The 232,592-nt window shown below is 45.5% G+C and overlaps 3 protein-coding genes across 9 annotated transcripts; all 3 read right to left on the bottom strand.

Annotated features, from left to right (window-relative positions):
- Positions 1 to 37,901: 37,901 nt before the first annotated feature.
- Positions 37,902 to 107,894, bottom strand: SPOP (speckle type BTB/POZ protein). 3 transcript variants are annotated; one of them, XM_053260622.1, is made up of 11 exons: positions 107,761 to 107,857; positions 107,498 to 107,539; positions 64,834 to 64,978; positions 58,968 to 59,089; positions 54,861 to 55,012; positions 54,610 to 54,737; positions 47,935 to 48,112; positions 46,632 to 46,687; positions 45,031 to 45,153; positions 40,930 to 41,072; positions 37,902 to 39,319 (listed from the first exon to the last, which is right to left on the bottom strand). In XM_053260622.1, exons 3-11 carry the CDS (start codon positions 64,909 to 64,911, stop codon positions 39,175 to 39,177), a joined length of 1,125 nt encoding a protein of 374 aa, XP_053116597.1. In that variant the 5' UTR covers positions 64,912 to 64,978; positions 107,498 to 107,539; positions 107,761 to 107,857; the 3' UTR covers positions 37,902 to 39,174. The 3 variants fall into 3 exon arrangements, with proteins under 3 accessions (XP_053116597.1, XP_053116598.1, XP_053116596.1); XM_053260623.1 differs by lacking the exon at positions 107,498 to 107,539 and having other exon boundaries at positions 107,761 to 107,894; XM_053260621.1 differs by having other exon boundaries at positions 107,494 to 107,888.
- A 34,355-nt stretch (positions 107,895 to 142,249) lies between these two features.
- SLC35B1 (solute carrier family 35 member B1) lies at positions 142,250 to 165,274 on the bottom strand. Of its 2 annotated transcripts, none has more exons than XM_053266513.1 (9): positions 164,709 to 165,274; positions 158,702 to 158,805; positions 157,226 to 157,356; positions 155,172 to 155,202; positions 152,629 to 152,789; positions 151,363 to 151,489; positions 145,793 to 145,899; positions 144,384 to 144,537; positions 142,250 to 142,684 (listed from the first exon to the last, which is right to left on the bottom strand). In XM_053266513.1, exons 1-9 carry the CDS (start codon positions 164,933 to 164,935, stop codon positions 142,632 to 142,634), a joined length of 1,095 nt encoding a protein of 364 aa, XP_053122488.1. In that variant the 5' UTR covers positions 164,936 to 165,274; the 3' UTR covers positions 142,250 to 142,631. The 2 variants fall into 2 exon arrangements, with proteins under 2 accessions (XP_053122488.1, XP_053122489.1); XM_053266514.1 differs by lacking the exon at positions 164,709 to 165,274 and adding an exon at positions 157,448 to 157,588.
- Positions 165,275 to 166,588: 1,314 nt separating this feature from the next.
- Positions 166,589 to 223,834, bottom strand: FAM117A (family with sequence similarity 117 member A). 4 transcript variants are annotated; one of them, XM_053266509.1, is made up of 8 exons: positions 223,645 to 223,834; positions 187,706 to 187,875; positions 179,353 to 179,442; positions 174,115 to 174,228; positions 173,163 to 173,297; positions 171,464 to 171,692; positions 169,658 to 169,778; positions 166,589 to 168,274 (listed from the first exon to the last, which is right to left on the bottom strand). In XM_053266509.1, exons 1-8 carry the CDS (start codon positions 223,748 to 223,750, stop codon positions 167,932 to 167,934), a joined length of 1,308 nt encoding a protein of 435 aa, XP_053122484.1. In that variant the 5' UTR covers positions 223,751 to 223,834; the 3' UTR covers positions 166,589 to 167,931. The 4 variants fall into 4 exon arrangements, with proteins under 4 accessions (XP_053122484.1, XP_053122485.1, XP_053122486.1 ...); XM_053266510.1 differs by lacking the exon at positions 223,645 to 223,834 and adding an exon at positions 194,948 to 194,966; XM_053266511.1 differs by lacking the exon at positions 173,163 to 173,297.
- Between the last annotated feature and the right edge of the window lie 8,758 nt (positions 223,835 to 232,592).

Here is a 232,592-nt window from a genome sequence, read left to right as displayed (position 1 = left end):
GATTTGCACTCAGCCAAGGCATTTTGGTATGGGGGGGGAGGCGATGAGACAACTGGCGAGGGGGGGAGGAAGAGACTATTTATAAGATCATTGTCCCAGTCCAATTGCTGAGAGCAGCAGAAGGCTGAACAGATGCTACTTCATCCATGTGGAGACACAGTGGCTAGTTGCCCAATTGTGCAAAGGCTGGTACAGATAAAATCAAGCCATCCAATGATAGGCACCAGAAATAACACAAATTACAGAAAATGCTTAGCCTATGGAACTCATTGCCACAGGGTGTTGCAATGGCCATTTAGGCATATACAGCTTCACACACACACACACACAGAGGTTGCTGGGTGTGATATTTTGGCGAGGAGGACTACAAGCAAGGCCCCACAGAACACACTTTATTCTCCAAGCTCACAACACAAAAGACAAAAGAGGGCTGACTGAGGGTAGGACGGTACTCCTCTAAACAAACTAAGGAAGCCCCAACAGGACAAAACTAGCAATAAGCCAACTCTAAGGAACAGTGCCTTGAGAGGTTTATTCACATTATGACTCTAGCCCTGGTAGCCAAATGCAAAAGCTCTGCCTTAAAAGACTGCATCCGCTTTAGGTTGCTAGATGCTCCAGAGGGCCAACAAGAAGTGCCATCATGCTTTTGGCATGCAAGCAGCCTTGAGGTGCCTGGCAAGCCGCTGCTAGTGAGCCAAATGCTGCTCCAGGTGGCCCCCAAACAGCAGTCCTTACTGAAGACTTGCCTTACAGAACAGTCCCATCATTTGTACAAAGAAAGAGCCACTTTTCTTGGCTCTTTATTAGGGAAGGAAGCCGCATGGAAAATCAGAGTGGTCCGCACAGGAGAGTTCATTCTTCAAGACCAGCTACAGAGGCTGACAAGAACAGCAGTGGAAGCACCGGGGGGGGGGAATGGGGAGGGTGGCACAGAAGGGTGGGGGAGCTGTGTCCCACATATTAGATTTCTGAAACAGAAATGGGGGCAGGTGTGAGGGGGGCGGGGGGTGGTAAACTCCTTGTTTGAGTAGGCATTCGGCTCTCTCTGGAGTCACCGTTGAAGGAGAGTCAAGGTGGTCAAGCAGTCAGAGTCAGACTAGGACATGGAAGACTCAAGTTCCAAATCCCCACTGAGTCATGAGGCTCACCAGTTGACCTTGGGCCAGTTACACTCACTCACTCTCCCCACCACCACCACCAACCTACCTGGCGGGATAGCTGTGAGGATAAAAAGGAGATGGGGGGGAATCACAGAAGCCACTCTGGGTTCCTTGAAATAAAGGTGGGAGAAGAGTTAAATAAAGAAAGGTTGAGCTTGGGGTGAAGGTCCCGAGACTGGCCTATCACCACAACAGTGGCATCATTTTTGCTGCCTTGCCCAAAAGCTCCCAGGGAGTTATTCGCACATGGCTTCATGCTGCGGGGTAAATGTTGAGCAAAGCCACTTCGAATTACACTCAGGCATTGAGGGAAGCAGCTCTTTGCCTCTGCTCTCAGTTTTTGCAAGTTCACTTGGCATGCCTCCATTTTTTCCTTCTAGCCAATGCGGGGGCTAGATTACTAAAGAGCTACATCTGTATTTCTAAAGGGAGTATCCCTCTTATCATGCTAATGATTCTACATCAGTGCCTCTCCCTACTTGCTCCGCATTTTCAGAAAAAGTAGCTTAAAACCAGCAATTTAAAAACCCGGATATAACTCAAGATAAGCTAGAATTCGCAAGACAAAGCCTGATTTGTGTGTGGAGTGGGTCCAAAGATCTCGAAGGGACTTTGGAGTAAGTTTGGCTGGTGTGTGAATGCACACACTCTCTTCTGAAGGAGATTTGGGGTAGAAGCCCTGTCTGTAAAGCCTCCAGCATCCTAGAAATGGCATTGTGAATTCCAGGTGTGCCTCACCAGGCAAACCCCGCCCTTTCTGTCTTAATGTCCACAACTATTAAATAGGAGCAACAATGGCGCTGCTGCTGCTTGCAAGGCTGTTGTGAGGTGGGCCTTAGACAGCATTCTGCTGATGAGAAGAGCTTTAAAAGTTAGCAATAAATGCAACAAACTGAGAGGGATATGAGGATGGAGGTTTGATAGCTCATTAAAAAAGTGGCTCTGCTTCCCAAAAGGGTGGGGGGGGAGGAAGCTGAAAATTTGGTCTCCAAAAATTGCAAGTGTCAGGGCTTGATTGCCTCTCTGTCACTCTGATCACACCATAAGCAGGGGGCAAATTTACTTCCATCTACAGAATATGATGCTTGCCGGTTTGCTAATAAATAGATTCCCTCTTCTCACCAGGAAAAGGAGGGGGAAACATCTCCTAATTTAAATTTAATGAGCCTCAAAAGCTTGAGCCTCCAATAACCTTTGCTCCAGCACATCCAGAAAACCAGCCGCTTAGAACAAACACCCAAGTCAAGTCTACCATGCTTCGCTGTTAACAGGGAAAGAGGACTGGCACAGCTGCCCACGCTGCAACCATCTGCCTGGCTGAACTCCACATAAAGGACAAGGAGGAGGAACAGAAATAAGAAGCGGCTGGGAGACCAAAGAGAAAGATGTTTGTTAGTGAAGAAGAGAGCAGACTTTTGGGGGGTAGAAAAAATAAAAAAAATCGATGTTGAATGTAGAACTGGTGTCTGTGTCTATTTCAATCTATTCGACCTATCTATCCCCACACAAGCATGGTGTGTTGTTCTACCTCCACTTCAGTGTCTGGGGCAGAATTCAGTGGTTGACATTCAGACGAAGTTGCTCAATAGCACTACTCAGGAGTTACTCGAAAGCAGGCGGTTTCAACTTTAAAAACAAACAAGGGTACCCCTTCTGTCCAAAACCTTGCTCAGACACCCCACAGAAAATTTTAAATAAAGGTAAATTCTGCCATCAAGTCGATTTCGACTCCTGGCGCCTGCAGAGCCCTGTGATTGTCTTTGGTAGTATACAGGAGGGGTTTACCATTGCCTCCTCCCACACAGTATGAGATGATGCCTTTCAGCATCTTCCTATATCGCTGCTGCCCAATAAAGTACCAGCGAGGATTCGAACTGGCAACTTTCTGCTTGTGAGTCAAGCATTTCCCTATTGCACCAGATTTTAGGTGTTTACAAAACACACACACACATGCACACACACATATTGAAATGTTACTGTTATGACACTAGTCACTGGTTTACATCCAAACTAAGTTACTCATGAGCATTCCCACTGAAATAAGATAGGTAAACTTGTCCCTCTAATTTCAATAGCACTACTCATGAATAACCTAGTCTAGCTGTAAGCCAGTGTCTAATAGCCAAGTCCTCAGATAAGGAGTTGTGATCTAGTCACAAGAGAGCTGGTCTTGTGGTAGCAAGTATGAAGTGTTCCCTTTGCTAAACAGGCTCTGCCCTAGTGTGCATTTGAATGGGAGACTACATGTGAGCACTGTGAAATATTCCCCTTAGGGAATATTGCAGCTGCTCTGGGAACAGCATCTGCATGCTTGCATGAAGAAGGCTCCAAGTTCCCTCCCTGGCATCTCCAGATAGGCCTGAGAGAGATTCCTGCCTGCAACCTTGGAAAAGCTACGGCTTAGAGGAGAGCTGCTCTTGTGGTAGCAAGCATGACTTGTCCCCTTAGCTAAGCAGGGTCTGCCCTGGTTGCATATGAATGGGAGACTAGAAGTGTGAGCACTATAAGAGATTCCCCTCAGGGGATGGAGCTGCTCCGGGAAGAGCAGAAGGTTTCAAGTTCCCTCCCTGACTTCTCCAAGATAGGGCTGAGAGAGATTCCTGCCTGCATCCTTGGTGAAGCCACTGCCAGTCTGTGAAGACAATACTAAGCTAGATAGACCAATGGTCTGACTCGGTATATGGCAGCTTCTTATGTTCCTATGTTCCAGTACATGTAAAGTAAAAGTAGATTGTGCCATTGAGTCGGTAGACTGAGCTAAATGGACCAATGGTCTGACTTAGTATAAGGCAGCGTCCTAGATTTCTAATCACTAGATTAGTTTGCAGCTCTGTTTTCTCCTTATCTGAGGATTAGTCAGTAAGGCGGGAGGGCTTAGAGAACCCCTTACAAGCCTTAAGTGAACCTGCACCTCGGGGTTCGTGCTGTTGGAGATCCAGCTCCAGATGGCATCAAGCTTTTGTATCAATAACCTTAATGACCACTAGGGGCATTGGGAGCAGAGATAGAGGTGAGTCTCACGATCGGTGAGACCCACCGGAGGCTTAGCCCGCTCTCTCCACAGACGATCAAGGCAGCAGCCCGGGCAGCCGGATCAGCCACCCACACGACTGCCGGCTCCGTCATAGAGCCGGAGTGGGCTGTGGGAATCAGGGGCCCCGGATGTTCCAGGATGTCCTGCGCTTGTGTGGGGCATGCCACAGAGACCCCCAAGCCCGAAAGGGTCCCTCAGCCCGCTTTCCAGTGATCGAGTTAGGGTCTGCTTCTCTTTCCTGTTTAGTCTCTATGACCCCTCTATGGATAGAATGTACTCAGGAACTTCCTGAAAGTGACTTTCTTCTTCTCCTTCCCAGAATGCTTCTAGTTCTCTGAGTACCATGCTTCTATAGGTCTCTCTCTGACCAATATGTACCCAGGAGTTAGATATAGGTCTTTTCCTATCACCATGGACTCCGGAATGAAATAGCTTAGCTTAACCTTACATGAATCTCCAAACTTATCATTTACAAGCTATTGCCCCAGAGACTCTTAACTTCTGCTGTAATGGGAGTGAGTTAGCTCCTGAAATACTCTGCTATAGATGTAATTTTCTCTAACACGTGTGCCCATGGTTTGGGAACCACTACTCTAAAGGATGACCAAATCTCAATATTGGTCAAAGGATGACCAAATTACATTTCAAGGCATCCTTCAGTAAATTTAGTCAGGATGTCCTAAAGCTATCAGCTTTAATTAAACAGAGCAACTTTTGCAGCTACAGTGTGGCTAACTGCAGGTGGGCATGCAGGTATTGAGATCACTTGTATATCATTGGTAAATCTAACAACAAAATTTTCCCGATCTCCTGAATTGTTTAACCCCTCTCAGATTCAGGAGTCAGGAAGGCAACTGCCTAAATTTTGATCTGTATATAATAATCTCATAAGTCATAAGTATGAAATACTGCTGTCTCATTTTATTCTTAAAAGTTATGTATTAGTTATGTATTTTTAGTAGTTCTGGTGGGTTCACTTTCAGTACCTTGATTTATGTTCAGGAGGACTTTTAAAAATTTATTTGGTTTTACTATTTGTAGTAGAAGTTTGATTGTTTTCTCTCCTACATTTGTTTTAATCTCATGCTGGTCACTGACCAAAATGAAAAGATTTTAAAATTTGAAATTAAACAAGCAAAAACGGAAAACCAAACCAGTTTCTAGTTCTCATGGACTAGCAGTTCCATGGCTGTTCATAAGAGACTGAAAAAGTGATTGAGATTTTCACCAGACACAGCAGAGCTGGTAGCAAGCAGGACTTCTGGGGTTTGAGTGTTGATCCTCACGGCTCTGGGGGCAGGGTGGATTGGATTGTGCAAAATTCACACAAGGCATAATCACTAGGGCTGTCAACTGAGTAAAGAGTAACGGCTAGATTTTATATTTTAAAAACATGGGGGAAGAGACATTACTGCCTTTTTTGTCCCAGGAGCCCATATGTATTCTGAAATCTGTCTAGCAACTAGTGGAGTCTAATCTAACTCTGCCTATTATCTCTGGCACTCCATTTTAAAGACCATTACACAAACTCCAGCCTTTGGGGCTTTAATATCACACTCAACTCTCCTCCCATATTGATTTACTTAATATCCAGTCTGAACAAGTGTTCTGGCGAACCCAAAAACTTGCTTACAACTCTTGATATTTTAGATAGTCTGCAAAAAGGTGTTATTCTATTTTAGCGTAAGAATTTTTAATCAGTCACCTGCCATTAACTGATTACTTTAAGTCAATTACATTTAAAATTTTATTTTTAATGTCCTGTCTCTCCTACCACATAATTCAAAGCAACTTACAAAGCAGCACAATTTAAACTTGTGTTTAGCTGAACATTTTAATTGAATCATTTTTGGTGTCAGATTTAAGTGGTGGGCAAAATATGAGGGCAGTTTATTGACAGTTAGACCCAGAGAAATTCAGAGAAAGTTTGAGACACAGCTTATTGCTCGTTGGTGGCAGATTACTGTCTATTTTCTTTTTGCCCACCCACACCCTGCATCATTGAAAGCAATGTTGTCAACAGTGGTGTAGATCTCTCCATGGTAGCCAGCTTCTGTTCCAGAGCATCCTATAAAATAAGCTATGTGATTCTGAGGAGGAGACTTCTGAAGAAAAAAAATGGCAGCGGAGAAGTGGGCTGAGAAATTTCTCAGCTTCCCTCCCTCAGGAAAACTACCACCACTATGCCCATTTCTGCCATCTGAGAATGGGGCTGAGAAAATTGGGTGGGTGGGGATTTTGGCTCAGTTCTCATTTAAACATAATCAACAAAACAACAACAATACAGAACCCAACTGCAGAAAAGAACTGTCCCACAGAACAAAAGAAAGGGTCTGTGATAAAACCAGTCCCTCAAGGGCTTAAGTCAATCCAAAGGCCTTCTTAAAAAACCAGGGTTGGCCTGGCTTCTGAAGGTTTGTGTGTGGCGAGGGGGCCATTACAAGCCTCTAGGGAAGGCACTGCACAAATTGGCACCCACCACAAAAAAGGCTTTGCTCCTAAAAGAAACCCACCAAACTTCAGTTGGCAGCGGGACACAGTGCCTCAGGCACTGAATGGAGAATGTGAAGAGAGTACATACAGAAGGTACCCAGGTCCCAAGATGTTTAAGGTTTGGGGTAAAAGCTGCATATTACAAAAACCTACATATAGATTCTTTGAGATATTTAAAGAAGTGCAAGATTAATACGCTTCTGTTTATTTACATTGCGTTCCACCATTCATCCTAGGACCCCAGGGTAATGAACAAGAAATAAAAAACTGCACATAAAATTATACAATTTCATTTAAAATACTCTAAAAGTCAACAAACAACTATAACCACAAACTGAGGGGAGTTACCACTCAGAGGCTACACAATATTTTGTTTTCTCTTCCCTGTTAAAAGACACCGAAGCAGAGAAGGGAATAGGGGTGTGCAACTTTGAATTCTGCCGACAGTAAGTAATATGACGTATCTGGACTGGCCAGGCTTAGCAAATGGCTTCAAAACGTTTAAATAAATGTGCTCTTAACTCTCCATCCCCAGTGATTAAAACTGGTGGCCATCCATTAATCAACAAAACCTTTCGTTGGAGTTATTTACCAATTCAAGCTTGCAGTTCTAATAATTAGCTTATTAATTCACTGCCACAAGCTTTGGTCTATCATGGGTTATTAGTCATGAGGAGATGAAGAAAAGACAAGGAAAAAGAAGCCGTACATTCTAACACTGCCCAGATGAAAAACAGGGGTATTCTTGTGCTCTTTTAACACTTATTTGCATAGGATTGGTGCCTATGTTCTCCCCTCACCCACTTTGACATCAGCTGAACTTTCTTTTCCACCTGCCATATACAGTATTAATACACTGTGCGCCTAAAGCAAAGTGTGCTAGTAAACCACACATCACTTAATCAAAGGTGTGGTGTTTCTCTACCTCACCCTTTATCCTCACACCCTCAGAGCAGTGGGAGTGTAGCTCAGTGGTAGAATATCTGCTCTGCATGCAGAAGGTCCCTGGTTCAGTCCTGGGTATCTCCAGGAAGTTTTTCATATGGGGCTTTGAAAGCTTTGAAAGGAGGGGGTACATTCACATATCAGCCAAATTTACCCCAAAGTCCCTGCGAGTTATCAGGGAGCAGCTCACACACAATTTGGGTTTTTCACTGCACATTAGAGTGTCGCCTGATTTATATCCGGGGTAAAAATAATATCCACTCTTTTCATTGGTTTCTTGGGGCAGCTGTGAGTTTGCAGTAAAGCCTCCCAGTAAACTCGTGGTAAAACCTGCTGTGTGTAAAAGTCCCAGGTAGGGCTGGGAAAGACTCCTGCCTGAAAACATTGGAGAGCCACTGCCAGTCAGGGGGGACAATATTGGACCAATGATCTATTTGGTATAAGGCAGCTTCCTGTGTAGTGAGCTGTGTGGAAATGAGTGGACCAAGGTCACCCATTGAACTTTATAGCTGAGTGGAGTTTTGAACTAGAGTCTTTCTGGTCCTCATCTGACCTATTAATCACTACACCACACCACACTGACTTTCATTTTTGTATATATATTAGTTTACATGCATATGCATTAGACTCATTTCAGATTTAACCTCTGGAGAGACCAGAGGGAGAATGGCGCAATCGCAAAATAGTGGCAGAGAGTAGAACTGTCACTGGTAAACAGATAATTGGGAGTGTAGAGGAACCTCCATATTCAGCGGCAGCATACCTCTGAGATGAACAAGGAACTGGAACAAACAAGGGATGGTTCTCCGCCATACCCAGCTTTTAAGCTACTCAAGGGCATCTGATCTGGCTGCCCAGCATTTGGAGACCAAGCCCTGAACAATATAGACCCTTGATCTGCTCCAGCAAATTCTTGAGTGAGTTACTTCCAAAACAAGAAGCTGCTGCCAAGCCGTATGTCACACTGTAGGGAGATGAAAGAAAAAAATATTATCCGCCTCCACATCTGGGACTATTTTTCTGTGCAAAGGCCAAGGAAGAGCAGGATAATGGTGGGTGTGCCTGTATATGTCAGAACTGACAAGGCCAGTATCACCTTGCAGAGGGTGGAATTGGCTAGCCGCCGCCTCTCAGTGTGTGTACTGATTCCAGCTTGTGCAAATTGTCCCCAAAGTCTCTTGCACAGGACAGTGCTAAGAATCCTCATTTGTCTTCAGCAGAGAGGCTGGTTTTGCACTTGTGATTGCAGCTGGTGCAGCAAGGAACACAGGGGGAGAACAGCCATTTGGAATTCTAGTGGCCATATAGTGGCAAGCCACTATTGCAGGGCTCCACAACTTTGACCCTCCAGCGCTGGTGGACTACAACTCCCATGATCCTCAATCACAGTGGCCAATAGTCAGGGCTGATGGGAGTTACAGTACAATCTCTGGAAGGCCATTAAGTTGTGCAGCCCTGTACTACTGAGTTAGACTCAACCAGTGGGCAGGCATTTTTCTGAAGCGCCGTGGCCTTAACTATGCATATTGCCCATTGTCAACTCCCCCCACCCATATAAAGCCTCTGCCCATTAGCAGAAAACGAAAGTTTCCTTCACATAAATTCCTATTCTCCTCAGTCACTTCCTTCCATTTTTAAATGGGCATTGGAATGCATCATAGCTGTACTGATAGGGTCCTACCAGGACGGTGTGGGCAGCCATGTCATTATCTAGGTCAGGGATTCTCAATGTTGGGTCCCCAGATGTTATTGGACTCCAACTCCCATAATCCTCAACCCCAGTGGCTTTTGGTTGGGGATTATGGGAGTTGAAGTCCAATAACATCTGGGGACCCAACACTAAGAATCCTTGATCTAGGTCACCATTTTCTCCAACTTATGGATCCTAAGGTAAGTAGAAGTGCAGCTGGCAAAAGATTCTGTTCCAGGGCCAGCCATTCTGACTGAACCTGGAGGTCCCCCTCCCAAATATTTTTCACAAGCTCAAGCCATCAACATCCCCAGACTGCTTTCAATGCCCACCTGGGGATTGATACCTGTTCCTGAAGATTCCAGGCCTGGAGGGTTGGCAATACCAGTCGACCAGGCAGGAGCAGAAGGTCAAGCTCCTAGTATCTGTACCAGGCCTGGCCAATCCAGAAGCTTCATACTGCCTGCTAATCACAGGGGCTGGCATTAGGAACATGGAAGCTGCTTTATACAGAGTCAGACCACTGATCCATCTTGCTCAGTATTGTCCACACTGACTGGCAGCAGCTCTCCAAGATTCCAGGCAGGAGGCTCTCGCACCATATCCGGAGACGCCAGAGAGTGCAAATACTCTGTCACCGAATCTTGCAGTTGCAGTGCTCACATGTAGTCAGCCATCCAAATGCAAACTAAGGCAGACCCTGCTTAACAAAGGGGACAATTCATGCTCATTAACACAAGACCAACTCTCCTGGAGCAGACGTTGCACACTTGTGCACCTGAAGAGGGCTCCGAGATCTGAGCACAAGATCTGAGTTCTCCTAGGTCACTCAGTAAGCTAGATTCCAGCCTTTGGATATGAGATTCCTGGTTCAAGCCCCAGAGTCTGAAAAGTGTTGCCTGGGGTTGAGAGAGAACAAACATTGCCACATAATGATGATGGTTTATTTTATTTTATTTATTTATTTCTCAAATTTATATTATTTATTGTTTACACAGTCAGACAGGTGTTATTGACTGGTTTGTTTTATCCAGACACTGAGTCCTTCCCAAGGACCTGGGATGGCTGAATTTTTTCATATTATTATTTATTTCTTGTTTACACAGACAGACAGGTGTTATTGACTGGTTTGTTTTATCCAGACATTGAGTCCTTCTCAAGGACCTGGGATGGTTGAATTTTATTGTCAATGTTGTTGCTGTTGTTATAGATATCGTCGCAGAATATAGGCTGTTCCCAGTTATTATTTCCGCCCAAACGTTATTTTGATATACTGCCCAAACATTCACCTCTGGGCGGTTAATAGTAACATAAAACAATTAAAACACATATAAAAAACTTAAAACAAATCAACAATTTAAAATCAACCACAGAATTAAAGCCTAGAAACTTTAAAAAGCTGGAAACGCTTGGGAGAAGAGATGGGTTTTCAGATGTTTTTAAAAAATTGGGGAGAATTGTATCTTAGTAGGGAGCACATTCCACAACCTCGGGGCAGCAACCGAGAAGGCCCATCTCTGTGCAGCCACCAGACGAGTTGGCAGTAACTGGAGACGGACCTCCTCATGTGACCTCAAGGGGCGGTAGGGGTCATAGTGAAGAAGACGCTCTCTTTGCATCTCGGTCCCAAAAAGAACCTCAACACCCACCATACAGCCCTTCAGAACAAATAAGCATAGTTGCTGGAAATGTCAGCATTCACATGCAGGCTCCCCACCACCACCACGACTCCTGGAGCTGTCCTTATGCAAACATTTATTGAAGTCTGATTGTACATAGTATCTCTCGTGACGGGATTTAGATTAAATTGTGATCCACTGGTTGTTTTTTGTAAATACTCTTGAGCTGGACTCTAGTAATCTGGCTGACCCAATTCAAAAGTTTGAGTAGCTGCTAGAAGCATCGGGATTCAGGGCTAGCCCATGACGCTGTGCTGACTGAAGAAGAGCACCAAAATGGTGCCCCCCACACCGCCCCCTGCCTCTTTCTCTTCTCTCTGTTTTTATTCATCACATTCCAATTCTTTCTTTTTTAGATTTCTCTGTCTTTCTTCCCTTTTTAAAAAAAATTAAGAAGAGAATAGGAAACACAGTGTGGTGCCCATCCCACCTTTCTTGGCCATGCATGGAGGGGATGCCGGGTGGACTGCCCTACCACGCCCAGGATGGGGGGAGAGCTGCTCTTGCGGTACTGAGCATGAATTCTCCCCTGCCCTGGTTTGCATTTGGATGGGTGACTGCATGTGAGCACTGCCTGCTGTCAGATATTCACCTTAGCGGATGGGGCCATCACTGTGGTAGACTGCGAGTCAGCCTGCATCTCCAGGTAGGGCTGGGAAAGACTCCTGCCTGAAACCCTGGAAAGCCACTGCCGGTCAGTGTAGACCAGAGATTCTCAACGTTGGGTCCCCAGATGTTATTAGACTTCAACTCCCATAATCCCCAGCCCCACTGGCCTTTGGTTGGGGATTATGGGAGTTGAAGTCCAATAACATCTGGGGACCCAACGTTGAGAATCCCTGGGGTAGGCAATACTGAGCTAGATGGGCCAAGGGTCTGACTCAGCATATAAGACAGCTTCCAATGTTCCCAAGACCTGACTCATAATCCACTGCCTGGGCGCTTTCCAGATTAGACCCTGCAATGACGTCACGACATATCTCTGAAGTGTGCTTCTGCACTTCCTGTGTTGTGACACCGCAGTCCCTATGCTGACCTCAGGGTGAGGTTCATATTTCCAACGCCTTGTTTCGAATTTAATCGCTGCGATATAGTGCTATAATGTCGTATATCCAGTGTTAAAATGTTCCTCTTTTTTCGGGTTGTTAGCTTTTGCCCTGCTGGGTGCTTTGCTGTCTACGTTTTGAATGCAATTTGCCTGTATGAAGCATTCAGCTAATCTGGAAAGCACCCTGAAGCAGCTAACTTCACCCTACTTCATGGGAACCCGGCCTGGATGTTTTTCACATGGGGTGTTTAAAGCCCTTTAACTCGTATCTCTTCCAGAACGGAGGGTGTGCATTCACATATTAGCCAGATTTACCCAAAAGTCCCTGCAAATTATCGGGGAGCAGTTCACATACAATTTGGGGTTTTCACTGCATGTTAGAGTGTAACGGTAAAGTGTGCCATCGAGTCAGTGTCAACTCCTGGCAACCACAGAGCCCCGTGGCTGCCTTTGGTAGCCCAATTTATATCCAAGGTAAAAAAAATTCCACTATTTACATCATTTTGGGGGGACTTCGAGTTCACAGTAAAGCCTGATGTGTGTAAAAGTCCCTGGGCACAGTACTGGAAGCTTACAACATCTCCAACTGTTGCAAATGGTTTCTTGAAACACTAGAAGCTACCAAGACAGACAGTTTAATAAACCTGGTCCCTCAAAGAAATGGAGTTCATGGTTTTCGACTCTGAAGAAACAATGGCTGCCATTTAGAGGCATTTGTTTTGGTAAAGAGACATGATTTAAATAATGATAAAATCAGGCTTTAGATGGGCTACCATAAGCATACAATCCTTGAATCCCTCTCATATTATTTAAGATATGTGGCAGACATTCTGCGCACTGAAACCTCAGCATTAGCAAGCCACCAGGTTTACTGCATACATAAAAGACAGCCATGGGACTGCTATGGAGCGGGATGTTGCCCTCAAAAGAAAATATTGCATGAGCACATGTCACGCTACTTCCGTTGTTTTACTGCGCAGAATGTCAGCCTGTATACACTGCTCTTCAACATGAAAAATCCTCATAGTGATTTGCATATCAAAAGAAATGAGAAAATGGTTCCCTGTCCCCAAGGGGCTCACAATAAACGAGGCAGTTAAAAAAATGTGAGATGCTTATGCCCCCTTGGTTCAGAATGTATAATCGACAATTTCGACAAAGCAACATTCCCTGCTAATTTTTCTCCTTATCCCCTCACCCCCCAGTTCCAAGTTATCTTCCCCCAACATGCACAGAAGTAAGGAGAATGAAAGATCAAATAAGCTTCCACCAGGACACACTGGCTAACATCCAGACTAGTGCTGCAGTTGTGAAAACATGTTGTGCAGGCGCAAGGAAGTTGTACTGAACTCTGCTATTTTGGGAGCTGACATCCCAGATTTGTTTGTGCTAGCGGAAACATCCTTGTGCAACATAGCAAGTCTCTTACTGGGAAACCTCTTTCTCAAGCCATATGCACAAGAGTGTAAGGATGCATCTTTGGGATTTTGTACAACTATACAATCTTCTTGCAGATGAGCAAGTTTTTGTTGTTGTGCAAGCACACAGCATCTAGTCTGGATGTTGACTACAAACACAATATTGTGTGTCTGAGCATATGGGAATTGCCACAGCTCAGCCATTGAGTAACCACCACAGCCAGTCTCTCAGATCTGATCAGAAATACGGGATGAGGCAATGCATTTCAGGATGCCCAGGCAGGGAATGAGAGGGTAGCCCATGAGTCTCCTAGAAAGTCTGAGGAAGAAAGGCGGCACACAGAAAATGAAAGTGGGATATTAAGCCACCCACAGCCCCTTTAAAGTTGCTTCATCACCAACATAAAGAATGGATACCTATGAGCAGGTGGAGAAACTACTGCAGCCAAAGCCCTCTGTACAGCTATGGAATTAAGCTAAGTCAACATTTCAGGGGAAGAGGGGTATTTGTTAAAGACAAGCAGGAGATATACTTACTCTGCAGGACACACACAAGATTCAAGTTGGATTCTTAAACCTCTATCTAAGAAATTCACCTGTGTATGCCCTCTACCCAAGTTCACAAAAATAAAAAGGTACACATGATTGCAGTGTGTGGAGAAGATGGACAGACGGACGGACGGACGGACACACACACACACACACACACACACACACACACACACTTAGGGAACTTTTGTTGAAAAGTGATATATATATATTTGTCATATTCATAACTCAGTCATAGAAGATGTGTTCTGTATTCAGTCATAGGGCTCAGTCTTGGAACATGCAGAATGATTCTCAAGTTTTCTGAACATGTTCCAGGAGCATTTCCATCACCACTGAGTGACTGCATCTCAACCTTCCTAATTTATGAGAAAGAGAGCATTTCAGGTCAGAGATCATGGTGTTTTGGCAGCCACACCTCCCATTTTATGAACTTAGCCACTGAACTTAGCCACAATATTATGAAATTTTGTGCACAAGGAAAGAGACACATCTATGCACATGTAGGCACATAATGCTGGAGTGTGTGGCCAGGGAGAATAAATAGGGAAACTGCAAATCAAGGTTAAATTTAACAGGAAGGAAGGGAAACACCAATGGTTAAACGTTTTCTGGCAACTTGACTGCAATGCAGCCCTGGGCCAGAAGTCCTAAAGGGGAAGGGGGCCTTTATTCCCACAGAGGTGCTCTGCTGATGACACAGTGTCCTAAAGATGAAGCTGCAAACATCCTAGTGGGCGGTCAGGGGCTCATTTTCCCACATGATAGATTTCTTGCAGATCACCCATCTGCTCTGCTAGCAGCCTCTCTCTCTCTTGGGACCAAAGAGGAGGGGTGGCGCGGAGAAACAGGCATGCATCACAAAGCCTCTCCTCCCCACTTCCATCTGCCCTGTAGTTTGAAGTGCTAAAAGGGGGCAAACTGTGAAATGCACACTCCATTCTCCAAAGTCAATGGAGATGGGGCTGTAGCTGGGTGACAGAGCACCTGCTTTCCATGCAGGTGGTCTCAGGTTCAGTCCCCAGCATCTGCAGGTAGGGCCTGAGAAAAGTCCCTGCCCGAAGCCCTGGGGAACTGCTGTCAAGCACAGTAGGATAGGCAATACTGAACTAGGTAGATGAATGGTCTGACTCAGATTGTCACTGACCAAATTATCAGTGGCCAAGTTGCCACTGGTACTATAGCACACACCCCAGCATCACACCAGAGCTCCAGCATCTCATCTGGCTCTCTCTTGCCTCCTAGTTTTGATCTCAAAACTCAAGACTGCTTAGGGTTAACATGTCCCTAGGCACCAATGTGGCATCTCAAAAGTCACCCTCTTTAAGCCAAGGCTCACACACTGTGAGAAGCCAGGAAAATGGTGCAGAGAGTTATTCCCAGGGGTTGTCCCACAACTATGAAGTTCCCTTCATAGGAACATTGGAAGATGCCTTGGACCAAGTCAGATACATGGTCCATCTAACCAGTGTGGCCTTGCAGGAGCTGAGGCTGGGAGGACATAGTGACAGGTACATGCAGTATTGTGTACACTGACTGGCAGCAGTTCTAACATTTCAGGCTGGAGTTTTTCTCAGCCCTACCCATCCAGAATTTTCACTTGAGGCACAAATGACCAGGCTCAAACTATTATACTTTGGACACATTATGTGAAGACCCAGCTCCTTTGAGAAGTCCATAATGCTGGGAATGGTTGAAGGAAAGAGAAGAAGAGGATGACCAGCAGCAAGGTAGATAGACTCGATTATGAGAGCAGTGAATGCACCACTGTGAGACCTTAAAACAGGGGCGTAACTACCATTAGGCAAGGGGAGGCAGCTGCCTGGGAGCTCCTTCGCCTCGAGGGGCCCCCCAGAGACAAGTCACATGTGAAGTGAGTGTGTGTGTATCAGCGAGGGGCCCATTTTAAAATTTTGTCTCTGGGCCCACTCCAGCCTCATTACGCCCCTGCCTTAAAAAGTTAAGTTGAAGACAGATCATCCTGGAGAGAATCTAGCTATGTGGTTGCTAAGAGGTCATTATCCCATGAAACTGATTGCCAGAAAATCTAGGACCAACAAATGGAAGTACTTTTCCACACAATGGTATTAAAATATGTAAAATAAATAATAAATAAAATAATATATAATCAACTTGTGGAATTCTCTGCCACGAGATGTGGTGACAGTCAACAACCTGGATGGCTTTAAGAGGGGCTTGGAAAACTTCATGGAGGAGAGGTCTATCATTGGCTACTTGTCAGAGGGCTACAGGCCACCTCCAGCCTCAGAGGCAGGATGCCTGTGTGAAACAGGATGCTGGACTAGATGGGTCTTGGGCCTGATCTAGCAAGGCTGTTCTTATGTTCTTAAAAATTGACACTGGCTTGATGGCACTTAATCAATCAATCACCTGGAGATGCCAGAGACTGAACAGGGGACCTTGTGCCTGCAAAGCAGATGTTCCACCACTTCGCTACAGCCCTTTCCCCAAGATACCTAAGAGTCTGAGGCAGGGGAGTTGCGAGGTTGAAGAGGCCTGTTTTGCTGCCGGCTTTCATGGCCCCGCTGCTGCCCACTGACCCATACGCCCACCCGCCAGCTGCTGGCCTGCCTTTTCTGGGCAGTGCCTAGCTGTGCATGATGTTGCGCTCAGCCCCAACTCTGTGACTGTGCTGCCCCATGCCAGGCCAAGAGCGGGCCTGCCTTAAAAGGGTCACTGTTTCCATGGGAATGGGATAGTGAACTGGCACTGGGCCTGAGAGAGTGGCAAGTATTTTTACATGGAACCCATGCAGGCGCTCTCCATGACCGCCCACATTATAGCCACACCCACCCCAATGGCCACACACCCCATAAGAACATCCCTGCTGGATCAGGCTCAAGGCCTATCAAGTCCACCATCCTGTTTCACACAGGGGCCCACCAGATACCTCTGAGAAGCCCACAGGCAAGAGGTGAGGGCATACCTTCTCGACTGCTGTTACTCCCTTGCCACTGGTATTCAGAGGCATCTTGCCTCTGAGGCTGGTCGTGGCTTATAGCTACCGTACTAAACTAGTATTTATTTATTTATCATATTTTTATGCCGCCTGATATGTACATTATCTAGTACTACTACTACAATCTCTATATACCGCTCATCAACCAAAGTTCTCAAAGCGGTTTACATCGAAAAATAAACACAGAAGTTACTTCCACATTTACCATCAACAAGGGGGCAGGGGCGGCAGGGAGGACCACTGCCGCCCTGAAATTTTTACTTGAAAATGGAGCGCCTGAGGGGGGTAAGCGGCGGGAGGGGTAAGTACACCCCTCCCCGCCCTTAAAGAGCCAAAAAAAACCCCACCCTGGCCTAAAACCACGCCTCCGTGGTCTGTGCACATCTCTATGGCTGGGGTGTGTGGAGGCTGAGCCAAGCAGGCCTCCTCCTCCCCCCTGGGGGTGGTGCATGGAGTGGGAGTGGCTTCTGGGCCAAATGGTCAGGCCCAGCAGCTGCTCCTGCTCTGCCTGCTGCCGCTGCTGCCGCCGCCACCACCACCAGGGTGGGGGAGGGCCACGCACATGGCGGCTAGAATTCTTGGAGTTTTCGGCACCAGGATGGGGTGGTGGCAGGAGGCCCCCCTGGAGCTTGGAGGCCACGGAACAGGTCCCCAAGGTCTGGGGGTAAGAGCACCTCTGGTTCAGATACAAGAAGAATAGTTTCCTAATCCTACAGAGTTTGAACCTCATGTAGCTATACATGAGAGGAGAGCTGGAGAGGAGAGCTGGTCTTGGGGTAGCAAGCATGACTGGTCCCCTTAGCTAAGCAGGGGCTGCCCTGGTTGCATATGAATGGGAGACTTGATGTGCAAGCCCTGTAAGATATTCCCCTCAGGGGATGGAGCCACTGCTCTGGGAAGAGCAGAAGGTTGCAAGTTCCCTCCCTGGCTTCTCCAAGATAGGGCTGAGAGAGATTCCTGCCTGCAACCTTGGAGAAGCCATTGCCAGTCTGTATAGACAATACTGAACTAGATAGACCTATGGTCTGACTCAGTATATGGCAGCTTTCCATGTTCCTATCCCGAAGAGCAGTCAACCACCTGGATTATCAACCACCTGTGCTTAGTCCTGTGCTCTGATGTTTACTCCACTGTGTGAGGGTAGATGCAAGCTTGCTCAAAGGGTGGTGTTTTGTTTTTTGGGTTTGTTTTTTAAGGAGATCCCATCCTGACTATGAGGTAGGAGTATGGCAATGATCATCCTGTCCTCTGTGCTGTGATTGCACAGAGGCACCTTTTAAAGTGGTGATTCTCTTTATTTAGCAGGGGGAGAGTAACTGGTCCTATCCACCCCCAGCACAGTACCTCCAGTGACCATTGCTGGTGTCTTACATTTCTTTTTAGATTTTGAGCCCTTTGGGGACAGGGATCCATCTTATTTATTATTTCTCTGTGTAAACTGCTTTGGAATCTTTTGTTGAAAAGCGGTATATAAATATTTGTGGTGGTTTTCAACCAAAGTTCCCAGTATATCTATCCTTTAAAGTAAAGTTCCACCATTGAGTCGTTGTTGACTCCTGGCCACCACAGAACCATGTGGTTTTCTTTGGTAGAATACAGGAGGGGTTTACCACTCTCATCTCCTGTGCAGTATGAGATGATGCCTTTCAGCACCTTCCTATATTCCTGCTGCCCCATATAGGTGTTTCCCATATGGGAAACATGCCAGCAAGGATTTGAACTGGCAACCTCTTGCTCGCTAGGCAAGTTATTTCCCAGCTTTATATATTTATCCAACATGCACGCACACGCACACACACACACACACACACACACACACACACACACACACACACACCTCCCTGCTCCCAAAGGGCTCACAGTCTAAAAAATAAACATAAGGTAGACAGCAGCAATAGCCACTAGGGGGTGCTATGCTGGGGATGGATAGGGCCAGTTGCTCTCCCACTGCTAAATAAAGAGAATTGCCACTTTTAAAAGTTGTCTCTTTGCTCAGTTAGCAGGGAACAGCTTTGAGAAGGCTACAGAGGACCATGATTTGGCTAACACTGGGGAGAGGTCAGAGAGTGGGGCTTGTGGAAATCATTAATCATCATTAACCATCATCCAGACCTTTCCTGCCAGCAACTGAAGCCCTGATAAAAGCAGCTTTCTACTTCAAAGAGCAGCAAGCACTGGCGCAAAATGCTCCTACCCACTTGTGAAATTTCTGGGCAATCACAGCATAGAGGACAGGATGATCATTGACATAATCCTGCCTCATAGTCAGGATGTGATCTCCTTTAAAAAAAAACCCCAAACCACCACCTTTTAAGCTAGCTTGCATCTACCCCCACACAGTAGAGTAAACATCAGAGCACAGGACTAACAAAAGTGCCCATGGACCAAGGTAAGCAAGGGTTTGTTTTAAGCCCTGTATGTGTTTTTTTAAAAAAAGTTTGTTTGTTAAACCATTTAGGCGGCTTCAGAGATCCATTCCTTGGCACACTCTCATTGGCTGAATGTTATTTGCTTATCCCTTCTGCAGTCAAGCCTTCTGCTCCCAGCCTCCATTATGGTAAACACGGTATCTTAATTAAAGGACTCGGCTGGCTTGCTCAACTCAGACAGATGGAGTCTTAATTTAATTAGTATACTTTAATTACCTATGATAATAAGACCTCCACCTGTGTCCAGTTTTTTCTTTTCTTCCCTCACCTTCCTTAAGTCGGCTATCTAAGTTAACACAGCTTTGTCAGCAATAAGCTGCAAAATAGTTGTTAATTTGAAAGATGGCCTTCTGTGGATTGGATTCTTGCAGAAAATGCTTGTTATTTCTCAATAAAGCATCATCAGTGCTTATGGCGCATTACAGATATGCACAAGAGAGAAAGAGAACCGAGTATCTGCCCTGAGGAACTTACAATCTAAATTCCAAAGGCGGGAATTGACAAGTGGGAGAGGAAAGCCAAAGGATTGCAGAAATCCATTGTGATTGAACACTGCCCTGGGTGCAAACAAGTAAGGATCCAGAGCTACAAAATCCCGATATTATACTAAGAAGAAAAACATGCCTACCTCTTCCATATTTCTAGTCCTCATGATTCTGGAAAAAGTTTTTGAAATTTATATATTTAAAATTGGAGCCACTGACTGCACTTTTCAAATTGGAAACTGGAGATCTGGAAATGACAAAAAATGTGATGGCAGCAAAAAAAAAAAAGATTAAATTGGGTTCAGTACTGGAAACTTAAGCCACCAAAGAGGAGTAGCTTGCCTAGGAAGCAAGAGGTTGCTGGTTTGAATCCCCGCTGGTATGTTTCCCAGACTATGGGAAAGACCTATATCGGGCAGCAGCAATACAGGAAGATGCTGAAAGGCATCATCTCATACTGTGAGGGAGGAGGCAATGGTAAACCCCTCCTGTATTCTACCAAAGACAACTACCGGGCTCTGTGGTCGCCAGGAGTCAACACTGACTTGACGGCACAACTGGAAACTTATTGCTCTACCTATAATACTAGCATGGTTCTCAAAATATTATGGAGGTTTTCAAGATAAATATTAACCAGTTAAAAGTTAGAAGGACAACCTTTATTTCTCTGAAGTTTAGGATAAATTTTGAAATTCATATTATGGGCATGTTCAGCTGGAGAGAGACAGATGTTTTGGTAATGCCTTTTAAAATTCTCAGATGATTTATTTAAGAACAACACAACACATCAAAACTGACTGTTGGAAAATCAAATTATATGGCATCTTGAATTCAAAGTTTGCAGATCTGGATTGTATCCAATTCACTGCAGGTTCCAGGAGTTTGGCTGGCAATTTGTCTTAGTGGCTAAGGTGGAATGCCGTTGTGTCCAGCTGCTACCATTCTGCTTGGATTTAGGGAGGTGACAGACAGGAGCATATGAAAGAAGGACCCCTGCTCTCCCCTTCACATCTCCCTCAGCCTGCAAGAACAGAAAAGGGGGTGGGGGAGAAGGAGGGAAATATGCAAATGAGCAGCAAGGTAACACTCTTCATGGATCCAGAACCAGTCAGGGGCCACCAATGTTCAGGGCATTTTTCTAAATAAATAAATAATTTACATTTTATATCCCACTCTTCTTCCAAGGAGTGGTATACTACATTCTTAGTTTCTCCTCACAACAACCCTGTAAAATAGGTTAGGCTGAGAGAGAAGTGACTGGCCCAGAGTCACCCAGCTAGTGTCATGGCTGAATGGGGATTTGAACTCTGGTCTCCCTGGTCCTAGTCCAGCACTCTAACCACTACACCACGCTGGCTGAACAGCCCTGCTGGATCAGGCTGAAGGCCTATCTAGTCTAGCATCCTGTTTCACACAGTGGCCCACCAGATGCTTCTGAGAAGCCCAAAGGCAGGGGGTGAGGGTTTGTCCCCTCTTCTGCAATTACTCCCCTGCACCTGGCATTTATCAGCATCTTGCCTCTGAGGCTATAGCCACCAGACTAGTAGCCACTGATAGACCTGTCCTCTATGACTTTGGCTAAGCTCCTTTTAAAGCCATCCAAACATGGCATTCCTGCTCCCCCTACCATGTTATAGTAACCACTGGCCACATCCTAGATGAGCAATGGGGATAGGGAAAGCAAGTCTTGTGTGACAACTGTGCAGTGTTTTTTAGATTGTGAGCCTTTTGGGGACAGGGAGCCATCTTATTTGTTTATTTCTCTGTGTAAACCGCCCTGAGCCATTTCTGGAAGGGCGGTATAGAAATTGAATTATTATTATTATTATTATTATTATTTATTATTGTTTCAATCCAATGGACAAGAGCCAAGGCGGCAGCAAGGCACATTTCAGCACCACAGACAGCACCATGAGACAAGTTGCTCCAATAACTGTCAGAGGTAGACAAAGTCCTTATATAGGCCCAAGAAAAACTCCTGTCTGAAACCTGAAGAGCTGCTGCCAATCAGTGTAGACAGTACTGACCTAGAGGGACCAATGGTCTGACTTGGTAGAAGGCAGCTTCTTATGTACCTCCAGACCAACGGAAAAGGGTACCTCTGAGCATATCTGAGATGCCTTCCCTTCATCCCTAAAATACACTAGTCCGCCAAGCATCTGGTTGAGAGGGAGATCCTGCTGTGGGTAGATGGGTGCCCTAGATCAGGGATACTCAGCATTGGGCCCCCAGATGTTATTGGACTTCAACTCCCATAATCCCCAATCCCAGTGGCCTTTGGTTGGGGATTATGGGAGTTCAATAACACTTGGGGACCCAATGTTGAATCCCTGCCCTAGATAATAAGCAAACTCCTCCAAACTGGACACACACAGGTGGAAGCATGGTGGTAACCAGCAATAGGAGCAGGTAACATGCATGCTCTTCTATGGTAGACCATGGGCAGCTTTCCAAGGGTATCCGAAAAGCAACTGTTGAGCTCAGCTAAGGCCGGGTCTCCTACGGATGCAAAAGGAGGAGGCAATAGAATGGACAGCAACATTCCAGACACTAAAATAACACATTTTAATATATGTTTAAAGCATTTTTATCCTGCACTCCAGCTGACAAGGCTGCCAAAGTGGCTTACTTTAAAAAGCCACAAAAATAGCAAATCATTAAAAGGTTGGCGGTTGTTTTGTTCCATCTTGACGGCTGCTTCTGCTTTTCCTCCTACTCAGAGGGCAGTTTGTGGTTCTAGTCTTAGGAGGACCACCACCACAATCCCAGCTGGAGAAGCAGCAGGAGGATGTGAGAATGCTCCCTTATTTTAAAAGCTCCCTGCAAATGGAAGCTTGAACATCAGAGGGTGAGATCCTAGCTTAGTCATTTGCCTGTTCAGCTGGAGCAGGGTGGTGGTTGTTTAAGGTGGGGAGCATTCTAAAGTGATATGCCCCACCTCCAATCTGAAGTGGTATAGTCCATTCTACCTCATTCTGCTACACGTGTATACCCAGGATAGACAGAGGATAGCTTTGCCTTGAGGTTTTCAGGGCCTGCCCCTCGATGGAGGAGGGGACAGATTTGTCAACGGCTACTACCTAAGTAGTAGCCCTACATTTACCCCTGCTAACTAAGCAAAGAGGCATCTTTCAAAGTGGTGATTCTCTTATATTTAGCAGGGGGAGAGCAACTGGCCCTATCCAACCCCAGCACAACATCCCTCCAGTGGCTGTTGCTGGTATCCACCTTATGTTTCTTTTTAGCTTGTGAGCCCTTTGAAGACCATCTTGATGTATTATTTATTTTTCTATGTAAACTGCTTTGAGAACTTTGGTTGATAAGCGCTATATAGAGATTGTAGTAGTAGTACTAGATAATGTACATATCAGGCGGCATAAAAATATGATAAATAAATAAATAAATACTAGTTTAGTAGCTATAAGCCACCACTAGCCTCAGAGGCAAGATGCCTCTGAATATCAGTGGCAAGGGAATAACAGCAGGCCAGAAGGTATGCCCTCACCTCTTGCCTGTGGGCTTCTCAGAGGTATCTGGTGGGCCCCTGTGTGAAACAGGATGGTGGACTTGATAGGCCTTGAGCCTGATCCAGCAGGGAAGTTGTTATGGGGTGTGTGGCCATTGGGGTGGGCGTGGCTATAATGTGGGTGGTCATGGAGAGCGCCTGCACGGGTTCCATGTAAAAATACTCTTGGCAACCGAAAACTAGTATATCAGAGAGAAGGGGTTGTTTAACCTGGCATTCTCCCAGTCCCTGACATGCTAGTTTTCTGTTTGCAGGGAATGTTTCTATATGGAACGGCTTTCAGTCATGTGGAGCCTGAACCCAGAGTCAGAAGTGCTGCAGTCCACACACAGGCCTTGGGCCTAATCCAGCAGGGCTTTTCTTATGATAGTGTTTAGGGGTCATGCTGTAACCTGAAGCCTTGTATAACATCCTATAACCATTATTTGCATATTGCTTTTCAACCAACAAGTTCCCAAAGCAGTTTATAGGGGGGGGAATTAAAAATAAGTAAATGATGGTTTTCTGTCCCCAAACAGTTCACAGTTTAAAAAAATAATAATACACAAAGCAGGCACCAGCAACAGCCACGTTATGCTGTGGTTGAACAGGTCCAGTCGCTCTCCCCTGCTAAATATAAGAAAATCACCACTTTGAAAGGAACATAGGAAGCAGCCAGATACCGAGTCAGGCCACTGGTCCATCTAGCTGAGTATTGTCTACACTGAATGACAGTGGCTCTCCTGGGTGTCAAGATAGGAGACCTTCCCAGCCCTATCTGGAGATGCCAGGCAGGGACTGCAACTGGGACTTTCTGCATGCAAAGCAAAAGCTCTCCCACTCAGCTACAACCCCATCAGCTGGGTGCCTCTGTCCAAAACCTGCTGTGCGACTTTTGAACCAGCTCTTTTCTTCTCCACCTATCAGGGCAAGGAGACGCTGAGCTTCCAGCCTGCTTAGGAGACAGTCGGAATGAGGCTTCTCTCCCAGCACTTCCCTTCACCTGCAGAGGGGTGGCAGGGGAAGAGACCAGCGATGGAGGAAGAAGCACTCTGTTTGGTTTGCTTCTGAACTGTCTATAATTAAGCTCGGCTGGTTCCGGTTCTAGAAACTGAGTTTAGCTCGCATACAAAAACAACAGCGCGAAACAGGGTGAAGCCTATTAAGGATCACTCCAACCAATATTTGTGCAAATGTGTCCCTGCAAGCGTTGACAAAAGTAGACACTTGGTGGCAGCTGCAGCGGTCTCTGGGGGGATGCAGATATATCTGTCAGCGGCAAAGACCACCAAGTTCTTCTCCAGAAGTCTCTCGGCAGCCCAACAGATGGCCAGGGCTTTGCGCAGCTGCCAGGGGACTGCGGCCGTGCAAATTACCGAACTGCATACAAATGAATGGCTGGTGTTCCAAAAAAAAGTAATGCCTTCCAAAGCCATTCAAACAAATATAATTTTGGCGATCCTCGTTTCTCTCTCTTGCGCTACCGAATGCACAGGCAATGGATCAGTTTAAGTTGGCCGCCACTCTTCCTGAAGAGGAGATCACAGAATTCAAATTGGAAGAGCCTGAAAAGCCGTCAGATCTGAGCCACCTGCTGCAGAGAGGGACCAGCCGCCGCCACTCCTGGTAGAACATCGCCTGCAATCCAGTACACACATGTATACACATAAGGAAGGATGCAAGCAAGAAGAGCAAATGACTCAAGCAAGTGAGCCCAGCCACATTACGTGGGGGAAAGTAAACACATCCTGGGCAGCCTTGGGCTAAGTCTCTCAGCTTCAGTTTGGAAAGTGAAGATAAATACCACCACCAAAATATCATTAGGCTCAGGTTTCAAATCAGGCTATGTGGCATTGCTCCAGCAGACTCAGGAAAATGAGCCAAGCCACATGAATCTTCTTGGGGACAGTTCCTTCCTGAGCATGTATACAGGAAACCATTTAGGCCCTTGGTATAAAATAAAGCAAAGCATATCCACCAGGGAATATCATCAAAACCCGAGATATATTGCAAGGGTTATGAAATTGAGAACTAGATTTAGGTTGTGACAAAGCAAGCTTCCTTGAAGAAAGGGTAGGAGAAAAATATGTAATAAAACATATTTGAGTTAAACTTGATGTATAGTTTATAACTGGATTCTAAAAATAAGGCTGCTGGATGATGTTTTTGTGTGTGGACATCCGCTCTTAATAGAATGGCTAGGCAGCATATTAATTTTGCAGGCATATTATCTTTTGTAACAAGACACAGAAAGAAATCACCTCTACCAAGCTTCACCATGGAGGCTGAGGGCACAGCTTGATATTTCAGCTGGCTTGAGCCCTGCAACCAGGGGCGTAGCAAGGTCGGAGTAGGCCCAGAGACAATATTTTTAAATGGGCTCCCCCAACCACTGAAGCTCAGCTCATGAAGTAAAGAAATCTTAAATGAGGCTGAATAGTGGTAACAAAAAGCATATCAAAAAGGTTTTGTAAATTGTGGACGATGCAAGTCATTTAATGGTACTAGAGAAAGACATGCTGTTCTTGTAGTTCCAGGTTTTAACACTCACATCCATTTTGGAGGATGAATACAACTGAAGGAAGCCCGGGCGGGTGCGCGGCTGGGGGAGTCAGTCATGTGACTTGCCTTGGGGGGGGCCTAAGGCAGTGGGCCCCCAGACAACTGTCTCCCCTTGCCCTATTATAGTTACACCCCTGCCTGCAACATCCTTCTTTAGAAGAAAGCCCCCACTAATGTATACTAGTCTGCAAGCACAGGGTAGGAGCAAACTTGGTGCATCATCTAAAGTGCTTTCAGACAAACTGCAGCAAGCACCAGATTCCTTAAAAAAAAACCAAAAACCACAACCCACAAACCTTCCTCAAACAAGATTCCTTTCCCACTACCCCTGTCCAGGGATCTGGATTGCACAGGCTGCAGAATTGGGGTTTGATGCTTTGATGACTCAAGCCTTGTATGAGGGGAGGAGCAACTGCAGGGCCATTTGGATTTTTCCAACCCTCTATGATGTTCCTGGAGATCCACAATAAGCTGCATGCTCTGGCCTCCTGCCCACCTAAACAAGGTTAAGGCAGGTGGTTGTCTTCCTTATTTTTCAGCCAGGTCTTTTGGATGGAGGGACAAGTGTACGTGGAACAACACCAGGCAGCTGCAGTTCCCTGCCCACCCCCATATCTTCCCTTGCCATCTCAGACGCTCTATACTGGCCCCTGGTTCAGAAGGAGTTCAGAAGTCACCTCACAACTGAGAGTCCCTGTTACAGGAAATTCCAGTTTGAGAGCAAGTCTGCAGCACTCAAATTCCACAGCAGGGTGACAATTTCTTGTTGGGAATGTCCTGAAAATATGGTCCTGAAATACTAACACGGATGTCCAAGTAGACCCATTTGTAGAATTCTAGAGCATGGTAATGGTACCAATGGGCTATCTAAACCAACCTGCTGCCTAGTTCCAGAAGGAAGCTGGAAGGAGCAGGCAAGCAAAGTCACCATCTTTATACCTGCTGCCTCCTTATGTAGGCTAAGCTGATCCCCACCCCACCTCCCATAATAGTGGCCTGGAACATCAGTTTGATAAGGCTTGCTTGACTCCCAAATACACACAGAGACTATTCTCATGAGCACCCTAACCCAGGCTAGGGAAGCCTAGCCTGGGTTAGGTTGCTCGTGTGGAGCGCAGGGATTGAGGCTAATCCCGGCACTGCTGCCCCACCTAACCCCGGCCTTTAGCCAGGGTTAAGGGCGCAAACCCACCCTTAACCCTACCGCCAGGGCCATGTGTGTGCTTAGGTGCACACAGCCCGAGCATACACTGAGTCAGGCACCTAGAGCGCCCGGCTCCCGGGGAAATCCCCCAACGCATCGTGCTCATTACGCTGTGCATTATGGGATTCCTGGAGGTTGGGAAAATGAGTCCCGGCCTCCAGAGATCTGTGCCATACAGAGCAGCAGGGGTTGTGTGGGCATGTGCCGGCGCGCCGAAGAGGAGAGTGGAGATCATCTGGGGGGGAAAATAGGCCCATCCCTGCCTCCCCACCCCACCCTCCCCAATTATGATCATGGGCACAGCTTCTCAATGTGTGATCATGCAAAGGAATGGCAAAGAGGACCATGCCTCTGAGAATGTGCAGAGCGCATTTCCCTCACCAAATAACCACAGTGAAACACCTGTAATTAAGAAAGAAGGCTTTTTAAGGACTTTGTAAACCCAGCATGTCTCATCTTAAAAAGTAAGTGTTACCAACTGTCCTGGGAGAAGGCGATGCATACATAAACATATAAACACACTATTAATGCTTGCCTGCTTCACAGGAATATCTGAAAACAAAACAGGAGTGTAAAACACTTGCACATTTAGTGTGTGGGCCTCCTAGTTGCTCATACAGAGTTGCAATGTATTTCTTCAGTGCAAAACAGCTACAAGGTTGCCAGATAAGCTGACTGGACTTTGCAGCAGGGAAGGCACACCACATCTCCGCAGACCAGGGCTGCACCATTTCAGCCCTTCAGTTGTTATTGGACTACAACTCCCATCATCCCTGATCACAGTGGCCAAGGGTGATGGGAATTGTAGTCCAATGACAACCGAAAGGCCCAAGTTGTGCAGCTCTGCTGTAAACCAATGAACATATCCAAACCAGCACAACTCTTTAGAGAAACAAAACATACATATCCAAAGAAGTTACACAGAACAGCTTCCATGTGTTTTGGCAGTCCAGAAGGAAATGGGAGCAGACCTGCCTCTCGTCACCACCCACGCCATGACAGGGCTTCATGCCTCCTCCTTGCACTTGTACAAGGCTTGCACTGGAGGCCGCAAGACTGGTTTTGAATCACAAGAGTTAAAACATACTTAACTTTGCTTTAGAATGTGGCAGAAGTAGCAGCAACAGCAGCACACACACACAAACACACACCATCTACAAGTCTTGTTAAGGCACTTGTTGCTGTATGCCTTGACCTGATCTGGGCACCAAAACAGCTTTTTGACACGGGAGAACCAAGCAACGGTAACCCTACCAGCTGCAGCCCAGGAACTCCGGCCAGACCAAAGGTCCCAGAGGCACAAAATGCAATTAATGATAAGCAAAAATAGAAAGCCATGTTGGTCCATGGGGGGTGGGGGTGTCCCAAAAGCAACAGTATGGCAATACCACCTTTCTTAGGACCATTAAGATGTAAAAAAGCAAACTTTTCTGGGAATAGGCTGAAGAAAATCGGTTCATTTCTCAGAGGCCTGCTGGTCAATGTGGAAAAAAGTAGTTTTTTGAACTCTGGATTAAGGTGAGTCAGTACTGACTGGAAGCCTCCAGGCCTGAAGGGATACAACACACCTACAGGCCTTGAGCCTGTTGCAGCCTTCATGTCTTGAGGGGAGCTCTCTGTGACGTGCTCCGCACTTCACATTTACCAGCGTGGGAGGGCTTCGCCCAATAAGCCACCTAATGGCGCAGAAAGGAGATGACTTGATTATCAAGCCAAAGTTGCCAGTTCGATTCCCCTCTGGTATGCTTCCCAGACTATGGGAAGCACCTATATCAGGCAGCAGCGATATAGGAAGATGCTGAAAGGCATCATCTCACACTGTGTGGGAAGAGGCAATGGTAAACCCCTCCTGTATTCTACCAAAGAAAACCACAGGGCTGTGTGGTCGCCAGGAGTCAAAACCAAATCGATGGCACACTTTACTTTACTTAGGGCTTCGCCGACAGCATAGAAAGTCCACAGTTCACTACCATGCCCGAGCCTATCTGGAAACCCTGCATAGAGAGGGCAACATGAGTGGTAAGGCTCTAGCAGACCTTCAGGACCCAACTGGACTCTGACTCGGAGAACACACACGGTCCAAGCCAAGGCCTCCAACCCCAGTGAAAGACCCCTAGAGCTGACCGAGGTAGAGGAGTCAGAGCCCATTGCATCTCCACAGCTGCCCCACTGGGGAAGTCCTGGAGTTCGGAGGGCCCAGTGCACTCCAGTGAGACTCCTGTTGCCCCCAACCCCCTCCGTTGCTCTTGGAACCCCATGAGCAGAGGTGACACCATGCCAGAGCCAATGCCAGAGGCAAAGTACTTGCCTGGTTGCTCAGGCCCTCCTTCCCGATGGGCCTACTCTGGAGGAGAGGGAAGCCAGATCAGACATCTGTTCTGGACCAGGGCCAGTTTGAGCTCCAGGAAGGGGCAGGGCTCCTGGCTCTCTTTGCTGCCAGCCATTGCTGGTTCAACAGCTCCTCCTCTGAGCTCTATCCCCAGCTGCTGTCCTGTCAGACCAGGGGTGGGCAAACCTAGCCCTCCAGATGTTGTTGAACTACAACTCCCATTTCCCTCAGCCACAATAAATGTTGGCTGGGGGTTATGGGAGCTGCAGTTCAACAGCAGCTGGGGGGGGGCAGAGTTTGCCCACCCCTGTACTAGAGCCAGGTTTGGACACAGGCCCTGAAGCATGGTAAAGACATCAGCACCTCACACCAGGGTGTACGGCCTGTGCTGCCAAAGGGTTAAATCCAGATGCATTCTGGGCTGGACCGACTCCAGATGGCTTGGAGTTCACTCTGGAATAATCTGCAGGAACTGAACTCCCCAAAGTAAGAAGAAAAATAATTCTGACCATTCTATAATTCACTAGGAGCTTTAAATTTAAATATCTTACGGTTCTTATACTACGGAGGGCAAAAAGCTTTGCTGAAAAAGTGGCCATTAACACTCAGTTAATCAGGTCTGGTGCAACAATCATGTAGGAAAAAGGAATATGTGCAGCACAGTCTAATTTTTTTTTTAAAGCCAAGGTAATTAGTTTAGCAAGACAGTTTTTTTTTAATCAAAGGCTCCAAACACTCTTCTGAAGACAAAGAGAAACAAAAGCAGACAACAGATTTTGCCATATGCAGATTCATATAGACATATAAGGAAGGTTTGTCTTTAAACCTCAGAACAAAAGCTAAAGAGTTTTCAAAGCACAGCCGCTCCCCCTGCTTGGTTGGTTGGTTTTGTTGGTAAAATGGACAAGCTGTTGTCTTTCATAAAGGGAGAAAGAACTGGGGCGGTGGGGGGAAGAAAAGTTTTTTGTTTTTTTAAAAAACAACCTTACGATAAGTGAGAGAAATACCTCCGCAGAATCCGCCAACAATAATTTCAAGCCCAAGGGAGCTGGGAGTGAAAGATCTCTTTCGCCAATAACGGTTCGTCTCACCGTTCAACTGATTGTTGGAAACACTTTGCAAAGCTTCTGGGGTTTGAAGTTTGCCGTCTACAGTTATTGTTTGCCTGGAGGAGACAATGGATTCATGGATGGATTTTTCATTTCCCCGGCATGGAGGAAACCAAAAGCCTTCAAGTCAACAATGTACGTATGTAGGCAGGGGATTAGAACATTATGCATAGTGTGGAGAAATGGGGAGAGGATTTTTCTTCTTCTGCCGCTTCCATAACATTAGAACTTAGGGCCCTTCTGTGAAATTGATAGGTTCAAGTACTTCTTCACATGATATCCCTATTCAGGCATTATGTGGTATGAATGTACAGATGTCCGTATACACATGCATGATTGTGCAAATGACTGTACCGGCGTCAATTTTAAAAGAAAACCTGGGCACAGGCCCTCAAATGCAGGGTAGAGATAGTATGCATACTGCTGTACCTGTGTTCAACACAATATGTGAATAACTGTGTACATTGTACACTCATTGTACCAATGCATTGAACATAACATGTGAAGAGGGCTAGTGTGTAAGTAATGGAACTCACTTGGAGAGGCTACTAGCTGTGATGGTTTTAAAAGGCAATGAGATACATTTATGGATGATAGGTCAGCGGCTACTAGCCATGTTTAGCTAAATGGAATCTCACTGTTCAAAGGCAATATCATTATTTATTGATTTGATTTGATTTCTATATCGCCCTTCCAAAAATGGCTCAGGGCAGTTTACACAGAGAAATAACAAATAAGATGGATCCCTGTCCCCAAAGGGCTCACAATCTAAAAAGAAACATAAGATAGACACCAGCGACATTCACTGGAGGGGTGCTATGCTGGGGGTGGACAGGGCCAGTTACTCTCCCCCTGATAAATAAAGAGAATCACCACATTAAAAGGTGCCTCTTTGCCAACCCCTGCTAACTTGGCAAAGAGGCACCTTTTAATGTGGTGATTGATTCTCTTTATTTAGCAGGGGGAGAGTAACTGGCCCTATCCACCCCCAGCACAGCATCCCTCCAGTGACTGTTGCTGGTGTCTATCTTGTTTTTCTTTTTAGATTGTGAGCCCGTTGGGGACAGGGATAAATCTTATGTATTTATTTCTCTGTGTAAACCCCCATGAGCCATTTTTGGAAGGGTGGTATAGAAGTTGAATGAATGAATGAATGAAGTTAGAAAGGTTAGGGATGCCACTGAACATCCATTGCTGGGGGGCAACCATGAGGGCAGGGCTATTATCCACATTTATTAATTAATAATAATAATAATAATAATAATAATAATAATAATAATAATAATTCAATTTCTATAATGGCTCAGGGTGGTTTACACAGAGAAATAACAAACAAATAAGATGGAACCCTGTCCCCAAAGGGCTCACAATCTAAAAAGAAACGTAAGATAGACACCAGCAACAGTCACTGGAAGTACTGTGCTGGGGGTGGATAGGGCCAGTTACTCTCCCCCTGCTAAATAAAGAGAATCACCACGGTAAAAGGTGCCTCTTTGCCTAGTTAGCAGGGGGTTAGCAGGGGTTTATGAGCTTCTTGGAACTATCTGGCTACAGGAAACAAAATAATAGATGGGATGGTCCTTTGGTCTGATCCAATAGGGCTCTTCTTCTGTGCGTACTGACACAAACACAAGGAAAATATGAATTCTGCACCAGTGTAGACTTCTGTAAATTGAACTACCACCACAAATATCTGATAAGGAGTATTAAAATACCACAGCATCATGTGCCAGGTCTTGGACATTGAAGGCACAGAAGCCATCCTGTCCTGCCCAGAGTAGCTTGCAAGAGGTAAGAGGAGAAGGAAGGGATCAACAAATGTGTATTTGGAAAGAGAGAGCAGGTACGATGCCATGATGGGGATGGGGCCGTATCTCAGTGGTAGAGCATCTGCTTTGCATGCAGAAGGCCCCAGGTTCAATCCCTGGCATCTCCAGGTAGGGCTGGGAAAGATCTCTGGGCCTAAAACTGAGCAGAGTGCAGGGAGTGAGGAGGAGACAAGAGTGGAGAAGAATGGAGTGGGCAAAGCATGGGGAAGTCACAATTAGAAATTAAACACAATTCCAATTTTCATTTCAAACAAAATACAGTTAAGGAGCTGTTGCTGGGGAGTCACTAGAACTGAAACCCAATCTCACCTACGTCCAGTTCTTCTGAACTGTCAACAGTAACGTGTGAACTGCCCCACTCTCGGCCCACATATTCAGCAAGGCGTTTCAAGATCACAAATTGCAACCCCCAACTCTTGCTGCTGGATTCTAACTCCTCCCTCTTTGAAATGATACATCCTGAAATTTGGATTCTCAGTTCTGAAATTATCTCAAGAGCTGACTCTGAAAGAGAGTTTGGAGACCCCCTAAAAACACAAAATGTCGTTACAGCCAGCCCCCTGCCATGTTTGGACAAGAAAGTCACTGTGTTCAGATGGCTTTCTTCTTTTTTTTTTTTAAGTGTGCCTCTGAAATATTGTTTAGATAAATAAAACCTCCTCTCCTTGAGGGATTCAGCTCTTCCAATTGTTCTGCTGGCTTCGACCTCTCTGCATAAGCACATCACAAGCCACAGACAGAGCTGCAGTTTGGATTTTGAAGGAGGATGGGAGGAAGGGAGAGACGGGAGTGGGAGGTTTATGAACAGTATGCCGCAGCTCTGATCCTACTATCGCCAGATGGCTGTGGCTGTATCAATTACTGCTTATAAAAAACAGAGAAAGAGAAACCCACACACACAAAAATTGATAAAGTGTTAGCTTGCAGAGACAAGACGCAACACCAACAGGTTGCCACTCTTCAAGGTCTTTCAGATTAACCATTTTGGAACACAAAGAGGCCGCAGTGGCTACAGGAAGTGACTCCACCCCACCTTTTCTTGTGGGCAACTAGCCATGTCTAATAACGGAGGGCTCTGGATGGGGCTTTATAAAAAGACTATCTAGTCTGTTCAATAGAACTCAGGGATGAGCATGTACAAATGCACCTGTTTCTGCATGTGCTCCTTAATGGATCAGGATGCATGTCTGCATACACTTGCTATAGCCTTACAAAACATCATTCAGATTGCTCAGTTTTAGCCTATAGCAGCATAACCTCTATGGCCGGCTGTCTCCTTCCTTGGTGTTCCATTGCCATCCCTATGGTTTGCTGAAAGCAAGCTTCTAGGCTGTAACCTCCATCTGTGAATAGACTTGGGAGATGGTTCTCAGTGCCTGCCCTTGAACTTCAGAACTATCTTGCTCTGGTCTGAAAAAGCCACGATGAAGCCACTTCTGGAAGCAGCAGAAGCTATTTTTGCTTGAACAAGCCGTTTGTGGCCAGCAATAACGAATGTGGGGTTATTTCAGCGGCCAGAGTTAGAATACATCTAAGTGTCTGAACCACCCCTTGTTAAATGTTAGCTGTATGCTGTAAAACAGATGGGGTACCTTGAAATAGAGGATGCTTGGCAACTGTCCACCCATCAAGGAGTTTGTTAGAAGGTGCAAGTCATTCTCTCTGACGTCACATCCCCATTTGCCTTTTGAAAACACTTGCAGGGAAGTACGCAGAAAACGTCCACACACACATCTTTGTGAATACAAATACAGAGTCAGATCAGTGGTTCGTCTATATCAGTATTACCAGCAGCAGTTTCCCTGGAATTCAGACAGGGTCTTTCCCAGCATGGAGATTCCAGGCATTAAACCTGGGACCTTCTGCATGCTATGCAAGTGATCTGCAACTGAGCTACTGCTCCCATCCACTTCTTCTTTCAAAGAAAGTAGAACATGGGTTTCAGCCACATGAACTAGCAAGGTTCTGCATGCTTCAAGCACCTTGTATCTTGTTCTCCAATTGACCTTCCTGTCATGACAAAAGGATATCTTCAGTCAGTTTTGGAAGGGTCAGAGGAGAGCACAAGACACACATCGTGCAAGTCTCTGGGGTCCCTGTCAGCCTTTCACATCTCCAAAGCGAACGCTGGACCATTAAACAACACAGAGGCAGCTTTTGGCAACTTCAGATGTACATGGATGAAAGCCCTCTGTAAGAGGTTCAAAGCGAAGCTGCCAAGTATTTAATGAGATTAGGGTAGAGTAGTGCAGATGCTAAAGATCTGGGATGTGGGAGACCCAATTACAAAGTCACCTAGCTGGCCTTAAGCACATCACTCTCTTTCATTCTCACGGTGTTGTAGTGAGGAACAAACATGGCAAGAGCTGGACAGAGTTCTGTATAATGAAAAGCAATATTAACACAAATAGCTAATCACCACAACACCTCCACCACAAGAACAGAATTAGGGACAAACTGAAAACTCTGCTCAGATTCAGAATTTCAGTCAGTCCCATGCATTCAGAACTTGAGTGAACAGACTTAGGCCCATTCACAAGTTATGTTCAACACTTGTACGATGAGTGTACAGTCCTCACAGGTACAGTAATTCACGTTATGTTGAACGCAGATACAGAAATACACTTTCTATCTGTATCATGCATTTGAAGGGCCTGTATCCAGGTTCACTTTTGAAATGTACATAGGTACAGTCATTCACACAAACAAATGCACTAGTGTACAAACATCTGTACACTCATCCAGCACAATGTCTGAATCAGGCTCTTGTGTTCTTTGAAACTTGGGGTGGGCAAAGGAAAAAATCATTTCTGCAAACTGTCTTTTCCCTTGACAGGATACCAGAATTTAAACTCCTTTTTGCTCTCCAAGATGCTAATAACAGTTCAATGAACATTACATTACCTTCCTCCCCAGCTGCCACCACAGAGCAACCAGCAACCATCTTGCTCTGAGGGGAAGAGGAAAGAGAGGGGTGGCTGGGTGGGTGCTGGGGAGCTGCCACCACCCAGCTTCCACGTTCCAGGTGAGGGAAGAGAGAGTGAGCAAAGGTGTCCCTTCAATCTCCCAGCTGCCACCACAGAGCTACGTAAGAAGTGTCTTGCTCTGAGGGGATAAGAAAGCAGTGAGCCTAAAGAGCTCAGCATGTAAAGATCTAAGCACGTTGCTTGATGTATGGTTCTTTATTGAAGCTTCTGTATAAACTGCGTGAGCAAGTTCACTTGAACAGCAGTATATAAATGGCATAAAATAAATAAATAAATTTAATATCTCCACTCTACTGACGGGAGACTCCGCAATGCATGCCAAGGTCTCTCCATTCTTTAAGCAGAGAAACACTCACACCCTGCTGAATGCTAAGAGGATCACTTCCTGTCATAGAAGAGGAAACTTCCTGCACGTGAGATGTGTTGCTTTCAGTTTTGCCCAATGGAACATTCCAATTTATATGTTTTGATTTTTAAAATATTATTCATTTTTATTCTAGTTTCTCACCTTAGTCCTTGAAAATAAAGCAGGCTGTACACCTATCTGCAATTCACCCGTTTGCTTAGGGAATTTCCTAAAACCACTGAGAACACCCATTCTGGGTCTCTTCTGTCCTCAGAGTGAAGAAAAGGTCACAACTCCCAGAACAGATTACTCTTCCTGCCTGTGTGTCTCTGGGTCCCTTGGGAAGGAGATTGCCAAAACCAGCTTTGCTTTCCAGTCAAGCACCTCCCTGAAGAGAAGGCAGGGCCGGTGATGTCAAGGTCCGTTTAACTTCTTGCAAGTCTGTCTGCATCCTCCAAGCCGGAGCTGAGGCAAGAGACTCCCTGAGCAGTTATAGCTGCTCCTGCAAACCCAGTGGGGATGAAATCTTTGTCAAGTAACAGCAAACCTTTCAGTAAACAACACGGCTCTTTCCTTGGAATAATTAAGCCAGCCTTTCTTGCTCATACCTAAAGAGATGCTATGCGATTGACACCACCAAACCTTCCTGTTATTAAAAATACCCTCGAAATGCAGTTTGGAGATTGGGCTTATCTGTGTCTTCCACAAGGCTAGCAGTGTTTATATATATATAAAAAAAAGATAAGGCCAAGCAAGTTCAGGAAAAAGAATGCTGCATTTCTTGGCAGAATTAAGACCATCGTAAGCTCATAAGAATCCTCCTCAGAGGATGGACAGGCGAGAAGTGATGGCCATCCTGTTTGTCCCCAGTACCTGGTTATCAAAAATATTCTGCCTCTAACTATGGAGGCTCAATTTTTAGCAATCAAAGCTAACTGTCATTGATAAGTCTACTTGCCATGTATTAGTCTAATCATTTCTTAAAATCCAAGCAAGGAACTGGCTACTTAAGAGTGGGAGGAGGCGACAGTGAGGCCAAGTGGACACAGTATTTTTTTAGTTGGCTGCCAAAAGATATCTTGGTTGTAGACTTCCGAGACAGCTTACAACATTGTCAGGACTTCTTTAAAAAAGGTTTCAGAGGGAACATAAAATTGCCATCAGTATGTGATGGCTTCTTTGTCAAGATAGCCTGAATATACCATCTGGACAATCCTTTGCATGTACATAGTATCCTGAATATTCAAAGGACCTCACATACATTCTCTCAGTAATCATAAGAACAGCCCTGCTGGATCAGGCCCAAGGCCCATCTAGTCCAGCATCCTGTTTCGCACAGTGGACCACCAGATGCCGCTGGAAGCCACAGGCAGGATATGAGGGCATGCCCTCTCTCCTGCTGTTACTCCCCTGCAACTGGTACTCAGAGGCATCCTGCAAGGTATCCTGTAAGGTAGGTCAGTATTATTTGGGCTTAAAATCAACACAACCCTGTGCAAACATTTCCGTTTAGATGAACTTCAAACTATTAGAAATTTGGGGATTTGAACCTTTTTCTCTTACCCTCCCCTCCTCATTCTCCTCACCACAACATCTGATAAGGGCAGCCAAGAATTCTCAAGGTGTTCTGAGTTTACCACCAAGCAAGATAAAAAAAAGAAAGACGTATCTGCCTTATAATCTCTGGAGGGTGGAACCCCTCACCGTTGCAAAAAATGAAAAATATTGCCCCTTGGATACTCAGCACAAGCGGCATCAGGCATGGGGCTTTTTTTTAGGGGATCTGGCATACTCATCCATCACTCTTCTTCCCTCCCCAACCCTAAACCTGCAGATCTTCCACCCATCTGCATGGCAAACTGTACCTGCAGTTTTCTGTTACAGGCAAGGTTAGATGAACAAAGGGATACGTTTCTCAGCCTTTGCCTTCTGTTCCAGTTTATGCAAAGGGAAATGGAAGGAGTCAAGTAGATGACCACATCTCCCTTGATGACTCCAGGAAGGCCAACTCTCGAATGGGCTCCTGCTGAAATAAATTATCTCAGTGACAGCTGCTAGGATTCCTGGACTGCAAAAACAGCACATCAGCATCAATAAAGCAGACACACAAAACCAAATCCGAACTGGGGAAAGAGGTCTTTCTTTAAAAAAGAAAAATGAAGCCATGAAGACAAGACAGAACAACATACAGTACAAAATAGTAATTATATTTCCAAAAAGAAGAAAAAGAAAATAAAAATTATTTACCAGCTATTTTGGAATTCTTTCCTGTGAAAGAAAACTGGCTTAGAATGGAACAGGACCAAGTCTTCTACAAACCAGCAAATTGGGTACAAACACTCAATAAGAATTGCTTTAGCAACTCAGGACAAGAAACCGTTGACACAGTGTTCATGAACAATAAAATTTCTTTTAAAAAAACGAAAAAAGGTCAGAGGGTGTGAAGGAATCACAGGAGTAGGAACAAAAGAAAAGCAGGGAAAAGAGATACCAGAAGAACAAAATTCCCACGATATCTAAACAGGTAACCATCATTCTTGGACAGCCAATTCCAAGTCAAGAGTTTTGCAACAGTTCCTGAAAGCTGATTCACAGCTGCCTCCGTCCAATCCATATCTTCCAAACAGCATATCCTCACCTCTTTGCTTTGAAAAAGTTGCTGTTTTGTGAGAGGTTCTCTCTCTCTTTCTCCTGCAATTCTTGTACAAGTGCTACCAAGAGAGACCAATCACCTCATGGCTGGATGGCAGGTACAGGAATTTCAGCACGGTGAGAATGTCTCTCCTTCTCTCAAGTCTCTCAATATAAATCCCATTGATGCTCCTATTAGCAGATTTCATTTCATCATGGCAGACTCTCTCATTTCCCTCCCAACCCACTTTTCCCGTACATTGTTTCCAAAACAAAACGAGAGCGTCCTCTTTGCTCCAAGCAGGCCTGACTTCTTGTTCTGTGCCGTGAGGTGCAGGAGGGCCATTTGCTATCTCTTGTTTGCTTTAAATTCCGGATCATCGTCGGGATCTGTTGTCTCGGGCCGGCGCCTGGCCAACCCCCTTAAGTTCTTGACTCAGCCAAGTCAAAGGGAAACACACAGACAATGCAGCAACAGGGATATATTAGGTTGAACAGCCCCCTTTGCCCAAGGTCCATCCCTCCCCCATTTGTCCCCACGTTTACTTGCTGCTGTTTTTTTGTCTCATTTTTGTTTTCAGAGTCTGCACGTCCCAAAGCAGTCTTTCCCCCCCACCCCCCACAACAGAGTAAAAAGCTCCACAGGTTGCATCGTCTACCTGGTGGTCAAGGTTGGAGAAGCAACTGCTCCTGTCGCTACTTCCATTTAAAAAAAAAACACAAACACACACACACAGGGTTGTGCAATGGGGTCCAGCTTTAGGATTGCTTCAGCCGCTTGCGTGGGGGTCCCAGAAAGGGGCACTGTGCGGATGCCAATGAACGATACGCCTCCGCCACCAAATGAGGGTGAGACACTACCATCGACTTCCAGCCTGAGGTCTCCATGACGTCAGAAGCATGGCTGAAAAGAATCATCAGGCATCCAAAATTAATTGGTTGGAGTAACACATGGAATAGCAACAGGGGAAAAGTTCAAAACTAAGAAAGGGAGTCTGCAGACTACTTGATATTTCTGTATCATTTCCCACCCCCCACTCCTTCTTTCCTTTTTTGGTACAATTTTGGCCCTCTAGCTGTTCTTGGACTGCAACTCCCACCATTGCCATCCACAGTGGTCATCGGGGATGATAGAAGTTGTAGTCCAACAGCAGCTGGATTACCAAAGTTGTGCAGCCCTGCCTTAAACAATTGAATTGTGACACCAGTTTTAATGGACTAGTGCCCATTTTATCAGATGCATGAAGTGTTATCCTCAGATGTCAGGAAGGGTGCACGCACGTACACACACACACACACAGTGCAAATGTGTGCACACATCAAAACACACACACACTAAACAGCAGGGACAAAGGGTTATGGAGTGTAAGAGATACCATCTGTGACCATTTTTATGTAAAGTTTAAGTGTAAGACATAATGAGTATAATGATACTTGTTATGTGCATTCCATTCCTGCTCGCATCCAAGTTCAGCTCTGCACATTCTGAAATTCATAACGACACCCCATTTGAGCACGATGGAAGAGTCTGGCCCTTCTCCCTCCCCAATCCTTGCCCAGGTCTTGGGAAAAGAGATACCAAATTCATTCCAGAGGGAGAACGTTTTGCACTGGTTGTTTACCATTGGCATTGTAATAATGCTTGACATGCCCCTCCTGCTGCAGGATTTGCTTTTGAAGTTCCCTGCTTATTTCCCTTGGGATGCTCGAGAGAGAGAGAATGAGCGAATATGAATGCAACTACTACTGTGCTTCTGGGCAGAAGTAGTTGGGGAGCATGCCCTTTCCAAAGGAAATCTCCTCCACATTCCCAGCAGAGGAATATGCGATAGCCGCTACTTGTTTTTCCAGCAAGTAGGCAAAACAGAGCCACAGCTTTGTCTGCAAGGTCTGGGACTGGATTGCCTTAAGGTCCTTCTCAGACCATATGAACCAAATTGGACTTACAAACCCTGATTTCAGGCCCACCATTAATACAAATCCAACTGGTGGGAGCCAGGGACAGGGCTTTATTTGTGGCAGTGCTGCATCTTTGGAAGCTCCCCAGAGAGGCTCGCCAGCCCCCTATGCTTGCTATTTTTAAGTGGGTGGTCAAGATGAACTGATTCTGCTAGGCCTTTCACTCAACAGGTTTAGTTTGATTTTTAATGGCTCTTGTTTATACTGGATTGTTAGTAGGCTTGTGAGGTTTTTAAATCTGAAAGATATGTGTGTGGGGGGTGGGGGGGTGAGGGTGGGATGTCTCCATGGAAGAAGAAGCACAAGTTAACCTGGGAGGATGCAACTGCCAACTGGAAAGGAAAGTACAGGTGCATTGAGTTACAAAAATAGGAGAGTTGTTTTTGGAACTCAATGCACCTACTTGGAGACTCTTTTGAGAGAACCACTCCCACCTGGTAAAGGAAGAGTCCTTGGACACAACTTAGAGCAAGGGAATTCTAATGGGATTTCACGCCCCAAGGTTCTCCTTTCCAGATTTCCACCAATCTGGGGCCAAGAGGAAAGCCTACTTACTAGTTTATGAAATCAACTGCCTGAGTTTTTAGCTGGTCCGCACTGTGTAGATCAGCCAAGATTAAGATCTCTGCTGCATTTTCCACAGACAGGTTGCTACACAAAGCGTCCTCGCACATCACCTTCAAACGTTCTAGAGCATACTGAAAAAACAAAACAAAACATAAACAAAGATGTTAGGCTGAAGAGGAAAACTGCAAGGAGTCTGCTTTGTGGAGGTGTGTTCTTTTTAAACACAATAACATTTGCAACTGAGACTTCCCCACCCCTTTTATATCCTCTAATGCTGCTGTACTGAGACAGCCTCCTGACGGTTGGAACACATGTTCCTAGTTCTTCATAGTACCATTGTAACAACAAAATTACATCAAGGTAACATAAGCAAAGCAAATCTCTCCCCCCAACCACACAGGCTGAGTGTTTGCAACACAAAATTGAAGACCCGCCACACAGAAGCACAGAGTAGGGGGAGAGAAGAGAGACATATGCTCAGAACACATCAGTGTTCCACACAAATATAGAATATGCTATCTGACAAACAAACAAAACCTCCAAGGCTTTCTGGCTGGGGAGAAAAAGTTGGAACCATCTCTTCGCTCTTCCTCCGTTACCCCTTTCTTTTGCCAAAAATATTCAAAATTAGTGCCAAGCCTGAATCACAGAAGCAGAATTATGCAAAATTCAAACAGCGAATCTACATAGCTTATTCTTTTTGCAGAACTTGGGAGGCTTGGGCACAGAGAACAACCAAGCCTAATAAAGCAGCCCATATGTGCAGCTGGACTAAGAGGTCAATGTATTCTGGCCTTCCAGGTACAACAGCATCATTGCCCATCCTCATCAACAACACTGGAAAGACAAAGCCCCATTCTTCTAATCGCATTTTCACCCAAGAGGCCAATGGCAGGTCTCCAGGGTTTAGGATATGTGCTGTGTTTTGTTTATAGTATAATTGTGTATTTCCCCCAAGAGACTGGAGGAAGACAGAACAAGCTGTTCCCAAGCCTCTTGGGCAAATATTAAGAGGTTTTATATGCTATCATAAAAGGTTTCGCTTTCTGTTTTTAAAAAGACACCCGGGGAAGTTTAGAGGAAAGAGCTACATAAAAAGCCACAAAAACTAGACAAAGGCCCCTCTGGTGGGCATTTGCAACTGCAAGTAGGCTTCAAAATTCACCTGCAACTAAACTCAGACCCAGAGGCAGAGGTGGGCTCCTTCTGTATCAATGCAAAGACTCACTCTTCATCTGCTGAATAGTGGGGAATAGATAGTGCATTTGAGGTGGGGGAAAGGGAAACACATGTCAACTTCTATGTTGACCAATTCAGACAAAAACACAAAGAAGTCCTCAACTGCCATGTTTCAGCTGAACATTCATTACTGCTTTCCTTTCCTGCATAAATATGGCACATTCCACAAGGGGTTTTTGACAGTTTATCCTGTGTCGACATATTGCACCAGGACTAGAAAACCAACAAACCAGGATCCGGAAAGCTCTGCCTCTTTATTCTGACCTGCCCCTGCTTCTGACTCCACTCCTACTTGCCTTTGGAACAAAAATTACTGAATCTCAAATATTGCTCACTGCCTATTTGATCAGAACCTCTCAGCGGTGATCAGTAACCCAACCCTTGTGGGAGGAGGGGTGGCCCAGAATCCTGGTGTCTAAATGTGTTATTCTCTCACTTTGATAGATGAAATTATTTTATACTGGATAGCAATCTCTATGGTGCAAAAAGCACTGCACAGAAGGTAACATGCCTGAAATGCATTAGGGACCCTCATTTACATTTTCCAACTCTCTGTGAACTTCAGATCCCCCCCACCCCAGACGGTATACCTCAGATCCCACCCACATTCAAGCTAAGCTTAGAGCAAGCAAAAGAGAAGCAAAAGGCTTGATCTGGTGAGGGACTTGGTCACCCCCTCTTGCTTTCTCTCCCTCCAATCTTCTCCTGGGGGGGGGATAGACAGGAGTAGGGAATGCTTTTAATACCAGCAGGGGCCCCAAAAGGTGCAAACCCCGCCCCCCGTCCCTTCAAGTATCTGTATTCACCTGTGAGAGGAAACTGGGAGGGGGAAAGAGAAGGAAGTGGGGAAGTTTGTATCCAAGTGAAGTCCCTACATTCCATATTCTAGCTCTATGCCAGTGGTTAAGAATTTGGCTCCAGATTCTAAAAATCAGGATCATTTTTCTCACACCAACAGCAAATTATAAGGCATGGGTGGCAGGCAGCAGCCTGTGGACCACCTCCAGCTCCTGTCCTGGGTTCTCCCCACTGCCCCTTTGCCCCCTCCTCATGCCAGATGGGGAGAGTTCAAGGTGCACTACTGCTTCTTACCTTCTGCCACCCAACAGGAGGAGCTCCTGTCAGGTAAGAAATGTTGCAGCACCTCACAATCTGATGGCATAAGGGATGGTAGGAGCCAGGAGTGTCCTTTCCTTAACATGCAAGTGTCCCACTAAGCAGGAAATGAGGGGTGGCCCCAGTGGTCTTTGCAGTAACCTATGAGGGGACTCTTGCTTCGCAAAAAGATGGGTATCACGTCACTTTTAACTAAGTCAGTCTCTAACCAGCTTAAAAGCGGTACACAAGAGAGACACGTGCCGCTTTCAAAGCGGCAGGCATCTCTCTGTGCAATTAGAGGTTGCCTTGGAGATCTTGGCCTCGGAGGCAGCCTCATTTCCTAACAGGACAGACACCTACAAGGCAAGGTGCAGGCATGCAACTCACCCACCCTGCTTCTTATCTTGCAAACACCCTTTCTGACAAGGGTGGATTCTCCCAGGCCAAGCTGGTGATCCCGTCATGGTTTGGGAGATCCAGCCACTGAGTAGCTTGACTATCATTTGTATTTATTTATTTATTTTTATTCCTTCCTTCCTTCCATTTTTATTTTATTACACGTATTTATTACACTTAATATCATGGATATTAAAGAATAAAATCACCCCTTCTTTCCTTTCACCATTTGATTCAGCTCAGGTAGTGACTTTAACTTTAGCATCTGAAAGTCGTTTTTCAAGATCTTTTTGCGAACCAGATTTTATAGAATAAAGTTAGGTGGTGTACCCTGCTCCTCACATACAAGGATTAGTGAAGGAATTTATACTGAGTTATAGTAATAACAGATCAAAGAACAAACAAACAAACCAGAGGTGGTAACCAGTTTTCTATTGAGAGAGCCTGGAATGTTGATATATTTCTCTAATTTATGACTTTTTGTACAGTCATGAATATTTTGGGATACAAAGGTGAAGATTCAGAAAGATATCAGGATGTCTTGGACCCCTCAAAGCTTGATTTTGGGACAGCTTGTGAGTATAGCTGTGGTACAGCCTTGAAAATTGAGACTAAGCTCCTTGTAATTGCTTGCCATGTAATGCCCTGTGTAATCAGTTTTGTGTCTTTGCAATATGCTTTATAATGTTGTCCTAGTTTACTTAAACAATTTTTAGTAACTTAACAGAAACTTTATCTCTTGAGTTCTTTCTTTTCTAATTCACACTATTTTCACAATACAGTTTCCTGATACAACTTATGGCTAATCTAAATATTGGGGTATGAGAGGTCACCTACCTAGAGCAGGGCTGGGGAAACTTAGCCCTCCAGATGTTGTTGAATTACAACCCCCATCATCCCCTGTGGCAGGAAGTGACAGGAGTTGTGGTTCAACAACATCCAGAGGGCCACGTTTGCTGAGCCCTGACCTAGAGCCAATCCACAACATGGCTGGAAGTGCAGGGGAGAAGATCTGGCCCTACCTGACTCAGTAAGTCGGACATCCCCACCATACAAAGAGATGCGGAAAAGCCAAGAAAACTTGGAGGTGTTCAAAGACCAGGAAATGAATTTGGCAGGATACAAACGGGTAGCCTATCACAGGAAGTCGCCACGTTCATGTTTCAAAAGGCAAAAACTATTTCATGAAATGTGTCTATCTGCAAATATGAGAAGGTACAAAACAAGGCCTGGCTATCTATGGCAAATCTAAAAAATGCATGTTCCAATGTCATGCTAGTTCTAACTACTTTTCTTTCTCTCTTTTTAAAAAGGGGAGGGGGAGAATAACTGGTCTCTGCCAAGCATCCCAAGTACCTTGTCAGCAGCTGCAAGCAAATCATCAGCCATTTTGTCAAGGTTAGGCGCCTTCCCCGTGTAAATGAAGCACATCATTTCTTTAAAAACGTCAGGTTCCACGTCATTGATTTCAACTCGATTCTGCACCAAAGAGGAGATCAGGATTATTCTTCCAATGCTCAAACAGACTCCGCTGTCCCTCTCCTGCCCCAGAGATCTCATTTGGGACAAGGTGGAACTATTGGAGAGACGGCATAAACATTTAGTAAAGAATGTTCAGAGTGCACAGTAAATTCTCAGACACAACTGCCCCCTTTCAGCTACAGAAGATGTTCTGAAATTTCTTTAATCCCATTTTCACCATCTCAGACAGTGACAGAAGAAGCTGGCATTTATATAAACATTGGCTTGAATAGCATAACTGTAACATTCTGCTCAACCAGAGGCACCACAGAAGTCCCTTCAGAGACAAAGAGGCACCACAAAGGCACTTCCAGAGACAAAGCTTCCAGCTTTGCTAATATACTGATTTTTGTCTATTTACTGCCTTAAAGGTAAAGTGTGCCATCGAGTCGGTGTCGACTCCTGGTGACCACAGAACCCTGTGGTTGTCTTTGGTAGAATACAGGAGGGGTTTGCCATTGCCATCTCCCACACAGCATGAGATGATGCCTTTCTGCATCTTCCTATATCGCTGCTGCCCAATATAGGTGTTTTCCATAGTCTGGGGAACATACTAGTGGGGATTCGAACTGGCAACCTCTGGCTTGCTAGTCAAGTCATTTCCCTGCTGCGCCATTCGGTGGCCTTACAAGAGTTTATTTCCATTTCTTTCCTGCCCAATCCCAAGGGCTCAATGCAGGTCACAAGGCACCCATACCTCATGCCTATCTTTATAACTGGCCCTATCCACCCCCGGCACAGTACCTCCAGTGACTGTTGCTGGTGTCTATCTTATGTTTCTTTATAGATCATGAGCTCTTTGGGGACAGGGAGCCATCTTATTTATTTGTTATTTCTCTGTGTAAACCGCCCTGAGCCATTTTTGGAAGGCGGTATAGAAATCGAACAGATAGATAGATAGATAGATAGATAGGAATGGCTGAAACACTGTGCCATGGACCAAAGACAGCAACAAATTAACTTCACAGCTCAGAGATTTCAATCTCAAGCTTGCACCCAATGTCTAGCTTTGGCTCCGTGAAACACAAGACCGAAAGTCAATTGCACTGGCACCTTGTTTTCATGGGCTGCATTGCTCCCCCCGCCCCACCAGCCATTCCGCTGGTCAAGATCCAACTCTCCCAGGGGCAGTTAACAGAGTCAGCTCTCTTCTCTTTTGTTCCCAGAGTAAGATGCCTCAACAGCCTGGACACTTAACAGCAATGTATTTCATTTCCACTTTGAGCCTCTCTGCCCAAGAAAGTCTTCATGGGTGGAGGTCGGAAGGTTGAAATATTTTAAAAGCTATTAATATTAATGAAAACAATATATATTTTGACTGATTCTTGGTCAGCCAAGAATAATTTCATTTCACCTCTTCAGCACCTCCCAGTCTGTGGACTAGCACATGGCTGGCTCTTCACTGTGACTAAAAGCTGCCTTCTCTGTTCACTTACCTTTTTACTCTCCTCCATTTCGTGTTCAAACATAGCGCTGAAAACTGGAGAACGTGCTGTGGCCAGGAAGAGGGGGAGGGAGGGAGGAGAGAGGAGAACACAAAGGCAATTAAGAGACGAAGAGGTAACCCTCCTTTTCAGAGAGGAACTGAAGCATAAAATCTGCACATGCAAATACCTTCCAACAGGCAAGCCAAAAGATAAATAAAATGTTCATGAGATAAACGTATCCAACTTCTTCCCAAGGGCACACATACGCTAGAGAAAGCAAACTAGTTTAATACTCATTTAAATGAGTCATGGCTTTCCCAGCCCATCTGACACCAGCAAGACAATCGGAGAACTGCAGTTTGGTAAGGAGGCAGATAGTATGCTTGTTAAGATACCCTCAGCTCCACTCTCTCCCACTCTCATTCTGAAGGTTCCTTGACAGGAATCCATTACACTTAAACCAGTTTGCAGCAAGAAATACAGTGCTGTGTGCACTCCATACTAAACATTAAAATTCTGCCCCCAGACACAGTTAGATTCTGCAGTCTGCACACACTATGCAAAAATTACCATCTTGCACGATTTATTCTGGTTTTGCTGGCCATGAGAAGCGCAAAAACCTATGTGGGGTACTGAAATCTGTTTCCAAACATTGGAAAATCTTATTTAGCCACCCTTCTGGCTTCTGGGATTTCAGCAGGTACTGGGTACACACTTTCAAATATATCTTTGCAGCCATAAGCGGTGAGGAACTTGCCTTCTTAGTTTTAAAAAAGGACAAATTTTGTTGCTGATGCAACATTTATAATCATTTATCATCCTTTCTCCAATGAGCTCAGAACAATAGACACGGTTCTCACAATCACCCTGGGAGGTAGGCAAGGTTGAGAGATGCCAGAGAGCTTCACAGACAAACAGAGATTTGAACTGGGGTCTCCCTGGTCTTAGTCCACTACCCTATCCAATATATCACACTAGCTCCCAATTCTTAGGCTCCCACAGAATCACAGGCATATGTTGTGTGTGCCTCTGCCCTAGGAGACCTTTAGTGAAGTAGACTTTAAATCTTCCTTTACTACTTTTCTCTTATGTCCTTAACTATTAGGCATTTTGTCACATGGCTTCCCAAGACAAAACCCCACTGTCCTTCATCTTTCCCCAGGGGTCAGTTGTTTCATCCACCTTTTAAAAGAGATATTTGAAGCCCCTTTCGGCGGGGGTGGGGGGAGAGGCAACCTGCAAAAGCACTCAGCTTGGCAATGATCTGTCCATCCGCCATCCTGCTAAGCCTCAGGCCCGTGGCGATACCGACCTGCTAATATGGCTTTGTGAGCCTGGAACTCCTGGCCTGCCACACACAGGCAGCAGTCCGTGAAGCGAGAGTTTTCCCAGAGGCCTCCCAACTCATCAGCCAAGCGGCATTCAGGTACCTTCACCATGTTCATGGAGTTCTGGCCGGAGATATTGACAGAGTCCTGTACTACACTCACCTGAAAAGAAGCAGAGGGTCAACATCTCTACTACAAGCAGTAACAACAGTGATCCTAAAGGACAAAACAACAATAAAAAGCCCACTGAGCTCACAGGTAGTGCACCGTAGATAGCAATGCAGATCTTCCTTTTAAAAGGCAATACATGGTACTGCACAGCAACCAATTTCATTCTAGCTCCAGTGAACTGAAGGGCACCCAAGACAAAAACTATTCCATCCTAAATTACTCCTGAAAATCATGGGGGCAAAAGATAGTACTTTGCAGAAGGGATCGTAGGAGATTCACTGCCACAAAGATGTGCTGATGGCTGCCAGCTTAAGGTGTTCTTTTATTTCCTGTATTGCACTGTGGGCCTTCCGACTAGAATACATTCTGAATACTATGAGTACTGCACAGGGGGAAAGGTAGGTTTTCCCAGCACATCTGCCCACGGGGGATGGGGACATAGCTCAGCGGTAGAGCACCTGTTTTGCATGCAGAAGGTGTGTAGTGATGGTAGGGCTTTGGGGAAGGACCAGGACTAACTCAGAGCAACTGCTGGCAGGCTAGGCCTTTCCTAAAAAGAGAAAAAGCCTGGGAAATTCAAAATAGAAGGACCAATCCTGAGGCCTGGGCGGGCACTGTTGGAGATGGAGTTCCAGTGCATTGACCTTTCATGCCAACTATCCCAATGCCCCTAGTGGTCATTCGAATAGTTGGTGCGAAAGGTCAATGCACTGGAACTCCTCTAAACCATATCAAAGTGTTTGGATCAAAGGCTTATGCATATATTCTGAAGGCCAAATGAACCAAACTCAACTGCAGATGCAAACTGGGAGTGTTGGCTGGATATGTCCCTGGCGGAAGGGGATACAGAATCCTTGATCCTATAAGTGGAAAGGTCAGAATTTGTAATGTAGTGTATTTTGACGAAAGACCACTTTCCTTCATAGGGAAATTGAAGAAGATATACATGCAACAGCCACCAGGCTCTGAGGTACCTGGAAAGAAGGGGCTTGTGTGTAAACTAAAAAAGAGCATCTATGGCTTGAAGCAAGTAGCCAGAGCATAGAATTAAAAGTTGAATCAACTACTTCTTAAAGAGGGATTCATGCAAGGAAAGCTGATCCTTGCCTATACTCAAGATTCAGAGACAATAAATGGACTTATGTTCTGGCTTATGTAGATGACCTGATCTGTGCATATGAAGAAGAACAAGACAGCTATGAGATGGTGCAGCACTTGAACAAGGAAATAGAAGTGAAGGAGCTCGGAAGCATCTCCTATTAACTAGGCATCCAAACAGAAAGAGAAAAGGATGGAACATTCCTTCTCAACCAAAAGCAGAAGATAATGGATCTTCTACAATGCCTGGGACTGACAGATGCCAATGAAGTCAGTACACCAATGGATACAAATTTCTGGAAACAAGATGGAGACAACGAGCCTTTACCAGCCAACAATCTATACAGAAAGGCAGTTGGAAAGCTTCTGTATACAGCCACAGTAACAAGGCCAGATATTGCTTCAGCAGTAGGAATCCTGAGCAGAAAAGTGAGTGCACCAACCCACAACAACTGGATTGCAGTCAAAAGACTGAGAAGATATCTGAAGGACACCACTGACTATGCATTAGAGATTCCAGCAAACAGCAATCCCAGGCTCGTGGGGTACATGGATGCAGATCCTGATTCCACAAGTGGATATCTATTCTTGTATGGAGGTGGAGCCATAAATTGGGCTAGCTGCAAGCAGTCACTTGTTGTGCTCTCATCCACAGAAGCAGAATATGTTTCTGCAGCTGAAGCATGCCAAGAAGTGGTGTGGATACACCAACTACTACTGGACTTTTGGGACTGCGGAACCAAAGCTCACAACCATGCTTCAGGGTAACCAGAGTTGCATCCCGATCTCCCAAATAGACAAGATGAAGTGTCAAACTAAGCACATTCCCACAAAGTACCACTATGTTCGGAACTTGCAAGAAAAGGGAGCGATCCAGTTGGAGTACTGCCCAACAGAAGAGATGGTGGCTGTTGGATTGACTAAACCACTGCCTAGAGACAGATTCCAAGGGCTTTGGGAGAAGATGGGAATTGTGAGCCGGTGTGACAGGCGATGAGAAGGGGTGTTGGAGATTGAGTTCCAGTGCATCGACCTTTCATGCCAACGATCCTAACGACCACTAGGGGCATTGGGAGTAGAGGTACTTAGTGAGGATCCCCTCACCTGTCCCTGCTTTTCCTCTACTCTATGACCCCTGCCTTGACTCCTCAGGTATTTCCTGTAGTGAGTCAGTTCTACTTCCTTTCTCCTTGGAGAGCAGATGTGAGCATCTCTCTCTCTCCCCTCCTATTCACTATGTAGCTCATAGTTAGGATAGATCTTTCCTATCTCAAATGTATTTAGCCTAATAAATCTTATTTACTTTATACTGCACTACAATCTTCCTGCTTGTTCTTGACTAACTGCAATAATAAGGCTCTGGTCTACTTCGTAACTGGAGTGGGCAGCTTCCTCTTGGTGCTTTGCTAAACAATCACAAATTACAAACAGGAACTACCTACACAGCCACCTACTGAAGAAGAGAAAGCTTTGTTCTCATAGTTCAGGCCTGCTCAACTTAGGCCCCTCAGCTGTTTTGGACTACAACTCCCATGATCCCAAGCTAGAGTGGCCCAAAGCCAGGAATTATGGGAGTCGAAATGGAGCAGCGCTGTCTTAGTTAGTCTGTCCCGAGAGGGCCCTGAGCTCCTGGGGACATGGGAAGGCTGCAGCCTGTGAGTAATAAGGACCAGTAGAGTTAAGACACATGAGGAAAGTGATTTTTCTTTTCTGTATTGCTTGGAATCCAAGTTGCCTAATTTAATGAAAACACTCTCTTATAATCTGTTTTATGAAAAGACAATTGTTCTTATTGTATACTTTTCTCTTTAAATCTAAGAGTAAATCCTTGTTACTGAAGTGTGCTACTCTTCATTTTGGGTCTGCCTTAGTCACATGCCTTTGAAGGCCTAGGACTGCTCAGCCTTTTTGGGGAGGGTTTGTCACTTTAACCTCCCCCAGGAATCTGATGTGGAAAGAGTGGTTTGTCCCCCATTAAAATAAAGTGGATGGGGGCAACCTACTGTGAATCCCTTACAAACCAAGATTCAACTCCAGTGAACTCCCCTGCCCCACCCTCCTCTGGCTTTGGTAGGAGTCACAACAAGGTTCCAAGTTCCATCCCTGACATTTCCAGGTAGGGTTGGGAAAGAGCTTGGAAAGCTGCTGCCAGTCAATGTAGACAACACTGAGCTACATGGACCAAGGATCTGACTCAGTATAAGGCAGCTTCATAGGACTTCCATCCAAATCTGAGGAATTAAAAAAATCCATGTAGATATAGTTGACACCTCTGCCTAAAAGACAGGCCCATGCACCCCACAGATCAGCCAGATGCAACTAATTTCCACCCAGACACTGTATGCTACAGACAAAAAGCAAGGGCACCACAGGTAAACGTGCCTATTAGGCTCCATATAGCCCCAGAAGACTATCAAGCAAAGCTATCAAGCAAAATTATTTCAGTAGGGGAATACAGGTAACCTTGTACCAAGTGCAGCTAGTGTGATGTTCAAGAAAACACTAGGATCCCCAGCTTTCTGTAAGCTCTTGTAAGAACAATCCACTATGTCACCAAAATTTTAGCCAGGTCTAGGTATGTGGTAAAATGCTTCTTGTCACTTGGTTGGGTACGAGAGACCAACCTTTCAAAGGATTACGCAGACAACACTAGGTTACCGTGGTATATGCTCATCTGAATTCACCCAACAGTCCTATTCCTTCCTGGCCTCACAGATGGTCATTTATCAGTCCCTAAACTTGAGCAGAAGTCAGGCACCAACTCCTTCAAAAACAAAGCCTAAAGTTTAGCTAGTATAGGGGTTCCAAAAACTAACCTGAGACTCCCCAAGACAATGGTCTTTGAAATGGCGACCAGCAACACCAAGTAGCCCAGGGCAGCCCCACCTTTTTTTTGAGGGGGGGTGACACTGCCAATTTTTAAGGCACCCTCTATCCAACCACTCCCCTGCCAAGCCCACCGGCCTGCCAAAGCTCCACTCAGCCCCCGCCCCTGCTAAGTAATCTGGCCCAGCGCTAGCCCCCTTGGGGCAGGCCCCATCCCTGGCCTTCTGCTCTCCCTCTCTTGCTCCCTCTCACTTTCCTCCGGTCTCTGCCCTACTTTCTGCCCGTTTGGGGGGCGCTAACACTGAAGCAGCTCTTACCACCCGGAGCAACGTGAGCAGGGACACATCAACTCCCTGTTGAAAATCCTGGTGCTCACGCTGCCTGGAGTGGTAAGGGCTCCTTCAACCGTAGCACCACACAAACCTGCAGGAAGTTGGGGAGAGGCAGGAAGAAGGCGAGGGAGATCCGGGAGCATCAATTCCTTTATTGTTGCCCCGTGAGCAAGCTGGAGGCGGATGGACAGCCAGGGGGCTAGCAGCAGCAGGACGAATGGCAAGTCAGGGGCCGCCACTGGCCCATGGGCCTTGTAGTGAAGAACACTGCTCTAAGACAAGGGAATAGCTACTCAAACCGCTCCCCCCCCCGCCCAGGTAAAGTTAAAGGCTATTTCATTGGTGACTTTTTATCGAAAGGGACCTTAAGATCCTTTTCAATGTTACTTTTGAATGGTTGGATGCACGCCAAGTTCATGTTGGCTTCATTCCAGACAGATCAATGAAAAATGGAGTGTGACTGAGGTCAAAGTGACATGCAACTGACACCATGCAGAAGTGACTTTGAGATGGCAGGATAAACTCAGTTATAAATCCAAAGCTACCCAAGGCACAGCACAGACATGGATGTGCCTACGCTCGTTGTAGTCTGAGGGGTAAGCTAGTCCAAAGAGGAAGCAGGGACCATGCACAGAACACTTTGCCAACCTGGGTCACACCAATGGTCTAGCACTCCAGTTCCCTTGGAGAACAGCAGTTCACAAGCAGGGCACAACTGAAATATTTATCCTTGTTGCAAGCTCCCAGACCCTGGTCAATCAGGCTGACCCCCCAAAAGCTCCCAGTATAAACTGAGGTTTATTTTGCAAGTCTACACTGAAGGCCCAGCTCAGCAATCCACTGCCTTTGGGTTCACAGGTTGCCTGTATCCATATAAACTTATATGAATCCAGCTACCAAGCAGCACTCTCAAGCCTCATTGAGTTCAGCGGGAGAGTTAAAAATGTGCTTAGAATCTCATTCATCATGATCAGTGGCCCTTAGAAGTGCTTGACTGTGGCTGGATCATGGTCAGGATCTTCACAGTCAGAAGTGCTAAAAAGCCCCTCCGCTTTCATTTAACAAAAGGCAGACCTGCAGGATGCTGCCATCTGTCCCGAGCAGTGCAGTGCAGCCGTGCAATATAAAGAGTCTTGCTCCTACCAGCTTGACACAGCAGTCACCTCACCCGGAAAACTCAATGATCTTAACACAACCTAGGTGGCAGCTAAAGGACCAGAGATGCTAGCCAGTAAAACAGAGAGCAGCTGGGATGGTGAATGCAGAGAAGTGTCTCAGATGGCAGGGCCCATACTCAGCCCGTGTTGATGCAGGTGACAGCAGACAGGTAGCAGAACAACAGTTAAAATGTAAGAGAGGCAGACAAATGCTCTTCCTACACAGTATGCAAGTTTTAAAGGAAACAGAATCCCCCGCAACAGTCTCTCAGTTCACCAAACACGATAGAATCCTTAGAGAGCCTCGGCAGAGAGAAAAAACCTAAACCTACTCCTGCTAAATGGAAACACAGCTGTAGGCACCTGTGGCCAAAAGCTTTTTTTTTTTTTTTTTTAACAGTTAGCTGAGCATATGGTATACCTACCTAAATGGCAGGAAAACCTCTTAGCGTCAGCAGAAGCCAGCACATTCCTGAGTGCAGCTTCTGGGTTCCAGATTGTCCCCCAATCCCAGATGCATTCTTGGCTGACAAAAACCTATGAAGAGCCTACCTATTTTAGGAGGCGTTCTGGAGAATGAATCACAGAGTTGGGGTGGGGGCTCAAAGGCTGCCTTCTCTAAACCCCTCAGCCAAGCTGGTCCACCCACCAGCTTCCGCAGCCCCCTCACCCACCAATCAACCTGTGTAATCCAGGTGAAAGCATGCCACAAAGCCAGTGCATCAGAAAAGGTGCGTACAGAGCAGTATCTCCGGGCAACTCAAACACATCAGCCAAACCACACCCCACGGAGTCAGGCAAAAAAGTGCAAACCCACCCAGCCCCACCAAAAACTCAAGGTCATCACTCAATGTTCCTTCCAGCACCATAAACTGTACTTAGACCCCAATATGGACAGATGGAGGGGCTTGCCTGTCTACCATCACCATGCAATAGGAGGATCGAGCTATTTTCAGAAAGACAACAAACAAGGACTTGGTTTTGTAAAGGGAGCAGAGATGGCAGAAGCACTCTGATGAACATCCTGGCTTTATTTCCCAAATGAAAGAAGATTTTGCAGCATTTCCCTCCTTACCTCACAGAAGAGAGTGAGCTTGTCATCTGGAAGGAGTCCGTTGGCCTCATCCAAGAGAAAATCTCTTCTAATAAACTTCTTGAATCCCCAGTCTTTGCCTTGCACAAACCGATAAGCTCGCTGGCTCTCTGAAAACATGCAAGGTAGTTTTTTGTTTTTAAAGAACACACACACCCATTAAGATACAGCTGAGACTGTTATTTGATCTCCATGTGAAACACAAGTATTCAACCACCACCAACTATGCATACCCATTGCTTTCGTTTCTTCTCCTTTTGCATTCAGGATGGAGAACTTGAATTTGGCTCGGACCTCACTCTTTGGACAGCTGACCAGTAACAGGTAGAGTGAAAGGTAATCTTTACTCTCCTCATCCAAGCCCTTTGGGTTCACACGCAAACACCTGCAAAAACAGAGAAACCCTCTTCATCTCCATCCAGTCATTTGCTCCAATCCAGTGAATCTAACTTGCTGGCAGAAGCAAGCTTCCACGTTCAGAGCTGTCATGGACCCACGTTCTGTGGGATGCACAGAAGTATGGCAGGGAAGTGTCAATAGCCCTATCTCGTGATGGAGTAACATGTGGCTATATGTAGTGACCAGTCTCCCCTCCCTCTGAAGAGTTAACCAGACGTGAACCCTTGTCTTTACTGACAGGCTGGTGACCTACAGAGATCGCCCAATCAGTCCACTGGGGGGGGGGGCTAGAGAGCTGTTGCGGGGAATTCTGGGAACAAGAAAGGAAGTTCTGTGCTGGAAGAGCAAGGGCACCTGTGGCAATGGAGTTTGCTGCAACAGGATGACTGCAGCTCTTGGAAGATAGAACAGCAGGGGCTTGGTTTTCAACAGGAGTTTGGTGAGTTCAAGAAAAGGAAGCCTGGGCTTTGGCTTCGGGAAGATTAATTTAGAGGAAGGTTTGTTTAGCCAGACTTTGCGTTAGAAACTTATATTTCTTTGTGTGCGCGCTTTGTATATCCCTGATACCATTCTGGTATTGTTTACCTGCAACGTAATTAAATAAGGCAACACAAGCCTACACCCAACCCACTTAGGGCATTGCAAAATACTCCATAAACATTTAACTGCACCTAAGACAACCTACAGTGGGTATAGGAAAGAATCACCCCCTTTGATAGACCTTAAATTCTGGTTCCCTTACATCCTGAAATGAAAACACAAAGAAAATTCCCTTCACCAGCTGTACTTATCCAATGCAACCTATAACATCCAACTGAAAAACATCACAATTACAGTCCAGAAAAAGTGTCAGAAATAAAAAACAAGAATTACTGAGATTGAAAAAGGATCACACACACACCCCATGTCAATATTTTGTTGAACCACCTTTTGCTTTATTAACAGCCTTGAGTCTGTTGGGATACTTCTCTATCAACCTTGCACATCTCGACGGAGCAATATTTGCCCACTCCTCCATACAGAACTGTTCAAGTTCGGTTACATTGGATGGTAGATGTTGGTGGACTGCTATCTTCAAATCTCTCCACAGATTTTCTATGGGATTTAGGTCTGGGCTCTGACTGGGCCACATGAGGACGTTCACTTTTTTCTCCTTCAGCCACTGTGTGGTCAATTTTGCTGTGTGCTTCGGATCGTTGTCATGTTGAAAGGTGAATCTTCTGCCCATCCTCAACTGTCTGGCAGAGGGTAGCAGGTTTTCTTCCAGAATCTGACGGTATTTTGCCCCATCCATTTTTCCTCCGACCCTAACGAGAGCCCCAGTCCCTGAGGCAGAGAAACACCCCCACAACAGGATGCTGCCACCTCCATGCTTCACTGTAGGTATGGTGTGTTTTGGATGGTGAGCTGCGTTGGATTTACGCCAGGTGTACTGTTTGGTGTTGAGGCCAAATAGTTCAATCTTGGTCTCATCTGACCATAAGACCTTTTTCCATTTGGCATCAGAATCTTCAAGGTGCCTTCTGGCAAAGCTCAAACAAGCTTTAATGTGGCCTTTCTTGAGAAGTGGCTTTCTCCTTGCGACCCTCCTGAACAAGCCACATCTGTGGAGCGCTCGTGAAATTGTTGTCACATGCACAGAACAACCACTCTTTGCCATGAAGTCCTTTAACTCCTTCAGAGTGGCCATTGGCCTCTTGGTAACCTCTTTTACCAGTTTCCTCCTTGCTCTTCCATCCAGTTTGGAGGGCCAACCAGATCCAGGGAGGATAGCAGTCCACCAACACCTACTATCCAATGTGACCGAACTTGAACAGTTCTGTATGGAGGAGTGGGCAAATATTGCTCCGTCTAGATGTGCAAGGTTGATAAGTATCCCAACAGACTCAAGGCTGTTATTAAAGCAAAAGGTGGTTCAACAAAATATTGACATGGGGGGGGGGTGATCCTTTTTCAATCTCAGTAATTCTTGTTTTTTATTTCTGACACTTTTTCTGGACTGTAATTGTGATGTTTTTCAGTTGGATGTTATAGGTTGCATTGGATAAGTACAGCTGGTGAAGGGAATTTTCTTTGTGTTTTCATTTCAGGATGTAAGGGAACCAGAATTTAAGGTCTATCAAAGGGGGTGATTCTTTCCTATACCCACTGTATTTTTGTAAATTACTAAATATTTTGAGTATATCTAAGAAGAAGATATAGATATATGCAGAAGCCTCAGACAGAAGCAGTCTATAGTAATTGAATAAAACTTTTTTTACCCTTTCCTTTTTACTAGCCTCTCAGAGTTGGTTTGTAACTCAGGAAAATGGGGGAGGCAGAAAAGGGGATTTCTCTGGTGCAAAATTTCTCTGGATTTCTCTGAGTGCCTCAAGCACTCAACTACTATCAGTTTTCTCATCACGTGTAAGCCTACATGTGGAAGGTTTTTGTATTTATCAAATAGCAAAATAAAGAGAGTTTTCCCTGGGAGCCCACCCCAAGCCCAGGGTGGTTCAAGTTCTGTCGATAAGAGGGGTGGTGGTGGCAGCATTTTGAACCTACTGATAATAAATAATAGTTTTAGGAGAAGCCTAGCCAGGCAGCTCAGCAGGGATGATTCAGCATTTCTTTCCCTCATGTGAGCTTCCTCTGAGACAAAGTCTTTAATCCCCTACACTATGCCATACAAATTCCAAAACAGGCCACTGGTTCTCAATGTTTTTATCCCTTGTATGGATGAGTTCCCCACATCCTTTTTTTCTTTTCTTTTTCTTTCTTTCTTTTTTTTTGGGGGGGGGGTCAATGACAACCCCATCTTTTGAGTAAGGCTGTTGAGTAAGATACAGCTGCACTCAACCTGCTTGCTTTGGATTCCTCAGCAGATGGGCTTTATTCATACTCAGAGGCTCTGATCACCACCATGCAGGGGTCAGAAAAGACTATTTCCCCAGTTCAGACTACCCAGTGACCCTGGATGTGTTTCTTCCTTCTGCAGTTTGTGGCTTGGTTCACTTGCTTGAGTCATTTGGAGTTATTGCTCTCATGGTATGCACCAGTGGCTTTTTGCTTATGGCACACTGCAGCCTACAATGCACAGCCTTGCTACAAGCCAACAAATGAAAACATGTATTGGCCCCTTCCAGTTCATTCAATGAAATGTTTTACTCACATTCTGAATGAAGACGATGCTATTGGGGGACATAGGGAAAATGTTGGAATGCTCACACAAAGCATGCTGGTATATCATATCTACAACTCCCTTAAGAATTTATTTTATTTTATTTTATTTTATTTTTATTTTATTTTTATTTATATACCGCCTGACTCCAAAGGCTCTAGGTGGTTTATAAAAACAAACACAATAAAAACAGAATAAAACCAATCATTAAACAATTAAAATTTAAAACATTCAAAGATTACAACAATCAAAAAAATTTAAACAGCAATTAAAAATTTAAAACTTTCAGAGATTATTAAAAGCCTGGCTGAAAAAGTGTGTCTGAAGGGCTCTTTTAAATTCTAGTAAAGATGTTAAACCATGAATATCTATAGGGAGCACATTCCACAGCCCTGTAGCAACTACAGAGAAGGCCTGCTCCCGAGTCACCACCAGACGAGCTGGTGGTATACGGAGATGGACCTCTCTTGATGATCTTAATGTGCGGTGGGAATCATGCAGAAGGCGGCGCTCTCCCAGGTAACCCAGCTCTAAGCACTGAAGTCAACAGCTCCTTTAAAAAAAAATCCATCCTCATGAGAACTCCCTGTGAATCACAGCACTACTAAGGCTGAGCAATCACAACCTGCCCAAGGCTGTTCAGTGAACCGGTGGCTGAGCTGGATTCCTGAACCCAGTTCAAGTATCACATGCTGTGAACGAATATTGAAGAAATATCTCTTATTGTTCCCCAGTTCAACTGTGCATTGCAGTCAAATATGTATCATGTGGTGGTCCTTACCATTTCAATTTATCATTAGCTCCTGATGAAAAGGTTGAACTTTTGATGACCTCACCCATTTCCTCCCGGCAAAAGCTGAAGTTGTTGATGGTCCACATGTAGGAGAATTTTACCACTTTAATCTTAAAAACAAACAGAAACACACAGTGACAACCAGCAGCTCAGACACATCATTAACAAAGAACAAGATGATCTAAAGACAGAACCCAGAGAACCCCATCAGTTAATGATCTAAGAAGCCTTAGAGGGAATACCTTTCATTCATATTAGGGAACAATGAAAGGTGATAAATACCATCTGAACACTTCTCCTACCTTTTGAAGCACAAGAAATAATCCAAAAGGGTCCATGTGTGCCAACTGGAGGCTTTCCAGTCAGAAGCACCACACCACTTCCATGGTCATTTCCCTCACCCAGAGGTGAAGAGGAGCATTTGGTCTCTGTGATTCATGGGTACAGAGCCAAAGTCAACTGAGAGGTTGCCACAGTCATTAACCTGGTACACATGGCCTGCAACAATTCAACTTGAGAGAGACCCAAGAATCTACCTTCATTGTTACTTCAAAGTAAGGTTGCTATATGGCTTCTGGAAGTGAACACCTGGGCACATTCATGTGCATAATTATAACTAGCTATCAGGGATAACTCCAAAAGAAGGAAGCAGAACACCAGGGAGACTCAGGTTCAAGACCCTGCTCAACCATGAAGCTCACCGGATCTTGGGCCAGTCACTCTCTCTTAGCCTACCTAACAAAGTTGTTGAGATAAAAGGGAGGGAGAAGAACCCTGTATGCTGCCCTGAGCTCCTTAGAGCACAGTTTCTCAATGTGTGGTGTGTGCACCCTTAGGGGTACATAAGACACAAGCAGAGAAGTACAAGACAAGAGGGGGGAAAGCCCAGCAAGGAGGATGGAGAAAAGAGTGCCTGCATGTCTTTGATCCTCAGTCTTTGCTGATGGTTAATGCCTAGAATTCTCATTCTCTCTCTCTCTCCCTCCCCCCCTACCCCTCTGTTCTCGTCTCTCTGTCTTGTTCCTTTCTCCTCTCAAAATGATGGCAAAGAAGTTGGCATGCCATACAATGTGTATTGCTTCATATGTCTCAGCAATAATTTGATGTGCCATGCTTTGATGGCACTGGGCTCATCCCTTGTAGCTTTTGGCCAACATAACTTCTTGCCCATGTACACACTCAGGCTGTGCACCCAGTGTAAGAGGTGGAGCCCTACACACACTAGATTGGGCATCATTCATGTCACAACCCTATATATACAGTCCTTTCCCAACATACAGCACACATTATTGTAAATACAAAATCCTCTGAAAAGTTAAGAACAGCCCTGCTGGATTAGGCCCAAGGCCTATCTAGTCTAGCATCCTGTTTCACACCAGATGCCCCCAAGAAGCCCATAGGATGAGGGCATGCCCTCTCTCTTGCTGTTGCTCCCCTGCAACTGGTATTTAGAGGCATCTCGTCTCTGAGGCTGAAGGTGGCCTATAGCCACCAACATATTGTGCTACTTAAATTTTTCAAAACTCAGGGGGTACTTGTTACTTAAAAGGTTGAGAAATATCACCTTGGAGGAAGCATGACATGTGTCAAACACACACAGAAAAGGGATCAACAGTTGCATCCTTTGAAAAATCTTGTACATGAACACAGACTTCTTTAAACCGTTTCTTTCCTTGCATCCATGAAGATTAGATTTTGTTTTAAGAAAGCTTAGATTCACAGTCTTCAAGTGCTGGATGCTGCATCAGAGGCTACTCCATTTAAGAAAGCTTTTGCCCTCGTGTGAAAGCTGGCTTTTTCTTTAAGACCAACCAAGAGCACTTTTCTTGCTTATATCAGGCACCAGGGAGCCTAGAAATTTAACTGTTGCACCTAGACTAGGGAGAGTTAATTAATGAAATATTTCTTTGGCCCAAGCAACCCTATTTCTGTTCTAACTAAGTATTTTACTTGTAAAGGGGAGGAAGAGAAGGTAATTTATCCTCCCCCCAAGTGCCCATTGTCTGGCTCCCAAATTTTGGGGCAGGCTTCTAGATTCAAATAAAATTTGTCAAGGCCTGGATTAGATAATCAATACACAATCAAGAGGTCATATTTTCATACACTGTGATGCAGCTATGACCACACTGATTTCCAGAGACCCTGCAATGATAATGCACAAAAAAAGTTCCCTGCAGTACCACCACCAAGGGTAAGCCCGCTAAAGCAGATGAGTAATAACCACTGCAGGCTGCTACATTTTGTGGGCTTAATTACAAGGCTGCCTTAACAGGGCAGCTAGAATATGGCAGGCCAAAGTCCACGCCTGGGAAGTATGGCAGGAGCAGCAAATAAATCTGGGAACCCCATGCTTTTACACAACACACCACATTCATTATTACTGCTAAAGCTGGCACAATTTGACCTTCAAGGTTTTATAAGTCAATCTAAGTTGTTTATAGAAAGCAGAACTCAGCAGCACAAAATGCTTGCCTGGGATCACTACAATTCAAGCAAGGTACAGTGAATGCAAGCTGGTATTACACCCACTGTTTACAACTGGATATTCTTGTCCCTTTTCAGGCCTGTAAGCCAGCCTTGTTAGGTGGATCAACCACATTTCTACACAGGCTTTTTAAATTTTTTGGCCTGGCACACAGCACAAATTCATTCCCGCCCCTCTCACTGCTGAAGGAGGATGTGGGGGGAAGGAAAGTCTGCAATCTTTCCCCTCACTCCTTCACGCAGAGAGAGAGAGAGAGAGAGAGAGAGAGAGAGAGAGAGAATGAATCACAATTATGTGACTGGCATTTTTGTTTGTTTCACAAGAAATAAAGATGTTAAAGCTTGTCTTTGACACTTGTCCAGGTATCTCAGTTTCAGTCTCCACCCAAACAACAAACTTGGCCATACTTTGATTGATTAAGTGCTGTCAAGTCGGTGTTCACTCTTAGCAAACACAAAGATCGATTCTCTCCAGGATGATCTCTCTTCAACTTGGCCTTTAAGGTCTCCCAGTGGTGCATTCATTGCTGTCGTAATCAAGTCCATCCACCTTGCTGCTGGTCATCCTCTTCTTCTCCTTCTTTCAACTTTTCCCAGCATTAAAGATTTCTCAAGGGAGCTGGGTCTTCACATAAAGTGTCCGAAGTATGATAGTTTGAGCCTGGTCATTTCTGCTGAGTGAAAATTCTGGATTGATTTGTTCTGAGATCCATTTGTTTGTTTTCCTGGCTGTCTGTGGTATCTTATAAGTCTTATCCAGCACCAAAAGTTCAAAAGCATCAAAACTTTTTCTATATTGCTTCTTCAAAATCCAGCTTTCGCATCCATAGAGTGTCACGGGAAAAACCATGGTCCAAACAATTCTAATCTTTGTAGGTATAGACACGTCACAGCATCTAAATATCCTTTCCAAGGCCTTCATTGCTACCCTACCATGTGCTATAGTCTACAGTGTATTTCTTGACTGCTGAATCCTTTACTGTTGATGGTCGATCCTAAAAGGCAAAAGCTATCCACCACTTCAATGTCTTCATTATCATTTCTGAAGCTGGTTGCTGTACCTGTTGTCATTAGTTTAGTCTTCTTTACATTTAGTCATAGTCCATTTTTTTCACTGTGCTCCTTGACTTTCAGTACTAGAGCTTGCAGATTATCCACATTCTCAGCGATCAGAGTGGTGTCATCAGCGTAGCACAGGTTACTGATGTTTCTTCCTCCAACTTTAAAACCATACTCATCTTCTTTCAATCCAGCTTCTCTCAGTATATGTTCAACATATACGCTGAATAAATAAGGAGAAAGTATACAGCCTCATCTTACTCCCTTTGCCAATCTGGAACCAGTCTGATTTACCATGTTCCGTCTGGACTGTGGCTTCCTGCCCTGTGTATAGGTTTCTCATGAGAACAATGAGATGTTCTGGGATGCCCATTTTCCTAAGGATATTCCACAACTGGACATGGTTGACACAATCAAAGGCTTTCTGTAGTCAATAAAGCACATATTGACTTCTTTCTGGTATTCTTTGGCTTTCTCACTTATCCAGCGTGCATCAGCAATGATGTCTCTTGTTCCTTGCCTTTTTTGAAACCAGCTTGAACATCTGGCATTTCCCTTTCTATGTAGGGTTTTAATCTGCATTGGATGATCCTGAGCATTATTTTGCTAGCATGTGAAATTAAGGAAATTGTGCGATAGTTTGCACAATTTGTTAAGTCTCCTTTCTTTGGTATGGGTATTTAGACTGACCTCTTCCAATCTGTTGGCCACTGTGTCATTCTCCAAATTTGCTGGCATAGTTTGGTTATAGCCTTGACTGATTCTTCTTCTGTTGCTTGCCATATTTCTGTAGCTATTCCATCAATTCCTGTAGCCTCCCGACTTGGTAATGACCAGAGTGCTGATCTAACTTCATCTTCCTGTACTAGAGGTTCTTGCAAGCAGGGAATATCTTCTAAAGTATCTTGGATGTTGACATCCCTGCTGTACAGATTTTCAGTATACTCCTTCCATCTCTGTTTGATCTTCTCAGAATCAGTTACTATCTGTCCTTTGGCATCCCTTAACATACCAATTTGAGGTTGGAACCTCCTTCAGACCTTTTGGAAAACATTTGTTTTTCCATGCCTATTTCCATCCTGGAAGGACAGAACAGAAATGAAGATCTTCAGGCACCCCATCCAAAGGCTTCTCAACTTTTCCTTGAGGGTCCCTCCTTCTAGTCTTGTTCCTGATTTCTTTTTAGATTTTCTTCTCAGACAGCCAGGACAAACTTTTAGATTGGTTACCATATAAAGAACTAACTTAACAATTGGATACAAATTGTGAGAAATAATTGAGATTTTTTACTGGTTGCTGGATAGGAACCCTGAAAAGTTCTCAAGTTGCTTTGCACACTTCAGGGGGAAATCAGAAATATGAGGGCAAGTGGTGCAACTCTGGGGTGCTGAAGCCCTGGCCCAAATACAGTGTAGGTGGCAAAGCAGTGTTTCTATTTCTCGAGGGCTCTGTTTTCTTCATTACCTTCATTACGTTTTTGGTCACTATGATTGTGAGTGCAGTGGATGCTTTAAAAGAGTAATGGGTAACTTGGGATACATACTTTTCCAGATCACTTAAACTTACCTCTTATTACACCCTTTAAGCACCCGACTGTGCTCCAACTTCTCACTATCATAATGATTTCAGAACAAACTCTTACCACTTATTGCAGGCAAACAAATATGCTTCTTTATTACTGGCTGGCTAGAAGACACACTTAAAACAAAATAAAAAACAGCAAAGGAAAGTCCAAGGGGTGATGTCTAACTCTAGCCAATTAGAAGGATGTTCTAATATTTAACTCTTCAAGGATCACGGTGTATTTTTCAGGATCACTTAAGTAATCATAGGGCAATTGTGATCATGGAAAATCCACCCTACCTGAGGGGAAATCTCTCGAGTGATCAGACTTTTGGAGTCCTACTGTACTTTTGGAGGGAGGACCAGCACCACTCCATTAAAACAAGAACACCTATAATTGAGGATGAAGAAATGTTGGCTCAGTTCATCAGCCAGACAAAATACTTTACTCGTCAAGCTATATGTTGGTACATTGCTCATCAGGTCTTTTTTCACTCGCTAGGCATTATTTTTCATTCGTCACTAGACTAGTAGACTAGTGGATTTCTGCAGCCCTGCCTCTATAATTATTCCTGTTCTTGAAACAAGCTGTCATTCTTTAAATGGAAGCTGTCATTGTCATGTCACAAATTTGAAAGCCAATCCACTCCCCACCCCCCGCCCAATCCTAGGTAGGGGAGTGTGCTCACTGGCCCCACCAGGCTACAGGGCTGTTCCTTCCACAAGGAATTCCAAACCACAGACTTACCTGAGTGTAACACCAGCTCTCTGCAACAGGCCCACTTGACATCTCTGCCGGAGGAGGAGGACTCGGTACCCTTGACATCGCCAGTTTGGAGGTCAGGCAGGATTTCACAGGTTAGTTAAAGAAATCTTTGGGAACAATCTTCACCCTGATCAACAAGAAAAGGGAGAGGGAGAGAAGATGAGAGTAAAAATTGAGTAATTCAGTTAGGCTGTGTCTGCAAAGCGTAATTCTGCGATTGTAGTTTTGCTTCTCACTGCTCCACATCTCCTCCTCCCTGTACTCCTGTGCCTAAAGCACATTTTATTCTGCGTGTGTTATGCTAGGTCAACAGTGTTATGCCTAATGAAGTACTGGCAGGGTTTGGCTATCTGTAACCACAGCTGGGAAAGTATTTAATTCTTTGAAGTCTGTATCGGACTGATAGGTATCTGAGATTATTTTCATCTCTTCCACTTCTCTACATTCCCCTATTGCTTATTTCTAAAGCAAGTTTAATTTGTGGATATAGGAAATGCTTGTAATCTTTACTATTTATCCTATCACCACCACCACATAAGTCACTATGACTCCTTGTACAGATGGGGAATAAAGAATGAGAGATGGTATTTTCTGAAGGTCACAGAGTATTTTCTATGGCAGAGATGGGGCTTGAATCAAAGCTAACACTTTAGCTTCTTGAACAAACCAGCTCTCAAGTCATGCAACACAAGTACAGCTTTATCATCTCAGGAGGGTTCAAGTATACAAAGGACTATAAATCAGGTGGAAAATGTGCATTTTTAGTCCACATAAGTGAGGGGGGCGGGAGAAGAGAAAGTGGATAAGGAGATACAGCCCACCCTAGCTCTATGCACATAGGACAGCTGTGATGGCTTTATCACACACTCAGGTCCCAGTTTTTCAAATACAGGCTGACATTTAACAGCGCCACCACAAAGGGACTTGGGGCTGATCTACCATCACAAAGATTTCCAAGACTATCAGCAGCGGCGGCGAAAAGCACTGGCTTGCATCAAAAGCAGAATGGTTCCATTGCACACCCCAAATTCTTAGCACACACACACACACACGCACACACACACACACCCCACAGCCTATTTACATGGGCACCATGTAAATCAGGGCTCAACTCCACAGTTAAAAACACAAGGATTCTCTCTGCTCCCAACACACATTCTGTAGTGCTATAGATTGGGGATTATAAACCAAGGACTGATTTTAGTAAGCTAATTTACACCAGTTCCCAACTCTGGTTCATAAACACTTTGAATAACTACTACCACACCACACTATCAATGTACATTATACTTTACAAAACTTAAGCAAAAAAGAGAATGCGTGTACATGCATCAAGTCCCTGCCTGAAAGAATGTACAATCTAAATTTCACCAGCAGATGAGGTGGGAGAGAAGCAAGGATACCAAGGGCAAAGGCCAAACATGTGCCACAAATTCAATGTGCATGAAAGTGAGGTTAACACAGGCTTGCAAATAACAGAGGGAGGTCACTGTCCACCTGTCCTGCTACTGCTCCTCCTCCCCAACCCCACCCTCTATGGCAGCAGTGCCATGCACTTGTCACTTCTCTCACCTAGCTCTCCAAAGCAAGAAGAAAGCATTACACATGACCCTCCAAAAGCATAGCTCTCTGGGGAAGCCAGCTGCACATGATGCAGGAGAATGTAGCCACATAGGTATGGGCCTTGAGAAAACTGGTAGCGGCTAGGGATGTGCAAACCAGTTCGGAACGGGGGGGGGAGTTTGAGGGGGCGCAAATCCGAACTGGCCTGGCTCGGGTCCACTTCGGACTCAAACTGAACCATGCCACCGGTTTTGTGCACACCCCTAGTAGCAGCTCCAGGCAAGATGGTGAGTGGCAACCTGCATGGCTGGAGGAACAAGGGAAAGGGGGCAGTACCTTAGATTTGCTTCCCAAAGCCCTACTTGGCAACACACACACACACACACACACACACACACACACACACACACACACACACACCTTTCGGGAGCCAGCTCAAGTAAAAAGACTGAAGGTTCCTTGCTTGATGTGCAGTGGCTTGTTAGTTCCCCCTATAGCTAGCATAATCATCCTACCATACTTGAATTCTGTGCTGCCCGCCTTTCCAGAGACACACGCAGTGAATAGTCAGGGTCCTGTGGGAGAAAGCAAAGCACACTGGCTTCCCAGCCCCGTGGCTTCCTAACACACTTGACTGCCAGCAGCTGTTGCAAAACGTGTGCACCCACCAGCCCTGCAAAATCTAAAATTAAAAAAACAAAACAAAAAACAGACCAAACACACTGCCACCAACAGCAGAGGTGTGAGAGATAAGCGCTAAGGAAGAACAGATGTTCTCAAAGAATTTGCCGGGGGGGGGGATGAATAAAGGTTTCGTTTTTAGAAAACCAAAACACACCAGGTCTGCCTCATCAACACAGGCCCTAGTTTCAAGATTTTACCTTTCTCAACACAGTTTTCAGATACTTTGTACTTTGAGAGTCATGCAAGGTAGAAACACATTCTTTATTTGTTCCCAATGAAAAAAATGGCACCATCTCCTGAAGCAGCAGACGTGCAACCATCAAGCTATAAATGACATTTGCTTACTCTTCTACTTTTCACTATCAACATCCCAACAGAGTGAATGCTACCTCTGCATAATCTTCAGTCTAAGAAATAAGGCAGATTTGCTTATGAATATTCATCTGAACCTATTTATGCAGTGTTTTAGAATGGTTAGTGGGTGTTAGGCCTGATATAGACACTATAAGCTCTTTAGGTCTATTCACACCAGAAAGTCAAACACAAGCAAGGACTGGCAAGTGTTACATCTCTAGGGTCCCGTCACCAGCTGGGAGCCGCCATATACAGGCTTTCTAGACACGTGCCCATGCCCACGTCTGCCATCAATATCATGCGGACACTCACTCATGGCAGCAATTAACTAGTCGTTCCAACAGTTGCCAGTTACGGCAAAAACCTTAGCCAGGCATATACTACACAGAGAATCAAGCATTTCTGGGAGCATACCATGGGTTCTTAAGGATATCAGTTTCTATTGAAGAACCAAGTTCTCAGCCCTCATGGAGGTACAGTGGGAAAAGGGAAGGAGAAACCCTGCTTGAAGGCTCAGAATCCAAAGAGGAGCTTTGTGTGGGGCTTCCAGAAGTCAGTGGCTGGAACCAGTGCAGATGGCCTATAGGGAATAAAACTCAACATTCACGTTTCCAGAAAGCTATCTACTTGGCTACAGGGCCCAGATGCTATAGGCAGCGGCTACAAATGGCAACAGCCTTCTCTTAAGACTGGCCAGTGTAAAATGGGATATTGCAGAATATGAAACAGATGCAAAATCTAAAATTGTACCATTACCCATTTATATAGTATTGCAGTTTATGTGCTGGGTGCTTGACATATTTTGTTATGCTCCCCTTCCTATGAGGCAGGTCGATTTTATTCCCATTTTACAGACAGCAAACCAAGGATGAGAAGGGATGCCACATGTCAGGCCACAGGGCAGAAATGTGACTCGAGGCAATATCTCCTAGATCAGAACCCAACTCTCTGTCTATGGGCTCTCAAGCCTTATTTGCCCTAATATGGCCTTTCCTGGACCTTCCCCAGCCCCAACCCAACCTCTCATCCCAATCCCATCTTCCACTCACAGCACTAGTGCCAACAAAAAGTTTGGGCTACCTAGAGTCCCTGGGAGGGAATCAATTGAGGAGACACCAGATCATTTTTTCATTATACAGTGGCCTACTGGCAGAGAGGGGAAACATTTTTGCATAACTCAAATGAATCTGATAAAAATGCCAGTCACAAAATTGCCAAAAAAAATCCTACCCTGCTTAAAAATAACGGGGAGCAGGATTTACTTCCAGCAACATACATGGCAAACTTAGAAGCAACCAACAGAAAAGTGCTAAAAAGACACCACAGACAAATCTGCACATGGCATAAATGTCTGGCTTAAAGGAAGCCGATAAGAGTATTATCAACACAGTTCTGAATCACCAAGAGAAAATTAAATAGATTTTTCAAAAGGCAACAAAGCTTTCAGAAACACGGCAGATATCGAGATTAGCCTGGCACAGAGAGATTACCCGCCACGCTTCTCTCTTTGAAAAGAAGATTTCACACACTGCCATGCCAGGGCATCACATTACTGTTTGGAACGAACCATTAATTTGATTCCTGCTGTGTCAGATGCTCCACAAGCAGCGCTCTCTAGCCCTTTTTTTGTTTGCACACCCTTTCAGTATCCCCAGACTCTTGCAAGCCTGCTGAAACTTGGTGGCGAGTGAGGGGAACTCTGTACAGGCTCAGATGAACCTTCCTTCCTGTCCAGGCAAGCCACTAGATCAGGGGCAGACAACATGCAGCTTTAGGACTACAACTCTCATCATTCCCAGCTGTAATATATTGTAGCTGAGATTATGGGAGGGGAAGTCCAAAAACAGTTGGACTACACCTCTCATTGAGGTAGGCCGCTCATTGCCTGCCCCAACTCTAGATGCTGGGGGTTAGGGTGGGTGGGAATCAATTCAACTGGGGCTGGAAAAAGATTCCTGGACGCCAGACAGAAGGTTTATAGACTAATGAGTCTTTTCCAGCCCAACAGAATATGGAAGGTTTGGATTCCAGTTCTTCCCCTGCAATCTAACACAAAAACATACCATTCTGGCGTCTAAAACAGGTATCAGGTGTGAAGCTAGCCAGTGCTAGACCAAACTCAAAATTAATGCAGCTCTCATTCTTTCCCCCACTTAATTTATCCATGCAAGTGATCTAAACATATAAACCTAATTCAAAACGCTTATGATCCCCTGAGTGGGGCCAAAACGTACAGCTGGAGGATTCTCTCTGTATTCCATTATATCCCTGATGAACAGGAGTTGGGCGGCTAGGAAAGACTGCTAGCAGGGCCTTGGCTAGCACTACTCTAGCATGAGATACCAAATGCAGAGATGGAGTTCCAAGGCAAATCCTGACAAGGAAAACAGGTTCTGGGGCCAAGTCCTGGCTCAGATTAAGACCTGCTGCCTGCAGGGATCATGCAAATTCACATGCCCGCCATCTCCAGAATTCCTCCAGGTGACCTTGTGGGACTGTGGAATGGTTAGTTCTGCATGGCATTAGAGAAAGCGATGATTAGATCAGTGGAGAGAACTCCAAAAGAACAGGAGTCAGTGAATCCCATGGTTATAGTGGAATGGATGGCAAGAGGCCCTGGAAGGAACTAAGCCCTGTCAGCTGCTCCACTAGCACTTTGGGCAAATATTGTTTCGTTCTTTTCTTACAGGAAAAGCAAAGTTGTGTCGTTGAGTCAGTGTCGATTCCTGGCATGTGGTTTTCTTTTGGTAGAATACAAGAGGGGTTTACCATTGCCATCTCCCGCACAGTATGAGATGATGCCTTTCAGCACCTTCCTATATCGCTGCTGCCCGATATAGGAGTTTCCCATATTCTGGGAAACACACCAGCGGAGATTCGAACCAAAAGCCTCCTGCTCTCTAGGCAGGTTACTTCCCCATTAGGTGGCTTTTCTCTTTCTTTCTTAGAGGTAGAAAGCAGTAAATAACTATTTGGTTATTTGGGTTTGGGGAATAGCAGTAGAGAGTGCATGGTAATTCTGCATGAAGCACGTCCCAGATACTCAGCAAGCATGTGCGTGCCACACACTATTTCTGTTGATAGTTTACAAGATAAAACAGCAGATTAGCCTTTTACAGCAGCAACGCTGTGTTGTGCTTAGCATATTCTTTCATTGCTGAAAGAATAATATTTGTATTTATATTATTTCCCACTCCCCATCAGCTGGAGCTGAGGTCACTTTGCATAAAAGCAATTGAAAAATTCAATAAGACCACATTTTAAAACAAGTTTTTAAAAGAAGAAAAACGGAAAGGAAATTATATTCTGAAGGAAACCACCAGTGGACCTTTTAGAAGCACGCGCACAAACATACTTTCAAATGCTTTTTAAGGCAAAGGAGGAGGAAAAAGAGTTGGTTAACTAAGTTTCAATACAGAACGTTTCATATATGCTGCAAATACTCAAAATCCTGCAAAACAATTCTGTTCCTCTTTATTCTGAAGGCACTATTTCTAGTCTGTGCAGCTGCAGAAAAATTCAGGTGGCATCTCTGGAAATGTATCAGGTACTAGAAGAGAGAAGGAGGGTGTGCAGAACAGGACTTCCAGTAGCTGTGGTTTCCTATACACCTGCTTGTCTGCTCCCCGACCACAATATTCACCCCACCACCACAATCCTTGGGTCCAGACAGAACCCTATAGCCAACCTCCATGTCCTTCATTCCTCCCAGTGCTAGCCCCCACCATCCACACTCTTTGAAAACCTGACTCTCAGAAGAAGAAGAAAAACAAACAAATGAATGAAAACATTCAGACTGACTTTTAAAAAGCCAAATTCTGGGTTATGGCCCATTTGACCCACGAGTACACACAGTCATGAATGAGTGTAAAAAACAAAATCCAAGTTTCAACAGAAAGACCATGATCTATAGCAGGGATTCTCAACATGTGGGTCCCTAGATGTAACTGGACTTCAACTCCCATAATTCCCAACCAAAGGTCACTGGGGCTGGGGATTATGGGAGTTGAAGTCCAATCACATCTGGGGACCCACACGTTAAGAAACCCTGATCTATAGCCCCATGTGTGGGGAGCCGGCTGGAGAGTGAGCTAGGAGGCAGGGGTGGGGGTTGTGAGTTAGAAGTTAGGTACAAGCAGGGGGGAGGGATTGGTTATATGGGGGAAGCTCCCTTAGTGAGAGACAGGAGAGCAATTTGAATAGGGGAAAGCTGGGTTATATGGAGAGTACCTACTAGCGAAGTTCTCAGGTTTGCAACTTCTGAACAATATTTAATTTAAAATTGTAGGCTTTTATGATTTTTGCACTCTCTTTTTCAAGTTGTAGCCTACCCCCAGAATAAAAAGGAGGCAGGAAAAGAAAATGTCAGGCAGTGTTCCTTAAAAAGGAACAAGCAATTGCTGGTAGGTCACTGGACCTCTTCAGTAGACAGACTCCAGAATCTGAGTAAGCAGGACAGGAAATGTATCTTCTGGTCCTAGGAAAAAAGTGCTGATCAATGCCTAGAGAGCAAGGCTCCTGGGATATTTATTTTTAAAATTTATTTAACATATTTATATACCACCCAAAACTTATTTTCCCACCCAAACCAAACTGCAGGCCTGCTGTGTGGCCCGACAGTTCTGGTGGCCAATCAAGTCACTCCCTATTTTTATGCCCGTGTGGTGTGTTTGTTTTGCTTTGCTTCCCCTTGCAAATTGACAGCTGGCCTCCTGCTAATATTTCCAACATGGCCCCCAGCGCTGAACATAGATCACAGTCCTGACTTGCATCCTAACTGCATCACAGATGCTCTCAATTGAATTTGTCCCTACTGCTTCCCTTCCCTTCTTCAAATACATAGTCACCTGAAAGGCAACAAGAGTGCGATAGGACTAAAAACAAAACAGAAACAAACCACATCGCACAGATACCTTAGGAACACAGGAAGCTGCCTTATACCGAGTCAGACCATTGGTACAGCTCAGTATTGTCTACACTGACTGGCAGCAGCTTTCCAGGTTTTCAAGCAGGGGTTTTCCCCAGACCTACCTGGAGATGCCAGGGATGGAAGCTGGGACCTTCTGCGTGCTAAGCAGATGCTCTACTACTGAGCTACAGTCCCACCCCCCACCTTGTCAGCTGGGTTCCTAAGAACATGAATTGGCATTCAGAAATTTGAATACTGGTTCAGTTTACACACACACACGCACACACATATGTGCATGCACGTGTATTTTTAATGCTGATTCTTAACATTGTTTTAGCCCAAGCTCCCACGGGCAAAAGATTTTAAAAAAGCAGGCATGCCTGTTAACTGCTCATCCTACATATCTGACACTGGTAAACAGAAAGTTTGAGGTCTTGACATTTTATTTGGGGTTTGTTCGGTTTTTTAAAAGTGCTGTCATATTTTGAGCTTTTAATTAGGGGGTCCACAAATATCCTTGCCAACAGCAAGCAAAGCTTTTAACCTGGCAAGTGCTAAATGAGTGATGGTTTCATCTGACTGCACAGTGGGCTTCAGAGGCACTTGGACACAATGAAACCAATCACTGATCCAAAGGACAGGGCAAGTGGAAGGACCAGCCCCTATTGCTCCTCCAAGTTGGGAAGAGGAATGGAGTCAGTGGCAACCACAAACTCTGGCTGGCTACTAGTCAACACTTGTGAGCCTGTGGTTTCCATGTTTCATTGTGATTGTAAGCTGCACTGGAGGTGGTCCTGTTATGGACCAAAAGGCAAAGAATATAATCTTCGGAATGTAACACTGTCCCACTGACCAAAACTCCAACAGTAATAAATCACAGAGGCAGTCAAAGCAGAAAGTCTAATAATAATGGGTGACTTCGACTACACAATTAGTACAATTCGATGTACTGCCACTTAGCTGGGATAGATGAGCAGACATGGCAGGAAGATGTTGCATTTCTTCTGTAAAAAAGACCTCAGCGATGAGGCCCGCAAGCATCTTGAATATCAGATGTGCCTGGTACGTTTGGGTGGGGAGCGGCATCCTGAAGATGGGGCGGACGAGGGGGGACCCAAAGCCAACAGATCCTCCCAGGAAGCTCTAGAATCTTCATGGCAGCATCTGGACTTTGCCACTGAGCTGGTCTTGTAGTAGCAAGCATGACCTGTCCCCTTAGCTAAGCAGGGTCCACCCTCGTTGCATATGAATGGGAAACTAGAAGTGTGAGCACTGTAAAATATTCCCCTCAGGGGATGGAGCCGCTTTGGGAAGAGCATCTAGCTTCCAAGTTCCCTCCCTGGCTTCGCCAAGACAGGGCTGAGAGAGATTCCTGCCTGCAACCTTGGCCTGCAAGCCGCTGCCAGTCTCTGAAGACAATACCGAGCTAGATAGACCAATGGTCTGACTCAGTATATGGCCGCTTCCTATGTTCCAAGATGGATAAATGCAATTTTGGATCACAACATAGAGAACATTTCTAGATACAATGATCAATTGTACCTTGGAGCCAAGTCATAGAACTGACAAGAGGAGAGGTGATAAGGTAAAAGAAAGGTATAACAAGGAGGACTGAATCTCTGCAGAAAGCCTGGAGGTTGTTTACAACCACCTGAGTCAAAGCGCAAATGACATAGAAAAGAAAAAAACAAATAAATCCAAAAAGGATACCAGTGTGGTTAAATAGAATGAAGGAGGATATACGTCTCCTGCTAACCGGGCAAAGAAACACCTTTCAAGGTGGTGATTCTCTTTATATTTAGTGGGTGGTGGGGAAGCAACCTATTCAACCCTAGTACAACATTGCTTCAGTGACTACCGCTGCTGTCTACCTTGTTTCTGAGCATGTTCTTTTTTCCTTTTCCTTCTTCAGATTGTGAACCCTCTGGCAATAAGGGACCATATTATTATTTTAATAAAAACCTCTTTGAAAAATAAATAAATAAATAAATAAATAGGCAAGGCTTATTTTAGGAAGATAGAAGCTTTGTTAACATGATTTTAATCTTTATTTGAATTAGTACCAATTCTGGGCACAGTGGGGAAGTAACTTGCCCGAAGAGGTTGCTGGTTCGAATTCCCACTAGTATGGGAAGCACCTATATTGGGCAGCAGCGATATAGGAAGGTGCTGAAAGGCATCATCTTATACTGCATGGGAGATGGCAATGGTAAAACCCCATGTATTCTACCAAAGAAAAACTGCATGGCTCTGTTGTCGCCAGGAGTTGACACTGACTCGATGGCACAACTTTACCTGACCTGGCAAATCAGATTTGAATTGAAAATAAGGCAAGCTAAGAATGAACTGCTAAAAGCTTTAAACACTAATATTTAAATTCACCCAAAGGAAATCACTCAGAGAGGCAACAGAACTGTTAGATAACAAAGATGTAAAAAGGAGAAGTGAAAGAATACAGGGAACTACACTGGCCTGCTTCAGATATCTGAAGGACCATAGTTGGATAATGAATGAGCCTGTGTGTGCATTCTTCCCCTTTCCTTCTCCCCATTTACACCTGGCTGAACACATATCGATTTCCTAAATCACAGATTTTCCTACGACGTCCAAGCCAAAGAACTACAGTTTAAGTGACCCAAACAAACCAGGGTATCAAATCCCAACAAACCAAGCCACAGTTCTCTGGATCAGTCATTATGGCAAACAATGGTTTTAGGAAGCCAGGAAGTATTAGACTTGGCAATGGGAGAAAACACATAGGGATTCTCACAATTTATGGTTTGGCTGGATCAGTCAGCACACTGTGACACATCTGCACAACACTTTGAAGATAAAGTCACTCACATTCTTAGTGATTTGGACTCTACAATTAATGCAGTATTAATGGGGGAGGTGTCCAGAATATCATCTAGTTCAGTTATGGGATGAGTTTCAATTATTGGTGCCAGAGGATGTGGACAAGGTATTTAGTCAAATTCGACCAACCACGTGCATGCTTGCCCCTTGCAGCTTATTAAATCTAGCAGGGAGGGGATCTTCAGCTGGGTCCAGCAGCTTTGAAATGCCTCACTGAGAGAGGGAGTAGTCCCAGCTTTCTTGCAGGAAGCTTATCACTCGTCTCTAAAGAAACCTAGTCTTGACCCAGAGGATGTTAACAACTATAGGCCTGTGACTAATACTCTCTTCCTGTGCAAGGTGCTCAAGCACGTGGTGGCTGATCAATTCCAGATACTCTTGGTGTTAACAGATTATCTAGATCTGTTTCAGTTAAGCCTCAGACCTGGTTTGGAGATGGGTTTTAGAACAGAAACTGCCTTGCTTGCCCTGTAGAATGACCTGATTGATATAAACACATGGGATGGGGAGGGAAATAGAAAGTGAACAGAACATATTTATTCAATCCTGAGGAAACCTTTCCCGAGTGTATTCTCCATTGTTGAAGGGAATCACCTATCATGGCAGCAGGGTGTAAAAGAGACCCCCATTTGGTACTATTTTAATGAAGTTCATGTAACTGTGGGTAAGAAAGGCATGTGTGTGAAAGGCTAACAGTGCAACAATGAAATGCAAGGTCTGGTTGCCTGAAACAAAACAGTGTTATGAAAATAGTGTGTACCTACCTTCTAAAAATGAAACCTACATCTATCTCTATATATGTATTAAGGTTATATTAGACAATAAGTATGTACTTTTATAGAAAATGATTAAACGGAACCTGAGTAGTAATTTAAATCATTAAAATTGAGTCCTTCTGTGAAGCAATTTAAATCATGATGTAAATCTAACCAACCCTGTTGGCAGTTGTGCTTTGAGGTTCCACAGGGCTCCATTCTCTCCCCCCATGCTGTTTAACATCTACATGAAACCGCTGGGAGAGGTCATCCAGATATTTAGACTGAGATATCATCAGTATGCAGATGAAATGAGGTGATGGGTGTGGTAATGTACTGGATGAGGATGAACAAACTGACTCAATCCAGGCAAGACAGAACTACTGTTTGTGGGCGTTTCATCTGCCCATGTGAATGATCTTCAGCTTGTCCTAGATGGGGTTGTATTCCCCCTACAGACCAGGTTTGCAGTCTGAGGGTGCTCATTGATCCAGCACTGTCACTAGAGGCCCAAGTGGCCTCTGTGGCTTGAAGCACCTTTTATGAACTTTGGCTGATACACCAACTGCAACCTTACTTGAATGGAGGCAGCTTGGCCACAGTCACTCATAGTCTAGTAAACTGCCATTTAGATTACTGCAATATGTTGTACATGCGGCTGCCTTTGAAAATGGTTCCAAAACTGCAGTTGGTTCCAAAAGAGGGTTGCAAGATTATTAACTGAGAATTTTGATCATATCACACCAGTGCTTCATCCGCTGCACTGGCTGCCAGTCCATTTCCAGACCCAGTTCACAGTGCTGGTTTTAACCTTTAAAGCCCTAAATGGTTTGGGACTCAAGAGAGCACCTTACCCCATATGTCCTTACCCAAACCTTGAGATCTTCTTCAGAGGCCCTGCTCCAAGTATCCCTGCCAAATAAGGCAAGGTGGGTGGCTACTAGGGCCTTTTCGTCAGGGACACCCCAATTATAAAAAGGTCTCCTAAGTGGGGCTCAGCTGGCACCATCACTTTGTTCTTTTAGATGGCAGCTGAAAACCTTTTTGTTCACTAAGGCCTTTTTAAAAAGAGGGGTTTTTTTTAGTTTTTGTATCTTTATTGTAATTTGTTTGTTTTTATTAATAGTTAATTGAACATTTTTCTCATTTACAATGTATTCAACTCCCCATTATCATCATAACGCATCCTCATACCCACCCACTCCACTCCCATATCCATAACGTGTTCCTAATTGTAAGTTTTATTCAGCTGTTTTACTTTGTGAGCCACCCAAACAATGGTTGTTATGGGGCAGCTAACAAATAAAGTCGATAACAACAACAACAACTTGTTTTGGTAAAGAGAACAAATGTGGTTCACTTCATGGCCCTGGTAATTTTGGCAGAGATTTGCATTTTAAGCCAATGTATTTTGATTATTTTAAAAAATATTTAACAACGGCCTGACATATTGAGGAAAAATGTGCCACCAAGTGGGAACGAGACTTTGAAGTCAGGATTCAACTGGTTGAATCCCTTTATCCCAGTTGGCTCTCCTACTGGCCAACAGCACCTCAATCTTGTCTGGATTCACTCTTAGTTTACTAGTCCTCACACAGCCCATCATGGCCTCCAGTCCCCGATTCAGGTCATCCACTTCCTCCCTAGGATCAGGTGATAAGGAGAGGTAGAGCTGAATGCCATCTGCATATTGCTGACAACTCAGTCCAAATCCCCAGATGACCTCTCCCAGCAGTTTCATGTAGATGTTGGAGAACAAAACCGAACCCTGCAGGACCCCACAAGCCAATGGCCAAGGAGCTGAGCAGTAGTCCCCCAGCCCCACCTTCTGGACACTTTGCCCAAGAAAGGGCAGAATAATAATAATATGAATAATAAATAACTAAACCATGGCACTATGTGCAGCCCTGATTAGCATATTATCAAAGTCATGGAACTGGAGAAGAAACAGAAAATGGCAACGAATAGGACAGGAAGGGAATTTTCTTTCTTGTAAAGTTCACTGGGCAACAGGGAACATGAGGAAATCTTATATGATTGTGAAGAGTATAGTGAAGTCCCAGAAGACCAGAACCTGGGATTGTTCAATAAAGCTGATTGGCTATAGGCTCATGACAAATGGAAGCATCATTTCATCCAAGGCTTAAGTAACCTATGGAATTCATTGCCACAAAATCTGAAAATGTCCTCTAGCTAAGACTGCTTTAAATATATATTGGAGAGATTTGTGGACAATTGGAATGGACATGGACAATATGGTGAATAGCTATGGCAGCTAAATGGAAACTCAATGTTCAGAAGCTATACACCTCTGAATATCGAGAAAGACACAATATTTCCCCTGCTAACTGAGCAAAGAGGAACCTTTTTAAAGTGGTGATTCTCTTTATTCAGCAGGGGGAGAGCAACTGGCCTTATCCATCCCCAGCACAGCATTCCTCCAGTAGCTGTTGCTGGTGTCTATCTTATGTTTCTTTTTTAGATTGTGAGCCCTATAGGGACAGGGAGCCATTTTATATTTATTTATTTAAATCTATGTAAACCACTTCAAGAACTTTTGCTGAAAAGCAGAATACAGTATAAACATCCGTCATCATATTACATGCCTATCTCCATTGTGCCATGCTTGTGAGCTTCCAGGGAGGTATCTGGTTGCACAACTGGGAACAATACACACTATCTTTGGTATCATCCAGCAAGACAACTCATTATTGTTATTGTTATTTATTTGATTTCTATACTGCCCTTCCAAAAATGACTCAGGGCAGTTTACACAGAGGAATAATAAATAAATAAGTTGGATCCCTGTCCCCAAAGGGCTCCTAATCTAAAAAGAAACATAAGATAGACACCAGCAACAGTCACTGGAGGTACTGTGCTGGGGGTGGATAGGGCCAGTTACTCTCCCCCTGCTAAATAAAGAGAATCACCACATTAAAAGGTGCCTCTTTGCCAAGTTAGCAGGGGTTATGTCTTATGGATGGCAGCCGTAGCTTCCAACGCATTTTCTGTGGCTATGTTACTTCAGTGACAGGAGACCCTTCTTCAGTGCTTAATTTTCCCCTGAATGTTCTGACTGTGCTGAATTGGGGAAGTAACACAGCCACAGAAGTTTCAGGCAGAGTCAAATGATCAGTCTGTTCTACTTTCCAGGAGCTCAAGCAGAGATCTTTCCCACCCCTGTAATCCTTTAACTGGAAATGCCAGTGACTGCATCTGAACTTCATACAGGCAAAGTCTATGCCCTAACACTGAGTTAAGGCCCCTCCCAATAAACACACACACACACACACACACACACACACACACACACACACACAACAGGGCACTTCAAATTTGGGTCATTCTTGCACTGCACTGTTTCTGTTTTCATATCCATTTCAGAAGCCACTATCTGGCCCTGAAATCTGTGAGACAATCTAAACAAAGGTGGTGCTAGATTTCCATGAGTAGAGAATGTTTACTGTGGGAGAATGTTCAAATGTGCAATCCCCCACCTGTATCCTCAGGTGGTACCATCCCAGATTCAGGCTGCACATTCTGATTGTGTAGCCTGGCACATAGTCATGTGTCAATTGAGATTTTTCTCTACAAGCTTTCTGAAGAGTTTTCCTGAACCTGTACAGAGCACCTTTCCTTTGCTATTGGGTGATAAGAAAAGACAGAATGTTGGGACAGAGAATAGGGTTACAAAGCACAGAAATGGTACATAAAGAAAGGAAAGTTAGGAGGCATTAAATTATTATTATTATTAATTCGATTCCAGGTAGTTGTCTCCCTACAATATTTAGCTTATTCCCCCCGCCCTACTCCCCGGTGCTCACAGGGCAGGTCCTTGTGTGAGATCCTCACAGACACCCAGGAGGTTCAGGCTTCAAGATTCTGCTGTCAGGCAAAGACACAATCAGAAGGAGAACTGTATCCACTGAGCTTTCTCTTAAGGCATTCACAGAGGGTATTTTATTTTAATTGCTGGGGAAACAAGCTTGGCAGCTGAAAACAGTTGTGCACAAAGTACAGATTTTTGGGGGGTTTTGTTTTGTTTTAACTTTGAGCGAATTCCAGATTTCTCCAGAGACACCAACTGTTTTATCCAAGAGAACAGAATAGTGACAGAAATGTGGGACAAGGCAGCTTAAACAAGGGGGTGGTGAAGCAGACTGGCTTTCTGCACTTAACTCCTTGTGTGGCCTGAATGTGAGCAGCTTACCTTCCTGTCCGCCCCTTCTGGTTTTTGTTTTTTTGGTGGTTGGTTTTTTTGTGGGGTTTTTTGGAAACACACACTTGGTGTCCAAACTGTTTATCAAATGCCTGCCTTAAACCTCTGTGCATTCCCAAGTCCTGTCCAAAATTCTCAAGTCATTCTCAGAGAGTAGATGTCAGCACACTAAGAAAGGAACAAGATGAATTGTAAGTAGGAGCTTACAGTGTGTTTCTTTTGCCAACTTGCAGCGGGGAAGAGAGGAGGAAGATGAGCTCTCCCTCCCGCTGCAGTTCTTCAAATAGTACCCTGCTCCTGCATTTCTCAAATACACCTTTTTTCCTCCAGAGAAGCTGCAGAAACATTTGAATCCCAAAGGGGTTTGCTTGTTCACCACATTCTGAAGGTGAAGCAGCAACAGGACAAGGATTCCAGTGGGATTCACCACACCGAGGAGGAGGAAGGCCTGAATAGCCAGTTTTGTGACACCCTCCCATGCTGGATTTCATAATTAGACTGGACGAGGCACCACACACCACTACACTCAGGCCGCAACCAATTCTTTGGCTCAAGGTGCCAGCCCAAAAATGTAGGAGCCAGACTGTCCTTTGCTCCATGAACCTGCCACTTGCCCTCAGCAACGCCCTCCACTTCATGGGCAGCGATGGACTCCCTGTCTTGCCTTCAGCTTGCTTGCTCACTCTCCCACCAGGCAGACTATGCTGTGAATCAGGGCTCAACAATTCCCAGGTGCCAGTTCTCCACAGCTCCTTGAAATTTAAGTGTGGCCACAGAGCCAGGCAAAAGACAGACAGACGTGAACAGGAGGACTGAGCACACAAGACGGGGGCAGGTTATTCCCTCGTCTTCCTTGTTGTGGCCATCTGACTAAGGCAGGCAATGGACTGATACAATCAAGAAGAGGAGGGAACAACCCACCCTACCTTGTTAGTTCACTCTTCCTGTTTATGCATGTCTGGGCTGTCGCCTGGCTCAAGGGCCACACTTAAATTTCCAGGAACCATGGCAACCCGGATCCTGGGAATTGTTGAGCCCTGACTATGCTAAAGCAATGGCATAACCTTTCAAATCCTGAGTCAGGGTTGTATAGTGCTTAGAGTGCTGGACTAGGACCGGGGAGATCCGAGTTCAAACCCCCATTCAGCCATGATACTTGCTGGGTGACTCTGGGCCAGTCACTTCTCTCTCAGCCTAACCTAATTCACAGGGTTGTTGTGAGGAGAAACTCAATGCAGTACACCGCTCTGGGCTCCTTGGAGGAAGAGTGGAATATAAAAATGTTGTTGTTATTATTATTATTATTATTAATAATAATAATAATCCAGATTATAATTCATTTAACACATTTATACCCCCCTCCCGACTATATGAGAATACTTATAAACAGAAATAATAAGCAGCAGCACAATCCACAATTCCAAGCAGCAGAAACTGATTGTGCTACTACTGCTCTGACCTTAAAAGCCTGCCTGAATACCTGGGCCTTAGATGGCTTCCTGAATGTTAATACATAAAGTGCATGGTGTTGCTTCTCTACTTGGGGCTAATTCCAGAGCTTTGAGGCTGCTGCAGAAAAGACCTTGCTCCCACCCTGCAAAAGGCAGAGTTCTGAGCAAAACCTCACTGGAAGGCACAGATGTTGAAATCTGTGCCCTGTTGAGAAGCTAGTTCCAGCTTAGTCCAGGACTAAGCTAGCAAAATTGAGACCTAAATTAGTAAGGCCATCACTCACATCTTTGAGTAACATCTGATCCCAGAGAGTGTGTGTTCCTGATGGACGTGTTGTCTGAACCTACCAACGTCCAGTTCCCAGGCCTTATGTCTGACACTCCCTACCCATTTCTAAAATGCATTTGAAAATGGGCAGAACACATCTGGCAAGTGCTGGGTAGAAGGCACAAGAACTGGACTTTGGTGTGTTTGCATAACATGCCCACGGGACTTCCCAGTGATAATCTGAACCTGCCCAATGTATTGTTGATATTGAATTTGGCAAGTCTTCTTGGAAAATTCACAACTCCAAGAACTCTCCATACTACTGGCTGCTCAAATAATGGCCAAATATATCTAGGCAGCTATGGCATGGGTCTCTGATGCTCAGTTCTGATGCTGGGAAAACCTCCTTCATGATCATGCCCAAGCCTTCAAAGCATCTGAAATAACTCTTTGAATCCTAGTCCATATGTTTAATAGTTGTAACCTTAATATTTACTTGGATCACACAGCTCATTTTCTGGATCCACCTCCCCACCAACCTTTTCAAAAATTGGCTGCTTTCCAATCTTAATTAGATAATTGATTTAGCAATAAATTACATACTTCAATTCTTCCTTCAGTGCTTCTTTTACACCTTCATTATTTAAAAAAAACTAATAAGAGATTACATCTCACTCTCCACAGCAGAGAAAACATATGGCAAGACCACAGCAATAGCCAAAGAGAGCACACCTGATACAAGCAGCCTTAAAAGCTGTACAGTAACAATTCAAGAGAACATTTACCTCCTGCCTTGATCCTTCACCCAATGTCCCATTTCCCAGAATAACACTGACATGCCTAACAAAGATTCTCCTCCTACATTTTTGATTAGTCTGAGTCTCAAGAGCGGGAGCAAAGAGAAGACTCTCTGGCTTGTTCTCTGCTTCTTACATCATTTAAAGAAATTGGCATTATTAGTTCTTACATCTCTAGCAATTGCCCCTCAAATGCCTTTTTGGCTTGCCTTATCAATGTATATTGGAACGCTCTTGGGCAAGGGCCTCCTCTTTTTAAAAACCCCAGTAACTCTGCTATTCAATCATGCTGGTACTCTTTTGGATTGGTTTATGCCTTTTACTTCAAAAAAAGAAGTCTAGTTCTCCTAAAGGAATTACAGAAATTCCCAAATAGAGCCACCACGTAGAGATGTGTTGGTCCGGGGCCATGTCAGAGGCCTCCGAACCGGTCCGGATTGGAGGGGGGTATGTAGCTTTAAGGGTGGGGGGGGTAGTACTTACCCCTTCCGCTGCTTTTCCCCCTCCAGCGCTCGACTTTTAAGCAAAGTTTTTGGGGCAGCAGCATTCTTCCCTGACGCCCCTGCCCCCATCACTGCCCGGCAAAAGGACAAGTTTAGTGCACGCATGCGCCCATTGCGCCACCGCGCACACCGCACACATCACATGTTGCGTGTGCATGCAACATGTGACGTGTGCGGCGCGTGTGTGCATGGCGGCGACGGGCACACGCCGCAACGGGCACACGTGTGCACTAAACTTCTCCTTTTGCCGGGCAACGACGGAGGAACGCTGCCGCCCCAAAAACTTTGCTTAAAAGTCAAGCGCCAGAGGGGGAAAGCGGCAGGAGGGGTAAGTACTACCCTCCTGCCCTTCAAGCTACATACCCCCCAGTATGCTCCTCTGTGGTTCCGTGCACATCCCTACCACCATGGTGTGGTGGTTAGAGTACTGGACAAGGACTGGGGAGACCCAAGTTCAAATCCCTCTTCAGTCATGAAACTCAGTTGTTCAGTGCTCTCTTAACAAAATTAGCTACATCCTGAATTCCAAAAAGGGAACAGAGAGGTGTATTCTCAGCTGACTATGTAATCTCCTTATTCATCTATCATTCATATATATATATATATATATATATATATATATATATATATATATATATATATATGATGTATCTCTGCTATATCAGATATATACATCTCTAGGCAGTGTACACAATCCAAACTACAATATACAAATAAAAACAGTTAAAACACTTTCACAAAACAAAAACAATTCAGAGTGAAACAATTAAAATAAGTTCACAGGATAAAAACAATTAAACAGGTTAAATTAGTTTTAATCAAAAGCCTGATTTTAGGCTGTTAAGAAACAGGTGTGTCTTAAGGGTCTTTTAAAAAGAAATCAGAGATGAAAAGCTCCTATTTTGACAGGGATTGCATTCCAGAGGGCAGCCACAGAGAAGGCCTGGTCCTCAGTCATCACCAAACAAGCCAGTGACAATCATAACCAAACCTCCCAGATGATCTTAATAGGTGGCAAGGATCATGACTAAAGGAGGTACTCTCTTAAATACCCTGGACCCAAGCTGTTAAGGGCTTTATACAAGCTGTTAAAGGCTTTTTATTTATTTATTTAAGGGCGTAATAACCAGCACTTTGTATTTTGCTTAGAAACATAGCAGCAGCTGGTGCAGTTCTTTTTAAATTGGTGTTATATGGTCCCTTTGGGTTGTCCCAGAGACCAGTCTGACTGCTGCATCTGTACGAGTTGTAGTTTCCAGATTATGTACAAAGGCAGTCCCACATAGAGTGCATTACAGTAGTAAAGCCTGGAGGTTACCAGCATAAGTAAAGGTAAAGTTCTGCCCTCAAGTCTGTGTCGACTCCTAGCGACCACAGAGCCATGTGGTTTTCTTTGGTAGAATACAGGAGGGGTTTACCATTGCCATTTCCCACACAGTATGAGATGATGCCTTTCAGCATCTTCCTCTATCGCTACTGCCCGATATAGGTGTTTCCCATATTCTGGGAAACATACCAGTGGGGATTCAAACCAGCAACCTCTTGCTCGCTAGGCAAGTCATTTAATGTCATTTACCTCCAGAAATGGGCACAGCTGAAGCTGATAAAAAGCACTCCTGGCCACTGCCTCAACCTGAGAAACCAGAAAGAGTTTGGGACACAGAAGCACTCCCAAGCTACATACCTGATCTTTCAGGGAGAGTGTAACCTCATCCAGAACAGGCAGATCTAAACCCCTTACAATCAGTACCTCCATTTTATTTGGATTCAACTTCAGTTTGTGATCCCTTATTCAGCCCACTACTGCCTCCAGAAAGGCATTTAGGGAAGTTATGCTATTTCCTGATGAGGTCAATACAGCGAAATAAATTTGAGTGTTATTAGCATATTGATAACACCCTGCACCCAACCTCCTGATGATCTCTCCCAGCAATCATGTTCAGGCTTCCCCAACGTGCGGCCCTCCAAATGTTGCTGAACTACAACTCCCAGCATACCCAGCCACAATAAATTGCAATGTTAAAGAGCATTGGAAACAGTATGAAACTTTGTGGAACTCTATACAGTATCTCTCACTTTGCAGAGCAACAGTTTCCAAGTGACACCATCTCAAACCTACCTGAGAGGTAGGAACAAAACCACTGTAGAACAGTGCCACTTAATCCCACCTCCCTCAGGTGACCCAGAAGGATGCCATGGTCAATGGTATCAAAAGCTGCCAAGAGATCCAAAAGGATCAGCAGAGTCACACTCCCTCTGTCAATACCTAATTGCAGATCATCCATCAGGCCAACCAAGGCAGTCTCTACCCCATAGCCTGCCCAAAACACAATCTGAAATGGGTCTATCAGTTTCCTCCAGGATTGTCTGGAGTTGAGAGGCCAACACCCTCTCAGTCACCTTGCCCAAACAAGGGAGATTAGAGACAGGCCTATAGTTGCCGAACTCTGAAGGGTCCAATGTAGGTTTTTCCAAGTATGGTCTAATGATAGCCTCTTTAAGACAAGGAGACATCCTACCCTCCCTCAGAGAAGTGTTTATTATGTTTACCAGACTCTCTCTAACAATCTGTTAGATAAAATGCCAACTTGGGCAAGGCTCAAGAGAGCAGGTGGTAGGACACACAGTCTGAAACAGCTTGTCCACATCCTCAGAGGTAAAAAAAACCCTAAAAGTGATCCAGTCTGACATTTGGGGGGGGGGGTGCTAGACACCTCCATAACAGATTCTGCCCTAATTGTAGAATCAAATTCAGCTCAAATAAGAGAGATTCTGTCTGCGGAAAAAGCATTAAAAGTATCACAGTGGGTAACCAATGCTTCCAAATGTGGATTTGAGGGGGAGAGGGCTTGTATTAGCCCTCTCACAGCCCTAGACAACTCTGCTGGACATGAACTTGTGAATGCCATGAAAAGAATTGCTTCTTTGACACACGTACTGTCAGAACACAGATTTTCAGATATGCTCTATGTTATAACCTGTTGGATTTGAGTTGAGTCTTTCTCCATTTGCACTCTAGTCTACCTTGCTCAGGCTTCCCCAAACTGCAGCCCTCCAGATGTTGCTGAACTACAACTTCCAGCATACCCAGCCACAAAAAATTGTGTCTAGGGATGATGGGAGTTGTAGTTCAGCAACATCTGGAGAGCCGCAGTTTGGGGAAGCCTGACCTTGCTACTTCAGCTCCTCTAATTCTTCTGAATATTATGGGGCTAATTTTTAAGCAGGCCAGAGAGGACACTTAGAAGCAATTGTGTCTTCTGCCCTGGTGAGTTTCACCAGAGCATCACTGGCAGAGACAACTTGAAACCCATCCAAGGTTTCTTGAAATCCCATTGGATCCAATAACCTTCTTGGGCGGACCAACCTAATGGGTCCTTCTTCCCTACTGAGGTGGGTTATGGTTGCAAGTCCTACCTTAACCAGAGGGTGGTCCATCCATGACAATGGGGAAATAACAGGAGTCCCCATCCACGGAACACCACCTTCCATGTGTAGGCTTGCCAAATTTTTTGGTTGACTGTGTTTGACCAGATTCTCACATTCATTTCTGATGTGGGAAAGTCACCACAAAGTAACACAGCTGACACAATTTTCAAATATAGAACTTTTCTTCTAAATGTGCACTCATAAGGTAAGATTAAGGATGTATCATGCCTTAGACAACTATAAAAGACTCACATTTTCCAGGAAATGGTAAATATCATTCATCATGTCAAAAGATACAATTACCAACTGAAAATTACAACAGTATTTTAATTGACCAGCATTTTAATTTTAGATATGACTTTTAAGACCAAGCTTTCAAGATGGTGTAGAAATAAATAAGCAAGTCCCAATACTTAAAGCACACAGTTGGCTGGACTGTGGAACATTAGAGAGAAATGGATCAGCAGGCTGCCCACACCAAAGAGAGAAATCACCTCTAATGTGAAATCCTTAATAAAAGGAATAGGTGTTAGGGACTAGAAAAAGCACACAAAAAATAAGGGATGGCATCTTCCATAGATAATGTGAAGGTGCAAAGGCACTAATGGGAATGAGACAATAGAACCAGTACAGAAAAAGCAGGAGATTCAACATATAATTAGGGGAAGGATTCATACAGATGAAAGAGGACAGGAGCTTGACTATCAAGCTATAAAAGAAGCTGAAGGGGGCGGGGAAAACACTGAGACGACCACAGGGCCATTTGTAAGAAAGATTACTTAACAGGCCAGAAAGGAAAATTGCTGTTAATGCTTTTCATTAATATTGCCAGAGCTATATAATTTGGCACAGAGCTGTTGCTACCAAAGACTGAGACACAAGTACACAAAAAAAGCAGGAAAAGAAAAATGAAACCTAGACATATCCTATCAATGGAAGTGGCAACCATGGTCTGGACTAGTGCTGATTAAATGACACTTGCACAGCTCGCCCTTCTTGGGTGTATGGGGGAGGGGGAAGAGAGGAAAGTCCTGACCAAGTACAGTTGCAAAAGGAATCAACCACACCAGAGTAACAGAGGGAAAGCAGTGGCAATAGGCCAAGATACTATCTAGTCTAGAACATTTTCAGAATTCATGATCTGTTAACTGAGATCTTTAGGCAGGAAAAGAAGTGCCTTGAATCACAGCAGGAGAAAAGGATTTCTCCCTTTAAAATATCAACCACTTCCAAAACAGTACTCTACCCATAGCCCGACCAAAGGTGTATCTTTCGGGCAAACTGAAATGGTGGTGGATGACAACGTGCATTAGCTTAAAAAGTGCAGTATTTAACATTTTGCAATAGCGATCCTTTACAGAAGCAGAACAATAACCAATGTACTGCACATCTCTCGCATATTTTTTATTTGTTAGTTTCAAGGTATGGGCCTTTGTTCAGCCCAAAAACTCATTTAAGTTTCATATCAGAATTTCTCTCAATTCCAAAAGCCATTTTGGTCTGGCCTTGCTGTTCTTTTGTGTATTTCTGGTCTCGCACAGGGGCGTATCTAGGGTGAGGCAGGCAGGGCATGTGCCCTGGGCGCCATTTGAAGGGGGGTGCCATTTTTTGAAATTAAATTATTTTTTAAATGGCCACCGAGGGAGCAGGGTGGGGGGCAATTTGGGCATGTTGCTGCAAAATATAAAATATTATAAAATGTTTTAAAACATTAAATTAAAAAAAAAAGGCCACCGAAAACAAAATTTGCCACTGTGCATGCTCAAATGGCCTCTGCATGGTGGCCATTTTGTTTTCAGCAGCCATTTTTTTAAAAATTATTTTTTTAAAGGCCACCGCACTTGCTCAAATGGTCCCTGTGAGGCCCTAGAGGCCAGCGGGGGGAGGGGGAACCTTTGCAGACCCCCCCCCCCATGGCCTTTAGGAAGCTCCCCAAAGGGGCTACAGGTAAAAAAAAATAAAAATATATATATAAGTCCCTGTACACATATTTAGTTTGGCACTGTATACAGAGAATCAGGGCTTGTGAATACCGAGCTGAAGCTTATGAGCTAGGATTGTATTCATTTGCTCTTACTTTGCTTCTTGTGATGTGAGTTAAATGTGATGTCTTAATAATATAGCTATTAATGGTGAGTTTGTCCTTGAATCAGTGTGAAATCCTTAGTATTAAGGCCCACTGGGAGTTTCTTGCTCTCTTTCTCTCATTTTAACTCTCTTTCTGAAAGACTAGAATATATTCCAAGCAGTGGCACAGTTTACTCTGCATATCCTTTAATTATTTTCAGAGTATCTGGGAAAAGTCAAATTCTCCATTTATTTTTAAAACTTATGTAAAAGTGATGCTACAATGCATAGTAGAGAATTAGACAGGCACTTCTGTTTAGTTTTCCAAGTACACCTCCACATAGTATTTGGGTATTTCAGGAGCCCCAGCATACTGAAATTTGTAGTTTTCCAGCATGTTTTGGTCTGGCTACGTCCACTGCTAAATAGTTTTTGAAATATTAAAAGATTAATGAGCTTGACTTGCATTTTTGAGCTGATATTATGGTAAAATTATCTGAAAGATGGGTGTCAGATGTTTGGACAGGGGGCGCAATTTCAGTGCTTGCCCTAGGCACTATTTCCCCTAGATACGCCTCTGGTCTTGCACTAGCCTGTTGTGAATCAGGTGGTTTCCATACACCAGGAAAGACTCAGAGCTAAGTACTCAAACATCATGCAAGTGGTTGCTCCTATTGTCTGAGGACCTACTACTATCACAGGGAGACCTTAAGTTTTTGAAATAAGCTTTTGAGAAATTGGATCCTAGGATGTTTACCCATCTCCAAGAAGAGGAATTTAATTACTACCTGGCTATGCTGCTTTCTGTGCTAGACTCTAAATTTGCAAACTTCTTCCATATAAAGGAAACAGCCAGCTTTTGTATGTTGTTGGCCACCGGAGGGGCTTTTAAGGTTGCTGTTTCCAGAATGCTACTTTTGTGTTAATTTAGCTTTGTTAGCTTTAACCATGCTGCATGGCTCCTAGGAATCTGCAGAATTCACCATGATACAAGCTTTTGTTTTCTGAACTGTAACTGAAGACCCAAGATCTACTGAGCCTCCTGTCTTATTATACAAGACAGGAAGAAAAGTACCTCACTTGGGCATTTTAACCATTTTGCTTGCTTGCCTGTAAACGGTCTTGCTTTTTATATTTACTTAAATAAACTAGGTTTTGATTGTTTAAACTTGATCCATTCTGGCCCCTTAAGTGCCTACTTTGACTTTCATGCTCTTTAAGAGGTTTTAAGGCATTTTGCTATATTTTGAGTTCACCCTGGGTCTGGATAGGAAAGATTTTAAAGTTTGTTTTGTCTCATAGGAGACTGGTGGCAGCTCTACTGGAGGAATTTTAACAAACTTGGGGGAGATCCAATGTAGGACACCTTCTCCTGGTTCGCCACAGTTAGTGCAAAACAAAAATCAAGAGTCAGAAGAATGACTTTAGGGAAAACCACATACACACACAGGACAATCTCCACCTCCAATTCAACAGAAGACAATAAATGAGAATCCAACATAAGCAACAAATGCTCAAGTGCCATAAGTAATACACTGAACTGGCAAAAGAGTGGTTATAGGGTCTAAAATCAAACACAAGCCCTGAGCCAGAACTTGGCAGGGTTCTAATGCATATAAGGAACCTTGCTCAAACAGGGACAGCTACTTTCAGTATTACAGAACTACCCCTCTCACTGAAGGTGACAGAGCAATCCATGTGCAGGGTCCACTCATGTGCCTCAGAGGTGCTGGATCAGGGCTAACAACAAAAGGCCTTTTATTTGTTCCTAGGTTCTCAGATGCCTGCAATATATCTGTTATTTAGAGTTATGTTACTGAAGTCACAGGCTACACAAGATATTAGATCTATAAAATAGCTTCCTCAACAGCAACACACACATATTTCAGGCCTTGATACATTTTCTTGGGGTCTGAGATCCAAAAGATTAGGAGTCAGACAACAGACACTTAATAAAATGATCAGGCTTTGTAACGGACACTGGGGGCGGGGGAGGGTAAAATGGGCTTCTTATCCCATTTACAAGCAACACCCTTAGAAAAAAAACAGAGAGAGAACAAACTCTTTATCCCTTTTACAAGTAACATCCTCATGACTTCCTGAGAAACAAAGATTTTGTTAAATAACGCTACCTCTGAATAGCCTAATGTAGGCACCACGGCTCCCTGGCACCTGTGATTTGTCAAGCCCTGATTTAAGTTAGCTGACGTTCAGCTACATCAGGGCCAAAGTTTGCAGCTTCCCAGGAAACACTAGTTTTGTTCAGGGCGCTGTTTATTATTTATTTGTATAAACACATCTCATTTCAACAAAAAGTTCTCAAAGCAGATTACATAGTAAGAAGAATGAGAAATTACTGGTCTTCACCAAACTTTCATGGCATTTACTGAGGAAATTGGAAAAAACCCAATATTACTGTACTATGGGAAATTCATTTTCCAGTAATATCTGCTTGTTTTAAAATAAAATAACGGGAGTCTCAATTGAACCTGAATACCAGTGACTTATGGTTCCTGGGAGATGTCATGAGACCCTCTCCACTGCCAACCCCTGAAGAGGGGTATGGATGACCAGCATCAATTGACTGGTCAAATATTCCATGAAGCCATGATGTTGCTGGTGCTTGATGAACTGGCTGGCCTCCTACTTAACACAGCTGGCTTTTTAAAAAGTTAAACTATTTTTAAAAGACAGTTGTTACTTTGCTGTATTTGTTTTAGTTTATTTTTCTTTGAAATGTAATTGTAGGCTGGTCTTGGTAACAGATAAATGCCAAATACAAGAGCTGTTGAAGTGAACCATTCACATTTATAAAAACCTTACCTAACATTAGCTGCATTCAGATGATCCTCCAAACTATATTTTGGAGGGCTGAGAATGAACCCTGGGTTTGCATACTCCCTCCTCCCCTTTTGGGCACAGCTTAGTACATTTCTTCCTGGTTTAAGCAAGCAAGGAAGTATGCTGTTGCATACTTTTATCTTACTTTGAAAGCCTACTCAAACCACAGTATGCTGGTTTGGACAGAAAAGAAATTCTATGGCTTGATTAAACCAGGAAGTATTCGTAATGTATTACAACAGAGGAGTGTATGAGCATCCTCAATCCTCTCAAATATAGTTTGCCGGATCTAAATACAGCTGCTGAATTTGTAATTCAATACCATTTTAAGTTAATTTCATGTTTCACATTATTTAACCAATTTGTTTTTGCAATATGCATAATCAACAAACCTAATGATTAGTTTAAATTGAGCAATATTTGGCCAGTCAGCTGAACAATATTTCTTAACAGAAATGGTCTACTGTGAGATGAGGTAGCAGAACATTTTGTGAGGGGGGAATGGGGCACATATTGTACTAGATAAGGATACATGTGTGTATAAGTCACAGCATTTCTTTTCTCTTTAAAAAACATGCAAGTAGGAAAGGATTTGGCTCCGGCTTGCATGCCCCTGATGAATTTCTGCATCTCTACAAGGCAGAGTGCTTCCCCAGACAGGTCCTGGTTAAAGACATTTCACTGCATGCATCTAAGCCTGATATTCTTGTACAAGTCTCCAATGTCTGGCTCCTACATTTCTGGGCTGGCTCCTAGATGGAAAGAAAACAATACTTAGAAGAGGGATGCCTAGGACAAGCAAAGATTAAACACTATGCTCTGAATATTCGTGTCTAGGCGCCATGACTCCCTGGCACCTGGGATTTGTCAAGCTTTGTTTTAAAGGGAAAGTAACCATTTTTTAATTTGGGCATCAAACAGCCCTAGATGCACCTATGGCAAAAGAAGAGGTGAGCTAGTAAGGACTGTATCTTAGTGACAGGGCATATTTTTCATATGCAGATTTAATCTCTGGCATCTTCAAGTAGGGCTGGTAAAGACCCTGGAGAGCTGTTGCCAGTCAGGGTAGACACACTAACTTAGATGGACTAATGATCCAAATCGGTATAAGGAAGCTTCATGTTCATATGTTTTTTTAAAAATCAGAATATACTCATGAACACCAGCTGCAAGGGAGCAACAGCAGGTGAGGGGTATTGCCTTCATCTCCTGCTTGTGGGCTTTCTCAAGGCGTATTTTTGGCCACTGTGAGAAACAATATATTGAACTAGATGGGTCTTTGGTCTGACCCATCAGAGCTCTTCTTAAGTAGGCAATTTCCAAACCCTGGGCACCACTTTTGTACTGCATTAAAAAGGGTCAATTTATAAGGGAGGGGGATGGATAGGAGAGATGTTTAACTGATCCCCCAGCGACACTTTTTCCTAAGCAACTCTTTCCACAGCTGAGATTCCAGATCTGTTTTCTGTCAGACACATGGATTTAGAATCCTTGCTGAAGGAGAAGTGGCTGAGGTATTCATGCCAAAACAACAAGCATGGGAAGGATTAAGCAGGCTGCTCTTTCCTCCCTGCAAATTATTACCTTCTGACCCGGCTTTGCAACAGAGATAGGTGGGCAGCTGGAGTTTGGAAACAGGACTTGGATAGGTAATGTGTAGCTCAACTCCCCCCCCCCCAAGAAAGTCAACATTCTGTGTACGTTTTGGACCACCCTTGTCCTCAAACCCAACAAGACATTTTGCTGCCTATGGCAACCCCGCCCCACCATCAATGAACAGCATACCCCAACAGAGGGAGGAAGGGCAATGGCAATGCACAATGAGGTGGCACCCATGGTGACAGGGCCCTGGCACTTGTTGCCCCCGGGTGCCCCTCTCTGCACCTGAGGAGACTGCCTCCCCACGCTTTATGGAAGGGCCACCCCTGTTTGAGGGCACTGTTCAGCCACCATCAAGACTGACTAGGAAAGAGGGTAGCCTAACGGAGATGTAAACCATCAGCTAGGAACTAACAAGTCTCTCTATAATTAATCGTTCTTCTAACTCCTGCATGGCTTCAGTACTGCAGCGGCTTTCCCAAGTGTCTTGAACCTGTTGCTCTCCAGCTACCCTCAACTCACCGCCTCCCTAGAGCTCAGGCTTTGATAAAAAGCCTTAAGTTGGGCTCACATGTACTCTTCAATGCAAGACTAACCTATTTTGCTGAATTTAGACTTGTTCCCTTTGCATGCTATGCATGATTAGTACAAGATTTCCACTTTTCCCCTCTACCTGCCATGAATGAAGAAGAGAAGCTATGACCTACTGCTATGACTGCACATTTATTCAAAGTTTGGGTTGTATGTGGTATACAGAACTTGACAAAAGCGCTTACAATCTCTTATGTGTTAGACAAGGCAGGGGTGGAAGGGAGAGGTCATGGGTGGACAAATTAAGATAAGGCTAGAGTAGTTCAGAAAAAGCAATGCTAAAGAAGTCAATGATGGGGGAGGTAGAAACTGCTTGCAGAAAAGAGGCAGAGGAGACTTTTTCAGGAGGGAGGAAGAGGGCTTGTTCTTGGATGAGCTTGTGGGGATAGATAAAGCAAGGGAGGTGGGGAGCTTTAGGAAGACTGAGAAGAAGCCAAAGTACATGGAGCTGAAGGAAAAAGTATTAACACAATCTTGCAAGTGAAGAAAGATGCATTTAGCAGAGACACTCCAAACTGCCTGGAGAGAAAAGGACCATGAGGGAAGGCCAGCGAGAAGGTTACAACAGACTAGATGAGGTGGTTTGGTTTTATATATTGGTTTTATTTTTAAAGTGCTGATACCTGCAATGAGCCCCCACAATTGGGCAAATTAATCTGCATTAAATAACATTTGTTCTGGTTGACTGAACTAACTGGCCCCTATGCAGGAGGATGAGTCACTTTGCCTCTCCAGAATAGAAGTCGTTAGAAGGAGGGAAAGAGAATTATTACAATTAAGGGATTATTACTACATTATACACTTAAGGGATAGCTAAATGGACTGTTATCACTTTATCTATCATAGCAGAAGGAAGGAAGAGCGGACAAAAAAGTATGAAGATCTTATTTATAGTAGCACCATTGCCAAGCACTTGGGCGATTCTGCTCAAGTTTAGAATGTGAAACCCATTTTGTATGGTGTGTGTATATTATACATGCACACACGCATGTATGTATGTATAATATTAAATATGTCAGAAGCAGAAAACCTGCCAGGAAGGCAGTTGGACCCTTAGATGATGAGGGTGTGAAAGGGATTATTAAGGAGTATAAGGATATTGCAGAGAAGCTGAATGAGTTCTTTGCATCTGTCTTCATGGCAGAGGATGCTAACCATATACCCACTCCGGAACGGAGTTTCTCAGGCTTGGACACTGAAGAACTGGGCCAGTTTGAAGTGATGAAAAAGGATGTTCCAAACTGTCTTGAAAAACTAAAAATTAACAAATCACCAGGGCAAGATGTCATCCACCCAAGAGTTCTGAAGGAACTCAAATGTAAAATTACTGATCTCCTAGCAAAAATATGTAACCTGTCCCTTCAGTCAGGCTCTGTACCAGAAGACTGGAAAATAGCTAACGTTAACTCTAATTTTCAAAAAGGGATCCAGGGGGTATCTGGGAAACTACAAGCCAGTGCTGGGTAAATTGATGGAAAGCATACCTAAGGACAAAGTTGTTAAACATATAGAAGAACAGACCTTGCTGAAGGAGAACAAGTGTGGTCTCACTAACCTTTTGGAGTTCTTTGAGAGTGCCAACAGGCATGCAGATGAAGGTAATCTCGTTGACATAGTATACTTGGACTTTCAAACAGCTTTTGGCCAAGTTCCCCACCAAAGGCTTTGAGTAAACTTAGCAGTCATGGGATAAGGGGACAGGTTCAGGTGTGGATTAGTAACTGCTTGAAGGGCAGGAAACAGAGGGTAGGAGTAAATGGACAGTTTTCACAATATAGAGAAGTAAGAAGTGGGATCTCCCACAAGGATCTGTTTAGGGAGGGACCAGTGCTCTTTGACTTGTTCATAAATGATCTAGAAGCTGGGGTAACCAGTGAATTGGCCAGATCTGTGGATGACACTAAACTATGTAGGATAGTAAAATCCACAACAGATTCGGAGGAGCTCCAAAATGAGCTCTCCTAACTGGGTGAGTGGGCAAGAAAATGACAAATGCAGTTCAATGTAAGCAAGTGTAAAGTGATGCATATTGGAGCAAAAAACCCTCAACTTCACATATACGTTGATGGGGTCTGAGCTGTCAGTGACTGCCCAGGAGAGAGATCTTGGGGTCATGGTGGACAGCTCACTGAAAGTGTCTACTCAGTGTATGGCAGCAGTGAAACAGACAAATGCTATGCTAGGAGTCATCAGAAAGGGCACTGAAAATAAAAAGGTTATTATAATGATCTTATACAAATCTATGGTGCAGCCACATTTGGAGTACCGCATGCAGATCTGGTCACCGTATCTTAAGAAGGACATTGTAGAACTGGAAAAGCTGCAGAAGAGGGCAACCAAGATGATCAGATGCCTGGAATACCTTCCTTATGAGGCAAGGCTACAGCATCTGGGGCTTGTTAGTTTGGAAAAGAGGCAACAATGGGGAGATATGACAGAGGTTTATAAAATTATGCATGGAGTAGAGAGAATGGACAGAGACAAATTTCTTTCTCTCACACACAACACTAGAACTAGGGGTCATCCCATGAAACTGAAGGCTGAGAAATTTAGGACCAACAAAAGGAAGTACTTTTTCACACAGTGCATACTGAATCTATTGAATTCTCTGCCATGGGAAGTGGTGATGGCTACTAGCTTGGATGGCTTTAAAAGGGGCTTAGTTCTCCATGAATTTTTCTAAGAATGGCTACTAGTCTGGCGGCTATAGGCCATCTCCAGCCTCAAAGGCAGGATGCCTCTGAGTACCAGTTGCAGGGGAGCAACAGCAAGAGAGAGGGCACACCCTCACCTCTTGCCTGAGGGCTTCTCATAGGCATCTGGTGGGCCACTGTGTGAAACAGGATGCTGGACTAAACAGGCCTTGGGCCTGATCCAGCAGGGCTGTTCTTGCATTGTTTTCACAGCAGCCCATCCTGAGACTTTGTGATAGGCAAGCTATAAGCTTAACGAGATAAATACTTAGCACCCTTAGCAAAACAGTTTCCTAGCTTTTCTGAAATAAGTATGAATCAATACAGATATCATGGCCAGTCTGTCTTTTTTTGAATGCGAAGGCATCCTAACATGCTCTGTAAAGCAACTTCTGAGTCTGTGCTTCCACCTGGGTTTTTCCCCCAAGGCTTATGTTCAGTTCTTGTCACTGAGAAATTTATCAGGCAAAATTTGGGTTTTAAAAAAAGATTATCTCCTACTGGTAAGCAATTGCAATTGAGATCACCAGAAGCTTTTAACCACAGCACTGCTACATCCAGCATAACAGACTCCAGCACTTTGAGACAGAGGTTTATTCCCTCATGAGCACTCACTGTTCAAGGTGATTTTGCAGTATGTCCAGATGATGTTTATCACATCCCCTGAGAAATGTACCCTATTTCCACGAAACACCCGTTTCTTTTCAAATCTCATTTATTCTAACCTGAACACACTAGGGGAACAATTTGCATGATGAGAAAGGTGTATCACAACTTGTCTGGATCAGAGGAAGAGTGGCTTTTCTGCATAAGTGGCAATTTATGGAAGGCTTGGCTCCCAAGGGCATGCCCCTCTCTTCTGCACCTAAACACATCTTGCAGCCTTGCCCCTTTGGTCATTGCCCTTTAGCTCTATTATTATTACTGCTGCTGTTTTTACAACAGGGGCCCGTATTATTGCTATTATGATCTTCCGTTTCCCATTTTTATTTTTCAATTTTATGATTTAAATAAATAAATAAAATAAAAGACAGCTTGAAAGTCTCACTACGTTCATGGGACTTTCTCCCAAAGAAGAGGGAAGAGGATAACCATGAGCTTTGGGTGGAAAGACAGAACTGTGCACAATTCAGATACAGGGATTTATTTATTTTGAAAAATTATTTCCATCCCTACTGCTCCAACTGAGACAACGTAAATGACAGTCTCCAAACTTTCAAGTGTGCTACAGCCAATCACACCCTGCATGCCCTACCCCTCAGGCTGCAATGCCTAGTTGATTAACCTCCTCCTCCATTCCCTTATCGTGTCCCACCCAACACACACAACAAACTTTAAAAAAAAAAAACAGCAGCAATATTAGTGCTACATTATTTTCCCCTCCCAGTTATCAAAAGAGTGGCAATTAAGCAAAAAACATTAAAGGAGGAAATGGTGGTCTTACCATGCATGTTTACTCAGAAGTCCCACTGCTTTCAGTTGGACTTACTCCCAGGAAAGAATATGCTTGATTGCAGTCAAGTTATTAAAGGAAAACAATAGGAGGAAGAAACTATTTCAAGAAGGGATTAATTAAGGATCAGCCGCAGTGTCCAGAGAACCTGGATAACTTAAAATCCAACATTGTTGCTTCCATTTAAAGTTTCACAGTAATCTTAGAAGGGGATAAATGTTGTAGAAGTTTGCTAAACCTTAAGTATGTGATCGCAGATTTTTTTAAAAAAAAAAGTCTCAGTAGGGACAGTGGAAGGAACAGACAACCAACTGGCAACATCCCATACCTAGTTCAGGCAAAATATAGCAATATGAAAACACAAAATAAGTCAGCAAGAAATTCTGTGTGTGGAAGCTCAATTTCTCTTCCACACACAGTTCAATCCAGAAACCCAAAGATGTAAGATCAAAAAAGCCCTCTGCCTAGAAGTAAGCAAGGACCTCCCGCTCTGGCCTTGCCAGGGTGCCCTCTACAGGCTTGTCACAAGAATCCCACAAACATGAGTTTTTCTGAAGAGTTTCTAGACCTCATGGTCCGGAGTGCCATGGATTCACATACGATTAACAGTATCAATACACTATATATTTCACATATAGACTATTTGCTCCTTCTGGGTGCTTAAAACAGCTTATGTGGGGCTCCTGAGAAGTGACTCATCCAGACACAGACAAGACTGAGCCCTACTTTGCTTTAATAATTCAAGAGCATAATGTGCCCTCAGAACATTCTCTAGGCTGGTGACTATGCACCAGATATAGACTGGCTGCCTTATACAACTGTTTCAAAGATTACAGCGGTAATGTATGGAAAGTGCTTAGAACATGCAAAACACATGATATAAGTCCCAAGTAGTATTGTTACTATTGTGAGCATAGCTCTTGATAAAACAAGATCTGCATTTAGCCCTTACTTAAAATAGTATTTTTCAAGCTTGAAAATGAAAGTTTGCTCAGCAGGGTTGTGCAGAAGGTTTTGCAGGACCCACTAGAAACCAAGATCGACAAACATTCAAAGCTCAGAGCTTCTCAAAGCACACCCCCTACTAGGATTGCTACAAAGGAAAGCTGGAGTTCAAACCCCTGTGTGATGTGAGCTCACTTAAGGCAGTGAATAGTAAATGGAGAAGCCTGGGGAGGGGAGGTGTAGGAACCAGCGGGAAGAAGTGGGGTAGTATGTGCGCATACCAGCTAGTCAGAGGGTGAAACTCCATGAGAGCATGACTTGAGATGCTGGATGGGGGGAAATGCAAAATGCAGGAGATGCAGAAGCAAGGCAGGTAAACACAGTGACGTTTCTAGACTAGACAAAAGAGCTAGTGTGTTTAGAACAAGGCTGCAGAACATCAGCTCTCCTGCAGATACTAGACTACAGCTTCCATAAACCATGACTACTGACCACTGTGGCAAGGGATGATGGGAGCTGTAGTCCAAAAAGACTGGAGGGCCAGTTACACAACCCTGATTTGGAAGGAGAAGATGACATAAAGTTTGAGGGATACCTCCCTGCAATATTCTTCCACCAGAATGGCTACAATCAAGTGTGAAGTGGTTAGAGTGAAGTGGATCCTGGACAGAAACACCATAAGAGCAGAAGGCAAAGTTATTTGGCAATTTGTCCCCTATTTTCATACCTTTTAATACTTGTCTCCACAACCACAAGAGCTAGAAACTTAAATGCAAAGCTCATACTGTCAGATTTCTAACACAAGCATACACACAAACATCATGAGGGACACGTCCCTCAATTCTATATAAACATATTCTGAGCACACAGTTACTGGTAGAATTCGATAACAATGCATTTATGAATGGAAGTTTAAGCAGCCAACAAGAGAGAATGAACTCTGAATCCAAATTATTTCTGCTACAGATAGAAATAACTTTTTTCCAGTTCGATTTTTGTCCCATGTAGAATAACCTGCACATAGACTTCTGGAATCTGGAACATTACAGAGGTATGTTAGGTAGTTCTCCAAGTGTGAGAGTGCCAAACCAACAAGAAATATTGGTTCTACAGGACAGCAATTCACATGTCCAAACAGGAGAAGTACAGAGCCAACCATTTCAAACCTATTTACATTTTACTTTTTATTTTAAAAAGGCGGGGGGGGGGAGAGAACTCAACTGCTTCACATTCAAAACCTGTATCTAATGGCTTCCAAGAAAATAGCTTGATCTTTGCAGGTTTATCAGCTAAGCACTTAAAACACAAAGCCAAAAGATGTGTGAACCGTGAACCCCAAAGCTATCTGGTAAGTAGCAGAGTGAGTGCTGAGAGTGTTAGGAAGAGTGAATTTGTTATTTGTCCCAGGCAGTGTCCACTGTTCCCTCACAGGGGTGCACACTCACAAGTTTTTTGATGTCCACTCAGTTCATTTTAGATCCCGCTCAGGTTGAATCAGAAGGGTCCCACTCTGAATGCAGGTGTACACACACTGCCTGGATACTACTGCCCAGAACAAAACTCATTCTGAACACAGATGAAAAGAATCAGAGGGACCACTGGCAGTGTCTATGTCACGTCTGCTCTAGCCGCATCCACAGTGCACTTTGCTACGTTGGGGAGGGAGGATGGGGGTGGGACTTCCTGCAGGCACAATTGCAAACATTAATAACCAACATGCTTTTCAACCAGCAACCCCTGCACATGCTGCTTGCGCATGTTTGGTCTACAGCACTATGCATCATGTAGGAAGGTGCTATTATAATACACAGGATTGGGGGTGGGTGGGGGAGGTGTTTCACCCAAGGGCCAGCATTCTACTGATGCCAGGTGTGATATATAGGGGAAAAGGGAAGCGTGGCATATAACGTTTCTGAAACATTACTACATTTTAAGAGCCTCTGGGTGTTGCCCCATTTGCAAGCCATGACAAACTTAAATTTTATTTTATAAAGCCATTCATCTAGTCCTTGATCCAACAAAAAGAAGCTGTTGTGCTTTCTGTTCCACAGATTCCTCTAGACCAGTGGTACTAAATACACCATCAGGAAGGGAGAAAAGGATGAGTTTCAGTGATCTCGGAGAATAAGATCCAGAGCTCTTACAATGATGGCTCCATTTTATCAGAAAGCTACATAAACCTAAGAGCAGTCCTGCTGGATCAGGCCAAAGTCCTATCTAGTCCAGCATCCTCTTTCCCACACTGGCCAATAAGTTGCCTTTGGGGAGCCCACACAGTGAAGACAAAGGCAAAAACCCTCTCCTCTTGCCACTGCTCCCCTATAAGTGGTATTCATAGGCATACTGCTCAAATTCTGGAGGCTTTCTGTACATTGTTTGGGATATTGTACATTGTTAGGTCCCTATAACGCATGGTTGAATTACCTATATTATCTCCACCTCGAACAAACTGAGAATGAGAATGCACTATTACATCATGATGAGAAGTTTTCTCCCTATTGGATTCAACTGGTATTGAACCCCATCAGTTGACTATCAGGACTACAAGATAAGAACTGTTTACACCCAAGTGCCTATTGAACTATACATCTGTTTGAGAATTTTGGACTATATTTTTATGCACTTTGTTACATCAAGTGGGAATGTTACTTTAGCTCTGATATGTCTAATATATACAAGAATTGGGGGTGATTAGTTTATGTCTGGAACATTCCTCTTTTAATATATTCAGTCACGGTGTGTTATTCATTTATTTGAGCAAATTCTGGAGGCTGCTTTTCCCCCCCTTAACATATAGCCAACACTGGCAGTCATTTACAGCCCTCTCCTCCATAAATGTATCTAATCCCCTTTTAAAGTAATCTAAACCATCATCACATTTTATGGAAGCCAATTTTATAGATAAATTACATGCTGTGTGAAAAAGCAATTCCTTTAGTTCATCCTAAATTGTGTACTGATAAGTTTCATTGGATGGTTCTAGTTGTCAGACCGCATTCGCAAACCTGCCAGGGCCCTTCGCTTGGCATCTCAAGCTCTGCTCATGACCCTGCCACTAACAGAGGTTCAGTTGGTGGGGACTAGAGATGGGGCCTTTTCAGTTGTGGCCCCTCACTTTGGAACACCCTCCCCAAAGGGCTTCACCATGCTCCCTCCACTCAGTGTTTTTAAAAACAACAACAACAATTAAAAACACATATTTTTAAAGAAACTTTTTAATGTTTTATCTGCTGCTTATATCTGATAGGATTTCTTAGGTTTTCTTGTTTTCAGTTTTTAGCTATTAATAAATTTTAATTAAAAACTTTTTAAAATTTAAAATTTTAAATGTGGTTTTAGCCTGGTCTTTTAACTTATTAATCTTTTACTTTACATTGCATCTGTTTTGTTGATGTTGTGAACCGCCCCGAGTAGTAGTGTACTAGAGGGGCGGGGTATAAAGATATAAAATAAAATAAATAAAATTGTTCTGCATGAGAGAGAGAAACATTTCTCTGTCCATGCATAATTTATAAGCTGCACTCATGTCCTACCTTAGTCACCTTTTTTCTGAACTATAAAGTTCAGAAACCTTTCCTCACAAAAAGGTGCTCTTGCCCTTGATCAGGAACATCTTTTGATTGCCCCTTTTGGTATCTTTCAACCTCTACAAATATCCTTCTTGAGATAAGAGTGACCAGACCTACACACGGTATTCCACGTGTGGCTGCACCATTGATTTGTATAACAGCATTACAGAACTAGCAGTTTTATTTTCAATCTCTTTCCTAATGATCCCTAGAGTGCCATTGTCTTTTTTTATTTAAACAGCTGTCACACATTGGGTCAATGTTTCATTAAGCTACCCATCACAACCCCAAGCTCTCTTTCCTGGTTAATCACTAACAGCTCAGGACCCCCACCAACAGTGTATATGTGAAGTTGGGATTCTCACCCCCACTCATGTCCATCACTTCACACCTATTTATACTGAACCATGTTGTGCCACCTACCCACTCAGTTTGGACGGATCCTTTTGGAGCTCTTCACAAACCATTCTGGTTTTTACCACAGTGAATCGTTTGGTATCTTTGCAAATCTAGCCACCTGATTAAAGGTAAAGGTAAAGTGTGCAGTCGAGTGCGCCATTAGGTGGCAGCCACTTTACTGCTTACCCCTAATTCCAGATCACTTATAAAACAGTTTAAAAGCACCAGTCTCAATACAGGTCTTTGAGGTACCCCACCTTTCTCTCCCCTCGCTCATGAAAACTGTCCATTTATTCCTACTCTCTGCATCCTGTTCTTTAAACAATTACTAACCCATAACATAAGCTGTTCTCGTTTCCCAAGACTGTCAAGTTTATTCAACAGCCTTCTGTGAGGGACATTGTCAAAAACCTTTTGAAAGCAAGTATGCAGTGCCAACCGGTTTACTTCTATCAGAATGCCTGTTGACACACTCAAAGAACTTGAAAAGTTTAGTGGTAAGGTTTTCTTTGCAGAAGCCATTGCTGATTCTCCTTCAGCAAGACTTGTTCTATATTTAATAATTATAATTTTATCTTTAATTATGCTTTCCACTAATTTACTTGGAACAGATGTTAAGCTAACTAGTCTGTAGTTTCATGGATCCACCTCTCGATCCTTTTTTAAAGATCAGCATTACACTGGCTATCTTCCAGTTCTCTGGCACAGAGGTCATTTTAGGGACAAGTTACACATTTTTGTTATTAGAAGAAGAGCAATTTCACTGATTTTCCAAGTTCTCTTACAGAGAACCGATCCATGAACATCAGAACAGCCCTGCTGGATCAGGCCCAAGGCCCATCTAGTCCAGCATCCTGTTTCACACAGTGGCCCACCAGATGTCCCTGGAAGCCTACAGGCAGGAGTTGAGGGCATGCCCTCTCTCCAGCTGTTACTCCCCTGCAACTGGTACTCAGAGGCATCCTGCCTTTGAGGCTGGAGATGGCCTATAGCCCTCTGACTAGTAGCTATTGATAGACCTCTCTTCCATGAAGTTATCCAAACCCCTCTTAAAGCCATCCAGGTTGTTGGCTGTCACCACATCTTGTGGCAGAGAATTCCACAAGTGGATTATGCATTGCATGAAAAAGTACCTCGTTTGTTGGTCCTAAATTTCCTGGCAATCAATTTTATGGGATGACCCCTGGTTCTAGTGTCATGTGAGAGGGAGAAGAATTTCTCTCTATCCACTTTCTCCACACCATGCATGATTTTATAGACCTCTCATGTCTTCCCGCAGTAATCTTTTTTCTAAACTAAACAGCCACAGTTGTTCTAGCCTTGCCTCATAAGAAAGGTGCTCTAGGCCCCTGAGTAGATGCCATCTGAGCTCAGTGATGTGCTAATTTCTAATCTTTTGATATACCCTACAGAGTCTTCACTGCAAGGCCTGGGAGCCAGTGGTAGCTCCCATCAAATCCAAGTGTGGCTCTGTGACAAACTGTGTATTAGACCTCTGTAAAGCTTCATGGTGTTGGGGGCCTGTGATCAGTCCCCCAACACCATACAGAGGTGACTGTTCCCATCACATAGTGCTGTGCTTTGCCAAGCACCAGTGGGGCCTTAAAAAAAAAAGAAACAGAGTCCTCCCAAATCCCAGTCTGTGCACCTTCCTGGAAGAGGACTCTGTTTCAGAGAGGAGAGAGTGCTTGAAAGTCTTGTTCAGGCCTGCTCAACTCAGGCCCCTCAGCTGTTTTTGGACTACAACTCCCATAATCCCCAGCCACAGTGACCAATAGGCATGGATTATGGAAGTTGTAGGCCAACATCTGCAGGAGGGCCGAAGATGAGCAGCCCTTGTCTAGGTCTTCCCAGTGCTTTCCCCATACAGCTTTACAAGGAAAGTGCTGGGAAGAACTATACTTCCCAGCACTCCATGCATGCCTTCCAAGATGGTGAGTGTCTCCACAGGACTCCATGTCTTTTTAAAGGGGTCCACCAGTCCTGGGAAATGTGCAGCACTGCAAGGAGGTAAGTGCAGTGGGAAATAGCTCTCACATCATCATCATCATCATCATTATTATTATTATTATTATTATTATTATTATTATTATTATTATTATTATTATTTTACATGTATATCCCACTCTTCCTCCAAGGAGCCCAAAGCGGTGTACTACATACTTGTTTCTCTTTCACAACAACCCTGAGAAGTAGGTTAGGCTAGAGAAGTGACTGGCCCAGAGTCACCCAGCTAGTCTCATGGCTGAATGGGGATTTGAACTCGGGTCTCCCCAGTCCTAGTCCAGCACTCTAACCACTACACCACGCTAACTCTCATTGAAGTTTTCTCACACTGAAGTTTTTTCTGCCAAAGTGGCCCTCATTTTAAGAAGTGGTAAAGATCACTGCCCTAGAACCACTGTTCCCTCTAACAGGGATTTCCAGACGTTGTTGACTACAACTCCCATAATCCCCAATCAAAGGCTATTGCAGCTAGGGATCCTGGGAGTTGTAGTCAACAACATCTGGGAACCCCTGTTAGAGGGAACATTGCCCAGAACATCATCTCATAATCTCTGTTTGACTCAGATCTTCAGACTACGCCTGAGGCCAGTTCAAGCACAGGCATCTGCCTCTATGTTTTCAATAGTTAAGACAGATACAAATAGTTCATTCACCTTCTCTGCAATCTCCACATCCTCCTTAAGTATCCCTTTTGCTCCCTCGTCATCTAATAGTTCAAATGCCTCCCCGGCAGGTTTCCTGCTTCTGCTGTATTTAAAGTAGTGTTTATTGCTCACCTTGATGTTTTTAGCCATATGCTCCTGAAATCCATCCTTCTCATCCCTTATAGTCCAGTTACTTCCCTCACCTCCCCACAGAGTGTGTCCCCCTTTTCCTTCTCATTTAGACAAGGCTTTCTGGAGGAAATCTCTTGCCTTTTATATCTTCCTTGATTCTACTTGTTAGCCATGCTGGCATCCTCTTTAATTGGGTGATCCTTTTTCTACTTTGTGGTATATATTCTAGCTGAACCTACTACTGTGGTTTTAAATAATTTTCACACTTCCTAATCTGATCCTCTTGACTTTCCCTTTCAGCTTCCTTTTTATCAGTCCCCTCATTTTTTAAAGGTTCCCCCTTTTGAAATCAGACATGTGTACTGGACTTACTTGGAGTTTCCACTTGCCTATAAGTTGAATTTGATAGCACTACAGTCATTGTTCCCTATAGTTCAACAACATTTACATCTCACATCAAACTCGTGGATGATACTAAGAACTAAGCTCAGGATCACCTTCTCTCTGGTTGGTTCCATAACCAACATTTTAAGACAACTGTTCTAAAGCCGTTTTTCAAAGCATGCAAAACTAATTACAGTACAAGTCATTCATTCACACTATACCTCAGGGCTGCTCAACTTTGGCCTCCTGCAGATGTTGGCCTATAACTCCCATCATCCTTGACTATTGGCCACTGTGGCTAGGGACCCTGGGAGCTCTAATCCAAAAATATCTGGAGGGCCGGAGTAGAGTAGCCCTGCTACTTACTATGGCAAATACCACATTCAGACTTAACATGGAATAGTGGGTCCAACGGACCTGCGGTTCCATGCCCCCCTCCCCCATCGGCATTTGGATGTTGGGGAGATGGGCTTCTCTGCAGACTGTGGGGTGGCGGGGAGTTGGCTGTGCAGGTTTCCTTCTTTCCTGAAGGACAGCCCACACCACCAATAGGAGCTGGAGCAAGGGAGGAGCTTCCTCCCTCAATTCTGGTTTCAAAGGGGTGAAATTGAGGAGCCAACGTTTGAACATAACGCTGGTACTGCCAAACCGGAGGTTGGGACAATGAAACCAAGAGACAACCAAAGGTCATAAATGGAGTTGGGGGAGGGAAACCGCAAGTGCTTTTTCTTTAACTGTAGTTTGCCACGTTTGGACATTCAGTTAGCAAAAGCGGAGGTGAAGGGATCTCCGGTTTCATATTACATCTGAACTCAGCCTAGCTGTCGGACATTCCCGGAGGAGCTATACTTTATTGCAAGAGCCTCCCCACTCGCAAAACCCATAAGATACGGTACATTTTACCATGAGCAGAACTAATCCATTTGATGTATTCAGGGCTGGAAAAGACATATAATCCCTAGAAACATTCATTGGACTCGCTTGACTGTAGAGTCAAGCCACACCCTCTGCCAAATACTCCTGATGTGGGTTTAGACACCACTAAACTTCACCTTCAGTTTTCCAAATGGAAAATACAAGTAACACTGCCCAACACCCCTCCTACAACTTGTAGAAGAATTGAGGTTGTAAAGTACTTTGCATATTAATCGTGTCCTATAAATGATTTATAACTTATAAATCATTCCATATAATGATTTAACTATAAACCAATATGATCTATCATTTATACATTTAGAAGGATAAAAAGCAGCAGCAGGGCCAGATAGGTTTTCCAAGCACCTGATCCCATATCCAGTTTCCTTGAGTTTTAGATACAAACCCAGGAGTTAAATGAAAATATGACGTCTATAATGCAGCAATATGTCAGGAAACACACAAGGGTTAGCAGCCTATTAAGTATTTAGTAGCCTGTCTGTCCGTGTGTGGGCAGGTTAGTTATTTCTGACACATCAAATACCTGAAGGAACAACTCAATTCCCACAGACCACCACCACTGCCCCTGCCTGATCACCTGCTGGCGACTCTTACTTGCCTGCAAGCTGCCTCTACCACTCGCCTGGTCGCCACGGATGACCTGGAATTAAGGTGGGGGGGGGGGGGGTAGGGTTGTTGTTGTTTGGGTTTTTTTGACGTGGGCGAGCGGAGCTGCCCCACAGCGCGCACCCGTCCGGTCTTCCGGGCCAACGGTCGATGGCTCGCTCCTCCCCCACAACGGCAGCGGCGCGGTTCCTGTGTCGACTCCCGGCGCTACTGTGGCGCGGCCGGGGGGGGGGTGGGCACAGAGAAGGAACTCACCGGGGCTCTTCTCGGCCGGCGATGGCTCGCTCCTCCCCTCCTCCCACCCCGGGGCAGCACGGGAAGGACACACGTTAACCGCACTGCCGTGACGCGCGAGGGGGGTGGGGGTGGGAAAGGGAAATAGAATCTGTCTGTGCTCAGAGCCCGGATGTCTCGCGAGTGCGAGACTCGAGCAGCCACGTGGGCCTCCGCTATTTATAGCCTGCGCGACGCTCTCGCCGCTGCAGACGGGGTGAGGTGGTGTTGGTAGTTTGTGTTCGGTTGGCCATCGGGGAATATTGAGACGGGAAGGGATTGAAAAAAGCTTTTTCTTAGAGGGGACAGGCTACTAGGGTCTGGATCTGGCACCTTCCTGATTGCCAGCCAGGAGTACTTCACCCAAGGAAGTAACTAGGGCGCTGTCATCTCAGGATTAGGGGCCGCTGCTTTGATTTTTCGGGGGCACTCCATCTAATAGCGCAGTGGGGAAGTAACTTGCCTAGAGAGCAGGAAGCTGTTGGTTCGAATCCCCGCTGGTGTGTTTCCCAGACTAGGGGAAACTCCTATATTGGGCAGCAGCGATATATGAAGATGCTGAAAGGCATCATCTCAAACTGCGCGGGAGGAGGCAATGGTAAACTGTATTCTACCAAGAAAACCACAGGGATCTGTGGTCGCCAGGAATCGACAGCGACTCGACCGCACAACTTTACAAAGCAGTATATTGGAGGGAGGATATAAAGCGCTACTAGAGTCTGTAAACCTAGGGTCTCCTCGCATTTCTAAGGGGAGTTTCGAGAAGTTTTTCATCAAATGGGACAAGCTGGGGACTCTTGTGGAGGGGGGGGTGGCTACAAAAGAGTTCATCAGAGGGAACGAACTAACGGCGTGCTAAAGTCTGAGCCCGGTCTTTCTGCTTTGTAGGAGCCACAGGGCGGGGGTGGGGGCGGAAGGATGGGGCTCTGGGCTTTCAGTCTTGGACCTCTGCAACTTTTTGTGACCACAGGATTCGTTTCAAAGGAAACACTTTTGAGTAAGGGTTTCTTTCGAGAGTCTATATACTTTGCTGTGTTGGCAAATCACAGAACGGATCAACCAGAATTACCTCCTGGTTAAAGTAGGCATATGTATCTCTGTCCTCCCAAAATAACTGTTTTCTCTTAGAATTAAGGATAGCATTAATTCCATCAGGAGGGCTGCCTGCAGTGTTGTAGGTTGATTTTTCTTTGGCTGGAAACTTCACCCATGCCTATTTAATTTCCTGCTGGTGGGAGTTTATGGAAAAGTTTATAATCCTTGTCTCTACACACTTTCATTACCCTCTAATTTGTGCAGGTTATGCATCCTTGGCTCACCTAATTGCTTCTATTTCCATTCTGTGGTAGGCATCTAAAGTCATGTATCCTCCTTGCAATATATCTTGATTTGAAAGTCACCATGATCCTAGCTGTTTTCTAATAACCTATTCTGCCTCTTAGAATATCAACTGCAACTTGCACTTAAGATGCAAGAAGTGTAAGTTTAGTTTGGGTCCACAATTCCTTAGACTCTTAAAAGTTAGTTCTCCTTAGCAACAGCTGACATGGCCTGTTTCCCAAATGCTTATTCAGGTTCAAGGGCTGGGGAGTACGGTATCACTAGATACCCTTTTCTTTTTAGGAGCTGACCAAGGATTGATATTTAAGTAGTATTTGCTGTTCTTCCTCCACCACTTGATGCATTGGAAGCTAACCTAGCTGTAGTCCCAACAAATTGCTTTTTCCCTTTAATATTAAATTTTATTTTCCCTTAGCCTTACCTTTTGCTCATTTGATGTTTCCCTCTGAGTTTGACGTGTCTCCTGAAATTCATCTTAAAAGAATTCTTGGGGCAAGCTAAAGTGTTAGCACATTTTTATTAGCCTACTTTCCAGGAGGTTTATAAGATCACCTGGCATTCCATGTGTCCGTGTCCGTGTCCATGTGTGTGTCCCCTATCACCTTTGCAGCACCTGGACCAATATGAACCAAATTGGGTACAGTTGTTGGGACACCTCAAGAATGTAGTTTGTGATGATGTCATCCACCCTGATTCAAGATGGTGGGTGCACAAACTTTTGAAATGCTGGTTAGATGTGCACAGAACCGGTTCAGACACCCTCTGAACTGGTTCGAAAGACCAGCCAGTTCAAAGATGGGGAGGATCTCTTAAATGATGCATTTTCCGCACCGGTGCTGCCTTTTAAAACAGTCTGGCAGGGTGGCAATGTACTTCCTTGCTGCCCCAGTGCCTCCTTGGACCGGAAGTTGCTGCTGCGCATGCACATGTCACTTGGACAGAACTGTTACCTTCAGGAATATATTCTTAAACCCTTTACTAACCACTGTCACACTGCAAATTCATTTTCCTGCTACCACACCCCAACTTCTATTCCTATTATAATTGTAATTTGCATGCATTTTAATTGTAAGCCCTTTTTGGTAGCCAGTCTGAGTGGAAAAGGTATAATACATAAGCAGTAACTTGGCAAGGAAGACAGTACTTTACACATGCTCAGAGGCATTCCCATTATTACTCTTTCCTCATCTTTACCTCAGGGTAAACTGGTTCAGGGTGGTTTACATCAAAATAAAAACAATTAAAATCAAAACTAAACAATTAAAATCATTTAAACATTAAAATCATTTAAAACCAACATTAAAAATTTAAAACCATAAATTAATCAAAAGCCTGAGTAAATAAATGTGTCTTCAGTGCCTTTTTAAAAGTTGTTAGAGATGGTGAGGCTCTTATTTCAACAGGGAGTGCATTCCAGAGTCCAGGAGCAGTAACGGAGGCGGCCTGTTCATGAGTAGCCACCAAATGAGTTGGTGGCAACACAGATGGACCTCTCCAGATGATCTTAAAAGGCAGTGTAGGCTCATGGTGAAGAAGATGTTCTCTTAAATACCCAGGACTTAAGCTGTTTAGGGCTTTATAGGTAACTAGTATGTTAAAGCCCGTTTTAAATACGGGCTCTAGTTATGGCGCTCCTGGCCGCCCGCCGCCATTCCCCTCTTCGCCGCCCGTCCGGCCTCCCTCCCTCCCAGCTGCTTTTTCCCACCCATCCCCCACGTTTAAGGGCCAAATTGGCCCATTCACTCACCCCTGGCCGCAGAGAGCCAAAAAAGGGGCCTGATGGGGCCAGAGCACCGCCGCTTCACCCGTACTTCCACGGCGGCGGCTGCCGCCATCGGGACCACTTGGCCCGCCGCTGCCTCACCCGCACTTTCCGTAGGGTGGTGGCCGCCACCATTGGGGCCAGTTGCCCCGCCGCGGCCACCGCCACCTCTGGCCGAGCCTCACCAGCACTCTATTCCCGTTGGTGGCGGCCGATTCTCTGGGCCCCAACATGGCCGCCCGTGTCTGGACGCCCGTTTCTTTTTGGCCCGATCTGGGCATGTGCTCCGTGCATGCCCAGAACAGGCCAAAAAGACACGGGTGCATGGGATCACGCCGTAGCCTTTTATTATATAGGATAACCAGCACCTTGGATTTTGCCCAGAAACATATCGGCAGCCAGAGCATTGCATGCTCTGGGATTCAAGATGTGCAGTGCTGCTGATGTCTGTTATGGAAGTTTCACTGCAAGGATCAATAAATGGAGTCTGTTGATCCCCCTGCATGACATGTTTTAGAATAGGAAGGGGAATTCCAGGAACTCCACCACTAAGGTGGCTTCGCCAGGATTTCCACTGTTTCTTTAGATGCTTGGAGTTCTTGAAGTCCCTGAAATTCCAAGCTGCCACAGCCCTGGCAAAGTCCTGGCCATAGCCGCCAAAGTCCTGATAGTCCTAAAATGCCTGGAATTCTTGTTCCTGGAATTCCAAGCTGACGAAGTCCTAGCAAAGCCGACGAAGTTTCGTTAAAGCCCAGTTCCTTACATTCTTGGAGTTTCTGGAATTCGTGGGACTCCTCAAATTCCTGGGATTCCTGAAATTCCTTTTCTGCTTGGAATTCCTGGAACTCCTCAAATTCTTGGAGTTCCTGAAATTCTGAGCCACTGGAGTCCCCGAAGTCCTGGTGAATGTATTTGTTAATTTGCTCCATCCTTTATTTGATTTCAGTCTGAATGGACTAGCTGTTGCCCTTGTTGCTCAATGTTTTATCTTACCCTTCTATTTGTAGTCAGAGATGCCACTTCAATTTGCTTTTCTCTTGAACACGATAAGAAATTTCTGGGATTCCAGAAATCTTTTAAATTCTTAGAGGTCCTGAAATTCCTAAAATGCTTGGATTTCCTGAAAATCCTCAGTTTCTTGGAGTTCCTGGAGCTCAAGTTCTTGGAATCCTTGGAATTCCTCAAATTACTGAAGTTTCTGAAATTCCAAGCTGCCAAAGAACTTGAATTTGAATCCCAAGAATTCAAATTTGGTGAAGGTTCCAAAGCTGGCAAAATCCATGCGAAGTCATTTCTAGGACTTCACTTGGGGCTTCACTAGGGCTTCAGCAATTTCAGGAATTCGAGTATTTCTAAGAATCTAAGGAATCTAAGTCACTTTGGGCAATTGAAGGCATGTTGGTGTGCCCTGTACACATTGCTGGATGTAGAGGAGGAGTTAGTCCCACATGTGAAGGATACAGCAAGCCACAATCATAACACCTCTGAGTCCAAAACCCAGACAACCTGGATCTGCCTCCCCTCTCCCCGGAGGGTGTCAGATGCAGGAACAATCCAGTGGTCCCCTTGCCAGTCCCTGTTCCACCCAAGAGGGAGCAGAGAAGAAACAAGGAAAGGGTGGTGGTGAGAGCAGCCCTTGTGAGGCACACCTGGGAGCATCTTCCACAGCAACACCTGCGGCGCAGACACATGTTTGCTCCTGGCAGGGAACACCACTCTCAAACCTCTTGATGAAACTCTTCACCCTGCCCCCAAACTCACACCTGTGGTCTCAGCAACTCTGCTTCACTGGATCTTACTCTCTAATAAAGTTAACAACGTTATTAATGAAATGCATCAGACAGGTACACTTCTGTATGTTGCTGTTTTATTCAGAAATGTCAATCCTTGCACCTAAACGTCATAACTTAAAAATCTGTAATTTGGTTTTCAAGTCACTAAGTTAATAAAGGATTGTGTGCAAATGAATGCAGCCATGTAGCATGGTGCCCCCCTGTTACACTGGTGCAACACAAATTGTAATGTGGTCTGGAAAACAAACTCCTAACTTAGTGTAATTAGCTACTTCAGGAGTTCCCAACCTGAGATGCTCTAGATGTAGTTGAACTTTGACTCCCCTAATCCCCAGTCACAACTAGCTGGGATGGATGGAGTGCCAGTGGTTAGAAATCGCTGAGCAACAGCAGTCTCCTATCACTGGTACTGGTAAATTCTTTGACTCAGATCGCAGTTCTGCTCACTGAGTGGCCTTAGTCTAACCACTGTCACTTATTCCTGTTATTGTTTGCAACATGTAAGGGTGCCAGCCTACTTTATTAGTTTACAATCTACCAGATTAGAGCAAATCTATTTAGAAAAATTAGAACATTGATTGATTGCATTTATATACCGCCTCATACAAATGTCTCATGGCAGTTTACAAGCAATAAAATCAGAATTAAAACCAAACATTAACAGGTAAGAACAACCCACCTCAGTTAACAAACCCATAAAAGCCAACTTACAGCCAATCGAAGGCTTGATGAAATGCATTATTTCTTATATTAGTAAAAGGCAAGCCATCAATCAATCAAATACTAAGCATATCTCTAGATGATATAAATGTTCTACGGAGCTGTACATGAGCAGAGCAGATCTGATGGAAATAAATAGATTTAAATCACCTGCCTGCATGTGGGACTGCACGGCAGGCAGGCTGGTGGCTGCAGCAGTGTCCCTCTCCCATACCCCTTAACCCAGAAATTTTTTCTTAGTTTTGACTTCAGCTTGCCACAGCCCACACAGGAGTGTCACTCCAGGGCTTTCTCCTGCTCTGCCCAGTGCCTTTTCCTGGGTGAGGTTCGTGTTGGCACACCCTGTCTTGTTCCGCCCAGGTACCCTTTGAACACATTGCTCCTTGTATAGGGGGGTGTCCGCCTGAGGACTTTCCTCTTCTTGGGCACCTCCTGTGTTCCCAGGTGTGCCACCAATGAAGGTGTGGATTGCGAGCATGAAGAGATAGAAAGTGGTGGTTGGGGAGCCCCCATTCCTGTAGAGAGCCTTTTCTCTGTGAGGACCACCATGGGGGAGGTCTGCAGACACCCCTTGGAAAGAGGAGTGTGCTCTGACCTCTTGGGGTGGGGAAGGCCATAGGCGGGGGTTAGTTAGTTAGTTATTTGATTCGGGTTGAAAGGACATAAGGCCCTGGCTGCTTGGATGTCTGCATAGGCTAGAATGGCTTGTGCAGCCTTGCTTGCTGCATTGGGCCAACTGGCACAGAGGGCATGTAGCAGGTGCCTGTCTACGAAAAGACCAAAAACAAACCCATCACCACATAACAGCCTAAAAACTTAAGTTTTAAAAGTATGCATAGAACATTAAAAACTATCTAATTTATAAATAGTGGAAGTCAATCAATCAATCAAATCAATCAAGTATATAATACCTCCAAATGCCACGGAATGAAAAAGTAGTATAAAGATAAACATTTAATAAACACTCTCTTTTAACACATTATTGTGGACAAAGTATATAAAAAAGGTAAAAACATGTAACAGTGGGAAACACATGTAGAGCAACAAATTTGTAAAATGAGAATTAACAATCAGCCTAGCTGTTGAGATCCCCAAAATGAATATGCAAAGAATATTACAACTTTCAGGTCAGTCCTCCATAGGTCAACCTTCTAAGTATCTGGAAGTCCAATATGAATTGAATCCAGTTCTCCTTAAATCAGATGAAAATGTGAATTCCATATCTTAAGTGGCATTGGCATCAATTGCAGGTCACATATAGGGAATGCCCTTCCTTTTCTAATATAGCCAAACACATTTTGGCCTGTAATGGGCCTTCCTCAGCGGCATTATCCTATATAATAAAAGGCTTGAGTGTGATCCCGTGCGCCCGTGTCTTTTTCGGCAGTTCTGAGCATGCGCAGAGCGCCCAGACATGGGCGGCCATATTGGCTAAGTTTAAGGGCCAAATCGGCCCATGTATTGGCCCCCGTGGCGCCACCCGCCCTCCCAGCTGCTTTGTGATCCAAGCCCCCCCCCCCATTAAGGGCCAAATCAGCCCAGGCACTTGCCCCCGCGGCTTCCGCCACCGACCGACCGCCCGCCTTCCCAGCGCCAGTTCGGAAAGAGACTTTAAAGAGAGAGGAGCTCTACATGCGAGCTCCTCTCTCCTTCTGTAAATAGATATTCCGATCAAGCGAAGGACGTGGTCCGGGGTAAGGAGGTATCGGCAGCTGGGAGGGCGGGTGGGCGGCGGCGGAAGCCGCGGGGGCAAGTGCCTGGGCCGAATTGGCCCTTAATCGGGGTGGGGGGTGGGGTTTGGATCACAAAGCAGCTGGGAGGGCAGGCAGCCGGTTGGCAGAGGGAGGGGGAATGGCGGCGGGGGGCCAGGAGCGCCGTTACTAGCGCCCGTTATTCAATGGGCCGAAATTCACTTGTCTATTATATTAATTCTCCTGGGTGTGCCTTGGAATGTGTGTCCCAGAGCCCAGCTGATTGGCTGAGCAGCGGACGTGCCTGATTGGCTGAGGCGCACCCAGGAGGATTGGTTGCCGCAGCGGCGGCCCGGCCGTGGAGGCCAAAGGTGGCGGGCCCGGCCACGGAGGCAAGGCCCAGGAGGGGGGAAAGAAGGGGGGCAGAAGTGGCAGTGGGGAGGAGAGGTGGCTGGGCCCGGAAGTAGAGACCGGGGCAGAAGGGTGGGGGGAAAGGTAACCACCGGCCCCAAAGAGTGCACAGATGCTCTGTGTGCGGGGTCGGCTAGTTATGAAGGAATTCTTGTAGTTCCCCAATTAAGTAGCTATGCTCTCATGTGGAGCCAGGTGCTTGATTTTCAAATTAGTAAAATTTCAGACTTTCTCTATAGAAGATAATACATAATCTAAATAAGTAAATATATATGAAAAGTTCATCTACCAATGTCACCCCACAGTACAAACAAGTATTAAACATGCATATTTGTAACATAAACTTTTGACACAACTTCATTTAGAACTGCCCACTCTTCCTCTCTCCACAAGCTCATAACATAATACACAAAGTGCAAAAAATATATATAACAAGCCGACCCCGCACAGAGCATCTGTGCGCTCTTTGGGGCCGGCTACCTCCCCCCCCACACTGTTGCCGTTGCCGCTTCTTGCTGGCCTCTGCGGCTGGCCTCCTCTCCCCCACCCTCTTGCCCAGGCTGCCGGCCAAGGCCCGCGGCTCCAGCCGGGCCCACCGCGGCTCCGGCCGGGCCCACCACCACCCGAGGCCCGCTGCTCTGGCCGGGCCCACCGCCGCCCGAGGCCCGCGGCTCTGCCCGGGCCCGCCGCCGCCGCCTCAGCTCCGCGGCCACCATGGCCGCTCACAGCCCGGGCCGCTGGTTCTCCTGGGTGCGCCTTACCCAATCAGGTGCCCCCGCAGCCCAGCCAATCAGCTGGGGTGCCGGGACACACGTTCGAAAGGCACACCCAGGAGAATTATATATATAGATACACATAATATTAAGAGCAGACGTGCACCCATCTATCATATTGTATTTATACTTTTTTTAAAATAAAAAGATACATCAACATGCTAGCTGTTCCATACTTATATAGATACATCAAATACCCCCGTAACAACTCTAAAAATACAGTCATCATGAACTAACTTACTATAGATTGCCATTCGCTTGTATCCTCTAATTTCAAAAGAGTGGTCCCACCCTACTAGGACAATATTTGGGAACCACCTAGAACTTCTGTTGTGACGTAGAGGTCTTTATCCAATTACATTTCTTCCTTAGGACCTAGTTCTGGTACCACTTAGTTCCCTCCTAAAAGGCTTCAACCAGGGCACTTAGAAGCTCACGCTTGCACGGTGTTCTCAGAGACAAAAGTACATAGCCCTTCTGTCTTTCTCCCTCTGCTCCTAGAAGACCCACATTTCTTCTGCCCTCCTGAACTCCTCGTTCTGGTCTATTTAATGGAGGAAGTTGCAGGTGGCCTGGCATATAGCCGCACCCTGGGATAAAAGGTCCTTGGCCAGCTGCAGATGGTCAGCAACCCTCCTCCTGCTGCGCAGCTGTACAGCCCACTCCATGCTGGTGAGGGGTCTTGGTGTGGGCTCCTCCTCCTGCAAATCCCTTTCTGCAGGGGCGCCTTCCCCAGGCAGGGATTGTTCTGACTCCTCAAGGTGGGGAGGACCTGTATTGGAGAAATGGCAAAAGGCATTTAAGGTTGCAATGCTGGTGGCTAAAAGGGAAAGGGACCAGTGTTCTCTCTAATTTTTTTTCACCTCTGTGTAGACAGAGTTTTGTTCTGGGCAGCATTATCAAGGCAGTGTGCGCGCACATGCATTCAAAGCGGGGCTTTCCTGAGTAGGATCTAAAATTAGCTGAGTGGACATCAAAAAATGTGTGAACGTGCGCACACTTCTTTTTTTGCTCACTGCTGTACATCTGAAGCCTTCCTTGCTTCCCTTCCTTTTCCATCTAGCGCAGCCTTTATAGCCCCATCACTCGGACCTCTGCTGTAGTTTTGGGCACGTGCACTCACCTGGTCTCTAATCAAGCAGGTTGTGGCGCTCCTCTGCATTGTCCCCAAAACAGCACTTTCTTCCTCCTCCACAAGGTCGTCCCTTAAGCCCTACACAGTTCTATCAGTGATGGGCCTCACAAATGCAGATGTCCAGCATCTGGTGGCTGAACAGTTCAGCCGAGTGCTGTGCATTTATTAGCAAAGCCAGCCAAACGGCAGCCTGTGTTTTGCCCCGCTCAGCGGCCCGGCCAGTGATGCCCGTGCATGTGACATCACATGCATGGGGATGTGGCTCGGGCTCCAGAGAGCCCCAAGTGAGCTCTCCCCCTCTGGTTTCAGGCAGAGTTTGCAGCAAGTGTTGCCTGGAAATGAGATGGGGAGGACAGGGGTGGACCTTCTGGCAACTGGGCCACACCCCCATTGTGTGTGACGTCATGTGCAACGGGGGCTCCAGCAGCCCTTTTCATTGGCGGTCCGGGTTCTTTGAACCTGGGACATGTCTGATGGAATTGCTGAGGTCCCGTCCAGAGGTCAGCAGTTGCAACCCCTCCATGAACGAGCTCTGGCTCTCCTCTTCGTAGGGATACAATGGAGTGAGGAGCTGTGAGGACTCTGTGTCGCATAGTCCTCGTTGTCTGTGTGGACAGAGTAGAAGCCAGAATTCAGGAGCTGTCCCCTGCCACCCACTACCCGCAGCAGGACTGTCTGTCCCAAATCCTTCCTCTCCCTTGCGGTTGCAGTGGCATGGGTGTTACCAGCTTGCCCCAGGGCAAGAGCATGATGTTGTGATGGGCCCACCACCCCAGGGCAGCTTGTGTTTTCTACTGCCCTGGCCAAATAGGTGGGGAAGGGTCCTTGAGGAGGCAAAGCTGCAGCCAATGTTGTTGCACCCAGGCAAGTAGAGGATGTGGGGGCAGCAGGGATTGTTGTGGGGGCAGGTACCTGCATGTGGGCCCTGCTGGTCCCTTGCATGGTGGAGGGTGCTGCCATCTGGCTTGCCCTGGGTCACTTCTCCAAAATGGGGTGCCCACTCCCTGCGGTAGGGCCTGGAGTTATGTCCCTCCTCTCCAGCAGCGAGCCCAGCTGCTCATAGTGTGGCATGGCCCTAGGCGTGGCTCCAGAGGTCCCGTTGCGTGTCACCACCTCTTTGAATTTCTTCTGGAGGAGCTGGAGCCGCTCCCTGCACTGTGCCAATGGGTGCTGGTAGCCCCTCTTCTGCATCTCCCTGGAGATCAGGCTAAAGGTGGCCTCATGGCGGAACTGGTTCGGCAGTAGGTACTGCACCTGTTCTGATGTCCATGACTTCACCAAGGTCTCTGCAGCAGTCCAGGGCTTTGCTCGAAACATCTCCGACTCCTCTCTGGTCTCTGTGGTGGTGCCTGTGGCCGAACTGGATTGAGAGGCACTGGTTGGGTGGTGAGGCTCTGTTGTTTTAGGCTTTTGCAGCAGAACAATGGCTTCTGGACAAGGCCACAGGTGACCACTCTGTTCTCTTCATGTGAAGGACAGAAGAGGGTGGGTTGTAGTGACAGCTGCACCAGTGGGGAATGTGAGGGTGTATATTTTCCCACAGGAAGGACGTTATCTCCAAGGACACCCACCCAATACAGAGGGCGCTGACAGACTCACAGACCTCAGATTCCACTTCATCTGGTCATGTCTAGGCAAGTAGCAATAGCAATAGCACTTACATTTATATACCGCTCTATAGCCGAAGCTCTCTAAGCGGTTTACAATGATTTAGCATATTGCCCCCAACATTCTGGGTACTCATTTTACCGACCTCGGAAGGATGGAAGGCTGAGTCAACCTTGAGCCCCTGGTCAGGATCGAACTTGTAACCTTCTGGTTACAGGGCGGCAGTTTTACCACTGCGCCACCAGGGGCTCTAGACGAATAATGGCAGGGCAGCACCTGTCAATGTTCAGACGCCTCCCGCAATGCAACTAGACTGCACACTGTGTCCCGCAACAGCTAGTCAGGGACAGTGCGAATACCTTTTGGTGGGAACGTATTTGAGACAGCAGTGGACACAAGCAAAGTAGATGACACCTTTGGACAACCTTCTCCCTGCCCCACACTAGAAAGGAACACACAAAAGGGTAAAGATTTACTGAAAAAACATGGGGGGCTGTGTGCTGCCAGGGGCAGCAGCCCTTTGCTCACAAGGCTTGTATCTATGTGCTTTTTTGATACAGTTGTGATGGTGGGGAGTGGGAAGGGTTTCTTCCCACAGGACCAGTGCGTCCAGCATGGACCTAACACTGGAGACTTCAAGCAGTGTTCTCCTGGTGATGCTGCTGGCCCTTTAATTACAAAAGCAGCAAGGCCTGGCCTGCCTCTTGGCAGGCAGAGGAAGTAGGAAGTGTGCAGGGAGGGGCGTGGCATTCGGTCAGGGAACACACCATAGAGTGCTGGGTAAGCCCTAGAGCATATCTGCTGTTGGTGCTGCTGCAAGCTGGCCTCTTGCTGGTTGTGTAACTTGTAACAACAGTTATAGTGGTAGATGCATGCAGACAACATGACAGCCCAGCCCTCTTGTAACAAAGGTTTAGAGCAGCGAAACTGAGGAGTGATCCCAGGTCCAGATTCCAGTTTGGGAAGTAAACTGAACTCCGTGGTTTGGCTGTGAGGTCACGGTTGCTCGCGTTCAGACATCGCACGAAACTGTAGTTACAGGTTTACCGGCCACCGATAACTCCGGCTTTGTGTAATGCCTGAATGCAGCCTTAAAGTTCAGTTCCAAATTCAGGTTGCCACCTCTTTTCTGACAGGGTTCCAGGATATTTCAGCATTGCTTGAAAAACGGAAAACCAAGCAGGCTTGGGTGGGAGTGGGGGCATGCAGATGCAGTGATGGGGAAAACTTCACTTGCTGGGTTTCTGCCTGGTACGTCGCTATGACTAAAGGCATAAGAGTCTGACATGCAGTTGCAGTGAAAGGGAAACTTCTCCTGCTGAATTTCTGCCTGGTATGAATGTAGCTAATAAAGGCATAAGATGATGAGGAATAACAAAGGGATGAGGGATCACAAATTAAAGCTGAATCCAAGCAAGACAGAGGTGCGCATTGTGGGGGCTCAGAATCTGAGGGGTGAGTTAGATCTTCCTGTGCTGGATGGGGTTACACTCCACCAGAAGGAGCAGGTGTACAGCTTGGGAGTACTCCTGGACCCAGGCCTCACCCTGGTATGTCAGGTGGAGGCCATGGCCAGGAGTGCTTTCTATCAGTTCTGGATGATTTGACAACTGCACCAATTCCTTGAAGAGGATGACCTCAAAACAGTGGTGCATCAGCTGGTAACCTCCCAGCTTGACTATTGCAATGTACATGGAGCTGCCTTTGTATGTAGTTCGGAAACTTCAGTTAGTTCAAAATGCCGCAGCCAGATTGGTCTCTGGGGCAACCCAGAGAGACCATATTATGCCTGTCTTGAAACAGTTACACTGGCTGCCGATATGTTTCCGGGCAAAATACAAAGTGCTGGTTATTACCTTTAAAGCCCTGAATGGCTTAGGTCCGAGTTATCTTAGAGAATGCCTTCTTCTGCATGATCTCCACCCCACATTAAGGTCATCTGAGGAGGTCTGTCTCCAGTTACCACCGGTTCGTCTGGTGGTAACTCAGAAGCAGGCCTTCTTTGTAGCTGTTCCTGGGCTATGGAATGCACTCCCAGCAGAAATCCGTAATTTGAGTTCATTACTGTCTTTCAGGAGAGCCCTTAAAAACTATTTGTTTGGCTTGGCCTTCCAGGGTTTTTAAATTCTGTAAGCTGTTTTAAATGGTTGCCCTGGTTCCCCAGGGTTTTTCTTTTTCTTTTTTCTTTTTTAGCTGTTTGAATGTTTAATTGGTTTTATTCTGTTTTTATAATTTTGATTTTAATTGTTTTTATCCTGTCGTAAACCGCCCTGAGCCATTTGGAAGGGCGATATATAAATGAATCAATCAATCAGTCAAATAAATATAAATAAGTAAGTAAGAGTAGTGTGGGTGGAATGGCACTACTAAATATATATCCTAAATATATTTAAACACACACACGCCTTACTGAAATCAATGGCATTTATATGCCATTTATTTGTTCATCACCCTTTTTCCAAGGAGCTCAGGGTGTTGGAAACAGGGATATCTCATTATCCTCCCAACAGTCTTGTGAGTTAGCTGAGTCTGCGAGAGACGGGATTGCTTCACAGTAGCATATGACTTCATGAAAAATGTACAAGTTTTACAAATGATCAGCCTTATTCAGTCTCTTCCCTGCACCCTCAACATCACTCAGGCTGACTTAGCCATGGTCTAAAGTGCACTGTAACCTCAGGCAAGTCTCCTTGGCCTAACTTATTTTGCAAGGTTTTTTTCACTGGGGTAGTTCCATGTACGATATTCTGCTGCCTGACTTGAAATCAAATTGAGAGAGAGTGAGTCCAGATCTTGCACTTGGCATTCTTTTCCTTTCTGAACAGACCTTTGGTAAAGTAATTATGCTTTTTTTCAGGAAGAAAGTACACTTGTAAGTTATTCAAAATTACCTGAGAAAGAATTTGAATAACTCACTGAGATTTCTGCTTCTGAACGTGGAGGTTCCACATAGCCATCGTACCAACAGAACCTTTTGCTTTAGTTACAACAACAACAACAACAACAACAAATTAATGGCTGGAAGGGAAGTGGTATAGTGGTATATAGTGGAAGAGGTATATAGCATATAGTAATATAGTGGTATATTATTTTAAAGCAGTGTTGAGGTCTTTTTTGCATTGTCACAAATTATAAGAGTCATGTCGGCCAAGACTTTTGTTTAGTTTAGTTTAAGGGCAGGGGGGAGATAAGTGATATAGTTAGAGGGCAAAAGGGTAGTGCCAAAAGAGGCCCAATGATGCTCTGTTGCCCAAGGCCATACAAAAACATGGAGCCAGCCCTGGTCTATTCAGAAGAATAAATTCCCCAAACAAACTGATAAAAATAAGACTGTTGGTGTTACTATGATATTTGGCTGCAAAAGCAATGCATTCTGGAGAAATCAGTCATAGCCATGGTAATCAGGGAGTGCTTAAGGGTGGCCATTTGGCTTTCTAAGCCTCCATGACAGGGAAGAAGGGGAATGACTAGAAAACAAATGGAAAGACAAGTAGAAAATGAACATCCATGTAGGAACAGGGGCCCAGTGTGAACTAGAGAAAGACCTCAGCAATGTAGGGTCCAGTTGCTCCAAAATGACTGCCTCTGAGGGCAAGGCTCCTAGAAAGTCCCAGACCAGTAGCTTCAAGGAGACTGGCTTTGGTTGCCTTTGTCTCTGCAGTAAAGATGGGAGCTAAGTCAATGATGTGTGTTGCGGGGGGGGGGGGATTGCAAAGAAGGATGGGATGTGAGCAATCCAGAGCTTAATCCTAGATATTGTGACAACAGTGTCTCTGGGATTCTGCCTGGAAGGTAGGGAGATCTTCACTCCCAGGTCCTGGAATGCTCCTCTCCAGCAGTAGCAGCTATATCAGTGGCATCTATTGGGGAAAGTGATGCAGGTGTTTTGAATGGCTGATGTCTCCCACCCAGATCTAAATATCTTAAGATATTTTGGCAGAGGGTGACAGTGGTTCAGTTTCCAAGCAGCTGTCTGCCAGGGCTGCTGTTAGGAACTACAATTCACAGGGAGCAATAGCACTGCAAGTACAACTCAAGTACACATACATGTACACCAACATTACAAGTGGTGGTGGTGGGAAATCTCAGATGTAGAGGAGCTTTCTCCTAAATGCTTGCAGCAAAAGCCTGTAAATACCGAGGCAATTCCAAATAGAGCCGAGGAGAGATGGCCCATCACTAATTCATACAAGCTTTCTGCACTGGAGACAAGAGAGAGCATTCAAGGACACTGTACCACAATGTAATTGCATGTCTTATCCCTTTGTGATTGTCATGTGGCTACGTGTGCCCACATTTGGGCTGCTGGCATTTTCTTCTTGCAGCACTGTGAAAGTTGTTTGGATCAAGGTTCTCTGGATCAAGGTGTGTAAAGCACTTTGTAGATACTAAATACATTATCAGTTATAACAACATAGGTGATTTGAGCTGGGCAGATCTGAATTCAAACCCTGCCTTAGCAATCGACTTTGTACATGGCTTCAGCCATGTCACTTTCTCTTAGCCTCTGATTCTTTGTTTTAAAAATGGGAATGATAGCAAACCTCAACGTAAGGATGTGCAAGGATAAGTATGTTTATGTTCTATGCATGTTCAGTGTTCTAGTGGAGGGGTTCCCAACCTGTGGTACTCCAAGTGTTGCTGAACTACAACTCCCATCACCCCCAGCTACAATTTATTGGGAGTTCTAGTGCCACAGGTTGGGAACCCCTGTGCTAGAGAAATCATGACAGCTGTTCATGTGGAAAGGGATCAGTGTGTGAGGACTACATATTAGTGATGGGTATCAGCAGGAAATAATCAACAGTGTCATTGGCGCACACACACACACACACACACACACACACACACACACACACACGGAGTAAGTGAACAACACCAAGTGAGGAAGCCCTATTGGACTGGTGAAGACAGATCCCTCTCTGTCCATGACAAGAAATGTTACCAGAGGTTAGCACTGATGTTCCTCAGAGGCTGAAAGGACAGAAGTTAACCATGACATGTTTTCAAAAATGCAAGAGGCATCTTGTGTCTTAAAACAATTTTGGAGGCCAGTCCCCACATGGAGACAACTGTGTTTGGAACTTAACCTCACAGCACATCAATGCCATATGCATTTTGACACTGGTATCCAGGTGGGAGCACCAGGATTCCTCCATAGCCCTAGCATGAAGTTTAAATTCTTAATGATCATCTGAACAATATGAGACAGGTCTGAACTTTTTTTTTTTTAACCTCTTAGAAAAGCATTGGCATGGCTTTGGTTGTAGAACCTTTTGTCTCCCCAAGTTTCTAAACCAATGTCCTTGAAAGCAGTTGCGTGTGTGGATTCTTAACAGCATCTGCTTTTTTAATATTCACTTCCTCTTCAGTTTTTAATTATTTTGTTCCTCCGTTTTTCCCTTTCAATTTACTAAAAACCTAGAAATGCAATTAGAGGGAGGCTGGGCTGTGAGAAAGCTGCCAGCATTTCTACATCATGATTAAATATATCAGCCGTTCCTTTAGTTAAAGTATATAAAAAAACCAAAACCCCACACACAGGATTCTCGTAATTATCTCCCAGTTATCCAGGAAAGAATCGGTAACACGTACAGATAGACTTATTGAAAATGCAGCACTAATTAAAAACTCATATAAGCTCCTGACGATCAAGACAGTACAAAAACCACAGTTATTTAATTATTTCCTCTATTTGCTAATCTTTGTTTTAGCAAAACAAACAAAAACTATTCCAAACAAAACGCTGTCACTCGTTCACTGGAGGGACTTAATAGGACTTTTATCTATGCAACAGTCAAAACAGACAATGGAAGCTCAATTTTATTCACCTCTCCTTATGCCGGTGGGAAATCTTCACTACTGATTTTCTGAAGGTAATCTAAAAAGGAATGTTTTGATGTGTTCAAAAGCAGCGGTAAGCTACATTTGGAAGACTTTCATTTTACATTTTTATTTCAGTACCCTTTATTTTCTCTCCCCGACCCCAGCCCTTATTGCTGAGAGCTTAATTTCAAAAAAGAGAGGTGTGGTGTCAGCTACTCTGCATGTGCACAGAGGTACTCACTTCTTTGTTACTTCACATACTGCAGAGCTGAGTTCCTGGTAAGCAATATCACATATTAAAGGTAAAGTGTGCTGTCGAGCTGGCATCAACTCCTGGCAACCACAGAGCCCTGTGGTTGTCTTTGGTAGAATGCAGGAGGGGTTTACCATTGCCATATCCCACACACAGTATGAGATGATGCCTTTCAGCATCTTCCTATATCGCTCCTGCCCAATATAGATGTTTCCCATAGTCTGGGAAACATACCAGCGGGGATTCAAACCAGCAACCTCTGGCTTGCTAGTCAAATTTTCCTGCTGTGCCACATATTAGGCCCTGCTTTTATCTGTTTGCATGTGTACTGGATTATGTCAGGGCTAGGAGAGACATGTTACTATCTTGTGACCTATCCATCTAGATATAAAACTGTTTGGGCCTCACTTGCTCACTAACAAAAAAACTCCCAGACCAAACCACCAAAGACAAAAACATGCCATTTTTGCAGGCAGGTTGTAGACCTCACCCAGTTTAGGGGGCAGGGAGGAAAACCCCAGACATGTTTATTAAAAACACACCGTGAGAAGCTACAATCAAGAGCAGAGGATCAGTGGGAGGGAGGATTGCTTAACCTTTCCTCTTGAGTTTTTGTTCTTATTTTTAGTTCAAACCCCACTCCCGCTTCTTTTCCACTTGCCGCCTTCTCCCAATTAGCTTCCCACAGTTGCTTTCATATCACTGGGGTGCAGGACTGACTTCAATTCAGGGCCCCTCGACACTGAAGCACCTCTTGCTAGCATTCCCCATATGGGCCTAGGGGAATTGGCCATGGGCACTTGGACCCATGCCCAACTTGGCCAGTTAGAGTTAGGGTGTTAGGCCAGCCCCCGACACCCTTGCTGATGTGTTATTAGATGTCATAAAATGTTAAGGTCAAATGAGGGTATTCTAATCCTTTGTGGTGGCCTAAGAAATTATTTGGCATGCGGAATAGAATGTGTGTTAGGGCTGTGTATTCATGGTAGTCTGAAAGGCATGTCAGACCAATATGCACCCTGTCAGACACTATCAGGAAGAGTTCAGATACAACAGCAGGGAACCCCCACAACCGGAACCTCATATTATTTTATTATTATTAAGATTTTTAACAGTTTCAAGAACCCTAAGAACACATCTGTTTAGCCTGACCTTTAGTGATTATTTTAAATGTTTGTTTGTTTTTAATTGGATATTTTCTGCTACAGAAGGTAGCAGAAAATAATAGGAAGGAATTCCTACGCACTTTAGGTACAGGCCAACAAGCATGCTCTTCATAACACTGCCCAGAAACTGAAAAGACCTATAGAGAGTAGTCTAAGTGGGGGAGTTTTGCTCATAACAGGTTTTTGATTTTGCCCCATAATGGTCAAATTACTGCAGCAGCTCCCTCCTCCCCTGAGTCATCACTGATAGGCCCCAGTCTTCCAATTATTATCACCAAGAGATAGTTAACATGCAACCTAGGAAAAAACAGAAACGTGAGCAAACCAATAATTTCCCAGTTGGCCAGCCGAAACAGGATCATTCTATTCCATTTGCCTTGTCTGAGGCTTGCAGGGTGGGAGGTGTGCAGGGATGAGGCAGAACTGCCTCACTGGTAGGGCAACTCATGATGATTCATCTATCTCCGGTCATGCCCTACTTATGCACTTTGCTGAGGCATTGACTAGCCACTGTTGTGGACTGATGCTGAGCAGGTAGTGCGTGGCCTAGCATAGCAAGTCTCATAAGAAAGCCACAATGGTGCAGCTGGTAGCATGTTGAAAGCCACAATGGTGCAGCTGGTAGCATGTTGAGAGTGGGTGTAGGAAACTTTGGTTCAGATCCCACTCAGCTATAAGGTCTGCTGGGTAATCATGAGGAATGTCTTATGTCACTCTTTCGACCTAACCTACACCACAGGGTTGTTTTCAGGTAAAAATACTACTCTCCTCTAATCAGAGGGAAGGCAGGAATGAATGTATTTCTTTTAAACTTTTGTAACATCTTTCTGCCTATAGACTTATAAACTTTTGTAACATCTTTCTGCCATGAGCCCCTGGTGGCGCAGTGGTAAAACTGCCGCCCTGTAACCAGAAGGTTACAAGTTCGATCCTGACCAGGGGCTCAAGGTTGACTCAGCCTTCCATCCTTCCGAGGTCAGTAAAATGAGTACCCAGAATGTTGGGGGCAATATGCTAAATCATTGTAAACCGCTTAGAGAGCTCCTGCTATAGAGCGGTATATAAATGTTATTGCTATTGCTATTGCTATAGCAGGATTGCTAACCCTCCCAGACTGCCAAGGGATTCTACCAGAATTGGCATTAATCTTCCACTCACTATTTAAAAAAACCTAGGAGATTTTAATATCCTGTATCCCCCCACCCCACTCCCTGACTCCTGGCCAAGGTGGTACCTCCAAGAGAAGTCGCTTCTCCCAGGACACCTGCATGTCCATGACCATGGAGGTGATGGAGGAAGTGGGAAGGCATGGACTGAGAGATTTGGGGTGGGATGGAGGTTGCTTGGGAAGAGGCTTTCTCAGTGGTGTCTCAGCCTGGTTGACGACCAGGTAGAGGCAGCAGAAGTGCTGGCTCAGCTTCTATTCCTCCAGCTGCAGGCAATGGGGGTGAACAGCACCAAGTCTCCCCTGGATAAACTTGCTGCATGTATGTCTGCCATCTTGGAATCACTACTCTGTTAGGAGCAGGGGAGTTAGGTCTCCTGGAACAATGTACGTCAGAGCTGACAACCCTAGTCTAAAAAGGCACCCAAGGCAGTTCACACAAACAAAAAGATTAAAATAGAATAAAACCAAAGCAATCATAAAAAAACCAAAACGGCTGGTCAGAACCATAGAGAGAGAAGAACAGCACAATAACACAGATCAAATTGTAAGAGATCTCAAATCTCTTACAAAATGAAAAATGCATCCTATGCCAGATATGACAAAATAAACCATATGCCGGCCACAAAAGAGTCACAATTTCCCTAAAGGTGGAAATTGAGAGGTCCAAGTGGGCCTCATGCGGGATGGAGTTCCATAACCTGGGAGCAATTACCAAGAAGCCCTGTCCCAAGTAGTATCACCAGAACTGCCCTAGAGCGCTGGCTAAATTCTTCAAATGTACTTTTGGCTTCAAGTGGGGAAATTAGCTGGGCTAGATGGAGCAATTTGGTTCCCGTATCAAATTTGAGCAAGTTTGAAGTTTTGGAAAATATGAGGAGACAGAAATACAGTTCAGCAGCTTTATTAATGGTGTATGGTGGTACAAAATGCAAAAGTTCAGTTAGGCAAGGCAATAAAACTTAGCTGATTATTTTAGGCAAGAATACGGCTAGCAATAATTTAGCTTAAAGGTCTAATTTAGAGATTGATTGGTTTGGCTCCAGTGCATGACCTGTGGAAAGTGCTTGAAAGTAGTGGGGAGGCTGAAAAGATAGAAGGGGGACTAGGAGGCTGAGAAGGGCAAGAGGTTAGTTTACCTTTCCTTCCCTGGTTTGTTGGTGTGTTCATTGTACATTGGTTGGCCTCTTCTTGCGGGTAGCAGGCAGAAAAGCGAGGGAGAAGAAGAGCAAGGCTACAACTTGCATGAGAGTCCACAGGATAGGGATCCAAACAGATTCTGAGGCCATGTGTTTTGGCCAGAGGCACTTATAGCTCAAAATGTGCCCCGAGGCAGTTTCCAAGCCCTGTTGTCTACCCGGAGGGTAGCAGATTGCATGAAAGACAACAAAGCTTGTTGCTACTTGAGCTTGAATCTCATTGAGTGAATCTTGCCTGACAAAGGCAATGGTAAAGTTATGTAGATACGTGTATGAGTTGAATAGAGCTGTGCTGAACTGAATATCTGAAGAGCTGGATGCCTCTAGGTGTACAAGATTACAAATCTCCTGTTTTGATGTGCACATTTCCCTGAGTCCTTGCCAACTAAATAGTTAATTCAAAGATGGGTTGGGAAATGCACCGCTTATCTGTGTGACTCCCAAGGAGTGCTCCACTGTTATCTCTCATGAAAGGGAGGATTTCTTCCCCTGATTTGATTCACCTTTTGAAATAAGTCTGCTCATTGGCTATTTCCTCCTCTTGGGTGAACAAGAAGGGTGGGGGCATCCCATCCAGACCTTGGGGTACGTTTCTGCATACTTAGCTTATGCCTAGTGACCAGCTGTGGGTCTTGCCAAACCCAGACAGGTAAAAAGGTTATAATGGAGGCTGTGATCCCACAGTCCTGTATAGCCTTCCAATGTAACATAGATAGAGAGGTGCTCTCTGAGCTACCCCAAAGTCTGGCAACAGTAGGTAAGATGCCTCTAAATACCAGTTGCAGGAGAGCAACAGTAACAGATAAGGCATGCCCTCACCTCTTTCCTGTGAGCTTCTCAGAGGCATCTGGTGGTCCACTGTGTGAAACAGGATGCTGGACTAGATAGGCCTTGGGCCTGATCCAGCATGGTTGTTCTTGTGTTCTTAAGTACCTACCAGCCTTACTTCAGATGGTAGTGGATCAGATCACATGGTAGTGGATCAGATGGTAGTGGATCAGATCACATTGCCAGCATTACTTCACATTGAGAGCCAGCATGTTGTTATGGATAGAACGTTTAAATAGAACTGAAGAGATCTGAGTTCAAATCCCTATCCTTGTGGCAGCAAGCTTAGACTGGCTGTCATATTCCAGCAGCAACCTGGGAAGTGTACTTTCACCCTGTTTTTGCAGCTTGCTGGCTACTGTCTGCAATTCGAGACTAATCCAGATCCCCTGCCTGACTAACCTCTTGTTACCCCCTCGGAGATAGTTAAATGTGTAAGCACAGTTGAAAGCGGGTAAAGCTCCAGAAGGCTATTATATTCCCCTAAAACCAGGGGCGTAACAAGGCTGGAGTGGGCCCAGAGACAAAATTTTAAAATGGGCCCCTTGCTGATACACACACACAAGGAGGGAGGCAGGGAGGGAGAGTCGAGAGACAGAGAGAGAGATACTAGCCAGGTCGAAGGAAGAAATACGAAGGAAGGATCATAATGAAGGAAGTTCTGCGGGTGTTGGGGAGTCATGTGACTTGCCTCTGGGGGGGCCCTCGAGGCGTGAGGGCCCCCAGGCAGCCGCCTCCCCTTGCCTAATAGTAGTTATGCCCCTGCCTAAAACTGATAAAAGCTAATGTAGAGTAGTGGGCCCCAATTCTCACAAGCCACTTTACATGCATCAGCCCAACAGCATGTGTTCCAAAGGACTGGGATTCAGCTTTTATTGTTCCATTCTTCAAAAAGGGAGTATTATCAACAAGCTGTATGCCAGACATCTACATTGGAAACTGTTGGATTGGATAGACCAAGAAAACTCTTAATGGAAGAACAGGCTGGCATTAGGGTGGGTCAGGCAACCCTGGATCAGGGATTAGTTTTGCATCATTTAGTAGGGAAATATACCAGTAATTCCTAAGGAGCTTTGTATACTGCCTTTGTAAATTTTAAACCTGTCTTCACTCTTATTCCAAGGGACAGACATTGGAGAAAGCTTGAGGCATCCTCCATATATTGACAATTGTTTGTGCTGATTCAAAATCTCTATCACAGAGTTGTAGTTCAGCAACATCTGGAGGAAACCAGGTTGAGAACCACTGCTCTATGATAATACCAATCCTACAGTAAGATGCAACCCTCAAGGCCAGTTGTCTGATGTAGTACTGACTTTGAAGAGTGTAAAAGGGGTGTATATTTGCCCCATCATTGTTAAATTTTTACATTAGTCCTGTGTTTAAACCTTTTGCAAATCCATATTTTCATCTCACTGGGTATAGCTAATAAATCTTTCTGTGTATTACTTTATGTGGATGATGTAGTAGAATTATCACGGGCATCTATTGGTTTGAGGAGAATTCTGCAGGCCCTTACCTCCTACTGCAATGATGAACTCCTGAGTATAAACTATCAAAAGATGAAAGTAATGGTTTTTTGCTATGTTCCCATTCCCAAAATGAGAACATAATTGTTCAGGTAATGTGTTATAAGTATCTGGGCGTCATTTTTCATGCCACAGGTTCCTGGAAGGTGTAAATTAAACAGAGACAGAAAGTGCCCAGAGAAGTGTGGCAGCTATCCTCAGATTTTCTCATGCTACTGGAGGCCATCACATCCCCACAGACATTAAGGTTTTTGAGACAAAGGCTGAAGCCCAATTGTTGTATGGAAGTCAGCTATGTGACTGTCATCATTTTGCCCCCCTGGAAGTTGTACAATCTAAATTTCTGAGAGCTCTCATCTCAGTTTCATGAAGTATATGCAATGCAGCTCTGTACCTGGAGGCACCTTAACTAAGACAGAGGCCCAGTCTTGGCTCAACCATTTCAACTTTGGGCTCAAATTAATATTCTTTCCGATTGGTCTGGCTTCCTTACCACTAGAAGATTATTTCCAGTCTGCATGGAGGAGGTCCTTAGTAGATAAAGTATCATTTTATGGGTTCAGCCCTGGTTTCTTGATTTCTTTTGGTTATTCGTAAGCTAAAATTACAGTAAGACAACATATATTGGATATAGAATTACAAAAAAGACTTCAGTTTGGTTCCTAATTATTCTAGCTTAGGGGGGTTTAGGAATAATTTAACTCCGACTAGGTACCTTTCCAGTTTGATAGTTCCAAAACATCGGAGAGTATTTGCAATGGTGCATTTTAACATTTTACTTTTGGCTTTGCTCGAGGGAAAATACTGGAACAGTCTTTGAGAGTATCTGTCCTTGTGAAGCAGGTGAAGTTGAAATGGTGGGCCATCTGTTGCTGTATTGTGGGTATTACTGGGACATTCATACCATTTTTATTACATCTTTTAAAATGAAATTGCTAGGCAGGTCTAAGGAATTTTACATCTCCTTTATTAGATTAAAACCCTGTTATTTCTTACAGTGTGGCTAAGTTCTGTTTAGTAGCCCGTGGCATCCATCTGTTGGTCAAAAGGATTTATTTCGATATGGGAGCTCAGGCTAATTGATTATCTAAATCTTCTGTTTGTGGAATCTGTATTTTGAAATTTTGCTATATTGTATGTGTGATGTTTTGCTGGTCAGTGATGGTAATAAATCTTATTACTACTACCAAATCCCCCTTCAGCCATGAAACTTTCACTGGGTGACTCTGGGCCAGTCACTATCTCTCAGCCTAATCTACCTCACAGTGTTGCTGTGAGAAGAAACACAACCATGTATACCTCTCTGGGCTCCTTGGAGAAAGAGTGGGATATAAATGTAAAAATAAATGGATAAACTTCATGGACAGGAGGAAGCAGTTCTTCCAATACCTGGGGCCCAAATCATTTAAGGATATAAAGGCCATCATCAGCACTTTGAACTGGGCTTGGAAACAAATCAGGAGACATTGTAGATTATACGACTCCAGGGTAATGTGATCAGAGTAACACCTACCCACACTATAGCAAACAAATAAATATTTTTCCAAAGCAGAGCATATATTGAGCCCCAGACAGCCCTGTCCCTTCTCTTTGATTAATTAAGCACTAAGACATAGTCTTGATGAAAGGGTGGTGAAATTAGTAAGCAAACAGGTTACTAAATTATCAGGATGTACATTTCAAGTTTTGGCATTTCTATGCAACACCACCATAGATGCTGAGATTCCAAAGTGTCAACTTTATTGCTTGTGAGGGGGCTGGTCTTGTTATGTTAACCCTTGAACCCTTTGAGGTGTTTTTTTTTTTTTTTAAACACATTTAAATATGATCTGGAGGTTTTAATTGCATGCCTTCTGTGTGCAGCTCTTACATACATCTGCTGGGGAAAATACACCTGTCTGCGGGGGGAAAGAAATCAAAGTTAATTTCTTAGAGAGGAAGAAATTATACTTTAAAATGCACAATTGTGAGGAATCGGCTCCCTTGTGTCTTTGAGTCCGTTCTTTGTTTCTCATTAGGAGCATCTCCGTCCTCTCTTCTCCGGCGAGGCTCTCTCTTGTTTTCAGCCATTGGTTGCCTTGAAGATGCTTTTGATCCTATATTCATTAAAACTTGATCCTGCTGCTTCCCAACAGCCCTAATGGTGTGTGAAATTATTTTCCCCCTTCTCGAAGACACCACTGATTCAGCCAGCATCCATGGAGCTGGAGAGCATACTCATACGCACATGCGCGCGCACACACACACACACACACACACCAAGCGCTTCTCTGAGTGATTCAGTTCTGCTCCCCTCCACAGAAGAGAAATTAATCTTCAGTGTTATCTTGGCAATCTGCTTTCGCAAAGGAGAAGGGGGAACTCACGCGAAACAGTCTTCAGCCTTTTAGTGGTGTGTGTTTTCCACATCTGCAGGTAGGCAGAGAGGGATAATTGGCCAAAGGGCATGGTAGGAAAAGAAGAGGGTGATCTGTCTAGGATGACAAGTGGCAAGAAGTGGTGCAAAAACAAATACATGCAAGGAGAAAGTACGCCTTAGTGGAAGGACAGGGAATGAATAGATGGATGTTTTGTGTGGAGACAGCTGTCGGTTGGCTGCTGCCAAAGAAAGAAAGGGAAAACAAACACGGTCATAAGAGCAGCATTTATTAAAAAGCCAGAGAGGCAGAACAATCTTGAGAAGGACCCCAGCAGTGGCTAAGACTAAACTTCACTTGTTAGGAACACAGGAAAATAGGAAGCTGCCTTATACAGAGTTAGACCATTGGTCCATCTAGATCAGTATTGTCTATACCACACTACTAGCTACAATTTATTGTGTCTGAGCATAATGGGAATTGCAGTTCAGCAACCCATGGAGTAGGACAGGTTGGGAACCCCCAATCTACACTGACTGGCAGTGGCTTTCCAAGGTTTCAAGCAGGAGTATCTCCCAGCCTCTCTGGAGATGTTGCCACGGATTGAACCTGGAACCTTCTGCATGCAAAGAAGATGCTCTCCTACAAAGCTACAGCCCTCTCCTCTAAGGGGAATATCTTACAGCACTCATATGTAGCCACCCATCCAAATGCAAACCAGGGCAGACTCTGCTTAGCAAAGGAGACAATTCATGATCGCTACTGTAAAACCAGCTCTCCTCCCCAGAAGTGATTTAACACCACTTACATCTTGTTGCAGATTCTGGCAAAGTTTAGATTAGATCAAGAACCGCTCTTCCTTTTGTTGGCTCCATCACTAAAAGGCAAATCATTTATTGTATAGACCTTTTGTCCCTGGTTTACACATTTCCAGTCAATGTTAGGGTAGCTGAACTCACCTATTATTACTACATATTCACTTGGATTGGCTCCCTGGTTTCTATCTGCATCTGAAGACTGAGGAAGAGAGGCAAGGGACTGTTTTACTAGACTGTCACGTCTGCTGTGTTTGCTCTATCCCCTTTTAGATCTTATATAAGATGGGCTTGCTTTGCAGCTTGGAAGGGTGGGAAATGGGAATTGAACTGTTTTACTGATTTGTCTTGCCAGACTGAATGCCTAGATCAATGGGAGTCTCCCCCCACCTGCTGGGGGAAATAGCAGCCATGTTAAGACATGGTTCAGACACTGAAGTTATTCACACAATCAAGAACTCTGTTCAAGTCATTCACACAATCAAAAACTGTGTTCGATCCAGGTTTGAGGGCTGTGTGTGCTGCCAGTTTTTGGTTGTGTGAAAGCAAAGTAGGAGGAAAACCTAGATAGAACTGACTGTAAAACCTGGGTAACTTTTCCTCCTACTTTGCCTCCACACAGTCACTTCTACCCAGGTTTTCCTCCTAACTGGCTCCACACAACCAAAAATTGGGAGCACACACAGCTCCCAAACCCGGGTAGAACAGTTTTTCATTGCATGAGTGACCACTGAGGCAGGTAAGGGATTAAAAGCTCCCCTTCCTCCCAATCCAGATCCACCTACCCATGTCTGCTATTTAGCCTTTAAAAACAACCCCCCGCAAAAAAAAACCCCTTCAAAACACCAACCATGCATTTGTCAAGCTATAGTTTGACCAGAGCCAATCTGTATGAAGTGGGATATTCCCCCTTCCTGGCTTTATCATCAATCAGATTTCACCACATGCATTGGGGCCATCACACAGCAATGCTTTCTTACTGATGACCATTGTAGACAGGAATCACAGGGAAACTCACCGTGTGATGGCTCCAACTCCAGTGGTGAGTTCTGCTTCACAACATGGCTGCCAGGTGGGAAACCTGCCACAGAGATGCTGTTTGCTGCTGTTCAAATAACATCTGGACCATTGTGAGTTTTAGTTTGGGAGATGACAGCATTTCTTTAGCACTGTGTTTCTCTTGACAGGGTGATGGCCTGCAATTTCTTGTCACAGTGGCTTAGTTTAAATATTTTTAGCTTAATTTCCAGTAAGCTTATGAGATCACTCGGCATTCCCTGTGTGTGTCTGTCTCCCTGCCCTCAACTTTGCAATGCCTGGACCAATATGAACCAAACTGGGTACAGTTGTAGGGACCCATAGGGACACCTCAGTGGCATAGTTTGTGATGATGTCATCCACACCAATTCAAGAGGGCAGACGTGTAAACGTTTGAGGAGCAAGTGGACTAACTTGTGAACTGTCTAATCGATCTGAACCAAATTTGGTACGTTTGTAGTGAGTGGCACATAGGAATGTTGGAGATGGCGTTCCAGTGCAGCGACCTTTTGCACCAACGATCTTAATGACCACTGGGGCATTTGGAGTAGAAACAGTGAGTAAGGGTCTCCCTATCTATTCCTACTCTATGACCCCTGATCTGACTCTTCAGCACTTCCTGTGCTGAGTCACAATCCTTCCTTTCCTCTTGAAGAGTAGATGGAAACATCTAGGATTAGGCCTTTCCTATCCAAGTGTACTTAACCAATAAATACTTAGTATTTAGTTCTACAAGAATCTCCATGTGTTTTCTCTAAATGCTGCAACAACTAAACCATCTTTTGCTACCTACTCTGTAACTGGAGTGTGTGCTCTCTTCCCTAGTGCTCTGCTGTTTACCTACTGGGAGTAAAACTAACAACCCCCAACAAGGGACACTTCAATGGCATAGTTTGTAAGGATGTCATCCACCTTGATTCAAGATGGCAGGCAAATGAATGTTTGAAGTGCAAGTGGGAACCGATTTGAACCAAATTTGGTACAGTTGTAGGGACACCTCAAACACATGATTTCTAATGATGTCATCCAACCCAATTCAAGATAGCAGACGCATGAACATTTTGAGGCACAAGTGGGCTTACTTGTGAACTGCCTAACCGATTTGGACCAAATTTAGTCCATTTGTAGAGATAATGAAAGGAAAGTACTCAGATTAGTTCTTACTAGAATTTGTTCTCTTAAGATTTATAGTTCATTAGACTCTCAGCCTTCTGATATGTTGTCTGTTGAGTCTTGGCTACTGGATCCAAGCTATACACAAGAATTGCTAATTATAACAGGTTTATATACAACTCTCTGATAGGGCTTTTAACACAGGCCTGCAGCAGGGTTACTCATAGGCCAGTGGGACAGAGGGAGGGTAGGATCTGGGCTGTACTTAAGACAGGGCTGCACAGCTTTGGCTCTCCAGCAAATATTGGCCTGATTGTCAACTAGTGGCCACTGGCTGGGGATGATGGGAGTCCTAGTCCAAGAGCTGAAGGGCTGAAGTTGTGCAGTCCTGAAAGGGCAGGGGTGGACCAAGACATTTTCCTGCCTGAGGGCAGCTCTGACAGTTAGATTCTCCCTTACACCTAGCTCAGGGGTCCCCTGATGTTGCTAGACTACACCTCCCACCATTCCCAGACAGAATTGGCTGAAGCCCTTATGACTGGAGGTGATGCAAGAGTTGCAGTCCAATAACACCTGGAGACTCAAGCTTGGGAACCTCTGGCCTAGGTCAGGGGTGGGAAAACCTGACCCTCCAGCTGTTGTTGAACTACAACTCCCATCATCCCCAACCACAATACATTGTGGCCAGGGCTGATGGGAGCTGTAGTTCAACAACAGCTGGAGAGCCAAGTTTGCCCACTCCTGGTCAGGTCAAATTTGCTTCCTTGTAATTTCAACCCACTGGTTCTAGCCCTAGCAACAAAGAACGTTCCTTCTTGTATGCGATCACCTCTTAGATATTTTAAAGACAGCTGTTCTATCCCCTTTTAGTCTTCTCTTCTCCAGCATCTCAGCACATCAGCTTTGTTATGTGAAAGGCCCTAAATCCCGCCTGATTTCTGGAGTATTTTTTACATATCACAAGGCAGGATCAGACAGCCTGCTTGGCCTACTGACAAGGAAGCACCACTTCCTCCTTCCCTCCCTCCCTGACTAGAAAAGCTCAGAAACTTTGCAGGCTTCCACTCTTTGCTTTGAGGTAATGCCAGGGCCCCTCTACCGAGTGCCTGCTCTCTCTGTCCAAACAATTTTATTTATTAAGAAAATGCTGGAAATGGAGTTGCATCGGGGACCAACCAAGACAGGCAAGGATGAAAGGGAGAAGAGATGCGCTGCCAAGTTCTTCCCCCCACGGAGGCTGCCTCTTCGTCGGCTACAAGATAAAGCTTCACCTTTCTTAGCGGATCTATCAAGCAGCTCCTTCCTAGAGGGCCAGTGGACACAGAAGCATCATAATCTGCTGTTTGGTTCTGCATCTGTGTGAATAGCCCACTCATATCTCTGGAACGACCGAGAACTGACAAGGGCCCTCAGAGGGTTCTGGCAGAAGAAAACCAAAACCAAAATACACGCCACCTTGACAGCAGGCATAGCTGGACGGCAGTGACTGGCTTCTGAGCAGTAGCAACTGCTAAAGATACATAAGGCCAAGACCAAGACCTTGGCTATATATGTACCCAAGAGAGAATTTACTATTGAGAAGTTGCTTCAGGTCAAAGCCAACCACTTTAACTGGAGCCAGGGATGAAGACCAAGGACCAGTCCTCAACTCTGCTGTGCAGGGGATGGGGATGGGGCATAGATCAGTGGCAAAGCAGGTTCAATCCCTTGCATCCCCAGGTAGGGTTGGGAAAAGACATCTGCCTAAAACCTTGGAGAGCTGCTGCCAGTCAGTGTAGATCAGGGCTACTGCCAACCAGGGCTGCACAACTTCAGCCCTCCAGCTGGATTGCAGCTCCCATTGTCCCTGACTATTGGCCGTGACTGGGGATGATGGGAGTTGTAGTCCAACAACTACAGCTGGAGGGCTGAAGTTATGCAGCCCTGCTGGACAATACTGAGCTAGATGGTCCAATTTTCTTTAAGACAGCTTCCTTTCCTATGCTCCAAAGCAACACTGGCACCCACCTGACTCTCTGGTATATTCAAGGACAAGGGGGAAAACATGAACTAGCCATATCACAACCAGCGATATTGCTGTGACTGGTGGGGGGGCGGTACAACTCTCCCTTCTCCCCAAAGCAGAAAGCTTATGGCACCCCATTTCCTGGCTAGCAGCTGTTATCACTGTTCTGTCCATTTGCAGCCAACCCCAACCAACTTGGCAGAGGAAAAGAAGCTCATGATAATTAAAAGGAAACGTTGTGGACTGCAGCCCAATGCAATTCTGACATCCACTCAGTGATGCCTCTATTAAATAACTGGTACTTGGTATTTTTGTGTCTCTCAACGTGCACTCAGTGAACAAACTATATGCTGCTATGCTGACGGTGAAATACATTTGAAGAAGAAAAGAGCAAACTATTAGCTGTAGTTTACCTGTAGACATTCATTTATAGTCTCCTATTGTAAGAAGTTACTAACTTGACATACTTAACATGGTTGCCTTCAAAAGAACTTGAAAGCTAATATTTTAAACCTGCCTCTCAGACCCAAATATTGTAAAAAGTAAACTTTGGAACTTTTCAGAATTGAATTTTTGCCAGATTTGTACAATTTCAGGCCTGTGGTGCTGGAATCTAGCCATTTGACTGAGTTCTGATATTTGTTTTCCTGCAGAGAATGCCGAAGCTCAGAGCTCTGCCTTAGGTAGGATGAGTGCAGATCATAATAACGAAACCCAATGGCAGAATTTTCCAAGAGAAAGGGCTTTAGGATGGAACTACAAGTAGCCCTGGAGGAGAAATTATCTTTGCCTTTGATTTGCTAAAATTAAGAGGCCTGTACAGTACTTCAGTTACAGCTTCAGGGTCTGTTTAATCACAAGTGCCACAATTAGTTTGATGCATTGGCAGCTGATTGTTACTGGGAGATGAAACAAACACACACACAAACACAAACACACACAGACTGTGTATTTATGTGCATCCTGTTCTGAATGCAAAGGTTCAGGCAGCCCAATAAGAATGAAGATGCAGGTTGTGCCAAGTACACATTTCTCACCAGTGATAACTACAGCCAGCTTCCACACCCATTATCGCTTAGCCTCTGAAACAACTCCAAACCATTGTCTGGACCACTGGGTACCTGGTCCTTTCTCTCTCAGCCAAACCTACCTTACAGGGCTGATGTGAGGATGAACCACATCTTTGACCTCTGAAGAAGAAGGGCAGAGCAGGCACAATCAGTATCAGGAAGGGCTTATAAGCCAAAGGACAAGTGCAGGAAGGCTTTTCATCTGTTTTAAAATTAAGCCCTGGACAATTCCAACAGGGCAAGGCTCTCCCTCCCACTTAAAAAAACACCTGATCAAGTATTTTGCTCTTATGCCTGTTCTAAAAGCAATTCCAACATTTTACAAAGTTCGAGGCAAATGTGGGAGGAAAGACGAGATTCCTTCCTTTCACTGTGGAGAATGTGTTTTCCTATTGGTTGGCTTTTAGGAAAATAAGAACAGATTGGACAGATTACAGGAAGGCTTCTCAGTGTAGCTTTTCAACAAGCTAGTCCTAAAGAAAGGCCAACTTTAGTAAAGGGGGGAAAAGTGTTCTTGGGGCAGAGACCAGGGACATCAGAAGAGATTAATCTAAGTCAGTTGAAGACTGGAAAGGAATTGGAAAAGGAGGGGAGTTTAGGGGAGAGAGTAAGTTTGCAACAGCCACTGAGGAAGGGAGATCAAGGTCCCAGCTGGAAGGCGAGAGGCCAAAGGCACAGAGCAGATGGAGGCTGGTAACGACAGCTGGTGGAGATGAGCTTTCATGTGTAAAGTTTGCTCCGTAGAGAATTTGGCACTCTGACTTAGAAGGCATCCTTATGTTAATAGCCCCTCCTTGATACAATGCTGGGGAAGCCACCTGAGGGGGCTCAGAGGAGGGGTTCTGCTGAAGCTCTTGGGGCTGCTAGTTAATTAAAATGCAGCTCCTTTTAAACTCCACCATCCTGTTAAGTTATGGCTGAAGATTTGGTGTTTGCTGGGAGGAGGAGGGCTGGGTTTCTTCAGCAGCATGGTGCAGGATTTGATCAGATCCTATGCTTTTGCCTCCATGTCCTCAACTTCAAGATATTAAGATTCAATCTGATCTGGACAGGCGTGAATAATGGGCTGAAACCAACAAGATACAGTTCAGAAACAAATGTAAAGTCCTGCATCTAGGTAAGAAAAATCAAATGCACAAGTAGAGGATGTGGGAGACCTGGCTTGGCAGCAGTATACATGAAAGGGACCTAGTGGATGACAAATTGAACATGAGCCAGAAGTGTGATGCAGCTGCTAAAAAAGCTAATGCAATATCTTAGGCTGCATAAACCTATAGCATCCAGCTCATGGAAGGTAACCATTCCACTCTATTCTGAACTGGTCGACCTCACGTGCAATACTGTGTCCTCTTCTGGGTCCCACACTGTAAGCACATTGATCAACTGGAAAGGGTTCAAAGAGGTTTGCTAAGCAGGGTTTATCTTGTTCTGCATTTGGAAGGCTGACTACATATGAGTGCTGTAGCATTCTCCTTAGGAGATGGGGCCATAGTTCAGTGGGAGAGCATCTGCTTTGCATGCAGGAAGTCCCAGTTTAAATCCCAGGTGGCATCTCCAGGTAGGGCTGAGAGAGGCTCCTGCCTGAAACCTTGGAGAGCTGCTGCTAGTCAGTGTAGACAATACTGAACTAGATGGGCCAATGCTCTGACTCGCTATAAGGCAATATCTTATGTTCCCATGTTCAAAGGTTGCATGAAGCACGGTAAGAGAAGAGGAAGCTGCTGGCAACCTTCCCTCCTCCTTGCCCTTTATGCCACTTTCAAAGTTTGGAAAGGTTGGTTTTGAACAGGAGCTGTCCCCTACCAAGGTCTTGGAGCACTCAGTGTCTCCCCTCTGACACTGCAATACCTGCCACTCCTGCTCACAACTCTGGACAGTTTCCTCCACCTTCTCACAAGCAGCTGCTTGTTTTCCTGTAATGCCAGGGTAGTATAGAGTTTGAATGGTGAAGCATTCTAGATGTTGCTGCTTGCATTTCTAAAACAATCTCATTTTTCGCCCCAAATAGTTGCCAGGTTATTTTGAATGAAAACATACAGACAGGCAGGCAGGCACAAAATGAAGCATCCCTCCAGCTCCTCTTATGCCCTACCAAGTTCCTCTCACAGCCTCTGGCAGCATTCCAGCCTTCTTCTCCTTTACTTTATCCATACCTCTGCTCTTAGCAAGGAAACCCCAGGTTCATCCTGTACCACCTCAGATTGCAGGTGGGAGCACATAGGATTGGATGCTCTTACATACAAAGCAATTCCTTGCACACAAAAGATTAGATGTTCCAAATTCTAGCTAGCCTTCTCCCTGACATACTCATATTCCACAGCAGGGATTTCCTTTGGTGGGAGAGCTATGGAGGCATATTCATTCCCTCATACCTGCAGTGGTACAGTCCAGACACAGGCCTTTCATCTCAGCAAAAACCAGGCCTCTATAAAGCTTGGAATGAGGTACACAAATTCAGCACACAAAACAGCAACACATGCTTTAAATGTGCATACATTTTGAATGCAGAATATACCCGACTAAATGGGCTTCCTGGGGAAAAGACATTTCTCAATGCAGTCATTTCATCCAACAGGGGCATAGCGAGGCTGGAGTGGGCCCAGAGACAAAATTTTAAAACGGGCCCCTTGCTGATACACACACACTCACTTCACATTTGACTTGCCTTTGGGGGCCCCCTCGAGGCGTGGGGGCCCCCAGGCAGCCACCTCCCCTTGTCTAATGGTAGTTACGCCCCTGTCATCCAACAGTACATCAGCCCATGAGACAATGTGATCACGGTTTCTTGCAAGAGGAAGATCAGGCAATGCCCCCCACCATCCCGCCCTCTGGAAGAAATTTGCCAAGCTTCTAAAGAATAAAAACACACAAAGTGAATAAAAGGGAAGACACAGGCATCTCTCCTCCTTTTATTTGCTGTGAAAGGTTCCTCCCATTCACTAAAGAATTTATCTTCCTCTTGGCCATCTATCAACCCCAGCTTTGATTCCTGGGGGTGGGGAGGGGGGCAGCACAAGTGGAAGAAGTTTGTCTCCTTGATTTTAATTAAAATAAAAAAGTTCTCCATTGGTGGTTTTTTTAAAACAACAGTTTGGAATAAAAACAAAAACAAAAAATCTTATACCCATAAAGCCCCATTCCTTTTCCCCAAGCACTCATCCTGAGTCCTTGTTGATAACAGGTGCTGGGGAATAAAAAGAATAAGTTAACAGTTCGTTATGCTTGAGGTTTTCAAGAGAGCCACCCAAAGTCTTCCTAATGCGAAGTTTTCTTGGATGTTTTCCCATATTTAGCATCCAGTCCAAGTCCTGCAAAGAAACAAAAGGGAAATGTTTCAAGGGGCTGTCCCACAGCAGACAGAGGAGTTCTGGATGTGTGCAGGACTGGTATACGCAGACCCAGCCCAAGCTCCAACTATGCCCAAGAACCCCCTCCCACTAGTACAGAGTGTGTGTGCTGTGTGCCACTCTTCCCCCTTTCTTTGCTCTCATCCCATTTAAGAGATGTGCAGGGGGTAGAGTGGTGGACTCTATCTACTGCTCCACCCTCCCTTCTGCTCCTTGCTCTCCAGTTACTACCGGTTTGTCTGGTGGCGACTCAGAGGCGGGCCTTCTCTGTAGCTGCTCCTGGGCTGTGGAATGCACTCCCGGCAGAAATCCGTAATCTTAATTTTTGTTGACCTTCAGGAGAGCCCTTAAAACCTATCTGTTTGGCCTGGCTTTCCAGGGTTTTTAATTGTTTTAATGCTGTAACCTGGTTTTCATGTTTTTTATGATGTTTTAATTGTTAATTGATGTTTATATATACATTTCTGTTTTAACTATTACTGGTTTTAATGGTTTCTGTTTTAATTGTAAACCGTCCTGAGCCATTTTGGAAGGGCGGTATAAAAATCAATCAAACAAACAATCAAACAAACACACATCGATCGCGTTAAGGCCATGCACGGCATGCTGGAGGTGCCTGGAGTGCAGAGCCGTGTAGGTGTTGAGCCCAGTCAGAGGCAGCGGTGGCGGCGATGCCACTGGTGCTGCTGCTCCAACCGGGGGCGGCACTGGAGCTCCAGTTGGGAGCCGCTCTGGACATGGAGGAGGAGCAAAGGAATCTGGGGCCCAGGTGAGGGTGGGGAGGTCTCTGGGGTGAAGGGGCTGTGGCGGGGGTGAAGAGAGCAATACAGTAGTAGCACACAGATGCTCTGTGCTGGTCAAGCCAGTATTGGATTATTACGAATATTTATAACACGGCTTTTCAGCACGGAATTTTCAAAGCAGTTGACATAGGGGAGAAGGACGAGAAGTTGGTTCCGTATCCCAAAAGGGCTCACAGTCCCCAAAGGAACACAAGGGAGACGTCGGCAACAGTCACCGGAGGGATGCTGTTCCGAGGCTGAATAGCAGCCAGCAACTCCTCCCCCTGCTAAATATTAAGACAGCCATCACTTGAAAAGGTGCCTTCATGCCAATCCAGTAGGGAGACTGTGCTACTTAATATTCACAACTACTCTGAGAGACAGGCTGAAAAATAGCAACTGGCCCAAAGTTCTCCAGTGAGAAGATAACATAAGAGCCAACCTGCCGGGTCAGGCCAAAAGCCCATCTAGTCCAGATCTAGACAGTGGCTCACACACTGCACAGCCAGCTGCCTTTCTAAGCACTTTAAACCTTGCTGGCACAGTCACAGCAACATAACTGGTTGATGTGAAATTGCTAGTTCATGTTTCCCCCTTGTCCTTGGGTATACCAGGGAGTCTGGTGAGTGTCAGCGTTGCCTTGGAACACAGGAAGTGGTCTTAAACCAAGGTAGATGGCTTAAAGTCCATCATCCACGTGTAAAGTCTCTTTATTCCAACAACGTGGAAGGGATGTCCTGGAGGGAGATCTGGGAAACCCAGGGGAGCCACCAAGCTCTTCCTGGGAAGACTGTGTGAGTTGAAGCGGCTGAGAAGCAACGTACCAAATCCCAAAAGTAAATGAGATAAGGAAAGGGTGCCAGGCTTCCAAAACTTACCCAGGAATACTAGGATGGTGCCCACCCACTGCAAGTTGGTGATAGGATTGGCAAACAAGATGACCGACGCCAAGATGGTGAAGAACTTGCGGGTAGTGGTGACGATTGAGCAGGTCAGGGGCCCAAAGTACACCACGGTCATGAAGATAAAGCTCTGAAACCCGGAGGAGAAAGATGCACAGTTAGGCTGGAAATGCAGCAATTAACCCTGAACTTCTGCCCTTTCATCACCTTATGTGTATGCACCCTTCCTGGCAGTTGACTGTGGGACATGTCCCAGTGCTGTAAGGCTTGCAGTCAACAAGCCATAACACTGTGCGATCTACTGTGCTGTCCCCTGGCAGGCTTGAAAGAGGCAATGTGGACTACAGGAATGAACAACTTCCTTGTCCTCAGACCAAAAGAATGGGGAAGAGTTTCCTTTTCAAAAGCAGTGTCCGTTATCTCTCCTTACCGAATGAAAGGGAATGTGGGGGCATTGCTACTTCTCTCCTCAGCATGCATGGAGGGCAAAGTGAAGAGGAAAAACAGCAGCTGGACTCCCACTGAACCAGCTGTGCAAACTGCACAGAAGCAGAATATATGATTTTTCAATGTAATGTGAGCATAGGCTGCTGCTGTCTGAAGGCATGAGGTGAACCAGGCACTCTACAGTGGCAAGACCGTTTAGATGAGGGTTGCAAGAACAACCAGCAGCTCTGCTTTGGAACAAGTGAGGCAGGAACAAAAGCAATCCTCCCAAGCTCACGCAAACAGTATTTTCCTCACTAAGGGATTAGGAGACAGCATCAAGGACATTTGAGGGCAGGGCATCCAGGATAGCATGAGCCACAGCTACTATTCTTTGCAGAAATGATCCACAGCATGTCCATGCATAGATATTTGGCGGGGGGGGGGGGGAGGGCAATGATGTATCAGGGAATATGCAAGACTTTGAGCATCTGTGGTGCAAGGGGCCAGAGGAAAAGGATACATAGCTATCTGCTCATTCTGAAAACACCACTGCATTCACATGAACGAAGGCAAAGAGGCTTAGGTACTTCTGTACAGCTTGCCTTAACCCTGTGCTGTTTGCAATCTCCCTATGTACAGGTAAGTTCAGTCCCCACAAGGAGAATCTTGATCACGAACTCATGCGATGAAAACCCAGACTTTGCTCTGCTGTCTAGAGAGGAAAGAGCCCTGCACTTGGGGGTGGGGGGAGAGAAACTCCCTGGAGAACTCGCTACTCTGAAAACATTCTCATGAACAAACAGCTTGAGGATCAGGATGCTTGAAGAAGTCATCTGTATTCTGCCTTTCCCCAAACTCCTTGGGAACAAACATTAAAGCACATCCAGGGCCAATTTAAAACGGAGCAAGTGAATGAAGAAATGCATGGCAAAGAACAGGAAATGCTGCTTACTTACCTGGCCTAGAGCACTCGTTAGGCCAAAGAGAAGGATGTTGTAGATGATGCTGGGGTAACGCTCAGTGAAACTCAAGAACTCCCAGAACTCTCCTGTAAATAAAATGCCTGGGGGTGGGGGGGATGATAAACACAGAATGAATTCTTCTTTGCCTGGTTTGGACAAAGTTGCCAGATTCCTAAGTGTACATTTGTTATAGCTCAGGGCTGCACAGCTTTGACCCTCCAGCTGTTGTTGGACCACAATTTCCAGCCACAGTGGCCAATAGTCAGGGATGATGGGAGCTGTAGTCCAACAACAGCTGGAGGGCCAAAATTGTGCAGCCCTGTCATAGCTAAATGTATGTAGAAAAAGCAACACAACTCAAAGAAAAGCACTAGCCATGCTGACAGTAAAATGCCCGTCAATGTTCCTGGTACCCAACTCACAGCAACAACAGCTGCTAAAAGTAGGCTCTGAGGCTTTATGTCTTTTCATCTAGAATGTTAGATGCAGCCTATTAGAGATATAAAAAGATGCCTTCCCACAAAAAAGGGGGCGGGGGTCACCTTTAGGACATTAAGAGGGCACAGGTAGCAATGGGGTGCTAGGAGAGAGGATCTGGTGCCCTGTTAAAGTTTGCTCTTGGAGAAAGTCAAGACACAGGCTTAGACTTGCAATCAGGAAGAATCTCCATTGGGTCAGATTGGTTAGCAAACCCCGCAGGGCTGGTTTTTTTGGGTTATGTTTTGCCTGTTGCTATGGAGCAGAAACGTCCTTGCTCCTCCGATGCTCACGTTTGGAGACAACATGCCTATCAGCGCACAAGCCTCTTTTGCAGAACTCAGCTTTTAAAATGTTTGCTTTGTTTTTTAAATACTATGGAAGGAACAATCATTCTCCAAATTACTTTGGCTGCAAGGGACTGCTCCTTTTCATTAATTATCCAACCCTCTCTCCCAAGGCAGCTTCAATGGAGAGGTCTCAAAATTGCATACGTTACAAGGGTTTAACTCTTTAAAGTAGAATGGGGAAGGCACCCACGTTGCTGGAACAACAGAGACACCCAATGGCAGAACAGACGGCTATTGCCAAGCTGCAGCAGGCCTCCCTGCAAAACCAAACCACACACAGGAACGGCCTTTTGGAGAGAAGACTCATACAGGTGGCAGCATCGCCACTCCATGGCCACTGGAAGAACTGCAAGCAGCTGCAACCCAAACACAACAGGAGCTGCTTGGGCTGTTGCCACTTTCACTATGACCCTGGAGTGAATGGGAGTGGGTGGGCTGGAGATGCTTAGGGGCAGGGGGCGGTCGTCACCCTCCGTGGCTTCAAACTGGCTTGCTGTGCAACCAGCTGCTGGCCAAGGCAATGTCTGCCCTGTTGCAACAAGTCCAGTCTGTACATGGAAATATTACACGTTTATATACTGCCCAAAAAAGCATCTCAAGCTAAATACACAAACATACAGGTTAAAACCATTAACCATTAGCCTTCACACTAGCACACTTAGACTTTTTACCTTCTGCTGTGTTTGAAGGCAGGATATTAAAAGTCCCTTTTGCAGAGGGGTTTTGTCCTTGCAAGTCAGGTGCTACTGAGACACTACTGCATGCATGTGCAACTCTACTGTAGTTTCTACAGGGACCCTCCTAGCAAATTACCCTGGCCAGCCAGATGAATTCTATATTAGCTATCTTTAATCTGATAGCAATGGCAAAATTATGCATGCAATCGTTAAGTTTTGTCTTATTGCCATTAGAATTTGTATCTGTATAGCTGGACTCTATAAGGTTTAGGGATAGCTGGAATATCTATTGTTACTGTTTGAGCTGTATGTATATATTTCTTTGGTCAGCGACCATAAATAAACTGAACTGAACTCTATATTGCCAAAACAAGCATCTTGAGGCACAGGTTAATACACAAGTTAAAACCATTAACTTGCTCTCCCCATTAATGGGAAGAGCAACTGGCCATATCCACTGCCAGCACAGCACCGCTCCAGTGGCTGTTGCTGGTGTCTCTTGTGTTTCTTTTTTAGATTGTGAAGCCTTTAGGGACAAGAAGTCACTTTATTTCTTTATCGATGTAAACCACTTTGGGAACTTTGGTCAAAAAGCAGTATATAAAATATTCATCATATTTGTATTAAAATACACTTGTGGAGAATGTGGTGAAAATTACATAGGGGAAACAGGAAGACATCTGGTTACCAGATTCAAAGAACACCTAGCAGATTCTAAATACATAAACAGGAAAACCATGGTCGATACATATGAAAAATAAACATAATGGATTAACAATGCCTCTCGAAGTAAGCATTTTAGAATCTGAACACTGCACACTTAAAAGGAAGATAGGGGAAGCATTATATTTGGATAAACTATGGCCAGAGGTTAACGGCGAAGAAGAAATGAGGGAAATCTTAAAGTAAAGGTAAAGTGTGCCATCAGCCCCGGGTATGGGACTGAGACTGCCTTGGTCGCTCTAGTGGATGACCTACGCCGGGAACTAGAAAGGGGGAATGTTGGTTCTGGGAACAGGGAACCCTGTTGGTTCTGCTGGACCTCTTGGCGGCTTTCGATACCATCAACCATGGTATCCTTCTGGGCCGCCTCTCGAGTATGGGAATCGGAGGTACTGTGTTGCAGTGGCTCTGGTCCTTTCTTGGGGGGAGGGTCCAGAAGGTGGTGCTGGGGGACTACTGCTCGGCTCCGTGGCCATTGGCCTGTGGGGTCCCGCAGGGTTCAGTCTTGTCTCCCATGCTGTTTAACATCTACATGAAACCATTGGGAGGTCATCCGGGGACTTGGACTGAGTTGTCAACAATATGCGGATGACACTCAGCTCTATCTCTCCTTGTCACCTGATCCTAGGGAGGCAGTGGATGTCCTGAATCGGGGGCTGGAGGCCATGATAGGTTGGATGTGGGCTAATAAACTGAAACTGAATCTGGGCAAGATGGAGGTACTGTTGGTCAGTAGGAGAGCCAATCGGGATGAGGAGATTTTACTGGTTCTGGATGGGGTTTCACTCCCCTTGAAGGAGCAAGTATGCAGCTTGGGGGTACTACTGGACCCGGCTCTGCTTTTGGAAGCTCAGGTGGAGGCGGTGGCCAGGGGTGCCTTTGCACGGTTTCGGCTTTCTCAAGAAGGCAGATCTGGCCACGGTTACCCATGCCTTAGTCACATCATGGCTGGATTACTGTAACACGCTCTATGTGGGGCTGCCCTTGAAGAATATCTGGAAACTGCAGCTAGTGCAAAATGTGGCAACTAGGGTTTTGTCCAGAACTGCCCAGTGGGAGCACATCACACCCATCCTGATGTGTGAGCACATCACACCCAGTGTGGGCCCGGGGTATCTGAGGGACCGCCTGCTCCCAAGGGTTGCTGCCCGCTTGACAAGGTCATCAGAGGGGGCTCTGCTCCGGGTGCCTACAATGAAGGAGGCTCGTCTGTCGTGCACTCGGGACAGGGCCTTCTCTGTTGCTGCCCCCAGACTTTGGAATACTCTCCCAGTGGCCATTCGCTCCTCAGACTCCATCACAGTTTTTAGAAAGCTTCTTAAATCGTGGCTTTTTACCCAGGCTTTTATATGACCATTTCTACTGCTGCTTCTATGTGTTTTTACTTATTTATAGTTTTTATGCTTGTATTTTATAGTTTTTAAATTAGATTTGTTTTATATTTTTAGCTTAATATTTTAATTGTCATTTTTATTGTACGTTTTTAACTTTTGTAAACTGCCTTGGGGTTGTTTTTAATGAAAGGCGGTATAGAAATTCAACAATAAATAAATAAATAAATAAATAAATAAATAAATAAAAAAAATCAAGTCGGTGTCGACTTCTGGCAACCACACACTGAGCCCTGTGGTTGTCTTTGGTAGAATACAGAAGGGGTTTACCATTGCCATCTCCCGTGCAGTGTGAGATGATGCCTTTCAGCATCTTCCTATATCGCTGCTGCCCAATATAGGTGTTTCCCTAGTCTGGGTAACATACCAGCGGGGAATCGAACCAGCAACCTCTGGCTTGCTAGTCAAATCATCTCCTGCTGTGCCATCAGGTGGCTTAATCTTAAAGTACATAGGCCTTTAAAGGGTGCAAATAAGATTTTTGTGTCATACCCTCCCTCTTCCAGGCTTTCCCCCCTTTTTCTCTCAGTGTCAGCAATAATCGGGCATAGCTGTGAGTTATCAACCTTTTCCTCCTCTCTCCTCCCCCATATGTTATGTATTACCCAGGTGTTTAATTAGATTGGGGGAAAGTCTTGGATATAAGTGTGGATTTTAAACAGTGGAATATAGAACACTGAAGCTGACACATATAGGTCGAAACGTCTGTTCTTTGTTGCAATCCCCGCTTTCTATATTTTAATTTACGCAATAAAAAAAAGTCTGGAGAGAAGTATTGTAGTAGATCCATCATGCATATTGCATCATCATTATATCAACTATTAAAATACATTTTAAAAATTTCAAAATCACTTAAAAACTACTTGACATTAACTAAAAGCCTGGTTAAACAGATGTCTCTTAAGATTCTTTTTTAAAACTTCCAGGAATGGTAAAATTCTCATTCTGGCAGGAAGTTCATTCCCAAGCCTCAGGGTAGCAGCAGAGAAGGCCCTATCCTGGGTCGCCACTAGATGAGCAAGTGGCAACTGTTTGCAGACCTCCCAGCCGATCTAAGTAATCACTAGGGCTAATGGAGAAGAAGGTGCTCTCTTAAATACCCTGGGCCCAAGCTGTTTAGGGCTTTATAGGCAATTGTCAGCATCCTATATTTCATCAAGAAAAACATCGGCAACCAATGTAATTCTTTTAAAATAGAAGGAATATGGTCTCTACAGGTTATCATGAGACCAACCTGACTACCACATTCTGCACCAACTGCAGTTTCTGGACTACACTCAAAGACAGCCCAACATAGAGCACATAGTAATAGTCAGGCCTCGAGGTTAGCAGTATACAAATCACAGTTTTGAGGTTCTGAGGTTCTTTCCATCCAGAAATGGACGCAGTTGGCATATCAGTCAAAGCTGCTAAAAAGCACTCCTGGGTACTGCCTGTTTGAGATATGAGGGAAGTTTGGGTCCAGAAGTACTCCCAAACTGCATACCTGTTCCTTCTTGGGGAGTGGGAGCCCATCTAGGACAAGCTGATCTAACCCATCTCTTCAGTTATGACCCCACACTATAAGTACCTCCATCTTGTTTGGATTCAGTCTCAGTTTGTTATCCAGCACATTACTGCCAGCAAGTAGGCATTTAGGGAAGTTATACCCTTTCCTGATGAAATGACAAATAGGTGTTACAGATGAATATGCTGTACCACAAAAAACCTTTTGTACATGGAGTGGGAAGAAGACTGTATGCATCATTGGAGGAGACATAGGTATAGCCCATGCCATGGAGACTCCCATGCACCCAAAGCTCATGAGCTAAGCTTTGGTGCTTTTCTCTCTACAAGCACAGTAGAACATGTGCAGCCTTCTGCTGCTGCCATGATGCTCTCAGTCAGGGCCACAGAGTTGCCAGGATGCCCCACTTCCCCTCTGTAAACCACAAGAACATCCTTACCAGCTCCCAGGAACACAGTAGACCACAGATTAACATTCAGCATCATGCGATTGGAACCAGTCTGGTAATGTGCTCTCATGTGGTCTTGGGACACTCCTGTTAGTCCATCCAATGTCAAAGACAGCAACTGAAGAGAAAAGAGAGAAGAAAATACATCACAACCCAGGTGCCAAACCAAATAAGCAAACAAATGAAGTATCTGCACCCAAATTTTTGTTATCTGCTGTTATGATTGAAATGTATGCACATCTACCTTCCTTGCATGCTTTATCACAGTCAAAATAAAATTAAACCAATTTTTCTTGTGTAGCAGAAATGTTGCCTTAGAATATACTGAAAATCACCCCAAACACCCACAATGATACTATATACTCCACAGTCCATAGGAGGCGAGCGGAAGCAGTCACTGCCATCCTTGCTTTACAATCTGAACAGACCTTGCCTTTCTTCCCCTTCCCCAAAATGCATTTTCTCCACTCTAGACCCCTTGCCTCACATCATATGAGTTGATGTGAACATATGAAACACTAGTCTATGCAGTCCAAGGGACAAGAGTTTGAATAGGGACCCACACCACAAGGCCCTCTGAAGTGCTGCATGCCTCGGGTACACTGTACAACATCAAGAGATGCTGAAGCCCTTCATATGCACAGCTATCACATAGCCCTGGACAGCATGCTGAACTTGAGCCCAAAGCCTGAAAACTCTGGTCTGCCATGCATAATCTCATAAGCCCTATTCAGACATTAAGTTCAACATACATAAAGTATACAGGTGCCGTTCTTATTTATTTATTTATTTGATTTCTATACCACCCATCCAAAAATGGCTCAGGGCGGTTTAGATTAAAACAAAACTAAAATCAACTAACTATTAAAATCAAAAACAGTAAATTCACATATTATATTGAACACAGGCACAGAAATACACTTCCTATCTGTACCAAGCATTTCAGGGGCCTGTATTCAGGATCAATTTTAAAATGTACAGTCATTTCACAAGAATCTGTGTACAGATACCTGTATATTCATACAAAATAAATTCGGAATAGGGCTATATTCTACTTTCCCTGCCATCTGAGAACTAGTAGCATTCTGTCTCACAGGACTTCTGTGTCGAGGAAGCCACAAACTTGCAGTTAGCACACCAGGAGCACTAATAAAAGAACCAGCAGGAAAAAAGAACCAACACTTGTGCTCCTCTCTATACAACAACAAGCAATATCCTCCGACTACCAACGCGGACTTCAAAGGGCCCTGTGCTTACCAGCAGGAGTTCGCCATACCCAAAGAGGTGGTCGTCCACAACACCTCCCCCCTTTTTTGGCTTGTACATGAAAAGGGCTACGCCTGTGACTATCAGCAAGACACACAGGTATTTGGTCAGCGGGTACTTTTTCCTCAGCACCGTCACCCCCAGCAGCATGACTACGGAGAGAAAGGAACTGTGAAAAAAAAAAGAACAGAAAATATTCTCCCAGAGGGCCCTACTAGAGCACTAATTAACCAATGGCCATTGCAGAATGTTTGCACCACCAGTTTCAGGCCTGAAGCAACGATGCCATTTCCCACAGCACAGCACACCATACACACAGGCCAGTCTAAAGAACAGGAACCCCTGCATAGTCCTACATCAATTAAGAGGTGCCCTGCCAAGCTGGCCACACCTCTGTCTCTTCTTCTTCCACCTCCCACTACAATCAGCATATGGTGCTTAGAGAATCAGTTCAGCAGTGACCCTGGGAGACTACACCATGTGGTTGAGTGAGGTTCAGCTTGGGTATCCACAGGCCTTTTAACATTTATTTCTAGTGTTAATTAGAAATTAACAGCCTTTTCCATCTTAAGAAAAAAACATATTAATACACAAAAGATTTTTAAAAATGACAACCAACATAAAAACATCAGATAAAATATAACAGAACCAGCAGATAAAAAGAGGGGAAAAAGAGGAAACAGGAGATAATGTCAAATGACTCCAGTTAACTGATTGAAGCCATTACAAGGATCAAAGGATAAGGCAGATTGCCTGGCCTACAAAAGATAACAAAGAATATATCAGGAAAACATATCTAGGGAACTAGTCTATAATGTGGGAACCAGAAGGCCCTCTCTCTGTGTCTGAAAGGTGATGTCTGAAAGCTATTTCAGTTGAAAAGCGGTATATGAATAGTAGTAGTAATTGGAAGGCAGGTTCAGGCAGGAGAAAGGAATCCTTTAGATACCAGGATCCCATCTTTTTTTAATCCCTCAGGGTTCAATCTATGAGCAGAAACCAGAAAAGATTTACCTGTTCCTGTCAGCAGAATCTCCTCAGAGAACACTACACAGATCACCAATTCCTATGTAGGGTTTCCACTTCCGTGTGTGCTCAGAGGACTTCAACAGAAAGTGATCCTATGAACACCGAGTATTCTTACAAGAGAAGAGCCAGCACAGAGTGAGGTGCTGTATTTCTTTGCTATGGTTCCATCCAACTTTTCCTTCTAGAAGCTCAAAGCAACATACATGGCGCTTCCAGGTCCTGCTTACCTAAGGGATAGAGCTAAATCAGGAGCCTCTGGCCCCACTCTTGCTTGTGCTGGCTCTTTTGGTGACAGGGGTAAGTAAGGGGCAATTTTAATTTAATATAGATGTTTATTGTTTAAAGTGACTTTTATTTAAACTTTTTTGCAGGGAGGTGCTGCTTCCTATCCACTACCATGTGATGGGTAGGACAAACCATCTAAATACATAAGTAGCTGTGTTGCAGCAGTTACAGTGTTGTATTGGGATACGGGGAAACCCAGCTTCAGCTCTCAGAAGTTCATCAAGAGGTCTTGGGCAAGTCACCATCTCTCAGCCTAACCCACCTCTCAGACTGTCAAATTACAAATGCCAGTCTAAGTTACTGAAAGAAAGGGTGCAATAACAAAGACTTTACTTGGTTACTTAAGTTATCCAAATTGCTATTTTTGGTTTAGAAGTTCACTTTTTGGTGGTCTTCTTGTATTATACTTTTAAATAGGATTTTGAACATTAGTAATTCTCTTCCAGAACCTTACAAAATGAGAAAGGCAAGGTTCTGAAGGTTTGTTGTTTTTTGTATTTGTCCATGACATGCATATATAAATATGCACATCTATATGCATTTTAAACATATATTCACCCAGGCATTTAATTAGATTTATGGTTTTAAATTTTTAAAGTTGGATTTAAATGATTTTAATGTTAATGATATTAATGTTTACATGATTTTAATTTAGTTTTGATTTTAATTGTTAATTGATTTTAATTGTTTTTGTTTTGATGTAAACCTCTGAGAGCCATTTTTGGAAGGGTGGTATATAAATCAAACATACAAACAATAAAAATCCCTTTTAGAAACCTTTTCAAATTATTGTTAAATACATTAGGCTCTTGGCTTTCTCTTCTTTTCAAACAGAAGTTTCTAGTGCTCAGCATTCTTAGTAAGTTTGAAAACGGGCACAATCTAGTGAGGTTTGCACAAAAACAAGACAAGACATAATGTCTGACTGGGCCCTCACAGTGACCAGGAGTGGGACTTCAGTTCCTAGCTGCAGTCCTGTGGTTCCAATTCCGTGACCCCCAATTCTGGTAACCACATGCTTCCAACAGCTAAGCCCTTCCTTCTTTCCATTCCTCTGTCACCTCCTGTTGCAGAATTTCCCAGGAGCCTGACCTTTGGAAGCAAAGGTAATGATTCCAGGCAATAATCGTGTGGCTTTAGTTAAGGTGTGCAGCGCATTCCTAGTGGCTCTCTAGTGAAACACACATACAATCCTGGTTACAGGCTAAGGGACTGCTCACCTGGGATGGGCTTGCAGGACTTCCCAAGGACCTATGTGAAATAAAAGGATAAATTTAGTTATGGCTAACTTTGCTCAGCTCACTCCTTAGAAGCTTCAGACAAGTCTCTGCTTCAACTTCACATCAGGGAAAAAACTACTGATGAGGTCTAAAAGTCAGTTACTTGTTTCCTGAAGAGAAACTACATACATACATTTTTACTGGCTGAGCATTTTTGTTCTATCTTGTTTATCAACACATCTTGTGCTGTATCAACTTCAGGGTTCTAGTTCTGATTTTTAAAGATCTGTCTCTATGCTCCATCCGCCCCATCTTCATCTGCATCCATTCAAATGCCTTTCCCTCATCATTAGCTCATCACTGTGTCTCCTTCTGCCTCTCCTGTATCAAGATTTTAGTGGTCTTAGTCCACTAGTTACAAAACACTGTCATCACACTTTCCTTCCCGGCATTAGCTCTCCCCTTACCTCAACCCTCCTAGAAACTTCACTGGCTATGCCTCCTTCCCAGACCCTATTTCCCTGAGATGAGACATTTCCTACACACATCCCTGCAGATCTCCATGCCAATTGTTCTGCATCAGGCAGGGACATCCAATTCTTCCCTTTCAGCAGTCCCAGCGAGGTCATGACAACCCACACTTTGGAATCATGGTCAGTGACAAAAGCTGGCTGGGTCAAGCAAACAGCAAAGTCCACAGGCCTATAGAGCCAACTGCAATACCATTCTCATTTTTCCATAGCATGTCCAGTAAGACAAGAGGCAGCACAGCTCTCTCATGCTGCTACAAGTGAGTGGCCCCCTCCCCACCCATTCTTCTGTCTCCAATTGCACCTTGCAGGAGAGTTGGGGAGGGAGTGCAGGGAAGGTTGGAACAGCACAAGAGATTTCTGCTGCTTCCAGCCTGCCTGGAAACCCAGTACAAGAAGAGATATCTTCTCTCCCGCCACCTCCGGAGCTCTTTGCAAGGGGGAGGGGAGATTGGATCAATGTGTGGAGAAGGGGGTAGGTAATGGAGAACCAGGCAAATGCTGGCGTTTGTGTGAAACCACTACACTGGTTTGCAAGCCTCATATAAGACCCCATTTTGGGGTGGGGGGGTCCACAAAGGCTTGGTGTAGGCTATGTTTGGGATCATCAAAGGCTTGGTGTAGGCTATGTTTGAGCATCAAGTGCTTCCAGGGCAGTTATCAATAAGACATGAAAGACTGCTTGCCTCACCACTGGTGTCCTCTTTGAAGGATAGCACACTAGCACTCTCACACACTTGTGAGGGTCCTAACTCCCACACCCCCCAATCTAAGAACCATTTCAGAATCACTGCGTAGTGAACCCCTGCTAACTGGGCAAAGAGGCACCTTTTAATGTGGTGATTCTCTTTATTTAGCAAGGGGAGAGTAACTGGCCCTATCCACCCCCAGCACAGTACCTCCAGTGACTGTTGCTGGTGTCTATCTTGTGGGTTTTTTGTTTTTGTTTTGCTTCATCGAGGGATGGATGAGGTCTTAAGCATTTAGGGCAACATATTGTACTAAAAGCAGGAACCCCAGTTCCTGTATCAATTGCATTAATGTGGCTGGTGTATAGTTCTAACAACTATTTATATACCACTGTTCAACAAAAGTTTTCAAAGTGGTTTACATAGAGAAATAATAAATAAATAAAATGGCTCACTGTCCCCAAAGGGCACACCTTTCTTTTTAGACTGTGAGCCCTTCGTAGACAGGAACCATTTTATTTATTTGTTATTTCTCTAAGTAAACCACTTTGAAAACTTCTGTTGAACAGTGGTATATAAATATTTGTGGTAGTGGTGGTGGTGGTGGTAGTAGCAGTGAAGAACTATACATCAGCCACATTAATGCAACTGATATAGGAACTGGGGTTCCTGCTTTTAGTACAGTCTGTTGCCCTCAATGCTTAAGACATCATCCATCCATAAATTCTTTAATTGATAAGGAGACTTCTCTGCAACACAGCCCATTCCCCATATCTTCTCCATCCTGCACTTGCACCCTCTACCCCACACCACCCTGTAACCTGCCCTTCTTCACCTGAGTTGGATAGTTGACAAACTGGAGAGCCGAGTTGCTGGAAACCATGGCACCTAGATAGGAGAGGGAGCAAGCTGCATACAGCCAGTTCTGTGTCCGATCCACCTTGACGGTATCAAAAAACTGGATCACTGGTAGGGGGGAAATATGCAAGAAATAGGCAATTAAGCACGTTATTTGGGAGAAGCAGACTGACCAATAAGAGAGCCATACGGGGCTTACTTTCATATCCCAATAGAAGAGAGTTAAGATGCCCTACGGTCTCCAGGATCACCTGAGCTTATGGTTGAGGTGAAGTCACACAGAGCAAGTAGATTACAGGGGCATATTTCCATGAGACTTGCCAACTTGATAGAATTTGAACTTTTGTTCAAGAAAAGAAAGAAAAAGTCTAAGAGAGGCACATGCCAGGCAGTATTAAAACATAAATAAATATAAAGTCTACACATTTTCGGTCATCAACTAGTCTTGGGTCCAAACAAGGTACTGCATACAGATGCATGCAATTTTCATCAGACTTTTTAAAAATGAAAAGTAGCTTTGAGCGGTTTGAAATCTGAGCATAGGGGCAGCCAGGGGGGAGATAAGAGAGAGGCTTAACCATTTTTATATTGTCATTTTCTTTAAATCAAAAGCAGAAGATCCTGGTCATCAGGTTGGTATAAACAATCTAGTCTAGCCCTTACTTGTTGACTGTGCTGGCAAGCAGAAAGAATAGAGAAGGTCAAGCTTCCAACAGATGGTCTGTTGGCAAGACTAGATCCTCTTTCCATGGATAATGGGGGCATGGGGAGCCTTTACATGTGTGCCTGTCAGACGGATGCACTTTCCTGTCTCATACTCTCCTGCGGCAAAACGGGGGCAGGGGCAGGAGAGAGAGCAATTGTCTTTGTGAACTCCTCTGTTCTTCAGAGCAAGGAGGGAGTGGACTGGCCAGTGAAAGAGGAGTAGAAAGCCAACTGAACTTCACAAATGTTTCTTAGAAGCCAGCCTAACAGATGGCTGCAAGTGTCTCATAGGGCATTAGACCACAGTAACCCCTTCCTATGAGGAAATCATGGGATACACTTCAAAAAACATGGGGTTTCACACAGGGATATGCACGGAACTGGTTCCGTGTACATCTGGGAGGCGGGGGGAGGGGTATCCTTACCTCCCCCGCCACGTTTCCCCCTCCGGCACTGCTTCAAAAACCACTGGTGCAGGGTGGCTGTATACCCTCTTGCCGTCCCAGTCAGCATAATACCGGAAGTGGCCCGTGTGCTTGTGTAAGGACACCCTCCCTGCATCTTAAAGGAACCCCTGCCCCCGTGTTCAAACCAGTTCAAATGCTGGTATCCAAACCAGTTCAGCGTTTTAGGAATAGAACGCTGAACCGGTTCGTGCACATCACTAGTTTCACAAGAGTCTCTAAAGACATCAGAAAGTGAAGGGACTCATAGTAGACGGCCTTCTAGTTTCTTTGAGAATACTTACATAGTCTGGCAAAAATGGCATTGATCACACACTGGATAAAGACCAAAGACAGAGCATATCTGAACTTCTCCTGCTTTGCTCCTTCCCCATATTTGCCTCTTGTACTGCAGGGAAAACAAATTAAGATGAGAGGGTTGGTGGCGAAGTATGAAGCATTCACTGGCACAGCTGTATCTTGCCTACAATATTAGCAAAGGGGCATATGTGCTGGTTTAATGAGTGAGTTGAAAATCAAGGGCAAAGTTACAGAGACTTCATTTCCAGGTGTTCCAACAGTGAGTCAAGGATTCTTTCCCCCTAAAGTAACACATCTACAAGCATTTCTAGATACTGGAGGGGAACCAGTTATTCAGTTACAGAAACACACATGCTGGACAGAATTAGTGGTCCCTTCAGGAGAACAAACAAATTATACATTATCAGATTTGTATGAACTCCCAGAGAACCAGAAAACACTAACTACGTGGGGAAAGATGACAGTTAGGAGGAAAGCAGATCTCTCTAGAAAATACCCTAGCAGTAAGCGGGGGCGGGGAGGGGTGTGTGAAAGAAAAGAGAAAGCGGGTGGAAAGACAAATTAGAAGGGTGGACACTAGTCTATGCACAACAAGAAAAATACTTGGGAGTCCAAAGGAGAGGCACCTCCAAAGGCAGGCAGGGAGAACCCAAGCTGTGCGAAAACTCTCACAGTCAGTTTTCTGGAAAATTTGGAAGGCGAAGACACTTTTTAAGGTGCTAGCTGTGACCAGGTGTTCCGTAATTTAAGAAATTTTGTTATGGGAGGTGATTATATTTGGGGGTTGGGATCTAGCGGCAGCCAAGTGTTTCTTAAAGAACATGTGTGCAGAATTCAAATACCTAGATTGCCAAATATCATACCCCACAGTGTGACTTGCAAAAAATGCCAGCATGCACTGTCTGGTTATAAAGGCTTTCTCCTGTGGGGAAATCCTCTTGTGATACTAGGTGCCAGAACATGTTGGACAGAGATGCTTAAGACACCATGAAAGCAACATTCTATCTGTGTTAGTGTATGATCATTTGGGGTGGCCCCAAATTTAGTTTAGGGCAGGGATTCTCAAACTTGGGTCCTCAGGTGTTATTGGACTTCAACTCCCATAATCCCCAACCAAGGGCCACTGAGGCTGGGGATTATGGGAGTTGAAGTCCAATAACACCTGAGGACCCAAGTTTGAGAATCCCTGGTTTAGGGCATTCCCCCAGTTCCTTGTTAATTTATATATTTTCCAAGACACTATGCAAGTTTGGCAAAAACAAAGCAATTAGTCTGACACAATGCTAAGGCAGCTAGAAGGCAACAGTCCTAGTAATGTGTCAGTTGGGGTGGTCCAAAGCTTCCTTTGAAGCACACTCAATTCCTCATTACTTCAAATGTATATTTGCCAAGAGTGGTGTAAAAATAGCACACTTGAGAGTGATTTGTGTGAAAACCAAGTATTGAGCCAGATAGGATGCTATGGTGCCTAGGTGACAGTCTCCTGGTTATGTGGATATATGATTTGGGATGAGCCAAAGCATCTTTTGGGGTACATTCTCCCAGCTATGTACTCACCATGTGTTTATTGGCAACTACTGGTATGGGGCAGCACATACGAGCATGACTTGTGCAACAACCAAGTGAACATTATTCTAGGGTGTCTCATAGGGCATCATCGCATGGTGGTATGAATGTATGAACCAAGGTGGGCCAAAGCTTATTTGGGATACCCACTACCAAATACCACCTTTGCGAATGCAAAATTTATTGTATAGGTACACTGGCAAAGACTGGAGTGAGGACTATGTGCTTGAGCGAGAAACAACACAGTGCAGCTATGATGCTAAAGCATCTCATAGGGAACTGCCTCTCAGAAGTGTGGGTGGATCATCTGTGGTGGCCCAAGGCTGATATTTGGGATGCACAATCCCAGTACCTTATTTTATGAGCCAGCGTGGTGTAGTGGTTAGAGTGCTGGACTAGGACCGGGGAGACCCGAGTTCAAATCCCCATTCAGCCATGAAATTAGCTGGGTGACTCTGGGCCAGTCACTTCTCTCTCAGCCTAAACTACTTCACAGGGATGTTGTGAAAGATAAACTCAAGTATGTAGTACACTGCTCTGGGCTCCTTCGAGGAACAGCAGGATATAAATGTAAAATAATAATAATAATAATAATAATAATAATAATGATGATGATGATGATGATGATGTTATTGGCAACTATTGGCATGGTACACTAATGCCTATAGTTTCTCCTGAATGATTTTATATGCCCTTTTACGTATTTCTCATGACTTCTATATAATTTTTAATGCTTCCCCCACTTTCTTCTTTTATGCCTCTATGTCTTTTATAAACCCTTTATAAACATTTGCAGTCACTTTCTACCATTATTAACTACTGTTAACTGCAGTTTTTAGTTCTCAGCCATATAGTTTGAGGTCTTGTCTTTTTTTTTCCGGACAGTTATAGTCTTAAATTCTACATTTACTATTGCTTTCTACAGTCTTTTATAGTTTTTAGAATTCCATAGCAATAGTTTTATTTTCTCTTACCATGTTTGTATAGGAGAACCTCAGTATTTGCGGGGGTTCAGTTCCAGGCTATAGTCACAGATATGAAAACTGTGAATATCGAGTCATTGGGGGCTATGGGATTGTGGGGGGTTAGGTTCCTGGTTGGCTGAAAATTAGCCGATTTTCATGGGGGGGGGGACACTTCTTACTGTGCTCTGCTGCTCCCCTGAGTCATGATGTGTCACTAAATCGGCTGAAAATCAGCATTCCCCCACCCTCCATTTAAAAAACAAAACAAAATGGGAGCCATTTTGTGGCTCCATTGAAGAAAACAGCAGCTGGAAATGATGTCCATGATCATTTCCGTCCACCTCCAACCCACAGATATGTGAGGTCGGCATGCTCCTGCCCTGACGCATATGCCGAGGTCGGGTGTCTTTTTCCCAACCGCAAATACATGAATCCACAGATAACGAGGTCCACCTGTATTGTATTACTCACCTCCAGGCTTCTAGTATGTCACTTATCGCATTTTTATTGCTCTTATGCTGGTCTAAGACCAAAATAAAAGGTGATGTATTTGGCATGGTACACTTGACTGATATGTCAAAATGGCAGGATACATGGGCATCATGAAGGCAACAGTTTCCATTGTCTTAGTATATTATTAATGTTTATGCACCGCTATTTGACAGAAAAGTCCTCATAGCTGTTTACATACCAAAAAATCTAAGAAGAAATGCAAGGTAGACATCAGTAACAGCCACTGGAGGATCTGCCAAGGTTATATACAGTTGGTTGCCCTCCTGCTGTTAATTTCATGGTGCCTCTTTGCCCAGTTAAAGGTAAAAGGTAAAGTGTGCCATCAGGTAGGTGTCAACTCCAGGCGACCACAGAGCCCTGTGGTTTTCTTTGGTAGAACACAGGAGAGGTTTACCATTGCCATCTCCCGCACAGTATAAGATGATGCCTTTTAGCATCTGCCTATATCACTGCTGCCCAATATAGGTGTTTCCCATAGTCTGGGAAACATACCAGCAGGGATTCGAACCGGCAACCTCTGGCTTGCTAGTCAAGTCATTTCCCTGCTGTGCCATTAGGTGGCTTCTTTGCCCATTTAGGAGGGATTATATGATCTGGGGTGACCCAACGCTTATTTGGAGTTGCACATTCCAAGTTCCCTATTCCTTTATGATATTTTCTGAAAAATGGGAACCATTTTCCAAGATGGTGGCCAAGTCATGGGTATAAAATTTGGCAGCCAAATATTTTAATTCAGTGTACTCCCCCACCCCGCATTAAGAAACACATGCAAGAAAAACTTGCAGAATATCTCACATCTAGTGCTGTACCATTTTACTTTTCATATCAAATACTTCCAGTTCCACCCTGCAAAATATCATAAGCTTTCATAGCAATTTCTGAAAACTATGGCTGTTTTCCAGCATGGCAGCCAAACAATAGGGTAAAATTTGGCAGCTTAGATTTTCAAGTTCAATGTAATGTTTCAATTGTTACCAGTTCTTCAAAAAAGCCTTCACTGAGTTTTCTAGAGGCTTTTTATTTATTTATCACCAGTCTTGCAGCAGTGAGTGCAAGGAAAGAAAAACCCCATCAAAAGTAAATCTACAATACAGAAAGGGGGGGGGAGCAGAGTACCCCCTGCTAACTGAGCTAAGACACACCTTTTTTTAAAGCTGTCTTTATTTAGCAACTGGTCCTATCCATCCCCTACATAGCATCCCTCCAGTGGCTGTTGCTGTTGTCAATCTTATAGTTCTTTTTTAGATTGTGAGCCCTATGGGGCAGGAAGAAATTTTATTTATTTATTTATATCTATGTAAAACACTTTGGGAACTTTTGTTGAAAAGCAGTATATAAATATTTGTCGTATTCATGCTTTTTCACAGCAGCAGCACCTTTAGGAAGGGTTTTATAACTTAAAACTTTGTAACTGTAGATTACTCCAACTAATTTTTGTTTTGTTGAACAGAAGAAAGAAAAATGTTCTAGTAAAACTCATAATCTAAACATCAGAGTTAGGTCTAGGTCAGCCTTTAAGTGCTTTCATGGTCATCAACAGGTAATCCAGAATTATGCTGAGGCAAATGGTGGGCTTTTTTCTTTAACTTTTTTGCACCATATCTCTGTGGGCACCAGCAGCTTCATCAGCACTTGAAGTCCTGATGTTCCCAGCAGCTGACTCTAGCCAGTCACAATTTCTTCTTCTTCTAAAAAGAAATGATGTTATAATGTGATGCAGGATTATTTAATGACACAATTTAAATTAAAAAATAGTGGTAACTACCAGCAGGAACCAGCTGTTGGGAACATTATAAGTACTTTAAGCACCACTGAAGTTGCCTCTGCCCACAGAGACACAGCGCCTGCTCAGAATTCTTTGAAAGTTCATAAGCAGGCAAATAAAAATGTTTGCAGACTAGTAATTTTTGCAGGCTTATTTACATGACTGGTCTTGGTTCTGTTCACTATCTGTCTCCATCCACTGTTGAACACAATAATCTTTTCCCTTAGCAGCAAATACTTTTTATAAACTGTATACATATTTAAAGTAAGTACCCTGCCTTTGAGACCCATGGTATCACAAGGCACCTTATAATCAGCTAAAAATGAAAATACAGAATCCATGAAATTATAAGACTGTAATCTGCATATTATAAGCACAAGTATGGTGATTATCAGTGGAAGAGTGTTAATAATAATAATAATAATAATAATAATAATAAATAATTAAATAATAATTAATTAATAATTAATTAATAAAATAATAATTATTATTATTGAAATAAATATTCAGAGAAACAACTCCCTATCTAAAAACTGTGTCAACTCAAAAAGCCTTTTTGACCACGTAGCAGGAAATGGATCTTGCAAATGCCTTGATTAGTTAGCTCCACTGATTACTAAACTGAAAACAGATCAAGACATGAACAAAGTATTTTTTCTCCAACACGTATATGATTTTATAGATTAAATATTATGCAGGAACTGCAAATGGAACAGAACTATTAAACTTTTTTGTTCCCAAGGCTCCTAAGTATGAAAGAGCTGTGTAACAGACAGAAATTCAACACAAGTATTCTCATACCGTGAAAATGCAGTGGTGAGAAAGGAGTCACCTGTGGAATTTCTGCCCGTTCCATAGCTATCACACAACACCCTTGACAGGAAGAAAGACAGCAATCCTAAGTGGGGGCGGGAGTGTGGCGGCGGGAGGAAGCCCTCTATGTATCATTCAAGCAATCGTCTCGTAGATGATACACTAGCAGCATAGGGTAGAATGTGAAGATAGACGGGCAGGGGGGGTGTCTGACAGATAAGGACAAACCAAAACCACTACATTTGGGAATGGAGTCTTTTACAAGGGATGTCGCGAAATTTGCTGATATTGCCGAACTCCTGCATCAAAAGCTGAGTACCCTAAAAAAAAGGAGGGGGAAGGAAGGCGTTTTATTTTCGGGCGACTTACATTGTCTCCTGTAGGACGCCGTACCAGAAGTAACAGAAGAAGACACCCAGGCAACAAATGGGGAGCCGCAGCCTCTCGGGGAAGAGGGCGTTTCCTCCGCTGGCCGGTCCCGTCCCGAACCCCATGCCCGGTCCTGGAACCGTCTCGGGCCCCGGAAGTCTTAGAGGTGGCAGCGCCACACACACATCCCGCAGCGGCGGCGCCGGCGGGGAAAAAGGGGGCCTCATAGAAGCGGCTGCGACTGCAGTGCAGAAGGACCCCTGCCGTCCCCAAGCTGTGGGCTGGCTTTCACGCTGCCTGACTGGTCGAACTCAGATGAACCGAGGAATATCAGACACGCAGTTACAAAAAGCAAGGTTTTTGTTTTGAAGTACGGGAATTGTTTCCTCCCCACACACACCAAGCTCTGTTACTCCTCCATCTCCGGAAAATGCCTTTGTCGGCACTTCGGATGGCACCCCTAGAATGGGGCCTGGAAGAGGCTTAAAGGTACGAAATGTGGAGCGCCCCGATTGCTCTACCGACCAAGAGGAGGGACACCACACACAGGGACATTTCGTGGCAAACTCTAATTGCTGGTACCAGAAGAGGGCGGGGCGAAGGCTGGCGCTAGCAACCGTTGCTGGTGTGCGCGTGCGCTACCCAACACCACATTGATTGCATGGAATTAGAAAAGGCACCTTTAGATTGTACCATATTTTACTCAGGGAGCAGAATTCTTCATGTATGCACTGCCTACTCCAGGCGCAGTTGAACTGGAGTAGGCAAACGGGGACAATCCGGAAGGAAACTTGCTTTAACCCAGGAGGTTCCCTACAGGGGTACCTGAAGGGCTGTTAGGAGCTTCTCGGAGCCCTCCTGCCTCTCCCCACTGCAAGCGCAGTATTTGTCCCCCGAGAGGATTGACAGCTTCAGTTATCTGCCCACTGCAGAAAGGGAGGGAAGAGGGTGAAGCCTCCTGGCTACAGGCTGAAGCTCAGCAGCCTGCCTGCTTCAGTTAGCACTGAGTATTCCTATTGAAATAAGGCAGGTACTTATGAGTAACTCCGCCTGGATGTAACCGACTGACTGGACTAGCCTGTCTCATACCTGTAAAATGAGGGAGAATGAACGTGTCATTTCTGCCTATCACCATGCTGCACTAGGAAGAATGGCTATCTTAGGGTTTAGCAGAGCAGGTTTTGAACCTAGGTGTTCACTGCTCTCCTGCTTAAGTGTCATAGAGCTCCAGCAAATGAAGCTCTTTAGAGAAGCAATACTTTCCCCCAACTCTTCATGTACAAAGCAGCTTTTGCATCTAAACCTAGCCCTGCCTTTTTCTTTTTGGCCTAGCATTCTGTAACAGACCATGTTGATTTAACTTCACCTGGTCTGCAGATAGCTTCAGCACAGCTAGCCTGTGTGTTTCTTCCCTAAATTCAACATGCAATACAGCTGCAATCCTTTGTTACCTAACTCTCCAATCCTAATTTTAGGATACACCCCAGTGACATTACACTAGATCCAGGCTTGTGTAAAAATGAAATTCACAGCCACTTCAGACAGTATATTGGGCCATTTTGTCAAACTTCTTTTCCTAGAAAATGTTAGGGGCTCCAGTGAGAGTGATGGGACTCAGCCCAATGCCAACCATTTAGTAGGTGATCGACTCACAGCAACACATTCAGTTTTGGGAGCTGGTTGGCGAGATGAGAGCTTTGACTATTACAATGGAAACAGTAGGAGTACCAGAATTGTATTCCATCTGGCACCTTTCCTGGGTGGTCTCACGGTGCCTTTTAAAATACTGTTAAAAAAAATAGTCTCAAGATTGAGCTTAGATTGATCTATCTATCCCCTTTTCTTCACACAAAGCATTGTATAAATAATTTTAAAACATGTTGTGCCTGAAATTTTATTTTTTTGAATTGGTTTAAACACCAACATCTGCAAAAACCTCTCAACTGAAGACATGGCAATGAACCTCTTAAGGCCAACATTTTTCCATTAAGCTTTTGCAATACATACATTAAAATATACAAAACTTCAAAAGTAGCTGCAAAAATACTGTCTCTCAAAGAAAATATAGTTTCTGTCTCAGGTTTAAGAAAACCTTTCCAATGAAATCCAGAGGCTTAGCAACAAGACACTTTCATTTCTAATACACTTTACAATCAAGGCATCACAAGGTTTAAGGCCTTTCAATTGTGGGGTGGGGATGAAAGAAGGTGTAGGAAGAAGTGGACTGGGGGTCTTTGGAGTGTTATTCTGTGCGTTAAAAGTGGGATTAAAGCTGTGCAGATTCCCCAGATTCATTGACTAGAAGAGCAGTAGTGTCAGACCTAGCTGGACTGGCCAATTCATTATACAATGAAGACAACAACAGCACACAGCGATTCCATTAACAGCTGCATTCTGCCAGAGAGCTTTCAACATTGGAGCCTTTTCTCCTTTTTCAGAACGCTATTGCAAGGCCTATCTCCAGCGGCCCACCTGGAAACTTTGCAGAGAAACACTTCCCTTTGTTCTTCCTTTATAAGAGAAGAGTCTATCTAAAGACCTCTTTCTCAAAAAGGCACAAACACTGAAGGCCAGCTCATTAAACTACTACTTGTTATAGCATGATCATTAGGAGAAAAAAATGCTTCTTTCAAGCATTTAGCTTATTACTGTAGGCTTGGCACCCCCTGCAAACACAATTAGGACTCCTTTGTATTGTGCTCTGCATTTTACAGGACTAATTTCATTAGGAGGAACACAGGTTGGCCTGCTAAAATTTTGCCTAGCAGTCATCTGCTAAGCCAGTGTACATCAGCTCCTCTGGCTATATGTGAACCATTTCATCCTCCCTACCCTGTGGGATGCTTGTGTGACATTCTTAGGATTATTTAAAAAACACAAAAAACAAAACACCACACAAACTTTTGCTTCAACCAGCAAGCTATCGAGAGGGAGAGAACCTGGTGGCTAATATGCATTCTTCCATCAGAGAAGACTAGATGTTCTTTGGCTATCACAATAGCAGAATGCATTTGACACTAACTCATAAGGAAAGGAAGTGCTTTAAGTACCAGGAGTCAAAAGGAAAAACCTATTGTGGGTGCAAGGAGTCCAGTAGCGATTTGCACTTTTAAGGCTGTCGCTGGGATCGCTCAGTTTCCCAGTTCCAAGGCACTCTTCTGCACAGGCCAAAGTGCGTCGAGGGACCATGGATTTATTTTGGCTCTACGCCACCCACTGAGCTTCAGACAACGAGGGAGCTGTGGAAGAGGACGGTGTCTTCAGCCTGGTTCCGCTTCCAGGACTCCAAGTTCAATGAAGGCGATTTAGGGGTCTCACTGAAGTTGTCTCCTCTCGAGTCTTTCTGCAAACTGAGGATTGGGACTGTGGAAGTGGGCTGGCAAGAGGAGAACGTGCTCGGCAGCATGGGGCTGGGAGAGGAAGAGAAGTCTCTGAACAGGAAGTCTACGTTGGGAATGAGAGGCTTCACCAGGCTGAACCGGCAAAAGGCAGAGCCAGTTGGGTTGAAGTGGACTTTATTTTTATCAGGACAGGAGGGCAGGAAAGTCTGATCGGGGCTTAGTGGCCTGGAGAAGAAATCACAATGCAAAGAGTGGTGAGGAACACACATATAGAGTGTAGAAGGCAGAACTTCATGTGTTCTAATTGCATGTTTTATTCAGTTTTATTGTTTTACTTTGCAAGCTGCCCAGAGAACAACTTGTTATGGGTTATTCACCAGGTGCCGCTTTTTATATCATATGGGCTCAAGGTTGACTCAGCCTTCCATCCTTCCGAGGTCGGTAAAATGAGTACCCAGAATGTTGGGGGCAATATGCTAAATCATTGAAAACCGCTTAGAGAGCTCCGGCTATAAAGCAGTATATAAATGTAAGTGCTATTGCTATTGCTATATGTCTGCCATTAAGAGTATTGACTGTGGTCAGTGAAAGATCCTTTGCCACATTTCTGGGTTTTGTGTTTTAGTACAAAGGTGTTCATGTGGGGAGTAGCCACAGAGCAGGGCTGCTCAACTTTGGCCCTCCTGCAGATGTTGGCCTACCACTACCATAATCCCTGGCTATTGTGTCTGGGGATTATGGGAGTTGTAGTCCAAAAACAGCTGGGGGGGCCTAAGATGAGCAGGCCTGCCATAGAGAGAAGGTAAGATTGGCATGGGACTTTGTACATCAAGTATTGCTAGTGTACAAAGTGTATAACAATTCTTGCCCCAGCCTCACAAACCCACCCACATGAAAGTTTTAGGCTGAAGTATAGTGGCTTGCCTAGTGACACTAAGGGTGCTTTGAAATTCAGAGCTAGAGGGTTCCAGAAATAGTGGCTCACCTGAACACTATATCTCCCAAGTCAATTTGTGTATGGTCCCTGCAAAAATCTGCTGTGTGGGCAAACAAGATATCAGATGGGCAGGAATGGTATGTTGGATGTACACATACATCCCCATAGCAGACATATTTTACTAAAGATCCAGTATGCTGTTTCCAACACAGCAGGTGAACCTATAACATGAATGAGAATGCAAGTTTTCCTTTAAAATCACAAATACAGTTTCCAGTCAGTAGGGCTAACCTTCAAAAAGTAACAGCAGAGTTTGCTAAGGGCCTGAAACAGAGTTGGTACCTGACTAGAAATGTTTAGCAATTAAGTGTGGAACTTGTTCTCTCCAACTTTGCTGCCCCTGAAAGTTGCATCTTTCCTTGGCCTTTACCGTTATGTAATTTAACAAGGATTATGTAGCTTGTGTGGCACTCTTGCAAATTCTTCTGCATGAGAGTGTGAGTGTGTGTGTGCGAGAGAGAGTCCATTAGAACCCCGTTGGGGCTGCTCTTTGCCTTTTCTCTCCCAGATTCTACCTGTGTTCTAGGCCAAGGAGGGCCTCGTTCATGGTCCATTTCAGCCTGTAGGGCTACTCAGCATCACCCAGTGCCACAAAAGGCAATCCTACTTACGCCACTTCCTCAAAAGCATGGATTTTCTCGCAGCCCTCAGGAGGTTCCCGCTTGAACACGTAGGTGTGGTTGGGACGAGGAGACAAGGCAAAGGCAAGGACTGGAGAGTTGTTGCCATTTTCTGTCAAAAGAGAAACGTGAATTTAAAACCCCCCACAAAAAAACAGAAGTTTGGACAACTGCAGAAACAAAGAGAATCTCCGTGTAAAATGATACATCAGTTATACTAGATACTAGCAAGATTTAAGATAAAGCTGTTAGATGGAAGCGTAATAATCAAGTAGTAGGGTTTTTTTTTACATGTGTTTGATGGCAATGAATTAGTCAGCCCTCTATAGCAACTCTAGCAAACTTTCTATAGCAACTTGTTAGACTACCCAAGGCCTCAGTACAGCCTGATAGACATTTTAATGGATCTGTCAGTTACTGCTAACATTCAGTGCATGTTGTGAGTATACCCAGTAGCGCCTTGGGCATCAAGATGTCCCTAAAACAGTGGCAAAAATAACTAGATCTGTAGTAGAGAAGAACTGGAGCAAACCAGTGTCAGGAAACTCATTCGTATTTCTAATATGTTGTAAAGATATTCTTTTAGCTCTCACGTACGTGCAAATTTGGAAAATCAGTGAAATGCACCCAGCAAGAGACAGACACCGTCTACAGAAAGAGGCAGTTAGCTTGCAGACCTCTGAATTTTGGTTACATAGCACCACTTGCACAGTCAGAGCTGGCTCACAGATGGAAAAAGTTTGAGTGCTGTGTTTTTGCAAGTCAGGCCTGCTGCCACAAACACCGCCTTCACACCTGGTTCAGACTGCTACTTCCTGCTTCAAACCTTTCATCACCCCTCTAATGGTTCCTGCTTTCCGACTTTTCTTCAAGGGCAGTCTCAACAACAGTGCCCACGATGGCCTGATCAATCAGAAGTTATGTCCAACCTCTTCACTGGATTACCCTATTGTTGCTCAAAATGTGTGGGCTTTCCACGCTTGCTCTAACTTCCAGAAATTTCTTAGTAGCCTGGCCCATATAAAGAGGGCTGCAGCCCAAGGTTAGATATTCATGGTATAGAATCTAGAAACATACACTTCACAAGAAATGTTCCCTGTAACAGGGGATTCCCAGATGTTGATAACCATTGCTGCTGGGGAACCTGGAATCCCCATTACAGGTAGCACTGGTTGCTACACACCCTTTCCTGTTAATCCTCCTCCCCCAGCACTTTGTAAAATGTCATCTGTCAATGGGCATTTGGTTAGAGGGGGCTAGGGAAGTTTAGAGGATCCAAAAATATATTGGACTCATTAATTTTACACTGGATTTACCGGAATTCAGGGTTTACTAGGGGTTTCCCCCAAGTTTTTTTGATATTAGAAATCAGGCAGTTGTCTTAAATTCAGCATCTTGTTCCTTTCGAGTAAATGCAGGTATAAATTGTATTTAACCTCTACTTTTTAAGGGGATTGTCTTAATGCGGAGTAATCTTCGATTTGGATAAATACAGTAAAATCAGAGTCTTGCTAATGTAGAAGTCCATTAAAAAGGGGGGGGGCAGGTGTTTCCACTTTCCAAAGCATACTTGCCTTCGGTTAGCTTTCCCCACAGTTCCCCAAATCTGGCAAACCAGATCTGCCTAGTACAGCCTACAATGCCCACCAGGTTCCAGACTGCATTCTCATGCAAAAGTAAAAAGCAATTTGCAATTGAGGGCAACAGAGCCAGAGAACTTTTCAGAAGTACAGCACAAGATTTCCCTCAAGGGCCTCCTGTGCCCAGAACAGACTGCAGCTGACCCTCCAGGCCTACCTTTTCCCTTAGCCTCCAGCACTGGCTTTTCCAATGCACCAGGGGAAAGCTCTTCCACAGATGCTCGAGCAGGAGTGTGCGGGGACCGTCCAAGAGCGGCGGAAGGGGACGGAGAAGGAGAGAGACTGCTGCAGCTGCTACCACTGTGCTCCAGTCGTGGCAGCAAGGAATCTCCAATGCCTCTCTGGAGAGGGGCTGGGGCTCGATGGCCATCAGGGACATCCAGAATCTAGAAGGGGAAAATTATCTTTTGGCACAGATGCAAGCAGGAGTGCACACACCACTGTCAACATCTTGAGGAGTGGATATAGGGCTGCTCTGGGAGGGGAAAGAATCAAGGACAAGCATGTATGTCTCCACAAGATGTCTATTTTCCTCAATAGCATCGCTGCCGTTAAAAATAGCTGTCCAATTATTTCTGTCAGAAGGGGAGGGGACAACAAATAAGATGTGCTTTGGTGTGGAAATTGGGAGAAGCAGCAGCAGCAAGCAGGGCACGTTGACTGGGGGTGGGTGGGGGAAGAGAATAAAAAAAGACTGCAGATGCAAATCCCTACTCACTCGAGCAGGCAGGCACATGTCAACAGCTGATACCTAGCACTTTAAAAAGAAGTCAAGATAAACTGTTGGTTATGCTGCAACTGCATGCAGTAAAGGGATCCAATGGGCCCTTTTCCTTTACATAGGAAGCTTCCATGTACCGAGTCAGACCACTGGTCCATCTTGCTCAATATTGTCTACACAGACTGGCAGCGGCTTCTCCAAGGTTGCAGGCAGGAATCTCTCTCAGCTCTCTCTTGGAGATGTCAGGGAGGGAATTTGGAACCTTCTGCTTTTCCCAGAGCAGCTCCAATCCCCTGAGGGGAATATCTTACAGTGCTCACACTTCTAGTCTCCCATTCATATGCAACCAGGGCAGACCTTGCTAAGCTAAGGCGACAAGTCATGCTTGCTACCACAAGACCAGCTCTCCTCTCCAAGGGAGAGAGTGGTTTGAAGCAGAGGAGAAGCACTGTGGAAGTGCTTTAATTCTTCTCATCAGCCCGTTTTTCTTTGACACTACTGCTTTTACACCCACTCATGTTCTGGGATGCAGGGGTAAAACCAGGCTGGGGTGGCAGGAAGACGTTCAGGGGGAAATTAGGTCACTGGGAGAAGGTTTAAGCACTCTCTTACCCTCCTGTTCTTCTCTGCTCCAAAGCACCACCACTTCATTATAAGGTGCTTCATCATTATAAGAAACTGCAGCAAAGTTTACCTCCTTAGGGGACCTTGTGCACCAGCTGCATCTCAAAAGGACCAGGCATAAGGGAGGAGGGAATGGATGCATTCCCCACCCACACACTCCAGGTTGGCAGACAGAACAGGGCAAACATTTTTGAAAGGCATTCTGAACAAGTATGGTGTACTCTGGAAACAGGACGTATGACATTACCAAGCATCCCACTTCTCTAAATAAATTTTTGAAATGGGCAGGGGCACAGAATAGACTACACAGACTACAGACGAACTTCACAGACGCAGCTCAGAATGAGTGTTGGGTGGGTGTGCTCTGCAGTTGACCAGCTGTGCAAAGGTGGAGCAACAAGGCAGCAGCAGCACCGGCATCTCAGGCCAAGCAAAGCATTCTGGAATAGAGAAGGGCAGTTTCCCCTCTCTTGCCCCCGGCAGGTTTTTCCACAGCCAACCTAGAACTCACTCTGAGAAGTTCCTCATCTCCTTGCTCCTTTACAAATGCCTCTTCCAATTCCTGATTGAGACCATCAAGGCTGTTGTGCAAATAGGGGCTGAGCGACACGGTGGTCAGGACTGGCAAGGATGCAGGCGGGGAGACCTGCAATGACGACATCCCATGATGTAGTAAGGAAGCTATTGACAGCTTTATGCAAACAGACAATCCCCCAGATAGGAACATAGGAAGCTGCCATGTACCGAGTCAGACCATTAGTCCATCTAGCTCAGTATTGTCTTCACAGACTGGCAGCGGCTTCTCCAAGGTTGTGGGCAGGAGTCTCTCTCTCAGCCCTATCTTGGAGATGCCAGGGAGGGAACTTGGAACCTTTGGATGCTCTTCCCAGAGGAGCTCCATCCCCTGAGGGGAAGATCTTACAGTGCTCACCCATCAAGTCTCCCATTCATATGCAACTAGGGCGGATCCTGCTTAGTTAAGGGGACAAGTCATGCTTGCTTCCACAAGACCAGCTCTCCTCTCCGATGGGGGCAGGTACCTCCCCACTCCCTAATCTGCTGTGAATACACAACATTGCCGTAGACGGTTAACCATTCTTAAGATGGTTAAGTCCAGAGCCATCTACTCTGGCACTGGCTCTCCCAGGTCCCTGGCAGAGAGAGGGGGTGAGGGAGGAGAGAGAGAGGTCATTCCTACCACCAGAGACCTTTTCAACTGGAGCTGTTGGGGACTGCATCTGGGATGCAATGCATACCCTCCATCACTGAGCTGTGGCCCCGTCCTTAGAACTGCCTAGCATCTCTGGCAGATGAGAAAAGCCTCGGGAGAGAGACTTCACCCTTTGCTGCTATAATGGGGGAGGGAAGGAAGAGGCAGTGGTTTTACTCTCCCCAGCCCTCCAATGCGACAGCAGATTTGAACATTTCTGAACCCCGGGGAGAAACAGGGGGGCAAAACCTACCTTGACTGATGGGATCACACTGTGATCTCCCTGAATGGGGGAGCTCCATTCTTTCTCTTTGCTGCTTCTGGCACTGAGCTTTGTTCTCTGAAGCTGCTGTTTTAGTTTAGCAATCTAAGAAACAAGAAGATTACCTGTATTTAAGAAGCTCAATACATCCCAGCTGGTCCACTGATTACTCCCCATACAAAAGTTAAAAAGCAAAACTTTAGACCCCAAAGACCCTTAAGATGCACCTGTTTTCTCAGGCTTTTGGTTTTATAGCATAATTGTTTTAATCATTGTATCCCATTTTATATTTGTTGTATTTTAACTTATGTACACTGCCTAGGGATGCACATGTCAGGCGGTACAGAAATATGATAAATAAATAAAACTAATGCACAAGATGAGCAATGCTACATGCCTGCATTGCTTAATAATCAAGTCACAGAACCAGTTACCATGTCAAGTTCACCTCAGGTTCACCCAACTGCTGCCCTATTTGCACATTATGTTCAACATGCATGTGAGTGTACAGTATACACAGGTGCAGTTATCCACATGTCATGTTGAACACAGGTAGAGCAGTAGCACTTCCTATCTGTATCATGCATTAGAAGGGTCTGTACTCAGGATCATTTTAAAATGAATACAAGTGCAAGAGGCCCTCATTCCCCACAGTTGAGAAACATGTACCGGGGTCTATAGCGTTTTGGCTATTCATGGTTTTTGCAGGAGCAGTTTTTGGTTTCCCTTTCAATATTGTGCCTTGTATCAGTGTGGTTTGAGGAAGGAGCTTTGTGGGGTGTGGAGGAATTGATGGTGGAGGTTGGAGAGAATGTCTTGGAGGGGTATGGCGCAGGGGCATAACAAGGCTGGAGTGGGCCCAGAGACAAAATTTTAAAACGGGCCCCTCGCTGATACACACACACACACACACACACACACACACACACACACACACACACACACTTCACATGTGACTTGCCTCTGGGGGCCCCCTCGAGGCATGGGGGCCCCCAGGCAGCCGCCTCCCCTTGCCTAATAGTAGTTACGCCCCTGGTATGGAGTACTTTGGAGTGTCTTTTTGGAGGAGTTTGGCGTTTCTTGTGCTCTGGAGCTGCTGCTCAAAAGTCCATGCCATCTTTGGGATTGTTCCTCTGGGGGTTATGAGTGCTTTATCGGACAAATACAGTACAGTACTGAGTCTGACCACCGGTCCATCTAGTTCAGTTCTGTCTACACAGACTGGCAGCAGTTTCTCCAAGGTTGCAGGCAAGAGTCTCACTCAGCCTTGTCTGGAGACGCCAGGGAGGGAATTGGAGCCTGCATGCGAGCACTGCACTCTTCCCAGAGCGACCTCATCCCCTAAGGGGAGGGAACATCTTACAGTGCCGACATGTAGCCTCCCATTCAGATGCAGACACCAGGATAGGTCCTGCTTAGCAGAGGGGACATGCATGCTTGCTACTGCAAGACCAGATCTCCTCCCTTGAGGGAGGAGAGGGCCCTGGGGGTGAAGTGGGAGCTTGGTAAGGGTTCAGTGATTGCAGAGTTTCCTTTTCTTCACAGACAGAGAAGCTGGGAGCTCTGCTGAGGGGCAGAGCAAAAGGCAGCACAAAGTTGTGTCCCTGCGCCCAAAGATCGAGTTGGTGGACATGTTGGCTCGAAGGGATACAGCATCTGTTGGGCGCCATTACAGCATTCACAAGTTGACTGTGCAGTCCATCAGGGTGGTGGTGGGGGGAGACAAAGCTAGCATCCATGCAAGTGTGGTGGCAAGCACTTCAGGAAGTACAGAGGTTGCGTTCCACTCATTGGATCCCACCATGGAATGCATGGAGACATCTGGACACCCTGGACATCTGGACAGAGGAACATAGGAAACTGCCAAATACTGAGTCAGACCATTGGTCTATCTAGCTCAGTACTGTCTTCACAGACTGGCAGTGGCTTCTCCAAGGATGCAGGCAGGAATCTCTCTCAGCCCTATCTTGGAGATGCCAGGGATGGAAACTGGTACCTAGATGTTCTTCTCAGAGCGGCTCCATCCCCTGAGGGGAATCTCTTGCAGTGCTCACACATCTAGTCTCCCATTCATATGCAACCAGGGCAGACCCTGCTTAGCTATGGGGACAATTCATGCTTGCTACCACAAGACCAGCTCTCCTCTCCAGCCAAGCTCAAAAGAAAGTGCCACTGAGTGGACCAGTGATCTATGGGAAGGCACTGAGGCTGTAAAAGCAGCAACATCTGGTTGATGCTGGGCACACTTTTCAGGCAAGCAAGGGCTGGTTTGAGAACTTCAAGTGCCGCGACAGCCTCCATAATGTGAAGCTGGCAGGGGAAGCTACAGATCATGAAGCGGCAAGCAGATTCCCAGCAGAGTTGCAGCAGCTGATTGAAGAGAAGGCATACAGGCCTGAGCAGGTTTTCAACCCCTATGAGACAGGCCTATTTTGGAAAAGAATGCCAGCCTGGTCCTTGCTCTCCAAGCAGGAACAAACCACTCCAGTATTTAAGGCACCCAAGGAACAGATAAGCCTTCTAGTCTGTGGGAATGCTGCTGGAGGCTGTATGGTGAAGCCAATGCTCCTTTACTGGGCACTGAACCCTTGAGCCTGCAGAGGGCAAATAAGAGCCGACCGTGGGCTTCTGGAGAACCAACAGGAGAACATGGCTGACTGCTGAAGTCTTCACTGATTGGGCCAGCAACTGCTTTCTACCCAAGGTGGAGCAATATCTGGAAGCAAAAAAAACCTTGCCTTCAGAGTTCTCTTGCTGCTGGATAATGCTCCTGGACATCCTGCAACCCTGCCATTTCTCCACCCAAATCTGCAGATTGCCTTCCTGCCGTCTAACACCCCCTCCTTAATCCAGGACCTTGGACCAGGGTCTCCTTGCACTACACCCGCAGGACATGCTGCTGGTGAAGGCTTGGAGGATATCCAGCCAGATGAGGTGCAGGAATTGCTCATGTAACATGAGGTGAAGCTTGTTCTAGCAGCTGCTGTGTGTGACAAAAGAAGAGCAGGGAGGGAGATGGTGGCAGCAAAGCCTTGAACCACTAAGGACCTGGTGAGGAATCGGATCTCTAAAGATGGGGACTGCCTTAGAAGCTGACCCATCAGTGGAGCGCAGTGTAAGATTCAAGAGACCGTTGGAGGCTGCGCTGCAACCCTACAGGACTCTTCAGACAAAGGCCAAGCAGACCACCATCACCAGCTTCTTCAAGGTTGACACTGAGAGCACCATCCCACCTGAAGAAGCAATCTGAAAGCAACGGCTCCACCAGCACTTTCCATGGGTTTGAAGAGAGTGATGGAGATGTCAGCCCCGCTGCCTCTCCAGTGGAGTTATCCCCCCGCCCCCACCCCCCATTTTTCCTTTCCTTTTCTGAGCTGGAGTGGTGCTAACTAAAGTGGAGTGATGCAACGCCTCTGATCTGCTGCCAACCAAGGACAAGACTTCTCAGAGCTGGGGTGCTAACTCCAATGGTGCTGCAGTGGAGTGATGTAGCTCCTCTGATTTGTGATGATTTGGTGCCAACCAAGGAAGAGACTTTCAGAACTGGAACAAGGAATAAGTTGGTTTTTGAGGTCATTGCTGCAGGAGCTGGAGCAGCCAAGGTACAGTGCTGCATTCCTCACTTATTTCTGCTTTTCCATCCTTTTTGGGGTGCTTTTGGGGACAGACATTTTCTGAAGAACCCAGCCCCCAGATTTTCATAGGCTCAAGGTGGTTGTTTTTAGTGTGTTTTTGTCATTCGTGGTAGTAGCCAGGAGCCTAACCCCCACATAAAACAAGGGCGTCCTGTACAGTCATCCACACAAAAGTGTGTATAGACATCTGTGCAATGGATCTTAATGTCGAAATACAGCTTGCTTTGTTTGAAAAACTGAATTAATATGATAAGATCTGGGTTTGTCACAGTAACAAAGCTACCAAGGGAGCTGCAGCAATGCTTAAGTTTCTGAGGGATTGCCCAGGCCCCCACGAGAGCTTTGCAGGGGGCTCCGTTAAGAATTCACAGCACTGCTTGCCCTGCAACTTGATTAATATGTAACGGACTCATTTGGCTGCTGCAAAGCTCTTAAGTGGATGAGCCCCTGCGAGATTATGTAGGGCGTTCAACACTACCCCACCGCTGTGCTTCAGGATGCAGCAAGGTAGGTAGGATGCAGAGTTCAACCTCAACTCCTTTGCTGTGTAACAAAGAGCCAAATCTCAGCCAAATCTCCTTGTATTACCGGTAAACAGCAGGACTGCAAGCAGGACTGCCCTCCGGAACTGAACGGTTTGGTGGAACCAGTGTTCCAACTACTACCTTGTCAAATGGCAGCATTTGGTGGGTTTTTTTTTTTGTTTTTTGTTTAATTTTTGCCAACCACCCCCACAAGCTATTTTTATGCAAAGCTGAATACTGTGTTCTTTCAACATGAGCCAAATGGCGGGGGGGGGGGGGGCAGGCAGGAGAGGGAGAGCTAAGCCTCAAAACTGCTCAGAAATGAAATGAATTTCTGATACCAAATGTAGCCAACCTGCTTCATTGTACAGCCCAAGCAGAACATCTGCAGGTTTCTATTACATTTCTATCCCATAGTTCCTCCAAGGAGCTCAGGAGAGCATACTGGGCTCTCTCTCATGTGCGTTTTATCCTCACAAGAAGGCTGAGAGATAGCATGAGTGGCCCAAGGTCATCCAGGGGACTTCATGGCTGTGTGGGGGTTTGAACCTGGGACTCCCCAGTACTAACCTGAAGCCTAGTGCCACTCCAGCCACTACGCCGCACTGGATTTCTCAACTTCTCAGTGGAACAAAAAAGGGCAAGCTTTTTATTTTGCCCCCAACAAAGGCTGTATTGTAAAACATGCTGGGTGCAAATATAAATAAATTCCACTTCTGAGAACCAAGTTGGAGACTTTCCATCTCTTTCCAGTGTTCCTCCCACCCTCATTCTTCCTGCTCCTTTCAATGGGGACCTATGGTCTGACTCAATATATGGCAGCTTCCCATATTCCTAGGAGACTATTGGACACCACTAGAAGTGGCCGGATACTGGTGTGAGGGGAAGGTTCCATCCTTTCAAACCAAACAGTTCTGACACATTCTAATCCAGGAGCACCAATTCTGGGTCTCCTTGGCACAGAATACAGGCAGGACTGCCGAGGCTTGTGCCTCAGCCATTTTAGTGTCTTTTGCACACAGCACGGTGGGAGGTCTGGCTTCATTCAAGTTCCCACTTAGGCCTCTTACCTCCCTGCGATGATCCATGCTACCCCACGAGGCAGAACGCTTATGAGCCGCAGCCTTCCCCACCTCTGCTTCATGCCAGGATACAGGAGTCTGAAGAGAGAAGGGAGCTTTATCAGAACACGGCCATTCCAAGACGCATTATCTTTCAAAAAACAAACACACACCAGAAGGCTAGTTCTGATGTAGCCATTTCCTCCACAAGAGTCCACGAGAGCATTCTCCTGGAAGAAGCAACATGCCAGAGCTGCTTTATAGGCCTTTTGCAACATGAATCTCTCTTACATGTAGGAAATAATCATGGGTTTCCACTGGGTGTACACATGGCAGAGACAATGAGCCTTTCTCATGTACTGCTTACCACTTCCTATACACAGAAAAGACACATTTGTAGAGAATGCCATATATTGTGGGAAAATGCTGGGAGATTCAGGACAGACAAAAAGTAATTATTTACACAACGTGTAGTTAAGCCAGGATTCCCAACCTGGGTTCCTCCAGATATTGCTGAACTACAACTCCCAGCATCCCCAGCCATAATAAATTATAGCTGGGGATGCTGGGAGTTGTAGTTCAGCAATATCTGGAGGAACCCAGGTTGGGAACCACTCAACTATGGAATCTGCTGTGCTGAATGTTGTGATGTCCACCAATCTAGATGGTTTAAAAAACAGAATTTGACAAATTCATGGAGCACAGGGCTATCGGTGACAACGAGCTGTTGTATCAGGGTGGGGTGGTGGTGCCCCTGAACACCAGGTGCAAGGGAACACCAAAGGGAGGGGGCAGTTTCCCTCTCATTTTCCTGTTTCCAGGCTTCCTAGATGCACCTGGTTGGCCACTGCATGGGCCAGGATACTGGACTAGGTGGGCCTTAGTTTGACCTAGCAGGGCTTCTCTTATGATCTTATGAAAAGTCCACCTGGACTTTTAGAGAAAAGTCTGTGAACAGGGAACTTATTTTCTTGCCTGTAGATCTTTCCTGGAGGAGAAAAATCCTGGTGAATTTTGGGTAGCAGTTTCCATGTCTAAGCCTTTCAAAGGATCATTTTAGAAGCGCTCCACATTACGTTCACCGGCATGCAAGCTGCATTCATGCATGCTTCAGTCAGTAAATTCGACCCAGAGTGCTGGCCTCGGCCCTTTTGAAGGAGAGCAGGGCACCCAGCCATCCAGCAAATTGCACAAATGGTCTTTATTTGGGATTTGTATCATTAACACAAAGGCTCAGGCAATCTCATACAGAGATTGCCAAATAAGACACTAGCTTACTACCAATTGCTTAGCACCAGTCAACAAAGTTTTCCCCCAAAGTGGGTGGGTGGGGGGGGGGGAGTCTTCCACCTTTCTAGTCTCTTTCCATTTTAATGCATCTTTGTCCCAAGCCAGGAGTAGCAGGAGAGATGACACAGCCACAATAGATTCCACATCTTGGTATCAGTCTCAGTGTGACAAGTAAGTATGGGGAGAACGGTGCTGGAAAGCCAGGGATTTGTCTGGCAACTGGGAATTGCCAGAGGCCAACCTTTCATCCTTAGTAACTTACCTGCAAAATGGCAAACACTACAGGCCTCACAGGACTGTTGTACAGAAGATGCATGGACAGGAAGTGCTTTGCAAATTAAACAGGGCTGCACTTGATGGTGCCATTGCTCAGTGGAAGAACATGTCCTTGTATGCAGAAGGTCCCAAGTTCAGTCCCTCGCATCTCCAGGTAGGGCTGGGGAAGACTCCTGCCCGATACCTTGGAGAGCTGCTGCCCATCAGCGTGGACAATACTGCGCTAGAGCAGGCCTGCTCAACTTAGTCCCCCCTCCCAGCTGCTTTTGAACTACAATTCCCACAATCCCCAGCCACAGTGGCCAATAGCCAGAGATTATGGGAATTGTAGAGCAACATCTGCAGGAGGGCTGAAGCTGAGCAGCCCTGAGCTAGAGTACCAAGGTATAAGGCTGCTTCCTACATTGTCTGTCATTACTGTTCCTCAAAGGGCTGTCCATGCAGGTGCAACTAGCCTGTTCATGCACTGTACTAAGTGTGGGACATCACAGGCAAAAGTGAGTGTTTTGCTCAAGTAGGAAGCAATTCCCAAGGCAAAACTCCTAGACAGAAAAGCTTGCCAGATCCACCATTCAAGTCTCCCCAGTACACACACACTATTATAGGGCAATCTGCTACTGTCAGTATACATGAGAAGAGGCATAGGCCCCTTCCCCCTATGCCGAGTGAATGAGAAAAGACATTTTGTATTTAATTTGCAGGTCTGTGCTGGGTGGTATGCTTCAAGATAAGCACCAGTTGGGCAATACTAGTGCAGACAAAGCTGCAAAGGTTTAAGGTTTCCCCCAGATCTTAGAACTCTACTCAAGTCGTCCACTGGCCATTTCTGGAGAAGATCTGGAGGCAGTTCCATTTCTGTCCAGGACTTCCCCCAGACCAGTTGCCAAGGAGGCACGAGAGGCTTTTCTGCTAACATAGGTTGGCTTCCCCAAACAGGCTGTTGAGCCAAGAAGAAAAGAGTAAAGAAAAGAAAAGAGAAAAAAGAGTCAGGCAGCAATGCAAGATAAGTCCCATTGAATTACTCTGCAGCAGAACAGGAGTGTAGGGACATCATTCCCCCCAATAAGCTTTGCAAGTAGCAGGAAGTGACCTGCTTGGGGAAGCTCTGAACCTTTCGGCTGAACTGCAGAATGCCCAAAGGTCCATGCTTGCAGCAGAAAGAGTGCCTAGAAGTCCTGTGTTAATATCGGGCAAGAGGTGGCCTCAACTACTTTAGTGACGTATCATTGCAGCCAATAGCAACTAGGTTTGAGCACCAATGAAATGGGGGGAATCAACACAGCTTTTTGTGGGGGGGGGGGAGTTAGCAATGACTATAGGAGGCAGTTCCACCCATCGCAGGCTCACATCATGCAGTCACAGTGTCTCTTGCAGCAGAAACCCTGCCCACCACACAAAGCACAAATAACTATCACACTGGTGTGGGGAGAGCTTCCTGCCCCAAACGTTGGCTGTCACGTGGCAGAGTTGGCTCCTGCAGCAAGAAGAGGCCCAGTTACTTCTGCAGCCTTCTCTTTGTTACCCCCGCAAGTTTAACTAGGCAGAGAGGCACCTTTTTAAATGTGGTGATTCTCTTGATTGAGCAGGGGGAGAGAAACTGGCCCTACTCACCCCACCCCACCCGGAACAGCAGCCCTCCATTGGCTGTTGCTGGTGTCGATCTTGTGTTCCTTTTTAGACTGTGAGCCCTCTGGGGACAGGGAACCATCTCATTTATTTATTTAATGATTTCTCTACGTCAGGCCTCCTCAACTTAGGCCCCCCAGCTGTTTTTGGACTACAACTCCCATAATTCTCAGCCACAGCAGCCAATAGCCAGGGATTATGGGAATTGTAGGCCAACATCTGCAGGAGGGCCGAAGTTGAGCAGGCCTGCTCTACGTAAACCGCTTTGGGCACTTGTTAAAAAGCGGTACATAAATTATTGTCGTTTGTTTCCATTTATGTCAACACAACAGCTGAACCCTAGAAGAGCAGTCCAGATACCTCCTCCTCCCCTCAGGTGCTCTCCTCAAACCGAAGTTTGACACTGGCTGCAAATGACAGGAAGCAGATCTCCCCCACTGAGGTGTACGGAGCTCACTGGGACTGGGCATCTTGGAATAGATGAAGGAAGTGGCAGTGGGGTAAAGTTACCTTTAAAATAAATAGCCAGGGCAAGCTTTCTATGTCCACCCTTACTCTCCCCCACCCCCACCCCGGCACATGCTAATGCACTCTCTTTGATGGGCCTTTTGACAGATGGGAGGGACACTTTCCAAGCCTGCCCTTCTGAATAAAGGCTCAACACTGCCAAAGACACATGGAAGCCCTAATAAACCAACTGGCAGGCTTCATGCCTGGCTTATCTTCTAGGGAAACCTGCCGGCTGCTTCCAGCCCTAACCAAAGCACCCACGGTGAGGAATCCTGCTTGCAAGCTGCAAATGCTTGTGCTACCAGCAGGAGGCCTGACTCAGAGAACTCTGCATGGGGCCAGGCCTTCTAGTGTGGTCGGAAAGTTTCCAAACATGTTATGCTAATGGTGGTCAAACAGCTTCCTCTCAAGTAGGAAAGAAGGGGGAGGAAAAATGCCTTCAGAAGCAACCAAGCTGGGAACCACAAAAAGGTCAGATCATCAGGCAGGCCTCCAGGCTTGCTTCCGAGGCTATCAAATCTTCTGTCTTTGCAGCAGAAAGCAAGCCGCAGTGCCCACAAAGGCAGCAGGTGGCTGGGAGTGGCTCCCGATACTTATATGTCTGTTGCACAAAAGATCTTTGCCAACTAGAGGTATTTCAGGAGTGTGCATGTACACGCTCCCAATCCAAGTCTCACAAACCACATGGTGCCTGGACATAGGCCATCCTGATCCCACCCCACCCCTCACACACAAGTAGCAGCTATGTGGGCATGACAAGTAACGTGTTACATGGTGCCACGAGCTGGCATGGGATTAACGGTAATGCATTGGCCTTGGATCAGGGAGACCTGGGTTCGAATCTCCTCAACTGCTCAGAGCCAACGTGGTCAAGTCTCTCAAGGGTTGCTGGGAAGAATATGGCGCGATGACAGCAACCCCCCACCCCGTTAGGCTGCTCAGAGCTCCTTGGTCTCAGCACGTGCAATAGGGAAAACTATGCAGTTGTGCAGATTGGCTGCCCTGCAGTTTAGCCAAAACAGGGCAAGAGCATGGTGCAAAAGCTACAATAGGCAGGCTGGGATAGCCAGGCCCATGTAGCCCAGAACCTGGATGTGGGCTGCCCACTACAAAACAAATCAATCCCTCCTTCCAGAAAGAAAATGGGGCGGGGGGGAGGGGAGAAGAGGTCCTCCCCTACCTCCTAGCATGCAAGTTTTCTATATGCAGGGACCTTTACACACAGCAGGCTTTAGCGCAAGTTTACTGGGAGGCTTTACTGCGAACTCAAAGTTGTCCCAGAAAACTGATGCATATAGTAGATTTTTTTTTTACCCCGGATATAAATCGGGCTACATTCTAATGCACAGTGAAAAACCTGAATTATATGTAAACTGCTCCCTGATAACTCGCAGGGACTTTGGGGTAAATCTGGCCAATATGTGGACTCACCCCCTCCATTCCAGAGGAGATGCGAGTTAAAACGCTTTAAAAGCCCCATGTGAAAAACTTCCAGGGAATCCTTTTCTACCATGTTAAAGCACGGACCTCCCCCTACACCCAATGTGGCACAAAAGTGGTATAGCCCAGACTCAGATGCACCACCACAGTAATAATGAGGCCAAAGTCTGGACAGGAGGAGCACCTCTCAGGTGCCACCACCACTCCAAGTTCTCTCTACAAGGAGAAGACCTGTTTGGTAGTGACTCTGCAGGTCCTGCCCAGTGCTCCCTGGAACAAGGGATTCCCAGAGATCATTGACTACAACTCTCATCATCCCCAGCCAAAGGCCACCACCACTGCTCGAGTGTCCCCATGAGTTTAGGTGTAACCGAAATAACCACACATCCGTCCCCAGTTTGCCTGAGGATTGTGGGAGTTGTAGTCAACAACATCTGGGAATTCACATTACAGGGAACACTGGCAGGGACCCACTTCCTCATTCTTTGAAAAGTTCACAGATATAATAGCAGCCCTTTGCAGACTTAAAAATGCTAAATCCATACCCAATTGAATGGCTAGCACTACCCTTTTGTCTCAGACAAGCTATTTACTGCTCAACAGAAATATTTACAGGTTGCTAAGGGTTCCTCGATGGCTGGAGGCTTCCACTCCATCCGGGAACACACATGGCTTGTGCTAAGCAAGCTCTTCCAGAGCAGAGCTCTCATTCTTAAGCAGCGCATGGCACACAGCCCGTGAACGTTATATAAGGGTCTTGGCCCAGAGATGCGAGCAGAGCTGAAAAAGCCTCTGCAACCCAGCCAAGGAAACTCAAGGGCTGCCTCAAACCAGCAGAAGCACAACAGGAAAGGCCTTCCCTAGAAAGCAGCAGACAAAGACCAGCCCTTGATGCTAGGATGGCACTCTTATCTTGGGGTCAAGAAATCAAAGCCGATACTGAAGTTTACCCACCGAAGTCTACACACCTAATTTTGACACAGTTAAGATGAAACAAAAGCACGAATGCCAAGCTTCAGGGAGGACACCCAGCTTTACAGAGAGGGCCACAAAAAATTGCAGGGCTTCCCCAGGGTTTGTGAGAGAGTTTATTAGTTCTTGGCCTTGGGACCAAAGTTGCTAAAAATCTATTTATTTATTAAAGCAATGCATTGAAAAAGAACCCAGGTCAAAGATATAATGAGTATTAATCATAACTTCTCATTATATTCTATGAACATGTTCCTACATCTAACTCTGAATATGTATTAAGATGATAGATGACCACAAGAAAAGCACTTTCAGTAGAAAATGAGGATTTTCCTGACTGGTGATTTACATAATTAAAGTTGAGTATTTCTGCAAAGTGTTTTAAATCAAGTTAACCCTGACTGGGACAGAGGGACAACAGAAGGCTGGGCAATACGGTCACCACAATGGCTCAACATAGCTTAAAACTCCTTCATCCTGCCCCCAAAGGATCCCCATAAGACCAGGCATTCCACAGGTCTTTTCCAGGTTACTGGACACATCCATTCCCCCCATCTGCAGCACAGCAAATTCTTTGTGAAAACCCATTTCTGCATGTGGATTGCTTTTACTAGTGTGCTGAATAGTGCCTATGCCATTAAGTATACTCTTGCTGTTTGTAGCTTTATTTCTAACTAAAATGGTAGTTATTTAAAGATTTAAATAAAAAGCTGTATAGCAGTGGGTGTTCTTTTTAACCTTTGTTCATGCTGATATGTCAAGCAAACTTTTAATTGTTTTCATATCAGAACTTTTCTGTGCTTTATGGGATCGTATGATGTTTGTTCTTGGAATCTGAATGCCTATGGAATGTGAATAAAATCTAAATTCAGTCTTCCCACTTCATTTTTAGTTTTGTGACGTGCCTCTTCATTGCTATCTATAGCACTTAACTGCCAGGGTGCTTTGTAAAAAGTATCTTTTTTAATGTTGGTATATTTGAGCTGATGTGAACAGGGCAGGGGCCTGTCATTGATGGCACTGTCTAAATACAGTAGCAGTTTCCACAGTCAAAATATGAAAGGACTACTTGGTTCTGAATCATGACTAGAAAGACAAATACAGTCCTCCCAGCATTGGCAAACAGCATGAGGAGGTCGGGCTCAGCTATGGACCCTAAGGATTAGGAAAACAGGCTTGGCCTTTTGCAAAATCAAGAGGCACAGCAGGAGCAAAATCAAGATGCACAGAAGGATCAGGTAAAAGGCTTCTTCTCGTGATCATTTCCTCAGCTGACAGTCATATGCTAGCCACCAACTGCCTAGGATGGTGATGGCCAACCCACATGGTGAGCCCAGCACTGCATTGAGGCTGGAGGGGAAAACCACACCCCACACTGTCCTACTCAGATCGGTGCAAGCACACAATCACTTGCCCTTCCTCCTACCTCATTTCTGCAGAGACACAGCCATTCCTTGGGAGTGCGCACAGGACTTGGAGCCTGGCTGGATGCCCCTCCTACCCAGCTGTCTGTTGTAAGAACAAGCCCAAAGGTCAGTACCTCCTTTGCAAGGACGCCTCACATCTGTATGCTGGAGATCTCAGGCTCTGTCCACGTGATTTCAAGCTCATCTCTACAACCGTAAGGACTACAAACGACTACTACTTTAAAACCAAACTAGATGAAGAGCTGAGGCTCTAATTTACACTAGAAACCCAATTCTGTAGTCATGCAACAATGCTGTAGGACTCCTCAGGCACCTTGCCCATAACTGAACACAGTCCTCCCTGGAAGATGGAGAAGAATGATGTCTCCCAGACAGTGTTCCCTGTAACAGGAATTCCCAGATGTTGATTGCCATCATCCCCAAAGGCCACTGCAGCTGGGGATCTTGGGACCAGTCAACAACATCTGGGAATCCCCGTTACAGGGAACACTGCTCCCAATACTCTCCACTGTTTATGCACGGCTAGGCAAAGGATAGTCTTAATGGTGATACTGTTGCAAGGGACTTGGAAATTAGTAGGTTGGAGGTAATGGCGGGCTTGGAAGTACTAGGGAAACAACGATGGGAGGCAAGGGCTTGATCCTTTTCAAACCTAGTGTCTCTCTTTCACAGTTGGTCATTTCCACATCAGCACAGGCTGGCTTATCCCTCCCCGACTCCCTTATCCCCTATGTAGTTCTCTCCTTCCAGCCACTACCACTACTTACAACATGAGACCCACTCCTGGGGTTCCATAATCACCCCACTTAAGGCAGCTCCAGTACCTGGGTTGATTTGTCACTCATGTGCGAGACGGCTGCTCCTTCAGCATCCCGAGGCCACTGACCCAAGAGGTACAACCCAAGGATGGTGTCCAAGGAAGAAGTGCGCCGCACCCTGGGAGGTCTGTTCCGGCAGGCCTTTTCGGTGGTGCCAGCAGCACAAGGAACACTGGCTGAACAAGGAGAACAAACAAATAAGGATGCAGGCTCTTTGAGGGTCTAGGTACCACCGCCAAGTCCTTTCCAGCAGCAAACATTGGCAGCTCATCTGGCCACTGTCACATGCACCTTGACCACATCCAGATTAGATTACTGCAATGCATTCTATGTGGGGCTGCTTTTTAAGAGTGCTCAGAAACTTCAGCTGGTACAAAGTGCAGCAGCTAGACTATTAACTGGGGTCTGCTTTTCAGATCATTTAACTCCAACACCGTACCAGCTGCACTGGCTCCTTGTTAGTTTCCAACAGGGTGGATTTGATTTAAATCAAACTGATTTAAATCACGATTTAAATCACTAGCAGGGTGGATAAAAATCAAAAAAATCCGATTTAAATCAAAAAAATCTGATTTTTTTTAAAATTTAAATCGGATTTTTTTTATTTTTATCCACCCTGCTAGTGATTTAAATCGTGATTTAAATCGTGATTTAAATCAAATCCACCCTGGTTTCCAAACCCAATTTAAAATGTAAGTTGTTTTAGTGGTTTGTTTTAATTGTAAACCACCCTGAGCCATTTTGGAAGGGCGGTATATAAATCAAATCAAATCAAATCAAATAATAAATAAATAAATAAAATGCTAGTTTTGACTTCTGAAGGACTAAAACCTTCAAAAGTTTGAGCTATTCAAACTTGTTCACTCACTTTGGACTTTCATTTAAGGCCCAATTCCATGCCCTCCCCAACTGTCTGAGGTTAGGCAGATAAACACATAACACAGGACTTTATGCCCCATTGCTTGCTTTTCGAAGTTGGTCGGCACTCTGCTCCTTTGGCAAGCATTTGGCCTCGATGCCAGCAGAATGCTCCTTGATTTGGTTTTTTCTGCTTCTGCTAATATTCTGGACCTTTGGTTGCTGTTTTATTGATTTTCTATTTTATTGCTTTTGCAGGCCACCTACTGCAAGTGATAATTAAATGTGTTTTATTGCATCTCATTCTAATTATTGACCATCTTGGGGATTCTCCATACATCTAAAAGCACAATAGAGCAGGGCTTGACAAATCCCAGGCACCAAGGAGCCATGGCACCTAGAAATTTAACTGCGGCACTTAGACTAGGGTATTCAGAGGCAGTATTATTTAATAAAAATCTTTATTTTCCCCAGGCAGCTCTGTTTCTGCTCCCAGTATGTTCTCTGTAAAGGGAATAAAGAGAATGCCATTTAGCCACTCCCTCCACAGTATCCATCTCTAAGTCTGGTAATTTTGTCAAGTGTCCCTTATCTGGCTCCTAAATCCAGAGAAGGTTTGTCAAGGCCTGTAGTTAAGATATCTGAAAGACAAGCAAGCGAAAATGAGTTTCCTCTTGCCAGCCCCTCATCTAAGCACCAAACTAACAGCTAGGCCTGGGGGAGGAAAAACCAGATTTTTTTAGAAGTGGGTGCCACCAAACTAAGCATCCCCTCAGCCCTCCTAAACCCCTTTTTGTGTGCTGCCTCCACAACCGACTAGAAGCAGCAGGGCACAGTGGGATATTGCTTCCTTGAATTTTAGAAAGAAAACAGCAACACAGACACCTTCTGCAACGGAGGCAGCCTAAGCACATCTTGAACTCTGGCACCTGTCCCTAAATGCAAAATTGGAGTGTGAGAAACCACCCCTCAGTCGCTGGCCCACTTGGTGGCCTCAGGCACTCCATGCTGTCTCTCAGCCAGTTTAATTCTTCCTCACAGGGTTAAAGATGAAATTCAAGATGAGATGTTGCAACGCTTAGCCCTTGGGATAGAAGTCTAATCTCATCTTTAAAGTATTCATTTCCCAACTGCTTCTCTACCAGAATGCATTTTCCCCCTTCTTATTTTTAGTCTGCAAGCCTGCAGGCTGGGCCCTGTGAATCCCACCACCCACCCACCCCAATAACTTTTTACACAGGGTCTGGTAACTTCAGATGCTTTCTCAATAAAATTACTATTATGATTTCAGTGATAGGGCAGGGCAGGTCTAATTTATGTATTTCTTCTCCTGCCGAGAGGATACAGCTACATTTGTTGAAGAGACATGCACGGCAAGCATTTCCTTTTCCCAATATTTTTTCTCCAGTGTCATCAACATTTCTGGAAACTGATGATCTCCAGAGTAATCCCAGTTCAAAGGGCCAAGATCAAATATTTGCTCAGCTATGAAGCCACAGTTTAGTTGGTGCCGTGTGGTGGGTAGGATGGCGCTATAGTCCAAGAGCCCCTGGTTCAAACTTTGCCTTAGCCAAGAACTCACCAGGTAGCCTTGGGCAAGCCAATCTCTCTCAGAGATTGAGGCAAGAGATAAATGAGACTTGTCCTCCACTCTTTGCTGCCAAGTGTAAAGTGGCAGTGAGAACATCACAAGCTCCCTCTAGAAAAGGCTTGTAACATCACAAGCAATCCCAACTACCCCCCAACCCCACACAAGGCATCTTGCAATGTTCACCCCCCGCAAAGCATCTTGCAATGTTTTATGAACATCTTAAGAAGTTTAAATAAGTTTTCCTATTTAGAAAACTTATTTAAACTTCTCAAGATGTTCACAAAACATTGCAAGATGCTTTGGGGGTGGGTGGGGGGTAGTACTTAGTATCGTAGCCCTACTCCTGAGCCACTTCAGCATAAGATCATCATATACGCTGCTTTAATAATTTTAAAAATGGATGCAGTTTTTCCAAGAGTTCCTCTCCTTTCACACGATTGCTTAGGGATTTTATGAGTCTGGTTTAAAAAAATAAAAAATCTTTTGACAGCTGTGCATTCTGCCCCTTCAGTACAATCCCTCCCCAAACAGGAATCTAGTTATCACCTTACATCAAGGCTAACCTCTCATCTACAGGACACACTGCTATGAGCAATGAATAACACGCATGTTAACAAACCAAAAGGGTTATCATTTCATTTGGAAAAGCCTGATGCGCTAATAATCATACCCATCCACTTAAATACCACCTAGGCATCTCCCTTCACACATTTCCTCCATAACTGACAACACTCCGGTAAAGTAGGCCAGTATTAGCCATATATTCAAGAAGGGGGTCAAGGCTGAAGAAACCTTGCCCCATACCACCCAGCAAGCCCGTGGCTGAAGTAGACAAGTGCTGAAGCAGCGATTTCCTGGTTTGCAGCTCATTCTCTACGATTATGCTCCCAGCTACTGCATTTAAATTAAGAAATACGCCAACAGAAGCCTAAGGCTGGGGACTAGGCTTTTCATCTACACGTAAACTAACAAACAATCACAACTAGAGCAAGGACCTCCTGGTATACTGCCAAGGAGATCTCTGGCAGCTCCGAATCAGAGCTCCTGACTCATAACAGTTCAGCAGCTATTTAAGGCCTCCCTGAACGGGCTGCTGATTGCACATCAGGGTCTATTTGAGGCACACGCACAACTTGCACTTAATTTCAAGAGTCGCAGTAGTGCCTGGGCTCCAGCCTGCTTGGAAGGGACATTCTCTGGCCTGAATGCTCTGCCCTTGAACCTCCGAGGTGTGGTGGGACTTGGTGGTGAAGGCAGCCTGCAGAAGCTCACAGGCCTACAATCTCGGGACCGTGCAGCCCTTGCTGGACTGGCACTGTGTGCTGCTGCCGAGTCCCAGAGATTGCACAGCTGACAAGACTGCAGTCCCACCGTAGGGGCAGTCAAAGCAACCCAGCCTAAAAATACACCCGAGGCAAGAAAACAATGCTTGCTGCAAGACAAAAACGTGGCTCGTGGGAGAAGCAGAGGCTGGGTGGAGCGTCCTGTTTACAGTGCAGCTTTTTTATCGACCTAGTCCATTAGACTGGGACTAGCCCAACCCCACCGAGCTGTAGATTCTGGGACTGGCCCAAGCTCTGCTCATCAGCGAAGTATCTCAGGGGCAGGGGAGCCGGGGGGGGGGGGAGGAAAGAAGAAAGAAGGCGAGTACACAACTCAGAGATAATGGAGCCACTGCTATCTTCAACCACCAGCCTAGCAGCTGCCTCACACTGCCTAACTCTCCAAGCCAGCGCTGCTCCTTTTTAGTGCCCTTGTTTCGTCTGCACAACCAAGATGGAAATAGCCAGCCTAGGAACAGAGGGTGGGACGTCTGTGTGTGCCTCCCCACCCCCACATAGAATACATCAGGCTGGCTTCAGAAACAGACGCAAGAATTCCTTCCTCACTCATATGACTTTAAAGATAAAGAGCACCCGGAAGAGCCAGAGCCCAACAAGCTTAAGGATGCCCATGTTAACATCTGTGCTTCACTTCTGGACCATTCACCCCGCCACTTCAGCAGGGATTTGAAACTTCTGCTGCTTCTCTCAACTTTGCTACCATGGTGGACTGCAATCGCTCCCCCATATAACCCTCGGCATTGTTTAAAGCAAGGGTTGCCAGTTTCTCTATTGGCACGGGGCATAATTCTGTTCTGTAGACAATGGCCCGGGGGTTGGAAGTTTATTATGCAGCAACTACCACACACATACACACACCCAAGTGTTAGGAGTATACACACTTCAGAGACACTTCCAAAAACATACAAAAATGCAAGATTGCAACCTGGAAAAACACAGACTTTTCTTAGGGAGCCCAGCAGCTGCACTTGCTTGCAGCTTTTAGAAGGTTGGTGAAAACTTTGATTCACACAGACCTTTCAGCTGTAGGATCATCTGACAATGCTGCTGCTGTGGTTTAATTTATTGGTTTTTTACCATCATGGGTTGTGATTTTAGAGTTTCAAGTTTTATTGTTTAACCAAAAACCATAGTCACCATAGTCAAATAAAAGTAGGGACATTACAGCAACCACAAGTGGCAAGATGGATCATGAATACGACTCGTTTCAGTAAAGACAGGATTAAGACGATCAAGAGAACAGATACAGACTCAACCACAATTATTAGTAACCGAAGAGAAGCTGCTTAGTCTGCAAGAAGGCAGATAAAACTGCTGTGGGATCACTAATAATGTATATGTTAACTTCTTGTAAGCCAACTTGAGGACCCATGTTTTGACCGTGAGGGATGTAGGTTTTTAAATAATGAGGTCATTCACACAATCAAAAGCTGTGTTCTACCCAGGTTTGGGAGCTGTGTGTGATCCCAAATTGTGGGTTATGTGGAAGCAAGGCAGGAGGAACACCTGGGTAGAAGTGATTGTGTAGAGGCAAGGCAGGAGGAAAACCTGGGTAGCTTTTCCTACCTTGCTTCCACACAACCGAAAGTTGGGGGCACACGCAGCTCCCAAACCTGGGTAGAACACAGTTTCTGATTGTGTGAACGACCTTGGTGTGTAGTCTGGAGTTTTAAGCTCACACTTGCAGCACTTGACCAATCTGCAATCCATTCTAAGGTCTCTGAAGGACAGTCATGACACAGGCTTCTATTGGGCCTGCAACATCGTAAAAAAACACAGAAATGCCCAGTGTACAGCTATACAAAGACGGCTAATCCCAACACACTGTGTAATTTTTTCAGATACAAGGCAATAAGCAAAGTTCACAGCTGCACGGAAAAAGCATAGCAACTTGGATAGTAAGGAGGTATTAAATATACTTGGATCTCTTATCCTTGTAAGTAGGGCTTATTCCAGAACTACCAGGAAACATACAATCCTGGATCTTTGATATCTTCAGCAAAGGAAGATGGGGTAGTACATTCACTGTGAGCACTTTGGCCACTACCAGCAAAGAAAGTGATGGGCTCAGACTCTGGATATTTTGAATCCTTAACTATCCACACTCCTTGGAAGGCCACATTGCTCTCCACTGAAGGCCATGGGGAACTTGCAGCTAGAATTTATCTCATAACACAATGCATGTTAGAAAGTGTTCTTATTTTGCTGCTGACCCAGCTCCAGTCTCCTCCCACTGAACACCCAAATATGCATCCTACTGCAAGGCTTGACAAATCCCAGGCGCCAGGGAGCCATGTTGCCTAGAAATTTAACTGTGGTGCCTAGACCAGGATATTCAGAGGTAGAGTTATTTAATAAAATCTCTGTTTGTCTCAGACAGCTCAGTTTCAGTGGTCCCTCTAATTTTTCTCATCTCTGTGCAGAATGACTTTTGTTCTGGGTGGCAGTATCAAGGCACTGTGTGCGCACATGCAGTCAGAGTGGGGCCTTCCTGATTCAACCCGAGCGGGATCTAAAATTAACTGAGCAGACGTCAGAAAACTTGTGAGCGCGCCTTAGAGGGAACAGTGCTCAGTTTCTGTTCTAAGTAAGCTACATGTAAAGGGGATAAGGAGAAGCCCATTTACCTTCCTCCTTCCCAATGTTCATCACTAAGTAATAAATTTGTCAAATTTTGGTAGGCTCAATTAAAAAAAACACACAAACAAAAGAACAAGGCCTTCCTGCAGCTTCTAGTTCTATTACACTAAGCTAAGACTTGCAGCTAAACAAACCAAGGAGAACCTACTCCTCCCATCCCCGTTTTAAAAAGATTTTTACACCCTCTTTGCTAGTGGCAGTAGGAGAGCAATGTTTGTTCATAATATAAGGCTCTATTCCATCAGCTTCACACAGCTCTATCCACCCACACGGATGCAGAGTGGAATTTTGTTCTTCGGCATCCAAAACACTTCCATCCTGCCAAGAATACGCCCAGCTTACTTCATTTGCCAAACAGCATCCAAACCAACCCCCAAACTATCCAACCTGCCTGGCGCTGGCAAATGCAGAGGGGATTTCACACTGGCATAGGCTGCCTGCTCAGCTCTTGGGCTGGCTTGCAGAACCTAGGCAGCAAGGAAAGTATTTGATGGGGAGAGACCCCAAATGAAAAACCCCCAGCTAGAGAGGGATGAGTCACTGTAGTTTTAACAGCAAGTTCCTGAAAAGTGAAATATCACCACAATATGCTGTAAACCAGAGAGTGGAAGAAATTCTCCTTTGCCCTGGCAAGAAATGAACTGCCAATTATGGCAAGTGTCCCTTTTAAATTGTCTCCTTTCCTCATTTCCATAACCTATTTTCCATCAGCTTATTAGCAGGCAGCAGCTAGTAGATTCTGCAGCTCTTTTGACTACATAACTGTAGGAACATCAGGAAGGTGGCTGAAGCCTTTCAGGAAACTGGGCCAGTTACCCATTATAGCAAATTGCTCCTAGGAATCCAGAACTGCAGATTTCAGTGGCCGAGGGCAGGGGGGGCACCTTCTCTGAAGACTGAGGTCTGGTCTAGAATGAAGTGGTAAAATGGCCTGTACCACTTCAAGAGGGCAGGTGATACATACAGCAGAATGAGGTGGCAGAATGGACTGTACCCCTACAAATGGAGGATCACAATGTTTGAATGCTCCTCTATGTAAAAAAAACCCAACAAAAACACACGACACCCCACACACACACCCTTGCAAACAGAAAACTAAAACAAGAAGGAATAGGTTGGACCAGAACCTCTTTCTGTGCTTTTTTTTTTAATGTGAGGATTCAAATACCAGCATCTCTCCCCTTCAGCCTGATGTGGTACTTTCCACCCCATCACCTCAGTACCCTACCACCTAGTTCTGTTCTGTGTACAGATCAGGCCTGAATGGTTCAAACTGGGCGATGAGAGAGGCAAGAATGACCACTGGGTTTGAGAAAGGCAGCTCTCCGATACCTTTTCCCCTTCAGTAGGATCGCTCCTAGAGCAAGACACACAGAACAGTCTATAAGCAGGAGTCCATTTAAGTGTAGCCACGCCCCATGGCCTATCCAACAACAGGACTCAGTCCTAGAATTCATCACAAGGAGAAGAGTGCCCTGAGCATGTGCAGAGGCCCTCTTTTTGAGGGACTAAAACCCCTCCCCCACATATTCTGATTGTGGGACGGTACTTTGTTCTCCAAGCACCTCTGCTTTTTAAACTAAACTGTGCCAGCAGCTTTCTCTGGGACAGTGAAGTTTCTGATACGAGGCAGGAACTCCCAGCTACTCCACTTCCTGGAGAGCACCATTTTCTTCCACCGACAGCCATGAGATAGTTGCAAGCAGAATCAGTTTGCTTACGAGCACAATGCATCCTACAGTAGTGCTGTTCTGTCAAACTTTGGTGTTTTTATCAAATAATGACTAACCTTTCCACTGTTCTGGCACAAATACATCTGACTGGGATCTTCTTAAGATCCACTTAAGAACTGACAGGAAGCCAGAGTTAAGCCTTCTATTTAAGGATCATGCCAGAAAGGAATGCTTGGTTCTCCCCCAGTATGCTAAAGGGTACTAAAAACACAGAGAAGTGAGCAACTTGGAGCTTGAACACTGGAAAGGTTGACTAGGTTCCACCCCCCCACACCTCCTAGTTTACAGAACAGAGAGGAATCAGCCAGTTGCTCGCCCAGCAGTTCAATTTAGACTGAAACGCGGATCACATTTTCCAGCTTGGTGAGAGAACAAAACTATGATTGAAATCCCAGCTCGTTTGGTCTGCTCCATGATGGTGTGCCGAGAGCTGAAGCTCAGGTGTGCGTCTCAACAGGGTCTTTAAGCACCACAATGTGCCTGACTCGCCTTCTCAGAGTCAGATGCATCAGCAACAAGCGTCTGCTGCACCACACCTTACCCATCTTAAGCTACAGGTGAAACTCGGAAAATTAGAATATCGTGCAAAAGTCCATTAATTTCAGTAATGCAAATTAAAAGGTGAAACTGATATATGAGACAGACGCATTACATGCAAAGTGAGATAAGTCAAGCCTTAATTTGTTATAATTGTGATGATCATGGCGTACAGCTCATGAAAACCCCAAATCCACAATCCCAGAAAATTAGAATATTACATGGAACCAAGAAGACAAGGATTGAAGAATAGAACAATATTGGACCTCTGAAAAGTATAAGCATGCAAATGTATTCAGTACTTGGTTTGGGCCCCTTTTGCAGCAATTACTGCCTCAATGCGGCGTGGCATGGATGCTATCAGCCTGTGGCACTGATGAGGTGTTATGGAAGACCAGGATGCTTCATTAGCGGCCTTCAGCTCTTCTGCATTGTTTGGTCTCATGTCTCTCATCCTTCTCTTGGCAATGCCCCATAGATTCTCTATGGGCTCAGGTCAGGCGAGTTTGCTGGCCAATCAAGCACAGTACACTGTATACTTTTCAGAGGTCCGATATTGTTCTATTCTTCAATCCTTGTCTTATTGGTTCCATGTAATATTCTAATTTTCTGAGACTGTGGATTTGGGGTTTTTCATGAGCTGTACGCCATGATCATCACAATTATAACAAATTAAGGCTTGACTTAACTCGCTTTGCATGTAATGCGTCTGTCTCATATATCAGTTTCACCTTTTAATTTGCATTACTGAAATTAATGGACTTTTGCACGATATTCTAATTTTCCGAGTTTCACCTGTATGTGCCTCCCATCTAGAAGTTTATGAAAACAATGATCTTCAATACTTTCCAAGCAGGGGCCACTTTGGCCAAACAAACAAACAAACAAACAAACAAACAAACAAACAAACAAACAAACACCTTCAGTGGGAGAGCCATTTCCCACTGTGCTGACCTTCACAGAGTTCTGCACTTTTCTCAGTGCTGGGGAGGTAAGAGAGATGGCACCCTCCGGAAAGAAACATTAGACTCACTGTGAAGGGTTCTTTCTCCTCTGAAGTAGGAGGTCACGGCTCACAAAGGGTTAACTTCCACTCCTTTACTCCCAACAGACAGGACATCTCAGGTATTTTCAGGTAGCTGAAGTCCACCCCCTTCTCCCAGCATGCTCAGGTGCTATTCCCCAGTTCCGACTGTCGCGTTTCGTAATTTGGCTGTAGAACTCCACAGCTTTGTGGGAACCAGATAGATTAGCATGCAAGGGGTGAAAGGTAGAGAAACAGAGGGTCCTGAGGTACTAGTCAGGGTTGTCCCGAAGGTTAGTACTGGAGTAATTAGGCAGAGAGGCATGGCCTGACCATAAGCTAGTCCCTGATCCAGGGGTGGGCCGTGTGAACTCCTACTTCAGAGAAGAAAGAACCCTTGATTGCAAGTCCAATGTTTCTTTCTCCCTTGAAGTAGGAGGTCGCAGCTCACAAAGGGAACTACCAGAGCAGTTATTGATTTTTTTGCAGGGGGGGAGGGGAGTGGATCAGTTCTGTACCACTTGCTGGAGCACCGTGCGCCCGAAGGCCACCTGCTCTGGGACAAGTGAATCAATTTTGTAATGCTTGAGAAATGTAGTGAGGGTGACCCTGTTGGGTTCCCTCAGGGGGTTTCCTCTTGTCACCACTGGGGACAACCACCAGAGGAGGGACTGCTGCACTAGCAGCGGCAGAGAGACCTTCTGACTGATGTGGTTCGTGATTTCGTCCTGGAATGGCAGCAGTGCCCACTGTAGTGGGCGTGCATGCCACCTTGCCCATGGCAGGCATTCTATGCATGCAATCGTGGACCCCAGAAGCTGAGCCAGTGTCATGACCTCAACCCAGGTCCGATGCAGGAGCAGTTGGATCTGGCAGTGGATGTTTTCCCTCCTGTCTGGGGGGGAGAGATATGGTTGCTGCTCTGGTGTTGAACCAGGCCCCCAGGTGCAGTAATGCATTGGATAGTTAGAGCTGGCTCTTGGTCTCGTTCACCAGAAACCCGTGTGACTGGAGCAGCTGGAGGACCCTCAGGATGTCCACCTCCACCTGCTGGAGGGACTGTGCTCGAATCAAAATATCGTCCAGATAAGCATGGGCCTGAAGTCCCTCCAACCTCGTATGGCCCACCAAGGCAGCTAGCACCTTGGTGAAGACCCTCGGGGCTGAAGAGAATCTGAAAGGCAGGGCCTTGTATTGGAAGTGTTTCCGGTTGTAGCAAAACCTGAGGAACCTCCTGTGGGCGGGGAAAATGGGTATGTGGAGATAAGCCTCCGTCAGGTATATCGATGCTAGGAAGTCATCCGGGGCGCTAGCCTCCCATATGGAATGGAGGGACTCCATGCGGAAGTGCCGCTTCTGAATGAAATGGTTTAGCCGCCTGAGGTTCAAGACTGCACGCCATCTACCATCTCTCTTGGGGACTACGAACAAAATGGAGTGGACGCCATGACATAATTCGGTTGATGGTACTGGCTCTATGGCCTGGATCTGGAGTAGGTGGTCTGTAGCTTACTTCATCTGGCAGTGTTCGATTTGGTCCCCGGACCTTGGAGAGACAATGACTTGGTCGCATGGCACTGTAGTGAACTCCAGGCAATATCCTGACCCCAGTGTGTTTAGTACCCATTTGTCTTGTGTGGACCTCGCCCACCTGGCGGCAAAGTGCTGCAGCCTGGCTCCCACTGACAGATAGTTTTGTTTTCGGTTCAGCCGTATCCTGTCTGGGAGGCAGAGTATTGTGGCTGTCATAACCCTTGGTCCCCCACTGAGGTTGTCCCTGGAAGCAATTGGAACGTTGGTCCTGAAACCAAGAGCCCTGCTTAGAGGAACGAAAGGCATGTCGGTTATTGCAGAAGTGGTTGGGTGCTTCCCTGCGTCCTGCAGGCATGGCCACCTTCTTGTCTCGTGTCTTCACCAGTACCTCATCCAGTGCTTCCACAAAGAGATAACCGCCTTTGAAGAAAGTGGACGCCCCACCTGCCAGTTCTTAAGCCATAGTGACCTGCACAGGACCACAACAGTTGCCATAGCCCTAGACGATGCCTAAATGGAATCCAGAGTTGTGTCAGCCATGAAGGCAGCAGCCTTTGCCAGCTTATTTAGTCCTTGCTGAAGTACCATCTGTCTAGGCTCAATCTTGGTAAGAAGGTCCTTGACCCACAGTACCGAGGCCCGGGCTATGATGGATGTTGAGGCAGAGGCCCGAATGGAGGTGGCCGACACCCCATGGCCACACAGAACAGGGCCACCACCACTGTGTCCACCTTTGGTACCGCAATCTCCACCATAGCCTCCTTGGATAGTATATAGAATCTCTTAGGAAATGAGCCTGCATGTTTAGTGGAGGAGAGGTTATCCCATTCGGCCAGCATAGTGTTGTGGAAGAGGGGCGAGAAGGGTACCACAGGGAAGGGTACCTAGTGGTGGGGAAAACATCCTGTGAGAGCTGCCCTGAGGTCTTGTGTGTTACAGATGGAGGGACCGCTGCATTAATTACTCTCATGGCCTTAGCGAGGATAACCTCATAGGCATCCTGGGAGAAGAGCCTCAGAATAAGGCTCGTGTTCTGGGGGGCCTCCTCTTCGGAGAGTTCCCCATCTTCCTTATCGGATGAATCGTCACCACTGTGCTCCCCAGGGTTAGATCCCAATTCTAGAACAACCCCTACAGTGGGGCTGCCTGACTTTCATTGACTGTTGCAGAAACAACCACTTCCCTCCTACCACTGGTACGAGAGTGGCCGGTCCCCTGTGCATTGGTGCCTGCATCAGCTGATGAGTGGCGACACCTCACCCTGCTGCGGGGCCTGTGGGGTGCTGCCCTTTCAGGGCTGCTATCAGAGGAAGAGGAAGGCGATCTGGTGCGTGTGTGGCTAGCCGTGGCCTGAGGTGACATGCCCTGATTGGCCCCAGTAAACTTCCTCATCTCCTGGGCCACCATCTCTTTTATACATTTGCTCTCAACTCTCTGGTCATCATGTCCCGCACCCATTGGGACATATCCTGCTGAAACTCTCTGCGCACGCCACTCACCTGGTGACGATCCGGGATTGTCGCCTCATGCTGTTGTCCCTGTCTGGTAGCCTCTGTGACCCGCATGACACTTGGGTTCTCATCTGCGGCCTCTAGGTTTTCCCGTTGTTGGTGCAGTCTGGCCGCCCACTGATCGGCCGCCAAGCATGGTAGCATGTCAAGACGCTCATTAAGCAAGCACCATGATAACGCTTCCCTTTATCTTATCTCCTCGAGGGATCTGCTATGCACCTGGAGTAGGTGAGGGGCCCAAAGGCTTTGCCCAATCCGCTATGCACCGGGGTAGCAGTGGCGTGGGTGAGGGGCCCAGAGGCTTCGCCCAATCTGCTATGCATCGGGGTACTGGTGGCATGGGGCCCAGAGGCTTCGCCCAACTGCCCGTTCCCTCTGTAAGGGGAGGGGGTCGCCAGCCCCAATTCATGGGCACTTGGGTCCTCCTGCCCTGCCCAATGCCTGCCCTGTTGGCAGGGATTGGTGGACCATCTGCTGGTCGAGCCTTGCTGCGGTATGACGAGGCGGCAGAAGTGGTGGCGGCGTGCTGCCTGACTGGGGCGGCAGAGGGACAAGGTCCACAGCCATCTGAGGGAGGGAAGTCAGTGCCGAGAACCCGCTGAGTGGGGGATCCCATCCCTGTCCTTGCCTGGCGGGAGCCGCGCTGCCAAACAGCTGAGCAGTGAGAAGGGCATCTCTGCTGTTCGCTGTGGTGACAAAAACATCCACAGTGATGAGAGCTTCCCTGCTGGACGCCACGGAGGGCGCCACCGAGAGAAGAGGTGCCGCTGGGTGTTGGGGTGCAACAGAGCCTGTGCTCCGGTCGCTGTTGAGGTCACCACCGGGGCCAAGAGAAGCAGAGAGACGAGACCAGTAGAGCTATCGCCGGCACTTCCGCTGGCCAGGGACCCACGTGGAAGCGGAAAAATCGGGGAACGAATTGGCAATAACTCCCCCTTCTTCGTGGCCCAGCGTGGTCGCTGTGTTGGGTGGAATCGGGGGGGGCAAGGGGGAGTGGAGCCCCGCTCCCCACTGCCGACCACGTGCATCCGCAAGCTCCCAGGCTGCTGCAGTGAGTGACTGCAGGCAGCCTGTATTAGAATTCTTTCACTTTGCCGCAGAGCAGGAGTTAAGGTGCCTTGTTTCTCCTTTCCACCCTTTTCTTGGGGGGGGGGCTTCTTTTTCTTCCCTGGGCCACGTGGGTCAGGGAAGAAATGGTGGCGCCATTTAGCAGCCTTCTTTCTTGCTGCCCTACTCCTCCCCCCCGCCCCTCTCCAACAAAGAACCTGCTAGGGTATCCCCAGCCTGAGAAAGATCCATGCCATTAAAAGGTGGGGGACGGGAGAGGGGAAGCTCACCAGTAAGGATGCGAGAGGATTAGAATTGGGCAGGAGCCCAGGTGTATATCTGATGAGGAGCGAGGAAGGAACTGGGGAATAGCACCTGAGCATGCTGGGAGAAGGGGAAGGATTTCAGCTACCTGAAAATACCTGAGATGTCCTGTCTATTGGGAGAAAAGGAGTGGAAGTTAACCCTTTGTGAGCTGCGACCTCGACCTCCTACACTCCCCCAGCACTCTGTGCATGCCTTCCAAGATGGTGCAGGGGCTCAAGAGGGCTCCTTTCCCCTAGAAGGAGCACCCCTGCTGGCCCTGAGCCAGCATAGCACTGCACAGTGAATGGTCATCTCAGCAAGGTGCTGGGGGACTAACGCAAGCTTCACAAAAGCCCCATACAGGGATCCTCAACGTTGGGCCCCCAGATGTTCTTGGACTTCAACTCCCATAATCCCCAGCCAAAGGCTACTGGGCCTGGGGATTATGGGAGTTGAAGTCCAAGAACATCTAGGGGCCCAATGTTGAGGATCCCTGCAAAATGATTAGACAGGGAGCTGAATTTAGAGTTGAGGGCGGCTGCCACTGATCCCAAGCCTGACAATGGACACTTTTTAAGATAAGAGAAAAGTAGCCTTGCTCTGCACAGAAAAAAGATTGAAGGTAGTGGTAAGGAAGAGTGTTGGACTAAGACTGGGGAAACCCAAGTTCAAATCCCCATTCAGCCATGAAACTCACTGGGTGACTCTGGGCCAGTCACTTCTCTCTCTGCCTAACCTACTGCTCAGGGCTGTTGTGAAGAGAAACATAACCATGTACACCACTCTGGGCTCCATGCAGGAAGAACAGGATATACATGTAAAACAAAACAAAAACAAATTCACATTACCAAAGCCCAGCAGCTGCATTTTCCAAGAAAAAGCAGCTCAGAAGGGGGATGTGGAGTAAAGTACCACCAAAGGATGAAGGCGTGTAGCCCTGTCCCCACTGGCTGCTCCTCCACCCCAGACTACCTCTCCCAGCCAATTTTCCCCCAAACCAGCATTTGGAGGAGGCAACAGAAATATCTGGAAGCTTGTCTATCATGTTATTGGAGGGGGGATAATTTGTGGGGTGTGGTTCAGAAGGGCTAAACTACTGCTTTCACAGGGGGAGAAGGCTAAGCATACCCTCCACCCACTACTTCTCCACTGCAAATCATCAGGGCATGCGTGTCCCCGTAAAAAATAGCTGTGGGGCTTCTGGCTCAAGAAACTGCACGGTGCTATGCCAAGCCACCTTAAATGGAAGAGTGGAGTGTTTGTCATGCATGGCAACAGCACTGGGGTAGGACCATGTTGCATGCATACTAGTTAACTCAGCCTGACCACTGTGAATCAAGGACAGGTCTAGCAATGGCTACTAGTCTGGTGGCTATAGGCCACCTCCAGCCTCAGAGGCAAGATGACTCTAAATACCAGCTTCAGGGGAGCCGCAGCAGCAGGAGAGAGGGCATGCCTTCAGCCAGGTGCGGAGAGAGCCAAGCAGCGGCCCAGGTTCTGCTGCTGCTGCACCCCCACCCCCTGCATCTGACGTATAATGCAGGGCACGTTTAGCCACACCCCCTGCATCATACGTAGGGGACGTGATTTCACTCTGAAAGGGGGCCACACGGCCCCGTTCTGGAGCAAAATTGGCCTGCGCTGCAATGTGGCCAGGAGTGGTTCTCCCTGCCTTTAAAGGCAGGGAGAGTTGCTCTGGCTGCACTGCAAATGCAGCACTGGACAATCTCTCTACCAAACAGGGCCGCACGGCCCCAGTTGGGAGCGAAATCACGCCCCCGTGACTGACATCAGACGCAGGGGGTGTCTGGGGCCGTGAGGCGCAGCCCTTGATTGGTGGCAGCCAGGGTTCTTTGAACCCATTCGCCCAATAGTAGCTCCGCCCCTGCCTTCAGCTCTTGCTCGAGGGCTCCCCAGAGGCATCTGGAGGGCTACTGTGTGAAACAAGATGCTGGACTAGATAGATGTCAGGCCTGATCCAGCACGGCTGTTCTTATATTCTAAGCAGATCCTAGATTCCAGGCCTTTGTACAAACCTATGGAGTGGCCACATTTGGAGTACTGTGTAAAGTTCTGGTCACTATCCCAGAAAGGACATTATAGACATGGGAAAGGTGCAGAAGAGGGAAACCAAGATGATCAGAGGACTAAAGCATCTTCCTTATGAGGTAAGGCTACAACATCTGGGGCTTATAGTTCAGAAAAGAGCAACTGAGGGGAAGGCATGACCGGGACTATAAAGTTATGCATGGTGTAGAGAGAGGGAAATTTTCCTCCCCTTCTCACAACTCCAGAATTAATCTATGGAATTCTCTGCTACATCAGAATTATCTGATGTGGTGGTGGTAGCTAGCTTGGATGGCTTTAAGAAGGGCTTAGACAAGTTCTTGGAGGACAGGTCTATCAATGGCTACTAGCTACTAGTTGCAGGGGAGTAATGGCAGGAGAGAGGGCATGCCCTCAACTCCTGTCTGTGGCTTCCAGCGGCATCTGGTGGGCCACTGTGCGAAACAGGATGCTGGATTAGATGGGCCTTGGGCCTGATCCAGCAGGGCTGTTCTTATGATGACTCTAGGTTACCTCCAGGCTCAAAAGCAGGATGCCTCTGAATACCAGCTGCAGGGCAGCAAGAGCAGGAGAGAGGGAATGCCTTCACCTCTTGCCTATGGGCTCCCCAGAGGCATCTGGTAGGCCACTGTGGGAAACAGGATGCTGGTCTAGATGGGCCTTGGGCCCAGTTCAGCAAGGTTGTTCTTAACTCTTTTCTAAGTGCATTCCCAAAGCATCTATCAGGAGCCATTTCCTGCCAATGTCCCAACTTTACAGGAAGTATGCCTTGAAGAGGCAGCCAGTAGATCAAGCACACACAGGACTGCTCACAGAGGCTTCTAGGCTGAACAGAACAGTTTCAAACATGTTACCTATCCATAAGCACATATGGTCATCGACTGACCTGTTGCAATCCTAGAATATTCTAACTGTGGAAAGGAAGAAGTCAGCCACACAAACTGCTGCTATGAGCCAAGTGGAAGTTCAGTTTCGATTCTTCACACAGGGTATGTGGGCAGATTGCTAGCCCATAGTTGTGCCAAACACTTGTGTAGCTCCTTTGTAATCTGGCCGTAAGGTAACATGCTGTTGGTTTCACTATGACTGTTCTGGCAGCTGAGAAGATACATTTATAATCCGGAGGCAGGCAGCTGGTGACTGCATAACATCTTGCTTTCAGCGTTGGCTGGAGGCTCCACCAACATAGGGACAGGAGGGCTGCATGCTACAGAGAGGCTGAGAAGACAGGATGTTCTGTTCTACTGCCCCTTTTATAAGGACACTCACACAAGGTATATCACCCCTCTACTGTCGAGCTATCTGGATAGACTGGAGGGGTTTTACACAAATATATTGCTTTCAGGTACAAACCACTCAATTTGTGTAGCAGTAGTGAAAATACATCAACAAATGACTTGGCCATGATCCAGCTGATTGTAGTATTCTTATTTTGCTATTCTTAATCTATGTATTTGATCTTTGGTCAAAATAAAGATCAACTGGACAGGGCACCAGGAGGGAGATGGAGACTATCTTGTGTACTACTTAGAACAACAAAAAAATGGTACATACTTTTAAAATAAAACACCAGTAAGTAAAACAATACATGCTTTTGAGGAAAGACATGTGAAAAGCTGAATTTTCCATTATGAATTTTTAAAAACGCAATTAAGTATTTGCCTGCAAGTCTCTAGAAATATAACACAAATAATATATTAAAAACAGCAGGTAAAATTAATGGCTGACATCCAGACTCAGTTACTCCATAGTACTATTCAGGAGTTACTCTAAATTTACTTAATTTCAACAGGACTAATTTGGAGTAATTTAGTCTAGATGTCCCACCATCTAAACAACAATTTTCACTTTTGTTCCACCATGTCCTAGAGCAGCTAGGGAAGTAACTGACTAGATGGGCTAGGAGAAGGTAACTATGGAGAGGTTGGATTAGTGAGGAGTTTATCCATCCATCTATCCATCCATCCATCCATCTAATTTGTATACCGCCCCAAACTTTAGTCTCTGGGCAGTTTACAATAACATAACATATACAAAAACTTAAAAACAATTTAACAATTTTAAAATAACCAGAAATGAAAACCCAAAAATATTAGAAAGCTGAGAAAGCTTGGGCGAAAAGATGGGTTTTCAGATGTTTTTTGAAAATTGCCAGAGATGTGGAGGATCGTATCTCAGCAGGGAGCACATTCCACAATCTCGAAGCAGTGACCGAGAAGGCCCGTCTCTCTGTAGCACCAAACGAGTTGGTGGTAACTGGACACTGACCTCCTCAGATGACCTCAATGGGTGGTGGGGCTTGTATTGAAGACAACGCTCTCTTAAAATACCCAGGGCCTAGGCCGTTTAGGGCTTTGTAAGTTATAACTAGCACTTTGTATTTTGTCCAGAAACCTATTGGCAGCCAGTGTAACTCCATCAGTAAAGGAGTAACATGGTCTCTCTGAGATGACCCAGAGACCAACCTGGCTGCCGCGTTCCGAACCAACTGAAGTTTCCAGACTATGTACAAGGGCAGCCCCACGCAGAGTGCATTACAAAAGTCAAGTCTGGAAGTTACCAACAGATGTACCACTGTTTTGAGGTCATTGATCTCGAGAAACAGGCACAGCTGGCGTATCAGCCAAAGCTGATAGAAAGCACCCCTGGCCACTGCCTCAACCTGAGAAACCAGGGAGAAGTGTGAATCCAGAAGTACTACCAGACTGCGAACCTGTTCCTTTGGGGGCAGTGTGACACCATCTAGAACAGGCAGATCGGAGCATTGGTTACTCACTGTGAAGGCTCCTTCTTGCTGCAGGGTCCAAGGGCGTCTCACAGATGGGTTATCTTAACCCACATGACTCCAAGGCACAACTATGCAAATTAGTTAGAATTTAAGTTCGGGAGGAGGAAGCCCCTCCCCAGTTCTTTTAGTACCAGAAGCAACAGGCACAACGATCCGAAGCAAGACCCTGGTAAACTATGTGCAAAAAACAAATCAAACAAACACGGCCAAAAACTAACTAGGCCAACATTACGGTAATCACTTGGCAGAAAATTTACACTAATTTCTGTTTATTTCTGGATTTCTGGACGGTAGGAGCTGGCACGAAGGGTGGGTTGCGACGCCCTTGGACCCCGCAACAAGAAGGAGCCTTCACGGTGAGTAACCAATGCTCCGTTCTCTGCTGCTCTGGGTCCAAGGGCATCTCACAGATGGGACATACCAAAGCTCTGGGTCCCAAGAGGGAGGGTACCAGCTACTACCATGCAGGGAGCACCTGCTGGAGGACTCTCCTCCCAAACGCTGCCTGTGCAGATGCAACCATATCGAGTTTACTGTGTCTGGCAATGGTAGAGGGAGCCCACCAGGTCACCACTTGGAGGATGTCCTGGATGGGGGCGGTAGTGGGAAAAGCCACTGACGTGGCTGCTGACCTAGAGGAATGGGCAAGAACCATAGTCGGAGCCCTAAGGCCTTGTGATTAATACGCCAGAGATATACAAGCCTACCTAGCTATTGTGATGGTTGTCACTGGCCGACCCATGGATCTGGGGAGAAAGGAAACAAAGAGGGACTCAGGATCTAATGTGCTTGGTCCACCTGATGTAGATTTTGAGACATCTGTGGACGTCGAGCTTATGCCACGCCTCTTCCACCGGGTGAACCGCGTGCAGGCAAAAGGAAGGTAGCACGACGTCCTGGGACATGTGAAAAGGGGAATGCTACCTTGGGAAGGAAAAGGGTCTGGATTAGCTTAACCAAGACGTCTGAGAAGATTCCAAGGTTTTTGTGTATGGACAGAGCCCTGAGCTCAGACACCCTACATGCAGAGGTGATGGCCACTTGGAATGCAAGTTTGAGTGATAGTATCCGCAGGGGAATAGGAGACAATGGCCCGAAGGGGGAGGGGCCTGAAGGGCCTGGAGAACGGTATGCAATTTCCAGGTGGGGAAACGGTGGACCACCGGCGGGGACAGGAGAGTAGCACCCTGCAGGAAATGTCTGAGGTGTGGGTGGCAGCTCTCTTAGAGGTACTCGCAATGAGACCCATGAGGGAGAAGGCTTGGCGTTTCAGAGTGATCGCCAAGAGACCCTTGTCCAAACCGTCTTGTAGGAATTGTAGCAAGTGAGACATGGAGGCGGACCCTCTTGGCACCCCGTGGTGGTCCGACCAGCATAGGAAGGCCCTCCACATAGACTGATATATTCGGTTAGTGGAAGGATGTCTGGAGGCTAGCATGGTGTTCAAGACGGTGTTAAGTATCCGTGGTGCTTCAGGAGGCGCTGTTCAGTTTTCAGGCGGCTAGCTTTAACCAGCCTGGATCGGGATGAGAGACCTGGCCTTGTTGCAGGAGATCTGGCGTAATGGGGGGCAGCAGGTGGGGTTCTGAGGTGAGGTTGTAGATCTCTGCGAACCATGGCCTCCGTGGCCAATATGGGGCCACCAGGATGAGCTGGGTTTGAAGGAGCTTGACTCTGCGCAGGACCCTTGCCAGGAAGGGGGTAGGAGGAAATGAGTAGAGGCAACCCAGGGGCCATGGCGCCAAGAGGGCGTCCACTGCTCCAACCTGTTGGCAGGGAAATCTCGTGAAGAAGCATAGCAGCTGTGTGTTTGCTGGGGTTGCAAACAGGTCCACCACTGGTAGGCCGAAGTGCTTCACAATGAGAAGGTTTTCGGGTTCAGGCGCCATACCCCTGGTAGGAGGTCTGAGCAGCTCAACCAGTCCACTATTGTATTCAGGTCGCCCTGGACATGGACAAGCCATCAAGGGTTCCACACGGCATTCTGCCCAGAGGAACAGTAGTGTTGTTTCCATCTGGAGGGGCCCGGACCTGGTACCCCCTTGACAATTTACGTGAGCCTTCGCCGTGGTGTTGCCGTGTGGATAAGTACGTGGCGATGTAGCAGAGAGGTCACAAATTCCCGTAGGGCTAGGCGGATGGCCCTGAGTTCTAGCCAGTTTATGCTGTGTTGGCGTCCCTCCGCCGACCACCTGCCCTGGACTGACCGGTGCTAACAGTGTGCTCCCCATCCCCTCTTGCTGGCATCCGTGGTCACGAGGATCCTGGGGGGATCGAGGAACTCCACCCCCCCGAAAGATGTGGGAGGGTGAGCCACTTGCTTAGGGATCGTCGAACTTCTTGGGGCATCGCAACCCGTCGGTTGGACTTAATTGCTATGCCCATCTGAAAGGGAAGGAGGAACCACTGCAGAGGCCTCAGATGAAAACGCCCCCAGGGCACGGACTGTAGGCTTGCTACCCTCAGACCCAGAAATCTGGACAGGTCCATGAGAGGTGTTAAGTTGGATTTCAGCACCTTTCGTACCTCTGACTCCAGGGTACGTCTTCGGTCCCGGGGCAGGAAGAGTTTGTCCAGCTGGGTGTCTATCAGCACTCCGAGGTGGAGGATCTAGTGTGCTGGGAGGAGTTTGGCCACTTCCACAAACTGTTAAGGAGTGGAAGGGTTATGCTAGACTGCTTAGAACCTTGGAAGACTAGTGCACTTGTTTACCCACTGGCAGGGCCTCCTGAGAGGTTGCAGGGCTGGGCTCAAGGCATGTATGGTTTGGGCCATAAGTGGGGCCAGATTCGCCGCCCGGAAGTCTCTGGGAAGCCTAAGGTGAGACTGGCGCTTGGGCATCAGGCCATTCGCCCTCAGACCTAGGTGGTCTAGGTCCTCCTGGCCCATTGGTTCAGTTAGTGAGTGGGGGTCCCCAATGGAGCTAGAAGGCCGTTGGATGGGAAGGGCCTTGTGGGTTGCTGTGGCCAAGTTCCCCATACCACTATGAGGGGTAAACCTGGCGTTCTTGGGGACCCATGACCAGACATAACAACCCTATTTCACAGGGATGTTGTGAGGACAACCACCACCATGTACACTGCTCTGAGCTCCTCGGAGAAGAGCAGAACACGAGTGTCAAACATAACTAATAAAATAAAATAAATCACAAAGGAGTGAACACTGAGCTTCCTCCGACTAAATCTGGAAGCCACACTGGGAGAGAAGGGAGAGGCCCGCCTCGTCCGCATTTCCCTTTAATGCATTTATTTGTTTCCTTTTCCTTTTCCATGTATTTATTTATTTTTTAATATATTTTAATATATATATTGTTAAGGCATCATATCTCTCAAGATTTTGCCAGTAATCCTCAATTCACGCACCCTAGGTAGGTGGCATATCCTCAGAAAGATCAAATAAGGCCTGGGCTGCAGGGGTATTTTGGGTCAGACTAATGACCCTGTGGAACCCACAGTTGGGAGTTCAGACTATTGAAAAAAGACCCAGCATGGGCCAAGCTCACCAGTTCCTCCGGTGCCATTGAGGCTGAACTCTTGGTCACACACCCTCCATAGCTGCCCGTGATCTGGCTGCTGGCGCCTTCTTTGGGCCTTAGAACCCGAGGCCGCCATTGCCAGCAGGGGAGGAGACTGCCTGGCCTTCCGCGCACCCCGCATGCCCACCCGGGTGAGTGGGTTGAGCCCAGGGACAGTTGTTGTGAACTACACCTGGTTTTGCACTCTGTCTATGCTCAGAGGGAAAACACAGGCCTGAATTCCATATAATTCTGGGTTGGTATTCTGGGTTTAATGTTGGATTAAGGGTGTCCCCAACACAGTGGACCCCTGATCAGAGATATCAGAGGAGTGGGCACTAACATCCCACTGTCTGGATCTGGACTTTTTGGATTTCTTAGTATACTTTCTCTTTTCCTTTGCCTTCCTAGGAGCCTGGGTTTCAGAAGGGGAGATTCAGTGCTGGAGGAGGCTGGGGAGGCTCGCCTAGAGTGATTACACTTTTTTGCTTGTAAGGCATCATATAGCTCAAAAGCAGTGGATAGAAAGTTCTCCACCCACAGACCCCAGGAGATAGGCATATCAAAGGGCAATCCGGTTACAGTTCTGGGAGGTGGGCTGTTCAGGTTTGGTCCCCTGCTAACTTGGCAAAGAGGCACCATTTAACGTGGTGATTCTCTTTATTTAGCAGGGGGAGAGTAACTGGCCCTATTCACCCCCAGCACAGTACCTCCAGTTACTGTTGCTGGGGTCTATCTGATGTTGCTTTATAGATTGTGAGCCCTTTGGGGACAGGGATCCATTTTATTTATTTATTATTTCTCTGTGTAAACCACCCTGAGCCATTTTTGGAAGGGCGGTATAGAAATTAAAATAATAATAATAATAATAATAATAATAATAATAATAATAGAAGATGACCCCAAGGGGACCCCGGGTCAGAAGACATACAGGGCCCTGTCTGGGCCACGCTCACCACCTCCTGCTGGATCGAGGATGCGCTCCTGGTGACCATGCGTTGGACTGGCTGTGCCCTAGTGGGTACAGGGTCCAACGCCATGCCCTTTGCTGCTCCTGCCGCTTTGTTCAGGCCTTCTTGGAGGTTTTTTGTTGCACAGACGCCAATGCTGGCAGGCCCAAGTTTTTCTGGCCTATAGGGGGCCCTGGGTGCGCAGGCTTTTCTGGCAGGTCCGAGGGCGGCAGGAGAGCGATGGGGAACGTGGAGGCGGGAGTGCTGCCCGGCCCGCTTCCCTGCTTGTAGGCTGAGGCCCTGCCTGTGCTGGAACGTTCCGCTGCTCTGGGAGTTCCATGGGGCGCAGCGAGCATGCCCACGACTGCAGGCTCTTTGGAGGGGTCGCAGGCGGCAGCGGAGTGTGAGGGCCAGCTGAAAAAAGACCCCCTCAGTACATGTACATGCAGTACTCTGGAAGGTCTTGCCATTCGATGCTGCAGCCCAGCTAGGTGGAGGGGGAAAGGCAGGAAAACAACAAAGAGGAGCTGAATGGAAAACGAAAGTAAAAGCAACAGAGCTGTAGCTCTGAGTAGCTGCCTGGAGCCTTGCAGGGCAAAAGAACTGGGGAGGGGCTTCCTCCTCCCGAACTTAAACTCTAACTAATTTGCATAGTCCTGCCTTGGGAGTCATGTGGGTGAAGATAACCCATCTGTGAAACGCACTTGGACCCAGAGCAGCAGAGAACAAAATCGTCTCTAGAGTTCTGACCCTGCACAATAAGTACCTCCGTCTTATCTGGATTCAGCTTCAGTTTATTCTCTTTCATCCAGCCCATTACTGCTTCCAGGCAGGCATTTCGGGAGGATATGCCAGGTCCTGAAGAAGTTGACATGGAGAAGTAGTTCTGGGTGTCATCAGCATACTGGTAACACTCAGCTCCAAATCCCCTGATGATCTCTCCCAGCAGTTTCATGTAGATGTTAAAAAGCATTGGAGAAAGTACGGAGCTTTGAGGGACACCATACTTAAGCCCAGGTTTCGAAGAGCAACAGTCTCCAATCGACACCACCTGGAATCTATCCGAGAGGTAGGAGCGGAACTACTGTAAAAGTGCCCCCAACCCCCACAGACGTTCCAGAAGGATACTATGGTCGATAGTATCGAAAGCTGCCGAGAGACCCAAAAGGACCAACTGCGTCACACTTCCTCTGTCAATTCCTAGTTGGAGATCATCCATCAGGCCGACCAAGGCAGTCTCTACCCCATAACCCACCCAAAAACCAGTCTGAAATGGCTCTAGATAATCAGTTTCCTCCAAGATTGCCTGGAGCTGAGAGGCCACCACCCTCTTAATTACCTTGCCCAACCATGGGAGGTTGGAAACAGGCCTAGAATTGCTCAACTCTGAGGGATCTAATACAGGCTTCTTTAGAAGAGGTCTAATGATTGCCTCCTTAAAACAAGGCAATCAATGAGAATTCTGGAGTTTAATTTAATTTGATTCTGGAGAGAAAATTCTCTCTCTCTTTAAAATAGCTGCCTCTGGAAAGCCCACAAGGAGGAGATGAAGGCATGTTCCCTTCTCCTGCTGTTGCTCCCCTGCAACTGGTATTCAGAACTATCCAGCCTCAACCTGGAAGTAGCCTATAGTCGTCAAGACTAATAGTCATTGATAGACCTGTCCTCTCTGAATTTGTTTAAGCCCCTTTTAAAGCCATCCAAGCTGGTGGCCATCACCATATCCTTTTGCAGAAAACTCCATAGATTAATACAGGGCTTATGTATTTCAGAGTATGATCTTTCATAAGTATTTAATTGCCTAAAACTGCTCCAGTTGCTTTGGAAAAGGATGGGATAGAAATCTTAAGCACAATGCTTGCAGTGCATGGACTGGTTTGCCACTGGCATTCTGTAAACCATTCAATAGAGAAGCCAGCTCTGTTGATAACTGGTTCTGCAGCAAGGACCATTGACAGCAAGCCATCATTAGTTCCATTTTGCCCCTGTGGCTCGGGAGAAATAGAAACAACTGCTCACGTAATTCTTTACTGCACATTTTACAAGGACATTCAAACCAATTTTATCTCTTCGCTTTTAATGCAGTGTCCAGGCCACACCAAGGAGTTTTATTTAGATTACCTGCTGTCAAATTTTAAAAATACTGTGTCTGGGAATGTGGCCAAGTTCTGCTATGTAGCTTGTAAAACCTGTAAAAAACTTGATTATTAGTGGCTGTTATTGTCTTGTATCTACAAATGCTGGTCAGTGACTGAAATAAAGCTATCTATCTATCTATCATTAGTTCCATTTACTGGAGGGCCAGCTTGATGGCCACTTTTGTACTCAGGCATAGGAACAGGAGTTTTAGCATGGGCCATAACCCTTCCATGTTCTCTGTGCTGATGAGGACCCATTGCCAAAAGCTCTGAACAGCTGTGAAAACAGCAGCTGAGCCTTCCTCAGGGATCTACAGGTTTTAGCTGGCCTACCAGAATGTTATGATCAGCAGAACCTCTTCTGTTAAGAAGCAGGGTCTCGTCTCTGACCTCACGCTCTGCCTCCAAAATGTAGTACAAGCTCAAGGACAGTCTTTGGCTCTCCTTCTCCCCAGCTCCAAACTTGGAGCCAGAAAGGGCAATGGGGGCCTATACTTTGGTTCTTCATTTCTGAGGGGTCCGAGAACCACAGGAGGGCAGAGCCAAGCTGATGCTCCTTGCTGCCCTCTTCAGCTTCAAGCTGGACAGGGCAGCTGAGTGACCTTGATCCCCTCTCTAGCCCTATGTTGAGAGGAAGTGTGGGGCTCATCTCACTCAGCAAGCATAAACCAACAGGAAGCAGGGAGAAAACAGAGAGAACCATGCTACAGCCAGTTTTGGGGTGTCAGATGCCACAATTTCAGGCAGAACCTGATCTGAACAGAAGTCAGAAACATCCTTTTCTTTTGGGTATGTGGCTGAACGGCACAAACAGCAGACCTGTGCTTAGGGAGCCAAGTTATTTTATTCTTTTTTCTATGTAAACCACTTTGAAAACTTTTTTTGTTGAAAAGCAGCAATAAATAGTGTGCAGTGTTCCCTCTAAGGCGTGCACATGTGTGTGCGCTCACAAGTTTTCTGATGTCCGCTCAGTTAATTTTAGATCCCACTCGGATTGAATCAGGAAGGCCCCACTCAATGGACGTGCACACACAGTGCCTTGATACTGCTGCCCGGAACAAAACTCATTCCGCACAGAGATGAGAAAAATTAGAGAGACCACTGATAGTGCGTTCATAATGATATCATTTCACACACGGTTGCAGCAGAGGCCGCTGAATGCTTGTGTGCATTTCCTCTGTAACTACCAACTAGAGGCTCTCTCAAGCCAAGACAGGCAACACAGTGGCAGAGAAGCTTGGCAGCGGAAGTTGTGGGGATTACCCTCGCAGCCACTTCCCTCCCAGTCCCCCTCACAGTTCCATCACCCCATAGTGGCACTCGAGCACTGTATCTGAGCCCATTGTCTCTGTCTGCACTTGGCCACAAGAGTGGTTTGCTACCACTCTTCACCAGCTAGCATCTGTTCAGGTACCAGAATGGTTTAGGTCAGGAGTTGGCAGACAGACACACACACACACACACCTGTGGTCCCTTGCGGGGGGAGAATCCCATACATACATGTGACCCACGCTGAGCAGAGCTGCTATAAGCCACCCCCACATAGGAAACTGCCATATACTGAATCAGACCATCTTGCTCAGTATTGTCTACACAGACTGGCAGCGGCTTCTCCAAGGTTGCAGGCAGGAATCTCCCTCAGCCCTATAAATGTCAGGGAGGGAACTTGGAACCTAGATGCTCTTCCCAGAGCAGATCCATACCCCAAGGGGAATATCTTACAGTGCTCACACGTCTAGTCTGCCTTTCATATGCAACCAGGGTGGACCCTGCTTAGCTAAGAGGACAAGTCATGCTTGCTACCACAAGACCAGCTCTCTTGTATCTCTTCCCACATACAAGCCTAAAACCTCTGTCTGCTATCATGTTGCCATCAGCATCTCCCCATCTCTTTCAACTCCTTTGTTTCTACCCACTCAGCTCAAATTTGGAATAAATTCACACACCTCTAAGACACTTCATGTACTTCCCCTGACATTACAACCACCATTTTCTGCAAATTGATATGTTTGTGCAGGGCTATGCCCTTTGCTAACTGGGCTAAAGTGGGTTTTGTGTTTTTATCCTTGATGCCAACTGCAAATCTAGTATATTTATTTTAGTTGTCAGAACCAGACGATGAAAGGGGGAAAATGGACAAACAAGGCTCTGAAGCCAAGAGATCTAGTCTCATTAAGAACAAATGGCTCCTACAATCCTAACTTCAGACACTTGAGGGGATCAAATCTTGTAATGCTGGTAACCTCTTTGCAGGCTTACACAGCTCTCCAAATCACTCTCCCACACCCATCCTGTTTCATATGCAGAATTGAGAACAGAAACCCCAAGTCTTAAGTTACTTGCAACTAAGGGCCAAACCGCATATGATGGCAACAGATGAAGTGTGTTCAAACCCAGATCTGCCACAATCATGTATTGTGGGTTGGGGGTGGGTGGGGAACAATTTAAGCCACAAAACAGGCATGTAGCTGAGGAATACAGAATTCTTCCTTGTCCAGTATTTTTTTTTTTTTTTTGCTTCTTAAATAGGATCAGCACACTTAAATAGGATCCCTACAACACACCACTTTATATTATTGCATCAGATCTAGTTTACACACTCAAGACACCCCAATATTGTATCTAGTTTGGTCCTAACAGTTCTCTCAGTAGTTCAACACGACTTATCTCATTTCTTACCTTCCCTGAGAAGAGGAAAATCTACACTTACATTTATCAAATTTGTATGCCGCCCCAAACTTCCATCTCTGGGTGGCTTAGAACACAAAAAGTAGAAACCTTAACACAGTTTAGAACCACAATTAAATTAAAATGTTTGGGTGAAAAGTTAAGTCTTTAAAGACTTTGTAAGTCGTCAGTGATGGGGAGGCTCTCATCTCAACAGGTAGTTCATTCCAGAGTCTCAGGGCAGCAACAGAGAAAGCCCATCCCTACATAGCCACCAGACGAGCTGGTGGCAGCTGAAGACAGACCTCTCCAGATGATCTCAATGGGTGGTGGAGCTAATAGCGAATAGGCGCATATAGGGGCTAATAGGCGCATATGACATATTTTGCTTTAAACAGCTCAAGGTATGCCCTTCACTCCAGCCATTTGCTAGTAGCAGTGTTAGAAAGAAGGGTGCCCATCCAACTTCCCCAGGATATACCTGTCCACCAAAAAGGGGACAAAAGTCTCTCTCTCTAGGAAGAGAGAGTAGTTAGTTAAGGCCCATAAGGAATTATCGGAAGATGGCAGAGAAATCTAGAATCTCTCTCTGCCCCCCGCCCCCTCCAACATCACACCCCCTTATCCACCCTTGCACACTACCTTCCTAGCTGGAGCACATTAGAGTATGTGATCACTGCTGTGGTGAGTATATTAACTGTTCAAAGGACGCTAAGGGTTTATTCAAAAGTAACACTTTCACTGTGGACCACACTCGGGCTTACCTTTCTTACATTCTGATCGATTGTGCCCTTGGGACTTTGGCTCATCCTCCGAACTCTCACTGTTAACTCCCTTTCACAATTCGCACGAGAGAGAGAAAAGTACACCCAGTACAGAAGTATACGGTTGCAATCTTTATTTTTTAAAAATCTCATGTGATAGGGTTTCACTATGTTTTTAACATCTGAATCTGACTTGTATCAGACCAGACCACCGACTCATTTAGCCCTATATAATTGAATCTGACTGGCAGAAGCTCCACCACCTACAACCTGTCCAGCTGGAGACCGAATCGGGGGCTTTCCTCATGCACAGCATGTGCCCTGCCATTGAGCTCCTCAAAGTTCTAGCAAGCATACATGAACAGAACAGATATTTATACACTGGTTTTTGATAAAAGTTCCCAAAGCAGTTTACATAGAGAAAACAATAAATAAGAAGTTAACCCCTGCTAACTTGGCACAGAGGCACCTTTTAACATGGTGATTCTCTTCATTTAGCAGGGGAAAGTAACTGGCCCTATTCACCCCCAGCACAGTACCTCCAGTGACTGTTGCTGGTGTGTATCTGATGCTTCTTTTTAGATTGTGAGCCCTTTGGGGACAGGGAGCCATCTTATTTATTTATTATTTCTCTGTGTAAACCGCCCTGAGCCATTTTTGGAAGGGTGGTATAGAAATGGAATAAATAATAATTAATAATAATAATAAGATGGATCCCTGTCCCCAAAGGGCTCACAGTCTAAAATGAAATATAAGGTAGACACCAGTAGCTGCCACTGGAGAGATGCTGTGCTGGGGCTGGATAGGGGCAGTTGCTCTCCCCCTGCTAAATATAAGAGAGTCGCCACTTTGTGCCTCTTTGCAGGGAATTCTACACTAAACGAGGCAGAAGAAAGTAGGCAGGTATATTCAGAACGTTGTGGAGCAGCAACTAGGCTTTATCGAGCCAGACACTGGAGTAATTTATTTATTTGAAGCTTGGCCACAGCATTGCACTCTACTGACTTCATGATGGTCTAAGCTCTGGCAGCTGAAAACCATGCATTTGTCAGCTGCTGATGGTGCAGCCAGAGATCTCAGATCATCCTGATCAGTCCTCTGTCTGGAGTATTAGTCAACTGTAAACTGCACAAATCAAGTACATACACACATCTCTCTGTTCTTCCAGCAATCCTGTTTTATTAATTTCCAGAAGGTTGCAAAAAAAGGAAAGCCAGCCAACATAGCTGATGTGGTAAACAAGGTAACAGGTTTCCCAAATTAAAAAACACTTGTAAAACCCCTCCCAGATCCTTCACAAGACTTCTTGCTTTGAATACAACACTGCCTCATAATTAGGTCAACTTTCACCAAGTTTTAAAAATCAGTTATACTGGCCATAATAGCAAACGTTTCAAGAAAGACATTCCTGCAGGGCTTGACAAATCCCAGGCACCAGGGAGCCATGGCACCTAGAAATTTAACTGTGGTGCCTAGATTAGGCTATTTAGAGTTACACTTATTTTATACAATCTCTTTGTCTCAGACAGCCCTGTTTCTGTTCTAAATACTGTACATTACTTGTAAAATAGATAAAGAGAAGCCAATTTACTCTCCGTCTCCATAACTTCCATCACCAAGTCCAATAATTTTGCCAAGTGTCCATTGCCCGGCTCCTGAATATTTGTGCTTACTCCTAAACTCAGAAGAAAGTTTGTCAGTGCCTGCATTCCTGGATCAAAGGGCTTGGCAGTTAATAAAAAATAGTCAATTAGTCCCCAGTCTCACTTGGGTGGCAGGAAATGATGCAGAAAAACACGATGACAGGCGCTTGCCTGCCACACTAGCAGTTGGGGCTGCTGCTGATCAGAGAGGTGGTGTGGAAAAGTCTCCACTTCTAAGATTTCTATTCAGCTACATGAGAAACGCTGGAGATAGAGTGAGGTGAAATTAGTATGTCAGAAGTGGATTTGTGTGGGTTTTTTAAAAACTGTATAAATAGGTCAAACAACATGCCAAGTCAAATCACAATCTATTTAGGGCATCAGGAAAATTTGTATAGCGAGTTAAGTTTGAGAAACAAATTAATGCAAATGAGGTGGAAATGTGCATGGGAAAATTTTCAGTTTTCCAGAAAACCTATACATCTGCTGCTGGTAGAGAAGCATCCCCGGACCTGCAAGTTAACACCTCCTGGGCAGAGCTCCAGAGACACTACCAACCCTGACCCTTGGGACTGAGCTCTTTTCTTTTAAATGGATGTTATGTTTGTAACAGGCTTTGACAAGTTTTCTTAGAATCTAGGAGCCAGTGAAAAAAAATTAGGAGACAGAAAATTACTGAACTTAACAAAATTACTGAACTTAGTGATGAATACTACATGGAGAGGGTAAAGGGTTTCTCTTTGTTCCCTTTACAAGCAACAGATCAGAAACAGGACTGCCTAGGACAAAAAAAGATTTTATTAAATAAATGCCTGTGAATAGGGTCATTCTTACAGCAGGGCAACTAGGGCGATGGCCCCCAGCCCTGCATTCTTGCAGCCCCACACCTGCCTCCCTGCCCTGCCATCAGGATGGGCTCCAAGGTGCCTCCTCTGCACCCCACACGCCGGCAGCATGGGGCTGGCCAAGACAGGGAGGCTTGCCTGCCACTGAAAGGCTTCCCATGCGCTGGTGCAGGCTGCCAGCTACAGCTCCCCCACCCAACTATCAGCTGTTCGGCAAGTGGGCGGAGCGTCTAGAGGCCTCTCTGCAACTCTCCAGTGTGGGCAGGCAGGCTGCCCGCAGGCAGCAGAGAAGTAAGGAGGCAGAGTGGCCAGCGCTGACTGCCCACCATAGCACTATGCACACCCTCTGCCCTACCCTGCAGCCGTGTGCTGAGCCTGTGCCTTCTTCCTCAGAACCAGCAATGGAAGATACAGGATTTCCATTTTGTGTCCCCTCCACCAGTATACTTATGGAATGGCTCACTATAGGGCTTTGATATCGGGCACAGATGTAGGGCAGGAGGACTCTGTATATTTAATTTGAAGTGGGTTGGACAATATATTGATTTTATTTTTTCTTTAAAAACCCGAAGTCCTATAAGTGACTTGCTTCATGGCAGAAAACTACAAAGACTTCTGGAACTGAAGCTCCCCTTGGACCATCATTCCACCCCATGTGGAGGAATCTGCCCTTTGCCTTCATAAAAAATGGCAAAGCACCCCGCTTTTGCCCCATTCTTTAGATCACCTGGAATAACTTGGCATAGGGCTTTGATACTGAGTACAAATATTGGGGGGGGGGGGTGTGGCGGCTTGGCACTGTATATTTAATTTGAAGCAGAATGGTCAGTGAATTGATTTTTAATAATTTTCCCTATTGCAGTAAAGCTGCCAGAGGATTCTCTCTATCCATAAAGTACTTCACACCTAGTGGAAGGGGAGCTAACTGTAAGCAGCTGAATAAACTATCTTTTTTTCTTTTTGGAAAATGCACTATGCTCAAGTTGGTTTGCAATCCAGAAAGTCTGAGTGAGAACTGTGAAGCAAGGGGCATGTGTTGTGCTTTTAACTTTCCCCTTATAAATCTACTATACGTCCAGGCTGGACAGACATGTCCAAACAAACTCACTCACACTATTTACACAGTATGTCATCAGTCAGTATGATTCTGTAATCATATGAAATTTTAAGGAGGCCCCACACATGCCAATTTGCCCCCAGCCCCGCACCCCACTAGGGTCAACCCTGCTGACTATACTAGTCTAGGTGCCATGGTTCAGCTTCTAGGCACCCGGAGCCTGGGATTTGTCAAGCCCTGGTTTATAATGCAATTTCATTTGGCCTCATTTGGGGGGTTTGTGAAACTCTTGGGGGAGAGAAATGTGAAAAATTTGGGAGAGTGCTGTAAGCTGCTCAGAGCCCACAGGATATAAATCAAATAAGTAAGCAAGCAAATAAACAGTAGCCTTGCAAAGTCTCAGCTAGTAGATCAAATTGGAGTTCTCTGCAAGACCTAAGCACCTTGGCCTGCATGACAAGCCAAATGCCTAGTACATCCAGAGAACAACAACATGTACTTAAACGTATCATTCAGCCCATTAAAATACAGCAATATAAAGTATGTTAACTTTTAGCAAACTTGTAGGGATATGCCTGACTAAGTATATTCATGCAGGAGTAGGATTTAAATGAACTTTCATCATTTAGTAGTGGAGACTTCAAAGTCAGAAGGAGGAGCCTGAATCTCTCTCCTTAGGGTACGTGCAAAAGGTGGTAGATTGACAGTATGATCTGACTGGCAATAATTACTCACCCTGTGATTAAACAGATACAAGGCTCCTGCGTTTTAAAAACAGGCTACCCAAAGCAGAGGCATGCAAGGCACAAGAGTGGTGATGGCCACTAGCTTGGATGGCTTTAAAACTGGCTTAGACAAGTTAATGGAGGACATGTCTATCAATGGCTACTAGTCTGGTGGCTATAGGCCACCTCCAGCCTCAGAGGCAAAATGCCTCTAAATACCAGTTACAGGGGACCAACAGCAAGAGAGGGCATGCCCTCATCCCCTGCCTGGGGGGTGGGCCAGAGGCATGTGGTTGGCCACTGTGTGAAACAGGATGCTGGACTAGATAGGCCTTGGGCCTGACACAGCAGGGCTGTTCTTGTGTTCCTAAGAGCAGGAAGCAAAACAACGAAGCTACACTCAGATCCCCACAGGACAAGCAGACTCCAGCTTCCCCAACCACAACAAGTAGTGTCTCTACGCCCTGCAGAAGAATTTCAAGGAGAAGAACTGCAAGTCTGAGGTTGCCACAGCTACAAATTTTCCATCCAGTTTCTAACTTCTGCTGATCATCAATCAATACTCTTGCCACTGTGCAGACAGTTTTAGCTCTTTTTTTGTTGTGTGTATGGAACAACCCGAGTAAGCCAACTATTTTGTCTAAAGGAATTGGCAATGGAGCAGCTAGCACTAAATCAACATGACCCAGAAAAGACTGGCCCCCAGAAGAAAACCCCAGAGTCAGTCAGCAACTAAATGATTGCAATTGCAGGAGGGGGACAAGGGTACCATTCCCAAGACAGGCATTATCTACCCTACCTCCCACCCCACACAAAAGCTGTCTTAGATCTTCTTCGGCAAATGTCTGATCCCCTGGCTATGCCTTAGACCAGACTATAGGCTTCACTGAACCCTTATGTTGTCTCCCTTATAATAAGCTCTTCCCATTGACTCCCCACCCCCACACATCACAGCAAACGAATGCTTTTGCAGTATCACCACCACACACTTTTCCAGCTACAAAAATAGCTTGCTCCCATTACTTCCATACCCTCCTCAGATGCTTGCTCCATCCTCCATTTCATAAGTGCCAGTGCTACCCACACTCCCTTTCAGCCTGGCTTGCTCCATCCTCCACTTCCCACCCATTATGGGATCTGTCACACAGCAACCGCTGTTCTACATGGCCTGCAGAAATGCATGAACCTTCACCTCTTCGACAGCCCCCTTGTTCACAGCTCAGAAAATACATCCCATTTTCCCTGCCTCGCTTTGAACTGCTGCCACTTTATTCACCCTTCCACATGAGTACCGGATCTTCTGTTGCATCTTCTTCCCTGCCACTTCCCTGTACCTGTCCTTTTCTACCCCAGAACACTTTCCCACACCATCTCTTCATTTGTGCTTTCCTCTCCCGCACCGATCCTACTTTTTGCATTGTGGATCATCCTCCAGGCACATCTTCTGGCCTGTGATGCACAGGCCTTTCCCCAACATGCTTGCCCGCTTCCTACACACACACACACCCTCATATTATACCCTCTACATAGCCACCTTATTTTAGTTTCCCTTTTCCATTCCGTTTTCAACTGCTTATTTTTTTATTAATTTTTTTTTTGGAGATGACAACCAGGCTGTATAGAATATGCCAAGTATAGCCACACCACATATTTATTTTAATGACATCTGAAAGTTTTAATGAAATCTGAAAGTTTATTTTCAAGCCTCTTTATTCCAAACACTGTGCTGCTGCTGCTTCTTCATTTCCCCCACACACTGAGCTGACATTTTCAGTGGGCTTTCCAGCATGATGGCCCCAAGCTGCCTTTCTTATGGAGACACAGCCAATTCAGGCTCCATCAGCACGTGTGGCCAGGATTTTCTGTCCCATTATGCCTTACTTAGCAGTTACTTATGTTGAATCCCATCTGCCGCTCTGCTGCTCATTCATCCAGTGGCGGGGGGGGCGGGGAAGAGGCGCTTTTGGAGCTCTTTGCAGCGTGCTTTTCCTGAACTGTTCTGTGTCATCTGCAAACTGGGGTACCTGACCTTTCCACCCAACCTCTTCCTCAACTCCGCCTTGACCGACCCCCCTTTATCCTCCAGAATGCCCTTCATCCAACCAAGCACCCCACCCCCACAACATTTTACCCACCCAACTCCTGTTCTAACGCCTTTTGCCACCCCTTTACCTATAACGATTAGTTTGGCCAGCCGCCTGCTACTACTACTTTCGCTTCTGCAAAACCAGGCTGCACCGATGTTGTTGAACTCCAACCTCCCGTCATCCCCGACTATTGGCCACTGTGGCTGGAAATAGTGGGAGGAGTTGCAATCCAACAACAATTAGAGGGCTGTGGAGAAGTTGAGGAGCCCTGTGCAAAACCAACACATGCCCCAGACCCCTCCCGCTTGCACCCCCTCCTGATTGCTCCCCCATAGCCATATACGAGACCCAGTCAGGTGCCACCCCCTCCCCACATGCCTCAATCACCCCCCCCGCTGTTCAGCCACTCTCTCCATTATGCCCCCTTTCTCATTACTTGCACACTTACCCCCCTTTCCCCACAACCTCACACTATCGCTCAAAGGCTGCTCCCTCTATCCCCTTCACACTCCCTAGACCTCGTCACCTGCCCCCACCGCCGCCCTTCTACCCTCACTTGGCTCCCCACTCCCGTTACCTGCCCGGCCCCCATCTCCGCCTCGCCGCGGCTGCAGCTGGAAGGGGACGGTGGCCCGCAGAGGCTGCAGCCCGCTTCGGCAGCAGGGGGAGGTCCCCGCCGCCATCGCCCCTCCGGGGAGGTTGTCGCTGTCGTGCACGCCGGCGGCTTCTTAGCGCCAGGCTTGCCGCGACTCCCTCCCCGTCACAACCGAGATGCCTTTTCACTACGTTGGGGGCGGGGCCTCCGCCAAAGGGCGCCGCCGATTGGGCAGGCAAGAGACTTCGGGGAGCCACGCCCACAAAGGCGACCGGCACGTTCGCTCGCTCTGTAGAAGGCGGGGCGGGCCGTCGGAAGGCTTCTTCGGCTATTTCTACGCATCACGATCTTCCTCCGAGTTCGGTGGGACTGAGTGTGCTCGGTGTAAGGGAGGGAGGCAGGGAAGCAGGCAGGAAGCCCGGCCTGTAAGGCGTATCTGCACAATGGCATTGTGATCACTCTGGTGTGTTCAAGATCCGAAACGAGACTTGCTTTCTTTAGCATTTGTTGAACATAAACATCCAAACAGTGGGTGGAATAGAGCTGCATTTAGAAGGAAAAACCCCACACTGGTGTTAATGGAAACGTAAAGATGAAGGATGCAATCCGACTGTTTTAAGGTTTCAGTCCTATACGCTAAGAGCCAATGTACAGAATCATACCTATGTACAGTATGCATAGATACTGAAGTACTAAGAAAATATGTACAAAGCTACCTTATACTGTAGTGCAGACTGCATCTAGTCCAGAATTGTCTCCTCCTGCACTCCTGCAGTGGCTTTCCAGGATTTCAAGGGTGGTTTTTTTTAGGCCTGCTACCACAGAAGGTAGGACTGAATCTAGGGCCCTCTGCCTGCAAAGCATGTGCTTTACCACCCAGCTATGGCCCTTTTCCTTTTAGTCTTCATCTACATGTGCATTTGACTTGTATCCTTTCAAATTTTATGGTGTGCATATTGTTTTGTAGTTCAGATGCAAACAACACTTTAAAAATCAAGTTCCTTATTATTTACATTTTCTATCCCACTCTTCCTCCAAGGAGCCCAGAGCGGTGTACTACATACTTAAGTTTCTCCTCACAACAGCCTTGTGAAGTAGGTTAGGCTGAGAGAGAAGTGACTGGCCCAGAGTCACCCAGCTAGTATCATGGCTGAATGGGGATTTGAACACGGGTCTCCAGGTCCTAGTCCAGCACTCTAACCACTACACCACACTGGCTCACTAGACATCTGCTCTCCATGCGGCTTGCAGAAACTAGGTTGTCTTATCTTTGGGCAAGGAAGCTCTCGTTTTCACAAGGCTGGTTGGCAGACAACATTTCATGGCCTCCATTCCATTTCTGAGGGTAGTCATGGGCAGGAGAGCAGAGCTTCACCCTCTAAACCAAACCAAAATGACAGGCTTAGCATGCATAGAATTGCAATCCCCCTGCCTGCTCTAAATTTCCACAAGTCCTCTGCCATTGAGTGTCAAAGTGCTTGCCTGGGTGCTCCTCCAGTAGTGACAGCCCTGGGAAGCAAGAGAGGAGAGAGTCATGGCCCAGCCCTAACTACCTCTGAGACCAGTTTTCAATTTCTGGGCTTAACCCTGGAACTTATGAAGTAATGAAGAAGAGTGCATCACATCAGGTACATTTCCTTCACCAACTGCAAACCCTCTGGGATTTTGACCCTAATTCTTTCTAATGCCAAGGACTAGCTGGACAGGATAAGATAACTGGCTAACTGGCCTTGCACTGTTGAAAGAATGCCTGTCTCCATCTTGAACGAGTACAGCCAGAAATCTTGCTCCCTATACTAAACAAATACTACCTATCTATCTATTTATATCAATGTAAACCACTTTGGGAACTTGGGTTGAAAAGCGGTATATAAATATTTATTTTGTTGTTGTAATGCAAGGAACACACAGCCTAATCTAATGCATGTTTATTCACAAGGAAGTTCCAGCAGGTTCAATAGAGGAGAGCTGGTCTTGTGGTAGCAAGCATGACTTGTCCCCATAGCTAAGCAGGGTCTGCCCTGGTTGCATGTGAATGGGAGACTTGATGTGTGAGCACTGCAAGATATTCCCCTCAGGGGATGAAGCCGCTCTGGGAAGAGCAGAAGGTTTCAAGTTCCCTCCCTGGCTTCTCCAAGATAGGGCTGAGAGAGATTCCTACCTGCAACCTTGGAGAAGCCGCTGTCAGTCTGTGAAGACAATACTGAGCTAGATAGACCAATGGTCTGACTCAGTATATGGCAGTTTCCTATGTTCCTAATAGGATACCCACATAAGACTGTGCTCCAAAAACGTGCCTTGATTCAAAAACAGGTTAATAGCAGTACGTAGCCCCATAAACAGCACAGGCTCCCCTCCAGACACACAAAAGGAATAAAAACACACACCACTCAGTGCCCACCCCCCAAGCCCCCAGGGTAGATCTCCAAAACTCTCCCTGTGCAAGACATAGGAATCTCTAAGCTTGGGACAGGGCAGCAAACATCTCTCACTGGGCAAAGCCAGAAGGCACAGGGCACAGAATAACCCAGCACAAAGTGCAAGACTTAGAATTACAGAAAAGGTGATGTTTAGGACAGCAGCTAAACTAGTTGGGGGAAAGCATGCTAAAGCCAGAGTGCAACAGCAGCAGCCATCTTAATGGAGGATCAAAAATTTGCTTGTAAAGTGTAGGGCTTCAACACTTGCAATTTTAGCAACTATACAGTTATGGACAGTTTCCCCCCTCATTCACTTGAAAGGCTGTGCTTCCCGTGCATCCTCAAACACCATGAAGCACAACCTCCTCCATCTGGAAATTTTGTTTCGCCATTTATTCTAAAGCAAATGAAAACATTTTAAAACAAAACAAAAACCTCCAACATGCTAAACGCAGTGCATTTTCTGAAATAATTCCTTAGTCAATTCAAGGAACATTATGAAGTCCCTCGTGTTGTGCTCAAAACTGGGTTTAAGTACCTGCCAGTAAAAAGCCCTGCATTTTGCTTCTGTCACATTTCCACCTGTTATGGTCTGGCTGGCACATAATGGTTGCTCTGCCAAGAAATGGGTGTGGTGAGCATATCTCCTAGAAAAGTTGCAGCAGACTCTCTCTCTTTCCCTCCCCCCCCCAACTTAGTTAAGCCTAAGCAGATAAGATAGGGGCGATGGGAAGAAAGAAGAGAGCTATTTTGGCCGACTTATCTGGAAAGGAGACAGCCCCTGCCCCCCTCACACAGCACTGAGAGACATATTTCTCCATCCTTTCCCCCATCTCATTCCACCAGTAGTTCATAAAGAGTCAAACAGCAGAAAGGGAAGTTTTGCAAAGTGATTCATAGCACGGTGCAGCATGGATTTAAACTGACTCACAACCAGGTTCCAAGGGCTATCAGGTACACAATTCCACTAATATTTAATTGGAGGACCCATTAACCACACTTCCGCTTATTTCCAGGCAAGAGAACTGAAATCCTAGGCTTCCTGCATAGATTTACCTCATTGCAAAGGGCTAGCTATATTAGTCCATTACAGCAAACACAGAAGAGAGTCTCATGCATCCTAAAAACTAGCAAATCTTTAAAGGTGCCAAAAGACTTGTTTCCCTTAGGAATAAGTCCCATTTAACTTAGCAGATTTATTTCCAAGTAAGCATACAGGTCATTCGTAAATCAGACAGCAATATTCCAAAACTCTTCTAAACATTTGGTCTTCAGCCTATCAGCATCTGATGTAAGTGGTTTCAAACCAGTGACACCACAACATTTGCTTTAAAATCAGTGAACAAAAAGAGGGAGAGATCTGTATGTCTGCACATATTTATACTGGTTCTATGCAATTTGATCTGTCATCGTTTCCCTTCTCAAATTTATGGAAATTATACTTTGATGCAGATGCAAATTATTCAGTGAGAGATATCAAATAATACAGAATCATAGTGGAGTATGTTCTCTTCTTCAAAAGTGTTAGTTATATTTGTATCAATACATTTCATGTTATTACTGTCCTTGACTCTTTGCAACCCTGCGCCTATGTTATTCACTTATAAATAGCTCTTGCATCATGAATTAAGTCTGACTCATCCCCACTGAAATTAAAATGAAGGGAAGCACTAGATAACTGTAATACACTCTAAGGGGCTCCAATAATGAAGCTGATACTCATGCAGAACTTAGGACAGGATCATATTACTGTGCTACATCACCAATTTCATTGGATCCTTAATATTTTTTCAGACATAATTCATGGGGGATTATTTTGATCTATGAAGTCCCTGGTAGCCAACACACCTCAGCACATTTTTACATGGACAGTTACTCAGAAGTCAGGGATGCTGATCACTGCATCTGACACCAGCCACACTATGGCTCACCTTGCAGCTCCAAACGTAAGTGTGGTAATTTGCCACACTGTGCACAAAACCACTTGGAAAGATGACCATCTATATTATCCTACCAAGTGATAAGGAGCTTTCTATCACATTCCTACATCTGATCTGAAATCGAGATTTTCCTCGGACAAGCAGCTAACCAAGCATAGGAAATCTGGCAGAATGGTGAGAACCAGTGGGATACTGTGATGCAAACTACAGAAAGGACAGGGAGGAGTGGATTAGGGGTAGAGTAGCAATGAATGTTAAAGAAGGGATAGATTCCAGCAACACAAAAAACGAGTCCTCCACAGAAACATTATGGGCAACAATACAGGACTGAAAAGAAATGTGTTAATAGGGACGTGCTATTGCCCTAGCCTGTTGAAAGTGTTGACTCAGTGTGTGGCAGCTGTGAAACAGACAAATTCCATGCTAGGGGTCATTAGGAAAGGTATTGAAAAGAAAAATGCTAATATTATAATGCCCTTATACAATCTATGCTGGGGCCACATTTGGAGTATCTTACTGTATCTTAAGGAGGACATTGTAGAACTGGAAAAGGTGCAGAAGGCGGCAACTAAGATGATCAGTGGCCTGGAGCACCTTCCATATGAGGCAAAGCAAAAGCATTTGGATATTTTTAGTTTGGAAAAGGGGCGACTAAGGGGAGACATGATGGAGGTGTAGAAAATTATGCATGGAGTAGAGAGACTGGACAGAGATAATTTTTTATCCCTTTCTCACAACACTAGAACCAGGGGTCATCCCATGAAACTGATGGCGAGGAAATGTAGGACCAACAATAACGAAGCACTTTTTCATAGAGCACATAATTAATATATGGAATTCTCTGCCATGGGAGGTGGTGATGGCCACTAGCTTGGATGGCTTTAAAAGGGGCTTGGACAAATTCATGAAGGATAGGTCTATCAATGGCTACTAGTCTGGTGGCTATAGGCCACCTCCAGCCTAAGAGACAAAATGCCTCTAAATATCAGTTGCAGGGGAGCAACAGCAAGAGAATGGGCATGCCCTCACCTCTTGCCTGTGGGCTTCTACGAAGCATGTGGAGGGCCACTGTGTGAAACAGGATGCTGGACTGGATGGGCCTTGGGCCTGACCCAGCAGGGCTGTCCTTATGTTCTCACAGTTAATCTAGAGAGAAGACAATGGTGCTCTGAGTTGGTAAGCACATTAGTCTAAGTAGCAACATACAGCCAGTGCTTGATGGGGGTTGCACTTCCTCCAAAGACCCCCTTGCATCTTGGGAGTGCTCTCAGTCCTATTGTCGTCTCTGGATACAGTACTCAGGTGATGGCAGCAGCTAGGAATGCTTTTTTTAGCTATGGCCAGCTGTGACCCTACCTGGAGATAGAGAATAACATCCAGTCTCCACTGAAATTACAGTAATGGGACAAGTTAGTCATGACTAGCTTATCTCATTGATTTGAGTGGTGCTTAGGCACAAGCAACTAGTCTGGATATTGCCAGGTTTCACCTCAGATACACACGGGTTGGTTAAATGAATTGGATTACTACAGTGTACTCTATATGGAGCTACCTTTAAAAACAGTTTAGAAGCTGCAGTTGGTGCAAAATGATGCTGCTCAAATGGTGGTAAGACTTATGTTGCCATACCACTGCAAAATCTTGCATCAGCTACACTGGTTACCAGTTCATTTCCAGGCTCAATTTAAAGTACTGGTTTTTACCATCCAAGTCGTACAGGGGCTGGGTCCATGGTATCTTAAGGACAGCCTGCATCCATATGAACCTACCCAGCTATAATAGCATCTTTGCAAGTCCTGACCTCTGGTCCAACTGTCTCCAATAGCCATCTGATGATGACCAGGGGCAGGTTTTTCTTTCCGTTATGGAACTCTCCCCCAGGGTTATCTGCTTAGCTCCCACCCCCCTCGGCTATTTTTAAATATTCCTCTTCCACAAAGCTTTTAAGATTATTTTCAATGCTGCAAGGGCTGTTGGTATATGGGTGAAAATTGATATAATGGACATTGTAACGTGTCATGTGGTCTGTGGTCTGAATGGCAAAGTATCAATCAATCAATAAAAATTGGTTTAAGTAAGTTTATCTTTGTCTCTCTCCTGGAAGTTTAGACAAAATTCAAATTAACTCCAAAGTACAGTTTATTATTAAACACTGGAAAACCAAACATCCTGGGGCAGTGCAACTGACCCATGACTATGAATAGGCCCATTCTTGAATATCCCAGAGTCAGAGATAAGATACTGATAGGCTGGAACTGAAACCTAGAACTGTAGTCCTCATCTTATAGACCACCAACTTTGCTGGAAGGTATCCAGGTCTCTGAGTCCAACACCACTGCTGTCACAATATTTCAGGCTTTGGTGAAGTCTCCCTGCTCACTACTCCCTGCCAGTGTTCCCTCTAACAGTTATTCCAAGATGTTGTTGACAACTCCCAGAATCCCCAGCCAAAGGTCATTGCAGCGGGGGATGCTGGGAGTTGTAGTGAACAACATCTGGGAATCCCTGTTAGAGGGCACTGCTCCCTGCCCACTAGCTGCATTCACAAAAGCCTGTTTTAAGACAGAACATATGAGAAGATCACTGACATATCTCAGATGACTGTTCACTTTCTCGAAAGGAGATATAAGGCTACACTTAGTTTCATCTGGGTTAGTTATTGGAAGTATTGGGCTAGATAAACTGCTAGGGAAGCTTGTAAGACACCAAGGTTGGATGAACGTTGATTCTGGGTGCACCATTGTTCAGACCCAAGTTCTTTATTCATAGGTAACTTCCATAGGATTTTGAGGCAACTCTGCCTCAAAACTCTGTTTCAAACACAGTATTGTGGCCTGGGCACGCTGCTAGCAGATCTTCTAAGGCACAGTCTGTTCGACAGAGTGGACAAGTTGAGAAGGCCCAGGCCCAGAACATATTTAGGCTTCAAATTCTAGTTTTGTATTTAGACCAGTGGTCCCTCTATTTTTTTTCCATCTTTGTGGGGAATGAGTTTTGTTCTGGGCAGCAGTATCAAGGCACTGTCTGTACACATGAATTCAGAGTGGGGGCTTCCTTATTCAATCTGGGCGGGATCTAAAATTAACTGAGGGGCATCAGAAAACTTGTGAGCACGTGCACACGCCTTAGAGGGAACAGTGCATCAATGGCAGCCATTAATTGAGGCATTGATTGCACAGGAAATAGAAAATAAAGAAACTAAAACCAATTTCAAGCACAGGGTTGCTGTGGGGATAAATAATAGAAAGATATATTATTTATTCAATTTCTAAACCATAGGAGAGGAGAGCTGGTCTTGTGGTAGCAAGCATGACTTGTCCCCATAGCTAAGCAGGGTCTACCCTGGTTGCATCTGAATGGGAGACTTGATGTGTGAGCACTGCAAGATATTCCCCTCAGGGGATGAAGCCGCTCTGGGAAGAGCAGAAGGTTTCAAGTTCCTTCCCTGGCTTCTCCAAGATAGGGCTGAGAGAGATTCCTGCCTGCAACCTTGGAGAAGCCGCTGCCAGTCTGTGAAGACAATACTGAGCTAGATAGACCAATGGTCTGACTCAGTATATGGCAGTTTCCTATGTGCACCCTTCCAAAAATATTATCCCTTAGTATAAAGCACTACATTTACAGCCTGATCCTAAGCATTAATAACTGAGCAAAGTGGCACCTTCTAAAGCGGTGATTCTCTTATATTTAGCAAGGGGAGAGCAACTGGCCCAACCCAACTTCAGCACAGCATTCCTCCAGTGGTGGTTGTTGGTGTCTACTTTTGTGTTTTTTAGATTGTGAGCCCTTTGGGGACAGGGAGCAATCCAATTCATTTAGTTTTCTATGTAAATCACTTTGGAAACTTTTGCTGAAAAGCAGTATATAAATATTAGTAGTAACACAGAATTAAGATTGCAGTTCTGTGCAATCTTAAAAAGGTAAAGTTGTGCCATTGAGTTGGTATCGACTCCTTATTTATTTATTTAATATTTCTATACCGCCCAAAACTTGCATCTCTGGGCAGCTCACAATTAAAATCATTTAAAAGATTAAAAACATTTAAAACCCAGTATTAAAATTATTCAAAACTATAAATCTAATTAAAAGCCTGGGTGAATAAATGTGTCTTCTGTGCCTTTTTTTAATGTTGCCACAGATGGGGAGGCTCTTCTTTCAACAGGGAGCGTATTCCAAAATCCGGGGTCTGCAACGGAGGAGGCCCGTTCCCGAGTAGCCACCAGATGAGTTGCCGGCAGCCACAGACAAACTTCTCCAGATGATCTTAGCGGGCAGTGGGGCTCAAGGCAAAGACGACGTTCTCTTAAATACCCAGGGCCTAAGCTGTTTAGGGCTTTATAGGTAATGACCAGCACCTTGTATTTTGCCCAGAAACGTATCAGCAACCAGATCAATTCCTTCAACACAGGAGTAATACGGTCTCTCCTAGATGACCCAGAGACCAACCTGGCTGCCACATTCTGAACCAACGGCAGTTTCTGGACTATGTAAAAGGCAGCCCCACATAGAACACCTTGCAGTAATCCAGCTGAAAGGTTAGTAGCAGATGTACCACTGTTCTGAGGTCGTT

The sequence above is a fragment of the Hemicordylus capensis genome, chromosome 6, assembly GCF_027244095.1.
Source record: "Hemicordylus capensis ecotype Gifberg chromosome 6, rHemCap1.1.pri, whole genome shotgun sequence".
Taxonomy (NCBI): Eukaryota; Metazoa; Chordata; class Lepidosauria; order Squamata; family Cordylidae; genus Hemicordylus; species Hemicordylus capensis.
The sequence above is the reverse complement of the archived record's forward strand: the minus strand, read 5'-3'. Positions and strand labels throughout refer to the sequence as shown.

Excerpts from the sequence above, each read along its gene's own strand:
- FAM117A (XM_053266509.1), bottom strand. The coding sequence starts at position 223,750 with ATGGCGGCGGGGACCTCCCCCTGCTGCCGAAGCGGGCTGCAGCCTCTG. Across the intron at positions 173,298-174,114 it reads GTGTGATCCCATCAGTCAAG|GTCTCCCCGCCTGCATCCTT; the intron begins GTAGGTTTTGCC and ends TCGTCATTGCAG. Across the intron at positions 168,275-169,657 it reads CATGCTTTTGAGGAAGTGGC|GCCACTAAGCCCCGATCAGA; the intron begins GTAAGTAGGATT and ends TTTCTTCTCCAG.
- SPOP (XM_053260623.1), bottom strand. The coding sequence starts at position 64,911 with ATGTCAAGGGTACCGAGTCCTCCTCCTCCGGCAGAGATGTCAAGTGGG. Across the intron at positions 48,113-54,609 it reads AGCTCACTCTCTTCTGTGAG|GTGAGTGTAGTACAGGACTC; the intron begins GTAAGGAGGGAA and ends GCTTCTTTTCAG. Across the intron at positions 39,320-40,929 it reads GCAGTTGATTTCATAAACTA|CCATGCTTCTGACGTCATGG; the intron begins GTAAGTAGGCTT and ends GATTCTTTTCAG.
- SLC35B1 (XM_053266513.1), bottom strand. The coding sequence starts at position 164,935 with ATGAGGCCCCCTTTTTCCCCGCCGGCGCCGCCGCTGCGGGATGTGTGT. Across the intron at positions 152,790-155,171 it reads GTCCTGCAAGCCCATCCCAG|TCATGCTGCTGGGGGTGACG; the intron begins GTGAGCAGTCCC and ends TTCTCTCCGTAG. Across the intron at positions 142,685-144,383 it reads CACCATCCTAGTATTCCTGG|GACTTGGACTGGATGCTAAA; the intron begins GTAAGTTTTGGA and ends GTTTCTTTGCAG.